The 288,358-nt window shown below is 39.8% G+C and overlaps 2 protein-coding genes across 8 annotated transcripts; both read left to right on the forward strand.

The window, feature by feature from the left end:
* Positions 1–1,170: 1,170 nt before the first annotated feature.
* Positions 1,171–19,723, forward strand: TMEM154 (transmembrane protein 154). 3 transcript variants are annotated; one of them, XM_074866667.1, is made up of 6 exons: positions 1,171–1,466; positions 9,769–10,080; positions 11,826–11,853; positions 13,047–13,132; positions 14,650–14,710; positions 19,439–19,723. In XM_074866667.1, exons 1-6 carry the CDS (start codon positions 1,265–1,267, stop codon positions 19,452–19,454), a joined length of 705 nt encoding a protein of 234 aa, XP_074722768.1. In that variant the 5' UTR covers positions 1,171–1,264; the 3' UTR covers positions 19,455–19,723. The 3 variants fall into 3 exon arrangements, with proteins under 3 accessions (XP_074722768.1, XP_074722769.1, XP_074722770.1); XM_074866668.1 differs by having other exon boundaries at positions 1,171–1,439; XM_074866669.1 differs by having other exon boundaries at positions 1,287–1,435.
* A 26,657-nt stretch (positions 19,724–46,380) lies between these two features.
* Positions 46,381–237,314, forward strand: FBXW7 (F-box and WD repeat domain containing 7). 5 transcript variants are annotated; one of them, XM_074866670.1, is made up of 12 exons: positions 46,381–46,723; positions 134,917–135,474; positions 206,153–206,235; positions 209,267–209,408; positions 216,778–216,912; positions 221,345–221,468; positions 223,355–223,491; positions 225,143–225,256; positions 228,372–228,553; positions 229,606–229,831; positions 234,037–234,247; positions 235,266–237,314. In XM_074866670.1, exons 2-12 carry the CDS (start codon positions 134,986–134,988, stop codon positions 235,532–235,534), a joined length of 2,112 nt encoding a protein of 703 aa, XP_074722771.1. In that variant the 5' UTR covers positions 46,381–46,723; positions 134,917–134,985; the 3' UTR covers positions 235,535–237,314. The 5 variants fall into 5 exon arrangements, 4 of the variants coding, with proteins under 4 accessions (XP_074722771.1, XP_074722774.1, XP_074722773.1 ...); XM_074866673.1 differs by lacking the exon at positions 235,266–237,314 and having other exon boundaries at positions 234,020–234,203; XM_074866672.1 differs by lacking the exons at positions 46,381–46,723; positions 134,917–135,474 and adding an exon at positions 151,732–154,396.
* The last annotated feature ends 51,044 nt before the right edge of the window (positions 237,315–288,358 follow it).

Below are 288,358 nucleotides of genomic sequence, written 5' to 3' on the forward strand. Positions count from 1 at the left end.
GCACAACTTGACTGGCACTAGCCCCTGCCTGCACTTCAGAGCAGTCAGATTATCTGCTGACATCTGCAGCAGACAAGCTGCACTAGGCACAGTTTATAACATAAGCCTATAACTAACCAGCAACTTGCTCCATCTCTCTCAAAAGTTTAGCTGTTGTTGTTGTTGGGGTTTTCACAGGAAAAAGGAACAAGAAGAGCGTGAGTCAAGTGGCTGCAGCATTACAAAACATTTAGTTTTCTGAAAATGTCACACTGATGACATCCTGTAATCTCAGTGACGCAAACCCTTCTCTGATTAGGGAAGAACATTAACAACCTAGCTAGGTGGTCAGAAATGCTGTTTATAACATAGAAACCAATGAAACAGTACCGAAAGCATGCACAGATTTTTCCAGCTGTTAACCCCTGTGTGTTTCTGAGTGAGTGGGCAGTGGTGGGGCGGTGAGGGCAGAGGCGTTGAGGGGGGCACAGCCACGCCCTGCAGTCTGCACACCCCACCAGAAACTGCTGTGGGGGTGCAAAAATCAAGAGGAGGGAGGAAGGGAGGCAGGAGTTACCTGTCCCCTTGCTACCTTCATCAACTGTGGCACCATGGACCCCCATGTGAGGCACTGCATCCTGATGCGGCTCGAGACCTTCTGTCCCCTGTCATCTACAGCCATTGCCACACCGATGCCTAAGTGCTTTCCAGCTAATCCACCTGCTCCTAACAAAAAATTATGTGGTTTTCTACTTTTTCCTCCTCCCTGGCTCAAACCAGCCTCAAATACTCAGTTACAGGCTGCCAAGTGAACCAGCCATTTTCCCCATTTGCTGGAGACAGCACTGCTTGGGGGTTGCCTTTTGGGGTCATAAATGCATGCAGCGTCCCACTGCATTGGGGGAGAATTACGGCTTGAAAACCAAGGCACGGAGGGAGGCACTATTGAAATCTGCTTGCTCAACCAACCTGAAAAGCAAGCTAAAACCTTCCTGCTAACACACATAAATGAAATTTTGTGCCTGATTTGTATTTGTATGATGTTTGTCCCCAAGACACTGCATGTAGATGAAGATCGATGGTTGTAAAGTTGGGAATCAAAAAAGTAAATGAGAGTAGATCACTCACCTACAGCACAAATGTGCTTCAGCCAAGTTAGTGCTTGAAGAGCAACTTCTCTTTTTTTTTTTTCTTCTTTCTTTTGCAATCATTGCTTGCTTGACAGGCCCAGACGGAATTACATCACTTCCTAAAACCCATCAAAGAGAGTCCATCTCCTGAAGAAATGCAGCTCAGATGCACCCCGGCAGGAAACAGGAAATGTAAATGTACGGGTGAAGCAGGGAGCCAGCCGAAGCACCCCTCGGGTGGGAGCGCCGCCAAGGCAACATGCGAAAGCAAAACCTCATCGTGCTGCTTTCTGCCCTGTCGCTGGTCAGAGGATCTGCCGGGAACAGTGAGTAAGAAAGCACCTTTCGCCTTCCGAGGTGGGACCGCGTTTCGTGCCTGCAGCGATGGGACCGAGTTGGAGGGCAACACCCTCCAAACTGAGAGCTGGGAGAAGATCTGTGGGGACTTGCTCTCCGCTTCTTTTAGCTGTGTTTACCCTTTCTGTTTTCAGCTGCCTGACTTTTTCAAAGCTTTGACTTTTTTTCCTTAGACCTAACCCCAAACAGCAGCAACTGAATCCTACAATTCCTACATTACCTAAATTGAAGGTGTGTAGGAAACGAGTTTCCATGCTGGACTGCCAGGCATTTTGCTTCTAATTTTAATTATTTGTTGCACTTTTTTAACCCCACACTCATACTATCAGCATTTAATAGTAAAGTTAGAGACAGAGCACTGCTTCCATTCAATGCGATTTCCGCAGTCCCGGTGCACTGAAACCGGTTTAACAAAAGAACAGCCGCTTCCAGAGACAAATATTTTGAATTCTCGTCTGCAGAACAAAGTGGTCAGCACCATGGATTTAGGTCCTGACTTTCTGAAGGGAAGAACTGCGAGAGGAAAAGCTGCTCGTGACAAAATGTTGAAGCTTTGGGGTATCATGGCAGAGGCTCTCACCCATTTGCAAGGGGTAGTTTGTTCCACTGGCATTTTGGCAGCCAGCAACTGCGCAAGACAGGCAGCTCTTTTAGTAAAACCTTGCCAGACAGTGCTTATATACTTTTCGGTGTCAAACAAATTACTGCCAAAGTGCCTCAGGATGGACTAGAAGTGTTTGCTGCCTCTGTGCTGCTATAGCGAGCGAGAGCTCTCCAGAAAGAAGGGAGAGAGGACAGTCACGCTCAGCTATCACTGGACTTCTTAAGATTTTGAAATGCACTGGTGAAATAGGTGGTTTGGTATGGGCATTTTTTCACTGAAAACCAGTGCTATAAGGAGGGTGTAAAACTGGGGTGCTGGCTCCCGGCGTTCTGCCTAACTGTTTGCGGTTAAGAGTCTTGCTTAGCTGTAAGAGTGAGCTAAGCAAGGTATAAAATCATTTGGTCTTGTCTGCGTTACTACAGCCCTACTGTGTAACAGATTACATTAGGAAAATATGCTGCAAACATTGAACAGAGCTTAGAATCAAAGCGGTCAGAGGAAAAAATCCTGCCATGGACAGAGCAAAACGGAGGTCCCAGGGGAACAGAAGGGCTTGACACAAGCAACGCAGCGTGATCAGGCTCCAGCTTCCTTAGCTCATCTGCAGTGTACTGATCACTAGTATTTCATCACCATCTCCACAGGGTGGAGGGACACCTTAGTCCCCAAACCCCCCCACCCTTCTTTGTGATGGGCATTAAAGGCTGCACAAAGCACTAGACAGATGTCACATACCAGGTGCCCCAACTCACTCCCCGCTGTCTTTAGAGGCTTTCTACTGGTAGGTCCACCTTTAAATTCTGGTTGATTTTGAAACGGTTCCTCCGTGGGAGTGAGTCAGTCCTGACAGAGCGCTTCCCGACTTCTGTCAGCCCTGGCTCTCCTGAGCCAGTCCCCAGCTGCTGGGCAAGGGGAGGAGAACACCTGCCCGCAGAAGAGTAGGGACCCTTGCTCCCCATACAAAGGCAGCTTTTGCTTGTGCAACCAGCCCTAAAATATACCTGGGGCTTACGCTGACTGCAAGGGTGGGAGGGGGGAATTTGTGAACTTGGGCTTTGGAGGGGAAATTGAACTGCAGAGGGAAGAGTTTATGCAGGGTCTTATGTACCCCAAAGGCACTGGTGAGTCGGGAGCCGCTCTGCTGAGGGCAGCCTCCTCAGGGGATCTTTGCTCTTACCCCTCCTTGCTCACAGATCAACAGGGCAGGACCTGTAAAGGAGCTTTTTCCCTTTTTCCTCCTGTCCTAGACACAGTCCTCACCTTTCAAGTGGTCTGCTGGAGAAGGGGCGCAGAAGCTCTTGGGGTTCTCCTAGATCTCACCTCTATTGTCTAGAAACCATTTACAAAATAGGCAATAAGAGTATGATTAAATCTTGCAGCATAGACAGATTGAAGCCTTTATAAGTCCTGTTCCCATACTGTGATGGGAGCCTTGTAAAACCTTTCCATTTGGATGATGATTAACAGATGGTTTTCTACTGGCTGTGCTACAATCACTCTAAGCCAGTAGCTCTAACAGCACGCCTGAGGTCTCAGCTCTGGGTGCTGGCTCTCTCCTGGCTCCACACTGAGATTGGGGTTTGCACCAGTCCCCTTCCCCTTTCCTATCCCCTTGCTTTGTGCAGGCAGAAAACCCTACCAGTGACCTGCTGAGGGCCAGCAGTGGCCCTCCCTGCTCTGGGTGATGGTGCTCGCTGCTCAGCCTCTCGGCAACCCTAAAGACCTACCTAGGTGTGTGCTGACCCTAGGAACAAGTATTAAGGCCCTTATTATAGCTTATAGGAAAAGGCTCTGACCCTATGGGCATTTCCCAGAGTACACCATCTCCCTCTGTGTTTGGTGAAGCACAGGAAATTGCAGCGTAAGAGGTCTGACATGGAGAGCAAGAAAATGCGTGAGGGAGAAGAGTGGTGAAGCGTGTAAGCTCATTAAGCAGAAGGGCTGAGATTGTTGCAGGTAGTGCTTTATTTTGGCTGCACTATTGTTCTGAGCTGTCATTCAAAGAAACTTTGCTATCAAATATCCAGATACTCAGCAGCTTGTACCATGAGCACAGGCAGCAACTCTCTCTTTGGCAGAGAAGTGCCCTTTAGGTACAGTCCCCTACAAAACTGAGGTCTCTAAAGGAGTGATATTTTTGATCTGTTCCCCCCTAGGGTAATGAACTTGAGAATGGGCTTGAACCCATCAGAGTCACCTGTTACAATTTTCTAGCAAAGCAACAATGTAAGAAATGAGGATTTGCTACATCCTCTCTTTCTAAAGTGCAAGTCCCTAGAAAGGAGATGAAAACCCCTTTATACTGAACACATCAATTCCTTGTACGTATTTACTCCTATTCCTCCCTTTTATCCACACACACTACCTTCCACTGTGTTTTATTCAAGTGCTTCAGGGACATTTCAGAAAATCTCTCCTTTACATCAGCAAGATTGCCTACTAAATTTCAGTCAGTGACCCCAGTCTGTTTTCCCTTAAGGGATTTTATGATAGCTGGAGAGCCTCTGGAGCTTTTGAATCTTTAATTTCAGTGTCCTCCTGAGAGTAAGGAGCACCAAGAGCTTTGCATCACAGTGAGGTTGCACGGGTATCATTGATGCAGAGCTAGAAGGCCACGAGATTAAGTAGATGCATAAATTGGTCTGAAAGACCTTTAGCACTGGGGGTGAGAAATGAGACTACAGGTTCACACATTGCCTCTAAGACGTGTGACTGAATGTGCAACTCTGGCAGTTAACACAGCACTTCTGCTGGATGGAAGTACAATGAGGAGAAAGCTGTCTCCATCATCTATAAATGAACTCAAACAGTTGTTTCCTCTTTGAGGTTATACCTAGATAACACTTTCTAAGCACCCTGTTTTAATAGGATCTTGTCTACAGATTAGCCATCCTGACATGTTTGTGCTCCCTCATCAGAAGAGCGTATGCACCCAACAGCTAGCCTGCAGGCTTTTAAGGATTCCTCTTCTAGCCAGACTTACAGGCAGGACCTGCCACAACAGGCAGTTGGGCAAGCCCTGGCCATGGCAAGGAACGGCCCTTCTTACAGCAATGTGACGTGCAGGGAGAGGAACAGAACAGGGCTGAGTCAAGCTGTAGGAGAGAGGATCATATGGACCACGTGAAGTGGTATGACTATACCACCAGAAGGAATGTGTGTATGGAGCAGAGTGATATAGGATGTGGTAACTTCATGCCAACATATACAGCTTTATAGTCTTTTCTCGTTTTGACACCTTCTCATGAGCCTTCCTTTCACTGCATTTTTATAGTTTATAGGAAAGTTTGGAGGAACAAAAAATTTCCTTTCAAACTAATAAGTTCAACTATCCCACTGACTTAGCTCTTGCTTTCCCTCTGATCCCTTTTTCTTCTGTAAGTAGGTACTATAGTGTAATTTGAAAAAATTCCCTTCAGAGACCCCAATCCTCAAGTCTGATGAGAAGGCAGCAGAGAGACTGATGATTTACAGCAGAACAAAATGTGCTGACTGCTGGCTATTTTCCTTTGCCTCACATCCAGCTGAAATCAGAAACCTGTTTTCCCACTTACTTCATCAAGAAACTCCTATCGCCACCTCTGAGTGCTAGAGCACAAACCTCAGAGGAAGAAATGCTGCAACAACATAAATGTTGGTTGGTTGAGATGCAGCTGTTTGGCCTCCAGTCTGCAAAACTGCTCAGTACATTCAAGTCCCCCCATCTCCCTTGAAAGGCAAGCTTGGGAGTACCTCCAAAACTCACACAAAGTCCATCAGTAGCCTGAGCATATTTTTAAAGTAGAAAACACTGAATAATACCTTACACCATGATATCTGCACACAGGGATGTGGCCTTTTTGTAATTCGTAAGAACTGTAATGGAACCTTTTTTGAGCCTCTGCTAGTGCTTGCTCAGGCATTTTGGTCCCCCAAGGACTAGATCCTCTAATGCCTCAGTGGTGGGAACCTGAGGACTTCTTAGGTTCCAGTTCCAGTTGTGCCCAGCTCCCCATCAGGGTGGGACACAGCTGCATGCTAGCCCCTCTCCTTTCTGCTCTTGAAAGCATGGAGAATGGCAATATGGGCTGGGCTGCAGCTGTGGCATGCTCCCATCCACTTCCCTCAACATTGGGAGAAGTTGCCAGCACTCAGGCCCCAGGCAGTCCAGACAAAGCTGGAGCCAATGCTGTTGTTGTGTGAGCACCTGCTCCTTGGCAGAGATGTGCAGAGGGCTGAGTACAGATGTCAGACCATAGCCAACAGCATGAGGCCGAGCTCGGCAAGAGGAAGGGCACAGGCTTTGCAAAGTCAAGGAGATATCTACATGGTCAGATGTGACTTGCTTCTTGTTCCACTGTATTGGCCCTGGTTTTCCATCCTGAATGTATGTTACATTATGTTATGTTATAGTCAGACTCCCTTTTGGAGAGAGCTCATAGATCTCTGCAAGATGAAACCCAAGCACAACTGACAAGACAGTTCATGGTATGAATGACCACCACAAACCTGGCTCCCTCCAGGCATGGAGAAAATGTCTGAATACCATCTCACACAGTCTCCAACTTCCAGATCCTCTTCTGCCCTGCTCCAAACCTTGCAACATCCATTTCAGTCACCCTACAAAACAGCTACTGAGGCCAGCTGCACAGCCTGCTCACTATTTTGGGCACTTTAAACTGAAACACTACAAAAAACAATTACTACCCTGGGGCCAACAACATGGGTCTCACATGGCCTAGGCAGATGGGTGCGGTGGGCGCTGCGCCTGCACTGGGAGGCCTGAGTCCGTCCCTCCCCACCAGGCTGGAGGTAAAAATCCTTCCTTGGTGCAAGCTACCAGGTCCACCCAGGTGCAGGTTGTGATTTTCCTACCGTGTTAAAAATGTGCTGTGTGGATGGCCCAAGAGCAAGAGCAGCCCCTGTGTGACAGGTAGGACAACCCTCAGGTCAGAGCTCTGGTCCTCACAGGTGATGGGCAGAAGAGCTGGAGGGAGATATGTTGAGGCAGAAGGTGAAACACAGGAAATAAGAGCAATATCCTTGCAAGAACATTGTGCAATTGGCTACCCTTCTGCTGAAAGATGTATTTAATTCACTCAGAGAAAAGATCTCTGTAAGAGGAAATGGTGTTCACAGAAGAGGTATTGTTTTGTTCCTGAAATTATGCAAAGTGAACAAAAATACATGGCATCAAGGTCACTCCCTGTGATTTGCCATTTTCTTTGCCTAGAGACTAGAAAAGGTAATTCTATTTCACACAGAGACAAATGATCTGAAATCTGCTTCATAACTCAAAAACAGGCAGATAAAAAGTACCAGAGACACTGGAAAAGTCTCTCTTGGAAATCAAGCACAGCATATGCTGCAGCTGAAGGTTTAGCACTACAGTTAATGAGGTGTGACTGTTTGCGTTTCTTTAAAGTCACACCATGCTTTAGACATTTGAAAAATCCATTTTAGCTCTAAGAGTAAATGAAAAATAAGGTATTTTCCCCACACCCTTTCCCATCTGTACTATTTTAAGCAATGGGCTTGTCTGTGTCAATATATCAAATGCAGCAGATGACAGGTTTCAAGGGTGATGGCTAGAGGAGGAAAATGAAGCAAGGTCACCAAGCAGTCTGGTGAGGCTATGGTAGTCTATTGGCTCCATCAGCAATATGGTCCATCATGCTGTGGTCATCTCTAGCGATACCTCACTGCTCTGTGCAGCAGCAATCAAAATGGAATGGCTGCAGGCACCAATGACTACAAACTACCTTGGGAAAGAAAAGTCAAGGGGCCAAGCTAATAAGGGAGAAGAGCTCTCCCTCCCGTCCTCTGCGACAGGATTAAAGACAGCCAGCAGATCATGGGACAGGGTTGAGGAGCACACACATAAGGGGTCATTACCTGGAAGGGAGGCAGAGATTGTGTTTTGCTCTTGACTGAAAGACTAAATACAGGAGAAAGCAACAGAAAGACTATCAATACAAAGTGCTTTGCCACTGCAGAGCTAACATTTTCATTGTCATATTGTGGTGAAAAAGTCTGGTGACCTTTGCAGTATTAAATACTATATTCAATTATTAGATTTATTAAGTATTAAAATTATTTCATAGTTTTTAGGAAAGGATGAAACAGGTGCCTGAGTGATAAGCATGACAAAAATCTAGATAAATCACTGTTGTCATACTCAAATAATTTTATTCATTTGAAATTGGATTTTCTGGAATACAGTCTCATGAGATACTCATCTCCTCTTTGAGACAAATTGACAAAGGAGATGCTGCAGAGTGGATTAAGCAAGAGATAGTGCTGTAATCCCAGTTTCCCTCTCTCACTTGGCATCTCTGGGAAGGACAGCATCCCTGTCCTTCCGATTTTTCATTTGTAAAATGGAAATAACTGCTCATCTCTCAGGGCCATTATGAAGATTAATGTGTTTACAAAAGCATTTAAAATGCTAAGTACTTTTGGTTCCAGTACTGTGAGATTGGAAATGCCAGCACTGAGGTGCTGAAAACCTTAAGCTCTTGCTAACTCTAGTGGAAACTATGGCTGCCCAGCATTTTATAAGAACAGGGAGAAACATGTCATTGCAAAAGTCATGAAATCCCACCCTGCTTTACTGCATAAAATGAGCGCTGCACCATGGTATCTGAAAGGGCAGGTAACACAAAAAATCATGATTTAATTTCATGCTAAGAAAATTGTTGAAGGCTTTGCATTTGGAAACATGTTGGTGTAGTTTATCTAAGGACTGATTCCTGCACCTTTGGCTACACAACAGGATTTTTGGCATTAGTATAGAATACAGTATCAGCCCAGAATTTGCTGTACTTCTCTTAAGCTTTAAACTGTGACAGCCAACACAGACTCTTAATTAGCCTCCTAAAAAAGCTTGTTTCGCTATTACCAAGATAGCAAATTTTAGCCACTTTTCTTGCAGAATGCATGATAAATGAAACTGAAACCCAAACCAAGGTTCAAAACCCCCCAGTCTTAGCATTTGTGAAGAATAACCAGCACTGACTCTTTACCATACACTCCTTCAGTGAGCCCATATGATCAGAGGAGCAGTTAATTGCATCTGTATCCAGTAAAGTCCTGGTGTTAGTACTACCTTTTCTAGTCCATGCAGAAGTGAAAATCAGCAGCTTCTGCAGGCTTCAGACTTCCTTTCATCAGTTCTGTTTTTCACAGTGAAACAAATTTAATGAATCTGAGAAAGGCACAGAAGCCGGGAGATGAGTGAGCTGGAGGAATTTGTGAACCAGGGATAATGGTCTCCCTGAAGGGAGTACTAACTCCCTGGGTAAAGGGAGGGATTAAAGAGGTTGTGGCCATACACACCAAGGCTGAGGAGCAAAGCAGGATGGGGTGGTTTACTGAGAAGCAGAAGACTTTTATGTGAGCACGACACCGGATGCCAACCTGCAGGAAAAAAAGTCTGTTTGTGCAAGAGAGCTTCATGCAGACAGACCACACATGCTGATATGCCCCAGTAAAAGCCACCTGAAGAACATGGGTCAGGACTGGTAAGATTTTGTAACAAATTTGCAATCTAATTTTACATCCGATGCCCAAGACTTCAAAAATCTGTGTGTATGGGGCATCTGCTATTTTTTATTTAAGACATCAAATGAAAAGTAAATATTAGAGCTGTACGCTTTGACTCACTGATAATACCAATAAAATCCATAAAATGTTAAGTTGTCCTTGTATATTTGGCAGGCTCTGAAAATGGTGGTTCGGGAGACGGATTGCCAATATTATCCACCGTTACAGTAACGCCTCCTCCTGCTACGCATTCTTCGACTGTGGATGACCATGAGCCAGTACTTGTCACTGCAAGTGCTACTGAAAGCAGCTTTGAAACAAAAAGTACTCCAAGTACTGAATTGAATGCTGTGAACAATCAGGACAGCCTAGAAGCAGCAGAACAGTCTATCCTGATATACATTATCCCCATCGCACTGCTCGTCCTGCTGATTTTGCTGATCATATTTTTCGTAATACATCATAAAAGGAAAAAGTCTAAGCAAGGTAAATTAATCTTTCTCATGCATCAGAAGGATATTTTTAGGGTGTGCTTGATGTTAACAAAACATTATTTGGAGGCCTGGGATGCCACATTTAGGATGTACTTCTCTGCTTGTAGTTGCACATTTGACAGATAGGAAAGAGATCCACCCCTGGCAAGGGTATCCAGGCACACACCTCTCCTTAGGCAGGAGCTAGTTCTGCTTCTGGGCACCTCCTGCTCACACTGCACACCCACCACCCACAGGAGCCACGGCACTGAGCTCCAGCTCCTGGCAATACTGGGAACAACACATAGGTGTAACCATGTGGCTGCAAATGCTTATTCTGACTTTATACTTAATAACTTCATACAAGGTTAATTTAATGCTTCTATTGCCTATACTGCCCACAAGGTAAAGCTGCTCAGAGCTTCAATAAAACCATTTTGAGGAACACTTTTAAGGGATCTTGTAGGGTGGTGGCAACTATGAAGATATCACAGTAAATGAGCTAGGAATCCCATGGTTAGACTGCCTGGGTGCTGCCATAGGGAGAGCAGCGCTTCAGGAAGGTACCTTGAACTGTTAGCAAAGAAATTGGTAACTTGGAGTGTCAAGCCACAGAAAAAAAACCTGAGGTGTCATATTAAAACCACGCAGTTGGTAAGTGAAGTCCTGAAATGGTCATGCCAGTGTGTCTACAGAACAAGAGCGCAGCTGCAAGCTCCTCAGCCTGCAGACAGTGACATAGTTTCAACAGATTTTACGTCCATTTTTCAGGGCATTTTTAGGCTGCACCTGCCTTACCACCAGGTCACCCTCATAGCAAACTGAATTCACAACTAGGCACCTAGTTGTCTGCCTGTTTCTGGATGACCTGAAATGCAGGTACACTCTTGCAGTGGGATGGGAAACATGGTACCTTGCACAAGCACAATCCTGGGATCTCTTGCCCTGTGCTTGTTGCTTGAAGCTGCAATTTTGGGCATCCTCAAGGCAGAGGCAGATAGCTCTGCTGCCCTGGGGTGGCTCCGCAGTCAGGGAATATGCTGGAACAAGCGGGAGGTGTCAGCACCCATTGGCAACAATGAATTAAAAATAAGCTAATTTGAGACTGTATACAATGTGAATCCTATATGTAGTCCTTCATTCTTGATTGAGGGCTGAGGCTTTTCAGTCACTTGATTCCTGGAGGGGGAGTTCTGAATAATGACTATCACACTACTTTTTTTTTCCCCCCACATCTTTACTTTGTCTTGGGATCAGGCTTTGGATCCCTTTTGACATCTGGCTAGTTCACCTTATTTGCCTAACAGATTTAATCTGTCATGCAAGTCCATCCTCCCCTTCTCTCCATGAGCAGCTCCCAGAGTCTCCAGCCAGAGCTGGATTGCCTGTGTGTCCCGATGCTTCCAGTAAAGCAGTGGTTCCTTTTCAAGATACCATTTCTCTCATGACATCTGTTCTGCTCAGGGAAGCGTGCATCTGCCATGTCCTGCCCACTGCGGCGCTAACAGCCAGTTTTCTCCCAGCACAGCTGAGCTAATAATGAGCTGCTTTTAGTGTGTTCAAGATTAAAAATAATGGGTTCCTCTGAAAATTACAAACAGGATGAGATGTTTTGTCTTTCATCCACAAGTTAAGTATTATGCCTTTTGAAAATGCAGCCAGTTTTACATGACCTTGTTCAAGGCTTGCTTGCAGTCTGAATGAACCCTGTATATATGAAGAGCAGAACTATCAACACCAACTTTTTTTCTTTTCCAGATGAGCTGGGAAGCGAAAATGTGAAAAGGTAAAGTTTGTGAACATTGATTTTTTTTTTTTATTCTTTTACTCTAATGGGATATTATGATTTTTATCTCTGCCACTACCTGTTTTAATTTAGCTGTACACTAAACACCATTACCTTTTGCCATCAATTGCTCCAGTTAACCATCTCTAGAGGTGGCTAAAGTGTGACTTCAGTATCTAGCTGTAGGTGCAGGACTAGAGCAGAAGAACAGGAGTTAGGGTGGCATAGGCGAGCGCTGCCTTACAGGCACCCACCGCCCACAGCGACCCCTATGCCTGTTCTAGGCACCCCCAGCTCCACTAGCCATAAGATGCCACCAGACATACCAGGTGCCCCATGAGCAAAGGGGATCAGTTGCCTGGCTCATCACCAACTTTTACTATTCACAATAAACTCTGTGTCTTGCTCCCCTGTTTTTCAAGTTTGTCTTCTCACCTTGAGGTGAGGCAGAAAGGCTCACCCAGCTGCTGTGGAAGCAATACCTTAGCTGCTGGGAAAACAAGCCAAAAGCTGTATGGCTCTGATAAGAGTGATAATTTTTATCATTACCTTTTATTGAGTGCCATCTTGCTAATCCATGCTGGAAGTTGGAATTGGCTTCACTGGGAAAAAAAGGGTTTCTTGCTAAAACTATTTTTTCTACCATGTGACTCCAGGAATAATCAGCAAAGGGCAACTAAACAGAGGCATTTACATAAATGCAGAGTTACTCTACTCATGACCTTTCCTTTTGAAGTCACTGCCAATGTCAGTCACAGCTAGGACAAAACTTTAAGCCCTCTGCTTTTATCACTGGAGCAACAGGACTTCTGCCATGTGTTTCAACAGGGCAGAGAGAAACAACTTTATTTTTCAGTTTTCTACTTACAGTTGGGACAGTTCTCGAATAGCTGCAGTGGACCTGTGCTCTGGCATACCCCAGACCACACTGCCCGAGTCCCTCTGCATGTGATGTCCCAGCCAGCTCTACCTCTGCCCGGGACCAGCATCTCGCCACTGCTTCTTTGCAGCCATTTGCAGCCCTTTCATTCACACCCATTGGGCTGACATCTTCTCAGATTACTAGGCTAGGATCGCTTTCCAGACTTTATACATGTGTCTGGAATTATGAAAGACTCACAAAATTGCTACGTTGTAAGTTGTTTAAATCAAGCATTTTGTGTAATGCCTTTTTTTCCCTCCCTCCTCTCAAGTCCTATTTTTGAAGAAGATACACCCTCTGTTATGGAGATAGAAATGGAAGAGCTTGATAAATGGATGAACAGCATGAACAAAAATGGTACACGGTAACTCTTCTACTCCATCATCCCTCTCTTTCTAGCTGACGTAGATCCCATGCTTAGAAAATCAATGTAAGGCGTTTTGTATGTGTGTCACTGCTTTTCCTACAACATTTTTAGTTGTGCTCTTGACTCCCTGCTACTAAAATAGCAGCACAAATGTCAGGGGTAGAATTGTTCAGAGGACTATTTTAGCTTGTGTAGGAGCTTATTTTTAACATATGATAAAATATCATAAATGTTTTGAGTTTCCAGTAGACACTTCTATTAAACACATGTATAGCTGTGAACAGTATTTATATTTTTAAATACACATTTTTAATGCTAAATACTAGTTTCTCTGAAAAATCCAGTCCTTTCAGTCTTCAGATTTTCTACAGTTCTGTGTTCCACATTGTGCTACCATAGAAGAAACATGCATTTACTTATAGTTCAGACCACCGTTTACTTAAAATTGCTGTCAGGATCCTATGAATACATCCTTTTTCTCTTTGCATCCTTTCCCTTGCTTGCCATCTCTATGACATGAAACACAAGCTGCTCTTAGCTGCCAGCACCACTCTCCATCTACATCTTCTCTGGCAAGTCTATCAGTCCATGGAGCAATTAGTATCTGTGCTAACTACCAACAGCAGCATCTTCAGCTCCTTCTTAGCTACTTCTAATTATCTTGTGGTTTTTTCCCCCTCATTTTCCTCCCAGTCAATCTCCCGCTCAAAATCTCTAAGGACCTTACATCCTCCTTCAAGACTTTCAAAAAATGCAAGTCTTCAGTAATGTGTGAATTAACCGAGGCCTGATTTTGAACTGCTAACAGCTTTTCACTGGCTAGGAAATGCTGAAACCCTGATATTTTTTTCATTCCTGGTCCCTTGCTTTATATCCAAATGGCTCATTTGCCTGACCTCTTAGGAGGCTTTGTTTTTCAGTACATAAAACTCTTTGGAGCATTTCTTTGCGTTAGCACAGTGCTCCACATGATGGGGTTTTGACCTTCGCGGTCCATAAGCTCTAGCAGAAAACATATGCTAAGCAGCAGTAGTAAAATAGAGACATTGAGTATAGTACATGGGGAAATAGTACTGTAAAAAATATTTTTTAAAATTCTGTGGACAGAAGGGAGACAATAGTTTACATATGGGGTTTTTTTATTAGTGTTCCCTAAATCCCAGCCCCAAATTCCCAGCTGAACTATAAAGCATAGGTACAGCTAGAAGCAGTGGAAGATTAACGGATAGTCCTCCCCATGTAGTTTATAGGAAACAGTCCTTAAAAGTAGCTCATTTGTATAAGTGTACATAAACACTGAAATATATATAATAGAAATTATGGCAACACCTATCAAAAGAAAAGAGGATTTAAGACATGTAACATTCATGCTATTGGGGACCATGCACAGTTTACAGATAAAAGGGTGCAAAAGAGCATCTGCAGTTTTATATTCTAGAGAGACTGCATAATAAAAAGTTGAAGAACTGTCAAGAGTAACTATAGTCTGGTTTCTTATTCTTTTCAGCTGACTGTGAATGTTTGCCTACTGTAAGAGAAGAAGAAAAAGAATCAATTGCCAACCCAAGGTACTTTTAATTCATGGTATTATTTGAAGAAATATGGTCAATGTCATTCCAAAATAATCTGATTTTTTAATATGTAATTATAGAGTGATTCTTTGGTCTATTTAAGTTTTAAAGCTTTTTTATGTAGGGACTTTGATTTCAACTTAAACAAGAGGTTTGACACTCTTATTTCTAAACTGGTCTCTGCTTGTAAATTGCACCACTAAATAATCTTGTGGTTGTAAACCTGTGCAAGACAGACAACCAGATGGCACAGATGGAGTTCCACTCACTGATCAGACTTTAATCAGTTTCCCAAGGTGTTGACACAAGCATTCAGCATAGCTTCCTGGACACTCCTCACCAGCACAGAGACCCATCTCCCCTCCGCCCCCAGGTGCCCATCAGTTCCTGAGAGCCCCTGCCAGACGTTTGGACTGCCAGACAGGGGCTTGCCTGACTCCAAGAAAAAAACCCAAAGGATCTTCCTGGTGTCCACCGTGCAGTACTCCCCTGGAGCTGCCACTAGCTCACAGTCCAAACAGAGATCCCAGAAGAATGGAAGACCACAATCCTGGCAGCTTATAAACTTAAAAACTTCCTGGATGGTTTCCTCAGGATTTTGACCAGAACCCCTAAACCCTTCTCAAACTCCCAGTTTCCCTAATTAAAAATTCTGGTTCCAGCTGGAAGCAAGGGGCTCTACATTGCCCTTGCCTGCACACTTGTGTGTCAGCTGCATTTTGAGGAGTGTGCAAAGCAGCTCCTCTGTGCCGGGTTATGATAATAAACAATTAAACCACCCTGTGTGCCAAGAAAATCCCTGGTGCAGTGGAAGCAGACACAAGCAAGCAAGGCCAGGAGCAGGGAGGGGTGGCAGCAGGGGGACCTAGGTCTTCCCCTTCCCACGGCACCAGGTGACTCAACGCAACATGTCTCTCCGATGGAGCTAGACCATCATAATATCCTGGTCCCCCCCTCTTTTCTGAGTTTCCTTGCTCAGGAGGGAAATAGTGGTGGTGTTATATCACCACTGCTAGAGAGTTTGCAACTCAGTTGCTCCAAAGCTGCAGTTTCAGGATAGCTTTTGGATGGGGCTGCTCCAGTGCAACTATTTGTATTTAAAAGGTCTCTGCTTATGCCTATTGCAAGAGAAATCATTGCTGTGCTGTGGGGTTTTGGTTTGGGTTTTTTTAAAAGAATTACTTAGATCCTAGGTTACAGATGCAAGCAAGCACAATAATTTTACCCTGAGCAGCTGAAAAAGGTGCTAGATTTCCTAGCCATCTGGGTCTTCCCTACCCAGCCTCTAAATGATAACTCAGGCAGGAAAAATTGTTAAGGAGAGGCAGCTGCACAGTGGTTCTCTAAAAACAGATTTGCTGAGCATACCACTGACTATAGTAGAGAGTATAGGACAAAGTACGCTTGAGCCATATGCTAACACCAGCAGAAGTTAATCATACTATAAAAGGCTTTTTAGGCACAATGACACCCTGAACATTAAGTTTACTTTAACAGTTCATTTTCAGAAAGAAATCATCATGACCTACCCAGCTTGAGCTGACATTTTAAATACTGTCCTTACTAAAGTGCTGTCATGGTTTGAGCCCAAAGGACAACTGGGCACCACGCAGCCACTCACCCCTTTCCCCTCAGGAATGGGAAGGAGGAAATAAAGAAAAAGGCTCTGGAATTGAGATAAGGATAGGGAGGGATGACTCACTCATTATGGTCACAGGCAAAAGACAGACTCCTAAGGGGAAGAAAACAAACATCAATGTAATTCAAACACCACCAACAGCAACACCTAACTAGAAGAGTAGGACAGAGAGAAGCATTACCACATCTTAAGAACACCTTCCCCCCACCCTCCCTTCTTCCCAGGCTTAGCTTTGATCCTGATTTCTCTACCTTCTCCCCCCCAGCAGTGCAGGGGGCAGGGAATGGGGGTGTGCGGTCAGTCCTGCCACTTCTTCCTATTCAGGGGGAGGACTCCTCACACTCTTCTCCTGCTCTGGTGTGGTGTCTCCCTCATAGGAGACAGTTCTCCATGAACTTTCTCTTAACATCAGTCCTTCCCATGGAATGCATTCTTCCTGAGCTGCTCTGGCATGGATCCCTGCCACGTGTTGCAATCCTCCCAGCACCGAAATACAACAGCAGGGGCTTCTTCCCTCAGAGTCCCAGCCTTCAGGTGCAGTCAGCTGCTCCGGCATGGGCTGCAAGTCAGCATCTGCTCTGCCAGTGACTTCCATGGGTGGCAGGGGGCAGGGAGGGTGGCCCTGCCCTCTCACCACTGGCTGCAGGGAAGTGTCTTCTCCAGCACACCTCCCCCCCTTTCTTCCACTGACCTCGGTGTTCACATAGGTGTCCTTCTCATAACTCCCACTCCTCCTCTCAGGTTCCCCTTCTAAATATGTTATCACTGAGGCACAGACACCATTGCTAATGGGTTCAGCCTTGGCCAGAGGTGGGTCTGACTTGGAGCCAGGGGAGCTTTGAGAAGCTTCTCACAGGGGGACACTACTGTAGCCCCCTTCCCCGCTACACACACAAACCCAACAAAAGCGCTTTTGTACTGGATTTGCAGTAATCCCATCAGAAGGTGGGGTTTTTGCTCCTGATGGGCAAAAGGTATTTTTGGACTACACCCTACCTCAAGTTCCCACCTGTAAAATAGAGATATTGCCACTTCAAAGCACTATAGTGAGGCTTCAGCCTTGATATAAAAAAAGCAATCCTGTTCAGCTAAGTATGCTTCAGTCAGAGTGAAGGTACACACATTATTTCAAGCAAGATACGAGTCATAAGAAAATATTAAGATCAGACTGTAGAGAAATTTATGCCTCTAAATTGTAGGAAGGCAAACAAATGCAAATAAAAAGAGATTTATCTCTAAAACCTTCAGAGCTGCTCAGACAAAGGATATAAATTGAATACAAAGTACAAGATTATTAGGTTCAACTTCAGATTCTGAAAGACTGCTTTGTTTGGGCAAATTTATTTTCAAATGATGATAATTTCTTTTTTAGATTTTATTGATGATGTTTCAATGTGGGAAGCATCTCAAGGCCTCACTGAATACAGCTGTCTGAGTGTTGTTTTCCTGTTTCATAAAGATGCTAGGGAAAGTTAATCAAGACCCAAATGTTTTGAACTATGAATTAATTTTGGTAAGATAACATTTTGAAACATTTTAATGACATTTTCAGAATGAAAATTGTTCCAAAACTATTTTTCAGACTATGTGACTTTTTAATATAACATTTTAAAAAGTTTAAAGAACAGAACCCTGTGGTGGTAAAATATTTCTAAATGTTTTCCTTAAAACTACTTTTCAAGTTTCATTTTACATGAAATTTTGAAACATGCTTCATTCCAAAGTGAAAAGGTATCTGAAGTAGTGGGATTTTCTGGTAAATAAAAAAAAGTTCATTTACATTTGTTTCTGCAGTTGAACCTTCTCAGACCAAGACCTGATGCTTTTCCTGACCAAACTCTTATCTGAATAAGTAATGTCAGAAAGAGAACTATGTACAGATAAATAGATGTTTTCAGCAGCTCTTTTGAGCAAGAAAAGTAAAAGACTACAAAGTAAAATGAAACAAAGCTATCATTATGGCAAAAATTTGTACTCGTGAGCATCAAGGCTGCAGATTTGTGCACAAGAGACAACATATGACAGCCCAGGCTCCTTTGTAGGTGGGGGTCATCTGCCTTGTGCATAAGCTAAGTTACAAATATACATGGGGATATACTTAATTTTTAAATATATATATTTTTAAATAATATAACTTGCCTTTGAAACCTAGTGCTGAAATCCTGATTGTGCCTAAGCAGAGAACTATGACATCTTCCCAGCCTCACTGGGGCTGGGGTTCCCATCCCACACATGCAGGAAGGAGCAGGCAGGAGGGCGCAGGGGCAGCAGCCAAGGGCTGATGTTCCTGTGGTGCACAAGTGGGTGCAAGACCAATCTCTGGGGACTTTTACTCCCCCAGCAAAACAGAAGCACAGCCTGTCCCCTTCACAGCATGGGTCTTTGTAGGCTGCCAAGTACGATGAAGCAATTGCCCTCTGCTTTATCACACCTCCCAAGGGGGTCTTGTTTACCTTGGGCACCCTCCTAATCTTTCTGCCTGAAAAAGAGTGACTCCTTTTTTACGGATACCTGTGGGGAATAAGTCAGTACAGAGAGAAATATTCCTTTCCCAGGCTGTGACTCAGTTTGGCAAGGTACTTAAAAAACCATGAAATAGTAAGATTATGAGTGACCCTTTTAACTTCAGAGGTGATTTAAACCCCTGCTATTAATGCTGACTGAAATCTAACCAGCCAATAAAAAATGTTGCATTTTTAATGTTGGCATGAACCAAACATTATTAATAAGTGCTAAGGAGCAGATAGGCAGAAATCTGCAGGACAAGAAATTCCCCTATTATGAGGCCAGATTTAATACAAAAATTCCATCTGTAAGAAGTTATCCTAACCTGTGGAAAGATGACAACTTGATTTTTCAGTACTCGCCTGGGGGCAGGAGACAGGGTGCACTGGGTAGCCACCAACCAACAGAGAAATCAGACTAGTCCTTGCTGCCAGCATCTAGTACCACAGATGGGGTCATTCCCTGCATTGCATGGCTGACACTTTTGTTTTCTGATAACTCTTGCATATTATTTCCTGCTGAGACAACTAACCCAACAGCATGAACACTGATGTGTTTTTTTCTTTCCCATGTATACACAGTGATGGTGAATCATGAAGTCAGAACGGCAAAGAACTGGTTAAAGAGAAGCAGCGCACAAGCAAACAATCTTCCAGATATTGGATGAACTGGATTTAAATGTAATTAATCTCAAAAGGCCAGAGAAGCAAATGCTTTTGTTGTGTCCTGCTACATAGAGCCTTCAGAAAGGAAACATCACTAAGGGGAAGAAAAAAAGAAAAAAAAGGAAAAGCTCTATAGTAAGATTAGGGGCTGATAAATAGTCCTTCTGCAATGACATTCACCACAAATGAAGAGAAGCCTCTTTCCACACCCCCCCCCCCCCCCCCCCCCCCAAAAGGTCTCAAAATAGTCTAAGTTTCTGTCTGGTTCTTCAGTTGTGCATCATGCAGAACCACTTCTGTTCCAAGTTTGGTGGGTTTCTTTAATTTTTGTGGGTTGGTTGTTATTTTTAAGAAATATTAATAGCATCCATAATTCTGGACTACTCTGATTTGGTGTATGTGAAGCTAATGCCTATGCAATATTTGTTTTTCAATTTGCTTTTTGGTAACGGTGCACTGATTTGCACAGGACTTCTGCTGGGGAGGTACCAGACTAGGACTGACAAACCAGCTCTGAGGAGACACAGAGCAGCTGAAAAGCCTCTCAAAGGATTTGACTGAAGTGCCTGCAGCCTAGTGAGGACATGGGTCTTTATAGCATGCTTTTTGGTTTTCAAATTAAAGGCATTGCAGAAGTGAAAAATATTATTTTGAGATTGCCTTTCAGTTTGTTATCTCCACAGATTAGTACCCTGGGCTAGCTCTTACCATTTAACTCTCCTCCCTGCCCAGTGCTGTTCTCTGATCACCATCTACTTCAGGAATATTCAGCTTGAAAACATTTCTTATTTAAAAAAAGTGGTTGAAAAATTGAACAATTCAGTACTCACACCAGACACAGTTTAGATAAGTATGTGTTATACATAACTACTTGGTCAAGGTTTTCAGATGCAGTAAGATTTCTGCTGCTTCTGTTTTTGAATATTGAGCTTGGAATATCTGAAAGACCTTGACTTCTAAATGTCCCTGGTCACCTTTAATTACACTGAAAAAAATAAGACTCCTGAAATACCTCAAGGTAGGACTATGGATGCTATAATCACATCCATTGATTTTAGGTGGAATGTCTCTTATGGATGCAGTGTAACACACATATGAAAGTGGATTCTTGTCCATGCAAAGCTTCCTCCGCCTTATTTAAAGTATTAAATTCACATCCTCCCATATCTTATATTCTACCCTATCATATCCTACCTATCCTCATCTTCTATTTAAATATAATTTCTTCCCACTCAATACATGTTTAATATGATCAGTTTTGTTTTGCCTGCAAATATTTCACTAGTGCCTTGTCATGCATAGCTTGGTTAAAGAGAGCAAACACCCCAAGCCTCTGGGATGACAGCTAAGTGTCCCTAACAGCTGACAAACACAGAGGAGGGTTCAGCTTTGTGAGTAACTGAGAATGTGCCAAAATATAAAAGGATAAAACTGTTTACAGCTAACAATAGTCATTCATTGCTGAATATGACTTGACTAGTAATTTTCTCAAAAAGAATTCCTCATCGTTCCAAAACAATTTATTGCAAATAGTGGATTTAATACACAAGTGATGGTAAGTTAATTTTCCCTGCGTGGATGGTTTTTAACTCTGAAAAAAGTGGTTTCAGTTCATCTTTCACAACTTTTTTTTTTTTTTTTAATTTCCACAAGTTCCTGACAGTAAACTCTTTCTCTAGAATATTGATTTAAAATAATGCAATCACAAAGGGAAAAAGTGAAAGACTGACATTTAGAAAATTTAAAAAAATGGCAGTGGATATTTTCCAGTATCAGCTTTGTTAGCAACTTCCTTCCAACAAAAAAAGATGTTATATTCAGACTTACTACAGTTTGGAAAGCAATAACCTGAAGATGCCCAAACCAGAGAATGTTTTCTTTAAGGGTAAAAGATAAAAAGATGTATTTTGAGACCGTTACCAGCTGTGTGGTTGGAGTGCACTCAGTGGTGACCCAACAATTTGCAACACTGGTGTCCAGCAGTGACTCTCACCCTACCTTGCTCTAGCCCACACCGTTCCACATCCAGCAGCCACTACCTTCTCCCTGAAGAGAACTGAAGCACAGCTGGGACATGAAGAATTGGAGTACTTAGCTTTATTTTATTTTTTTACTTTTGAAAATTAACCAACCCCCAAAAGTTATATTATATGGCATAGCTCAGTTCTGACCTGCTGATAATCCTTCACCCTGTCCTAGCCACATATCTATGATAGTGCAATGCACTAACTTGGTCTGCTATGGCATTTGGAATATGACATATTTCCATATGGCATATGAAAAGAGTCTGTGTTGTGCATACTGTTGGTTTGAGATTAATGTTAATTCTGAATGGTCCTTCTGCAAGATAAAATGCTGTACAGTTTCAAGTAAGTTTCTCAGAGATTTAGTTTCACCTAAAAAAAAAAAAAGATTTAACTGGAGTGAATGTATATTGTGTAAACTCATGTTAATAAACATTAAATCTTATTTCAGAGTTCATGATTAATCAATCTCTATATCAAGCTTTAAAATCAATTTTGCCCAGAACTAATGTGTAGGTTTGAACTTTATAATTACCCAGGTTATGCCATTTACCCTGTCTAAAATCTGGCATGACAGGAGATTTCTTTCCTCTTCGGAAGCTTTCTAAGCATTTAAAAATACCAAATAATGCATTCAGCACTTCCTTGGCCAATTTTGGATATATATTACCTGGATCTGCTGCTTTTAAAAAGTACAAATCTCATAGTTGACAAGTTACTACTGGAAAAGTTAGCATTTCATCAAATCTTGCCTGGCATCAAATCCTGTCCTCCCCCTGTGACACAGAATAAGTGACAAGTAACTTGCATTTCAGTATAGTTAGATTATTTCTAATGGATTCCCTTAGTACTAGACAAATATGATTTTCAGTATTTCTATTTTCCCTAAATATTTTTACATCACTGTTATTCTTCCCCTCTGAAAAAGAAATGCTAGTCTTCAACTATGAAGGGGATCACTCATTCATCTGATGCTTCACCCCAGCTCTGCATTGCCCCATTTCACCCATCTGGTCTCTTCCTTTGATCTTCATTTTTACATTGCTTTCTGCATTTACCACAGTCATTGCTCAGCATCCACTCACTCAGGTTACAGCCAAGTCTTTCTGTGGACCCTGGGTTTGCAGGCACAGCTCTAGCATGGTTGCTACCTTGGGTCCTCTCCTCCCTCACCCCCCTTGGTATTTCTGTCTCCTCCTTACTTGTGTGCCCCTTGCACTCATTTGTTTTACACTTGTCATCAGTTCCTGGTCATTTCCTTTTACACAGTTTATCTCAGTATTTTAATCTTGTACATGGATTGAATTACAGGGGATTTAGAACATTTTACTCCTACATTAGTACAGCCAAAATGTTGTAATATTATTTTCCCTAAATGATGCACAGTCACATCCTCTAATCCACAAAACAAAGAGGAGGACAACCAGACAGCAGATACTAGCAGATTTTTTTATTATTTTAATATTGCCATGCACTACACTTGAGCTGACCCATCCCACCATCATCTTGCAACATTTACCACCAACTGATAACTCAAGTTGTTACCCCTCAGCATAATATGCAAAAAAGCATGCAAACAGAGAGTCACTTGCACTATGTATTATACTAAAATGTTTAGCAAATGTGATGATCCCTAAGGAACTGTTACCACCTCTTCCATTTTCTTCAAGTATTTCAGTAGTTATCCAACACTTCAAGACAATTTGAGATCTAACTTAGTGTGAGCACTTTTTGTCCTACAGAAGGCAGAAAAGCTGCTGATCCAAAGGATCTGTTTGATAAATACATGGATAAGAAGGGTAATTAAGGACCAACATCTCTCCTCCATATGCTAAAAATCAGCATCTTAACAGAGAAATTTTTCAATAAAAGAGAAGTAACTCCTCCATAAAGTTATAAACTTAAGGTTACTGGCATTGCCAGCAGTTAATTAGCACCCTAATAGTCCTGCACTTGTAAAGCATATAACCCTAACATTAACCTTAGCAAAGTATGTTGGTTTTAGTTTCTAGGTATTTGTAAGTTACAGTTCCATAGATAACTATTGATCTGAGATAAAAGTAAATTGTTTTACAATGCTAAACCTGAAGAATGCTATAAAACTTTTGTTTACTTTCTGTATATGAAATGGCTGTATGTGCAACTGTTCTATCAAATATGTTTCAAGTGATTTTGTAATGTAAATATTTCAAACTCATAATATTGCTTAATTGTATACAAGAGTGAGATTCTAAAGAACTTTTTCTAATAAAGGCTTATAGCAGTTCTTAGTGTCTACATGTTCTTTTTCCCATGGTCCCACTAATCCATTTTAATCAATGGGTCCTAATTGTTTGTTATTGATGTTAAGATTACTCAGGCCTTAGAAGATGTACAAAGATGAATATGGTATATAGATATGTTACTCTCATTAGCTCTCTAAAATTCAGGCAAAAAAGCCTAAAGGCTAGTGCTTCTTCACATTACAGAAGTGCTTTGAAATTAGTTTTAGCTAAGCAAAAAAAAAAAGTTGCTTTATATTTCATTATATTTTTGTGGGGATACTTCAGATGGTCTTTATCAATAGTCAAATTCTGGCTCCAGTGAAATTGGTGAATACCCTCATGATTTCTCCTTGGGTGACTGTAGCCATCTTTCTTTAATGATCAATCACTTCTCAGGTTATGCCAGTTAAGCACCAAAATGGGAGTCTTGAAATTGATAAAGCTACTAAAATAATTTGCAGTGGATTTAAGGAAAAAGGACACAATTAAAGAAGATATTAATTTCCAGATAGAGATTTAGAAAATATTAATAAAGCAGAGCATTATTTTCATCCATTTTTACAACAGTTTCATTAGAGGGGAGCAGAATGGCCTGGGAGTATCCAGAAAGCTCAAGTGAGTCTTAATTCTACTTAATGCTTTTAATGTTCAAACAACCTCACTATGAGCATCATAGCAATGACCAGGCAGAAACTAGTTCTCTCCCTCTCTCTTGCCTAAACATCACATCAGCAAGAAACTTGTCTTTGGTCTTAAAAATCTGTATTTTGGGGCAACACTTGTCTAGTTTTCCAGGAAGGTGAAAAAGAGGACTTGACTGCAGAGCCCCAGGAAGCATTTTGACACCTTGGGGAGTAACACAGGGTTACTCCCCTACACCAAGGCACTCGCTCTTGCCCTGTTCCGCCCCACGGACCAGGGAGTCCTCCAACATGCACTAAAGGGAGGCTGGAAGAGGTCATGGGGAAACTGGTTTGGCAAGGGAAGACGAGATGAGGGATGAGCAAGGGACAAATCCTGCACCAACAACATTATCAACATACATGGAAATGCATCCTGGGCACTAACTCTCTGCTTAGGTTTTAAGAAGGGCTTAAGTCATACTTTCTGCGAATATTAGTGAAAAGAAAATAGTAGCAGCATGGCCTGACATGACAAAGGGCAGCACCAGCCACTCTCCCACAGGCTGCTGTGCCCTTCCAGCATGTGGATGCTTCAGGTCTGGTGCTGCACTGGGTCAGTTCCCTGGTCTAATTTTCAGTGGGACCCCACATGCTGAGGGGTGGGAGTGGTCCCCTGGTACAACATAACCTCTCCAGCACAGAAGCAGACATCGCAGATGGGTGCACAGGGTGGGGGACAGGTAGCGGCATCACCCACCTCTGCAGTGCAAAACACAGCCTGGGGGCAGTGGGTTTGTGCCATCATGTAAACAGTCATAAACACAGGGTATTTTGTACATATATTAGTGCTATTGCTATCATCTGCTTTATGGGAAATCACCTTTCTCTGCTGATGAAGACTAAGAGCATACCTGAAATATAACACAGCATGGCTCTGGGAGCAAACTGCACCTCATTTCTACACCCAGGCCCCCAAGCAGCAGCAACACACTGGTACAGAGAGCCACAATCACACCAACACACTTGCAAATTGGGGATTATTTAAGTAGTGCATTATTACAGCCCAATTTGCACTCTCCTATAGGTTTTTATTTGTATATTAAATGCCTGGTTTTATTACGAGATTTTCAATAGTTATTTTTATACCAGCAATCCATAACTTAGTTTGAGAATTGTCAGAATAGTTCTAGAAACTGGAGAAAAAAAATTGCTAATTTGGGCACCTGAAAGACACAGGAAGCCATTTGAACACACCAAGATTATTTTGGCATAGAGATGAGGTTTCTTTCCCTCATTTTTTAAGAGATTAGATGTCCTATAACCTTCAAAGAGAAGGTGAACAAAAAAATATATCTAGCTTTTATTCAGCTAATTTGAATTTTAAAAGATGGATATCTTAATAGAAGGATCAGGACATCTTTTGACTAGCTGCTCATTCATGAGAAGGATGCCTTTTCTCAAAACCAAACATTTCTAAATAGAGATGTTTCAGTGGTTTTCAAATTCTGCAAAATTTAAGATCACTGAAAAGGGACTTCTCAAAGTATTCTGGAAGAAAGTTTTGAACCAAAAGTACTTTACTAACATCAAGTTCAGAAGTGGAGTGAAACTCATTTGTTCAATTAACTTCCCCCCTCACTCCCAATCAACTCAAATTTTAATTATTCTTACTTCAATTCACAGGAGAGGCTAATACTTTTTAAAACTGAGGAAAGAAAACCTACTACAGAAATACACACCTGGGAATATTACTGCTAAAATACCAGCACAGAAAACTAAACCCAAATCTGAGTTTGAACTTCCATATTTAATTTTGGGAAGCAATACCTAATGAAGATGCATACACTACTGTCAGCACCAGGAAAGCAGCATTATCTCAATTTTTGTTTTCTTCACAAACTGAAGATATCTATACACTTGCATAATGTGCACAAACATGGAGCAGAAGATGAAGACTTGCTTTATTATCTATGATGTTTACCAGACTATACTTTGGGATTTGCTGCTTGTAATCAGACTTCTGTTCTATTTTACAATTTGAAACAAGGATCAAGAGACACAAGTTCTGCTGCTGTCATTTGGATTTGTATCAAGGCATCAAAACTAGTAGGTTTCCCCAAGAGATGGAAGCAGTTAACTCCTCATTCAAGTAATTCTAGCAGATTAACCCTAACTCCCTTTTTGTTTGGGTTTTTTGTTTGTTTGTTTGTTTGTTTTTAAACAAACATAGCAGTTTAGTTTCATTGGCTTTCAATTCTCAGTGATGTTAGTTGGGCTTTTTGTTGAAAAATTTTGTTTCTTTTACTATAGGTCCAAATAATACCTGGAAAAAAATCTTTTCAGTATCTCCAACCTGTGTAGCAAATGCATTCAGGCAGTAGATGTACTTGTAGTGATGATTTATCTGCCTCAGACCTCTGAGGTTACCATTTGCCACGGATTAGCTGTAACTTTTATTATTCAGTTGACTGTAGTCAGATTGTAGCTATCAAAAGATAGGCATACACCCTTTCTGGATTAAAGTACCTGTACGCTTGTCCTGCGTTACATTTCTCTTGCAGAATACAGCAAGCAGCACTCACTGCAGGGAAAAAGTCCAGTAAAATATTAGAAACAAGTGAATTATGCACAGGGTGGAATATTATCAAAAAGCCCTTGTCCAGATTTCCATATATATATTTGGGCATGGTATTACAATGAACCAGTGTCGTCTTTTCAGCAAGTGGCTGGAGGCTTGCTGCGTAGCTCCCCAGCTATCAGTAAAGGAGCATTTTTGGTTGTAGTCACACTACTGGGGACTCTCCCAGCTGTATCTTACCTTAGGGCACCCGCTTTGCTTGCCTTAGACGCATCCAGCTCTGCTTCAAAATGGTACTCTGACTGCCACCCCCAGGAGGGAATCCCGACCTGCAACTGCCGAAGTGCTTTTTACTGCAGTGCATATTCTACATCAAACTAATTCATATTACTGAAAGAAGGAGCTCAGGGTTTGGGGGTAGTTTGCCTTGGCAGCATGGAGACAGGAGCGGGGGGAAATGTTCTCTCCCCAGGACACACTGGCTTGCCCGCTTTGCTCCCTGGGTTTTGGCCTGTGTTGGTTACAAGCTGCTTGCTCTCTCCCCAGCAGTGGGGTGCCCCACACTTTCTAGAGAGCACCACTGGCTGTAGTTATCTGCCCATCACCCTGGGGGCTCACTGAAGCTGCGGGGCTGCAAAATGGCTCACTGTGCTGGTGGGATCAGCCGTAACGGTGATCACACCAGAGGATGAAGCTGTGCTGGTTAGCGCCACAGCCAGAAGAAAACTCTTCCCAAGAGAGGGTCACCCACAGCCCAAACTTCTTCCATGGGAACATGTGGTTTTTGACTCCCACAGCACACCAGAGAGGTACAATCCTCAGCCAGATCTTTTCAGTTTTATTGGATGGTAATCATGCAGACCAGTCCAAATGATAGAAGAATATTCTTGTTAAAGCACTGAAAATTATACTTCTAGTTTGTATTTTGACCATTTTCTTCAAACAGGACTTCTCTCAAGTAAGGACTGCAAGGTGGGCCCTGATTGTTGAAGAACAGAATTTACTTCACAAAGTATTAAATACTTTTAAATAAATCTTAAGCATATTTTGTAGCAAGATATGGGCAGTTTAAGAAAGAACAAACACACATAAAATTTTTTGCCCCCTGGAATAACTACAAGTGTTTTCTTTGGGGAAAACAGATACTTCTTATCCACCAGGCTGTATGATGTTTGCATACAAAGTTAATGCAGAAATCAGACAGCAACTTTCCAGGAGCAAGATGATTTAAGAAGTCTAGTTTCTTTCATTCATTGTATAGCCAGACCTGTCAAAGGGTTTAATGCTTTATTCAAACAGCAGAGGGAAAAATAGGACTCATGGAGACAGTAAAGTGGAAATCTTTCTGAAGATGGTTCATCCAGTGTTTGGATGACAATGCTATAGGGATATGTGCAAAGAGCAACACTGTCTGTAGAGCAGCGATTGTCAGAGTGCACAGATAAAAGGGGTAACCAAGGAGAAATAATTGAATGGATATAAAATAAGGAGCCTATAACCCTAGAGGAAAAACAAAGATTTGTATAGCCATGCATTAGTTCGATTCACAGATTTATTTTTAGAAGACACATGAACAATGAAAGGCCTCTGCTGCAATCTAAATACTTAAGATTAAACATACTGCTAGCAGTTAATTTAGCCATAGATAATATTCTTTTCAGTTTTAAGTGTTGTGAACAGCTTTGTAGGAAAACTTAAAAATATAAGAGCAGAACTAGTCAACTTGTAAAAGACCATAGTCTTAAAAAGGACAGATCCTTGTGTTACCTTTCTTGAGCCAAATTACTGAACTGAAAGCAAAAACCAGAAGGAGGCATGAATCGAAGTATTATCCTTGTGCATTCCAGGAGCACGGGAAGAGCCGAGGTCTGGGGGAGGACTCAGATAGGTCCAGGCAGGCAGCATACTAAACTGGCTTCTCTGTTCTTTTTATTTTGCACAGAGGGCATCTATTCTATGAATACAAAATTAGTCACAGGAGACTCAAGTTAATATTCTTTATGGATATACATATTAGCAGAAAATAACACCAGCCCTAAACTGCCCCCTCAGTTTTGGTCAAGTGTTATTTATTTATTAGTAATTAGGTTTAATGCTCCCATACACTAGACCTTGGAACTTGTTTACACCAATTCATGCCAAAGCTTCAAATGCATTAAAGGGGAAGTCCATTATTTTTGATTTATAATTATCTATGACAAGAAAGATCTTAGACAAGAGCAGAAGAGAACTGGAAATGATCTACTCATCCTCTGTTTATGCAACTATTACAAAGAGGCATGTGATGGTTTTGGCCTCAGTCCAGTTACCATTCATCTCTATAGGACTCTTTCTGTGACTCTCATGGAAGAATCACGAAGACCTTTTTAATCTTGAAATAACTCAGGTGTAGACAGGCCATTGCTCTCAGTCTACAAAGATCCCAAGCTGGTGCCTTATGGCTGATGAGCTATCAAGGGACAGAACAAAAAAATCTGTTGATATATGGCATTGTTATTCTGCAAATAAGTTTTCCTGTAGCCTCAGCGATTCACTTCCCTCCTGTCCCCACATCATTAACTATCAACTGGGAAAGTCAACTACACTTGTGTAGTTATGGGAAACCTAGACTAAAAAAACAACCAGCCAAAACTGTTGTTTAAAACCAGTAACATTTGACATTTCGGTTATGCTGGCTCTGGAGCCATGCTGTTCCTGGATGCAAGTCCTGTGCACTGAGCAGGAGTGCCCCAGCAGCAGCTCACCTTGTCCCCTCCTCATGCCCAGGTAGGGCCACTCCAAGGGCTCAGCAGCTTGGGGGGCTTTGGCAAGTGCTTCTACTCCAGAGTCAGTCCCAGTCCCCACCTCAGGCTCCATCCCTGCAGCACTGAAGCAAACATGACTTGATAAGCAAGGTTTGACAGTTCCCTGCCCAGCTCACTGCATCCCATCTTTTCCTGCCCCCTATTCATTAAACCTCAGAGGCACGAAGCAGTGGGGAGTTTGTCTCCACAGGAGACGCACTGGTTGGACATCTACAGTTTTATTATTAGGGTCTTTTCCATATTACCTTGGGGAACTCAAAGCCATTTGTAATTTTATAGTCATCAGCTCTTTGAGACAGCCAGTTTCTACGTCTTTTTTCCTTCTCCCGGTCTATTCAAAATGCAAATATAAAACCCTAATGATTTCTTCCTCTCCTCTAGAAATCCTTTTCAGAGTTTTGACTACATCCATGCACGTAGGTATTTTATTCCCAGTAGCTCTTTATCTCATTACCCTTGTTGTACCTTGGACTGCAAATTTATGGTTTTGTTTGCTGTTTTCTTGCATGCAATTCTGTACCTTATTTTCCTGATGTTTCTCTGCCTGTCTTAACACAATCCTTGATCCTAGACAGACATGGCCTGCATCTTTTTGCTTAAAAAAAACCAAACCACTTCCACTAGCAATTCTTCCAGTAATAAACCTCTAACCTCTTTCAGATTAATATGAAAATTCACATATATTGATTTTACTTTGTCTGCATATTCTTGCATTTGTGCACATAAAATGTTTTAAACTTGAATATAAAGCTGAAATTAAAATTAATAAAACAAATTAATTGCTTGCATCTTCCCATCCACTCCAAATTCCATTTTTAGAATTTGTTCCATTACCACATAAGCATCTTACTCCTTGGCCTCCAACCTGGCTGTCTTACAAATATAATAAGGAGCTCCCCTGGCATAATTTGCTGCTCTGTTTTTCTTCCCCTTTCACCTCACTCCACACCCAAGTTCTCCATAGAGGAGTGGCACAGGGCTGCAGCAGAGTGCTTTGGCTGGCTCTGCTGGCAGCAGGGGATAACTCAGAGCAGGACTGACTCTGTGCCAGGTTACACTGGGGCCTGCTTTTATTCCTCCTATGTTTGAACTGCGGAGAAGCAGAAATATGGCTCAAAACTATCTTTCACTCCACCCATACAAAGGATACTGCTATCTAGATGCAAATCCCATTCTTTACTTGTCCTGAGGTAAAGGCAACCGAGGCATTACACCACCCCCCTTCCCCAAGGCAGGCTCCCCTTCCATAGCTGCAGCACAATGGTTCCCCTGCCACAACCCTGCCCTCCTGGGCAGCCAGGGTGGACAGTCATGCAGCTTGCAGAGGAACCCTACACACCTCCTCTCACCCGATCCAACAGCTGCAGCACCTGATCTGTCAGTGCTGTGAATTACTGACTGGATTCGCACTTAGAGCTGCTAAGAGCAGCAGAGAGAGCATTTCTACTTCGCAGCATCGGCAGCATCTGAAAGACAAATCCACTAGATGTCTGCAAGCAGAGGGGGACAGAAGATGATTTTTATACACAGATTGCACAAGCAATACAAGGCCTGTATTCATCATTGGTTTTGAGATAAAGCCATAAAGGTTGTTATTCTTTCACCAGTTAAATTATATACATTCTCAATCCCAAGATCACACCTAAACCAATGTGCTTTAGGTAGAGGCAAATGTGTCCACCTGTTCTGTTGAAGGCAGTTGACCCAAGGGAAATACTGGGAGGGGGAGGGATGGAAAGCCAAGGCTGACCAAGTACACATCTAAAAAAGTGTGCAAGAAAGACGCTGGTGTAATAGACCAGGAGAAGAGTCAGGGGAATAGCAAGAGCCAAAGAATCCAACTGCTGTCTCATGAGATCCTTATTCCATAAAAAGGCACTGAAATTAGGTGACATCTACACATCATGATTGCTTCCTTTACATAAATGGCTGTAGTTTCTAGTGACTGATAGAAACCAAGCAAGCAGAGCAGTTACTATCTTTATTGTGAAAGAAAACCAGAACACCACAGTGATTTCAAATTGTCCAGTCTGAAAGTGACCACAGAAAAAGCAAAGGGCTTCTGATTACAGCACCTGCAAGAAGCTCTTCAGTCTCCTCACTCCTGTAAATGTTCTTTCAGCATTGGATGTGCCCAAAGCTCTAAAGTGCTTTGTTTAGGTGCCATTAAAAGAAGTTTCCAGACAGATGCCTTATGCAAAGCCTGTAATTATCCAAGTACAAATCTGACTCAGTAAAGTATGATTTATATATATTAAAAAATAATACTATGTTTCAGGTATTATTTTGCCATGTGACACATTCCAGTTGAAATTGTAGCATTGGATAGGTCCCAACACCAGGAGACTTTTATCATAGAGAGTTTTTGAATCTATAGTCTGTATTAGAAGATCCAGTGGATGAAATCTGGAGCTAGACAAATGCAAAACAGAAATAAGAAACATCTAATAAAAAGGATGACTAACCTAGGACCAGGATGCATTTGTAATTCCAAGACTTCTTCTGAAGAAATCTCACTTTCCCTCCATAACATGGGAACTCCGCACTACCATCAGCAGTTGGCTAAAGTAGAGACATTTGTTGCCTGAGACACGGTTAAAAGAGTTTCTAATATCCCTAAGGTCTTGCAGTTATGAAGATGACTCCTGTGCAGTGTCTTCAATGCACTTGGAAAAGAGCCCGTTTTTCAAGGACACAAGGGTATGGCTAGAGGATATCAGTGCAAGGGAAAGTCCAAGATCTGCGAGTTATAGGCCAAGCTCATCCCTTGTCTTCCACTTATCTTTAGACTATCTAGAAGTCAGGAGATTAAGAGGATTTGAATTGGGAACCAGATTTTTTTTTTTTTTTTGAATCAGTGTTTCTCAGACTTGTGATCCCTCAGCACACATTGCTCTGGACTAAAGCTCACACTAAAGCCTTTGCTGAGGCACCCCCATCACCCCCAACTGCCTGATGGGTCACACTCTGGCACATTCCACCCTGCAGCTCCTTCTCACAAGCCCATGCCACAGCAAGCTCCTACTGCACTTCTTACATGCTGTAAAGGATTTTATCTGGCTCCTAGCTGTGCAAAGGCAAGTTTCATCTTTGCTTCTCTGGCCACAGACACCTGCTAAAACATGAACCAAAACATTTCCAGAATTTGCTGCCTTCAGCCTCCTTCCTATATAGGCAGAAGGAGCTGCCCAAATTTGAACCCACACTCATTGAACACATACTTGCCAATGTGTCTAACTGAACCATCACGTTGCTGTTAGACATTACAGCTATGCTATTCATTTACTGCCACTGTGTAAAGTGGCACAGTGTAAAGTAACACTTTACACTGTAAAGTGTTACTTTACAAAAAAACCCCACAAAGATCAGTTTGAATTGCCTTTCTTGGTTTTCTACATTACTGAAATATTCCTTCCAGTTATTTCTTAACCTTCAGCAGTGCTGCATTTTTTGCTAGCCTACTGTGCGTAGTTGCTCCTCAGTTACCATGACACCCACTAATGTGCAGAAGACTGCAGCCTAAGAACAGAAAACATCCAAGTCACATGAGAAGATGGACAAGTTGTCAAGCAGATAAGGCTAAAAAGCACACTGAGGCTCTTTGGCTGATGTAAATCAGTGTAGTGCTATTGAAGTCAGCATTATAAATCCCTCTGACTCAGTAAATACCTTCAGGGATCAGAGAGCTGCACCTCCAATTTACAGTTCTAGAACAACTGTTTTGCTACAGATTCCTTTTCACTAATACACAACCATTTCAGGCTACACAATCAGAGCACAATTGATTCTAGGTATACACAAAATTGTTCTTCTTTTTCTCCCATCCTTTTGCTGCTTCAGACATATTGAAATACTTCTAAATACACAATTTCAAGCAATACCAGGCAGCTTGAAACATTTACTAGCAACAATGAATAACAACAATACGATGCACTCACTACTTGTCATAAGTCTGACCATCACTCTGAAGCACTAGTGACCTAGTCAATAGAACATGTTACCTGATGTCTTTTTTGGATTTCCATTTGGTCACATTATGGACTACCTAACTCCCAAAGGGGCCTCTGAACAACAGCACAGAAAAATTCTTATGCTAAGCCAGGAATTACTAAGAACAGACCAACAGAAATACTCAGCGCAGAGATACGTCCAATTTCTTATCTAGTTTTTCGTTAGACTAACAGAAAAACAGGCCAACTGAAAACAGCTCTAAGAACATGAGAAAAATAAAGAGACTTTTTAGAAAACTTCTATCTTAAACAGTCACACATAATGGCTACTTTCTAAACCAGCATACCATTTGTTAGGAGCAATCTCCAAGGCATCTTTTATTTTCCTAGCACCACACAAGATCAACACACCTAACATAGTTCTGATACAAGTTTCAACAGGTTCATAAAAAGCCATTATTTAGAGTCTGGTCAGCCCAAGACTCACTAATGTGTGTCTTACCTTAGAGCCACAGGAATCAGCATCACGCTGCCTACTTCCCCTAACAGGAACCCTCAGGCAATCAGCCTTGATTTCCATGCTTATCTCAAATCTCAAGCCACAGCTGTGAGCCAGGAACACAAAGTTGTGGTACTACTGCTTGAAGTCTACAGGGTAAGAGGACCACACCAAAGCAAACTGGTGGGCAAGGTCACTCCAGGTGATACCCATTCCTGAGGCTGGCCCAAATTGCTCCCAGGGGCTGAGATATAAGGACTTGCAGTGCAGGTGGCTGCTGGTTGGTCCAGGTGAAGGATAGTTTGAAGGGTAGGCTTTGATGTCAGTGCAGATAAAGCCTTAAAGCTGGTCACTACCTTACCCATATTTCAGGTACCTGAATTCTTTAGTGGCTCTAGTATTTAACCAAGATTATATAGCAAGCTTGTGGCTAATGAGAAAGTAGAGAGTGAGAGAGGCTTCAAGCATTTAGTGGTGTTAGATACTGGGGTTTTTTTGTATTTGATTTGGTAGAAATCTTTCCTTTCTTTTTACAACCTAAAAGGCAGAAATGTTTGACATTTCAGTGCTGGTCTTCCCTTAAACAAAGACTACTAATTGCAGCCATTAGAAACCAGATTTAAATAATGAAATTTATATCACATGGGAGCTATTCTGAAACAGAATTTAGGACTTCATCAGTGAAAGCCTAGTGCATTAACCCTACTATGTTTCCATAGAATTGTCATAGATGAATCTTAATGAAATATGCTATAGTTACTTTTCACTTTTAAAAAAATTTAGACACCATTATAACCTATTTTAGGTAGAGACAGATGAAGGAAAAAAAAGTAGGAAAATATGTCGTTTGTTCATCAAGTTTAGTATCCTGACATTGCCCATGACAAATACCTATTCTTTCAGAGAGCAAATCCTCCTACAGTATATCTAGACTCTATGGGTGTGTAGCAATAAAAATTCCTCTTTGGTTCCTGTAGTTACTATAAATCATAGGATTTATTTATCTGACTAGAAACTTAAGGCAGTTACTAAAAAATTTCAGTTTATACCTTTTAAATAATTATCAGTTTTTCTTGTGCAACAAGATTTCACAGGGTAACTATATTTAGTGTAACAATTTAAACAACAAAATGTAGTTCTTTCATCATTAAACTACATGCCAAAGGTGAGCTCTGCAGCCAGTTTGCTGAAAGCCTTTGTAATCCTCAGCATGTTATTCACCTGGATTGCCTGCTGAATTTTATGAAGTAGAGAGAGATAAGATGAAGAAAGTGAATGCTGTGGGGTTTGTTGATGTAGTTGAACTTTTAGGAACTACAGTTACAGATCTCAGAAATAAGCACAAACATGGATGTAAGTATGTCATTCAGCATTTATCAGAAGATATTCAGTGACTTTCTTGGAAGTACAACAACAAAAAGCAGCTAATACTGTGCATGGAATACAAACACTGAAAGAAAAGCAGAGGTGAAACTAAAACTCAGATCCAAAGGATGTGGGACAGATTTGAATTTCACGGCATAAACTCTTCCCTGCCCCATCCCCTGTCTGTTCCCCCCCCCCCCCCCCCCCCCGAAGACTCAGACCTGAGTATCCAGTGCTTAAAAGCCAAGTGACCAACAGGAAAAAATGAACCAATTTTCACACTTTACTTTCTGCTGTTAAAGTAGGAAAGTAAAAGTTAAGAAATGCATGATCTTTCATCCTCTGCATTAGAAGATCAGGCCATATCCAGCTTGGAAGTCTTCATGGCTGCTATGGGACAGGTAAGTTTACAATGACACCACAAGAAATATTTGATTGCCCTTTTATTTAAATGGGTGAAGTCCTAGCCCTAGTAAGGTCAATGTGGCTTCTGCCAACTGTTGAGGAACCTCTATTTTACATTTGCTTTAACAACCATTTAATAGAAATGAGTGAAGCCTCTAGGAGGCTGTACGAAATGCAACTTGCCATACGCTAGGTTCGATAGCAGGCTGGCTTTGGGAAGTTCCTGCTTCCTCATCCACTTGTTCTCAGGCAGGCTCAGTGCACCAGCCCCCAGCATCATCACATCATAGGAAAAAAAAAAAGAAGTTAGCTGACTGAGCTTCGAAATAAACCTCCTAAGAAGGGGTTATTTCTGATCTGGTTTTCAGAAAAGCTGCTATTGCAGTCGGGATGGGGACAGGGCTGTGCAGCATGGAGGTGAGAGGGGCCCCCAGAGCTGGCATGTGCCAAAACTGCAGCGCCACACTTGGTGCCCCATCCTCTGCAATCACACGGGGGGAAGCCCAGTCTGAAGCTGCTGCCAAGGCAGAGTGCAAATCTAAAAAAGACATGACTTATAAAGAGATCCCAAGCAGAGTCTGAGATGTCAAAGCATTTTTTACTACTCCTCAATTCTTGAGGGAAAAGCCAAACCCCTGCGACTGTTTTCACCTTTTCAGATTGGCTAAACCAGCTGATCAGACAGTAAAATAATGGCTTTTTTATTGGTAGCAGCACTAACAAAAGCTGAGAAGGCCACACCCTGTCTAGCAGGAGTTGCTAGGGAGCATCAGGTTCTGCGTGCAGCATCATTAACACACCAAATCGGAGGCTGAAGGAGTGGTTCCTGCTGCAGCCCAGGCTCCTAGAGGAAGGCAGTGATGCACTCTGCTCTGCTTTCTGAGCCTTAGCACACTGCTGTTCCTCTACAGCCTTGTATGTGGGAGCTTGTGGTTTTTCCTAACCTCTGCTGCCCAAAATCTGCTGCTAAAGTGTGCACCACAGCACTGTGAGCAGCATCAGGAATCAGTACGAGCTTTTCCTCAGCTCTAGCAACAGTTTTCAGTTCTGGGTCATTGAGGGATGCTCCCAGAAGGCCTGATAAGCATAACGCTAACAAGTCTGCAAAGTTTGAGAACTATCTAGATTAAGGCTCTCAGCACTATTAATATTCATACAATCAATTGAGTATTATAACTCTAGGCATTTTTTCAACAAATAAGGTTTCCTGCTGAATTAGGATAAGTTTTATTGCATAGTAGCCTTCTGAGCAACACTGAAGATGATAATTGAGGAGACGTTCTGGCTGAGGAATTTTTGTTTGTTAAGTTGTTTTCTAGTGCTGTTTCTGGTAAGGGGTAATTCTGAAAAATAACGTGTAGGTTCATTGCTTTGCTTAATAGAAACAGTGAAGAACCTGACCTGAGCAGAGCTGCAGAAGAGATACTATGTTATCTTGCTTTTATTCAAGTTTATGACATGGTTCAAGCCCATTATACTAGCTAAACTACAATAAATACTTGACCTGTGAGTGCTAGAAGGGAATTCAACCTTATTTCCTCCCCCATTACATAAATCTGAATGACAAGCTGTTTAATCTGGGTAATAGTTAACACTCTCTGATTGCAGCTGTTAATATTACCCAAAGGAATACCAGCTACTAGTCAAGAAAGCTGTTGTAACACCTTGCTAATGTGAACCATATTTGAGGTTACTCAGACTAACAGTTTGATTCCCATAAACATGCTCCTTTTTTTAAGAAATAAGTTTTGCCTTTATAATGACAGGGTCAGTAAGAGGGTCCAACTACATAAAAATACTGTAAATTTTTGGAAACTTATTTGGACTACCTCCAAACATCCTGGAATTGCCTTCAGCTTTATCTCTCAGGCAGCTGAGACCACTTCTTACTTCTAATAAGCAACCACTTTCAGGCTGGTTTCTTTAATAAGAACTTTTAAAGCACTTTACATTGCATGATATAGCCTGCACAGAAGCACCATCTCTGGAAGTGATGATGACCCCCAGAATAACCCTTAGAAGCACTAGGGAATCAAAAAAATATATTTTTTTCCTCTCCCCCTGTTGTATTTCAGGATCATCCTTCCTGCTAATGCTTAGAGATTTCCAGCTTTTCCCTTGTGGAAAGGGGCTTTATGCTGTACTACTAACTTTTATATCTGAGCTAGATGGAACATAATGATCTGAGGGGATTGCTCATCATAGCAGTCGTCAGGGCTGTAACACTTCCTTTCTTCAGGGTTTCCCTTTTCAGGGGGAAAAAGACAATTTCAACAAAAAAGTATGGTATTATTTTTCCCTCCTTCCTCTGAACTAGGGTCTTCCCCAGGAGCCTATTTAGCTTCCTATGCTACTGTCTTCTGGAAAATCTTGTGTCACCTGCCTACAGCAAAAGCACGCTCTGAAGAAAGAACAAATCTACAGCTGTCTGCTTGGTTCCTTCTGCCTTGGAAAAACATGTCTGGGAATTCTCTCTGTGACGCTGGGCTCTTCGATGCAGATACTTTCAATGTTTAGTGTTCCCCACGTGCTGAATGTTTCTATTTCTCAATGCCTTTTGTTGCCTTTGGACTTAATGTGATACGGGTTTATCTGGTGAGAAAAGGCATTTTCTAAAGGAACCCAGAGAGTGTAGCACTGCGCTTTAAACCTGCAATGCAGAAGCCACTCTTCCCTATATAATTTAATAATTTCCTGTTAAATTGTTGCTATTTAAAACAAAAATAATCTCAAAGAGCACTGAGGAAGTGTAAAATGTTAAACCTTGCTGTCTTTCTGTTCTTCCTAGGGGCCTGGATTTATTTAGCTGAAGCTAAATAAAAAAGGGTAGCAGCATGACTGGCTAACCAGGATTGGATTGCACCATTAAGAGACAGCAAGATTATTCCTTTTTCACAAGGCTTGCCAAATCTGTATAGTTTTCAGATTGTATTGTACAATTCTGTGAAACAGCTACATCTTGATTTTTTTTAGTACACTGCTAAGCACTCTTAAAAGTTGTTCTTGCTCTCTCTCTTTCTGTATGTATATATATTATTAAAATATCACTAATGAAATATAAGTAGTGAGATTAAAGTCTGTTTATTCTGGAGCAGCACAACTACAGAAACTTGATTATATTTTATTCAGTCATGTGAGAGTTCAATTTGCTTAGATATAGAAGAAGTAAGAATGTAGTACTAAGTAAAAGACAGCAACACAGGAAAAAAGTTACAAACTGGAGAGCATGCAAAGCAATTGAAATAAAGTTCTAGGCTAATATTCATTTGACAGTATTTTTGATTGCAAAATGTAATCTCAGAAAAGCCTCAAATCTTAGAATTTTATGAGATACTGTTGCCACTCCATGGTAGTACTAATAGCCTAATTCAGATAAATTGAGAGCTGTCTCTCTCTGATAAACTTTGGGAAAGTGCCGTTACCCTCATTCCACTGACCTTATTAGTTTGGAGGACCAGGTGCTGATTGCCTAAAACTTCAGTGTCCCATTTTATAGCCACATAATTAAAATCAAAAGTAGAAATGGCTTCAGAAACTTTAATTGATCAGAATGCTGTGTTGCCTGTTACAGTTAGTGATTATTCTCTGAGTTAGCTGAATACATGGGTTGAATGTCTTTTTCTCCCTATGATTGTCTTTTTTACATCCATGCAAACCTTTTTGCAGGAGGTGATGTACTGAATAATCATTTTATAAAATGTAACCATTGGGTGGGAGGGTGGGCTGTGGATGGCCAAAGGAAGATGGCTGAACAAAATGTTAATTATACTGGAGAGCAGGACAGTGTCAGATAGTCATAAAGATGAAATATAGGTATTCAAATTTAAGTCAAAACATGAGTCTTACATTTTGCAGAACTACCTCTGGAGATATGGACAAGAAATTAATGAAATTTCTGAAAAAAAATGGGCTCTGCTATAGCTTGGGATTATTCAGCACTAAAATCAATCTGTAGCAGAAAACAGCAGTGTTACTGAAAACAGGTTTCCGCAGTGGTTTCCTATGAACTGTTGTTTAATGGTATTATAAATAGTTTAAATATTATAACTGTGACTCAGTTATTTTCAATACCAGGGGATACCTTATTAGGATTTGCTCCCACCAAACCTGCTTTGCTTACCACGACAGTCAGACTACCACGGCTAAATACAGGTTATAGAAGAAAGCTGGTAGCACTTTCAACTTCAAGTACACACTTAGACAAATACTATAAATAAGCTGATGTTTTGAAAACTAGTACTTGACAGAGGCATAGAATAGATGCTTCCCTGTGGGAATTTTCTGTGGCTTTTATGGGACAAGTAGCTGCTCTGAGTTAGATATCTGAGCTATCTTTTTATTTCTATTAATTTCAAGTCCAATAGCAGCAAGAGACTGACAAAGCTTGGTAGCAGTGAGCTTTCAGGCAAGCTGCCCACTGTAGTTTGGCCAGTATATTGATCTGCACTACCCTTGCTATGTCCGCCCTGCCTTTTCCAGGGTACAGTTAATTTTAAGCAAGGTTCTAGTGCTGGTTTACTTCTGCTGTAATCATGGCCTTGGTGGACCTGACAAACTTTGTGTTTTGGTGTGGATTTGAAGAACATTCAGAAACCCTGATAACACTTGAGTGCATTATCAGGTGTGCTAGTAGTAGGGATGGAGTTAAATACCTGCCCATAAGGTTTCTAAGATTGGCAACGTGAGCCTGCAATGTTGCACAGGTCAGGTCAAACTGGGGCTCGGTTTCAACCATTTCACAAACCCAATTTTTTTTTTTTTTTAAAGTACAGTTTTGTATGCAGTGTTCAACAGTACTGTAAAGAAAAACCCCAGCAACACTCTTGTATTATAAGTAAACTAAAATATCAGTATGTAGCACACTTAGGCCAGACCTCTTTTTACTCAAGTTGTATTTGCATTAAGCTATAGCCAGACATACAAAGGTAATTAATTCTGTCATTAAAACTAGTATATTTATATAGGCAATCTTTAGCCAAACTTCCCACTGATTGCACTGTTTCTCTTATTTTATAAGTTACTACTGCCAAAACCATTACAGTACCTATAACAGAATGAACAGAAATGGAGAAACAGAATAAGAAAAAAAAAACCCCAAAAGGTCTTGCACCGTATCATCTTTGTAAGTATCAAAAATGAGTCCATTTTCCTGAGTCGGGGTAAGAATTCACAAACCCTCTCTGATATGATATTACTGCTATGAAATTTATAAGTAGATTTCCATGGGAAAGGATGGTGTTGTCACCAAGACCTACGGCTAGAAATTGAAATTCCCTGTTGATGAGATCATTTGTGCTATCAGCTTCCTGAGCTGGTGCCGTCACAGCATTGTCCTTTATCTTTACCTGAAGCCTGATCCTGGCTCTACTGTAGTTATGTCTGGCTAAACTTTTGATGGTGGTTGCAGTAAATTTACTCCCTTTGTCTCCCAAGCAGGGAGGAGGCTTGGGAAATAGGCTCCAGTTATTTGACTGCATGAAAACAGGCCTTATCTATCTTGCAAATTTCTTCTCTTTCTCAGACTTCCTATCTGCAACTGGGAAGTGTTAGGCTGTTACATGTCTTGAAAATGAGGTCTTGGCTAGCTCTTTTTTCTTTACCTGTTCCCTTTACTGGAACAGAAAATTTACACTATAACTCTGCTTGAGCTCAGTATGTTCATGAGGCCTCGATTCCTACAGGAATGAAGATGAAAAGATTTTCAATCTTGTTTTCCTGTTGTCACTTCTGTTGTATCTTCTATGTTCTGTTTGAATGCAATAGGTTCTGTCTACAACCACAATTTTATTGTCTAAGTCTGGTGTAACTTGCTTGCACACAGCTTTACAGTACTCCATAAAATCACAGGAGAAATGTGAATTATGCCTTACTAGTGACTCTAATAACATTCTTGAAAAGAATAGCAAGAAAACAGAAATGAACCAAACATCTAGCTGCTGGGAGGGAGGGGGTTTGTGTTCCATCATGCAGGGTATTTAAAATGACCTTCCCAAAGTCAGCTAGGACAGCATTTTCAATTGTTGGGAATTAGAGGTAGAACTAACTGTGACTTTGCTAGGATGGTTGTCTATAAAAGAGGGAGCTCTTTGCTTCTTTACTTGAAGTCTGTCATATTCTTACATGAAGCAGATAGATAGGATGTTTCATACCATTTAGGAAGTGGCAGCAGGCAGTTTGAATTAGTAGATTTAGTATGAAGGTTTTGACAGCCTATGTGCAACTGCAGCTAGCAGGGTGAAGTTTGAGAGAGATGAACCAATCCATGTTTCACTAACAACAAAAAGTGTGGCTCTACTCCCTTGTCACTTGCTTATCTTGCCCATTTTGCTACCTTTTGTCTGCTCCTGAGATTTTTATTTTTCCTCACCGAGCAGAACATGCTGTGATTAAGACAGCTGCTGATCCAGCGTCCCCCACTCCATCGCCTGCCGCCTCCTGCACCCCCAGCTCACCAGCACAGCTTCCGCACAGCTCTAGCCTGCGTTTTGGCAGGGGGGATCCAAAACACGGACAAGCGCTATGCTGCAAGCCAGGACTTCGTGTCTAGTGGGACTCGCTCCCCACAGGAGTTTTGCTAAAGGGTCTGTTCCTCAGGCAGCAACCCTGCTTCTGAAACCCTCCCCAGCCCAGGACCCCCACATGTGTGCATCACCTGTGACCCCAATACATGGGCTGCCTGCCCCTCCCATCCCAAACCCTCACACGTGGAGCCTCAGATATGGGCAGGTTAGAGAATTTGAAACATCTGCCTGAGACAGCACTTGGCTTCCATTCTCTTGTCTGTAGGCAGTGTGATGCACAGCACTGCAAGCCATTAGGATACATCTAACTGTAAACACCTGGAGAAAATAGTCTTAAAAAAACCTAAGGATGTGAATTTCAGTTGCATTAGTCAAAATGGACTGAACCTTGTACAGAAGGCCTCTTTCAGTATTAACTTCATTTGGGTCTCTGTTTTCCCACACAAAGAAATTTTTTATGCTTCCCTTTATCTGCAAACAGCACTTCAAGCTTACAAAATTTATCATAGACATCTGATAAAACCAGAAATATGGATGAATGAATTGGATATAAAAAATGATGGTTTAGTATTCAAATTTGCTCCTTTCATTTTGTTATTTCACCTTATTATTTATGTCATTTTGAAGATGACATAGTACAATACAGGGTCAGCTTTCCTCTATAATAATTTTGTTGTAGATTTGTTACTAATGCATGTGCCCTCTCTCCCCTGGCTAACTCACATTTTCAAATCATCATCTAATTTTTCTATGCCTTTTAGCATGTAATCTTTACAGTTACCAAGGTCACAGGGAAGTTTTAATGTATTTCAGTGCAGTTTTTCTTATACATGCATTTTAAGCGTAATAAAAAAATGATAGATTGCAGTCTTGCCATTAAGTTTGATACCAACTTCCAGTACAGAGGGTAGGCCATGAAAATTAAAAACACCATGGGAAAAAAAATATGCCCTGTCAGTCAGCAGGTATCCCTTCAGCCTCTAGACAGTGCTTAAAAAGAGTGTTTCTCTAGCTCTGTCACTATTTCATGCACAGTAATAACTTCTGACAAGCTTTTTTGTGTTCTCACTGGATTGTATGTTAAAAACAATACTGTTCCACTTAAAACTGCTCTATTTTTTTGGTTTTAAAATAAGTTTTTATTGAAACTGTATGTGTGGTGGCATTAGAGTCTGGCATATGACAGTGTTAAATCTCCGTGGTTCGTTCTGCCAATGCATTGATCTGCAGTATGATTCCTATTTTTATCCCTACTGTTTGAAATATAGTCAGTCATGACCACATTTCCATTAAAGACTAGGCGCTGAACCATTTTAATCTGTGACTAATAAAAAATCGTAACATTTTCATTAAATCCACATACAGTGTCAGCGCTATCATCGGTGCTGGCAGAGTAGTGATTTTCTGTTTCTTGAGTGATGCATCTGCTGTTGTCAGTGATCTACAGTGATTAGACAGACAACTTTTTCCTTCATTCCCAAGTAACATGTACTCGGTATTAGTGTCCCAGATATGTTTGATCTATGTGTAAACCTATTATTCAACTGGCAGAGGGAGAACACCATAATAAAATGGAAAGCCAGAATAATAAGCAATAGGTCCAAGAAATAGGAACTATTTATCTAACTTTTATCCCCTTGATGTGGATAAGGTCTGAGGGGAGAGACCTCCATTCTCCTAGCTCTAGGGGCAGAGATCCATACTGTAGATGTAAAAGTTTTAGCACTGCTATTTCCTTTGTAGAGAGCAAATATGCATGTGATTTTGTAAACTTAGGGAAAAAAAACCTTATTAAAATAAAAATACTAGAATTGGATCACCTGTGCAGACTTAATTCCTGCCTGCTCCAGCAATGTAAAGTTTAAATTAATTACCTGATGATGTATTTATCTATGTATTTATTACAGGGCTGCTTTGCCATTCTGTGGGAAAGGTGTGTGACGCTTTGTGATGAAGCAGGCCTGGCTAGCGAAGGAGGCTGCTGTCTGCAAAAGCACTCCCTGCTGATTTGTGACAAAAAACTCAAGTTGAGCAGCAACTGAGGTGTGGAGCTTCAGCTGGTGAGGAAGGGACCTGGCTGTAGCTCTGAAGAGTTAGAGTTTTCCTCTGCTATGCTGTCCCAGTGGGGACAAGGTAGAGGTCTGGAGACTCAGGTAGGTTCAGACATCTGTTTTTAACACCCAGGAAGAGAAAAATCAGGTAAACAAGATTAGGGGAAAGGGTAAAGAAACATCAAGTATAAGATGATGGAGAATAAGAGTAATTAAAGAATAATTAAAACTGAATAGCAGACTGGGAAAAAGCTAGTGGGCAATTGGAAGGTGTTTAGCGTGGTTAGCTTGCCTCTGGCCCAGAGCTGACGTGGGGTACGGGCAGAGCAGCTACCGTCTGTCTGCGGTCTGCCTGGGAGATACATTAACACGGCAAAGATTAGCACTCCAAAGGTAGGACGTGCCACACATAAGTTACATGAGTAATCTTAATTTTGCTCTTGTGTATGCGTTTTACGATAACAACACGATCAAATGCCACTTTTTTTTCCCACTGGGCCTAAGCTTTTCTCGGTGCACAGGCTGGATGCTGCAAGCAACCATCCCACACACTTAATGAGCAGCAATTAAGAATTTTATTTTTTCCTTGTGTTCAATGAAGTGTCCTATCTTCCATATCGTGTGCTAAAGGAACCCTGGTGGGGCTCTCGTGTAACGGCCACAACTCTGTAATAAATGTTAAGAGGCTCCTGTAATTACTTTTTTTTTTTTTTAAATCTTTGGGAGAGCAGGGCCTACATAACCATTATTTTGGTTACTGAGAGTGAAGCGCCCAGAGCTCGGCGGCCGTGTGGAGAAGCCCGAGTAGAGAGACGAGGCCCTGCGGACAGGTACATCCCTGGGCTCTGGAACCACCGGCGCAGATGAGGGACAGCAACGGCCGCGGGACGACCAGCACCTTTCACGGCCGCTTCTTACAACCGCTCGGTTTACGGACACAAAGCCGGTGCAAACCGGGGCCCTTGGGAGGCGGCGGGGCCTGGGCCGCCGCGGTCCCACCGGCCGTTCCCATGGCAGCGCCAACGCCCGCCCCTCCCAGCCGCCGGGGCGGGGGCACGCGCACGTGCGCGCGGACAAGGGCTTCGCGCCCTCCCCGCGCCCCTGACGTCACGGGGGGGGGGGGGGGCGAGCGAGCGCTGCCACGGCCGCCCCGCCCCGGGCTGAGCTCACGAGCTGCCCCGCCCCGCGCGGCAGGAGGGGCCGGGGAGCCCCGCGCCGGGGACGCCGACTGCGGCTGCGCACAGGCCGGTGCGGGGCCGCCCCCGCCGCGCGACACCGCCCCCCTGTCCCGGGCTGAACCATGCCGCGGCGGCAGTACCTGCGCGGCTCCACCTTGCCCTCCCGTGGCGTCATCGCCCTGCGCCGGGGCGGGGCCTGTTGCTGGGTTACGGCTGTCATCCGCGCGCGCCGCCGCCGTGCTCGCTCGCTCGCTCTCTCTCTCTCTCTCGCCCGCCCTCCCCGCCCCCTCCCGGCGCCGCAGGAAACGAGCGGATCCCGGGGCGCTGCTGCCCGCCGCCCCGCGCCCGGCCCCCCCCTGCCCCCGGCCCTGTCCCGCCGCGCCGCCCTGCTCCGCCGCGCCGCCGCTCCCACATGCCGGAGAGCGGAGCGGCCGCGGCGCCGAGCCCCGCCGCCCGGCTGCCCCGCGCCGCCCGGCTGGAGCCCTAGCGGCGCCCCCCCCCGCCGCTGGAGCCCGGCGGCACCCGCAGTGCATGAGAGGGAGAGCGGGGCGGGGGCCGCGGCCCGAGCCACTCGCCTCCCGGGCGGCGGCGGCGCGGGGACCGGCCCGGGGGGCAGCGAGGGGCGGCGAGGCGGCGGCTCCATGTGAGAGGACGCGGCGGCGCACCTGAGCCGCCGGGACAGCCGTAGCCCGGGGCGGGGGGGGAGCGGGCCCAGGGCCCGGCCCCGAGGACCACCTGCCCGCAGCCCGCCCGGGGGGGGCTGGACCCGCCCGCCCCCTCGAAGCCGCCCGGCCCCCGGCGGCAGCCCCGGGACAGGGGACGGCGGGCCCCCTCCCGCCGGGGGAGGGGGGCTCCGCCTCGCCGCCGGCATCTCCCCGCCGGCGGGAAGGCGTGCGCGCCGCGAACGGAGAGAGAGCCCAACGGAGCCTGGCCCGAAAAGTGAGTGTGAGCGGGAGAAGCCGCCGGGGGAGGGGGGCTGCGTGTCCCGGGGCCGCCGGTGGAGCACGCGGGGGCCGGGCCGGGCCGGGGGGCGCGGCGCCGCCGCCGCTTCCCATGCGGCTCACGTTGCCGGCTGCGCACGGTCTGGTGCCCCGCGGGCGGGCGGGCGGCCCCCGCCGCAGGCTGAGGAACCGGGGGGATGGGGTGCTCCGCCGCGGCCCCTGGGAAGGGCCGAGGTCTCCTCCGCAACTTCAGCCGCCCCCCGCTTTGTACCCGTCGCGGCGCGGGCTGGGAGCGCCGGCCCCGGCGAACAAAGGCGGTGGCGGGCGGTTCAGGGCCTCGGGACCCTCCGTCCCCGCCCGTGGGAGCCGAGCGGAACCGCCGGGGCGGGAAGTTGTGCAAGGCTGGGAGCGAAGCGCACGGCCGCCGTGCTGGGAGCCGTGAGGGTTTCAGACACGCACACACACACACACACCCCCGCCGTAGCTGTGGGTTGTTGTTTTTTTTTTTTTTTTTTTCTTTGAAGGGTTGAGTGGCTCCGTGGCTGCCTCCTGCCTGCTCATTTACATAACACTTGGGTGGGAAATGCTGCTTGCTATTGTCACGGGAAAACGTAAATTAAGGATTTGCCTTTTCACGTAGAGCGTTTTTTTAATGCAGTTTAAAAGCTAGAAGCAGTGTCGGGTCTTCCTGTTTATCGGTGAAGTTGCTTCTTCACGAAGCACGAGCAAGTGCTCTTGCTCTCACTCCAAGACCTTGCTCAGAGGCTGGGGAGCGAAGGGTCGTGTTTGGGAATGGGACACTCTTTTCTTGGGTTTATTTTGCTTTGCTTTTTAGCATTTCTGCAGTGTGCAGAATTTCCCTCTGAGCAAAAACTGGAGCAAAACTTCAGATTGTTTTAATAGGGTACCTTAACTTGCTCTTAAGCGAAGAAAACACCACCACAGTAGTTAGTCGGGAAAGGAATGTTTATGTTTGTCAGTGTTAAATTGGACTATTCAGGAGTTAAAATTTATACAACAGTTTGTTATGTACAAAGAGGTTGTACTAAAAAGTGAAGAGAGTAGGTTGAATGTCACTTATTTGATGAGACAGTGTTCAGACATAGATCCAGAAATCATAACTGTCTGAAAACTGTTGTCTGCATGAGTCCTCTTCACATCTCCTGGATGGAGTCTAGAAAGACTTTGAAGGGAAAGGTTGTAGGATTTGTCTGGTTCTTCATTAAAAGAAGAATAAACAGCTTGTGAACATCCTGTTGGGTCAGTTGCTAGGGTCCTGCTTTTCTGCATTTTCTTTGCAGATGGAATTGAAAGTAGAGAAAAATGTAGCTGAAATCTGTAGTGTCTGAAGGTCTGAAATACATCCGTGTGAATGGAAAGCCATACTTCAGAATTCCAGCAATGTGTGCTTGCTCTGTGCTTTAGTTTGTTTGTGCTACGCGTTTGAGAGTAAGTACAGTCTGTTTCCCAACTGTGTACTTGTCTGTTCCACTGAGAGAGAGACAGCCTGTGAAAACTCAGGGGAAAACCTAGACATCAGTAGGCAGTTCAAAGGTAGACAGGGCACCTGACGTTTCACAGTTTCTTTTCAAGACCAAGTCTGCTGACAGGTAAGAGAACTCTTTTTTTTGAGACCAAAATAACTTTGTATCTTAAGCTTCCTGTCATTGCTGCTGTTTTAAAAAGGGAGTTAAAAGAAGCTGAACTCTCCATTCAGTTCACTCTTTGCTCTTCTTGGCCCCAGAACTAGGAGGTCAGGAAAGGAAGTTGCATTCTCTTTAGGTGTTAAGGAGTTGGTCAGTGCCATGCTGTATTTAATACCTACAGGAGCTAAAAGGCGCCGTGCCCTTTTTTCGGTATGGTGATTACACTTGCTTTTATGTCACTTCCTGGTTCCAAACTTAAATCTGTCCTTTCCTCCTCCATCATCATCCAGTTGTTAATGGCAGCCTGGTTCTGTCTCTTGATGGCACTTAAGCATTCTTGTGTGTTCCCGGTTCATAAATATCTCAAGAAGATACATTTTTGTCAAGGTTTAAGTTTTGCCTCCTGTTGCAGCTTAGATCTAGTAAATGTAGTTCCTTTGTTCAAGCTGAATAATTTACTATTACAGAGGTGTCTGTTTGGAAACATAAATGTTTATCAGAAAGTATGTGAATTTCATTTGCATTAACTGTTAGAGAAGCCTTTATAATAAGTAGCTTTTTAGTTTAGGGAAAGAAATAATTTTTGTCTTTAGACTCTTAGACTGACAACTTTACTGCCCTCATTATGAATGCATGTGGTACTTTGCAAAAGTTTTGTTAATTACTTCAATGGAATTTGTTGTCTCTGAATCAGTTAAAGAAAGGAATGGTGTGTGATGATTTAGGCCTGGCAATGTTATTTAACAGAGAGGAATGCTTTCTTCTCTCTCTTTAAAGTAAACTAAGTTAAGTATCTTTTGGTCAGCATGTTTTAAATTCAGTCTGTATTTAACAAACATGTTTCATTTTCTGGATCTCTTTCTGAAGAACACATGCTTGTTAACTGACTAAAAGTATGTTATGTTTGAAAGAATAGTGACATAAAGACCCTATCTGCAGAGCTGCTTCAGCCTTATGTGGGATGCGTATATCAACGAATTCTTGAAAGAGAAGATAAGGATTACATGTGATTGCTCTTGAAAATGCTCTTCCATGACAGAAAATATTGTGATTTAGTGGATTTGTGGAAACTGATGTATGGTTCTGTGTTGAAATGCACCATCTAGTCACAGGATAGACAAAATCTGTTTACCAGGATCGCTTCTACGGACTTTAAGATAGTCTCTTGCGACAGCAAAGGCTATAAAGACTTAAAATATTTGTCTGATGAAGACCTAGAATCATGTAAGCGTAGAAGTTAACTTACTGTTAACAAACCTCTTGGTTTTGCTTTGTGGTGGTACGGCTACTGGCTATTACACAGGCTGCTCTGGCTTAAATCAGAGGTCAGTTTAGCCCACTATCCTGTGTCTTCCGGTGGTCACCAGTGGATATCTGTGCAAGACTGTAGGCAGCACTATGTGCTTGCAAGTCCCTGTCCCAGAACACCTTTCTGGTTACTATCAGTGTGTGCTTCAGGGCTCTGGCATTTCTGCGCGTTGGCAACCCTTAGTGGCTTCCTCTTGGGTGAACGTGTTTGGTGGCTTTGAGGGAAGAGTGGGCAATTCACTGCTTAGTGACTTGTTTTGAATGTACGAGTCGTCAGCTGTGTTGGATACCTTCTAAGCCCTGTGTGAGGAAAGAGGAAGAATACTTGATCCCTGTCCACTCCTCACCTGTCACAGTCTCATGTTCAATAGACAATGAAATATGGTTCTCCAGCTTTCACTTTATGTAGATTATGAGTGGAATAATGAAGTAATAATTTTGTAGCTCCATTCTATGATCACCCAGAATCAGTAAATAAACATAATGGCTTGATCAGGCACTTACTTTAATATTAAAAGTATGCATTTGCTTTTCTCCTTTGAGAACTTTGCATATGCAAGACATTTTTTGGCTGTAATGAATGCTAGAGGCATTGCAGCTCACTTGTGAGGGAACATTTCTTGGGCAGGGAGAGGGGATGGGAGCAATTATTTTGTTGCAGTGTTGTGAATCCTCCCTAGTTCTTCCCACCAGCAATTCTGATCAGCCACTCCATTGTTCGTCCTGTATCAATGTATACATTGCAGTTAAGTGCTTTCTAATAGATCCTTGCTGGTTTTATGTCAGTAATGCAGGTACGATTTATGTCTGTAAGCACTTCCACTTGCAGCCCATACTCTTTAAGTTTATGCTTAGAGTAGCCTAGTAACGGTTTATGGGTTTCTGTTTTGTTTTTCCCCCTATATTTACTTTGAAATAATAGATTATTTTTTTTCAGAGCTTGATCAAAATAATTTAAATGCATGTATAATATATTATAATTTAGTTTGCAAGGTCAAATACTTTGAAAGTAAGGAATGTCAGAATAAAAAGAAACTACTGCATTCAATCTTGTTCATGCTCACCATGACAAAAACTACATCATCATCTCTTCAAGACTGGTCATCTTTGCAAAATAGTCAGGTCTTTATTACTCAGTAGCTCTTCAATATTTTTTTTTCTCAGTATTCTCTGAAACAGTTATTCTTACACAGGTGAAACAATGTATTTCTTCCATAATGTCATGTCTTAAGAGTAGCAGGACACATCTTTTCCCATTTGCTGGGGCAATCGAAGATGTTACCATTGGCTAGAGAATACAGCACCCACAGCTTGGCTGGTAAGAAGTGTGTGAAATAGTCCTTATTGTCCAAAACTAGCCTGCTTATCTCAGATAAGCTTTGTCAGCATCTTGAGCTGAGATGGCTGGCTTTGCGCTGGAGGATGAGGAATATTCTTGTGTGCTGTTTTGCCAGTACAATTCTGATGTGATGTTTTCAACAGGTGCATGCTCACAAGTAGCTACAAGAGCAAGATTTGCTCTCAAACAGCTCTTTTTTTTTTTTTTCCCCCTCTCCTAAATTCCTCCAATGTGATCAGTGGTGGCCACTGCAGTATGAGCTAGTAAAATTTGTCTAGTTTTTTGACCAATAACAAATAAGGCCCTAAAATGGAGAAGTGTGGGATGTTTTAATTGTATGTGCTGTTGTCAGTTTTGGCTGTAATTTAGACTTGTACCAGTATGGTACATTTTGCAATGCTATTTACCGCAGATTGTATTTAAAAAAAAGAAAGGCAATTTCCATTTAATAGTCTCACAAAAGGTTGAGAGGTTTGGATTTTGTAACCCAAATACATTTTTATGATACTGATTCACATTTCGATGTGCCCTAGATGTCATGTGGGCATGGGGTTATTGTGATGTTGGGGGGAAGTAAGGTGTTTCTTGAAATTGCTTGATCTGTGTTTCTCATAGTCATACAAGACTGCTTTCTAGCAGCTACAATATCAGGGAAGCCTGTAATAGGTAGTGGATGGATAAGCTGGCCTAGGTGAATTTAGTTTGTCTTGTGACCTGAAATTGGATGGCTGCTTATAGCAGAGGGACAGCTCTGAGGGATTTAAGGTGAAGTAATGCTTCCTGTGTAAAGACTGGCTATTCTAAGTTGTCCGAAATGGGAACGTTTTGAAGCATGTGCTTTCTTGAAAACCTTTCAGTAATATGGATGGTGTGAGCTGCCTGTTACTTCTCCAGAGAAGCAGCACTGAGAAGTCTGTGAGCTCTTCAGCGTGGGCAGGCTGAAGTGAGGTGTACTCAGAGGGCAGGGCATACTGCTGAAGCAACGCTTTATAAGCACAATATTTCCCTTCTTACCAAGGCAGGAGAGCTGCCCACAGGTGGAGCCGAGAGGTGTGCGTGTGCTGCGGTGAGACCTGGCCTCGTGGAGCTGGAGCTGTGGAGAAGGGGACACTGGGGGAGCAGTTGTTGCAATAGTTTCCACTAAACTCTTCATAAACCTCGGTCAGTGAGTCTTGCCACTGCAGTATTGCAGGTCATAATCATGGATTAATTCTTTCCCTGATTGCTCTCTCTACGCATGGGTATCTTTTTGAAAATTAGAAACCTGGACTGATTCTGGGATAATCGTTATGCTTATTCCTGTGTTCCCTTCCTCAGTGCCTCAACTTTTTGGTCCAGTATTGAAGGTTGTTGTTCTCCCTCTTCAGCACTTCTTCCTTCAGAAATGGCACTCTGGGTGGCTAAGAAAGTGGGAGGAGACCTTGACACGTGATGCAGGATACCAGAGCCTTCCCCTGTGTGTTTTCTTGCTGGGATTATCAAAGAGTTTAAGGGTGGTGATGGAGAGCTGACTGCACGTGGAGTGTTGGGGGGTCTTTTTGATGGATTGGAGTACTCCTGGTTATGCAGAGTCAGGGTTACTCAGCTGTGGCTTTGTGTTATTGTAGGTTGTGGCAATTGCTTTGCATTTCTGAAGAACAGGAACTGCAAACCCGGGGTGTGTTGTTCACAGTATCTGCTTAGCTCTGCCCTCTTTGACGGGCATAATGTCCTTTCTGCACACATTGACCCTGGTCTCACAGACGCTGGTGAATACTTTTGGAGCATGTGTCTTTCAGGATAAAGTCTATCATGTTTTCTTTAAGGTGAAACTTTGTTTAGATCTGCTGCAGCCTGCAGGATCTGCCTACGCTCATAGGGAGTTTGCTGTGTTACGAACTGCAAATGAAAGGATATTGTTCTCTTTATGTAAAATATGTGATATATTTTATAGGATAGAACGTGTGCCCTTATTTATCTGCAGGAATTAAAATAGTCACTATGTTTTCAGAAGTGAACAGGCTACTTCAGGACAAGCTACTTGTCTTACTAAATGACTGACAAGCCCAAAACACCACAAGCCAAAGCCAATGGGGAAGAAAAGGTTTCAAGCTTTTTCCCAACTTCCTTTTTTAGGAGGTAAGCTGCTCAGGGTGTTCCCTGGTGAGTGCAAGCCTTTCAGCATTCATGCTTAAGAAGTTGCTCACTAGCTATTGCAGTAGCTGCAAAATCTAATATTTCTTTGCTAGACCTGACAGTAGCGGGTACATGCTTTTGTTAACTTCTCCATTGCCTTATAAGGCTGTTTTTTAAAAGAAAATTTTCTTCATAACCACTTAATAACGATAACCAAAACTACAACTTTGGATTCAGGCCTCTGATGAAGTGTTACTCAGCTTCTGTGGCAAGTGTGGTCCCACATAGCTTGGCATGGTTTTGAATCTGTTGAAGAGAGAATGTCTACACCTTTGCTTTACCAAATGCTGTGTTTTTGCTAAGCAGTGTTATTTGTGGCTCTGAGCTCGGGTCAGGTGGTCAGTAAACCTGCCGTTTGTCAGGAGTGCCTACTTCTCTTGCTGTATATATCTTGTAATTTTGTTTTAATTCATGCAATGATGCTCAAAGCAAGAGATCTTCTAGCACAATAGAAAAGGGCCCTGAAACTGCGAGCCTGGAGATACCCTCATCTAAGTTATTTGTAACGTTTGTTTCTGAGTTCTGCTGTGGCAGTTTTGTCTGTTGCTGCCAGAGCTGATGAGTATGTCTTCAGATCTGTGGCATTTCTGTGAGTGGGTGGATCACTGCAATGACAGGTAACTTTTTTTCTTTACTGCAGAGTACAATAGTGACAGTTTTTATGGATCTTGAGGGCATCTTCAGCATCCTTTAAATCATGCTAAGGCGAAGCTGCTGTGTGGGTTGGGTTTTTTTTTGCCAGGAAACTTTTGACACTGTTTCTTTCTCCACGTAGCTAGATAGCAGGCCCTATTGCATATTCCAGCAAGATGGAATTTGATATAGTTTGTTTGGGGCACTGTGTTTGGGAATTGCTTTTCTCCTAACTTGCTGCTACTTCCAAGAGTCCTGGGGGAGGGAGACAGTGATTCAACCTGCTATGCTTCCCCTCACTCCAGACTGCCTGCCTGGTGCATGTTTAAACTTCTCTGTGTAGCCAAGAGGGAGGCAGATGTGCACCCTTGTGACAAGCCTCAGGTGGAAGGGGGCAGCTGTACACCTCTGCTTTCATGACATGTTAGTTGCGTTACCTGTGGTAGCAGGTAGATTCTGACCGTGTTGCATCCGGTCTGGTTAAGAGCTAGGCTTAGTCACTGCTTGGCTCTCAGCTTGCCAGACTTTGCCTTGCCCCACGCTTGCTCTGCACTACCAGCCGTGCGGCACACGGTCCTGAACGGCTGCTTTGTGTTCATGAAACATGGCAAGAGTAGCACGCAGGCTTTGGTAGCCCCTTAGTAACACGGTAGTACTTCTAACTATGTTTTGACATTATGTGTCTTCAGGGAAGCGATAATATGTGTGAAATAGGTCCTACTAAGAATATTTTACGTGGGCTCTAATAGACAGGTGTCTGAACTTTCCATTTTTCAAGCCTGTAATACAGAAGTGTGTTTGTGTTAACGACCCTGATTATCTCCATAATGGCAGTTTCTTAGCTTGTCTAGATGTTTAATGTAATTCTGAAAGTTTTACATACCGGAGAGTGCACTAAAACTAGGTGGGTCTTAGACATGGTTTGCTGTAGCAAGACAACTTTGACATTCATGGTTATATTTGATTTGTTTCCAGGACATACTGTTTCTTCATTTCACTTTTGGTGTTGTATTCCCAGCTTTATAGCTTATTGCCATGGTAAATCTTGCAAATTGTTTTGTTGTTATTTGTCCTTTGAATACTGTTATACTTGACTATTTTGAAATTGAGTAATTCCTGATATGCAAAAGAAAAGAAGTGGGCTGATACTGAAATAACCGAGGGTCAAACTTCAGCTCAGCCACTGCTGATGTTTGGCTGTGCCTGGCGGGAGCACTAGATAATGCTCAGTATGACTCAGGAGTACAGGCAGGATTTTTTGTTTGAAGGGTAGAGGTGGGTGGTGTCCCATGTCATGGGGTGGATGTGTGGCTGTCTAGTTAGCGGAGCTACATGCTGCGGCTGCTGGCTGCCTATGTAGGAGGTATGTACAGTCATCCCGCTCAGCTTGTGTGTTGTTTACATGGACTGTGGGAACCTTTCGAAAGGTGCTGGGAATGACTGGAAAAACAAAAGCTTGTTTGGTGGCACAAAAGAAATGTTAACGTTTTGGTCCTTCTCATTCCTATTGTTTGTTTACACTTCAGTGTCCTGGGAACAAAATTGATTGCGTAGGTTAGGGATGACTTAACAAAGATTTAAAGAGAGAAACTTAAAATTGAAACAATTTACCCTTCCTTCATAAAATCTTTTTGAACTTTGCAAAGATGGAGGGTTCCTGAGATGTTATGTTTGCTTGTCCTTTACAGGCTTGTCATTTCATATTGTGTTTGACCAGCTTAGTTGCTGCTGGAAGGAATGGTTCCAAACAGCTTCTCCCACCCGCAACCTCTTCCTGTGCTAGCTATTGGTTTAAACAGACTTTTTGGTAGTTAATTTTGTGCTGTTGGTTTTCTACCTTTTTAGTTCCCTGAATGTGAGAAGGGAACTAAAAATCAGATTGAGTTGGCTCAGTGTGACCTAGGATGTGTGTTAGAGCTGGCACAGGGGATGCACGGCTGGTGGCGAATCCTTTGGGCCCTGGCTGGCCATTAGATTGGCTTAACTGTGCCCTGAAACCTCACGGTTGTGGTTTGATGATCTGCTGAAGCCAGTGTGGAGTATGTGCTGCAACCAAAAGGGCTAGTCTTGCTGCCCCCCACCCCGTTTTGGCTTTTGTGGCTGTGCTGTCCATTGCTCAAATCCAGCTGGTTGTGAACCAACAGGAGTGCTAGTGCTGCCTGACCTCTTAGCCTTTTGGGTAAGGGGAGAGTGGGATTGCCACTTGTAACGGTGAGACAAATTTAAGTAATCTAAAAATGCTTATAAACAGTATACTAAACTGCAGTAATATTGTCATATGTATCATACTGTAAACTATATGCATGACAAAAAACACCTTCAGCTATTACTGCCAATTCAACCTACAAAATCGAGCATGCTCTTGATCTTCAAAGGTTTTTCCCTGGAGTTCTGTTCGTATCAGAGTCATAGCTGTGCCAATCTGGACAAACTAATCCTTTTATTCAGTAGAGCTACATTTAACACAGTGATCAAAGCTACAGTGTGCAGAAATATTAGTATTCAAATCTGTAAAACACAAGGGAAACAAATTGTTCTATGAGCAGGAGACCTAACAAAACCTAGTTTCCTGTGGATTTGTATCCTCTTTGCTGCTGCTGTATCCCACCACTGCAGTAACAGAGTAACAGAGTCCTCATTACTGTCCTGTTATCTTCTGTGACCTCCCTTATCACAGTATGTTCAGATCCTGCAGCCTGACTACTATGCTACTCCCCGTATAACCTACCAAGCTTTTTTTAGTTTGCTAGCTGGGCTAAAGGCACCATGTGCTGTGACTGTTGCAGCGCGATGCGTATGCTTGCTGGCTGCTGCCAAAGAGGGGAAAAAAACCCTTAAAATTCAAGAATTCTACTGATTGTAGAGCTGAGAGTTTAACTTTTATGCTATTCTCTCTGCCTGTTAGTTGCCATCTCCAGAAAGGAAATAGGATTTCATTACAGGATACATGTATCTTTTTGCCTTTCTTTTCAGATTAAGTTTTTGGAAAGGTGTGTAGTGCCACTGAAAAGTTTCATGTATAAAACTTCTAGTAGTTTGCTATTCTTCAAGATCAGTCTTAATTGTTGTTACAGCTTATTATGCTGTTTAATAAAACATGTACTCCTTTTTAAAAGTACGTTAAGTTTGTAGTTCAAGTGATTTATTTCTTTTTTAAACCAAGTTTGGCTATCTGAGCAATTATATGAAAATGTATTGTCTCCTATTAATAATGAATTTCATAATAATGTCTTATGTGATGTTATTTGTGATGTTTTAACCCTGTAGTTCAGTTGAATATATTCTCGTTGTTCTAAAACTCCAGTTGAACTCAAAGTTCTTAGTTTTTTTTCTGTACCTTTTCCTGTGTATTACTCTGCATCTCACAGTTAACATACCTTGATCTTTCTGATGCTTTTTGGCATCCCCTTTAAGATGGCTGCCATCAACTTTTACCTTTTTTGAAACTCTTTTAGCTTAATTGGCATTTCAAACCAATTTTTACATTGTGTGGCTGCTTGGAATGCTGTATTCAGTTTGTAATGTACCAATTGTAAGATTCTCCAAAACATTTTATATATGTCCTAACATTTTAATTTTTTTTTTACCAAATATCATTCTTCAATGGACTATCTGCAGTGACTATGTCTCTTTCTGACTTAATTCTTAAAATCCAGTAAGTTTGTGAGTAGAATATTCACCTTGACATGTAATATCTTGTTGATTGTTCTTTTTGTCTGTCATGTATTTCCCTTTTTATCTAGTTTGGTTAGACTATTTGAAGTTCTTAGAGTTCCTTCTCTTGTCTTAACCTTAATTTTCATGTGAGTGAGTTTTGCCACTTTTTGCCTTCTGGACCATTAAGGAATATGTGGTGGTTCTAGTACAGAACCCAGGCCTTCTGATGTTAACTCTTTTCTGCAAGTTAACAGATCACTTAGTGCATTTTCTTTTGATGCTTTGTTGCTGGCATCTAAACGCAAATAGTGTTTCCCCTAACGCCAAGATTAATTTTACTTAATGGCCTCTTGAGACTTTGGGGGAGGCTTTTTGAAAGTTAGTTTTTCAGCAATTTCTCCTTAGTTCACTGTTGTTATAAAATTCTACTAGCCTAAAAAAGCACAGTTTCCTTTCCAGAAACCATGCTGTTTATATTCTCTGATACCAACCAGGGTATGTTTTACAATAGTATTCTCTAAACAATTGTTTCAGCTAGCTTGCTGATGCACGAAAGGCTTGTTTGTTTGTAACAAGCTAAATCATATTTACTGGCTTTTCTAAATATAGGTAAGTACTGTGTTTTCTCACATTCTAATATGAGATATTTTTAGTAGGAGGTTAATGTAATTTTTTAGCATTTACAGATCAATTTTTTTCTCTCGTTCCTCTGACATAACCCAGTTGTGATTTCTGTTAATAAAATGAGAAAATGCAGAAGTACCAGATTTTCTCCAAAGGAGGCGTTAATGGTTTGTTAGCTCTGTTCCACTTCCCCAAATTGTGTAGTGGAGTGCTGGCAGCTGAGAAGTGCATGTGCTTAGGTAGCCTTTCTTAGACTTTGAGTTCAGGATCTAGGAGGTCTTCAGTTTAGATAACAGAAACACAGTGAGATGTGTGGTGAAGAGGGAACAAACAGGAGTATAGAGGTCTTCTAATTAGTGAGCAGGCAGATGCCTGTGACTTCTTCCATCCATATTTTGTATCGCTTTTCAGGAAGGAAAACAACCTGCAAACCCAACCCAGAGTGGGTCATTTAGCTTTTCTGAGGAGAAAAATGGTAACTAGGACTGTTTGGTAGTAGACCATTCTGCTGCCCACTAAGAGCTTGCGCAGACACGGTGTGTAGGAGGCAAAGCTGTGAAACTGCTCTAGATGTTTTGGTGGAGAATAATCGGTGATGTTATTCCACCAGAGGTGTAATAACTTTCTAACTAATATTTTGAATAGAAGGTCAAGCTCATTAAAACATTTGAATTTAATGTATTTTATCAAGCTGGTGGTTTGGGGAAGCAGATCTGAACATTAAAATCACTTTTCTATATTTTAATTGGAATGTTCTGTTTTAAAATGTGTTTATTAAATAATTTTAAAACAGAAGAATTGCCACACTGGATCACACTGATGTTCTGTCTAGTCTAGTATCCTGTGTCTGATAGCAGCCATGAAAGAGAAAATTGTGTACAGGAACCCAGAAGTTCCCTAATTTTTCCAATGACCCATCTCAAAAATGTCTGTAAGTGGGGCAACATTGAAAACAAGGTAAGTGTTAGCTACTTTTCTTTTGGTGCTTGCTCTCCAGCTACTTTCACCTCACAGAATCTCTGAGCCAGAGGTAGCTTCTGTTTATTCAGAAAGTCCTGAATGATTTCTCTACCATGAAGTTGTCCAATTTCTCTTGAACCCGTGTAGACTTCTCATCGCTTTTGCATCCTTTCGCAATGAATTCCATAGGTCTACCAGCTATTGCCTGAAGAGTTACTCATATTTTGAAGGTGGCTCCTACTAGCTTCATGAGCTGCTGTCTAGTGTTTGTGTTGGAAGGAGCAATGAACAGTAAGTCAGTTACTGTCCTTTACTTTTCATGTCACTTGCCTCTGGCATAGTCCCTTAAAATTGGGCTCTGTGGTCTGAAAGGGACCATTTTTCAGGTGTCAGTTCTTATACACTTAAGTAATTTTTGCTGAGACTGTGCACATCTCTAAGACAACAGATATTTCTTCACTAACTGCTTGATTTTTTTGTTGAAAAGGAGAGGTGCTGTTTGGACACCACTGCTTATTAGTGCTTCAGGATTGAAGTCAACCCTGGGAATAGCAACTGCAACTGAAGTTTAGGCTATAGGGGGGTATTTATTGAAGAATTGCTTGACCCTGTGGAAATGACAGGTACTAAGGTAAGGATGAGGAATTCTCATCTGTATCTCCAGGAAATGGCAATTCCTGTAGCCATCTTTTAATGTGGTTAGAAAGTCACCTAGCAGGTCTTCAGTTTCAGTGTCTTGATACAGATCATATAAATAATAATAAAGAAACATTAGGTTCTTTCTGAAATGGTAAATAACAAGTTTCCTATGTTAGTATTACAACTGTTGCAACCAGGCAGAGCAAACAAAAATACAGCTCTTGAAGTTGTCTTTTGGTCTGCTGTGTTGATAGTGTGTTGTCAACTTCCAGTTTTTAATTACCATCATATATATGAGTACTTTTGTGAAGAAAATTAAATTTAGTGCTTAGTGATTTTCTGTAAACGTCTAAAGCCTTTATTTAACTGGGTGATTTATAGAAGACAAATATATAAGAAATAGATTGTTCAGGCTACATCTTGAGGTCTTATTAAGGTATTAATGGTGTGCAACATAAAAGGTTTCTTTAAAAGCTGATTTTAAGAAATAATCATAGATTTTTGTTGGGTTTTTTTGTCAAATTGATATCTGTCATGAAGACAAATCTGAAGGCGCTTGTGATGCATTTTAACTCAGTGGTTAATTTTCTGTTGTTACTACTGATAGGCTGTCATATTAGTTCTTGTGGAGTACAGGTGAAGATAGATAAATGAAATCCAGGTCTGATCCTGCAGTCACTGGAGTATACACTTAAATACACTGTAGAAAGCTAAGTGTCTACATAAATGTTTGCTACATCAGTAGCTACAAATGTAAATTTGTCAAACTTCTCAGTAAGGTACTTTTGTTGCCTCAGAACAAAACTGATTGACAGTTTCTTATTGATAACACAATCTAAAAAGTACTGGGAACTTTTCATTAGTCTAAGCTTGCATGTATTTATTTGGAAGAGCAAGAAGTTAATCTCTGACGAGCAGGATTTTTCAAGTACGCTCAAGTCATTTAGGAACATAAATTCCATTGACTTTGTAATGTGAGAGGAGTAGAATTGAACTGAAGCAGAGGATTAATTTTGGAAGCTAAGCAAACTGAAAAGTGCAGTTGATCACAAATATCAGGCAGCATATTGTATTATGGAGGTCTCATTCTTGTATGAATCTTCTTAAGCCTGGTCAGATATGGGCAGGGAGAATTAGCAAAATGTGAATTCGGAACTTAATTAGGAAAGCATTCTGTTTAAACTTAGTTTTAATCACTGTTTAGAAGTCATGTTTATTCACTCTCAAGGAGGATATAGGAAAAGTGTTATTAACTCTTTCTTTAGAATCAGTGTCTTTGCAATAGTTACTGTATTGCTGTTTTCTTTGCCAGCACGTCAGTGGTGCAGTAGTAGGCAAAAGACTCCAAAGTGTCGTAAGTGAAAACCTTAGAAGATGGTTGAAACTTTACAATTAAGTAAAATTACCTGTCATTTTTGCTATGAAATGTGATGGTAGGTTGTTTGTTTCTTGACTGCTCATTGATTAACTGTTTGGCAGTAGCTAGGAAGACTGCAAAACTTGTTGTTTGACTTTCGTTTCAGCTATCAGTTGTCTTTCTGTGCCTTATCAGGCTGCTTGACAACTGTTTAATTGAAAAGTTTCACATGCTATTGAAGTGTTATTGTTAGAATAAGCACTTAATTCCAGAAGGAGGATATAATCTCATGGTTTGATAGTCAGAGTCACAGTGTAGGGGGAGGGATGCTATCACTGTCCTAGATAGCAGACTTGTTTATTTTACAAATACGGATTATTTTTTCTGAATGGCAAAGGACAGAACCTTGTCTAATTGTAAATATCTCTGAATGGGGACAAATATTTTACTGTCATTCTGTTAGGAGACTTTTTGATGAGAATTCAAATGATACATCCAGTGTAACAAATGGGAATCTTTGTCCCCAAAAAGTTGCGGTAATAAGGATGAAACTTGGTTGGTTATTTTTGCTTGGGTAGTTGTGTGTATAAAATAACCTAGTAGTTATCACTATGCTTGACAAAAAGAAGCAGATGAGAAATGGTAGCAGAAGAATGATTTCAGATTTCTTCTACACTGTCTTGCGACTAGAACAAGGGGCATTGCACTGTTAAATATGAGTAATAGAGTGCATATACATACTTTTTTCTCCTCAGATCTTGTTTTGCTTTATTGTCTGTGTTAACGTGTTATGCAGCTACAATATTTGTATGTTTCTGCTGGTAAAAATATCTTTCACAGATCCTAAATATAGGAGTTTAGAGGAACTATATCTGCCTGGCTTTTTTGCCTAGCTGATGGTGACTAGATGGAAAGATGCTGCTTTTTTTTTTTTTTTTTTGGCCCAGTCTCTAATCACAGAGTAATGGGGCTGACTTGTTAATGAAGCAAGTTTAGAAATTGTGAGATAGAAGGAAACTTCATTTTAATTCTTTCAAGGATTGCTGATAGTGTACAGCTAAAGTTACTAGGGCAAAAATACTGTTCGTGCTTGAAGGAAGTTTGTGGCCATAGTCATGGTAGAGCTCGTTATCAAGGATACTTACAAAAAACCCACACACAACACTGAGCACTGGAGAATGAAGTTCAAACTTTGCTTCAGTTTAATTGAAAGCAAGGGCACAAGTACTTAGAGCATTTCTGATTTTTGGTCACTCCAGCTTTTCTCATATATTTTGTTTGTCAAATCCAAGTGAATCTTTGGATCCAAGCTGAGTTCATTGAGTGATTTTTGTTGTAGAGAATTATGGTGCTCTCTTTATTATGGTTTGTCAGTGTTGCATATGAAGCTTTGTATAAGTCATTAATATGATATATTTGAGCTTTTGTCAGGGGGCATACCTTCAGCAAGAACCCTAAACTTTTCTGTTCGTGAATAGGCACGAAAGTTTGCATTGCACTTACTGTCTTTTAAAAAGTCAATGCTAAGGATTTTTATTATCAGTTTAAGGAAGTGGAGAAGTTAACAGATTTTAGAACTTCTGAGCTGGTGATTTTTAAGAAAGCATAGTTAAATGCATTCTATGAGGTTTCTGATGTTTCATAGACTAACAAAAGGTTGCTTTATTAGTAGCTTTAATGAACAAATCGCTTTATTGGCTTAGACATACTGGTTGCTTTGTCGGTCCAAACTGCTATGGGTTCTTGTTTCAATTCACCATTGTGCTAGAGTAGAGAAGTGATAGCCATTGACCTTCTGTTAAAGCACAATAAAAAGTTTTTTGTGAAGAAGGAAAGTGTGCAGCGAAAAGAGCAATGCAGTTCTCTGACTTGAGTTCAGCAACGTAAAAATCAAGAGACCGTGTACCTCTCCTGTTGCTTTTCGTGCTAGGTGGTTCAGTATAGTGAACCACCTGAAACAGGAGAAGGCGAGACTGACTTTCTGAAGGCTGTTTTTCATGGAACCTGTGTGTAAAGTAAGGAGGTATTTGTATTGTAGCTGTAAGGAAGCATATCAAGTAGGTACTCATTTAGTTCTGAATGGAAAGTGTGTTAGTCTTCAAAAAATTATTTTTATTGATTGTCTGGTTTAAGTGATTAGCACACATGACTTAATCATAGCCTTTGATTTGAATTGTGACCATATTTTATTTCTTGAATTACTTCCTAAGAATTTGTTTAAATGAGCAAATAGTATTATTTTTTCTGGCTGTATGGTTAAGACAAAGAGGAAATTTGTTGGATGCTTTAGACTTTTGTTAATGATAATAATTAGTTCTCAAAGTTGATGTCTGTGTAATGAAAGGATGCTAAATCAGGTGGGATTATATTGCAGTCCCCCAGCTCATTTTTGGAGTTATCAGATTGCTTTAAAAACCTATCATTCTACTTGTAAAAGATGAGCATCCTCCTGTAACTAAAATAATAGTGTTGCAGTTGAAGCTGGGGATTCAGATAGATTTGCCGAACATATTTACATTACATAACACGTGAAGTTATAATCATGATTAAAAGGATTAGGAACTTTCTTTTTAATGAAAGCACTGTATGAGAACAATTTACTGTTCTCTGCAAATACTTTTTTCTTTTGGATACAGTGCAGCTCAGATGTTCTGTAGCTGGCTGCTTTTGGTTTACGGATTTGAACTGGAGCGCTTGTCATTTGGTGGGAGCAGCTGTTGGAATATATTTTACATTTTAGTTATCCTTCGAGTTGTAGGGATTGTGTTGTATGCTTGATGGTTATGATGTGTTGCGCCTAGTTCATAGTGGGGTGTCTATTTTTGTATTTGTATTACAATGAAGTGTTCCAAAGTTTTTTTTCATGGAGCAGTTTTGTGCCCTAACGGATTCCTAATTCCTCAGGAAAGCAAGTCTTCCCTGAGACAATTTCTTGGGGAAAACTGTGACAAGCAGTGAAGCTGTCCTTGCATAAATTTATCTAGATTTTATTTTTGAGACAATTGTTCGCTACGAACTTGTTTTTGAAGTTAGGAATGAGATTGGGTGAGCCTGTATATGAACGCATGGAGTAGTGCACTGAGAATGTGTTCAGACTGTGCATGGCTGGGCCTGTTCAGAGAGGAGCTGACTTGCCATCATGCTCTGGTTAGCAGCTGTAGCTTAGCAGTGCTATTTAGAGGAAGTACCTTTTGACGTTCTTTAGTTTTCTTCTGAATCTTAGAGCATCAAAATGTCAATAATGTAAAATTTGCATGGCTTTGCATGGAGGAAACTTAGAGCACGAAAGCACACTTTTTTCATTTCCCCTTCCCATGAACTGGAGTTCTTTGTTGCCAGGGTACACAGTGCCCTCTTTCCTACCTCTTCTGGCTACTGCCTTCCCTGCTTTTCATCTTTCTCTCTGTGGTCTTTCAACATGTGCTAGGAGGTTTATTGTGCTCTCTAATGCATTCTCTTCTTGGTGCTATCTCTCTATCTCCTTCTGGCTGCAGTGTTCTCCCTCTCCCCCGTTGCTTGTCCTGTTCTGCCCTTCCATCCTTGTTTTGCATTTTAATGCTGTTTCAGTGGTTTTATATGTCTTCAAAATGCTTGGTTTTCCTTTGTGAGCCAAAAAATTACTTGTCAGCCCTGATTTTTGAAGGACCCACCTCTTCCAGAGGCCATGTTAGTACCCCCTTCTGCCAGATAATCACAGATGTTCCTCAGCAACTTTGTGCTTGCCACTGAGTCTGTACCTCAGCTCCCCAATGTACAAAATTAAAAAGTAACTTAAGTTCTCAGAATTGTTTAGAATCAATTAAGGTATCCGAGGTTTTTGACATTAGCATGATTACTATAAAAGTACTATGAAAGTAGTCAACATGGAAATTTAGTTCAGAGTCAGCAGATGACTAAACACGATTCATATTTGTAATTCTTAATGTCCAGAGTATAGTTATGAGTAATGGAGTGGAAGAGGTTGTGTGACTTCAAATAATACTTTTTAACCCTTCAATCCTACTATGTGGAAACCTGTGTTTTAACAGCCTGCTGTTGGGGAACTGGTTTTGAGGTTGTGTTGATATTATAATGACTTTGCACCATCTGTAACTTGAGTATGTGATGGCAGGTCATGCCAGCTGTACATTTCAAAGAAAACTGGTAATTCTGGTGCACTTCTCATCGAAAAGATAGATTAAGTGAAGGTAAAGAAATAAAACAAAGTGCAGAATTCTAGCTGCCCAGAGCTCTGCTGCAGTTAGCTTTTTCATTATACGTTTCTTCATCAGTGTCAACTTCCTAAACATCCATCTCAATAACAAATGGCAGCCCACAAACTGCATGTATTGAAGAAGACACAACTAACATCTGTTTGTTTTAAAACCAGCAACCCTCTGCAACATACAATAAATTGTGTACTGTTTAGCCCCTAGATATCACTGTGTCTGCAATAAGGAGAGTGAATTTTATATTCATCTTTCATAATATATACCTCAGAACACTATTTCTCTAGAGAAATAGTAAAATCTTTGAATATCATGCAAGAACTTGCTGCAATACAACAAGAAAAGTCCGTTTAGTGGCTTAGCATTGTGTCTTGGAATCCATACAGAAAATGATTAAAGTGGAAAATGTATGTGGAAGAAATTTCTCTCTGACCCTCTTCCCTAGCTTTCTAATAATCCCCTATCATCAAGTTCATGATCAGAGCCAAACTTTTTGTAGATGAGTTTGCATCAAATGGTACCAGGCCCTGCAAGGCTTGACAATGAATCTTCACTATCATATGGTAAATATTTGCTTTCCTCCCCACTAAAAGCAGCAAAATCTGTGGGTCTTAAGTATTCACACACCAGAATGTAATGTACTCAATACAGTTCACCTAATGTTCTTATGGGAGTAAAGGGAAGGAAAGCAAACAACTACTAAACACCCAAATGAACTCACATCTACAAATGAGAAAAGGTCTAACCACTCTATTCTTTCAGGCAAGCAAGGTATCAAGAAGAACTGGTAGTCTGAGTTTAACAAAGGTGGGCCTAAGGGAATCTTCAGAAGACAAATCTGGGTCTTTAAGCATGGGATTATGCAGCCTATCATGGCCTTGAGAGGGTTTTTGTGGAATGGCATAAACTTTCCCACTCCTTTAAATATTCCAAATGTCACAGGTAAGTATAGTAATGTCTGTTTTGCTCTCCTTGAATGACAAAGGCATTTTAACTTTTCCCATCTACCTTGAAAAATCTATCTGCATTCCACAGGTTTTCAGCCACCTCATATTAATTAATATAGCCCAGATGAAATCCGAGCTCATATTCTCAACTTGAAGTTGTTTGGAAGGTTGTTCTCTGTCTTTTTGAAATCCGGAGGTCTTCTGTACCTGATCTCTTCAGCTATATCAGTGTGACTAATAGAAGAGATTTTTTGTTTTGTAGTATCAGTGCTTCTAACACTGTTCTCCAGACCACAATTCTTGTCTTAGAAAACTCAGTTTCACTTAATTTGAGCAGAATGTTAACCTAGCCTTACAAGTTCAATTTCCCCAGTTTAGAGTCTAGTTCTGCCTTGAGTGAGACTCTGGCTTATTTGGTTCCACAGGACTTCTGTCTTCATCACTGCCTCGCTAATCAGAAGTTATTTTTAACTCATCAGTACTTTGGGGGTGGAGATGTAGACAGAGCAGTAGCATGTTAGTTGGAAGAATTGGGGTTTCTATTCGTAGCTTCTGCCACTGACTTTCTCTGAGATGCTCTTATTTAAGAGCATAATACTCCATTTTGTGCCTTATCTTCTATAAAATTAGAGTACTTAACCGCATCTGTAAAATGTTTCAAGATCTTTGGGTAAACACTATTCTGAGTATTTGTATTTGTTTCAGAAGATCACAGTCTGTGATGATAGTGTAATAATATGGTTTTGTTTCTTCGTGGAGAAGAAGCAGCACCGGTAGTTCACCATTATGCATTCAAATGCCAGTCCAACTTTGTAATATTCTTAAGTTAATGTGGTCTTTAACATATGTATAACTATTCATTGTTTAATGGGAACAGTGACTTAAAATGAGCTGCTATTAATTTTACTGGATGTGAGATGTTTTAATGAAAACAGGGATTTATATTAATTACTTCAATGTTTGTGGACTTGTTTTAGCAGGTGCTGAATTTCTGTCCTGTTGATATTGTTCAAAATACTTTTAATAAAGCATAAATATTGTTTTCCTGTAATGCATGCAATATCAAGACAGACTCACAAACTCCAAATGAGAAGTAACTCTGCTTAATGGTCCACATCTTAATGTTTTTTCGCTCTCATGGAAACAGCTTACTGCTATAGTTGCTGCATTAATCCATAATCCAATAAAGGGGATTTATTTGAGGGGTTGAAGGCAGAGGGAAGAAAAAAGAATGTGTCTATAGTGCACTGTGGGCAGTAGTTATGCTAAAAATAAGATAGAGCTCTTGAATGGTCTGTGTTTGCCTTTCTCTTATGTGTGAGAAACAAAGTTCCACAGTAAAATTTTAAGGTGCGATTATATCCTTTCTCCTGCTTCTCAAGGAAAAAGACCACACCAACAAAACAAACAATCAACTCCTCAGGTCCAAGTTGTTCTTCCTGTTATTTCAGCTGTTCACAAATGCAGGGATAACCGGGCTGCTACTTAAATCCATACAGTTGGCCTGCATTAAATATCATATGATATTAAATGAATGCTGACCCTCCAGCTTTGGTAAGAGTTATGTCAGTTCAGTGTACAACTCTACTGTGGTATACCTAGCACACCTCTAGTAACATATATGCACAAATACATGACCTCAAGACTCTTCTGAAATTAAGCATTGTATTGTTGAAGCTCTTGTCTTGTGTTGAAGCTCCCATGTAACTTACATGTAGTAAAATGTTTTGAGTTAAAGCTGCTCCTGGTTGCAAAGAATTCATGTGAACGTCTTGTACCTGTAGCTGAAGGAGGGCTGGGAGATTCTGCTTGTGGATTTTTAAAGCTTTAAAGACAAAATTGAAAGAAGGAATGCGTTGATATTTATTGACACTGATGAGTATTTACTCATCTGGTTCCTCCAACGGTATGCTGGCAGGCATTGCTACAAGTTTTCATGTTGAGACCTTATTGATAGAATTGCACACTTTTTTCTTTTCCCTCAAAGGAAACCAAGACCTTCATGTGTCTTTCTCTGAGTTTGCTGCTTCATAGAAACAAAATGCAGGATCTTTGAATAACATTAGTTGTTTTTGCTAGAGTTTGAAAGGTACAATTATGTGACTCAATCTCTGGAAAGTGAGCTCTGTGGAGTTTTCAACTCTAAATGTCAGGTACAATAATTTCCATTCCTTTTCCCCCTCTTCTGATGTGAAGGCTTTTCCTATAATTTTTAATGCAGTTTGTAAAGAACTCTGAAGAAACTTTATCAAAACGCTCAGATTTCTGAGAAAAGTTGTTAGTACTTACCTTCTTTTAAATATGGGTTGACTTCTAAGAGCTGTTAAATACCCTATCTGGATCTTGTAAACCACTGCAAGATAGACTAGTCATGCTTTATTTGAAATGTTGCTCGTTTCCCATGTCTGAAACAAATTTCACGGAATAGCCAAGATGTGCTGATTTTTAGTGCTTGAAAATTTCTTATGCTAGAATTGTCATTTAATGAACTAGTGCTTTCCTCTGATTTCCAGTGTACAGTTTGAATACAAATAATGGTACGGCACTCTTAGGGGTAGATATAAAAGCCTGGGAGTCATTTGGTGCTCAGATACACATGTATCTTCCTGTGGGTCAAATTAATTAGAAAGAAGTTTTGAACAGGATTAAGCGAAGGCATGTGAATTATAGGCCTAAATTTTGGTTTTGGCACCTGCCGTCATGTGATACAATCAAAGCCTTGAGCTGTCTACAAAATGCTCCAGCTCGTGGGCTGCAGAGGGAAGCTTGCAGACATCACTGGAGAGTAATCCATAAAGCATTGCCTGCCTGGGACTGGAAACAGTGCAGGAAAAAACTGCTGTAAGCGTCCAGGAGATCTGGAAGCAAGGTGAGGAGAAACAAAAAATGGCTCTAGCAAGCTTATCTCAGTTTGAGTCTGTGTTCTAGGTAGCGGTAAAGGGTAGGGGGAGCTTGGCACATCCCTCCGGGTCAGATACAGCAGTAGCTAGCAGGCAGATCTGGTGTTCTGGCCTGCAGCTCCTCATTCCTCTCTCAGCTGGCAGTGGACTAGTTGCTTCTAAAAATAGTACATGTTACAGATGCTCCTGTTACCACTGCATGAAGGAATGGGATCCTTCTGCTTTGTGTGGGTAGAATTACAGTCCCAGAACACAAGCAGAAGCAGAGCTGCAGGAACCCACATCTTGGTGGACATTGGTGTTGGGAGCACCGGAATCTGCTTCTGGTGCTCATCAGCTGGGTTATATATTGCTTCTTCTAAGTGCAGGTTTTGCAAATCATCAAATACTGTCATGCTAATTTAAACAGCAGCCAGCAGGAAGGTCTAGAATGCAGTATGCCATTAGAAAGGATTGACTTTTTTTCCTTTATTTCAAGTTTGGGAATTTGTATAAAGGACATCCAGATTTTTGGAAGGAAATACTTCTCAGATTAGATGTTAAAGTAGAATTCTTTTAGCAAAAACAGTCTTCTTTTTTTAACAAGATTGGTCAATTTAAAGTCAGTTTCATTTTTACTCTTACCTTTTTGTGCTTCCCTGTTGAAGTGGTGTTACTGGGAGAGAGTACTGTATCCCTTTTAAGTTTTAATTCTTTTCTGTTTGTTCACTGAGTGCTGCTATTTTATAAAGTCACACAGAATGTTTTGTTAGCAAACAAATGGGAAGTATAAAGCAAACAGCCCTTCCTTCTCTAATAAATGCTTCCATTATTGTTTCTTATTAGTTAGATAGAATTTTATGTCATGGGCCAAACTTGAGTTGATAGCTAAGCTGGAAATGATAATTATGTCTCAGTTGTGGGAAATGGATAAGGTTACTGATAAACTTATTTTGAAAGGTGCCTGGTTTTGTCTTGAGAGTCTTGTCTTTTCTTAGTTTAGACTTGCTGGCTTTGCTAACTCTTATAGTAATACTTTTTCTCTTTTTTTTTCTGCTTTTCTTTTTGTTTTGTGGTGGGTTTTTTTTTGTGAGATTGGAATTTAGTATTATACTGATACCTCAAACAATTGGAAATTGTTGGCATGGATTACAAAGAATTTTATCCAGTTAAAATTGGAGGATACATGTAATGAATGCAATATTTATTTTCCTGTTTAAATACTAATATAAAAATATTTAGATGGTCACAGAACTGAAATATCTTGCAGGATAATTTAACGGCACTGCATATGAATCTGGATGCAGCTACAGATTTAGCTGTTAATCTGAATTTCTCAATTTACTAGCGTATTGCACAAAAACTGGGTGGCCATATGCTAATTACTGGGAACTTGAGATATGTTCTCAATGAGAGCAGTTTCAAAGTTCTCCCAAGAATTGTCTGCCTATCTAGTATCTGGTAGTAGTTAACTCTTAAAATAATGAAGGCCTGGATCAGCTGAGCTTACATGTGTGAAAAATCATATATATATTTTTATATAAAAATGGATGAACTTCTTCAAAGGGGTCCATATGATTCTGGGTATATAGTAGAATGACAGGTATAGTGCTGTAGACCAGAGTACTTACTCTGTTTCTCTCGCAATTAGCTACATACCCATATTAACACAGAAAAATGTTAGATGCCTTTGGTACAGACTCTTATCCAAGATTGTGCTGAGGAATTTCTTGATGTTTATCCACTTCGGTGATGTTTTGCTTGCTAGAAAGTGAAATTTATTCTGTCTACTGGTACAAGGTAAGTAAGCAGAACTGCTAGTTTTCCATACCTGGTGCTGAAACTAGATTGACTGTTCAAAGAATTTGAAAGACCCCAGGGACTGTTAAGAGTTGCTTTGACACACTGTTCTTTAATCTTATGCAAACTAAACTGAACAGGAAATAAAATTGCAAACCCTCCTTAGTATCAGAGACTGATGGCTAGGGATTCAGCTGTTTCAGTAGAAAACGTGGCATCCTGTCTCTTTTGACACTGTAAATCCCCATTACTGTGAATTTAGCTGCCTTTCCACAGGTATTTGTATCTGTGTTGCTCTGTGAGGGTTTTTCTCTGTAAATCGTGGTCTGAAAATAGGTACGGAGAGTACTGTCTTAGAACAGTATCGGAGAATAAGCTTGTCTAACCTTACGTACCTAATTCAGTGGCACATAAGCCATTAAAAGACTGGTATACAAGGTCAGTAATAAGTTTTTGCCTACACTGTAGTCTTAATTTAGTCTGAGAGAAGATAATGTTACATTACATTCATTACTCCTACCAGCAGAGGTGAGCCTTGGTCTCTGAAAGCGTTATTGAAAAAATGCCTCGCCATTTCTGTTTACTGTCTTCCAATTGCAAAACAGAATTGTTGTATGAGTAGCTTGATTCACTGGGTTGAAACTGTTTGAGGTTATCGTGGATTACTCATGGGAACTATTGCATCATGAAAAGTTGGGTTATTCCAATGCTTATAAATTAAAAGAATAAAAATCCTCTACAGCCGAAGTATCATTGGTGGTAGTTTCAGACAGATCCTAAGATAATAAGCCCTTGGTGGGACTAAAAGATCAATGTTAAATACTCTGTTAATGGCTGATTAATGTTTTGTATTTCTTTGTGTGAGGTTGCATACAATTGCTTCTTCCTTCTCCCTCAGTTAACTGATTAAGCAGGGACCTCAGGGAGGCTGTTGAAACTTTCTTATAGAAAACTGATAAAAATACACAGATTAATACGTAGGTTGTTTTGTTGCTTAATGTTTCCACCAAAGTCGTGCTAATCACATCAACATCTGTAAGCATGCACTGGCATTCATAGATCTGTTAAATCGTCTTAATCTTTTGAACAGGACAAGCTTAATGCAGTGCCTCACTTCTTAATGATTGTCTGTTTAGACAGTTGGTGATCAAAATGCACAAATAACTGTTAATCTTTCACGGTGACCATAGCTTAAGTTTCGGTGCCTTTGTAAATTTAACTTGAAATTATTCTCACTATAGCTTCGTATGTATGCTATGGCATGCATTTGTTTTCTTCATGATACTGCTAAATTGCTGAAATAATTTCTTCCTTGTCCAGCAGTTGCAGACTTTTGTTCAGTTCTGCTTAGTAGAACTAAACCTGTATAATCGTAAGGAATGAGTTCAGATTGCACTGAAAATGCCCTTTAACTTTTGATTTGGAGGTTTTAAGGCTGCACAGATATAACTGAGGACCTAACTGGGATTTAGAACTTCTACTGCTGTATATGAAATCCGAAAAGATAATCTCAACATTCCCATTCTATTCTCTGTTACCAGCTCTGATCCCAAATTCCAGTCAGTCCACAGGAGTTATTCACCAGTCTCATTTCCTCCTCCAAAATAAAAAGGAGGAGCAACACCAGTAACACAAAGGTTTAGCTCTGAATCTCCAGCTGAATCCTAGTTCATCTTGACAGATAACCTGAAACAGCTTGTTCCCTTCCTGTTACCTTTGATGTATAAGTGTACCATTGAGAAAATAATTTTGGCATACTATTAAGATTATTCAGTGTGTAGAGACTGGGGGTCAGAAGATCCCAAAAGTATGCAACTGAGATCTTATGTCTATGGCAGTGTGATAAGGATACTCTTTTTGTTTTTTTGGCCACCAAAGTGTTGCACTCAAAAATGCATGTTTGACAGAGTTCTTAAGCTTTTTAGCTTCTTTGACTCCTGATACAAAATTTTCCAATAAATAAAACTGCCTGTGGTTGCAACTTATTTTTGCTCTATTTAGTGAAGTACTGTGCTGTGTTTGTATGTGATCTTTCTGAAGTAACATCAACTGTGATGTTAGTAATGGAGGAGTACAATAGAGGGGATCCACTTCATTGGTGTTCTATTTTATCAACCTTTAAAGCTTTGCAGTAGTTACCTGTAGTATCTCTTGCTTTTGGATATGGATAGTAAAGCACACTTTAAATATTGTATAGTAATGTTCTCCAGCCTCTTCCTTGTTCTATCATATGCCCGTAGTGAGGTAAGTTGATAAGAAGCAAGGTACTGAGCTGATGAAGGGAAAAGAAAAAAAGCTTTATCTTCTGTAGATATTTAGAAAATCTATGTTCTGAAGGTGTTCACTCTGCTTTTGCTTCTTCAGCTGTGAGTAGCAGTATTGATGTTTACAGTGAATTGTGATTATTTAAATGACATCTTTGAAATACAGGAAAATTAGTTTATTTTTTGTTTCGGGAAGCCACCATGGCATTGAAGTCTGAAGCGTTTCCTCCTTTATCTCCACTAGAGAGCACTACCAGCTGTGCTGCTCAGGCCTCATGTATTTACCAAAATGTTGGTTGTGATGTGACAGTTGGTCCTGTGTAAAATGTCATTTAGAAATTGTATTAACCTCCTGTTATCTTGTCATGTGTGTTAATTAAGAGAAACTAGGGCCAGAAGGGACTCTGGGAGATCACTAAGACCCTTCTTTCGCAAGACAGAAATGTACTGTATCTAGACCAGTGTCTATCAGGAGTGTTTTGATCTCTTTTCAAGTCTTCAGTGAAGGAAAGTCTATGTTTGCCCTAGCCACATTCTTTTGACACTTTGTGATCTATAGACTCGCCCTACTGCCTTGCCCCCTTCTTCTCGGTGTCACATTTCCTGCAGCTCAGTTCCATTTTTTCCTCTCTATTTGCTTGTAGGTAGGATAAATAGTATTTAGTTTCTTTCCTGCATACACACATGCTTTTTGCTTTTAAAGAGTGCTCTTTTCCTTTCCTTGCTCTTGTCATCTAAGCAAATCTGTGTGGCACTGTAGTTGGTGGTGATGGGTGCAGGCATCCAGCATCGAGACACCTGCATCTAAAATCATTACCAGTGGCAGTTTCTGGCTCTGTTGGGCCACATAATGCTCAGAGGTGGCTTGTGTGTTGGCTGTGTGCATTGCCAGGGCTTAGGAGTTTGTGCTTTATAACTTGCATCTTGCCAAGGAGGGACTGTGACCACAGGAGAGCCCTTTATGGATGCTGTAGGGGTTGGGAGTACTCCTGGGCTGGAGGTGGCAGCAGCAGAGGGAAGGGGGACTGTGGCCTGGGGGTGCAAGTCCTGCTGAACCTAGCTAGTTTTGCTATGCAGTTCTAGGCTCAGCAACAAAAAAAGGTGGAGAAGCACTGCTTCAGTCTTTTGTTGTAAGTTGCCATTCCAGGCTGTTGATCGTTGTTGTTTCCTCTATTAGATAACATGGTGAAGACTGAAGTGTTTCTTTTGTCCCATTTGTGAAGGTGTGGTCGAAGGAATAAACATCAATAGGATTTTGAGGGAGGTGGCGGGGGCGGTTATTTGCAGTACTTCATCTTTTGTGGTAGTTATGGAGAAGGTGATTTTTCACACTTGTGGATTCAGGGAAGCTGGTTCCTTTTTCATACCTGGGTTACTCATTTCTCTACACCTGCTTCAGACAGTATAGCTTCAGGCAAAACTTTGGACTGGCCTAGGGAAGAACACAAATGACAGACTATTTCAATGTCCAAAAGTCTGACTCCGGTTTTATAAAACGTGGAATTAGTTCTCTGTGGTTGTTCAGTCACTGTTCTGTGTGCTGAAGCAGGCAGCTTCTCTCTGGTTGGCAGAACCTGGTGTACAGGAATGGTAACTGTTGTCAGGTTTGCAGTCTCCAGAGTGGAGGGCAAGGATTTAAAATCGACTATGACTACAGCTCCTCCCTGTGGCAGGTGTTTCTATGCTTCTGTTTGCTGGTACAGCAATGCCAGACCAAGCGGTATTCTGAGAAACACCACGCCGCCGCGTTTTTACAGAGGTAGGGAGGGGTCATTTTATGCCTGACTGGTAGGATCAGTAATAAGGAACTGACTGTGTATCTGTAGAACCCCACTGGACAGAAAGACTGCCAGAAGCACAGGTGTGCTCCTTCTTTCCACATCACTTCGTGTTGTCTCAATACAGTTTTGAAAAACAGCACATCCCCACAGAGAAACTGCTGCTGTTGTTTTGCACATGCAATCACCCTGTTTCTTCCTGCAGAAAATGTGTGAGATTCGTATTCTATCCACATAGTTAAACCTCTCATCCCAGCTCTCATCATCTGGCATCACGATTGTTGCAGCATCCTTTTATCAGGCCTTTACAAATTGCAGTCTTGCTCTTGCTGTATCAACTCAAGACTATTGCTGCATGCTGAATTTTATTCTTGTACAACAAGCAATTTCAAAATTGTTTGGGCAATGCTTCCAGACAGGCAGTGGAGGAGATACCATGACTGTTGGCACCAACTGTTCTTGGCTCTGTGCCAAGCCATGTAATGTTGAAATCTTTTCTGTGCTGTTTTTGTGTGTGTGTGTGTGTATATACAGTGTGAATATATAATACTTTATATTGTTAAAAATTGCACAGGATTTTTGAAAATCATTTAGTCATTAGACTTTCTCTTGCATTTCTAATTGCACAGGCAGTTGCATTTATTGAATTCCATTTCAGTTCTGCTTACAGTATTCCCTTTTCCTTATGCCCTTAGTAAGTATCTATATACATTGACAGACTTGCACTGCAAAGTACAAACCCTCCACCACATTCTTGAAGGTTTTCAGGACCTGACTGGACAAAACCCTGAGCAACTTGGTCTGAATTCAGTATTGAACCATCATTTGAATAGAAGGTTGGATTAGAGACCTCCTGAGATCCCGTAAATCTAAACTGGTCTGATAATTTTTCTCTTTGTGGGCAGAATGAAAATCTGTTTTTGTAGTCTGTAGTAGGGTCCAAAGCTTCAAGTGCTGGAGGACTAATTCAATGGAGAGTCAGGGGCTCAGTTTCTATTGACTCTTATCAGTGTACTGGAGTGCCAAACAAATATACCAGAAATACCCTGTACTTTCCCGTCTCTTTGCTTTGGGTGGAGTGCTAGGATGTGTTTCAGTGCACAGCCACAGGAGAAGCCTTCTGGCTCTGAGTATGTACATACTCTGTGGAGGATGTAGAACTTGGAGTGGCTTGAGCATCAGTACTGATGTGTGCTTCACACCTTGATAACCTCTGTTATTACCCATTAGATCATACTGGCGTCATCTCTGATGATTGCCTTCCTTCACCTCCATTACATCAAACAAATACTGTTTATAGTTTTTTTTAAGAACTTCTATGGCTTCTCCCTATTTTGGCAGTCAGCTGTAAATCATTCAAAATATTGAGACCAGTACAGTTAATCTGATTTTTAAAAAGGTCTGTATTCTGTTGTAAAAGCAAGTGATGACTTTTATAAGGAATTTGAGATTGATATTTTTGTTAATTAGATGTTATTGACTATTGGCATTAAAAAAAAAAGCCTCTATTTTGATTATAGGGAGGTGGAACAGAAGAACACTGGGTAGACAGAGTAGACTATCTAAAAAAATAAAATTGAAAAACAGTTTCTACAACCCTTTCCTCATTTTTATAGGCAAAAATCAAACATCAGTCTGTATACTGGTGTATGTGTGTTAATGTATTGTTTTACAACGTGGTACAGTTGGATTCCCCCCCCCCGCCCCCTTCTGATCCTCCTTGGAGTTTCATGGAGTCATAAGGCGATTTAGATTAGGAGGGACTTTGGAGGTCATCTAGTCCAGACCCCCACTCAAAGCAGGACCAGCTTAGATGAAGTTGCTCAGGGTTGCTATTCAGGATAACTTTTTAATATCTCCAAGGACAGATATTCCACAGCTTCTCGAGACAGCCTGCTTCAAATATTTGACTGCCTGTCATGTGAAGATCTTTTTCAGAACATATAGTCAGAATTTCTGTTGTTGCAGCTTGTGTCCGTAGCCTTTGTCCTATCACTATGTGCCTTGAAGGAGAGTCTGCCAGAGAGACCCTCTGCAGGATAGTTGCTTTTCTGTTACTTTTACTTTACATTGTTACTTTTCTGTGACAGTAAAAGGCCTATAGTAGGAAATGACCTGAAAATATTTCTAGTCTGTTCCTTTTAAGACATGAAAATTAATACATTGGACCTTCTGTAGCAAGCGTATAAATTTGAGCACTGGTACAGTATAAGCTGCTCTGTCTGGTATGAATTAGTGTAGGAAGATATTTGTCTTCACAGGAGTTGTAGCTTTCAAAGGTAAACATATTTGGGATTTTTGATAGATGGAGCAAAGTTTGTCTTCAGTAAAGCCAAGGGTGGGGTAAAATTACAGTGAAATATTCTTTGTTCATTGTTCTGTCTGCTGTTAAAACTAGTCTTTCATGATTTTAAAATCTATGCAGGGTTCTTACTTGGTCTGTGCTACCAAATACAAGGCAGGCTGAACTTGAAAACCTTTGAATTTTGGTCCCACAAGAGATCTAAGTTGTGGAAGGGAGCACAGACACCTCTCATCCTTTCCTTCACCTGCCAGCCAGCAGTTACTAGGCTTGCAAAACTCTAGCTGCCTTCCTGGAAGACATCTGAATCATTAGCCCTTGGTAGTTAATAAGCTTTTTAAAGTGAGCTGCTCTTGGTGGGCTTGGCCAAGGGTCACACTCACTTTAGGAATACCATCCCCTTCTTGCCAGCCTCTGTGCTTTCATCTGTCCATCAAGTCTGATCCTTGTTTGGACCTTTTGTGTGCTTGTGTTATTTGGTATGTGAATTGTGTGCATTGTAAACTTTGTCAGCAGTAATGCTTTGCAGTAAAGTTAAGGTAACTTAAAATAATGCACTAATGATTTTTATGAAATATCTTTTGGAAATAAATTTTGGATGATTTGGTATGTTTAATTAAAAGGTGCAATGATGAAGTTGTCTGGCAAGGTACCAGTTGTCTCCGGTTTAACTTCAAAAGTAGCTTTCTTTTAAGAATCTAATGCTGCCCCCCCCCCCCCCCCCCCCCCCCCCGGGACAGACATTAAAAAAATAATGCTTTTTTGTTGATGATTACTTTAGGTAGTTGTAGTAACTCTTGATTAATCGGTCTTGTGGTTGTTTTTTTGTATCTTTCCCCCTCTTTGGAACTCCACTTTAAAAAAAATCTTTTTATCTTTTTGTGTAATGTTTTCTATTGCTCAAATCTTGAGCTACATATATTTTTAATAATTACGTGAAACTGTATTTTCACTAGACTGTTATCCACTGAAAAATCTTGTGTGTTTTCTAGCAAATTAGTTAGATACCAATTGCAAATTGAAATTAGAATTCTGTTCCTTAACACTTCAAACAACACAAATTAGTAACTTCATCTACTTTTTTCCTTTTTCCTTTGGGAAACCACAAGTACATTTCCAGGGGGGCTCTTCATGCGTATTACTCCACTTTGTTCCAGAGCGGAACATCATGCAAAATACTCTTTAGCTGTCAGAGCCTCTTTTTGTAAGAGAACACTGCAGCTGGTGATTTAATATGATAGCCAGCCCTTCATTCCTTCATGTCTGCAAAGAGAGTGCTGCTGTCTGTCGTCTTTTCCTTGAATAGCCTTTATGAGGATGACTTGCCTCCAGTGAGGTTGCCCTCACACAGAACAACCTAGCTGTCTTGACAGTGGCCACTGCTGCCTGCTTGCAGGGATGGCAAAAGACGACCTTTTGCAGGATAGTTCATGGATTAAGCTTGTCCTGAGGCTGCCTGCTGGGATGGTCTTAACTGAGACAGCTAATGATATTACAGAACATCTCTGTCTGCGTTTTGGACTGAGCTGCTTATGAAGCAGTTCCTCAACTACTGCAATTTATAGTCAAGCACTTTTAAGGTAAACAAGCACCAATTTAGTTTGGGTCAGAAAGCCACTTTTATAATTCAGTTTCAGTTGCACAAAATATATGAATATTTAATAACATACTTGCAGTTGTGTCTTTAACTGAAATTTTGAAGTATATGGTGATTTGCCAGCTACTGGAGGATGATGAAATATTTAGCTGAATATAAACCTTAGAAAATTATTCTTTGGGGAAAAATTTAAGGAAAATGCTTTCTTAAATTTTGGGTGAACTTTTTAAACTTGTGGAAATGATAGACTAAAAATAAAATCTTGCAATTGAAAACTGTGAGGGGGAGAGTTTGAAGTAGAGTTACGGGCATTGTTCACACTTAGAAGTGATTATACAATGTTTTCTGCTCCTCCCTGACATGTATTTTGGCTAATGGGTTCAGTATGTGACTGGTTGACATGTTCCATGAAGACTTATTTACATTGCATACATTGCATTAAAATACTGAGTAGAAAAACTAGTGGATAGGAATAGAAACTATTTGCAGAAAGCTAAGAAAATATGATTCTGAGATCTTAAAGATGACATGAAGAGTTCCTAAAGAACTTTGGCTTATCTGCTAAATAGCATTAGATACTGCTACTTAGCTAGGGGGACTATTAATCAGAGACTGTCCTGAGGTGAGTGTGTAAAATGCTTGGAGGTATCTGCTCTGAAAGGTCCGTGTTGTATTCAGGTGTGGCAAGCAGTATGGCAGCTCCAAAAAGCATTGTGGTAAAAGATAGGCTGACCATTGAAAGTGGGAATACTCAAAGTCAGGTTGTTAAGAGTCTGGGAACTGGACTCAGTGAAGCAGGGCCAAGGATGCAGGTGATGTATCCAGGTGTTAAAATATAATACTGGGGGGGACAGTGACTTTCCTTCATGGGAAAGGTCATTGAGTAAATAGAACACAGAATTGCGAATAAATATTATTTCTGTTTTGAAAAAATCACTCCTAGCTGGTGAAGTCTAGAAGTATAATATTTATGTAAAACTGAAACACTGAAGATATATCAATTAAAAAGCTCCAAGAAACAATGTGGGAGAACTCTTCCTCGTGTCTTGCTGATTTAAATCTTAGTCACTGAGAAATGCAGTATTTGTGCCCAGATTGTGTATGTTTTCTTTTATGCTGGTTTGAAAGCTTATTGCTCAAGAGATTTAGAATTACTTAAAATTTTTGTGTCGTGGAATGCGTGAGATGAAAGGATGTGCAAGGCATCCTGAGGAGTGAATACAGCAAATAATAACAGCATTGCATCTGTGATGGGGTAGAAGAATTGAGAGTAAGATCAGGCTTGTTGTGCAGTGGGGGCCAGGAGAGGAAAGAAGGGTAATATCCCTTACTATACCAGCTAACAAAAAGGAAGGGGGTGGATTTTTCTAGTGTATGAACTTTTAGGTGTAAATGGCAAATGATAAATTAGTTACACTGATTAATTAACTAAAGCATTTAATTTAATTGAAGTTGATTTAGTTATGTTATGACAGACAAAAAAAAGCATGAGGAAACTGTGACTTCCCCTTGACTGTGTTCTTAAGCACTCTAGAGTGCTACAACAAATGAAATAAAATTAGGTTTGTGTTTGAATCGTGACTACACAAAATGAATGGCAACAGACTTTTTATGTCCTAAAAAGTCTTTGCATCATTGTCTCCCTCTCACTCACTCCCAACTAAATAAAAGAGGAAGAAAAAAGCAACCCCCAAATGATGAAAAATAAACTAAACAAGAAAAACAAACCACCTGGTCTAACAAGATCCTGTGCTATTTTGTAGGTTTTACATTCTTCAGTCTGACCCTTAGGAAACTGAACTGGGAGTGAGTTCCTCAGGATGCATAGTACTAAGTATATTGTATCACCTATGTGTTGCTCATCAGATGTTATAAAGATCCCATTAGGAGAAGAATCTTTAAGAAAAACATTTTGTGTGTTGCAGGTGTTACAGAGGTATACCAAAGCAGCTTCACTTGATAATAAACTTGAACAAACTTTAATTTGTAACCAAATCCAAACAGCCCAAAACCAAGGAGACAACAGGGGTAACCAAATCAATGCTCATAAAACACTTAACAAGCTGTAGATTTGGTGTATCAGTTGGAGAAGTTATTACTACATGACAACTCAAAAGAATGATGACACATAAGAAGGATGACTTCAACCTGTGCCCACACTCACTCACTGAAGGGAAAGCCTTTCATTTAGGGGCACCCAGAATATGTAACTGCTCACCCAAAGGGGGTGAGGGCTTGCTCAAGGATATCCAGAAGAAGTATTCACTCACCAAGGGGGAGGTGAGGGCACTCAATCCTAAGAAATTTCCTTGAGTGGCATCCCTGTCCCAAGGGGAGGGCTTCTGATCACAGACCAGCTGCTCTGAGGAGAGAACCATTCAGAGAGGGGGTCTGGCAGGGACCCCATTTTATAGCCTGGTCAGATCCCAACTGTGATCATACATGGTCAGCATTCTAGAAACCTCTCTCGACTGAAGCATTTTGTTGGCCTTTTCTGTTGACCAGGGGTCCTGCCTCCCTTTTCCCACCATGGAGGGGCTGGGTGTGCAGTGTGCCACCAGAGGCATGAAAATAAAGGTGTGAAAGAGCCACCATGTTAAAAGCCCTAGCCCGTAGGGGGAAGGTGAGTGTGTTCCTGCCACACTCCACCCTGTGACCACAGTCATGATCTGACCGGTTTGTTTGGAGTGGTGGTGCAGCTGCCTCTGAAGTTAAAGGGGGTGTGATGTTGTTGAGTTGCAATGCCATTTTGGATCATCATTCCTCAAATGTCTTTTGGCTCTTAAAAGATACTGTTAGCAATCAACATTCAACAGTCAATCAACAATAGAAACCATCAAATGTAACAATAACCAACATTCTAGTAACAGTTTACAATAGCAATGGGCAAACAGGTGGGCGCCACCCTAGGGCTGTATTGGGATATGCAGCCTGGGTGCAGGGGGAGGGGAATGTCAATTGCATGGATTGATTTTAGGGGCACATCAGTGTTACAGGTGGGATTCAGGAGAACATTAGCTTCAGGACAGCATTTAAGGGAACATACTTTACAGTGGACATGGATTTTGTTATGATGCTCTTCATGCAGCTTGTAATAATACAAATTACAGCAATTATGATTATAAGCATTATCAAAGACTGAAGGAGGCTAGTTAGCCACCCTGACAAAGAAAACCCAAGCCTGTTGTAAACCTTCCATAGTCAATTAGTCCCTAGTGGAGTAGCGATCTCTCTGGCATATCTAGCCATCTTCATTTTGTTAATTTGTCCTTGTAGAGGCCCTGAAACATCTGGAATGTGGACACGACATGCTGATAAATTCAGCTTTTTGCATGCACCTTTTTCCTTTGATGGGATTAAGTCCAATACGGCTTGGTTTTGGATAGTCATCTTGCTGTTTTCTTGTAACTGGTGGTTCAGGAAGCCTATGCTGTCATGTGAGGAGTTTATTAGTGCTTCCAGCTGGAAGCTAACCTCCTGACTAGCCTGTTGGTTTTGCACTGGTGCAATCCCCATTCCAAAGATTGACTCCAACCATCACCCAATCCTGATTGATGCCTTTTGCCACCCTGTCTGTACCTTCCTTGGTATGCGAACCCACCACTGATGTGGTATGGGCCCTTCCTGGTAGACAGGACAAACAGGGAAAGCACAGCTAATGTGCAAGCCAGTTTTGGGATAGCTGGGTATAGCCAGGAGTGCATAGGTGACCATCAGAGCACACCCATACTAGATTACTTATTGCATGAGGGAAAGGCTGTGGATGTTGTCTACCTTGACTTTAGTAAGGCCTTTGACACCATTTCCCACAGCATTCTCCTGGCGAAACTGGCTGCTTGTGGCTTGGATGGGCACACGCTTTGCTGGGTAAAAAACTGGCTGGATGGCCGGGCCCAAAGAGTTGTGGTGAACGGAGTTAAATCCGGTTGGCGACCGGTCAAGAGTGGTGTCCCCCAGGGCTCGGTTTTGGGGCCGCTCCTGTTTAACGTCTTTACTGATGATCTAGACGAGGGGATCGAGTGCTCCGTCAGTAAGTTTGCAGATGACACCAAGTTGGGGGGGAGTGTTGATCTGCTCGAGGGTAGGGAGGCTCTGCAGAGATATCTGGACAGGCTGGAGCGATGGGCTAAGGCCACCTGTATGAGTTTCAATAAGGCCAAATGCCGGGTGCTGCACTTGGGCCACAGCAACCCCCAGCAGCGCTACAGGCTTGGGGAGGAGTGGCTGGAGAGCTGCCAGTCAGAGAGGGACCTGGGGGTGTTGACTGACAGCCGGCTAAACATGAGCCAGCAGTGTGCCCAGGTGGCCAAGAAGGCCAATGGTATCCTGGCTTGTGTCAGAAATAGTGTGGCTAGCAGGGACAGGGAAGTGATCTTACCCCTGTACTCAGCACTGGTGAGGCCGCACCTTGATGACTGTGTTCAGTTTTCGGCCCCTCACTACAAAAAGGACATTGAATTACTCGAGCATGTCCAGAGAAGGGCAATGAAGCTGGTGAAGGGTCTGGAGCACATGTCGTACGAGGAGCAGCTGAGGGAACTGGGGTTGTTTAGTCTGGAGAAGAGGAGGCTGAGGGGAGACCTCATCGCCCTCTACAACTCCCTGAAAGGAGGTTGCAGAGAACTGGGGATGAGCCTCTTTAACCAAGTAACAAGAGATAGGACAAGAGGTAATGGCCTCAAGTTGTGCCAGGGAAGGTTTAGACTGGATATTAGGAAGCATTTCTTTACAGAACGGGTTGTTAGGCGTTGGAGTGGGCTGCCCAGGGAGGTGGTGGAGTCCCCATCCCTGGAGGTGTTTAAGAGTCGGGTCGACTTAGCGCTGAGGGATCTGGTGTAGTTGGGAACTGTTAATGTTGGGTTGATGGTTGGACTGGATGATCTTCAAGGTCTTTTCCAACCTAGACAATTCTGTGATTAGGGGGTACAGGGAAGAAATATATTCAGCATGAGCCTGGGATAGTGGTGAGAGGACAACAATAGCCTTGCTTGTGGCAATTTAAGATGGAGGGTCATGAATGTGTTGCTGCATAGGCAGCCTTGTATTTAAGGCCTCCTGGGCGAGTGGGTATAGCCCTAACAGGGGCATCTTGTCTATATCCTTGCATCCAATTTCTCTTTGGCAGTCCCAGAGTGGGGATTCTCCTGCTGGGTGTGTCTTATCTTTCTCCTGTTCCAGCCAGGTCTATAGGTGTACCTGGCCCATGTACAATTTAATTGATAGCTGAATGAGTTATTGCATGCACTGGGGCACTCGTTATTATCTCCGTCAGGATGTCTGATACACCAAGAGGCATTTAGTGGTTTGGTGTATACTAGGGAGTAATTGTCAATGTTCTGTGGGGAGCCATGCTCAGTGGTTCCCCACGCGACTTCGGGGCAGAGCATAGTGCCATTGGGACTTCACCCTATGGCCTTGTGGGTTGGCTGGAGAATATAATTAAACTCAGCATCCCATACTGAACTAACATTTATTATGCTCAGTGACCAACTGTAAGCAATATAGGTGTAGCCTATATCCACTTTGTCTCTCTGAAATCTCCAGCTATAATTGTCACACTGTGCCCACGTTAATTCAAGAGCTAGCGATGTTGACATCCTGTACAGAAATTGGCAAGGGATCCTCAGCTGATCTAGGGGTGACTGATCAAACAATTATTGATGTTAGGGTCATTATTTGCACGAATCCCACCATCATCTTTGCCATTATGTTGCCATCCAGGTCTGAGTCATCTGTGCTGACCGCTGTTGCCACCAGTAAGAACGACAGGATTGTCCACCTCCCCATTGTCCTGTAAGAGAGTACAAAGAGGGGCTTCAGTTCCTCATGACTGGGATTTTGGGTTAGAAGTCTGGGACTATCCACCAGATGCTAATATGGTGGGTTTTTCTGTTTTCATCCAGTGTGTGCTGGGTTTGTGTGGCAGGGTTTTTGGTAGCGGGGGAAGGGGCTACAGTGGTGGCCCCCTGTGAGAAGCTTCTTGAAAGCTCTCCTGCCTCCAAGTTGGACCCACTTCTGGCCAAGGCCAAGACAATTAGTGATGGTGGCTGTGCCTCTGCAATAATGTATTTAAGAAGGGAAACCTGAGAGGGTGTTAGGGACTTTGAGGATGAGTTACAAGAAGGACACCTATGTGAACACCGAGGTCAGTGGAAGGAAGGAGGAGGAAGGGTGGGAGGTGTGCCGAAGCAGAGAGCCAGCCACCCTTTATCCCATGATGAGATGACAGGGCCGCCCTCCCTGACACCCATGGAGATCACTGGTGGAGCAGAGATTTGCCTGAGGCCTGTGGAGGACCCCCGGGACTCTGTGGGAAGAAGCAGCCCCCGCTGTTGTAGTTTGGTGCTGGGAGGACGGCAACACGTGGAGGTGACAACACCAGAGCATCTTGAGAAGACTGCATCCTGTGGCGAGGACTCATGGCAGAGTTTGTGGAAGACTGTCTCCCATGAGAGGCACACGTGGCCACGTGGAGCAGGGGAAAGAATGCAGAAGAGTGCTTCCCTCTCACCTTGGAGGAAGAAGTGGCAGACTGACTGCATCCCCCATCCCTTGCCTCTGTGCTGCTGGGGGAAGAGGTAGAAATATCAGGAACAAAACTGAGCCCTGGAAGAAGGGAGGGATGGGGGGAGGTGTTTTAAGATATGGTAACTCACTGTCCCATTCTGTCTGTTAATTAAGTGTCATTATCCTTAGTGTTTTGAAGTGATGTCCTTTTTCTTCCCCTAACGAACCTGTCTTTTGCCTGTGACCATTAATGGGTGAGTGACCCCTCCCTGTCCTTACCTTGATTCCTGAGCCTTTTGCTTCATTTTCTCCTTCTCCAGCACTGGGGGGGGAAGGGGTGAGTGAACATCTGGGTGGTGCTCAGTTACCCTCTGGGCTCAAATCAGGACACAGGGCTTCCCAGGCATACGCGCCTCTGGGTTTTGCCAGTTGTGGGTACAACACCAATGGAGGGCAGCTTCACCATTACAGGTTGGCCCATGTACTTCTGTAGTGAGAACTGGTCCCTTTTATTGTTCTGTTTAGGGTCGTCACCTGTTAATGGTCCTGCAGGACCAAAGGAGGTAGGTACCATTATCCGCCCACCAGCACATTGAATCCTAATATATTTCCTTTATAAGTGTTCAAAGCAATGCCTGCAGCCATCATCCTTTCCCCCAGGCAGCCAAAACTGGGTTCCGGCTAAGGGACACCTCTCTGCTGCACTCATTACCCCTATTATGTTGATGACTTTTCTTGATAGTTTGATTCCAAGCTCATCTGCCTCCTGCTTGTTTAAAACAGTGATTTGGGCTCCTGTGTGGATTGAAAACTCTAAATTTATCTGCTTTGTACCAATGAGAATATGTACATAGGGTTCCTTAGCGGTGGACCATTGAGAAGAATTTACCAAGCATGCTGGGTGGTCCAAGCTGCAAACCGCAGCTTCTAGTTTTTTTAGTTTGTTTAATTTCTCTCACAAGGACATGAAAGCATTAGGGCTTTACTTCCTGTTTTGTGGGAGGGCAGTTGCTGGCACTTCCTTTGTGTGCCCAGTTTTTCCCTGTAGCAGTTCCACTAGCCTTCATATGTGCTGTGTCCTGCCCGTTTAACAGCTCAGCATACCCCCAACACCAATGCCTTTCACCGCAGGTCATTCCACTCCCGGCTGCCAGTTCGATCCAACCTGCTGCAGAAGGGCTCAGGATCCCGGGGGGGGGGGGGGGGGGGGGCCATCCGGGGCGAGGCTTGCAGCTAGCTTGCCAGACCCTCCTGCTCCCATCTGTGCCACCACCCAGATCCGTCAACCCCATTTTGTGCACGTGGGTGACTTAAGTCATGCAGTGTTTCAGCCAAGTTAGCGCATGCGCGGGTGGATTTTGAGGGTTTTGTTGGTTATGTTCTATGGCTCTTTGGATCCTCTCTCTGAGGGACTGGACATGTATTTTTAAGGTGTCTAGTAGCCCCCTAATGAGAGGCCTAAACTGGGTAGGATTCCCTGGTGCATCCATGGGTATCCCCTGCTGCCATCTCTCACACATCATCTGTACACAAGCAACCTTCTGTATCCCCTCTGCCAGTCTGCTGATGTGAATGGTAACAGGCTCTCCTCATTCTCTGGGGTCCACACCCGCAGCCTGGTATGCCACCCAAGATGTTATAGACTGATCACCTGCCAGTCCATCACTCAAAAACACACCATGTCCCCAGAGCACTCGAGCCTCATCATCACTCAACAATATCTGATCACCTCCAGTTAGTGAAACGTGAAGTATTCCATCTCTGTCTCACTCGGTTTACCTGTGAGAACTTAGCTTATAAGTCACTAAGTTGGGTCTCATCCATGGGGTGGTATGAACAGTAATTCGAGGGTTTCTGCCCTGTGGACCCTCTTGCCTCTCTGGTTTAATAATAGGTCTCACATCTTTCTGTTCTAATGCTTCCACCTCAATAATGTTGCTCTCAGAATCTCCCCAGATGTCCCCATCCCAGTCCTTGGGATCCATACCTACAATCACTTTTTAAATTTGGACAATGCTGGGGGGCTTTTTTGCTTGGCTTAACATGAGCTCAGTCCTCTGTTCCAAGAAACACATCCACTCGCTCTCTTGCTGTAACTCTGCTTCCAAACAATCTATTTTCAACTGCCTCTCAGAACTATCCCTTTCCAGCTGTTGGCAATACCTACACTGGTCCTGTGCTTGTATCAGGCAGGCACCCAGGAGGGCTCAAATAGTTCCTTTCCTTCTGCCATCTCGCTTATCTCCACCGCATTTCTCCACTCTCTCCACAACTGCTTCGGGCTCGCACTACTTCTTCTTTGCCCACTCCATTCCCAAAAGGAGAAGGGTCACAACCATGCCTCTGTAATAATCCCTCCATCAGAACACCCTGCTTGCTGCGCCAATTATAATATTACGGAGGTATACCAAAGCAGCTTCACACAGATAATAAACTTGAACAAACTTTAATTTGTAATCAAATCCAAAGAGCTGAAACCACAACAGGTAAACACCTTAAACTATGTTGGTAAAAGCTCCACTTGTACTATTCTTTAGCTAATAAATTATGACAGTAGTAATGTCACATTATAGTATTGTTTTCTGTCTTCAGGGTTTTTTTAATGGTGCCTGCAGATGTCCTGTTAATTAGCTCAAATATGATTGTCAAGGCTTTGCAGAGCATATTAAGTTTTCTGTATATCATAGGTCAAGGAAAATGTTTTTCTGAAGTCTGTTCAAACCTGGGTCTGAAGTCTGGAGCAAGGAATGTCATGATCTTAACAGGAATGATAAACTGCTTGTTTTTTAGGATTTCAGTTGTTCAGGTATCTTCTGCTAGTTTTTCTGCTCCTTAGCCTAGAACATGAAGTGGTTGTCATTTAGGGTTCTTGCATATACTTGTACAATAATCAGTTCATCTTGGTGTTGCTTTAGGGAGAAAATACTTCCTGAAGTTTGAAAACCACTAAGTATATTCTAAAGATGGCTTGTAGATTGGATATTCTGGGACCAAAGATGTTTAGAACTGTAGAGAAATTGATTACTTTCTCTTAATTATAAAAATAAAAACTGCTAAAAGGCGTGTAATCAGATGTGAATTCTGCAAGGTCCTTTTATACATATTTCTGCTTCCAGCTAATCATTTTAACTTATTAAACCTTACATGACTTTGTATGGCTTGCTTCATCTGTACGAGCTGCTTACTGCTAAGTGGTTGCAGAGAGATGTCGGTATGTAAAACTTGGCTCCCAGTGTGTGCACAGGTGACCTCACTGTGACCTCACTGCTTAATTGGTCTTTCACATCTTGATATTAATTAAAACTTGTTAACATCCAAGAAAATAATGAGCCTTAAAATACAAGAACGAGTCATCATTTAGAAGTAAAATCTTGTTTTGGTAATACATAATGAAAGTCTGGTTAGGATGTTACATTGATGGCTAATTATCCTGTATCTGGTTGCTACTCTATGTCAGTTCTTCTCTTCTTCCCTTGTAATGCTGTGGGTCTGCTTGCTGCTCAAATGCAAAGGCAACCATGGACAATTAAAGGGCTGGAATGCTTTGAGCAGCACATGAGAGCACATCCAGTTTGAGCTCCCTCTGAGCAGGGTTCAGAACGTTTTGCTGTGACGCTGCTCTCAGTTTTGAGAGCTTTTTTCTCTCTGGCAAGCTGGCTCCATCATGTCAAAACCCTTAGCATTTATTTCTCCTATACAGGAAAAGGAAAGAGAACTACTTATTTCTCCCTGTTTTTTCTTGTCCTGTCTTCAGGAAGAATTGTATCCCTATTTTTCTATCCCCTCATTGCTAATATAGTGAGTTTTTAACTTCTTTACCTTACTGGAGTGCCCTAAGCATACTAAGCATTAGTCCTGTTCTGTAGACAAGGAATTGAGGAACAGAGCAACAAAGGATTTCAGCAGTATGGTTACAACATCCACAGATTTGGTTGTGCTTGAATTCCTGTGATCACCCTTCTGGCTCAATCAGCAATATCCCTGACCTTCCCGGCCCCCTTCATCTCTCCTGTTCTCCTCTACTGTCCACCTCACCGTCTGCCTCTGTATTATGTTGGAAGTCACCATGTGTAGCATAGCACAGTGATTTAGATTGGCCATCTTATGAAGTGGGTTATTTTTCACGCAAACTAAATGAACAATTATACCTCTATTCCCCTCTGTATGGGAGGGAGAGGGGTTTGAAACAAGGGATCAAAGGCTGTGTAACCTGGCATAAGCAACACTGCTGCTAAGATCGAAACTAGTGTTAGGCTATAGTTTTTGAGTACTTTAAAGTAGGCAGTGCTACTGAAATAAATTCTTCTGATCAGCTTCTGACTCAACTTCTAGAAGTTTTGAAGCATTTGTGCAATGAACTAGATTTCAGAACTGTTGCAGGTTAAAACTATCTAGAGAACATCTAAAATGTCTGTGCAGTCTGCACAGATTCTTGTGCCAACACAAGGCCAGGGATGACATGGGGATGGAAACACCTGAGAGGGGAATGAAGTACATTTTTGAAGCTAGCGTAAGTGGTTCTGCTGCCAGTGCTTGTCAAGCTGCAGCAGCCTCAGATGAAGTTCCCTGTGGTAAGCACTGACACTGGGTTACTCTAGCTCAGCAAAATTCAAGATGTGACTATAGCGGGAGTTAATACACCTGTGCTAGTGTGTGTTTAGCAGTGTCTTTAATGATGGAGAGTGCTTCAGTTTTGCATTCTGGCACACACTTAAAGCTTGTACTGAAGCATCTGTACTGCTGTTGTTACTTGTGTTGTCTAGGTTAAGCTCATCCATGATAATACCTCAAATTTTCTGTGTAGAAAATAGACGGTATGGCATAAAGAGGTAGGGAGAAGCTAATTGTCTTTTGTTTTCTGTCCTGTGGATAAACTGATAAATACAAATATATTTGATAGTTTAGAAAAGATTTAACTATTTCTTCAGTTCTTTTTGTATCAGTATTATAAAATGTATTAATAAATTCAGTATATAGCAGTCATAAGTATGGAATGTCCTTGTAGGTTGTTCCTTACTACTCAACCCAGTTCAAGAACTGACATACTATATATTTTTGTGAACAAATTTTGCACTGCATCTATATGTATGTGGATTTCTTTGCTACCTCCTTTTTGTTAGGAGGAGGTTGATGAAAGAATGTAATTTCTGAACATTGGGTTAGATTGGACTTTGTATTTTTATCTTTTTCACTTTTAGAGTTGAAGTTCACTTAGTCTTTGTTAAGGAAATGTGAAGTATCCTCTAGGAAGTACAGTTTACAAAATGCTCGTTTCCTCTGACTGATAGCTCTGGATTACCTTCACTTTTTTTTTAGCTGGAGGACACAGTTTCCTTTCTAGGATTACCAGATTGATGATGTCATATGAAAAAAGTGAACAGGCAAAACACTTTTTTCATCTTGTTACATCAACATCTGTTAATGTTTTCAGCGTAGCCAGCTGCTTCTATGAAGAAGCTGTAGCTTTTCACTAGAAAGTTAACAGGGTCATAGAACATAATTGTGTTGTGATGAACTTCTATCTAAATTAAAAATAGCTTTTTAAACTTTCATAACCTTCTGGTGTTAAGCTAGCATTTTTCCACATGACTCACTCATACAGATTGTATTAACTGTAGCTGTGGGTAAGGCTGTACAGAAAGATCTGGACCATGACTTCCAAAGGGGTAATGAAAACGTATTTAGCAGAGAATAACGACTTCAGACGGAGTATTGCAGAAAGTAGTATTTATAGTAAATATTTTGCCATACTGTAAGCTTGTAGGTGGAGGATGAAGCTTGAGTGGAGAAATGGGGCAAAAAATGTCTGTTACTTGATAATTTGTTAATGTTGTAAGCTTTTATTTGAAGTAGCCAGTCATCTTTGAGTTTTCTGCATCTTAAACATAATAAATGCCAATCTACTTGTTTCCTGCAGCCTGAAGAGCACAGAGGATTAGAATAGCTTCATTGTTGTTGTGGTTCTTGATTCAACATAAAATATAGTGGGAATATCGATCTTCATAAAGCTCTTGTCCTTCTCTCTTGAACTTTGAAATTGGCTTGTAAGGTTTCTTACTTGAAATATTCCTCAATACTCAGACATGGATAAATCTCGTATTTCTTGGTTTTGGTTTGGTGTGTATTTTCTGTTTGTTTTGGCATTTTCAAAAAATATAAAAAATATTGCTGAAAAACTGAATTTCATAAAGCTGACTTCTGTCTACAGTTCTATGAAGACCTAGATTGTGGATGAGAGTAAATAACATTTTTAAAAGAATTTAGTAATTCTGAATATTGCTTGAAATTACAGTGAACAAAAAGAATTACAGGTCTTGCTTTATGGTGTGTTTTGCCAGAGAGCCTTTCTCCTGTTTTGCCTGTTCTTCCCAGAAGTGCACCTTGCTGGATGATGTGGTACGTCTTGCAGTAGCAGGGAAGGGAGTGTGGTCTCTCCCACTTGGCAGGACCCGCCTGTGAATAGTCAGTGGAGTCAGTCTGTCCGTATACACCAGGCTGACATTTTGTGCAAGCATCAGGCTTTCATGACACATAAATGTAAGATTATGTCTCTGTTACTTCTCATCCCTCCCCATTTGCCCAAGGGAGACAAGGGGACCAGGGGTCAGGTGCAAAGTCTGGGCTAAGTTACTTGTGGCAATCCTACGTAAAGGGGTTGAAGACCACCATTTAAGACTCATGTTTCAGCCTTGCCAGGTCAGTGGCATTCTATTCCAAGGGCGTAGCTGGAATTGCCTGGTTGTTATCCTGTGCTTCTTGTGGAAAAATTACCATCCTGTCAGTGGTGACAGTGTGGCTGTTCTGAGAAGTCAGTTGTCCTCATCCTTGACTCCATCAGTAGTAAGGGAAGAGGATAGCTCTGAAATTTGCAGTCAAATGACGAGTCACTTGCTTTCTCTGTGTTATTTATTACAGGCTAAGGCGTTACAGCTGCATCCCTCTTTCCATAACATGTCAGTTTTCTTTTACACTACTTTGTGATTTTTTTTCATTGCTTTTGTTTGAAAAGGAGTAGCACTCATAATTAAGTCACCTTTAAAAAGAAGTACCAAGCATAAATTGATAGTGTTTCCTTCTTGAATCGGCAGATAGCCTGAAACAAGAGTTCTGAAAGAGAGAAGCATTCAGTGTTTGCACTGAGGGTTACCTCTGAGGAAAATATTAACTGTTTCAATACTGTGTTGTAACTTGGCAGTCAGCTAAGTGCTTATCTCAAACTGCTACTCTGAACTCTAAAGGACGAAAATCACCAGCTGTTAAAAACAGGCACGTGTGGATATCTTTAACAACTTTTTATAGTTATGAGGTAATATTTTAGCATACTGAAAATGAGTAGGTAATATATGGTAGTGTGAATATATTCTTTACTTGAAGGATTACTGACTTGTATTCGGTTGGTTTATAATCTCCAGCTGTTTTCCTGCGCTGTGTAGAAAACTGTCTTGTACAGATGGTTTTTTAAGGAAGAGGTGAGAGGAGAAGAAGTAGATACTATTCAGTAAAGCCATAAGTGGGGGGACTGGAGGAGAGGAACAACTCCTGTGCAGATGTCCTTGTATTTAGGGTGAAGCTGGAAAGAGTACCACTGTTTGGTTTTTGGAGAGAGGTGCTGTTTGTATGTTTTGTTTTCCAAGTTATAAAACTTGTCATCAATGATGGGGGTTTTAGGAGGCCTGCATAAGCTAGTACAAATTGCACAATTCTGGAACAAAAAGAGTTGTCTCCCCCTTTTTCAACCCTTTTTTTTTGCGATTCCTCGTGTGTGAGAGGGGAAGGAGTGAACTTGAGTTTGGTTACTTATTCATCTCTCCTCACCCCAAACAGAAAGAAGGGACCTTGAGAAAAGCTGATGAAGCTGAAAACCACCACTTCTGTCACATTGTGTCTTGGGTGAAATTGGACGTTTCTTCTTATATCCTTCCTATAACTGCTTTGAAATCTGTTTGTTGCAGGGGACAGTATACCTGTCTGTTGTGATGGCTTTTTTTTTTTTTTTTTTTTTTAATTTTACATCATTCTGGTTTGTTTTATTATCTTTGACATGAGAATGCAAACACCCAAAGACCATTTTCACATCTTTAAGTTGGAATCTTGAGAGTGCAGCAGATGATGTAATTTCTGAAGCAATTTGCTGCTTTTCCCAATGAAGTGTTTTTTAAAATTTTTATTACCATTAGCAAATTTTCAGTTAGAAGCTATCTTTTACCTATTGTACTGGTATATGAAAGGACTCTTAGTCCTTTATATGTTATATATATTATATAAAACAGCTTTTTGGATTATAAAGAAATACATAGCTTAGGTTCAGTTCATGGCACTACAAGTTCTTTTAGTATTTTAATGAGTTTTATAGAATTTCTTTCAGATTGCTGTCATCTTCACTTGAAGAATAATTTCAAAAAGCCTACATTCCTATCTTGTACTAATTTTTGCCTTGCACAAATATATATATTCTGACTGTATTAAAAGTTAGGTATGTATTGAAAATAGCTTTTTTTTTTTTTAAGCAACAATTTGAGTATTAACTTTCAGATCAATTCACTTGCAAGGAAATACACCGACCAGCCCTTTTATTGACCAGCTGTTGAAATGTATAATGTAGGTGGTTGCTCTGCATGTTGGATTTATTTTCTGAGACAGCAGAACTGGCTGCAGACAGAACAGGGGAGCTGGCCTGGCCATGTGATAAGCCCCAGGGGCCCACTATGTTTCCGACTATCTTCTGGAGAGTTGCCTTAAAACTTGTTCTTCTGTTCTGAAAGTATTTTCTATCCTTCTAAACCCTTTAAACTTGTAGCTTCTCTTGCATTCTCTTGCTGTTTTCTAAATACGTAACAAATAAACCTGTTGGCTCTTTTCAGTTTGAGTATCTTACTGTTTATCAGGCATGTTGTATGTCTAGATCTTAGCAATATGTTTAGACATTTAAACTTTACAATGAATTGTATAGTGGTTTTGCCCTAATTGTGTATTACTAATCATGTGCTATACTGATTTGGCAAGAATCTCTTTTTGTAGGAAGATTTTCCCCCAGTTCAAAGTTGTATTTATTTGATTATTTGTTCAGTAACTGTGTTTCATAATTTATATATTGTTTCTATATGTATATCCTTGTGAACAATTAAGTGAAGTATATATTCTGCACATCACTTTTTTTTTTTTTATTGGTACTCACACTTCTCATAGTCTACAGTCTTTTCCACTCTCCATGTCCAAGTGATATTTCATCCAGGCTCTTTAACTAAGAGTGTGTCTGGCTGTTTGCCCATTGAGATTTTGTGTACAGGAGAGTATGGCCTTAGCTTAACATGAAATCATCTCTCCTTTGCTTTTTTCTTTTTTTTTTTTTTTTTTAAAAAGAAACAGTCTGTGGCTTGTAATGAAGAATATTGCAAGAAAGCTTTGTTAGTATGATAAATGTTTCTTGAAAACTATAAACAAACCTGCTGTTTTTAAGTTTGGATTTCACTAAGTTTGTGGAAGTCATGAGAACTAATATAATGATAAAAATAGCTGGTATTCTGAAAGGTAACCACAGTTCTGAGGATGTTGTCTGCATGACTCTGTCATGTCAATGAATGTTATGAAGGAGGACATTATGCATTCAATGCTTTAGTTAGAAACAGGGAAGTAACAAAAAAGATTCACAGCAAACAATTTTAATTTCAGATGAAACATATTGTAGGGAGTAAAGATGTATTGAAAGTTTTGCTGATAAGACACTAGAAAAGTAGAAGAAAGAAAATATAGTGGTAACACCAATATAAAATTTAAGCAAGTCTGTCTTTGTGTTTTAAACGACACTATAGGATGCTTTTGATGGTGGGGGAAAGTTTGTTCATCTCTGTCAACTCTGTCACTATGAGTGGCACTCCAATTCTGTCCATAGATAAGCAAAAAAAAAATAAATCCTGCAGTGATATTACTTTGATATTCTTAAAAGTTTTAATTTATGTTGCCGATACTTATTCTGTGAAACTGCAGCTGTCAGTCACTGGCTCTGTCTGCATGGGCCCTGGGATCAATAGTACATTAAGGAAACTGACATGAGAAGGGGAAAAATTAATAAATAATGAATAGCAGGCTTCACTGCTGGCATTTCATTTCTACTAAGAATAATACAAATTCTAGTGAAGTACCCTTGTACTTCTTAACCCTATTAGACTCAAAACCAGTATCCCCAATATTGATGCTTTCCTTTAGTCTGTTTTATGTTAAGAAATATATCTGTGTAATCTTTAACTGAGGATTGCTGCCAAAGGAAAAAAGCTAGTGTTTCTATTTATCAGAAATATAGGTACAGTAAGAATATTTGTATTAGAACTGATCTACAGTCCACTGGGAGACCAGGATTTGAAGTAGGGGGATGTGGGGGTTGCATTTAACAGCGTTTTCTTAGCTTTTATAAACAATAGATGCTTGTGAAAAGAGATTTTTGTGGAATGCAGGACATGTGAAATGTTGAGCATTAGAGCATGATCCTTGCACTTTAAATCTGTGTATTAATTTTTTTCATTAGCTCTCTGCTTCCACATCCTGCACATTGCTGGCAAGCATGCATCAGCAATAAGACTTTCTTCACTAATGTGTCTGACATCTCTGAAATGTGGCTGGTCACAGCTATAGCTGCTTTTTTTTGGAAGTTGGTTCCTTTCAAGCCATTTAAGTAATTTCACTTGATATTACTTTAAATTTTCTATATAATGTGCTCTTTCAATGAATAGCCGTGTAGAATCAGCACAGGAAGAGCAAAGTCCTTGGCAATACCAGCTCAATTGCATCTGCAGATGAGGATTTAAAATTCTATGCAGCAGACAGTACCTCCAGCAGGCGAGTAAAAGGTTACTGCATTATTTTGCTTGTTTGCATCTGTAGTCTTTATCTACTGAAGGTTTTTTTTTTTAAGCGTTCAATTTGTTGTGCATGCTTGTATATAGATCCTACTGGAAACTGATTTAATAGAAACATGAATATCAAAAGGGCAGAGCAAGGTGAAGGGAGAGGCTCAGTTCAGCTTTAAACCAAGGAAAGGGAGGGGGAAAGAGAGAAAGAGTAAAGGGGAGGGGAGAGGAGAGAGCAGGAGAGAAATTAAGCTTTCAATGCAGTGTGAAAATGAGAAGTTTTTTTGCAACAGTATTCATTTCAGCTGCTTTCACATCACTTGTATTTTTCTTAACCTTTTGCTAAAAAGGATACTATTGATCAAGCACCGATAGCTCTATAAATCTTGACAATTATTTCAAGTCAGATTATCCCGTAATCAGGTTAAGCAGTTGTGTTAATGTGAGACCTTCTACTTTCAGAAATAGTATTGTATACCATCTTAAATCGATTAAAGTGAGCTTTTTACAATATTACTTGCATTTTTTTCATATGGAAAGAGGAATATATAGTGATTGCATTAGTATCTCTTGCAAATGAGAAAATTTCCAGCAGTAAGTTACTTGCATGTCCTAAATTAGAGAGGTATTCAGTATTATATTTTGAGCAGAGCATACTTCTTTTTAAAGGTTAGAAGACCTGTTTATGTCTGACTGCTCATTTGAATTAGTTTTGCCTTTTTTGTTTTTCTCCGAGTGAAGGGCTTCTCGAAGACTTTATTAAAGCTGCTTATATGATCTGCCTCTAACTTGCTTTGAGAGTTGGTTGTGGTACCTTTGGACATTCTACTGTAAATTTTCTCATGCTTGTTTCTTCCTGGGTTTAAATTTCTGTTGGCTTTTCCTAGTGTTGTTCTCACTTTGTAGCAGCCATTCTTATTTCAGGATTTGGTAGACCTGGGTAGTATTTTTCTTATGCATGCTGACTTTTCAAGACGACTTTTTGTGTTGTGGTTTTTTTTTTTTTTTTTTTTTTTTTTTTTTTTTCCTCTCCCAGACACTAAGGTAGTCCGGAGTGTAGCAGTCAGACAGGTCTTGTTGTTCTCCTGTGTAATTGGAAGGTCCTTTTCAAGCAGAGGTGTTACAAAAGGTTGACAGCTCTGAATGTGTGTAATAACCTGCTCTGTGCTGTGGCTGGAGAGTAGTGGAGGCCCTTGCCGGCACGGAGGATGCTGTGGGCGAGCAGAGGATGCTGTGGGCGAGCGCGTGGTTCTGCGTGGGGTGGGGCTCTTGGCTGCTGGCGTAGCCTCCTCTGGCCGGGGCCCAGGCTGGATAGGCTGCGCTGCTGGGAGGGTAAAACAGACTTGAAGTGACAAGAGCCACAGAAGGAATAGTCAGCAAGCAGTTTGGAGAGATTGCCATCCCTGAATTTACTCCTCTGTTAGACAGCTGTCCGTCTTTTCAAAGCAGCCCACTGTGCAAAGAGGAGTAGAGGGAAAAGCGCACGCGGTTTTAAATGTGAGGTATTACTTGCTGATGAGACTGGCTAACATTTTTTTGAGAAACACTTTTTTTTTTTTTTTTTCCCCTTTCTGTTTAGCAGTCTTTAATTTCAGCCAGGGAGCTGCAGAATGAGGCAGCTGGCCCATTTCGAGTGTTTATGGGACAGTACTGGTCCTAATTTCTTTAAGAATAAACTCTGATGAGCAAGTCAATGTGTGGCTGTGGCTGCAGCATTATTTCTTCTTTAATGAAGAGGCTGGGCTGTTCGACCTGCTGCTCCAATCTTCTATCTTGCAGTCATACATCAGAGCAGTTGCAGAGACTATCCATTGAATGTCTCAATCAGCCGAAGAAGGTAACTATATTTTAAATTTTAACTATACCATTAAAAGGATGCTGTATAATTTGGACTTACATGATAAAAAGACAAATTTCAGATGTTCTTAGCAGTTTTCTTGACCTTGCAGTAGCTATCCAATATCATTTTGCCATTATCAGGTTGTGTAGCAATAGAAATGTGCTGCAGTAATTGATTTTGTAATAGGATCAGGTGATTTACTGGCTGCACTGACAACCACTTGCTTGCTTGTTCTGAAACGTGGAGCACTCTAATGGATGTTTTGATTGCAGCCTCGAGTTGCTCTGAAACTGCTAGATGCTCAAAGATGTAACATCTCCTTTGTCAGAATAAAAATTTCTCTAGCTGTATTCTCCAATAACATTGGAAATTAATTGAATTTTTAAAATATGGACTCTTCAGATTCTGGATTCTTTGTAAAATCCTTCTGTGTAGAATTGGAAATTGTCTTAATCAACTTTATGCATGTCAGCTTATCCACTTTCCTGATAGCCACTTAAAACACATGTGCTTTATGCATTTCCTGAGAATTTGGTCCATGCTAAACTATTCCAAGTCTGTTTCTGGAGCAGAGTATACAACAGTTCTTTGTGGATTGCTATGAAATGTTGTATTTTTCTGTTAATATATTATGCTTTGGAAGCAGAAATCTGGCTCTAATTAGAAAACAAACCAGACCAAACTAAACAAAAAACATTCAGTATCAGAATATGGATTTTACTGTAGAAAAAGTCATTAGGAGCTGTGATCCAGTGAAGGAAGTTGGGGAGCTTAATTGGGTCTGCCTTTTGGACCAAGCTGTCTTAGGCTGATAAAATTGAAGTGTGTTGTTAAACTCTTAGAGCTTTTAAGATGTGTAGTGCATCATTCATGTCCAGGTTAATTGGACAGTAGTATGAGCACAGAGTATGTTACAGTGGTTATTAATAGTTTATACCTAATTCTTTTCACTTTCAAAAATGTCTTAAGTTCTTAATCCATTATTGTGCAAGAATAAACAAGCCCTTTCGAGTGCTTGTCACTCTTACGTGCTGTATCATATAAGAATGGAAACTTAAAACCAAAAAAACCCATTCAGTTATTAAAAATGGCTTTTAATTGTTGTGCTTATTTTGGAGTGAAAACTGATGAGGGGAAAAAATTGCATCAGGAAGTAGGAGAGTCTCTCATGGACCTCGAAGTAAGAAACAGTCAAAAGATAACTTCAGTATGCTGAAGTTTAGAGGATGACACTCACTTTGGCCTGAGGACATCAATATGCTGTGCATCAGTAGGCGATCAAATAACTAATAGCTAAGATCAAACATGTAACAATTTCTCAAGTGATTGTATCTATAGTGATTTAAGTGGCCTGAAGTAAATCAAAGTGGCTGGATTTGAAATTGTTGAACCTAATAATGATTCAACTAAACTAAAACGTTAAGATCTTTCAGCCAGTTCTCACTTGATAAAAAGCAGTGAGCAAGAAACATTTGCTATAAACCAATAGATTTTAATTTTGTTTTCCATTTATACCTCAGAGAAGTTAACCAAAAGAAAATTGATTCTCGCTTATATAATTTGTTACACCTTTTTCCTAATGAGGAGAATATACCACTATTTCCATGTTTGTCCATGTAGTGTATTGCTTGACATTCAGATTCTTCTCACCTGCTTGGTTTAGGTTTGTTGGTGTTTGTTTCTTTGTTTCGGCTTTTTACACTGTGAAATGAACATGAGTCCCTTTGCAGAAATAGGTTTCTATCTCACCAATTTTATACATGTGAAAAGAAACCCAAATTCCCATTTCTTCAGTATTCAATACATTTTTTCAGTCTGAAAGAGCTGGTCATTGTGTTGGAGTAGCAGAATGAGCCCAAGCATGTTTTTTGAACCTGAAGAGGAGTAGTGTTCAAAGGTGGTTATGGTGGTGGGGGGTAACACTTCACTGAGCCGGGGTTGCAGGATTTGCTTGGTGATTATTGAGTTCAGTAATTCAGTGGGGAGGCAACAATCTTGCAGTGTTTAAACTTTTTACTTCAAATTGCCTTAACAGGCAATAGGAAGGGCAACTATTAGCTTAAGACAGAGAATAATTAAAAATCACTTCCATTTAAAGGAGTTAACCTGATGAGAAAAATAAGCTTAAATAATTTGCTTTTACTTTGTTTTTATTTTTATATATCTTTCTCAAGGTTAGTTTATACTACATGGGAATTTTGCCACCATAATGTTGTATATTATAAAAGTATTTGTGAGAAAGTTAATGTGATCTGCTGTGTTTTGTGATTCTAAACACAATGTTAAAGAGCTAATGAATTAAGTTCTGAAGTTCAAGAGGAAAATCTTTGTAAATCACTGATGAAAATAATTGGAGAGAGTTGCATTTTTTCAGAGAAAATGGAAAGTAGGCTCTTTTTGTAAAATAGTAGTGTTTTGTGTGCAAAACTGCACTGCAAAACATACAACTCTATGAAACCATAGCTAGAGCAAGGAAGAGAAAAGGGCCTTTCTGTTGAGAGTGATATGTTACTGAAACGGTAGTAAATACTGATAATATGTGCTGCGGGAGTACTGTTGCACTAACGGAGGAGAAGGAGTAACGGAACTAATTGAATAGTAGTATCAGAATCATTGAAATTGGATTTAGCAGTCTGAAAGTTCAGCTGGAGACTTGTTGAAGTCTCTCCAGTGCGTGTTGGCAACTCTTGGGTACCACAGTTCGAGGTGCTTCTGCCCCAGTCACCTGCCCACGGCTCCCTGCCGCGCCCTGCTGTTGGCTCCCAACTCCCGTCTCATAGTCACAGTCGGAGTGAATGGGCAGCTAGTCCTTACTTAAGGTCTTGGCACGTCAGTGGTGCTCCAATTAACAAAAGCCAGCACTTTGCCAGACTTAAAATGAGAGTTTCCATCGTCTTATTCAGCCAGAAGATATTTGTAGTGGTAGCTGCTACAATAGCCTGGAAAAGGACTTGTTTTCTAAAGAAATTGTCATGAGAACGAAACTTTGAGTGTGTGATACATTAGGCTAAACATTATAATAAAAACCTATATTAAAGTTGCAAAGAAACTGGCTTTATCTTAAATGGTATGTTCACTGTTGGAAATTATCCTTGGTAATTAGGCCTCAACATTTGCAAAATTGATTTAATTATGCATGCCATTTAGTGGGATGATTCTGTAGACTGAACATGTTGCATGTTTAAAGTGTCTCCCAAAGTGTCAGCGAAAGGAATCTTCCACCAAATTAAATTCCTTATTTTTTTTAAAAAAAAGCATGTGAGAGTATGATATTGATTTTTATAAAAATCAATGCTGCTAATATACTTTCTGTCTGCTTTAACAGAACTCTTAGAGGTGTTTCCCAGAGAAATACTGACAAAATTATGTTTCCTGGAAGGACTTTGATTTTTAACCAGTCTAGTTTAATTTGATTTTGCTGAAATGTGATAGTACTAGGTTTTTGTGTGCATGTGATGCGTTGCATAACCATACTAGCTTCTAGGGGAACTGAAAGTGTTACCAGATTATGAATGCTTGTTACCAATAGGAGAAACAGTTCTGTTTATTGATCTCTTTGCAAAAATTAAGTGAAAAAAATCACTGTGTAACACTTTCAAAATATTTTGGTCCTTTGAGAACTTCGAATATTTTCTCTATATTATGGAAATGGAGCGTTGACCTTTGTTGCATTCTGACTTAGCATTACAGTGATATGGGTAGCACTCGATGAAGAGTTGGACATGGAAAACATATGTTGTAATGGTGTCATCAGTAGAAGACATACGTTATAATGGCATCATCAGTCCCCACTGAAAGTAGAAGCAGCTCAACCTCCCCAGCTGGTCTGTGGCAGAGCAAGCAGGGTTTTGGCTTTCACTTGGGCAGTGCTTGCTCTGAGGAGCAGATGGTTTCAGGGAGAGAGTGGCTGAGCAGGGGAACAGTTCTGGGGGTCAGGCAGTTACCTGGGATGCCTGCTGTCTGTGCCATGCTTGGGAGTGTTCAAATTGGGGTGAGAAAGGCTAGAAAATGAGTGAAATTTTGCATGACTGGGAGCAACGTAACTAAGTTATTTCTAGTGATCTTAACTCATATGATAGGGTTGGGTTATTGGCAACAAGCAACGTCTGTGTCTAATGCAGAACTGTGAAGTGGATCTCTCTCCAATAGTCTGCAGTGAATGGTTTGCTATTTGTGTGTGCCTGTGTAGCAAGAGACAAAAGATAATGATCTTCTAAACTGGTTTTCTCACTCTTCCTGACCTTTCAGATTAGTTGAGGGCTTCTGAACCAGATTACTTAATGAGGAATTGACCAGATTGATTAACAGCTTCCACCCGCTTCCTGGTGATTTCAGTAGGAACAGTGAGACATGCTTCTCCACTGTGAAGGTGGTGAGACACTGGAACAGGTTGCCCAGAGAAGCTGTGGCTGCCCCCTCCCTGGAAGTGTTCAAGGCCAGGTTGGACGGGGCTTTGAGCAACCTGATCTAGTGGAAGGTGTCCCTGCCCATGGCAGGGGGGTTGGAACTAGATGATCTTTAAGGTCCCTTCCAACCCAAACCATTTTGTGATTCTGTGGTTTTATAAGAATGTAGATGACTGTATTCTTCTATGTTTAGCTCTCATCTCAAACTGGAAAGGGACCAGTAGTGGAGAAGAAGAAATATTAAAAAAAAACCCTAAAGATAGGAGTCTTGCATGAAGTTGGAGGAAGATTTGAGGAAGCTAAGGATGGGATACTAGGGTGAGAAGTAGTAAATTATAAGGAACTAGGAACTAGAAACAGACAGGGATTTTATTGGAGGGTGGAAAACATTGCTGTAAGACACTGTTCCTATTATCTGTGTGTGTGTTAATCTTGCACAGCTGCTGAATCACAGTTTTGCTTTTGCAGATAGTTTGGATTTGTGTTTTCTTGTTTCTTTCCTGCTGCCCTCCAAATTTATGTCATTAGAAATTTATCATGGGATCTGAATGTTGGGCTTCATTCAGAAATAAAATTTGTGATCATAATTCTGCATTTTAGATAGCAGACCTAATGTGTCTAAAAGAAATCTCTTTTTGTGTATGGCACAAGAAAACCAAGTAACATGTCATGTAACAATGGCGTGAAGTATTTCATCTGAGTGATCAGATAGGTGGTTTTGGAGCTTCTTCAGTTGTGCCATCTTACATCCACTTTCTGGGTTAAGAGGTTAGTGTAATTATAAGATAACAGAAGAGAGGACACTTTGCTGAATTCCAAAGTATGGTGGCCTGTGATTTTTATGAACGAATATTGATTTATATGGTGGTTTTTTGTTTGTTTTAAACTGGTCCTTCTCAGCATAGGTGGGCTGTTCTGTCTGCCAGCAGTTTAACAGTGGAAGTGTCTTGCAGACTTACAGGGGAGAGGCTGGAGGGGTGTGATGTTACAAATGGTGTTCAGAAAAGATACCTTGCTGTAATCAGAAGGGCGGAGAGGGTAAAATGGGCTGTGAATACCCCAAGGAATAAGTTTAAATACCAGCAGACCTTTTCTCCTGAATAATCAGGAGGCAGAGAACCTTCCTTGGTGTTGTTCAGAACCAAGAGGGAGGAAGCCTTCTGTGTGTGGGAGACAAGATACTAGACCAAGGAACTGAGCAGAGGGAGAAAGGACAAGTAGATTTTTAAGGTCAGAGGAACCATTATGATTATCTAGTCAGACCATCTGCATAGCGCAGCACAGGATTGCACCTGTGCTGTAACCCTGAGTTTGAGGTTCAACTGTAACAGTATTCAGAGCTAAATCATACTGCTCGTTCCCTTATGCAGACTGTTCTGTACCACAAACCCTTAATCCAGTATTCATTGCACTCTTTAAAGATTCCTTTCTATATTAGTATTTTGATTTTCCTTGGTCTTTGTCGGACTAAAGTGGTTTCTCTCTTTTACTTTTTTTAAAACAGCAGCACATAATTTCTTTCCTGCTGTTGAGAAAACAGGAAAAATTATGACAACCCAGTAAACAGTAACGTTTTGTGGTAAAATGCTATTACTGCCATTGATATTGTCATTATCAGAACAGCAGCAATGCAAGATATAGCAAAACCATTGCAATGTCTTCTTGGTCAAAGCTGAACTTAGAAAAAAAAGATCAATTTCAGAAATAAATGAGATTTCCCAGAAGTCCTAATTGGGACAGTTTACCAGACTGGTAGGGTTTTTCTTTATCCCAACAGGCTGACATCGCAAGTTGATTTGAGTACAATCATTCTCTTACAAATGGTATTACAATACAGACAGTTCTGTTAATAGTATTAAAGATTATGGGATTCTGGGGTTCAAATTCAGTATTGTCAGTTTTAATCAAACCAACTTTTCATATACAATCTTAACTCTCCACCCAATCCTCCACCCCGGTTGCTTTTTACTCAGTAAATTACACAAGATAGCAATGAGCCATGGAGAGTGAAATGTTATCACAGCAATATAGATCTTCAGATCCTTAAGCAGTAATATCACTGGAGCAAAAAGGAAACACACGTGCTTGGTTTGGCTGGTTTGAAAGGCCCTCCAAGAAACTTCCTACCTACTGGTAGCTGTTAGTTCCTGCTGTTCCTGTGAATAAATTTTCATTTCGCTAAGTACTAGACTTTACTCTTTGGGACTTTGTGCTGTGACTTAGAGCTTGTTGACTTTCAGCCCTTAATAGATGGTATTCAGGGACACATCAAGAATAAGGCTGATTCAGTATGAACCATTCCGGTCATTCTTGGAAGACTTCTAGTTGCTTAAAAATATCTTACGTCCTCATAAGCTGAATGCTATACTCTCCTCCCTGTTTTGGTAAAGTGATTGCAAAGCCTTTTTTAAAGCTTCTGTTCTGAAACTTTGAAACAATCATTTCCCCAGCACTGTTTTTATTCCAGTTTTAGTAGCGTTTTATCTGTTGCCTTAACTGTCTTAGCAGTTATAGTGTAGTGCAAGAAAAATAGAGAAACAAACATCTCGGATATTGGTATGTTATGCTTTGTGGGTAATATTAGAATCAGACTGTAAATTTAACAACTTGTTCTCCATGGACTTCAAAAGATATATTTTTTTTATTAATGCATATAATTTTTCTTAATTCCATAAGAAGCCTCTTTTTTTCCTTTATCCTCCTTATTGAGATGTCACTGATGATATTGTATTGATCCACTAAAAAGGTTTGCAGTGAAGCTTTTTACTTGATGTAGGCTCTCTTTTTAATTATAGCTATGCCACTATGCTGTGCAGAACTCTGTAGTTCAGGTTGTGTCAGCACTTACATTTTAAATCCCTTATTTTTATCAGCAACTTAATACTGACAATAAAAAATTGCTTTGAGGTAAATCACAGCAAGATCTTAGCCTTCAGGGTGTGTCAGTAAGAGTTCACTATATTAAAAACTATTCAGATGAATCTGAGTTAATGAAAGGTTATAACCTTCTCTTTTACACACACGCTCTTTATGTGTGCTTGCAACTACTGTTCTAATTTATTTTTTTAAGGCTTTTTTCTTACTTGAGGTACTGTCATTCAGCATCTAAAAAGCAGCAGAATTCATTGCTCCATTTCTCTGGGCATCTCTTAAGGGATCTACAGTAGCTCCTGAACCTGCCTGCCTCTTTGTCTTGGTTTCCCCCCGCTTCCTCCTTTCCTTTCCCTTCCCTTCTCCCAAACCTGCAGTTGCTCCGAGGAGGACCTAATGAGAATGAAGGATGGCTGCTGCAGTTGTGATGTGCTTGCTATATGTATACTTACCAAATGTTTGATCCCACATAAGAAAGTAATGTGTGCAGAGGGGTATTTTTCTCCTTATTTTAGAAACTTAAGGTTACTACTGTAAAAGAATGTTTCTAATATTGCAGACTGAGGCGGTTGGAAATAGTTGTGCATTAGATATCTATTCTGGCTCATGATCCAGAGCACAGAGCAATTCCCTGGTGATGGGAGCCTAAATGAACAGGACTTGTTTTTTTACAGAATGGTGTTAGTGATAGTGCCTACCCTTTGCACAAAAGGGTAATGGCTAGAGCACTCAAGGCTGGGTTCAGTTTCTTCCTCATCCTGCAAGGGTGTAAATGCACATCCCTCCCTTTTCTAGAAGAGTGCGGAGAAATTGGGTGGGGCCGTCTTCCAGCTCTGTCGCAGTGTGTATGCCACTGTGTAATCAAGAATGAGGGGAAAAGGAAGCAAGAAGGAATATGGTTTTGCAGACTTAGTGTACTTTGCCCTGAGTTTGGGAAAGAGATGCCCGAGTACCAGAATCTGCTCCCTGCTTATTTCCAGGTCTCCATCAAAAATCTGACAACTATACAGAAAGAGCAGGACTAAAGTACAGCTTTCTCTCCTAGCTGATATCCTAACAACTGGTTTAGAGTCCTCATCTCTTCTGTTCTGTGCTGTCTTGTTAGAATGCTGTACCGAGGAGAAAGAAATGCTGGTTAAAATTTTCCTTATCAAATTTTGTTCTGATAATGCACATGTGTGTGTTTCTCATTTCTCATCTAACTGAGCCTGACATATAGACCTTATGATCTTTTGACTTTTTTGTTTTGCTTTAGGGCCAGGTGTTAGCCTGGTCATTGGGCCCTCCTGGGATGGGAAAATGCTAGAGAAAAAAGAAACATAATCATGACAGGCAATGGGTGCAGCCAGTGAAAAGAAGAGGAAAGAGGTGTAGTGCTCAAAAAGTTGAATTTGAAGAGTCAGAGTTGTAGAGTAGCTGTGCTTTGAACTCTGACATTGCTATAGATCATAGAATCATAGAATGGTTTGAGTTGGAAGGGACCTTAAAGATCATCTAGTTCCAACCCCCCTGCCATGGGCAGGGACACCTTCCGCTAGATCAGGTTGCTCAAAGCCCCATCCAGCCTGGCCTTGAACACTTCCAGGGGGAGCATCCACAGCTTCTCTGGGCAACCTGTTCCAGTGTCTCACTGTCACAGTGAAGAATTTCTTCCTTGCAGCTAATCTAAATTTACCCTCTTTCAGTTTAAAACTGTTACCCCTCATCCTATCACTGCACTCCCTGATAAAGAATCCCTCCATATATTCTCTGTAGGCCCTCTTTAAGTACTGGAAGACTGCTATAAGTTCTCCCCAGAGCCCTCTCCATGCTGAACAACCCCAACTCTCAGCCTGTCCTCACAGGGGAGGTGTCTCAGTCCCCTGATCATCTTCGTGGCCTCCTCTGGACCTGCTTCAGCACGTCCATGTCCTTCTTGTGTTGGGGGCCCCAGAGCTGGACACAGCACTCCATGAGAGTGGAGTAGAGGGGGAGAATCAACTCCCTTGACCTGCTGCTCATGCTTCTCTTGATGCAGCCCAGGATATGGTTGGCTTTCTGGGCTGTGAGCACACATTGCTGGCTCATAGTCAGTTTTCCATCCACGAATACCCTCAAGTCCTTCTCCGCAGGGCTGCTCTCAATCTACTCTTCATCCAGCCTGTATTTGTGTTTGGAATTGCCCCAACCCATGTGCAGGACCTTGCAGTGGGCCTTGTTGAACTTCATGAGTTTTGCACAGCCCCACCTCTCAAGCCTGTCCAGGTCCCTCTGGATGGCACATCCCTTCCCTCCAGCGTGTTGACCGCACCGCACAGCTTGGTGTCATTGGCATCTTGCTGAGGGTGCACTTGATCCCACTGTCCATGTTGCCAACAAAGATGTTAAACAGCGCTGGTCTCAACACCAACTCCTGAGGAATGCCACTTGTCACTCGCTTGGACATCGAGCCATTGACCACAACTCTCTGAGTGCAACCATCTAGCCAATTCCTTATGCACCGAATGGTCCACCTGTCAAATCCATGTCTTTCCAATTTAGAGATAAGGATTTCGTGCAGGACAGTGTCAAATGCTTTACACAAGTCTTAAGTAGATGATGTCAGTTGCTCTTCCCTTATCCACTGGCACTGTAACCCCGTCGTAGAAGGCCACCAAATTCATCAAGCACAATTTGCCCTTAGTGAAGCCATGTTGGCTGTCACCAATCACCTCCTTATTTTCCATGTGCCCTAGCATATTTTTCAGGAAGAGATACAGGTTTGGATTTCACAGGAACTTGGTATCACAGTTAAGTTCAGTGTAGCTAACCTTGCTGAAGTCTGTGCAGGGCTGTCTGCAGAAGGGAGACAAAATCACTCTTTCACCTTATCTTTGTTGCTAAGATAAAGCAGTTGACTATGAAATGTACATACATACCATAGCATTGAGTAACCTAGAAAATAGTACAATAAAATATACCCTGGAAAATTCCACTAAATAATGAGGGTGGAAATCCACCTCACTAAATACACCTTGTTTGCATTCTGTGGGCATGTCAATAGGCCCTAAGGGCAAAAATTGATACCTGAGACTTTGTTGTAATGCATGTGAGGAAGAAGTTGGACTGACAAGGCAATGGTGTTCTTGATTTACCTTTCACTTTTTCAAAGCCCTTTTGCAGGGAAGTATATGTAATAAGCCTCACTTTATAAATGGGAAAACAGACTCTGAAACTGAAGAGGCTGAAAGCCCCTCTTCAGGCCCCCGGTAAATCTGAGCATGGAAACCAAGTCTCCTCAGACTTTATTCAGCTGTCTTCCCATTAGATCACATTTTCTCCACATAGTATTTCTTTTGTGGGAAAAGCACAAAGAAAAGTCTCAAGTGACTGAAAGGTGGCAAAACATTTGTATGGGTTTTCCAAGTACCTTAAAAAGGTGATTCCCACTTCATATAGCTGGAAAAATAAGGCACAAGGAAGATAGTGACTCACTCCCATCTGGAGTAGGAATAAAAATCAGATCTGATTCCTATCTTTTTAATGCTTTTTAATGAAATGATCTCTGTAGCCTCTTCTTATTAGATGGACCTTATTGCTTCGGTTTCTTTTGTGCCACTTCTTCACAAGTACATGTGTAGTGTCTTTGCCAACCATTGGGGACTGTGTGCCAACTAATGCAGCTGTCACTTGATTATTTTTTTTCCCCAAGCTTTTTGGCTCCATCTGCTTGCCTGGTCACTTCCATTGTTTGCTTTCCACTTCCCACTGTGCTGCCTCCCAGATGCATAGTTGTCAGTAATAGTTTGTACCCTCCCCGCTGTCCCCAGTCTCCCCAAAGGATGCAGATTACACCTTTCCTTCCTCCAAATGCCTATGCCCATACTCGCAATTCAGGATGGAGAGTTGAAGAGGCTTCCTGAACATGTCATAACTTAATGTATACCAAAGCATTTTCCATCTGCTTTCCACCCACAGTCACAGCTATTTCTCACAATATCTGGAGTGACAACAAAATATTTTTCTTGAGCAGGTTTTGGTTAGGTGGCATAAATTGAGGAAGAAAAAAACCAGCTAGACAACATGGACTGAGCGATAGTACAGGAGCTGTGAAAGCAGTTCTGTAATTTATTTATCTTAAAGCTGTAACAGCTTCTAATTTTGAGTGGTAATTTACTGATGAAAGATTGGTCACTAATACTTTTTTCTACTTAGAAAGATACCTTGCATAACAAGCAATTCAAGATGTCAAATCATGTTTCTAAGTCAGTGCAGGACATCAGAATGAGTGTGGTGTGCCAGCTGAATTTGAAACAAAACATGAATTGGCAAGGCACTTAACCTAATTCAAGTGAGTAATGTGGATAGTTTCTACATGCTCCTTATGTCCGTTTGAGGATCAATTTTATTTATTTATTTATTTTAAAAAAATATATATATACTTGTAGTTGATGTCAATTTTTGGTTTGGAGCTCAAGAAAGTAGCAACATCTGGCAGTTACAAACCGATTAAGTTTTGCAAGTATTGTTGGTCTAAACTGTTCTCTTGTTCCATTTAGTAACCAAGATGTTTTTATGTCGCTTATGTGTACATATATATTAGTAGCGTCTCCTTTAAAAATTTCTTATGATCAGGTGGGAGCAGTGATGACTATATGTAGGTTAATTTTTAAATACTTTGTATATCTTGCTTAACATTTTGCACATCTGGTGCTTTTTTCCTTTAGCAGAACAAGTAGTTAACATGTTTTTGCTGTACTTAATCTTTGTAAGAGCTTCTAAATCCACAGAATTCTGGGGGAAAAAATAATACTGCATGTAAAGATAACTGTCATCCTGAAGGGACAAAAAATTGCCACTTCCCAATTTGATTCTTATTAGAAATGTGGAGTAATCTTTCCCAGACTGAGAAGTCCCTGTCCATTTGGTGACCATAGCTTCCATTGTGGACAAACTTACAGAAGAGGCATCTTTCTTTATGAAAAACATAATGGATTTTTATGTTTCAGTCTCAAATTAAAGGCTTCTTCAAACCCGTTTTATACAACATATAACATCAATCCTTTCACTATCCTATAGTGCTAGTTGTTTACATGAAAATATTTTATTTTTTTTCCCCAGTGGTACTCCACTTCCAAGTTCCTTGCGGACCTTTACTTTTGTAAATAATGTGAAGTAAAATAGCAGCCTTCTATCTGTGGAAAAAGGCAGGCAAAGAAGCATAGTGGTTTTTGTTGGAAACTACATTTAATGGTTCTGAGCTGTTACATAGAGTCAGTGGCCAGAAAAGGTAGCAAAAGTGACATGGGTTTTGGAGTGGTTCAGATCCTTTATGATCCCATGGCATCTGAAAAAATCCCCAAACAGAACAATGCCCCCACTACCACCAAACAAAAACTAGCCATAAACCCTGTTGAGAGAACAAAGATACAAAATGTGTATTGGTATATTAGAGACATTAGCTCATTTTATGGCAGTGACTATGCTTTCTCTAAACACACCATGCTGAATCTTGTACCTTTGTTGTTGCATCACATCTGAGTAAAGGGAGGAGATGGCACGTTAAGAGTAGAGGAATCTATAGCATAGAGCAGGCATTGTTTTTTCATTAAGAGAGTTGAGTGCTTTTATGCAAAGGCCCTGGTCAGCCAATACTCAGCAGGGTAGTCTGGCATTTTCTAACAGCTATTATTTATCCTCAGCTTTGTTATGGGTGGCTAAGTTTCATCTCTTCTTGAACAGAGAAGAATCTGGTGTTTTTTTCAGTCTCTACAAATACAGGGGAAATTAAACGTGAAAGCGGACTGTAAAACAGGTGAAGAGTAGAACTAAGGGAATGCAGAGATTCTGGAAAGAATTTAATCAGGACATTTTCAGGGATTTTGTCTACTTTTAAGTCAGTGTAACCTTTGTTATACAGATCCAGCCAAGTTCAGGATAAAACACTGAAGTTCTCACAACAAAGTCTTTGTAAGTATCAAGCACTTTAGCTGTCATTTGGTGTACTGAATGTTCTAGTAGCAGCAAGTGGGCACAGGATTTGATTTCTCTACAAGTCAGTAGATGAGGCTGTCTCCCTCTGTGTTAGTGCACAGAGCGGCTGTTTGTGGAATAGTGGGTTGCAGAAGTGCTAAAAGCCAATGGCATCAGATTCTTGTAACTTAAGGAACAGACTCTTAATGTCCTTTCTTGTCTGCTGATGTAAGAACATACTTAAAATTTCCTACATGTGCTAGATCGCCACATACTGAATGAAGTGGATGCTATTCCAACGTGTGTAGTTGATCTTTGACTCTCAGAATTAAAATTCTAAGTGTAGGAACTATAGAAAATAATGCATACAACAAGTACCTGCTTGTGGGAATAGCTGAGAAATAAAAAGGTGATGGCAGTTCATTGGCTGTCTAACTGTTACCAATTTATTTTAGCCATTGCATCTGGAAATGTTTTGTATTAGCACATGCAGTTTTACAGATGTTTGTGACTGGTTCCATGAGCAGGAAAATGTACATAGTTGAATACTTAAATCTTATGCCATCACTTGCAGAGTGGCTATGGTAAATGTCCTGATGACATGTATTATATAAGGTGTAATTAGGTGACAGGTGGCATCAAACTTCACTTGCAGTTGTAGTTGGCATAGTTTGTTGAGGAGGGAACAGTAAGGACACACTGGTATTTTTGCACTGTATTTAGACGCTTCTGTTCAGAGATAACAGATTTTGTGCATTTACTCATGCCGTATGAATGCAGTTATACTTCTGGTTTTAAACAGCAAGTTCTCAAATGGCCAGTTAAGATATCCTTGATCCTGAGGAGGGCAGGTACTACTGCTATATAAATTTAGGCTTCTTTTTTAATGTTTAAGTATACAGTGGTTATTGTATCTTGACAGGCCATCTGTCACAGTAGCAGGATTGATATTCCTAGAACCATGAGTCCACTATTTTCCACAGTAAAACTTACTACGGCTGTAAATATAGGCAAGTACTGCTAATACATGAAGATTTTTGTCTTTAGTTGGTTTATATTAGTGATTGTACTGATGGCTGACAAACACTTCTGCTATCAGGTGAAATCCATCAAAACCAGAACGTTTGATTTCATTTTCATGCAAGGATTGTAGTACAGTCTTTGCATTTTCTCAGGTAGAATTCAAAAAGGCATTATTTTGGTATTTCATGTTGTTTAATTCTATAAAATCAATTGCTGTCCCAAGGTCAAATTTTTGTCTCTGCTCGTCACAATGAGAGGGCCTATTATTTGTAATCTTCTAGTCTTCAATTTGGTTTTGCTCATTTACTTGGTCAGTAACTCTCATTGGATCCTGTTGTAGACCTGTCATACTGGCTCGCTAAGAGTCCCATGCAAAGGTGAATAGACTTTTGCTGCTTTCACACAGTGTGAAACTTGGGTTGTGCTTTAGTAGCCTTTACATTTCAGAATTGTACACAGATTTACACAAGCATATTTTGGGTATGTCAAATAAAAGTAGTTCAGAGAGATGAAGACTTCTGAAAATATTTGCTTCTGAACACTGCAGCTACTTTAGACATTAATCAGTCTAGTTGGTGAACTTCACTGGCTGACTGGTTTAACATCTTAGTTGTTAGTTTCCATTATGGAAGTCTTGTCCTAACAGTGTCAGTAATATGCTGCAAGGACAATGCTGCTTGGACTCCCTTCATCTCCATTGTTAGAGAAGTTTTAAATATTATTAAATTAAGGAATTGAGTTCTTGGCCTTTATGACAGTGTTACTCTTCTGGGTGCACAAAGCCAATTTATCTTGAAGTATAAAATAAACAAGCAAGTACTAATGTTATGAAGTGTCCATTTCTGCTTGTTTCAGCTGTTACTAAATATAAAAATTGATATGCTGGAACACTTAGTCCTGAGTCCTTGTCTTTTTCCAAGCCCTGCATAATACAGTAGATCAATAATGCACTTTTTTGGCTACAGGCGCTGAACAGATCTGATCCTGTTTACTCTATATCTAGTAATGAATTATCTATAGTTTGTCTGAGATCTTCTATTGTATAATTTATTGTACTCCGCGGTTTTTTTTCCCTTGCTATCCCCTTATGCTTACTTCACTTCTAGTTTCGTGCTGCCATGTCAGCCTGGAATATGCTCTGTTGTGACATACAGCTTCTAACTTCACTTTCCAATTTCTTTTCAAAACCATAGTTTTTCTGTGATCTCATCAAATCCTACTTTCCTGTGTTACTACTTCTAATTTCCTTGAACAGTAGTGAAGGAACTTACAGGCAGCATATCTATCCCATTGCAAGCAACTAATTGTGTATCTTGATTTTATGTATTTCTTCTCTTCTTGGTCTGAGATTTGCTAAGTCTGTTGAGCAAATACTGTCCTTTAGACAGTATAAATGATGGACTCCACTGTACAAGAGCCACTTGTCTCATTCTCTCTGGAAAGGTATATCTGTATTGACAGTGAGAGATCCTAGTTGGTATTTGTCAAACCTGTACTTGCAGAAAGGATTTGCCCTCTGAAGGGCAAATGAAAACACCTGCATTTGAATTTCATGTTTATGTGCTAACTGTGAAGCTTACTGGTAACTAATTTGGAGGTTATATGCGCATATTAAGAAGCAAGCTCTGGGGTTGCTCTAGTCCTGCAGATCCTAAGGACTTGAACAGACTTTTCAGAAATCACTGAGGCTGCGGAGCAGTACTGAGCATTTCAGCTAGGGGGATACTGTATAGTGGAAATGGTAAATGTAATATGTCAACAAGCAGGTATAGATCCATTTCCTAGAGCCTTTTGTAGGATATGTTAACAGTTGGAAAGATACATCAATCTTTCTTCCCCTTCAGATTTTCTTTCAAAAGATAGGCTGGAGCTTTTACAGGCCACTTCATGGCCACTTCATTGCCATCTTTCACTACTCCTACTGTCTTTCATTACTACTAAAGCATACAGCTGCTAAGTGTGTGGTCATTACATAAGCAAATAAACGAATGCTCAAAACCAACTGCAGATACTTTTCAGAATAAACAAAGAATCTTCTCTTCAGATATTTTGGACTTCTCATTGCACCTTGTAAACTTACAGTAACAAGTCCTTTATAAAATACAAATGAACTCGTGATCTACAAGTGTTGATTTTTGAGGGTTTTGTGTTAATGGCTGGCTGATTCCAGATCACTTTGGAAAAAGGGTATGGCACTGCTGCTCCCAAAACAGAAGAGATTCAGTTTGCATAGATTAACCTGTATTTTATTTCTTCTACTTTATTACAACATCTGTGAATACCAGAAGTCTGTAGCTGTTTCTGCATTCAGTTGTGGTCTTTCCCATTGCTGCTTATTGATGAGAATTTGGTAAGAGCAGCATGTACTTCTGAACAATGGTACTGTATTTTGTAGCTAGAAATTTCTAATTCAATCATGTTAAATTTATTGCATCTTCATGAAGTATCTTACCTTCTAATCTCTCCCACACATCCCTGCTTCGTTTAAAAAAAACAATCACAAAACAAAAAAAAGGGTGGGGAAAGTCCTTTATGATATTTGGTTCCTTGAGGGATGTTCTGAGTACAAAAGCACCCACCTCTCCCACTCAGTTGTTGACTAGTTGGTTCAGCAGAATCTTGTTAATATGGAATGTGTTTAGAAAAGGATAGGTTTTTTTTGTAATAGGTTTCAGAGGTTTAGCTTTTCAGTTCCTTATTTTTGGTCATCAATCTGAATAGTTTATCTGTCACGTCTGTATGTCTGCATCTCAGACTCTCCCTGTGTATGAACTGACTGCTTTGCTTTCTACTTGTAGATGAAGAATGCTAGGGCAAAATTGTTCTCTCAAACCTTCTTGGAGAAGTGAGTGACAGGAAGTGGTAGCAGAACAGAATCACAGAATCGTTTAGGTTGGAAAAGCCCTTGAAGATCATCTAGTCCAACCATTAACCTAACACTGACAGTTCCCAACTACACCATATCCTTCAGCGCTATGTCAGCCTGACTCCTAAACACCTCCAGGGATGGGGACTCCACCACCTCCCTGGGCAGCCCATTCCAACGCCTAACAACCTGTTCTGTAAAGAAATGCTTCCTAATATCCAGTCTAAACCTTCCCTGGCACAACTTGAGGCCATTCCCTCTTGTCCTATTGCTTGTTACTTGGTTCAAGAGACTCATCCCCAGCTCTCTGCAACCTCCTTTCAGGGAGTTGTAGAGGGCGATGAGGTCTCCCCTCAGCCTCCTCTTCTCCAGACTAAACAACCCCAGTTCCCTCAGCTGCTCCTCATAAGACACGTGCTCCAGACGCTTCACCAGCTTCGTTGCCCTTCTTTGGACATGCTCGAGTAATTCAATGTCCTTTTTGTAATGGAAGGCCCAAAACTGAACACAGTAATTGATGTGTGGCCTCACTAGTGCCGAGTACAAGGGTAAGATGACTTCCCTGTCCCTGCTGGCCACGCTATTTCTGATACAAGCCAGGATACCATTGTCCGCCTTGGCCACCTGGGCACACTGCTGGCTCATATTCAGCTGGCTGTCAATCAACACCCCCAGGTCCCTCTCTGACTGGCAGCTCTCCAGCCACTCCTCCCCAAGCCTGTAGCGCTGCTGGGGGTTGTTGTGGCCCAAGTGCAGCACCCGGCATTTGGCCTTATTGAAACTCCTACAGTTGGCCTTAGCCCATCGCTCCAGCCTGTCCAGGTCTCTCTGCAGAGCCTCCCTACCCTTGAGCCGATCAACGCTCCTACCCAACTCGGTGTCATCTGCAAACTTACTGAGGGTGCACTCGATCCCCTCATCTAGATCATCAGTAAAGATGTACGTCATAAAGTAGTACATCAGAAGCAGACACATATGAATGCAACATCATGGTAGCAAAACCACTAAGTCCTTTACCTTGAGAAAGACCTTTTTTCATGGTTCCAGCTGTGGAATGCATGTTCTCTTGCATGGTATGTCTCCTTGAAGCCACTGATGAAGGGATTGGTGATATCTTTGCTTATGCTTTCAAACTTGGCTTATATTTTGTTAAACTTCTGAGGTTATTTTAACAACTTAAGGAAATTTAAAAAAAAAAATCTTTTAAAACTTGGGAGTAAAGTTGGGAGTAGAGTACTCTGGCCAAGTAGTAAATTCTGTGGTGAGTTTGCCATCTGGATATATGCATGGACTTTCCCCCCCACCCCCCCCCCTTGAAATTATCTGTCCTCATGAGCTTTCTCAGGATGCTCACTTATGAAAGTGACTGCAAAAGGAGCAGGAAGCCCATGAATTAGGCAGTGAGATAGGATCTTTTTGGCGTTTCCAGTTGACCAGTACTCTTTGCCTCATTTATTTATCAAACAAAAATAGTGATAAAGTAATTTTGTCCTTCGGAAAATATGTAAAACTTTAATTGCATTTACAGCTTGTTCTCTGCTTAAATAAGTGGTAGCAGTTTGTCTCTAACTATCACCTGTATGGTTGTTAGGATTTCTGAGATGTGTGTTATGTCAAACTTCCTAGGCTGTAGATGCCAGCTACTTTGTAAGCCTAGGGTTGATATCCTTGGTTCACTATTGATGGGTCTTATCAACATGGGGAATCTATGAAACAGAACAGACTGTGGATCTGAAGTGAGCTGTTGCTGGGCTGCAGTGGGCATTCAGTTCAGGTTCAGCTGGGTGGATCACAGGTTACAGCTGCGTGCTGTCTGTCCTGTCCCCCTGCTGAAGGAGATTGTTTGCGTCTCTAATCTGTTTGTGGAACTGCTCGTGCGACTGCTTCCTAATCTATTTCAGGCAAAATGAATCTGCTTAGCTGAGAATTTAAACTTGTAAGCTAACCTGGCTCATTCTGACCGAAGCGGATTAGTGATGCTTATGTGCGCAGGTACGCCAGGAGATCTGGTTGGATGCAGTGATAAGCAGGTTGGGTGTGGGGGGCTGAGCTACACCTCAGGAAGAGTACATGCATGTCTGTCTGCACTCCTGTTCTTTCTGAAAGTTTCTCTAAATAGCTTATTTTAATGTGTCAGGAAGTCTACTTTGAAAGCAAAATAAATCTTGTGCAGAATAAGCATGCTGGGAAGCTTGCTGAGCACTTTCTATTAGCAGCTAGTCCTTACCTATTCTAAACTTTTTTTTTTTAAAATATATGAGTGCTCTGTTGCATTTTATCTCTTAATTCAGTGAGCTAAGATTTCCCTATGATGCTTGTTTTAGTCCTAGTATATCTCTGGCTATAAAAAGTTCAAGTATTATTTCAGTTTCCACTGGAATTTTATGCACACAACTAAAAAGGAAGAAGACCAACTAAATATTCTTTCAAAAATATCTGTTAGAAAAACTGCTGTCAGACTTTTGAAGTTGATTTGTTATATTTTGGAAGAGTCCTGCTAGAAAATCTGCTGAATATTTCTTTCATTTTTCAAGGAGATGCCACCAAATTTTGTTGCATAACTAAGAAAATTTCTGTGCAAGCTTGTAAAAATCTCATGCTTTCTTGAGGTTTGTAATGCGATTTCTACTAAGTCAGCCATTTCTTGTTGATGGATGATGCCTGCATCTGAACTGCTTAATACTTCTGCTTTGGGGTATAAATGATGGAGCACTCATCATCCAATCTCTCTTCCTTCACCAGTGGCAGAAAGACCCAGCGCTGCTACTAAGTCAAGCCTCTTCCAGATGTTATACTCCAGGGAAGGTTTAGACTGGATATTAGGAAGCATTTCTTTACAGAACGGGTTGTTAGGCGTGGGAATGGGCTGCCCAGGGAGGTGGTGGAGTCCCCATCCCCGGAGGTGTTTAGGAGTGGGGCTGACATAGTGCTGAGAGATATGGTGTAGTTGGGAACTGTCAGTGCTAGGTAAACAGTTGGACTAGATGATCTTCAAGGTCCTTTCCAACCTAGATGATTCTGTGACTCTTTAGAGAAAGTTTCCTAAATGTATTCTATCTTGTAAATTTATGATCTGGGATTGAACAGACTTGGGATCAGACTTTTAAGCTGCCTCCTCCTGTCCGTTTACAACAAGTCCTTTAAGACATCTCCAAATCTGTTGAGTTACAATTTCTTTCTGGGGAGCCCTAGCATTGAGTGTGGCAGATGTTGCTCTCTGGGACAGTTCCACCTCCCAAGCCAGATGTGCAGCAGGCTTCTTTATTTTCCCCACACACAGACTCAAAATAAGGGAATGCAAGACTTTATTTGGGCAGTCTGTAAAGAGTGGCTTTGGGCCAGAAGTTCCAAAAAGAACCACAGCTGCCTAAATTTACACTGACCAGTACTTTTAAAACAGTCAGTTCCTCAACAGAGAAGTCAACATTGAGTTCAGGAGCTGCTGCTGAAAACAGCCATGGTCCTGAAACAGTTGGTGTCCTCAGTGTCAAAGTAGTTATTTCACATACTGAAACAAGATACCAGAAGCACCTAAAAGAGTTTGGGGGTTTTGGGTCAATGCCCACCCATGAAGATGAGATATCTTGGAAACGTATGTTTGGTCTCACTACTGTCTTGAGGAGTAAGTGCAGATCTGTGAACCTGCCTGGTGCCATTCCCCTACATTAACTGTTACACCATTGAGAATGGCTATGAATTCTGTGGGAATAGATTTCAGTACATCAGCCCTGCACTATTACAAATAGAAAATATGTTCTTGCCAGGCTTTGATAAAAATCTGTGAGAAATGTCACGAGGAAATGAAAGCATTTCTTAGAGCCTAGTTTCTTTCCAGGATTCTTACTGGAGAAAGAAAATTTATGTGCTAGCTATTTCCCGGGTGTCAAGATGATAGGAATGGAAAAGTTAATACCTTAGAAAGTTCAACTGTATGTTTTGTACCATTTTACATTTTATACCTAATCATTGCTTCTATTGAGCAAATAGCTGACTCCTATGTCCTGGTGACCAAAAAGTGATTTCTGAACTTTGGACAGAATGGTACCATTTGTTAATCAACTTTGCCTCTGAGAACATGGAAGCCCACATGTAGATTATAAGAAAAATTAAGATAGACGCAGACTTCAAGGCAATGGTCTTTGCATTGCCAGCATGATTTGTGCTATATTCTGTTTTCCTCCATGGAGGACTGGACCTTTTGAAAAGTTGAGCTATTTAGTGAGAAAGCCTTATAGTTACTAAAAGCCTTTTTGGGCTGCTGCAGTGAGAATCTTTACTGTAAAATCCATTTTGCAGTCTTCAGGCTATGCCTGTCATAGGACATAACCTAACAGCCAGCTTTTCCAGTAAGGACAAATATAGATGCCTTGGTTTTGATGGTGCTGTTGCTACCGACAACCAATGTATTATTCAGAAAGTCATCCAATTTGATGTTCCATCAGTAGAAACAGTTGTAGTGAAATACAATTGTTAGCAGCTGGACTGTTCCACACATCACTCTTAATGTGGTAGTGCTAAAACCACATTCTGAATTAGTTGAATAATAGCCTCAAAATTTGGTTTAAATCAGTCAGTTAGTTACAAGTCTTTTTCTTGACCAACTTTTCTCTGTTAGAAAATAAACAACCAACCCAGAAATGCGTCTTGCCTGTTGTCGTGGTTTTAGCTCAGAGGGCAACTGAGTACCACGCAGCTGCTCGCTCCCCCCTTCCCCTTCAGCGCTGGGAAGGAGGAAAGCAAAAGACCCAGAAACTTGAGATAAGGACAAAGAGGGATGATGTCATCCTTTAAGGCACAGGAAAAAAACAGGCTTATTAGGGGAAGAAAAAAAGAACATAAATTTAATACAGACACTAACAACAACAACACTTAACAGACAGAGTAAGATCGTGAAAAGCGTTACCAAATCTTGAAGACACCCCTTATCCCTCCCTTCTTCCTGGGCTCAGCTTTGCTCCCGATATCTCTACCTCCTCCCCCCAAGTGGCGCAGGGGGCAGGGAATGAGGGATGCGGGCAGTTCTGATGCTTCTTCCACATGAGGGAGTAGGGTGGGGGAACTCCTGGCATTCCTCTCCTGCTCTATCATGGTCCCCCTCTCACAGGAGACAGTCCTCCGCAAACCAGCTCTGACACAAGTCACTCCCACAGGTGTGTGGGTCATCCCCATGTGCTGCAGTCCTCCCAGCACCGTTGTAGTTTGGGGTCTTCCCATGGGGTCCCGGCCTCCTTCGGGAACAGGCACTTGGGTCGGCGTGGGGTCCCCCACAGGCCACAAATCGGTATCTGCTCCACCATTGACCTCCATGGGTGGCGTGGGGGCGACCCTGCCATCTCACGACAGGGTACAGGGGAGTCTCTGCTTTGGCATACCTCCTGCCCTTCTCCTTTCTTCCACCGACCGTGGTGTTTGCACAGATGTTGTCCTCGCAACTCCTCATAACTCCCCCAACTCCTCCCAGGTTCCCTTTTTTAAATACGTTATCCCAGAGGCACAGCTAATTGGCTTGGCCTTGGCCAGAGGCAGGTCCAACTTGGAGCCAGGAGAGCTTCGAGAAGCTTTTCACAGGGGGCCACTACTGTAGCCCCCTCCCCTGCTGCCAAAACCCCTGCCACTCACTCAAACCAGGACACCTGTTCAGTGCATCCAAGCTCTGTTGTCTTGTGTCAACAGGGTTTGACTCTTCAGGCTTCCTCCCCTGTAGTGTTGTGGGTCCCTGTGGCATGTAGGAGACAAACCATCTTGTCTTACAGATTGTACCATCTCTGCTTTGGATTTCCACCTGTTACCAGCAATCTGGAAAGTTTTTCCTTCTGAACATCAACACATACTTCACTAGGGCCTGAGCAACTTCATCTGCTTGCTTCAGAAATGTGCTGGGCTCCCAGATCTGTGATGCAGCTGTGCCGGGGTAGCAGCTGACCTTTGTGAAACACTGCACACCTGATGGAGCAGAAGGGCAAACACCAGGTTTGGACGGGGGGTAGTGCAGCCTGTGTTTGATCAATACAGCTGATGGTGTGTAGCACTGCTGTCTGGGAAGGACAGTGATTACTCTTCACCTACATGAATCTGCACCGACAATGCCCTCAAGAAGTCAGGAGCGTAGATTGGCCCGCAGTAAAGGTGGATTGCGACAATGATATCGGAGCCTCTTCCTCTTTGCAGCTGCCACTCTGTGAACCCAGTGATGGGTTCACTGTTGCAAAGAAACTGTCCTATCCCTGCATGCCTTTCCATGTAGGTGTGAGAAGTGGGGACTCGTGCGTGCCAACTCTGGCAAACCGGTGGTTTGGTGAGACTTCTGACAACAGTCAAGTTTAGATCCCTAATGCTGGTAATGAAGCATGGCTTGCTTTTATTGAAGAGTGTAGCTTTAAGTTTATGGGTAGGTGTTTATTTTGCAGTGGTATAAGATGTTAATTGGTCCCTAGCTGTTACCTGCTGTCTGATAGAAGGTTGTAAGGTCTGCAGTCCTTACAACAGTTCACAATAGTAATTTTTAATCCAGTGCCAGCAACATCATATAAGTTAGAGGAAATTGGTGAGTTTAAGCTGATTTGCCTGATTTTGTCTGGAATGGGTTAGGGGGCACTCAGTTGACTTCTGTGAAGCCCCACTGAAAATATGCTGTGACAGAGCAGTAACAGCATCTTAAATTACATTAGTCTCCAAAAAGAATCTCTCTCTATAACCTCTTTTTATCCATTCAAATTCTGATCTCAATTTCAAATTTTAAGATTGTTTATATTTGTACAGGCTGTATCAGTATGTCTTTTAGTTGGTAGTTCGGGTAAATAATTTATTTGTTCACCGTATCTGTGGTCAGTGCTTTCCTGTGCTGGACTCTCAGCTCTTTTTACTTCTTGTACTCATGCCACCTTTCTGTAGTCGGAAAGTGCTGTAGAGCAGAAACATAGACTATTTAGAGTTGATGGCTTCATAGGATTTGAAAGAAAGTTTGAATGCCTGCCTGACATTAATATTGTAGGCCACCTTACATTCTTACCTAGTCACCTACTTTCACCTCTGGTTGTGCAGATACAAAAAATTACTTTCCTGGTCTCAGAAATAGTTTGGCCAAGCAAATTTAGGTTTCCGTAGGTTGTTAGGCAAATGCCCTGCTGCTGAACCATACTGCTTAATCAGTTACTGAAATAAGATTCTCAGAGAGCCATTTTAAGGACATTAAATCAATAACAATAATTGCAACCATTTCCATTTGTCCAGTGGAGCCTGCTAAGAGTCTGTTTGGGTCCAGGCCAGATTCTTTTAGACAGGTTGGGATATCATCTTCCTTCAGACCTGGCAGTCTCGCATGCTGTTTGTTAGCAAGTGTCTTGTTGTTCTGCAAGGTCAGATTGTAGATCTATTGCCGGAAAGCTTCCCCGTGACACAGACAACATAGCACTTGGGAACCAATGTCTGGTAGGCAGTGTTCTGGAGATGTGAGGTTAACGAGACGGCATTTGCTTTTTTTTTTTTTAATACCATGTGGAGACTGTAATTGGTTTTTCTGCTTTTAAGTGAGACACCAGGAAGGGGAATGTGTTCTGCTATGTCCTGGTAGTATGTGACCTTGTTTTACTTAGGCGTTTCTACTGCTGAAGATGCTAAAAATGCAGACAAACCAATGTATTAACAGATTTCAGCAAGTCTGGTAAATGCTGCCATTCTGTTTTTCTTTGTATTTCTTGCTTTTATTAAAAGGAAAAGAGTGCAGGTCAAAGGCTCCATATCAGATGTTGATGCAAAGGCATTTAATGAGTTCATTGACTAGCTCTGGAAGAAAGTAAATGATTTGGAGTTAATCTTTGAAAATACAGTATTCAGAATGGAGACAATATTGCCCAGTGGATACTGCACAAAATCTGATTGAATGTACACAGCTGAACATTTCATAAGATATGAATAGGGACTGTGGACAGATAGGCATTATTCATAAAATATATATTACTCCTTGTTCTTTTAGAGCAACCTCACAGGAATACGGCTGAACTGTATTTTTTCCCACCAAAGTTGTAAAATACACCAGTGTTAATATCTTGTGTTGCTAGCATGAAGCATGTTTTCTACCTCAACCTGATCCCCAGCTACCTTTTCTTATCTCAGAAATTCAATTTATAACTACGCTGAACTAAACACAAATAAGAAATTATCTTTGTCCGTAATATATTACAGCCTTTTATTCCCAGCTGCTTTAACAGTACTGATAGAATTACTTAATTTTTTTCCTAGCAATTAAGATTACATGACAGCTGAATATTATAGATAATAGTCCTTCAGACTTTTTTTAAAGAATAGGCAACTGAAAACAGGAAATTAAAATAGAAATTTTTGGCAGTAGCCTGGAATAAGCATTGTCCACTATGGATCTTGAGGTAGTAAATGTTGTTGATGATAGCTTGGCAAGACTTAGGGATTTTGTTCTTTTCCTCTTGTTTGTCATCTCCTTATATGCTTGGAATAATATAGAAGGACTGGGAATTTAAAAAAAAAAGAAAAAAGTGTGGTGTTTGAGTTAATAGATGGCTCTTTAATCTCTGGTAGAGTATTCTTTATTTTTACAATAACCTGATAATCTTTTTTAGAAGGTTAGTCTGATGCAGAAGCCTGCGTCAGAACAGAATAAGGATATTGCACTTTTCATAGCATAACCTGCATTGCTGCTTCTTTACTTCATTAGTCTTTGTTAAGAGGCTTGAAAATACTGTTCTGTGCCTTGAAGCTTCTTGGGAGTAAAAGGAGTTGATTATTCTTCGTGATTAGAGGTAGTATAAGAGCTGCTTGAAAAGGGAGTATTTATTTTAACCTTTTTTTAATTGTTCAAATACAAATGTTCTTCAATAGTAATCATGCTCTTGATTCTCACTTTCCTCAGCTTCAATCCTGCTGTCTTTTTAACCACTAGAATGCTTTTCAGTGTAAAGGGTATATGTGTTTCCATCTGTTTGTGTATTGCCATTCCACATTAGAGGAGTCTATCTCAAACCGCTCTGAGGTAGGGGATTGTTTAGTACTTGGTGTTTACTCCCCTTCCTCCCATTTAAATTTAACTAAGTTTAAATTCAACTAAATTTAGTTGCTATTTGTCCTCAAGGTCTATTACCCCAATTCAGTTAAAGATGACCTTTTTTTGGTCTATCTTTTCTGCTCTGTGTGCTAAGCTGGCCTTTTTTTTGGCTGTCTCTGCTGTTCTGCGTGTCTGCCTGTTTGTGCTGCACTTCTGCAGCATTTGAATTGGAGATCCAGTCCAAGAAATCATGCTACCGTTTTGCCAGAAGCTGACACCAGCCATCTGGTAAAATTACAATTCAGTATCAGTAAAACCCGTAATTTGGGGAAATGTACCCAAAATGACTTTTACGATTAGTGGACAGGAAAGAAACTGAGACAGAGAAGTCAGTTGGGTACTCTATAAATCACTTTGAGGTTTTCCGACCAAACCTCTTAATAGCAGTGTTCTTGCTGCCAAATGCTGTTTTGCTTTTGCCTTCAGAATAGTTTGCATTAATAATGAGCAACTCTGCTTGGAAGTTATTTATGTATTGCTCTTATGATACAGCTTCGCAAAGCAGCACCACACTAGGTAACAGACTGTGTGAATGGGTTCGTAAAGCGGTTTAGTCTATCGTAGTGCTAAGGACTGTAGGTTTTCCCAGTAGAAATGCATCCCAGCCCCAGGGCCACATTCAGCAATGTTGTGGATGCTGAAGAAAAATGTATATTAAGGCTGTTTTGGCCATACCATGTTAAGCCTGTGTCTTAAGCCTGGTGGTTGTGAAATGTCTGCACTGGAACTAGGCAGGTTTTAGTCAGCAGTTCAGTAACACATTTTGGCTGTGTGTCACTGTGGGAGCAGAGAGGAGGTCACAACAGCAGCTCTTGTTTGTGTGTATTCCCAGGGAGAGGCGGTCAGCTAACTGTGTCTTGGTATCTGCGCATGTGCTGCATGTTCTGCAGTTGTTGAATGTGTGTGTTAAACTAAGATGGAGTATATTTCTAATTTAAGACTTAAAGTGGTGATGAATTTACTATCTTTCTAGTAAGCTATTACAATGAGTAATTATCCTCATAGTTAATTCCATTAGGATTTTTCTCATTTCAGCATCCAGTGATTGGATCTTGCTTCTTGTCTATTAGATAAGATCTCTGTTCGTCTAGATAGTTAGGAAGAAGGTTGTTTCTGCATAGTAATCATGTTGCCTGTTTACTTAAAATAAGTATTACTGAATGGTTATTCTGGAATTCATAGTTGAGATCAGTTTCTTCTGTTGGTACCTGTAGCTTAATATGTGTGTAAACTCAGTAGAGTTTTCCATGACACAGTAGCACTCCAGCATAGCTTAACTGAACTTTACTACTAGAAAGCAAAACTAGCAGTGTCATCCTCTTTGCTTCTCCGGCTGCCTTCTTGTGGATGAAAGGCCTTGAGCTGCATAAACCCATCCTAGGCAGTTGTTCTGGGCAGCTTGGGAGGTCCCCGCATGCAGTGCTGTTGACAATGCTGTAAAACTGACCGTGAGGACTTTTGTTATAGGGAATATAGGTGGTCTGGTTTGGGGGCAGAAAGGCATGTGTAGAAAGTGGAGCACAGTGCTTAGTGCTGTGAAGATTTTGGGCCAGCTTGGAAAGCTATCACAATTACCACAGACCCACAAACCTTGTTAACTTACTTTTATGGAAGAGGGGTGGATTCAACTCCAAAATTATCCAAAACTCTTAAGTTTTAAGGTCTGCCTAGTCTCCTGCTACATTGTAAGAGGATTGGTAGGGAAATTCTGTATTACATGTGTATCTATCATGAAGTAAGAGTGGGGATGGTTCTGTTTGTACATTGTAGGCATACTTTGCTAAGTAGGCACACAACAACATCTTTAAATTTGAAGAGAGTATAACAAGCTGCCTGCCTATTTTTCTAATCTGAGAATTTTTCAGCCCACATGCTTCTCAACTAATGTAACTAAAGATACTCTGTTTATGTTGCTATAAGTATGATCTAATGTTTGCTTTTGGCAAGAAACTCTTCCTTGTTAGTATGCACAGAAGGCATGAGATTGAAATATTAACACATTGAAACTTGCTGTTCTAAATTGAGCAAACAAGTGTGCTTGTGCTATATCGCTAACGATATTACTATAGGGTTCTTCTAGTAATCTAATTTGTGAAAAAAACAGGTATTCATTAATTATGCAAGGTAAGAATTTTTTATTTAGAGAGGTAAAAATTTTAATATAGGGAACCCAAGTAATGTTACAGTTGTCAAAGCAGAAAGGATAAGACAGTGTAACTGAAAACTGTGCACTTCACTTTTTCAGCACAGAGGTCCTTTCAGGGAGAAAATGGACACTGCTGGATATTACAGATTAAGTGGAGGCACGAAGGATTATATGGAGGACTTGCCTGTTTTATTTTCAATAGTGGTTGGAAAACTTGGCACGCTTTAAATAACTCAAAGCTTTTTTTCTGCTTTCCCTTTTCTGAGGAAAAGGGGAGAGAAGCCTTTCATTAGTTGCACATGATAGTTAACTTGTCACATTTTACAACTTAATCCTTTTTCTTTAAAGAGTTGTTAGTGAAAAGGCAAACCAGCCATCTTCTGTATGACAGTCATTATTATTATAACTACTAAAAATAACACAATTATTTATATGAACACAGTAAGATCAGTCATAACTGATCTCCTCCTACTGTGGATTGTTGCCTCCCTTGATATCTTTCAAGGAATTTAGATGATACTATTCTAAATTATATCCATTCAGTCTTCTTGATGAAAACATAACAATGCAGAATTAGAAATAAGGAGTATCTTTCGTGCTTTTACTGTTGGTCTTGGTTTTCAGGAAGCTAAGAGATATGAACAGGATTCTTGATAAACAGCCATGAGCTCCCCACTTCTTCAATAACACCGTACTGGTGTTAATAACTTGTCAGTTGGGATATGTCTTTGAGGAAAAGGACTTTGAATTTTAATTTTTATTTAAATACTTTTTTTTTTTAATTACTGTGTGATGGAGGCTTTCAGCAGTTTGCTCATGGGTCACTTTTGCATTTCCCTCGTATCTCCACCCTATCCTTAGCACAGTATCTCACAGTAATTCTCATTTTCTTAAGTGTCAGATTTTAAGGTAAAAACATAACTTGTGCCACACACTATTCACTAATTATTTGCTACGATATTCTTCTCCTTTTCGAAACAAGGAAAATGCAGGCATTTTTTTAGCACTTTAAATACAAGAACTGAGGTAATGAATTACATATGGAGAAGTGTTTACAGAAAAAAAAATCAATAGTTTCCTCTCTTCCTGTTATGTGATGATGGCTTTAATTTTGTCGTCAGGTATCTATTAATACATTTTTATAGCATTATTCTCTGTGCTAGAGCATTAGAGACTCTGCTACAAGTTCAACTCTGATTTTTTTTTTTTTTTCCTTCCCCTCTGCAAGAAGTCTTTCTGAGTTAATCTATTCTGTGTGAAATTTTAGCCAGAGCAGTCCTGTTTTTGAGGAGAACACACAAGGAGGGAAGAAAAGGGCTTTTGGCTTAAAGCATTAAGACTTGACACTCCTCTTGCTGTTGCAGACAGAATCAGTGAAATCCATTTTAGCTGAATACATCCAGATTCTGTGTTTCTGTGTGCATGAACACCGCAGGTGGTCAGTCACCTACATGAATGGAATGAATCCATGTGTGCCCTACCTGTACACAGCAAGGAAGCATGTTGCACCTTTTGTAGCTTTTCCCACTGTCTATCTGCAGTCACTATCTGTGAGAGTTAAGTGAACCTGTATCGAAGAAACTGGGCTTTTACAGTGGTGACTGAAAAGTTTTGTTCATCCACTTACTCATGCAATACAATGTTATTTGTTTCTGAAAAAGGAATTGACATTAAAAGTTAATGTTCTGTTATGATGCTAAATGTGCACAAATGGAGATCATATGGAAATCCTGTGGAAAAAATAAATGTAAAGAGAAGAAATGGTAGATCCATAAAATGGAAGAATTTATTCTTCCACACTAACAGGACAAAGACCTGTTTAACAGAAAATTTTGTCACTGATTCAGCAGTTGAGTTTTCAGGAAGGTTTGCACATCTGCAAATGGAAATCTATGTGTGAATGTAGCTGAAGGTCAGAAGAATGCAATCTGAGTGCTGGACTCTTGTTTTCTTAGTGATATAATCTGTATAAAGTAATTAGACATGATCATACATATTTTATCATAGTCTAAAGAATAAATATGTTGACTGCTTGTAGCTCAAGCTGTTTCTTCTAAGCTTTTGCTTGTGAAAGGTCTATTCATCTCTCTTCTACCTCTGCTATTTTCTTATCATGCTACTCAACTTAAGTACTGCTATATATAAATTCTTGTAGCAATTACTCATTTCCTAAACTACTTTTTGTATTCTTATTCTCTAGTGGGTTTTGCGTGCTCTTTCACATTTTATCATTTATTAAATACTTTACCTGTGTCTACCAAAAGATGGAAGATTATGTGATAGGTCCTCTGTATGCCTTTGTCTTTCCAGCCCAGAGTTAAAACAAAGTTTTCTTTTTAATGGCTTCTGTGTGTTTGTCCCCATAACTGATAGCAAGGGACATTGCTCTGTCATGCTCTTACTTACCCACATATCGTCAGCTATTGTCTCTCATCTAAATCCCTTCACTTTCTGCGGGAAATGGATCAGAATGGAGCAAAGTGCCTGGGACTGTGAAGTAGCATTGTGGGCTGAAAGGAATTGGAAGACCAAAGCATGAGATTGGAGAGGGAGCTGGGTTAAGAGGCAGTCCTGGGAGAAAAAGTAAGTTTGGATGATGAAATAAAGAGAGAAGGGATGAGGTCTGTTGAAATAGGATTGTGGGGTTAATAGAAGCAGGTGCACAGGAGACACATATTTTACAGTAGACCATATGTGGTGGGAAAACTGGAATTGTCTTTGTTCAGAAACATTTAGGAGGGTAGGTCAGGGCACAAAGACTTGATGAAAAGCCTCAGAAGGTAGGTACAAAGTTGGGGCCAGATTACAGTAGGGAGGGGAATAATGAAACCTGGCCACACAAGAAGATTAGAGGCAGCTGGGCTTAATTAAATTTGCACAGGAAACTTTAATTGCGGTATTTTTTTAAATTTAATGAATACTAAATCTAGTTTTTTGTGTGCTGTCAGATTTATGTTTGACATAAGTAATTAGAGGAGCACTTCCATTTAGTGTTGGTTACTTTGACCACTTTGCACTGAATAAACAACATGAATTTATTGCTAAAGTATCTAGAGAGAGTCAAAAAGGGAGCAGATTAATTTCTAATCCAACAGAAGAGTTATGTGTGCTGCTCCACGAAGTGTTGGCAGAGCTTTCCTGGCCAGGGTGATAGTAGAGAAGGAGCAGAGAATCTTTTTGGTTGCTAATTTGTTCTGAAGCTTGGAGCCATCAATAATGGAGCTGACTGGGAGATTTGAGGTGTATATGTGTTTGGAAGAAGTAGTTTATCATTCTTAGAAAAAGCATGCATGCTTTTAGAATGAGATGCATAGTTAATGATGTATTTTCTTTTGATGAAAAGTTATTGAAAGTTTTTAAAGCCTTATGTTAATCTAATCAACATTTTGTGCTGATGAAATACAGGTTTGTTTATTTTCCTCTTCTGTACAATGTGTTATTCAACTCAGAATTTTATGACTTGAGGAGTCCGTTACTGTGATCAAGTTTGCCATCCTGTGTAACGCAGCAAAATTATTCTCCTGTAACTTTTGTTTAGAGCTCATAACTTCAGTTTAAGTTGTGGCTTTATCTGAAGTAACTTGTCTGTTAAGTCGTTGCATGAGGATAATTGTCCACTACCATAACCTATAAAAGAAGACGGTGAATTCTTCATTTGACTTTGTATAGTTTCAGTTTCCACTTATTGCATGTTGATTGGTTTGTTACTTTGCTAGTTCAAAATCCTTCCCATATACAAACTGTGTAGCCAGTAATCAGATCAATATATTAAACATTTTCTTTAATACAGCATGTAAGTTGCTTGCTTGTAGTGTTTTGCATTGTTAGCTATCGTGGCCATACTCAAAATATATATATTTTTTTTTGTAGAACATGGTCCACAACCTTACCAGTATTATGTTGTTTATTTCTACCTGTTTGATAGTCCATTTCATTCACTTTGTATGCATATTTTTCAGATGGGTTTAACAGGTTTTGGGTAGCTGGCAGTGCTGGAGCGTACCTGTCGTTAGGTGCATTGTACTTTGTGTGTTAGTCTGGATTTGGATCAAGAGTACACTTTTAAAGTGTAATTTCTGATTGTCCATACCAGCTCCCCAATAGAACGAGTTAAAGCACAGCTGTCCCAGAGCACCTTCTGGGTGAAACTAAACCAGAAGATGTGCTCCAACTGTGAAGGTCATCTTAGGCCCTGGCCGTCAGAGCTGGTCTGGAAATAACAGCCCTTTCCCCTCCCCAGAGCCCATATCCTGTGGGTGCTGAGTCTCAGCTTTGCACGTCTGCCCCTACTGCGCTGGCTTGCTAATGTAGATCTAGCTTTAAGTTACCAACATGCCAGTGTCAATCTTGGGCAAGGTGTGCTTATAAGGATTTTATTTTTCTTTCAGAAGGTAGATTGGGACGTTGAAATGAGATCACAGGAGAACTTTAGCTTGGGTGGGATGTTCCTTTTTTACTTTCTGTTTACCTCAGTTATAATTCAGTATTACTCAGTTTAATGTATCTCAGCTTTCTACTGTGTTATTCATATTAATTTGTTAGACAGGTTTTAATCAAATACCTACAGAAGCTTTTGTGTTAGTCCAGTTGTCTTTGTCCACCAAATCTGTAATATCAGAAAGATTTGTCTAGGAGCGTCTGCTGCCCGTAAACCATGTTGTGACTGTAACTATTCTGTCTTTTCACTAATTGCTGTCCTGATCAGTATTAGCATGACTTAGGTTAGTATCCAAGTCAGTCTGATTCTCTAATGTCAAAGTTAATTCTTTCAATTTTTTTCTAAAGTACTTTTCAAGTTATGTTATACTTTGTTAAAAAAACCAAAGCTCTCTACCCCTCACCCCCATGTACATCACTTCCCTTTTTTTTTCTTTACAGTTTCAAGTGATAAAAAAGGGATAATAAAAACCAGCAGTACTGATGGAGATCTCCCATTTTTTCCCCATAGTTATATGTTTTTATAGGTTAAAAATGTTTAACAACTTTTGTATTTACTAGAGGACAGAGATATTTCAGGAGTGGTCAGCCTCTCAGGAAGTGAAGTGGTCAACCTCTCTCAGTACAGAATTGCAACCTGTTGTGGTAGATAAACCTAAGGAGTTTTCTTTGTAGTTCCCCATTGTTGCTTGGCATTTCTTACAAGTGGTTTTGAGCAACTGTTGTTCTGGGTTATTTTTATAATCTATCTTCTATGCAAATTTAATGGATAAAGCTGAAGAATTCTGCTTAAGCAGCATTTAATCTTCAATATAGATGGGATACATTCATCAACTCTGAATTTACAGTTGGATCAGTCTCGGGACTTCCATTTTCCTTAGGGATTCCTTGTATTTTGCTTTTATATACAACCAGCTGCAAGTGTTATGAAATTTACCTGGGAGTTGCCAAGTTAGAGTTGTTGACCAAAACTTAATAAGTTTTGCATGTTTATGCCACTGCACTGCAATGTTTTGGTGTCTGTCTAAAAAAATCCCTTTGCAGTCTGAGGTGGGGAGGAAAGCAACAGCTTTCCCCTGTGGATCTTCTGGGGTTTAGCTGACTTGAGTCATTTTGGACTCTTAAGAGTATAAATGAAGGAGGCACTGTAGCAGCTGAAAACACAGCATTTTAGTTCTCTGGTAGTTGATTTGTAAATACACTTCTTCCTGCAAAATAATAATCCTGTCTTATTCCTTATCTGCCTTATATATGAAAATGATTGTATCTTGTGTATTAGCTGACAGTAGTTAATTCTGAAAGCATTTACGTGACAGAAGGCAGCTTTAATGTTTCAAATCTCTCGGATAATGTACATCCATCTGTTCTTTAGCGAATGCACCTCTTTGCATATTGATGATTTCTGATGTAGCACTGCTTGTAATGAAATAATGTGTTTTACAGGCTTCTGGAAAAACCAAGTTGAGTTTATTCATTGAAATACAGAGTAAAACTGAAATCACTATGAGTGAAGCTGATTTTGTGAATTGATGGTCACTACAAAAATGTAGGAATAATTTAAAATATATGCTAGTACTAGTGTATGTTCATTTTTTTAATTGGCTGGAATTTCATTTGTGTATATTAACAATAACAATAGTGTTATTTTTGTCACTTCAGCATTTAGCAGAATGATGCGTTTTATTACTTAAGTATTTCAGTGCTGACCTTCCATGTCGGTTGCTTATAGATATAAATTGAAAGTATTTATTAAATTATGGAAACAAATGCAGCATTTGCAGTTTTATCAAGTAAGTCCTAAGCCAATAACTTGCATATATTTGAAATAATGCTGTTGATACTGAAAAAATATGATTAAAACTTTTAAGCTTCATTCATGGCTATTTAGAGAATCATTTGTGGTGGAAGCTAAAATTGCTAGATTGTGACGATGTAAATCTCTTGTTTGATCCTTTTTTTTAATTACTGATTTGTACATGATTTAATGCTTAAAAAAATCCAAATCTTTTCTCTTTTCATGAGAAAATAATACGTGATGTTGTCATGTTCATAATGCCGAAACTATGTAGCAAGCCTGATAAATAAGTTGTGCTAACCTCAGATTATATATGCAACCAAATTTGACATTTGATGAAATGGAGTTATTAAACATCACTTCAATATGCTAAGATTTCTGGGCTTTGAGGAAAAATGTTAAGTGAAAACATTTCTCTTAGGTGCCACGAAGAGTGCACTCTTTCTCAAGTGCTACTTACTATATATAGAAAATTAAACACATTCCCTTTTGGTGCCCCTTGCACTCAAGGTTGGAGTCACTAGGTTCTGGTTTGGGTCATGTGCACCCTAGTGCCCTATTGCTTTTTTCCACTGGTAAAAGCAGGAGTCAGCACAGCCTCTGCTTGCTTTCATTGTGCCCTTGCCTTGATGTGTGGAGCTTAATTGTGTTTTAATATTAGCTTCTCATTCACTGATTGGAGCTAATTGCTAGTGGACACTTTCTTTGGAACACATATTTCAGCTGTTAAGCTCATAAGGTTTTATTTGGGGGAAGTTGTCATCTGGGTACATATGTGGAAATTTGAGAACCACGTCTTAGGGATGTAAGTATTATTTCCCTGAGACAGAGGGGACAAGTGTGCAGAATCCCATCTATGAACCCTTCTCAATGCAAGACTTGAAAAACATCTGTAAATGTGTTTCTGTGGCTTTTATGGTACAACACAATGAAAATTACCTTAAAGCAGTAGTTCCTGGTACTTTCTTCCCTCCTCACCAGTAAGTTGAATATTTTTACAAATGTCATGGAGCAAAGTTGGGGTTTATCTGTTCCACACCTCCATCATCCAAGGCTCTAGGTTTTTTTTTTTTTTAACTATAAGAGATAGAGGACTTCCTGAAAAAAGGAGGGTGGGTGGGAGAGGTTAGGAGAATATCTTCCTATACTGAAGTACTCCTTGAAACTTGCATCCTTCACTGTTCCGACTCCAAGGAGACTCAGCAGTCATCCTCCCTTCCAGTACTGTATTATTGTGCTTTCTGAATCTCTCTCTCTTAGCATAGCCTGCTGAGTGTGTGGTGCGGTCTATGGACACCGGAGGACAGTGGTTCTATACAGATAAAAAAGCCAATTATTTTCTCTTTGTACACATTGTCATTTGCAACCTGTGAATCTGACTACTTGTTGAGTTCATGTCTGACTTCACCTACTCAACACCTCACTTGAATCTAGGGGAACTGAAGTCACGATGTGCCATTCTCAAAGGTTGTATAGCTGGAAATCTAATACCAAATTTAAGATCTAGTTAGACTGTGTTGTATCCCTCTGTGATTGTATATTGCTTGCATGCACATGTGTAGCTGAATGTGTGGATAATTTGGAAGTTGCATTAGTATTTTTCAGTCTCTATTAATATACACCTAAATTTGGCAATTTTTTAACTTCTCAGAGTCTCCTTTAACAATTCTTGTAGTTTCTTAGAGTTTGGAGAAATTTACTGCTAACAGTGATTTTTTGCGAGGCAAGGTATGTGCTGTTTCTGGGCTGCCCGTGCTGCCTACTGATGTCTGCTTTTGACCACTGGGCATCTTTGCGGCCAGTTTAAGACTTGGAAGTGATACAGCTATATTCCTTAGTGGGTGTTCTCTTTTTCATTTATCTAGAAGAAAATCATAGTAACAAGAAATTAAACTTTCAATTATACCTGAAAATATGCCTGCTCTTAAGGCATGAGACCAAAACCAGTTCATCATTTATGAGTAATATGTAAAGTCTGTAATCAAATGAGAGGAAAAATATGCCATTTGAAAATTATCTCTGTCTAATTTTTAGCAAGTAATATCACATACTTGGATCTTCTGTTAACTTTAATGGTTCTTGTGAATTCTCTAGGAGGGCAAGCAGTTCTTCTGAAATTTGCAGAATCTGATGCTTACAGAGATCATGATCAGACTGTTTGACACAAAGTTGTCTGCAGTCTGTTTGGGTTTTTCCAGTTGTGTGTCAAGTAACATTTTTTCCATGTTTCTTGGAATTTGAAGTTGTCAGGAGTAATAAAATGAAACAAGTTGTTAATGCTTTATCTAATAAAAAATACACCTTTTGTAATTTCCCACTTTTTCTTTTTTTTGTCTCCTTAGAATGTGAAAGCATTTGCATCTTCAGATAGCCTAGCCAAGGTCCAAGAAGTAGCAAGCTGGCTTTTGGAAATGAATCAGGAACTGCTCTCTGTGGGCAGCAAGAGGCGACGAACTGGTGGATCTCTTCGAGGTAATGCTTCCTCAAGCCAAGTAGATGAGGAGCAGATGAATCGGGTCGTAGAAGAGGAGGAGCAGCAGCAAAGACGACAACAAGAGGAGCAGCACATTGGGAGGAACGGGGAGATAGGAGGAGAAGAACCTGGATTTGATGACAGGCATGAGTCTCAGCAGGAACAGTTAGAAGAAAATAACAATAGACTTGTTCCAGCGGAGGAAGAATCCACTTGTAACCAAGAGGAAGATGATGATGAACATGCTGGTGATCAAGAGGAGGAGGTGGAAGAGGAGGAGGAAATGGACCAGGAGAGCGATGATTTTGATCAGTCTGACGACAGCAGTAGAGAAGATGAACACGCTAACAGTAACAGTGTCACAAATTCCAATAGCCTCATGGACTTGCCCATTCACCAGTCATCACCATTCTACATAAAGACAAAGGTGAGAAACTACATTTTTTTGTGTTCTTAATCCCCATTAACTCTGGATTTTGAAAAATAATTTGTGTATTTAACTTAAACAAGTTTTATGATGAAGCAAAGAGTTTACTTCCTAAAGAGCTCATTACGAAAAATTTATGGAGTCCACAAAAACTATACTGTTTTAACTGTTAATAATCAAATTATTTGCAGGCATTTAACATGAGCAAATACTCCTATACATTTTAAGGAATAGAACTCTGATGACTATGTTCAGAAAGTCAGGGTGTTTCATTATAAATATTTTTACACGCTAACTCATACACTTAAGACCATCCTGGCATTACTTACGATATTTTTCTTCTCAAAGCAGGCAAGAAGGAAGGTAAGCAGTTGTGCACATGTGGTGTTCTCTGAGAATATGTGGTTCATTTAGATGAAAACCTTGTAATGAAAAAATAGGGTGGGATATTTCAGAAACATCAAGTTCTTCCTTCTGGCCAGGTTATAGTGAGTTCATTGACAAAATACAGGTTAAAAAAAGTGTGTTAACCAGTCATTCAGTTACAAACTCATTACATAATGTCATATGGTATCCTGCTTGTGAGGACCTTGTAAATGTGTGCAGTGGTTGTTAAGAACTTCTGATTTGCAATAAGAATTTGGAAATAAATATTGGTATTTGTATTGCTATGTACATCACCTAACATTTCAGATTAAAAAAAAATGTTTTTAGAGTATTAGCTACAGTGTACTTTAGTAGGTCACCATATTTTCCAGATTTTTCAGGAAAGAGGAATTCTGTTAACTCTTAGCAGCAGCAAAAACTGAAAGAATAACTAAAGCAGTGATACTGACTAATAAAAAAGAGGAGCAGGCAAGTGTTCTTATGGAAGAATGTTGTTCCTAAGCCTATGTACCAATTTCTTTTTCTTATTAATTGGTAATAGAACACCTAGCCTCACCTTTCAAAAAACAAAACAACAAAATCCCCTCAAATTTTTACAATGTACTTCAGAAAAAATAAATTTGATGTAAGCCAAAACAAAAGAACAAAAAATCAGTTAACATAAGTTAACAGGGTTCCCTGTGTGTTTGAGTATGAACATAAATGTATACAGATGGATAATCAGTCTTGAAGATGCACCAGAACATGTAAATAGGATGAACATTTGCTTCTGGAAGCTGCAGCCATATGTTTTTGGTAGTAGTGATTAGTATATAATTCACTTGTGTGTTTAAATTATCTCAGCTAACATCTTTGATTTTTGAAAAGTCATGATGCTTTCATATGAGTTTTAATTTGCTATTGATAATGCTACTGTTCAAGGTACTGAAGTATATGCTTTCTAATTTGGAATGAAATACTGTCATATTTCATGTTACTCAGTTGACTTTTTACAACTTAAATTCTTCTTTTTATTCCAATGCTTTGGTTTTCCCAGATTTAGTATGACTTACTGGGTATTGTATAGCAACTTGCATCCAGTATGGACTTGATATTTAATGTAGGAAATGTTTACACTCAAAAATATATTTTTAAGTCTCTGAATTGGAAACTTCTTGAAGTGCTTTGTAAATAACCATACTGAAGTTATATACAAACAAGAAGACAGCATAGTTTTCAGTGGTGGTCAGTTCTGAAGCTTTTTTTATCGTCTCCAACAATGAATGCAGGTTTTTTATTTCTTTTTTTAAGGCATATTTGACATAAACTGAAACAAGCTGGTTTAACCTGAAGGAGGTTGTCTGAAAGATTCTTGAATAGATGCACAATTTCTGTGTGGTCTGATAGTTGCTTTGCATATTGTTTCCATGCAGTAATGGCCATTTTTCTCTGCTCTGTCCCCAGGCTGTGCTCCTACAAGAACTGTTGGGGAGCTAGGTAGTGTGAACTGTATTTGGGAATTGTTCTTGATTCATGGTGCAACTCTATTTTAGGTAGCGTTAACTATGTACCTGAAAGATCATCACAGGTTAGAAAGCTGCTCGAGCTGACTGCTCTAGGTCATGGTTACTACACAGTAAGACTGACACAATGCAACATTAATGTTGCCAATTCATTGATAAACCAACGTTTAACCATAGGAATACATTCAGTGTTAAGAAGTGATGTAGAAATAGAGCTGTGCAGAAGCATGAATGAATTACCAGAGTAAAAATAAAATGACTAATTAATACCATGCTTTTGAGAAGAAAAAGGAGTGTTTCTAAGACTCATCAGCTGTATTTACAAGTGATTTCTGGTTCTACCTGTTGAAAATAAACTCATCCTAGGAAGCTTGAACCTGTTAGACTTATTTTTAGCTTTTCAGATATGTTTCTCAGCATTTGTAGGCTAGTATGGTTCTCACAACTCTGGCTGAATTACCTGCTCCCTCGCTGTGTGCTGTACTCCTGTGAAACTTGCTTTGCGCTACCAGTATTGGCTGTGATGGCTGAATCTGCTACTTGCTGTTGGTGTGTCAACTGTAAACCTGGCTTCTCAGAAGGGTGCATTCTTGATCCAACACAGTTGCTAGTTTGGTCTGGTTGTACATAGCAATATTGGCAACACGCAGTTTTCATCACTACCAAATATCAAGAGATAATAGTGAGACTGAATAAAATAGCAACCGCTACTGCTGTAGGTGGTGTTGTGCAGCTCATCTCAACTTTTTGCTATCTCTGTCCTTTGTCCTTCTACTTTTATTTCTTTCCTCATAAGCTACTGAGTAAAGTCTCTTTCTCATCTGGCTTTTGTTTTGCTTGTTGGTCTGTGGGATCCTGTGTGGTTAAGGAAAGAAAAGGCAAGGTTCCCATGTTAACACCGCAATGTGTATGCATCTTGCTTGCATTTGCCGCCTGTCACCTGGGCTTCCACTTGACAGCAGCAAGCTCGCTGTGTTCTTCCTGATAAACTTCACCAGAAGCATAAACCCCATTATATATTTTTTATATTTTTGTATATTTATAAATACATTTTATATATATTCACAGTTTACATAATGTTTATATAATATATATAAAACTATACATATATGTATATATATACACACTTATATATATTTATACACTTGCTTATATAATATATATATCAAATTATATATAAATACTTGGCTCATACTACTGCTCCATGCAAATAACTGAGATAACTGTTGCCATAATGTTGTGAAAATGTTATGTTTAAAGGGCATGTTGCACTTGAAATGAGAAGGCCCATGGTTCAGGAGAGACTTTGTTGCATTCACCAGCAACTTTAATTTTAAAAATCTAACTTGAATTTTAAAATCCAAGTAAACAGGCAGAGAGGAGGATTGTTAGTTGGTATGTGGCTATTTTTTTTTTGTTCTGGGTTTCAGGAAACATATTTGTCTGCTGTGCTTGTCTGGAGGGATGTCTGAAGGAGTGTTTGAGCCTGTCTATGGGAGTTGCTCAATCCTTCTGGACAACAGGCATTGTTCAACAAGAGTCTTTGCAACAAAACCCCTCTTACTTAAACATTTATTTCCTTTTCTTCTATTGAGACTGTCATGAAACTTAGCAAATTAGGATATATGAATGTAAAACATTATTTCTGTGCTATTTAGATTGTGATGGTGAATCCTCGTAAGGGGTCAGACTTTCTGCATGCAGAACTCTCCACTAACTTTCTGAGTTAGTGTCTTCTTCAAATGCAGGTTTGCTTGTTGCAGGATTGTGGGCTGTCATGGTGATTGTTTTGTTGGTTAACCAGAGCTTCCTAAGAACCAGAAAACAGATTAACTAAAATGAAGGTGAAAAATTCTTGTATAGTTGGATCTACGACGACAAAAACCACTTTGATACCCTTTCAGCAGTTGTCATGTCTGAGCTTTTTTTCTTCATTTTGCTTCATTACTAAAGGTAATAAGATGATCTTTTTAATAGATGCCTTTCATATATAACATATGGAATCACAGAATTGTTTAGGTTGGAAAAGACCTGTAAGATCAGGTCCAACTGTTAATCTAACACTGCCAAGTCCACCAGTAAACCATGTCCCTAAGTGCCACATCTACACATCTTTTAAATATCTCCAGGGCAGCCTGTTCCAGTGCTTGACAACCCTTTTGCTGAAGAAATTTTTCCCAATATCCAGTCTAAACCTCCCCTGGTGCAACCTGAAGCCTTTTCCTCTTGTCCTGCTGCTTGTTACTTGGGAGAAGAGACCAACACCCATGATAAGATCTCCCCTGAGCCTCCTTTTCTCCAGACTAAACAACCCAGTTGCCTCAGCCGCTCCCCACAGGACTTGTGCTCTACACCCTTCACCAGCTTTGCTGCTCTTCTTCAGCCAGTTTTCTACCCAGCAAAGAGTACGCCCATCCAAGCCATGAGCAGCCAGTTTCTCCAGGAGAATGCTGTGGGAAATGGTGTCAAGGGCTTTATATATGACAATGGTAAAGGCTGAGAAGCAGCTCAGTTCTCTTGTAAAAATGGTGTACTCTGACTGCAGCATCCTCTGATTCCAGGTACCATACTGTCTGTTTGGCTGTAAGTCACTGGGCATGTGTAAATAATGGTGCTGTTCTGAGAGTGCCTTATCTTGGTTGGTGGTTAAACCTGGAGAGTGAAGGGAGGAGAGACAGAACAAAGAAGCTGGGTTGACTTTGGTGGAGCTAGGACAGGATATACCACAGGAAGACCTGTACCTTGGAGCTTAAATATCCATCTCTCAAGTTCTGAAACAAATCTAAAGCCATGCTCACATATGTAGCTTTGAGCGCTCAAATAGCACAGACTGGGACAGAATTTTTTACTACGAGGTGCTTGGTCCATGCTAGTACATAGAGTCACAAGGATATAAAGGATTTATTTTTCAGTGATTTTTGGCTTTGTATGGAACGGTAGCATTAATTTTTAAACCTAAAGAAAACTAAGATCACACTGGGCAATTTGCGTATGTGAAGTAAAAAGGGACTCCTGTTTTAAAATCTGCCGTTAACTGTCAGAATGTTAATAGACTAAAAGTTTTGTAGGGATAGGGGAGAATAAAGGATGATTAGAGAAATGCTGATCCATGGAAGTAGTTTTTTGTTTTGTGTACGGGCGGTACATGCAATTGAGAGAAGGTTGGAATATTGTGAGTAGGTGGGGTGGTGGTTTTCTGAGTGTATGTTAATATTTTACTCCTTTTCTGAGCAGCAGAGGGGGCTGCTGTTGTTTTGCTGCAGCCCTGCAGAGACTTGTGCAGTGTGCCTTTGCAAAGGTTTTTCCTGCTCTTGCAGTTAGAAACTTGAAGCATGTTTTTTAAGTCTAGGGAATAAATACAACTGGAACAGAAGGACTTAATATTTTTTATTTGTGAGGAAATCTGTTTCCAGTATATGAATTGATGTAGGAATATTTCCTTTAAAAAATAAGTATTAAACATTTTCCGATGGCTTGTGTGATAAGAATACAATGTATGTTTCTCTGCTCTGAGTCCACAGGTGAAAGAGAAAAACTTTATACTACAAAAAAGATTCTTTTTTTTACCTTTATTTTTTGCAGGGATCACACACTGGGTATGTAGATTCTTCATGCCTTTAAGCTCCTGAGTTGTCTTAACAGTTAATGCTTTAAAGTGTTTTTAAACTAAGTAATAATTTGGCTAAAGCTGTGTCAAAAAGGATACATGTTAAGAATTGCTCTGATTGTAAAGTAAAAATACATTGGCAATATAATTTTTTCCTCTTGCTTCTGCCTGGGATTCTCCTTTTTAATGAAAGCTTCTTTCACATCACTCTGTTTAAAAGCCTAGGAACTGGCAAATTTTCTCCTCCCTTGGTTATTCGGAACTACAACACTAAAGTACAATGAGTTAAGGTAAGTAAATTATTTAGGATAAACAATAAATGATCTTTATAACTGCCAGGCAGAATTACTTGTGCATTACTGTAGTTATTTTGAGCAAGTTTTGCTGTTTAAAAAAAATATTTTTTTCTGATGCAGAGCCTTATTTTTTATATTGGACTGAAATAACATTAGAAATATTCATTCTCAGAGATTAATATCAATCAACACTTTTAACCTTTGACTTGTTTCTCGTTTATATACTACACAGTTTAGTTGCTAATGATTCTAAGCATAATGGATCATTTGGAAAGGTTGTGCAACTGTCAGTGAGATGTAGTTTGTTAAATATTAAAGCATCCATGGGAGGGATGCAGATTCTCAGTTTCTCTGTAGATAGCAGGGTTCTTCCCCTTCTGTACTCACCTGCAGCATGCTTCTTTACTACAAATATCAACCCTTCTTTTGAAAAGTACTTCTCACTTTCTCTGCTTTTACTTGACTGGGTTAAGTAATGGCTTCATCTGCTGCCCAAGGCTTGCAGAGGTTTAGTTGTACTTTTGCCTTTTGTGAGTAGAATTGCTCCTACACCTTGATTTGCAGGTAAAACCGGTGTTAAGTAATGGCTGCTCTGCTAATTTTCCTTACTCTCTAAGTGGATCATGAAGCTTGCTAATAGATGTGTGGGCTCTGCTTGTAGTAATGTGGTTATCCCTGATATAGTTTGTGGCTTATCTAAGAACTTGGCTGTCTAAATCAGCTTTCTCATGCAAAGTTCTTGAAATACCTAATAATTAAATGTAACTGTTATGTTAAAATGTTACTTGCAGTCAAAGGACAGGAATTTCTTCTATAATCTGTTTTTTCTTTCCCTTAATGAAGGGTGTCTTACCTCTCTTCACTAGCATTTTTACAAATATAACTACAGAATTAAATGACAGTGCTAATGTACAATTTGTGAAGTAAGTGTATGGAAAGGAAAGTCAAGAATCTCAGTGCCTGGAAGAAAAGTAGTTTAACAGAAAAAATTGATGCTGACAGTTTGGGTCATAGTTTTGACTACAAGATTGTATTTAGTAAGTAGATTTTCACTGTTTTTTTTTTTTTTAAATTTATTTATTTATTTCCCCCCTTCATTACAGAAGGATGTATGGTTTTTGATGTGGAAAGAGGTAGTGCTGATTTAGTTTCTCATTTAGTTTCCTATTACAGAGATTGCTTATTAGACTAGACATAGCTGAGTAGGGCACAAGCAATTTTCTACTTCTGTGCCAGTAACAGAGGACAGTCTTTCAACTCCATTCAAGGGATTTACCTCAACTAGCCACACTGGAAAATAAACGTAGAGAGCTTTTGACTGTGCCAGATTTGTCTGTACAGGTGTCTGATTTAATGTACAATTTCACCTTCTTTGCAGTGAAGCCTGCATCTCAGAGTGTATACCTTTCTTACTTCCTGGTGGTTCTTACCAGACACATCCAGTAGTTTCTCCTGATCATATGTGTAATTCTTTTGTAGCCATGTTGGTTTGTTGTTCACAGGCATATTTCCAGCAGTTCCCTAAAGCACAAAAGATGCTGGCCACCTTTCAAGGGTGGGAGGGTGGGGTGGGATAGGAAGGGGAAACAGCCTCTTGGTTTAGACTTGCTCAGGATTGATGCATTGCCATAAGGTTGCATTGACCTGAATTTTAGTTGCTTGGCCTGTGCAAGAACTCCTTACAGGTAAATACTGGAAAGGAACTTGCCTGTGTTACTCAAACTTTCATATCAGTTTACTTTGTGTAGAATAAACTAAACGGATACCTTCAGAATAACTACTTGAAGCAGTTTCTTGTAGTTGCGCACTTTTTCATAGGCTTTGAAATCAGTGTCAGTTAGGCAGCTACATGGTTTTTGCTTTGCATGTTTCTACTCAAAATGAAAATAAGGTGTTTATTTTTTTTTAAAGAGAAAAAAAGAATCACAGTAATATGATTTCAACTCCCCAATTATATGGCAACAACATTATGAAATAAAAATAATGAAAACGTGCTTGAGAATACTTTCAATGTGCTTACTCTGTTGGGATACATGGCTTGTCTAACATACATTTGGGAGCTCTGCCCTGCTTAAATATGCCATTTGTTCCTTATGTTGTTTTTTACTATGTGGCAGGTGCTGTTGCCTGATGTGATCATTAGCCCAAATACTCCAGTCTGTAGTGATACAGCTGTATTTACTGAGCATTTTATCAGTGGATGCTTTTGCTCTTAGTGTCAATTTTAAGCTGCTTCATCTTTTGGGGCTTAACTGAAATTGATATTACTGGTTATGAAACTTGATGCAAATGGTGAATCGAAGTGTGAAGCAAGTAAAACTTTTGCTGGTGAGTTTGTTTTCGGTTTTGTTGACACCCGCCCTTCCCAAATGGACAGTGTTAAATACTATTTTGGCTATGAAGTGTATGTTTAAAAATAAAAATTATAATCAGGACATTTCTTGTACTTGCTGATGTTTTATACTTATAAAATTATGAGATCTGAAATTAGCTTAGAGGGCCGGAGGAACAGAAGGTGGTCTTAGGACCAGAATTATGTTTAACAGCAGGTGCGGGACTAACATTTTTTTCCTGATGCATTTCTCACTCATTGTAATCTGCAAAATAGCAGTATGTCCTTTATTTTTGTAGGAGACTTTCATTATCTGCAGAACATGTTGCTATTCAGCAAACTGTGCACAGCAAAGTAATTTACATATCTTTACAAATTCTTGAGTATAAGGAGCAAAACTAGACAATGTTAATTTCTATGCTAGTTTAATCATTTCTGAACAGGCAGAATGCTTAAAACCAAAATTTCCAAGCTGTCTCAGCAGAATATTTAAATAGACAGCATCTAATGTCTATTGACAAAGGATGATTTTTGACACTGTTTTTCTTTGGTAGTATATGGTATCTGATCTGTGCATGAAGCTATGCTTGTGTAGTAATGATATAATGTGCATTTTGTGTAGATTTATTAATCTGCCATTATGTTTTGTTTCAGTTGCATGTGAATGTTTTATTGTTTATTGGTGAAATTTCTATTAGAAAAATCCCTGTAAAACCTAGAACCAGTGTTTCTATAAACTGTTCTCTTTGTCACAAGCATCTTTTCCCTTCTTGTCCATAGTGTGGTTAATGAAAACAGTCTAAACTTCAACTTCATGCAAATTTTGCTAGAGTTCTGCCCATTCTCTCCTGGTCAAAGTAGTTCAAGACTTCATCAAATTACTGTAAAACATGCTTTATGATTAAAAAAACCCTATAAAACTTTGTGTACATTGACTCTGTATACAGCTTATGATGTAATGTTACAGACAGTTAATTGGTATTGAGATTTTAAAGGTGTAACAACAAGAATTGGAAAAAGTAGAGGATCTGAGAAGGACACAATTACTAAGGAAGTGCAGAGATTTCTATCCCAGGTCAAGGTGGTCCAAGCCCACTATTTCTTTATAGAACCTTACTTCTTTTTATGTTTGTTCTTATGAAAAGTTGATGTTTACTACCGACACTACTACGTGACCATATATTGCATAATATGAAAGGAGCAAATTGTGAATTTTAGTAATGTGCAGCATAATTCAGTTTTGGGAGACAGTGGCTATGGTTTTCAGCTGTGTCATGAAATATTACTCTGTTAATGCTTATTAAATTTTAATACATTTGTTCAATCCCTGGTGCCTCTGCTGAAGTGGAAAAATGTACCTATCACCACCACAGATTGCCAGCAGGGATAAATTCCACCTTATTCATTATCAGAAGTCATTACTACTTTTAAGTAAAGTATGAGCAACGTTTCCTGTAAGTGCAAATCACATTCTTATTCTTATGTCATCCAGCCACAGGTTATCTATGTTTGAAAGTGAGCAGGAGACCCTTTGTTCTTGTCACTTAAATTATGGAGTGTCCCTTAAGCATGGCAGCTACCATGAGCATTATTGACCCAAATATACCGAGTACTAAAAAAAATTGAAAGACAACAAATAATGAACATGCGTTTTACCAATGTCATACTTCCTTCAGTTCTGATCCCTTGGTCAGATTTTCTAAAACACACAGAAAATAATTCACTTAATTAAAATGAATAAGTGAAAATGAAATTAAGAAACTGGAAATGACACAGCTAAATGGAAGAAATCAGACTTAAAATCATTCGTTATGGATCCCTTGTTCTTGCCAAATGTAATAATGTTGTTCCTTCTCTTGAAGCTGGCCTTCATCCAAAGCAAGGACACTTTCAAATGGTACCCTGAGACATTTGCCTATCTGCACAATTTTTGACTTTGGTGTAAATCACTACTGTAGTAGTATTACATGTGCTACAGCAAGTATGCTGAACACCGTGTTTACATGTATGTGTGTGTATCAGTTTTGGAGGACACACTGTTGAAACTTCTTACGCTCAGTCAGAATTTGGTACTACTGCACTGCATTTGTTTGCTGGCCAGGTTTGAAGTCAGAGTATCAGACAGCCAGTAAACTCAAAGATGGATTTGGTTGTCCATATACAGAAAGTCAATTTCTACGTAATACTTATAAGCTTTTAAAATAAGTGATATTAGAACAAATCAGACAAAGCCAGTGTTTGTTAAATAAAAATACAGGCAAGGCTTCCCCTTCCTCTAAAAAGGAAGAAGGGGGGGGCAGATGATGGAAAGGAAAGAAGACAAATAAAAGATCAAGGTGGCAACCATACCAACCAAGAGTGCCAGCCCTTCCTCAGCCTACCTGCTTTTTTCTGTAGGCTAGGCATTCTTTACTTTGCATAGCTTGAGCTTTATAAATAGCCTCATGCCCCCTTGCAGTATGCTGTTAACCAGCTGAAAAGGATTATATAGCTTAATTTGGTGCTATCAAATGAATGCCAGTGTAACAATCAGTTGTTGCATTTGTTAGATCTATGTGTATTTTACAGTTCTAGTAAAAAAACACAATCTTGAATCAAAATAGACCTTGATATCTATACTTTCAAACATACAAAATGTAATACTTGCATTGTTCAACCTTTTATTCTGGCAGTAGATAATATAGCCAATATGAAGTGTTACTGGGTTGTCAGGCTTTATACAAGAGGAAATTTTTTTAATGCTGAATACATGGTATCTCAACAGAATTTTTCACTATAGAAGTAATTTTTTTAACTGTATTAGGTGGCAGAAATATTTTTAACACCTTTCTGATGTCTTGGGGATTGTTCCTTTTCACATTTAATACATATAAAGGAAGAAAATTCTAAGTCCAAAACTAATTTTTGGCAGTGCTTTTTGGACATTATTCAGAACCTGATAATCATGTTTTAAATATTTTGGTACTGCCTCATGTATATTTTGTGTGTGCATGTATCTAAGTAGAGAATTTCTCATTGAAAGTCTTGCATTTTACATGGAAGAGTGATACAGAGATAAGAAAAGCTGAATTACTGTATGGAAAACTAACTTTTTGGTTTCCTATCTTCCTTTTTCATAAAAGCAGCCTCCTTACTAATAAAAACACTTGCTTTCCCTTCCCCCAGCTTATCCTCAGCTGGGAATTTGACTTGCATTTTAATCCAGTGTTAAATATTGCATGACTTCTCTACCTGTTGTTGTAGTTCTTAATTCTTGTCTCAGCTTTATTTAAAGGTGCAACAGCAGCATAAGTAAGTGGTCAGCAAATAAATTCCTGCAGAGCAGCTGTAGCAATTCTTTTTAACAGCTGGTGCAACTCTGACTAGACCAAAGAGTTAAACTTGCTTATCCAACAAGTTATATTATAGCAAATGAGGACTGTGCGGACATTTCTGGAATATTTGTAAAATGCAAGATGATGCAGCTGGATTTCTGTTACATACCTGGAATATTTTATGCAATGTTTAATGAAGAAATGAAGACACATGCTTTAAAGATAGTTTTAAAAAAGTGACAATGACAACAATAGTACAGTAAATAGTTAGGAGGCTTGTGGAGTAAAGCCAAATAATATAGGCCTCTGGTTACAAATGATTATGTACACTTACAGGGATGTCTAAATATGGTAGGAATTATTTTTTTTAAATGTACATGGTTAAGTATATGTTTTAATGATATGATAGCATCATTAGTATTGATATTACATAATCTTGCCAATATAGAGTTTACTAAATAGTCTATGTTTCTTTCATAAATGATGTGACCTTGCAAAAAGTTAGCTTGTGCAAATGGTCCCCTGTAATTTCTCAAATATTCTTTAGCACTAGTACCATCCTGACTGAGGGCAGATCCCACACCTATAGCTGCATGTATCTGCATATTCCCTTCCCTTTTGAGATGAAATTCTGTATTTGTTGTGATGCCTAGGAAGCTTTTATAATTGATGTCTCTTCGGGACCAGTATGGCAAGCTAAGGGATCCACGGACAAAGAGAGGCGATCATTGTTGCCCAAAGATGGAGGTCTTGACACTTTTGCTGTTTGTCTCATCATGCACCTGACTGCTTTGTGAGCTGTTTACATTTGCTAATCTAGTGGAAAAATAACTTTGCAACAACAAAAATTGAGGATTTTCAGGTATCCTACTTACTGGAATAATTTCAGAGCTCACAAGTCTGACAAGTTCTACCGCCAGTTTAAGAAACAGTTTGGAATAAAATGGCCAGAGCAAGAAGGGGAGGTGCTACTCTTCTTTTTGCTGCTGGAATCTCCAGCTGACCTGTTTGTCTCATTTCAGCTCCAAAGAGGATCAGCTGTGGGATTGAACAGATCCAATGGAGATCTGTTATTTTTTACTGATAGTCATTCAAACCCCCTTGCATTGGTGGTCACAATTAGAAACTAAAACTAGTGAACCCTTGCTATTGGTTAGTCTGACCTACTGCTTGGGTTCCCCAGTAGGCAAGGCTAGTGTGGTTAAATGCCATACATGAGTATTAAAATGCAGTAGGTCAAATTTGAGTATGATTTCATTTCTCCATGCACTCACACTTAGATACCAGGATGCTTAAACAGATAGGAGCATGCACATAGTCACGAAAAATGTCTAGTAGATATGTTTATCTGATTATTTCCCCTTTGCTGATATACTTGATATTCATCTTTTCTTTGGTCTCTCTACTAGTGAATTTCTGGGGGATGCTATCTTGTGGAGTGTGAAATGTTTTGCCAGACAGCAGCTTTACTATGATCATTGCCTATATTTGTTTGAACCTTTATAATTTTTTTTAGCATAGGAGTGTCATACAAGTTCTACCATCTTCCACCAGCAGCTGCGAAAGGTGTATCTCCTCCTTGCCCTTTGGTGGCAAAAATTTTAAAGTGGCTTTTTTGTATTAGATACCAACCTCTTTCATTACAGTAGTTAGTAATGGCCATGCCTCAATATGATTCCAGAGCCAGAATTATAATGAGGAAGTATCATCTAAGTGAGTCCAAGTTAAGAAAATCTGGATTCTTCTTCACCATGTTATTAAGCTTTGTTGCTGAAGAAAACAAAGCTTGTGCCGTTGAGACATCTGCCTGATATTGTGTCTCCTCCTTTCCAGAGCTTATGCATCTCTTCACTAATTTTCACCCAATTTCACAAAGAGACAGATTAAGATTACACAAATTTTCAAGGTAACTAGAGGGTAGGTAGGAAAGAGAGAGACTTATTAATGCATCTGCTGAGGCAGAAGTCTACAGTGTGGCCATCGCCTGGTTAGACATCATTGAATCCTTGTGGAATTGGCTTTTGCTCTGACCATGTAAACAGGTTCAGTTGACATTTGTTCTTTAATTTACGCCATAAAGTCATTTATTAGTCAAAACTCATAGTAAGACGTAAGCCTGGAATAAAGCTTTGCTATGGCTGAACTGTTCAGAATGACTCTTATATGTAGACTTCTTATGGTTTTGAGACCATAAGGCCTTGGAGAAGCCATAGTGTAGTTCAGTACAGTTCCAATTGGTATGCCAGTCTCACCTGGAGCCAGGCTTCATTCGGCCTGTTGCTCATGGTACAACAGGTCTACACTTGTTTTTTTTTCCATGAGGTACAGAGAAAGCCATCAGTTCACATGTTTTAACTAGTAGTTTTGCCCCTTTTGCATACTATTCAAGTGTACTTTTTTTAGGAAATTCTGATCTTGGGAAATCAGAAGGATCCTCTCCATTGATTTCTTCCATACCCTCTTCAGGGGTCTGGGTCATTATGTTTTCTTATACATACAGATTTTTATATTAGATAAACTTGGATATGAAAGAGACTCTTCAGAGCAATGGTTTTTTTCTGTGCAACACCACTAATACAGTTGCAATTAGTGCCTTTTTTCTACACAGCTTATCCATTTGCCTGTACAAAGCAGGCTAATGTGCAATGTATCATTTGGGAACTATTTGTATACTGGTATTAGAAATCCCTCACATAAATAAACTTGGGACCACAGTCGCTATGTAAGAGTAGTTACTAGTGTAATATAGACTACTTTGCTTTGCCAGGGAAATGGTTCTCACTCTTTCTACACATGGGCAGGGACCAGCGTCAATATCAAGGGATCAGTGAGGCTTGTGTATAATGTAAATTATAGTGCATTCTGTATGCTCAGCTGTGCAGAGCTTACAAAAAATGTTGTTTAGGAAGTATATTATCAAACACATTCAAAGGATTATTATGCTACTATTAATATTTTGAGAAGGTGACTTTTAAAATGTTGTAGTGCTCGCTTTATCCATTTGAGGGCAGCTGTTCACCGATGTTAAGAACTGTAGAAAAACTATCTGGGGTTCTGCTTTCTGCATTTTAATCTTTCTATACTTGCAAATGCTTCCTTTATGTCTCTCTAGGTCTTGTACTGTTCCATCACCATATTAAAATGTCATGACTTTGTTTATTTTTTTCCAGTAATGTTAATATGCAAACAATTGTCAGCTCTAGGAGAAGATTCTGTAAAGTTTGAGTAAGCTGGTTTTCATTGTTGGGATAAATTCATAGCTCCATGTCTTAAAACCATGGGCTTCCAGAGTCAAGTATACTGAATGAGCTAGTTAATTTTGTAACGTTTGCTTTCTGGTAAACAGCTAAAAAGCTCTGCTATAGGATCACTTTGAATTACTCTGACTGAAAGGTATAAAAATTACTGCTGCTTACTACATGCTTTCATTTTACAAAGATATCTCTTCACTGGACTAGCCAAAAAAGTAAGAGGAGTCTTCTGAATTCTTAAGTTTACAGTTAATAGTCCATGACAATCTCAAACCAGTATTTTCAAACTCAGTTTTCAGGCACTTTTATGCATCTAAATAAAGTGATCTGATTTCAAACATGATCTTCTGATTAAAATGACAAGCAGGCACTTAAAAAAGGCATCACTGGAAATCAGTCCCACTTTATTTAGAAACAGGATGTTAGAGAAATGTATTACAAAGCATTAAAGCTCAAATGTTCATAGTTTCACATTTGTCAAGTGTATACATGTTCTCACTCTGTATAATATAAAAAATACACACTTTTAAAGATAAAAGCAACAGAGTGTCTCTTTAAACTTTACATTTGGAGCTTAAATTAATATTATATGTGTAATAAATATAAAAATAAGTGATATCCACTATATGCAATATATTCCTGACATTTCTAAGACAGCCAACCCTCTCCATTTTTGTCTTCCTGTAACACCCTCTTACTGCTGAAATTAGGCTGTGTTGTATTTTCAGGCTAAGGACTGTCACTTATTAAATGTTTATAGCTATCCAGCATAGCTTGGGACCTTTAAACATTACTGTAAGACAATAATACCTACAGTCAGTAATGTGTAGCAAATCTAAGACTAAAAAGAAGTGATGATACATGGAAATAAAATTGGGCCAACAAGTTCTTATCTGCTAGTGCGTTTCTTCTGTGAGACAATGATAAAAAAGGGGGAAAAAATTAGGCAGAGATAAAAACTGAAGCTTTTCCTTATTGCTATGATAAAGTGTGAAATTTAGCATTGTAATTTCATGTGGGACAAAAAAAAGCCTTATTTTGCTTTGGCTTTATCCACTTGGAAAGGGAACTACACTGAATATGAACATGATACTTCTTTTCAGCTAGAAGTGCGTTCCTGTGGAATTACTCTAGGATATTTTGGAAGTTCCAGAAGAAAAACTAAGGTACTGTTGGGACTTTTATCTCGAACCACAAAAGAAGAAGGGCTGACAATCAGAGTTTTGTCTTTTCAGAGGTGTGAGAATAACCTGTGACTGGAGACTTGAGCTGTGAGCGGTGCTTGGAGAATGCCATACTTCAGTCTTGTCTGCTCCCCAATTGTATGTAAATCTGTAAATGGGCCAAGTTGTGTTCCTGTTTTGCACTCTGGTTATGAGCTAATACTTTAAAAAAAGGGGGGGGGGGGGGGAGGGGGCAGGGAGTAAGCCTGTGAAGTAGTAAGATACGAGGCTCTCCTATCAACTAATAATGGCTGATACTAAAATAGTGATCTACCACACTGTCAAATTATCCTTTCAGCAATTGCACAATGAAATAATCTTTTAAAAGTGAGTTTGTTTCAGCAGTTTCTCTTAGTGTGTGCACACATATGCAGACATTTCTGCATGCAATTAAATGAAATACTATTTATTAAACTAGAATCTGAGGTTTGCTTCGTACGAAATACTGTATCTGTTCTTGTCTTACATACATACTACTCAAATCTCAAATTATATTAATATAAATACATTTTGGTAAATTTCCCACTTTGTTGGAATATTTGAGACAGTGACCGGTACATCAAAAATGGAAAATTCTGACCTGTTGCTTCTTTTTGAATCTCTTTTGGGGTTTTAGCTCTGTTCTTCACTTTAGTTATTCAAAGTAGAAACAAAAGGCTACTCTTTCTCCCTCTTTGGAGTACTTCAGTGAAGTTTTCTTAGTTGAGTGAAACTGAGATCCCAAGACACCTTTCCAAAGTCTTCCAGCCAATTATTTGTTGTAGCCTATTATTAGTTGTATAAAATACGAAGTAATTCAGAATGAAGCGCTAAACTGTGATCTGATTATATTGATGTTGAGTACAGGCTAATGGTAAACTGGTTTTTGGATGTTACAGGATGAAGTATAAAGAAGGAAATGTAAAGGGTCTTTTAAAAGAAAATGTATGTCTAAATGTGCTTTAGAATGGCATTTGAATGGAATGCTAGAAAAGAAAAAAAAAAATCAGTACGTGAAAATACTGTGCTACCTAGCATATTATCACAGCATTTCTGTATGCAACATCTGTAAAGAAGTAAGGACTTTTTTGTTTGTCTGAGAGATATTTTGTGAAAAGTGAATGCTTACTGTAGTGTATATATAATCAATGAAACATTAGGGATTTTTATAGGTTTGTTTTTTTTTTTTTTTGGTAAAAAACATTCAACAAGCAAATGTTTGGTTAGGGTTAAGACCTCTTTATGCGAGTGAGACATGCTTAGAGCTTGGCCTTTTGAAGGGGAAACAAAGGGCTAAGTGGAGATGCTAATAGAGGCATATTTTAATGCAGTCTTTTGTCAAGTTACAGTGTTGTGCTTCAAGCATTAAAGCATTACTACACTCCCTCTTTTGCCCTCACATAATTATACAGTTAATTACCTTTGCTGGGTTGTGCATAAAGGGACTTGTAAGATTTCTTTATGGTCATTTATTCACTGTGTTTTGGACTGTACTGACTCAGTTCATACAAGGGCTTTGATGGCTTTCTGAGTCTCTTATCAGCATTTTCACAGGCTTTTGTCTCTTTCTACTTAGTTTTGCTCAAAAAGCTTTTCAAAATTTGAATATATTTTTAAGAAACATGTCCAAGTACAGGAATTGGAAAGGGATTGTGGGAACCTAGAGCCATTGTAGGAAAGCTAATTTGATCAAGAAATTATTTAAAATGGAAGTAAACTAATTGTGAATAATCTCAGTAATAGGCATTGCTGTTCTAGCTTTGTCCAGTGGAGTAAGAACTTTTTTCCTCAGAAATGGCCCTCAGTCGGGTTTGTTGCTAAGGGCCAGCAGACCTCTCCCCGCATCCTTCAGGGAATGCTGTTCTCGGAGGAAGAGTCCTTCTCCTTTCCGTCAGTGTGATGGATAGGCCTGAGCAAATTGGTACCCAAACCTGCGATGGCTGGAAAAGGGAAGACTATTCCAGTACCATTGCATCCCTAGAGCCAAAGCCCCCCCCAGATGCTGCTACTCCCACAATAGCAAGGAAAGGGGAGAAGGGGCAGACTGGGGTACCTGTACATAAGTAGGAAGGGACAGGAAGAAGGAGCTAAAAATCACGGTGTAGGTGAAAATACAGTGATAGTCTCTACTTCTATTAAAAGACCAAGTTTCAAGCCAATATCTTCATTTTAGGGGACTCCTTTTTTTTTTTTCCAATTTTTTTTTCCATTTTTGTTTCTTTTTTTAACTTTTGGACTTAACAATGTATTATGTTTGTGGAGACAGTGGTTGAGAAACAGCAAAGCCCAGGTCAGTTTTTTTAGTCACTAGCTGTCAAATTTTATTGAAAGTCCAGAAGTCTGCCCGAAGAGTGGTGGAGTTGATCCTGCAGTAAAAGTGTTACTGTCTGAAGGTTGCAATCTCCTTGCATTTTCTTTCTGAAAGTACAACGTCAACTTGTAAAAAAACCAAAGAAACAACAAACCAAAAAACTTCCTTTAAAGTACAGGCATAAGTGGCTGTGGCTATTAAAACTCCTGGCAGTCACTATTTTCTTCTTTTTCAATCTGCGGATCCCTTTTTGGAGAAGGGCTCTTCTGACATTGCAGGGGAGGTCCACCAGCTGTTTGACTGGCAGGAGCAGTCTGCCTGCCCCTTGGTAGTTTAATTCCTGTCTATACTAGGATAGCTTGCACTTCACTGAGCAGCAGACAGGTCAGGACACTTGGCAGGAGAAGGTTGAGAGACAAAGGCAGCAGGCTGTGGGGAGCTGAATCACCAGACCGAAACTTTTCTTAAAAAAACCCCAACCAACCAAAAAAAAAAAATCATGCAACTTTAGAAGCAAAGTTTTTAGCAATGTTCTTGCATTATTAGTAGACTTGACAAAGTAAGAACAATAAAATGTCCAAACCTGGGAAAACTGCCATCAACCATGGCTTGGTTCCTGTTGATCTTAAAAGTGCCAAAGAACCTTTACCACACCAAACAATAATGAAGATATTTAGCATCAGCATCATTGCACAGGGCCTGCCCTTCTGCCGCAGGCGGGTAAGTGTAAATGTCTTTAAAACCTGAATTTTGATCACTTGGCTTGTAGCTCAGTGCTTTGTCATTGTGCATTCATTCCATGAGGAAATACTTATATCTGTATTATCTGTTCACTCAGGGTGCCATAGAGGAGCCCTCGGGTCATTTATTTCAATAATGCTTGTGCTTTAATTAAAATATGTACATGTTGTCTTAGCTATTAGTCATTTAAAGGGACATGCCAGAGATTCTTTTATAGTTGTAAACCACATAGATGAAAACAAATGTTGTGCAAGATAGCTGCATTCATAAATGTGTATTTTGCTTTTATTCACTCTTTTAGTTGATGTAGATAGTTTGGAGTAAAATCCATTGAATGCAGTTCTGAATTGTATTGGCACATGTGATGTGTTGGTTACTAAAGTAGAGAATTTAGAGATGTTAACCTAATTAATATTTATACGTTTTTAGTAAAAATTCTTAAAATATGATTTTAATACTTTTGTAACTCAGTAATGGAGATAACATTTTTGCTGTTACAGAAAAATAAAAATAGCATGTTACTATGTGGAGGTTGCGATATAGTTTATATATAGACGATCCTAGCCTGACAAACTATCACGGGTCTTATCCCACAGCTTCAGGAACTATATGAATAAAGTGGCTCTTAAAGCACATTATATAATTAAAAATAAAGTATTTTAAATTTTGTTCTCTCTGTAATATACAATTTTCAATAAAAAGTATTTTCAAATCAACTTACATCATGATTTTGTTACTCAGTTTGCATACTGCTGAGCTCCTATTCTTTAAAGTAAAATTAATTTTTCTTCTTTATTACTGTTTGGAACTTTTTTCAGTAAAATTATAAATAAATTTGCTCTTCATAATGGATTTTCCCAACACTACTTTGAGTTTTCTATTGCTACTGAATAACTACTATTTCCATTTATTGATGAAAGTTTTGAAATCTAGCTCAGCTTTTGTAAATGTGCTGGCTTTCCTTGAATGTCAACATACTCCTTTTTAGTAAACTAGTTAAATCACAGACAAAAATTAAATTTACAAGATAACCCTTGAAAGCTTGATTTCTTTTTACTAGGTTGCTTTGAGTGTCTGAGAATGTTTCTTATATGCAAATGGTGTATGGCATGTATTGAAAGCTAGCAACATAATATCAACCTGCAGCAATGTAAAAATTATAAATATATATATGGCTGTTTAATATTGGATTGTGCATTTCAGGAGAGTATTTTCTGAAATTAGATATTATATGTATGTGTTTGCTGAACACTGAATAGAAACATTTCATAAGGTTGAAAGTGATAATGTAACCCGCTTTACTAGATGTGATTTCAAAATTTTTATATTATTTGAGAACTGTTTACTTGAAAATAAGCATTTGGAATCTGGATAGGTTTAGTTCCTTTGTCTTGGATAAAGCATAGTATACAGCATAGAAGATACGTTTAGTAGATATATTTCACAAGTCTTTTTGTGGTTATATTAATACATTATACTGTTGGAACTTTAATGCCAATGTTTTGTGTGTGTATTTTCTGTAATAATAAGTGTGGTCACACATTAACTTATCAGAAATATGAAAAAAAATAATTTCTAAAGCAGTTCTCTGAAGACTTTGCATTGTTCAAAAATGACCACAGTCTTATCTTGGTTGTCTGGTCCTACACTGCATTCAAGCAGTCCGTTTAATGACTCAGAGGTTTTAAGTCTGGGAGGGTTTAAGAAACTGTTCAGCATTTACTTTTCTTTTAGCATTAGGACTAAGGAGGAAATTAAGAAGTGCTGTAAACATATGTTTTACGAGCTAAGCTATCATCAATCTATTTAAGTTTATCTTGTCTTCTGAAACTAGTAATTCTCAGTAGGATGGCTGCTGATAGTGGAAAAGATTAGAGCTCCGCCTTTAGTCGCATGCCTTGCAACACTCAAAGCCTGCATGTAACTCATAACGATTACCATATTGGGTTCCATCCATGCTAACACATGTAGGTTGCCTATAAGATCTGCATTTTCATTTCTGCATATTTAAAAAACAAACAAACAAACAAAAAACCAACCTAGTTTTGGATATTAACAGATGAGAGAATCAGTACTTTTGTTATGTAGATTTATCATTTTATTAAACATAGCAAGAATCAAAAAAGTATTTTCATGTGAAGTATGAGTTCTGACACAAGGTATTCACCAATATGCAACTTTTAGATTTATTTTTTTTAATTCTACTTTTCATTTAATAAGTAATGCATTGAATTATTTAGCAATTAATGTTCAGACCTAAACTTGATGTACTTTAGAATATGAGCTACAGTTTGCTTCTAGGCTATTGAATTGGTAATATGTCAATACTAATTTTTTTCTAGCAAGTGTATGGTTGGACCATTCAAACACTGACCTGACTTAAAGATTATCGCCTTTCTCCTTGTTTGAACTCATTTATTCCTCTCCTTAATTGTACATTAAACCAAGCAAAACATCTTTAAGATGTGTACTGTGATGCTCGGAAGTAAAAATACTTCCGTTACGAGAGCTGACAATTCATAGCTTCTGCATCCTCTGCATTAGTTATACTGCGCTTCTATCAAGAAGTGCACAGTAAATGGTCACAGGACTTAACAGTTTGCCCTTATGCATTTTGTCAGTTTGCTCATGTAGTTAAAACACTTGTCTGCAATACCACTAATCTGAATCCAGTTAAAAATAGTCTTGCTTAGCATTCTTTGTGTAGCACTTGAGAATAACTTTAGTGCATAGCTCTAAAAGTACTATACTTACACAATAAATGTATGTATTCCTTCAAAGCTGTCGCTGAAAACATTGATGCAGTATTGTCAAACATAGACATGGCCAGGGTCCTCTTTAGCTGTTAATATATCTTTTGTAGGCATTGAAGTAGATTTTATAGTATAACGTGAAGAAGCAATGAATACCTTTCAACTAGTACACACTTCAGGTATCAGATATCATTTAGCTCTTCAGTGCAGTGTAACTGCAGCTGATCATTGAACATTCTTACGAGATAGTCAGGTATGTCATGTATGTTCCAAACTCAAGTACTGTATTTTGTTATCCGTGGTAAATACTTTGTTGACAAAAAACTGGTCTCTTAATTAACTATGTGATTTTTCCCTTAGACTGCTCTTAAACCACTGACAGTAGAAGTGGTTTTCCTTCTGAAATGTTACAATTCTTAACTATTTCAAAGGCTGTACTTTAAAAATAGGTTTCTTCCCTTGTCAGTGTTCCATGTTTTTTCCTGAAAATTCCAGTACTTGTTGCTCTTGGAGGTTGCTGTATAACAATTTCATCACATTGAATATACATTTTTAAGAAGTGCTAATAAGCTGGAGAATTTGTGAAAGTGACTTGCTCACTTGCAGTATTCCTTCAAGTGGCTTAAAGTAGCACCAAATTCTTATAAAGCAGGGTTTTCAATGTGTGCACCCTGTGATATTCCAAGCTAGAAAAGTCAAGGTAATAAATGTATCCATTTTCAGTGCCCGAGAAATTTACTCTCAGAAACACTAAATATGGTTATACTGTTCTGTTTTCTAAGAGTAGTTTCACTACATGTGCATATGTTTCACCGTTAAAATGTATCTGACCAAATTTTGGCAATTCATCAACTTAGTTCATCAGTGAAATGCTTCCCTCTGTACGATGTACTTGTGTGTTAGGTGAAGATAGGATAAAACATTTAAGCATTGATTTTTATACCAGCCCATGTTGCTCATATATAAGAGCACCCACTGGTCTTAAGCATTACATATGGTATCGGTCCGCTTCTTACTCCAGAAGAGCACTTGGAATGAGACTCCTGTTCCTCCTCCGTTCTCTGGTTGACTGGTATGCTAATAATTTATTTGAAATACTAATGTGTCTTATGCACAAACAACTTCACTTATTTGGACTTGTTTCTTTATCCCTTCATTTCTGTGTTAAAACAACCAAAACACCCTTTTCATTGTTAGTCAAATCTATGTAAATGTTTGCGTCAGCAGTTCATCCAAGTAGTCCGTCTGTTCAGTTCTTCAGGGAAATGTAGTCCTGAATTTTTCTGCAACAGATCATATTTCTTGCTTGAGTACAGCAGGTTATTTCATGGATGACAGTAAGAAGTTACTTAATGGACAAAAAACTATTTAGCTTTCTCTGAAATGCCCATCTTACACTTCCCTGTATTTCAGTTGACTTTGGATCAGTCCCTGAGTAATATGAAAAAGAACTAAACTACTTTCCCCTTAAACACAAAATTAAAACTATTATCTCTTTTTCCCTTGGAATTTCTTACCATTTGGTAAGAAGAGACTGTCAGAAGAGCATAAAGAAAAAATGTGTGAAAATGTGTGTGTGTGTGAATATATATGTATATTTGTATAGTTTTTAATTTAAAATTTAAGGGAGGCTTAAGAGTCTGTCATTGGACAAATCAGAGCACTCCCTATGTCTGCATCTTCTACAAGAGAGCCTTTGGTTCTGGGCTTTGTGGAAGGGAACTTGTATTGTTGCCGCTGGTGGTAAGAAGTTTCTTTGAGTATCTGTCAGAAATAAGTTTCTTTCAAAGCTAGGTTAGCCTTTACTTCAAATTCCATTGTTTGTGTTAGAATTTGTCACTTGAATGAAAATATAGATCATGGACTGATCAGTTAATAGGTACATGAAAGGAAGTTTGTTCTTATCCCCTTGTGCTTGTTTCTCATAAAGGAGTGTGTCCATTATTCTAGATATCCAAATATTCACAATTAAGCCAGCCTTACAGAGGTTTTACTTTTCATTTTTAAACTTATAATTTATAGTGTTTGTTTTCTTGCTTTTATTATTTTTGGAGTTTCAGTTTTGGAAGGTCTTTGGAATGAAACAGAAGTACTCCAGAGGTCCAGCAGAAGGAAGTTAACTGAAAAGGCAGATGGTTTTGAGTGGAAAGAAAAGAATACTAGAAAGTTACAGAAATGAGCAAGACTAAGTCTTGTGTAACACTCTGCCTAGAGGGTCACTCCTTTTAGAAAATAAATAATCTTGAATAATGAACTATTTCCTCTTTTTTAAAGTATATACAGTATCTCCACTCTGAATCTGCTTTTCCCATGCCTTTCACCTCCTCTCGCAAAGAGAATGAAAGTTCTTCCTGTGTGAGGTGATAGCCTTGAAGAAGAGCAATATGTTACTTATTTTCTTAATGTGGTGGGAATAAAATAGGAATCACAGAAGTGGAAAAAGAAGTGGACAGATCCTCAATTATCTGGTCAACTCAAGGTGGGGTGGTTCAGCCTGACTTAGATGAAGAGCCCAGTGGTCTCCCAGGCTATGCTTACAAGAGGTTTGCTAAGCCATACCAAAATCCATCTTTTTTTTTTTTTAACCCTCAAAATCATGGATACAGTCAGATGTAGACAGTGTTTATGGCTCTGTAGATCTAGATACAGGCAGAAGTATGCTTCTGTCTACCCTGCCCCTTCTGTGGGTTGTTACAAAAGCTCTGGGCTTAAGATAACCATTTGTAGGAGGGAGCACTTAGTTTGCTGTTCAAACAGCTGTTCTCTGTGTCCCCTGGAAAAAAGAAAATTTCTAGCTAAACTGCTTATCTAGCCCAACCTGCTGTACTGGGTCAAAAATACTTGGACAACCTCTGACAATTTGCTTGGGGGTTGTTGGGGTTTTTTTGGAGGGGGGTGTGCGTGTTGGTTTTTTTTGTTTTTCTTTTTTTTTCTCCAAACCTCCAGTGCATCACATGTCGTAGCACTCCCAGAGACTGCTTTTTCAGAATATTCAGTGATCCTCTGTCACCATACTGACTCTTTGGGAAACACTTTTATATTTAAATTGTTCTACCTATTTCTGGCCAAGATAAAAGCAGCAATTGGAAACTCATTTATATTTAACACTAGCTAAAATGTTTTTCTTTGTGGTTATGATGCATTTAAAACTTCCATTTCTCGTGCAGTGAGTAGTGCTGTCTGTTACAGACTGATGCGCGGGTGCAGATGCAAAAAGCATGTTAGGAGGATTCTGCAGTCAGTCACTTCAGGAGATGTCAGAAGGAAGGTTGCCTGGGCAATTTTACTCCTTTGTGCCCAATTGTTTAGATGTCTTTAGAAACCTTTATTGTTATTAACATTGAGCTATTCAAACATGGTGGATTGACTTTGTGAAAGCTCTTTACCTGCTTAGTCTGTCTCAAGCTGTTTTATTGTCTCAAGCTGTGGAGGTTATAGCATCCAGCAGAAGAAAAGAGGAAAAGGGAGACAGCAGTGATGCCATAAACTGACCCAGCTGCCTCTTTGCTGATTGATCATGCTGGAGGGGAACTCACGAAATGTGTAATTAAATACTTCATTTATTGCTTTGAAACCTGATTGCCTTAACCATGAATCTCCTTTTTGTCTTTTTGCAGTCCCTTGTATCACTAAGTAAACACTTTTTGTCCCTCTGCAACAAATGAAGCCATATTAATTTCCTGAACAGATCTTTTTCAGGTATGGGGAAAGGATCCTTTGTGAGGAAAAAATGCACTGCTGTGTCATGACTATCTCTTAATACAGAACCACAAAGAGGGCAAATTAATTTTAACTGGCAGTCTTTGTTCTGGCATTCCCCACATTTTGAGTGGAAGTCGAACTGAACGAGAATGACAGCCAGACAAGTCATAAGCAGGGTTACAGCATTAGCATCTTGCTCTTGGATCTCTGCGACTTATCACGACCGATTGATCGTTGTTCCTTATGTGATGAACTGTTACTGTCAGGGAATGATGGTTTTGACAGTTTAAATAGTTCCACTCCTCAGAGCGAAGATCCCATCTCATTCCTAATTTCACTGCTCAGCTTATGTTTTTCTTCCAAACTCTGAGGCTCTGGTCAGCTCTATCACACTCGCCCTTCACCTAGTTTTAGACTACTAATTCTGCTTCCTCCCCACAGCTTCGCACTGATATCAGTCCTCTGTTAAAAGTAGGCCTCTTTTTCCTCTCCCTCCTTTTGCCCTCTTTCCAGCTCCTGGTATGCTTATATATCTTTATTTCATGATAAAATTGTTTGAAAATACAGTTTTACATAGGGACAACAGCAGTGTCTTTCTAAATTCTGTTCAGGTATCTTATAATGTTAGTTGTTTGAAAGGGCGAGAAAACAACACTGAAGTTGACATGACTTTTCACTTTCTTTATTTTTAGTCAAGGAAGTCTGTATGTCTAATTTGTTGTGTTCCTTAAAATATTTTTTGAGTACCAGCTTGATTGCAAGGTTTCTTAGTAAGAGGATCGAGATGGTTGCAGATCATTTGTGTAGTCATGGGCAGTTTGATCACATCTCAGAAAAACTTCTCTAGATACTAGCCTCTCAAATGTCCATGATTCTAATAGTAAAATATACAATCCATGAAGTAGGGTAATGATTTTTCTTAAAAGTTCAGATGATAATTGCAAACTGTACTACATTTTTAATATGCTGCAAATATACATGTTTGTGAAAGAGAAGTGCTGGTTATGTATGTCATATGAAAATGTTGATTTTGTGCAAGACAGTGATACAGTAAATCTGTTTTTAATAACTTTGCTACTGCCGTAACATTTTGAAGTAGTAGCCAAAATTTTGTAAGATTTGTGTGTGTGGTATTTTTCTTTTATTTTGTAGATCATATTCTAATCTATTGCAAGACCACCAAAGATCTGCTGACCCTAAACTGATTGATAAAGGGAGGAGAGAAGAAGAATGAGTTGAAATGTATAAATGATACTAAAAGTCTAAATATATTCTTCTGTATATGTCTCTCTGTTATGAATTATCTGAGTTTAGCAATACTTCCTTAACCCAACTTATTTTATATTTAGTATCAAAGGAACTCATAACACTTGGTAAATGCCAATGCACGGAACTTTTGTGAGCTAGGGAAATGTTTTTGTTTTACAGGGAATAATCTGATAATGTGGCAAAGACAACAAATGTGTTGTAATTAGTAAAACATGCTTCTTTCTCTCCTCTCTGTTTCAGATGGTTCATTATTTCAGATATTTTATTAAGCTTGTATATGCTGCATTGTTTTACATATGCAAGGTAGTAGATAGAATTTTGTAAATTGCAAAAAAGAGGCAACTTGTATGTAGAAGACTCAGGTAGGTAAAAGACTTATTTTAGGAATCTGTGATATGTAAATACATGCGAATTTGAGACAAGAGATTTTAATACATGTACCTTCCTGTGGAATTTCTAAAATTGTATTTGACTCCAGTTTCTGTAGTCAGCATATATTTCAGTTTATCACAGAATCATCTAGGTTGGAAAGGACCTTGAAGATCATCTAGTCCAACCGTTAAATGTAGCTAGTTACAGTTGTTATAATAGTTATAAAATGTTATAATGTAGCTGGTGTATAATGAAGGTAACCAGTTGCATCATAGTGCTCTTAAATGGTATCATGTGGGATCTTTTTTCATGATTGAGATGCCACCATTTATATATACAGACATAGGTTTAAAGAGCATACTTTTATTTACAAATATTGCTATTTGTATTATAATAATACTGTCCTAAATGCTGCATGCAAAATTGTCCCTGCACAGAGACCCTACTGCTTGTAGACATGAAAGACAGAAGACAAAATGGAAATAGAAACATAATGTGTTGTTAGCTGCTAGAAACAGAAAATTTTTCCTTGGATGATAGGCCAGCAGTCTGTAGGTGACACTATACTGCTCTCTTTCTAAGGATACTCTCCCAACAGAATTTTACTTTCTGAAAATTGAAAAAGAACAGCAGAGGAGGTGCTACAAAGGTATTTTTGGTATGTTTCTAGCACCTTTTTTTTTCTAACTTACCCTGTGTGTAGGTAGACCCACTACTATACTTAAACAGTTAAGATTGCTCAAAGTCAATCTGCATGATACAGTGTTCTGTAAGTACAAATGGCAGTCTCTTCCAAAGCATTTGCTATTAATAAACCCTAACACAAGATTACTTCTCATGATAACAGCAGCAGCTGGCAAGAATGTTTGCAATTTTAACATATTTGCAGCACTACTACATTCTGTCTTGCATTTCTCCTGTGGTTTGTTGTCAGTGAAAATTCAGACTGAATTCTTGCCGTGAATTTCTTCATGGCCTCACAGTCTTCCCTCCATTTGCCTCCCCTTCTCCAAATCTTGCCTAGATACTAAGCTATCAAACAAGTCCTCTACTGTCTAGCACCTATTCTGTCCGCATAGCTTTTCTAAACTATCTCTCTTTTCTTTCCTGCCTTTTTACACCCACGGTGTTCCTGTCCTTTGCTTCTCCACTTACGCTGCGTGCAGTTCTGGGAAGCCCTTCCTGCCCACGCACCTCCTTTAATGAAATGAGGAATTATCTGTAGCTGACTAGTCTCATATTTCCTAATTGAACCAGATAAGCCATCAGGTTGAAGAAATATAAAAATACAGCTGCTACAGCATCTATTAATTAATTTTTAAAATACATGCGTTTAGGTTTAAGTATAATAAATTAAGTATTAAAATATCACATGTCAATCAGTTTCCACTTCTTAGCCTTGCTTTATTATCTCCAGGCAGATAATAAACTCTCATAGTTAGTACCAATTTTCTTCTCTTGAATAGCATCCAGAGTAGATGCTTGTGTACCTTTCTTTTTTGGGAGGAATGTGTTTGTTTTAAACAATAATAATCTTCTGTTTGTTTCATGTATTAGACATGTAAGCTTGCCATTTATTTGCACTTTCCATTCACTGATGCAAGAAATAAGTAAGATTAGCTAACAAACGCTGCACATGGCAAAAAACTAATCATGCAAATTAAAGAAAGCGAGGCTACATCATCCCTTTAGCCTATGGCAGGATCTATGGTGTCTGTGCTATTTCTGACTGAGATTTATCTAATGGTATAAAATTGCTTCTGATAGAAATTGTTAGTTTTCTCATCATGTTTGAAATATTATGTGTTGAGGTCATTTTGCACTATAAAAATTTGACACTAATTGCAATTAATGTGAGGGCTGAAATTAATTTCCAGATTTATTAAGGACATATGTCCATAGCAGTACTTCTTCACTTTAGGAAGAAAATGGATTAGAATAATAACAGCAGCTATTTTGGTTGGTGTCTAATTCATATGTAACACATGGATTTAAATTGCAAAAGTAGATTAATTTTAGGGTTGATTTGTTGATGTTTTTTAAGACACCCCTCCCCCCTCATGGGTTAGAGAAAGTTTATTTCAATTGTTGGAATTATTCCATTTAATTGTCAACTTAGTTTGCTGTAAATTTCATACAGTTTCTTCTCTGCTTCTCTTTTCTTGTTGCATAAAGAGCTGGTCATCATGGGGGAGAACTTCAGTGAGTTGTAGCCATTCCCTCCCAGAAGAAGAGGCGGCAGGTTGAACTGCCTGGTACCAAGCTGTGTGAGTGATCGTGGGTTTCCATGAGATCTGTTGGCATAACTAAAGTTAGTTTTCTATATGGCCTGCATATTGTGCTGCCTTACCGAGTGAAATTTCTTTGGAGCATCTGATTAATGTGGATCACTTTCTGGACCTGGCACCACCTCAGTTTACTACATCTGTTCAACCTGTCTTCCTTGGTTTGTCCTGTGCATTCCCAGGAAGGGTTGTATCCAGATGCAGCTGTCTTGCAGGCACAGTACTAAGCCTTGCGCCAGTCTTGAGATTTCTGGGAAGGCGTCCAAACTTCTGAGAGGGTCAAGAGGAAATAGTTTCTTGTTCTGAAGTGCTGGCCCATTTTAATTTGAGCACACAAGTGAATGTTTTAAATGTCCAGAAATACTTCATATTTGTCTGTTTATGGCCGTGTTTAGCAGGTCCAGCCTTACTTTTCTGGATTTAGGAGGAGCTTATATCAGAAGTGACCTGTTCTTTCTGGTGTGTGGAGAAAGTAAATGCTTGAAGATGCCTAAGACATCCTCAGGGAATTAATTCATTCGTGAAAACATGACATTGAGGAGAGGCTGGTGTGGAAACCTTCACCCACCACACACACCCCCGCCACCCCCACCCCCCCCGCCCCCCCGACTTCTCTCTTTCTCTCTTCCCAATACAGAGGGAAACCTGCAGTAAAAATTCTCAGTGGTCACCTCTCTCCACTAATTTTGAGTGCCTTTCTGACTTGGGGGACCTAATTTATAGAAACAGGTAGCATTGGCAGCTCCTTGTAGTGGACATGTAGACCATGTGGATTTTCAGCATATTCTTTGGGCTTCAGTAGACAATTTATGTCTCCTGAGGTTATTCAGACGTAGTTACCCAGTCATAATAGGCATTGCAAGGCTAATAAAACCAGTCTTTCAAGAGACATCTGTGTTTATTTGCTCTTAGCATTGTCTGCCTTTTGCGTTGATATAAAAATTAAGACATGTTATTTAATAATTGGCCCTAAGGCCTTGTATTTTCTTGGTGATTTTAAGATTTATAATTCAGATTTGCACTACTTAAGCATGAACAATGTTAGTGAGAAAAAAATCTTTAAATTGAACTGTCTTCTCTATGAAGAGATAACTGTAATCTCCATGATATAAACACCAAAATGAGTAAATTTTTTTTACTCAGTTTAATGAGTGTATGTGTAATGTACAGTATTTGTATATTTATGTATTTGGAAGAATGTAAATAGAAACCTTTTTGCAAAGGTACTTGCATTGACACAAATCGGACCTCAGTGGGGTGAAATGCAAGACAGAATTATTGAAAAATAAAGTAGTGTACTAAGTAGTAGTTTTAAATGTAATTGGAACTTTTTTCCTGTTTAAACTGTTTCTCTAATTTTACTTTCAGATTCCCTGTATCTTAGAGTTGTTCTACCTTTTTGCTTAGCCTTCAGAACCATGAAGTCAGGGCACCTATTTGTGCATTTTCATGCAAGAAATTCCTTGCTGTGAGGCAACATAGGGGACATACTTTGTTCTTGGTCCATTTTTCCAGTATTCCTGTGTAGCACAAATTTGAAGCTTTGATCTCTCTTTACTAGTTTTAAGTTCTTTACAGAGTTTTGATAAATAGTTCATGTTTTGATGGTATGTAGACATATGGGGAATGAATGTTCTGTGGAGTCTTGAGACTGAACTGTATAAAATCATAAGTATTGCTTTTTTTTTTTTTTTTACCTTACTAGAAGACAAATTTGGGGAAAAACAGGAAGGAGGTGATGGAGAAAGGGAATTAAATGCAAACATTGGGACTTTGAAGAGACTGTATTCCTTTATAGATGTTTCCAATTCAATTTTCTAAAACAAATACTGAAATCAAGGGGAAAAATAATTACTGCTGCAAAGTAGCCAACAAAATGAAAGCAATTGAATAAATGATCTTTTTTTCCAAATGTGGCCCCCTCTGTAATGTATGTACCTTAAGAGAGTATTGTCCGACTATTTCATTCCAATATTTAAATTAGCTCAGCATTATCAATAAGCTTTTTAAATTTCTAAGAATAATAAACCAATATGCATTCCAGTAGAGAGGACATACAAATGTATGTTGTCTTTGAAGAATAAGAGTGCCAGATATTGGATGTGGCATTCCGAAGCATGTAATGACATGGATCACAAAGCTGTTGCCCTATTAAAAACCTAATATATGCAACCATCTTTGTATTTCTAAAAGAATGTCAGTTGCTACTTATAAATATGCTAAAAACCTTTCTGAACTGAATTCCTTTGACAGTGCTTGTGAACTTCATGGTCTATTTTTAAAATACAATATATAATTTTCATTCTATAGCATGCAATATTAAAACTAGTAGGTAATTGCTTCCCTTCTTCTTCCATTCAGAATTGGGGAGTCATAGCATCTCGTTATCTAATACTACTTAATAACAATCCTCAGAATACATACACAGATACAGATGCTGTTCCTTCAGGGAGGGTTTTAAGATTTCCTTCTAGCTTCTTGCAAATAAGTAGCAGCAGTGCTGCTCTGTAAGACTCTGCCCTTGATTCTGTGTATCTATCACAGACATATCAAATATTGTATCAAACACAAAGGCTTTATCTGTCCTGTTTTAGGTGTGCCTTCATTAAGGGTTTTCACAAATAGACAAATTAGCAAATTTACTACAATTATCCAACAGAACAAACCTTAATTTTTTTCCTTTTCCATTTTTCTTTCCCTTTTTATTATTTTATATTCTAGCTTTAAGGTAATCAGAATTTTTTCAGTATAAACAAGCTCAGTTTTCAGTAGAAAAAATATTAAATGGGGAAAAAAACCTTGCATATTTTCTTTTAATGTATTATAAATAAGGGAACTTTTTTTCATTCTTCAGTCCTTTGCACCTCACATCTTAAAAGTAATAATGAAATAAAAAATTCTCCTAGCTTTCTTCCAGTATGCAGCTTCTATTCTGTACACACAAGAGGGGAGACAGGAACCAAGATGTAGTTATAAGCAGTAGCTTCATAAACAAATCTGGAAACTAAGGTAATCTTGCCTTATGTCCTTCCTTTCCTTGTTCCTTTCACCTCATGGATGGCTGCTGTCAGTCTCCAAACTTGCAAACAGCTGCTGCTAAGAACCCTTGTCTTTCTTTGCTTGACTTGGAAAAGCTGGAGTGGTTTCTTTCCTGTTAAACTGAAATGGAAAAAATACTTGTATTGGATGCTGACCACATGTCAGGTTGCAGCAAGTTAAAAGTTGGAGGTCTCTGAGATGGTACAGAAAAGGTGTTTCAAGTACTGGATACATGATGTTCTGACTAGTTCCTCATCTAGAAGGCGTCTAGTGGAAAGCCAAAGACAGATGAAACAACTCCATCCCATCCTAATCCTGCTGGGAATAGTTTAATTTCTACTTCCTCTTGAAGGTCCTGTGATCCTTCTTACTTTTCTCTTCTGTCAGGTTTCCATACTAGTGAGGCTTTGGAAATGCATTTGGTTTTATGGATGCAAAATTCAGTTGTTGCATTGGTGTGTAGTCTGCTTACTAATAAATGGTCTCAAACTGAAATCTTCAGATTTTGCTGTCCCGTTTTAAGTAAAATTGTATATATTTCTTTACAAAGTATGATAATAAATTTTCAATATATAATGAAACTAAATAAAAATTTGAAAGATTGAGTTTATCCACAGATGCAATTTGAGCTGCACTTTGTGTGGCCTTAATGCAGCGATTTAGTTTCTTTACAATGGTTGCTTGAAGGGAAATGGCATTTTCTGCTTCTCTGGTGGATGCTTCAAGTTCAGAGACTGTTTAGCAATATTGTAGTTATCACAGGGTGGAGAAAACCAGGCAGTGCCTCGCCAGTCCCAGGCTTGTGTCATAGATATGGCTTTGCTTTGTTGGCTACAAATGACATGAGATACACAGAAAGTGAGACTGAAAAAAGACAGAACAGAAAAATGAGTTGCTATAGTACCAAGCAGGCAGACCTGTATTGCTAAAAATGTGGCTGTTTCTGTGTATCCATGTCAGTAAAACAAAAAATTTTTGTAGTGGTAGAAGGTATTGAAGTATTTCTTTAGTACTCCCAGGGAGGCAGTCCCAGTTGGCAAGAACTTTACATCATTTTAAAAAGTGACACTGTAGATTATACAGTGAAGTCTCTCTAACAAGAATATATTCCTGAGAAAAAATATATCACGACTTGCTTGAGAATCCATTCATTTCATGTAAAGAAGACCTGACACCGAGTATTGGACAGCCAAACTATGCCATAGTTCCTTTTTAAATCTTTTTTTATGCCTTGCTTGCAGAGTCAAAGCTGGATCGGTTGTAGTTGTAGTTACAGAGATCTGACCTCTAGGTGCCACCAGTATGATAGAAATACAACCCCCTCTTCTCCAAAAACTTTTAAATTAACCTGATAGTGAACTTGTAAGTAGCAACCTCTTTCATAGAAAAGAAACCCCCAAAGAGGTCTTGATGGTTCCCTTGCGTGTCAGCTTCACTTCAAAGCTCAGAATGCATGTTTTAATAGAAAGATTTCATGTAGTATGGTGATTGACACTTTTGTGTAAAAAAATCATATGACTAGTCAGAGGAGAAAATAAAATACATAATGGTCCAGATATTGTTACCAAAGTAAATGTAATAACTGTTTTTCAAGATTTATTATAAAACAACTGTCTTGTCTTTTAAGTCCCCTTGTTTCTACTTGTATGTAGTAAGAAGACAAAGCTTGAATTTCATTTTCCCATTGTTAGTAGAGAATCCTTTGGATATTATATTTATGGTTATGGGAAAATGGATTTTTGCTATACCTAGCATGCCATTATTTATGATCTTTTTTATTAGAAACTATTTCTTATAACAGTTTGTTAGCGTGGGGATGCCCTATCCTGACCTTGGTGAAGAAGGTGTGTAAGAAGTCCTTGCAAACTGGGTTCTTAAATATATGGTATATGTGTAAACACACAAAGCTACAGTAATAATAATGTAGTAAAATCTGATGGTGGGGGTTGCTGTAAATTCAAAAACAGGGAGATCATCTTTAAGTGTCCTTTTTACCATCAATGCGAAGAATGCAAATTGCTCTGAAGTTTGAAGTCTCTAGTGCATAAATTTCCAAAATCCATCATTCAGAGAACCGTTTTCACCCTTTTTCATAACTGTTGATAATTCAACTTAATTTTTCCTCTTCTTCCTTGAAAAAGTTGTGCTTGTATGCAGGTGACTTGGAATAGTCTAATAGACATGGGTTTAGTCTAGGATGAAAATTACCAGCAGACTCTGCTAAGCTAGATGGATTTTTTTAGCCTGACCCAGAAAGATATTGTGATGTTCTTGTGAGCTACAGTATGTCTGAAATGTCCCATGGATTTTATAAAGAGCACAGAAGGAAGAACTCTGATGTACCATTTATTTAGAGTTACCATACCAGTGTAATGGACAGAATAGATTTAGGGCATTTTGTAGGCAAAGGAGATTTCTAAGGCACATTTTCTACTTAAGGCTATGCTTATCTTATGTATAACATTTGCAGCAAATAAAATATTTTGAGCATAAATTCTAAAAAACTGCAATTTTTGCCATTCTAGTTTTTAAAACAATGTATTTGCCTCTGTGCAATGTAATGGTTTGTTTTGTTGTCTCATTGTGTACCCCATTTTGTTTTCATAATGCAAAATATAATTTTGGATCACAATGACGTCCAGTAAGGTCCTTGCCATGTTGCACCTCTTTACGCCAATTTATCATATTATAGGAAGGGCTAGGAGGAGCTGCAAATTCTAATCCTGGCTTGAGAGGTATTTCATAACACTGGGGAAATCCCCAAGTTACTGTAGTAATCTTTTTGACAAAGACCAGTTTCTTAAGGAAAAAGGGGTGAATTTCTCCTTTTTCTCATACTGAGATCTGAACTGAAAAGAGCTAGAACTTAATTTCTGCCATTTATTTCTATATTTTATGCAGAAAAGTCATCCATGAATTTCTGGAGATGAAAATATGTTTGTTAGTTTATCTGAACAAATGGTATGAACATACTTTTTTTTTTTGTCCTATTAACATGAAGGAATAATATACTTTATTCTAAAATAGCAAAAGACTTATCCCAGCAGGTCTGGATAGAAATGCTGACTGTAACATATAGTCCTACACACAACCAGATGCTATTTATTTTAATAACACCTCAGAAATATGTTTATTAATGTAATAAATTTATTTACATTATACTTTGCTCCTCTTATATTTTTGGTTACAGTTTTCAAATGCAAGCATGCTACAGCTCTTGAAATACAACATAGCTTCCTGTACTTTTGTCTTTCCGCATGTCTGTAGAACATAGAGAAAAGTAGTAACTTCTGTTATTCCTTTTTTTTTTTTCAGAATAGAATCACAAAATCTTGTTGTCTTTTATGTAGTTTAAGAACAGCATGAAGATTGGACTAGTGCGCCTCGATTTCTCAAGATTAGTATTCAGTTCAAACTGAATAACTGCTCTGTTGAAGAGAGAAAATAAATTACAATACATTTCTTGCTTTTCTATTTGATTAAAGTTCTTACTTTTGAAAAAGCTGAGAGATTTAATCATCAAGAAGGTTATCAAAAACTAGTATCATTAGTAATGAAGAGAGGGGAATAAAGGGGAGAGGGGGATGAGGGCTTATACATTAGAAGATCGAATTATTTGTGAGTAAAGTTCATCTTTGCCATAGGAAAGGTTTTCAAGTTGTGTGGATGTGCCATGTACTTGTGAAATACTATGTGCTTATAGTTACTAGGTATCTAGTTGCAAACCAAATGAAGATGCCAGCTGCCTCATTTTCTGTGCAATTTTCTAGTTGTGTTTTCCGAGAATACATGTCATCCCACTAAGACTTTTAGAAGTGATCCATGACTCTATGTTCATATCTTGGCCACAATGTGTAAATATATACTGGTTGGTTTTTTTTTTTAAATTGTTCTCAAAGTATAGTCTTTACAAGAAGGTTAAGTCAACAAAGCAGTGACAAATTAAGAAACTATTAGGTCACTCTTTGGAAAACATTATTCCTAACTTGACAAAAGTCTTGCTTAATGCTTTTATATATACAGTGGACTTGTCTGCCTGGTGCATGTGCTCATGTTACTCTGAGGGATGTGCCTTGTGGAGTTATGGGACACCTTTTTTTTAATCCAATCTAAAGTTTCTGAATGATGTTCTGCTTAATGCTACCTAAAACAAAAGTCCATACACCAATCAGAACAACAAATTTAACATTAAATTACAATCAAAATATCAATTGAATTTTAAATGAGGAGAGACGGGACACTTGAGGGAAAACTGTATTATTTAAAAAGCTGAGGGAATTTGTAAGAAGTATGAAATGGCTTAGATACTCATAAACAATTTCTCATGCCATTGAGGGTTGGAATCTTTATTGTTCCATTCTTACAACATTCTGTCATGGCTAAGTGTATTCATTTTAGTATGTTTTTTTTTTTCCAGAGAAATGTTAAATTTAACTGAATTGATTTTGTTCTTAAATTGTAATCCACCATGTACTCAAGGTAGAAAAATTATTACCTTTTTTTTAAGAGAAAGGACTACCTATGAATATCAAATTTAAAAAAACCCCGTGGTTTTCCAACTGAAGTAAAAGTTCAATTTTATTCTAATTATCTTCCATTATCTGTATGTTTTATTGGGGGAGGGAGGGGCTGTCCAATATAAAAATTTAAGAAAATTACAGTTTAGTTACCATGTTAATTTTCAGTGAATTCTTTCAGATCATACAGTTTGTGGTGTTGTTTCTGTAGTGGACGTGAAGGGGCAGTGTAGTGCTGTCTATAAATCTTCCTCTGTTTTCATCTTTTCAGTCTGTTCGGGAAGATCACTGTTTGAAATATAGTTATTTTATCTGTTGTGTGTACATGCGTTACTTGTAAGGGAAGTATGTTAATCCTTTTAAGTTAAAGATATATCCTAGAAATGTCAATACAGTTAAGATCATTCTTGTTTAAAATGAGTCGCTGTTTTCTCCTCAATACTGTTTATACTCATGAATATAGATAATATTCAGTATTTTTTCAGGACTGTTAGTGTTTAAAGGTTTCCATGTGCTAGAAGCACGTGAAGAGTATGGACAAGTGCTGGCTGCAGAACTGAACTACTGGAGATGCCTAATATGTTCTTCTCAAGTAGAGTAAGTTGGTATCCAAAGCAGCCACTGTGTCAGTGTCTCTTCAAACAGTGTCTCATCATAACCACAAGGGTCATCATCTTGGGTTGTATGGTCTGAAACAATGATTATAGATATAAGCCTTATCTCTGAGGAAGAAATTTTTTACAATAAGGGTGGTGAGACACTGGAACAGGTTGCCCAGGGAAGTTGTGGCTGCCCCCTCCCTAGAAGTGTTCAAGGTCAGTTTGGATGGGGCTTTGAGCAACCTGGTCTACTGGAAGGTGTCCCTGCCCATGGCAGGGGAAGGTTGTTGACTAGTTGATCTTTAAAGGTCTCTCCCAACCTAAACCTTTCTGTGATTCTGTGGTTATTTCTGATGTTACTGTTTTATCAACAGAGCCAACATTCACTCCAGTCTTTTCTTATGACAGTGTTCTGTTTGGTGTAGTTGGTGTTCTGTCCAAATGATACAATAATGAAGATTTTGAGGTTAAACTTTAGGAATGAGTGAGTGTACCTCTGCCAGTTTCAGTGGCAAGCTTTTTCTTGCATACTGTGTTGTATTTTTGAATTTTTTATGGTGGAGTTTTGGGGGTTTTTTTTGTAGACAACTTTGGGTTTGTTTTTGTGAACATGTAATTTTGTTTCTAAGTAGTAAAACATTGAATTTTAGAAAATTTCACATGGACCTTGCAAAAATCTTGCACCTTTCAAGTTTAAATCTTCCAGAACAAATGGGGCTTTCCTTGTTCATTGACTCAGCTTTAGCACCCCAGTCTGTGCATCAGGACCATAGTCTGAAAATGTAAATAATTATATTGAGAAGCTCAGGCTCCTTTGAAGATAACAAGCAAGGTGAACCTGGGTTAATAGCATAGCAAATACCATCTAGATACAGCACTTCTGTAGTATCATACTCCTCCTGGAGTGCTGATGAGCTGAAGAAATACATATGTCTGGAAAGAACCAAAGTAATTTTGGCAGATAATTTTTCCATCGATAAAGTACTGTACCTTCTCACATAATAAAATACTTTCATGTACTTAGTGTTTTTAAGCAAACAGTTTTCATCCTGGTGCATATTAATTCAGAGAACAGATTAAAAAATAAGAACTAAGAGTTATTTTTATGGTGATTTTTAAGTACAGAAATTACAGGAACCACTGATAATTTTAATGACTGATAATGAATATATAGACTGAATATTAACAGGTTTTAGCCAATAAGTGTTTTATGATTAATTAATCATTAGTTAATATTTTATGCATCCCTATGTTCAAAATGTCTGTTACCTGTTTTGTCTTTTGATAAACTTTTTATTAATTCTTTGAGGTGCTTAAAATATGAAATATATTTTGAAATGTGTGCTAGAAATCTCCAGGAAAGATCAAAGTACACATTCTTTAACTTAAATTCAATAGATTTGACCTACATTAAAATTTGAAATTAGGTGGAGACTTCCAGTGAACTTTAATAGTGATTTTTTTTCTTCTATTTATTACAGAGTTATGATAGACGTGAGCAATAAAAATGTCATTTGAGAATGCCATTGTATAGCCACATGACAAGCCCTTTCATGCCCTGAGAAAATTGCTTTCTCTTTTTTTGTTTATTCTATGATCACCAGTGAAAAGAAGCTAGTAACACAGCCGGTTTTGTATGTGTGTTCTGTTTAACTCTCTAAGTGCAATGTATAAAGGTTAAAAGATTATGTATGCTTTCTTAGGAGTTGCGTTATGATGACCTTAGAGGTAAATGTATTTTCCCCCCAGATGGGGGGTTTCACTCTTCACTACTTTTAGAAGCAATATAGTGTTTCTATTGCAGTACGTCTTACTAGATGAATTTTTGAAAAATATGTTACTGCCTTACTTGTCACAAAAGACAAATGTTAGGATGTTGAGGGAATGAAACAGGCTTTTGAATTAGGAATTAAAACCCCAAAGCCCTACGTATCAGACTTTTGACAGAGCACTTGTTTGGGCAGTGTCAACACACCATCTTTTTCCATGTTCTTCTTAGAAAGTGTTAGGCTCCAATTCTTCAAAAGCAACAGTAACACTCTAAATGCCATGAGGAAATCTCAAACAAGACATATTTTCACGTCATGCATCAAAACTGCATGCATCTTTCACATCTGCCAGTAGATAGATGCATGCCATTTCAGGAGCAAAAGTACATGTACAATTTTTAGACTTTAGGCAAACAGTGTATATCTAATTAGCTACTTGCGTAAACAAATACTCAACTGCATGCCTTGTATGCGTCAGCTGAACGCAGTTATGCACAAATTTTTGTAAAAGCAAGTGTCTTGTGCTCACTGCTTAAAAAGCTTGTCAGTGTCTCAAGGGTAGTGTGGATGTTGTCAGCGTTTTAAAAATGGCTTTACAAAAATGGGTAGGCTGAGAGGGCTATTATGCAAAAAGTTAATAGATAATATGGTTCTTGTTGGTCACACATGCTGAAAGTACCAGAAACTGAAGTAGGAGAGCATGTTCCTGTTCTTAAGGACTTCCCCCGCCCCTAGCCGATGAAGAGATTTGTTAATGAATGGAAAACTTTCATTAACAAGTTGCCTTCTTTAAAAACTAACTGAACTTGCAAATGATCAGAATAGCATTTGGCATATCATTAGTACACAAGGAGTAAGCCTTAGAAAATTTGAAGAATCGGTTCATGCAGTTCAACAAAAGTACTTTAGAATTTGGGCTTTTCTTTTGGTAGCTTGTGCCCCTTTGGTCTCTTTTCATTTTCCTGCTATCTGTGCAGACCCTTTACATTTCTTCCAAACCTACCCCCACCCCTGTTCAATAGCTAATCTGCTAAATTCATGCTACAACTGCTTCATTGAGTGGAAGCGTTGTTCTGCCCGCTTCGTACCAGCTTTGTTACTGTGCAGTATTTTTCAGCTGTTTGTGCTCATTACCATACAGCTGGTATTTAGAGGAGAGAGGGAAGCAGGCAGAAGCTTTACTGTCTGCAAGTATAAGAAGCTCTTTTGCAAATGGGGTACTGGCAGATGGGACATGTGTTTAAACGGGTTTTGCTGATAACAGACTGCATTAAAAATCATTCTGAGAAAGTCTAAGGTCAGCCCCATGAATTCAGAACTTGAGAGGTATTCAGCTTTTGGAAGACCTTTATAGAATATTAATTAACCCTGGTCCATGAAAGTGACAAATGGATTGTTTGCAGAAATGTTAGATATTATCCTCCTGCCCCCGCTTTATGGTTCATTTCCTTTAGCATCTCCTGATTTGGTTTGTGGGGTTTTCTAAAAAACCATAGGATTGTATACTGTGTTTGTGATCAGAGCTGTTGCCAAAACAAATGAGTGAACAAACAGTAAAATCCCCGTTCTCATGAAAGGAAAAATAACTTTTCTTTTGATGTTGTGACTGAACTTCACATTATGTACAATTATATAAATCTTTGCCAGAAGGCAACCCTTTACATATACATGGAAACTGATTCTCTTGCTAGCAGTATGGGTAGTATTGCACTGGCTGAGGTGATCTGAAGAGATAATTGAACAAAGTTTGTGTCTGGAGCTGGTACATCTTCTACTGGATCAGTTACTGTAGCCGGGAAGAGGGGACAAGCTTTTGAGCATGTGGGCTGCTCTTTCTGGACTGAAGTGGAAGCAGGAAATTTTGAGGCTAAATGCAAGCTGAGAACAGGTGTCCTGCATTTAGACATACATGTTAATAATTTACTGTCTGAAATACAAGGTAATTGGTATGTGCTAGCACAGCTCTGCATGGGTCTAATGCATGGCCCTTGTAACAGGATAATCAAATTCCTGGCTTCCTCGTGGAATTTGGTGCATTTCGTGCAGTGCTCTGAGCCTCCTGGGACACCCGGGGGTGACTAAGCAATCACCTCGAACAGATGGAGTGCTCTGACAGCTGATGAAGGATGGAAACACCAGTGGGTTAACATTTCTCAGAGTACCCACACTGTCTCTGACCCTCTCTGTCGTAACCCTCCAGGAAGAGCTACAGAATGCTTTCCAAAGCATTGAGCCTGGGACAATAAAGCTATAGACTCAATAGAGGTATTGATTTCATGGCATGTTATAATCCTGGGGTTTTTTCCCTTGTTTAACTCCTTTCTTTCTCACTGCAGACAAACTCCTTACTTCTCCATTATTAACACCACCCTTTCTGCTTGGTGGGAACCACAAAGTCTCAGGTGCATACCTAAAAGCAGACCAGGTGGTCTCAGAAGCATACCTAAAACTTTGTCAGCTCAGCTTCTGGCTCTCCTCCCCTCCCCTTCCCCTTGCCCCAACTATATTACTTGGCGTAGTGAAAGATACTGCTTCTATCCATAAACCTTGCTTTACTGATAGTAAGGAGGCATGCTGTATTTGCGGATGTTGGCCCTGCAGCTCAGCAAACTATTGTATTTCCTAAAGCCAATACCTGGAAGTCAGAAGACGAGCTCTGATTCCAGACCTGCCAGCAGATGTTTGTACAATGTAGGCCAGATTTTTATGTTCTGGAGAGAAGAAATCAAGTTGGATGCTTCTTACCTACTTAACTGTTTACCCAGAGTTTATTTCAAGAATAGTTACAAAGCATCCAGAGATTTTTAAGAACAATGCTGTTCAGCTGCAAAATACCATTGCTGCTTTATAGCGTGAGCTACACTTGTGGAAAATGTGATGCAAGGACTTCTGCTTTGAATGAGTTAAAGTGATCATGTTTGAAATTATATTGGTGAATTTTCAGATTAAGGTGGGGCTTTATATGTGTTTTGAGTTGCAAGTTAAATGCTGTTCACTGGTTAGCTTTTATATTTTAAGCACATTCTGTGTTTGGCAAGAGTGAAGTGTAGAATTTGCTAACTGCAACTTGTTCAAGTTCTTTAAATCAATATAATTTATTAGAATTCTTGGTGTGTATTGCAGTACAGCAAAAAAAGTGATGACCAAAGTAAGACCCTGTTGTGATAGCTGCTGCATCAAGGGTAGTTCTCCTCTACCCCTTGAGTTTATGAACTCTAGCACTTTGCTTTTGCACATCTGTCTTAAAATGCAGTTACACAAAAGTACAAGAAGAGGTTATGAACAGCTGCCATCTTCTGGATCCAGATTTGCTGGCGGGAGGCTCTACTTGCACACCTCTGCCTGCAACCCACCCTCCTTCTTTCTCCCTCTTTTCCCAGTACTGCTGCTCTGCCAGAAGTTGTTTCCTCCCTTCAGCTTTGCTGGCAAATGGATCCTGTAAATGCTCTAAATTGCTCTAGGCAAAGTTAGTTAAGTTTAAAAGGCTATCAAAAATGATTTAAGCTACCTGGAAAATCTTTTGCATGAAGGAGATCAAAGAGCAGCAGAGATCTAAGGTCAGTAACCTCTTGCAGAAAGGTGGTAGAATACCCGGGGGTAAAAAGTCTTTAACTGGCCAAGTTGTTCAGAGTGAACATCTATCTGTGGCACATACAGAGCAGATGTAAGCGTTTCTGTCACCATAAATGCCCTCCTATAACTGCTTGTGCTGTTATCGCTACTTTGATTAAAAATCACATGCTGGAGGTTGTAGACAGACGTTCACTCGGCTAAAACCCGTGCTACTGGAAACCTTCATCTCCCCCTAGCTGGTTACTATTGCCCCTTTGGTGGCAGTTACAGCCTCACTAGAGCCAACAGAGCTCTCACACTGGCTGTGGGGCAATCAGCCAGAAAAGCTTAGCCAACTTAAATGGGTGATTTGCGCTAACCTAGCTAATTTTGCCTACAGTGGATTTAAAAATCCTCATATGGATTGTTCCTTTGGTTCTGCAGTGGGGACGGTAGCATCTTCTATTGGCACAGCTAAACATGGGGGAGGATGTGGTACAAAAACTGCACCATGTCCAAGTGTGACAACTAGGCGGTATGTTGAGCAAGGACCCTGTTTGACAAACCTGATCTCCTTCTACGACAGGGCGACCTGTTATTGGATGAGGGAAAGGCTGTGGATGTTGTTTACCTTGACTTTAGTAAGGCCTTTGACACCATTTCCCACAGCATTCTCCTGGCGAAACTGGCTGCTCGTGGTTGGATGGGCTCATGCTTTGCTGGGTAAAAAACTGGCTGGATGGCCGGGCCCAAAGAGTTGTGGTGAACGGAGTTAAATCCAGTTGGCGGCCGGTCACGAGTGGTGTCCCCCAGGGCTCGGTTTTGGGGCCACTCCTGTTTAACATCTTTATTGATGATCTAGATGAGGGGATCGAGTGCACCCTCAGTAAGTTTGCAGATGACACCAAGTTGGGGGGGAGTGTTGATCTGCTCAAGGGTAGGGAGGCTCTGCAGAGATATCTGGACAGGCTGGAGCGATGGGCTAAGGACAACTGTATGAATTTCAATAAGGCCAAATGCCGGGTGCTGCACTTGGGCCACAACAACCCCCAGCAGCGCTACAGGCTTGGGGAGGAGTGGCTGGAGAGCTGCCAGTCAGAGAGGGACCTGGGGGTGTTGATTGACAGCCGGCTGAACATGAGCCAGCAGTGTGCCCAGGTGGCCAAGAAGGTCAGTGGTATCCTGGCTTATATCAGAAATAGCGTGGCCAGCAGGGACAGGGAACAGATCTTACCCCTGGACTCGGCACTGGTGAGGCCGCACCTCGATGACTGTGTTCGGTTTTGGACCCCTCACTACAAAAAGGACATTGAATTACTCGAGCGTGTCCAGAGAAGGGCAACGAAGCTGGTGAAGGGTCTGGAGCACATGTTGTACGAGGAGCGGCTGAGGGAACTGGGGTTGTTTAGTCTGGAGAAGAGGAGGCTGAGGGGAGACCTCATCGCCCTCTACAACTACCTGAAAGGAGGTTGCAGAGAGCTGGGGATGAGTCTCTTGAACCAAGTAACAAGCAGTAGGACAAGAGGGAATGGCCTCAGGTTGCACCAGGGAAGGTTTAGACTGGATATTAGGAAGCATTTCTTTACAGAACGGGTTGTTAGGTGTTGGAATGGGCTGCCCAGGGAGGTGGTGGAGTCCCCATCCCTGGAGGTGTTTAAGAGTCGGGTCGACTTAGCTCTGAGGGATCTGGTGTAGTTGGGAACTGTTAATGTTGGGTTGATGGTTGGACTGGATGATCTTCAAGGTCTTTTCCAACCTAGACAATTCTGTGATTCTGTGACCCTTCTCAGCACTGTGCCCAACCCTGTGTCTTAAAGTTAAGGAAATGTTAAAGCTTCCTGTGAAGTGGCTTGATGAGTAGAGATGAATGAGACTCTACAAGCATATTTCAGAAGACCTTTTAGGTAAACTAAGAAGGGCAACTGTAAATTAACTTGGTGGTTTGTTCTTGCATAGCAAAAAGCACTAGGTACTTTGCAGGCTGTGGATAGGTGGTAACAGGGAACTGATAATGATAAGATATGATGTCTGGATGTTTATAAGCATGATATAATTTCAGTGTTAATTTGAATTCAGTTCATGTGTAAAACTAATTCAGTGGGAGTATTTGGTTGATAAATAATTTAAGTTTTTGCCATAAAAGAAGTCAGAATGTCTAGATAAAACTAGATGTTTTTCTCACTAAATACAAAACTATTACATTCGTGGTACAAGACAGAATCTTCCAGATCTATGACGTCATCTTTGTATTTGTGGTAGGGAATCTTAAATGACTGAGACTTATGAGAAGCAAATGACATCTTTAAAGTTGTTTAGGAATCACCTCTTGGAAAGCCTTGCATGTTCCGACCTTAAATATTTTGAAAAATTTACAGAATTCCTTTGCATTATTACAGTTTTTACACGTGTATAGTTTGTCTGTTTCATGTTATTTAAAAAACAATGTGTGTGACTACTGATGTTGCTTAATGTCTAATTAATGTTTGGTGCTCAGAATTGGTAGGTGTACAGATTTGAAAAGATTGAGAGATCTTGGGCCATCTATCTTTGCCTGCTACACATGAGTTTTGTAATGAAGCTTGTGGTAGGATCTTAAGTGCCCTTAAGGTAATAGATGATCTTGCATTAAAAACCAAAAGAAGCATTCCAAACAAGCAGACAGACAGCAGACACTGCTGTAGATGAAGGAGAATGAAGTTCCATCCAGAACCTCATCCCACTAAAGGTATTTTATGTTTTAGAGAAGTTCATGATAAAACCTTCAGTGAAAGAACAATAGCATAGTTATCTATGGGAACTGAAAACAGTGGAGAAATCAATGTAATGAGTAATCAACATCTGAAGCAACTGACTGGCAATGAGAACACATCAAAGACAGTTTTCAGTGAAAGGATGGAAATCACTGAAACTTCACAGTGTTTACAGACTTTGTTGTGGTTCTGCCTTTGTTATGCTGAGGTCCTGGATCTCCTGCACTGGATGCTTTGTTGTGTTTGCAGGCAAAACCAAAGTTGTCAGTTACTGACAACAGAGAACGTCCTCTTGAAGTTTTTCACTTCTGTGAAGAGTGTCTGCTTCCATAGTGAAAGACAGGCTTTTAGCTCAGTTTTTCTGCTGGGAATTTTTGTGCTTTGGAGAACTCTGCTGATGGGCCCTTCAGCATGTTGGGGTTTGGACAAATTGTTCAATCCAGTGAAGTTACCCAATTAAAAAAAAAGACATCAGTCCTGCATCCCTGGAGTGTGTGTTAACAGCTGTACTTTAAACTCAAGAGCTCAGTGTTGCTTCAATGATGAATCATTTTTGATGCTTAGTATTCAATTAGGAAACCTTCTCAAAAAAATAAGAGGCAAATTAAATTAATTAGGAAATTGTTGCAGTGTTGGCCCTTCATGTGTATTGTTGGAACAGAAGTATAGCCAGATGTACAGCAGGTGGAAATACCACTAGGCAAGGTATGCCTGCAACAGCGTCAAAGTCCTGAAGGAGGGTGGTTAGTAGCCTTATTTACTAGCCTTGAAATAATCCACTTTGCTGACATATGCCCTTTTCTAATTTTATATTGGTGCCACTCTCTTCAGTTTTATTCATTTAGTCATCAAATAGCTGTCCATAACTTTGGTTAAATAAAATTACAGAATCACAGAATCATCTAGGTTGGAAAAGACCTTGAAGATCATCCAGTCCAACCATTAACCTAACACTGACAGTTCCCAACTACACCATACCCCTAAGCGCTATGTCAGCCCGACTCTTGAACACCTCCAGGGATGGGGACTCCACCACCTCCCTGGGCAGCCCATTCCAACGCCAATTCTTAGATGTTGTCCTGTAAATACATTCTGTGAAGCTGTGCAGAAGTCGCAGGTGCTATTTTTTTGTCTTGCTTCAGGTCTTGAGCAATCTCTGCAAGTACCTTCGGGTTACAAAGGATCTTTTATAAAAATTTAGAATTTATACAGCCTGTTCCTATGAAGTCTCTTGAAGAGGGGTGTTAGCATAATCCTAATCCATCTACCATTCTCTCCTTTTGCATATGACTAGTGACTGTTTCAGTCATTTCTGTTCCTATATCCTACATTCATTTTTAGGAGAGAAGGAAATACAGTCCTATTTCACTTTAGTTTTGCAGATGTATGGAGGGAAAGCTGAATCAATTTGATACATTTTTTTCAGCATATTATGATTTCCAGTAAGCACACAGTGGATATACAGTGTCAGAGAAGTCATCCTGAAGGCCTATACTGAACAAGAATACCACGGGGAGCAAGTTGTTCTCTGGGAATAACGTTGATAAAAGAATTGAAAATGGCCTTAATTCAAAATAAGAAACGCAAAGAAACAAATACCCTGTCCCCTCTGAAGACAATGTGAGAAATACAAAGATATCCCCCATTTGTGAAACAGACAGACAAATTATTATGACACATGTCAGCTGCGAATAATGGAAAGCACTTATTCTGGTCCATATTAGTTTAGGCAGTGTGTACCAGGAAGAGTAAGAGTACAGCCTCCATTGGCTGCAATGCAGTGATTCACTGAGGTCTTGAAACTATGGATAATAGATTTATTCTGGTTAGCTGAAAACATCATCTGATGAGGAATTTATAAGTAATAGCCATCATGGGCTCAGCTATTTCCAAAGCAGAAAGATAATCACCTTTATCTTGGTTACAGAAATTTCCTGTTGCAGTGTGTGCTATAAATCAGATGAAAAATGTACATCAGACAGTGTGGTTTACCAGGCAGAAATTGAATTTTTGGTGTGACACCTGGTCCATGGGTACCCATCCTCCCTGGTAATCCACTCAGTAGGCTGCTAGTTGACCTTTTTACCTTGGGGGAATGGGCAAAGAGCAGCAATAAGATTATTATTCTTTGGTCTCTTCAGTCTCCCTAGTTGTCAGGACTTAAGAGAAAATATACTGTCTCACAAAGGTGGCAATAATCTAGGTGCAATATGTCATTTTGCAGAGCAGAACTAACACAGACAAATGCTGGCTGATGAAGCAATGGTTCTCAGGCTGGTGAAGTTGGTGGTGAACTTACTTGATGCTTCTGTTATTTCAAGCATCTCTTTGGTGCCACCAGATTCAAAATAGTGGTTAACGTTTGCCCTGCAAATGCTCTTTTACCTACACTTGGGGAATGCCATAAAGTTCTCAATTTAATTAGTCAGTTATTTCAGAAGGGATATAAGAAGTCAAAGATCTTCACTCATGTATTTCTCAACAAAAATCAGGACAGACACTTTTGGAAATGTTAACATGAACCATGTTTTTCTTTTTCCCCTCTGTGAGGACAAGCACAACGGTAGGACTGCACTTTTAGTCCTTCCAGCACAGCACCAGTTGATTCTCTGTGGGAGTTGTCATATTTCTTATCCATTAAAGCAGACTCCTTAATAGCTCCTATCACAGTCAGGCAAGCTTTAGAAGTTTAGAGGATCTCTTATGAGACCTGGTATTATACATCTAATTCAGACAAGTATGTCTCGCAATCACAATTGCATTGTTTCCAAAGAAAATACAAGAATTATCCTTTCCTCTCTGACGCATCAAAGCCTAACTCTTAGGAGAGCTAAATCTCCTGGCAAGAAGGTTGTGGTAAGATTTGCTATTCAGCTGTGCGGCAGCCAGTGCACAAAAGCTGACTAAATACCGTTGTATCGGCCATCAACATTTAGCTGTGCATTCTTGACAGAAGTTTTCTGTTTGATGTGTTCCCTCTACGAGGGGAACTGCATAGATTGTGTACAATCTTTACAATGCTTTTGGCTGTTGAAGCTCAAAGGGTGATCCTTTTTTTCTATGGTAGAAAGGAGAAAATACTGTCATAACTGTCTGTAGACAGTAGCATGATTTAAAAAGGAAGAGAAGTATACTTCATCTTAGCTGAGGAGCTTGTTTTGTTTGAGTAACAAGTTGCCAGTGGTGGTCCACATTGGAAAAAGAGGGTCCATGCAAAATACAGAAAGAAATCAATATTAAAACTTTAGTTCTGTTTCATCAGAAGATGTTATCTGTGCTATGGAAAATAACCTCCAGCCTGCAGGTTAGGACATAATTCACCTTCACTGTGAAAACTCACATGGTGGGAGTTCTAGGGAGCAGTGCGAACATTGCTTTGGTGCCAGTGACTGGCAGGTCTGATTTGCCTGTAGTTTCCATCTAGTATCTGGCATCGAGAGCAGCACCTGAGGCAGGAGGTAGAGGCAGGACCACCCCAGACAGGTACGGCTGCTTTTTCCATTGGCATTGGACAGACCCCAGAGTTCAGAGGTGTGAGCTTTGGCCCTGGCAAAAGGGAGAAGCTTTGAGGCCAAAATAGAGATTTTGCAGCTTCTCTTCCCAAAGGTCTTTTCTCGCATTGCAACTTGAGCCCAGTCTGCTGTCTTTTGTCCCTGTCCTAGTGGTGACATAAGCAGTTGGCCATGGTATTTGTTTCACAGTGAGAGCCACTAACTGTTTAAAAATCTTCAGTTTCTAGAAGTGTATTCAAGATCTGAATCTGTATTTTTAAGAACAAAAATGCCATTTTTATTAAAATATGAGGTTATAATAATGCCTTTCTGGTTGGCAAATAACTGATTTACATCAAGCCACAACTTAAAACAGAGTGCTTGAAACGCCATGAATACAAAATTGTATCTTTTCCTATCCCATGTGTAGGAGGAAACCATTGTAATTGCAGATACAATGAAGCAGTGGATTTTGACATTTTGCTAAGGTTTGGACATATAATCACTCTTCAATGTTCTGTTCAAAGAAGCCTCTGAAGAAAATAGCAGAAAATTATCATGCACTGATAACGGAGAGAGACACGTACTGAACTTCAGACTTACGCTCTCATTACTTGCTCCATGACATTCCCAGTTCTTTGTGTGTTGTCTTTATGGCTTCTGGTGTTCTGAGGGTAAAGTTCCCATTCATTTTTGGAACTAAAAGGACATAAATAATAATAGCTGAATTCAGATATGACACAGGTTAAAAATAAGTATAGAAATTCTTTACTCTCAGCTCTCAAAAGCAAAGCTAGTATCTTTTCCTACTATTTTCTTTTGATTTCTTTTCCAAACATACAAGAAAAGTTAGCTGTCTCTGACCATTAGCTGAGGTCAATATTGTGTTACATTTCTGTGTGGTAAAGTTGTTATATATTGTTTAAATACTAGCATCAAATTCTGGACTCTGATTATAGACAAAGTCACTTCCTTTTGTAAAGTTATTTGTGCAATTACTGTCTTGGGAATTTTACATTAAAATATTTGTGTAAGTTGCTTTTTGCACACACCTTGGCACAAGAAACTGATCCTAGCTAAAATGGAAGGAAAATTGTTTCTGGGGTAAGAGGAGCTTTCTCATCTCAAAAAAGTGTACCATGTTTAAAGAAATCCATGTTTTTACTGATTAAAGAATTATTCAAATAAATCCACTGTGTTCAAGTAAGTAACAATTAAAAAAAAAAGTTGTTTATTATGACTTCACTAAAATAGGTGAGAGACGAATTGCCTGTTCTGTTTATTTACCAGTGAACAGATTTTTAAAAAGGGGCGGGGGGCATGGAACAAAAAAATCAGGTATTCAAACAGTTTTAAAAAAAGACACACAGAGAGAGAAGGTCATAAATTCTTTGTACTGTCTTTGACTTTGTACTTTTTTGTATATTTGAACTCTCCCTCCCAGGATTTTTTTCGTATTGCAGAATTCTGTACATGAGTGGATTTCTTAAAGAGCTTGCAGAGATACAGCCTTTAAAGGTGTCCTTCACGTCAGTAGATGTCCTAAACTTCTGTAAGCAGATTAGGCTTTGTCAAAGTTTTTTGGGTTTTTTTGTGGGGTTTTTTTTTGGTATCTTTATTGGCAAAGTATGGTCTAAGTTGTAGCCTGCCATACTATTTTTCATTATCCAGTCAGAGGTCATCTGTGACAGCTTATACTTTTACAGCCAAATCACATGAATAATGTATATGCCTTCATGATAGCATACAGAGATTTTCTGGTTAAAGAAAAAAGTGAGTATGGTTGCTTCTGCCAGAATACTTTTCATAGAAGCGATGATCATTTGTGTAATAGCTTTGCTGATGTAGCCATAAGGTCTTAGGCCTTGAAAAGTCCCAACTTTTACCTCCTATTTATTAGCTAACCAAACCCTTCATTTGGTTACAGCTGACCTGGGCAAAGAGAGTTTTTGTTGGCAAAGGGCTCAGATACAGTCTTAACAAGAGGCTGTGACAGCTTAAGATACTATTTCTTCCAGCTGTTTGTGGGCACTCTGCTCTGACAGCACAACTGGTAGAAGGAATATGCTAATGCTCTGCAGCCATGTCTCTGCAAAATCCAGGGGCTCAGTTTACACCATTGCAGTCATTGATAAATACATGTCTAAGTCTTGTAGATTGTTTGCTTGGGTAAGCTCAGCACAAGTCCTCTGTTTAAGGGAAATGCCCTCTCAAATCTGCTGGCAAAGTTGTTTGTCAAAATGGAAAGGATATTTTAAATAGTAAGGCTCTGCCAACCTGGCTTGCTTGTTTGGAGTGGATTAGGTTAGGCTGTTAGCACGAGAGCTGCTTTGCTGGAGGGTGGGGGGGGGGGGCTGCAGAGGAAAGGGTGAGTGTCAGACAACCGAGGCAAGCCTGGTGGGTGCTGCTTCCACTGGTACAGCAGAAGCAATGTAACCATGTCAGCGTGGAGGGTAGTGGGGGAGTCTTAGGGAGGCTCTGTTGGCATCGGTATAGCAGGAGCAACGGCTCTGTAGTAAAATCATCTTGTGAATTGGTGTGGCAGTACAAGGTCTGTGGAAAGTGGTGAAGGAAATGTATGACTTGAAGATATTGTAGATACTTCATCAGTGGGTTTGGAGTACGTATCTTCCGTAATAAAAATTAGTTGGTTTTGAAATTGAAAGTTTTATGTGGGTGCAGATGCATGTTATGAGTAATATCTGAGCAGAATGACTTTGATTTCACCAGAAAACCTTTCCATCTGGTGAAACCAAAACCACTTCCAAAACACAGCAATAAAAAGTTACTAGAGTTTGTTTCTCAGATGTATCATTTTATGCCTGCAGAATGAAAGTGCAATTTCATTTATTTGGCCTGAGCAATAGTAAGGCAATCATTGTGGAGTGGGCTTCAGAGCACGTATCCAGGGCCTTTGAAAAGTTTATACTTTAGCTGCTAGTATGTATTAAACCTTATGCTGCTGTTTCTCACTGCTTCTCTAACCTGTCTCATAAACTGAGAAAGCAACGGACCATGAATCCAAGTCTTCACTGCAACCAGCTGCTGTTAGCTGTCTACGAGCTGACCCCATCTGTATTTACTAATGTGTATTAACAGAACCTAGGCCTCTCATGTATCTATCCTGGGAGTAGGAAGAAGGTCCTGTAACTGCAACAGTGGATAGCAAACACAACTGAATTTTACAACAGATCTCTTGATGATGGATTAAGTAATTTACCTGTAGAATTTCTCAAAGCCACTCTTGAAAGTCAGGTATGCCACTCTTTGCAGGTATCAGATTCAGGAGGTTTTAATGGTTAAAGCAGCAGTACTATGGATTTATAAGATCTCTGTTCAAATCCTGGCAGTACCATGAGTTCACAGTGAATTCGGATCACTTATCCTACCAATAGGGACTCCAGTGTATTTTGGCTTCTGTGAGTCTGACCAGTTGGTACTGTGAACATGTCATCTTCCAACTCAGCTATGTTGGCTGAATAAACTGCCACCCTTCAGGATACTTGCAGGTATTTGTCATGCATCCTGCCAGCAGACTTCTGCTGTTTCAGATCTGCCACTTAAGCTGCTCATGTCATCACTTCTTAGCCTGTTTAAGTGGAAAAAAGTGTATTTATTGCCAAAGATATGCTACTATATATAGTTGTATAAGCCAGCTTAGCTCACTGACTGAAATAGGTTAAGGAGGGAAGAGTAACCTCCTCTTCTGGTACAGCTATATCCAGAAGAGGATATGCCCATGGCTTTCCATGTCGAGACCTGGTTTCGACTAGTTTATTTCAGAAAAGCTTATGAAAGGTACACTGTCTTGCAGTGAAGGAAATCTGTAGAGGGGTGTGGGCGTTTCATTAGGAGGAGATGGCAGTAGGCATGAGGGATGTTTCTGGAGTAGACAGACCTTTGGTCTAGGATTGTTCTTGATGTAAAACATGTTTGATTGTCAGTGGTCATCTTCCCATAGATTTGAAAATGGGTCTGAAAATAGGTTTGGAACTGGGAAATTCACAGTATCCTCCTCTTCTAAAAGATTTATTTCCTTGTCAGCTGCAGTTTTCTGATGTAGTCTAAAGTCATCCTCTCTGTCTGTATACAGACAGGCATTGATAACGGAGAGTGTAGGCTTGTAGACTTGCTGTTCCCAGACATTGCCCCAGGGTTTCTTTGCAACCAAAAGGTGGAAATGGCAACATGAAGAAACAGTCTGATTCCTAGCCAAGTTTTTAGTCCTTTCCTCCTTTAGGTTAATTAAGTCCTCAGCATGTGGGCCCCTCACTCCATTCAGTCCCACCGAACTGGGATCTCTACCATATCTCTAAGTAGTTCTTACTTTGAAAGGGCAATCTTGTTACAAGGAATATTGATGTTATTTGACAAGCCCTTATTATACACATTGAGCTATCTGTTCTCTTCCTTTACAGCTTTGAGATGACTCCCAAAAAGTGCTAACAAATGTATTAGGAGCTCCTTAAAATTAGTTTAACATGAAGAAGCAAATATACTCAATTCTGTTACTGCTTTAATGCAGATCAGGATAATATTCTCACCTCGTTCCCAAAGGCCTCTAAAGGAATAATGTGATTCCGTGCTGGCATCCACACAGATAAAAGGTTGTATAATTGCATTATATGGAAACTACTGCAAGATGCTCCTCTTTTCCCTTTCATTTGAAAACATTTTGAAGACACTTATGCTGGGGGGAGCGGGGCTTAACATCTGAGCACTGGGAAAATTTTTCTTAGCTGTGTGCTCTTCCAGAGTATTTCTGAGAACTGTGGTTTTGTTTTGAGGAGATGAAAAGCCAGAAGAACTGGTAGAAGGTTTAGAAAGACCTGTCAGGGGCATAAAGTGGTTAATTTGCATTCCTGAAATTCTTGTGTTGTCTGGAATGAATCAGTTGATAATTTCATTCAGGCTGAGGTTTTCGTTGGGCAGGACCAGATTTGCTCAGATATAGATGTTACTCTTCAAATTTACGTTAGAGAGCATAAGCTAGATATGTGACAGAGGCCCAGCTGGGTGATACTGCAGGAGCCTTTGTCTGTCTAATTTCTAACTACCCTCAAAAAATTTCTTGACACCATCAGTGGGCTGGTTCCATGCTGGGGTCTTGTTTGGAGACCATTACATGTTCTGTTTCATCAAGTGCTAAGTCTTGACGGTACCTTAGTAGAGAGAAAAGATTAACTGTATTTGAACCACTCATTGGGATCTCTGTAGGTATGGCATATCCTTGAGCACAAATTCTCCTCAGGAGTTGAAGACACTTTGCTTGCTTATTTGCATATTTAGGTAGATATAAAACTAGACTAATACTAACTGCCAGATGCAGATAAAGAAAAAAGCCTTCCAAAAGAGGGAGGATTGGATTCGGCCTGCTGGTTGTTCTCACAGCCTTTATGACTGCTCCTCAGACTGGTACCCCCGTTCTCATACTTGGCCATCTGCTAAACTTGTAAGTTAGAGTTCCACTTACTATTGCTACAAAAGGGGGGGGGGGGGGGAGCATTATGATTGTTTTTCTCACTTTTTTTTCTTCTGAGATGAGATTTCTTTTGCTACAGCCATCTCTTTAACCTTTGTGTACGCTGCCTCTGCTTAGAGAACAGCTTTAGGATCACAGCTCTTCAAAACAGATACCTTTTAGATTGTAATAGATGTCCCAGGGAACTTGGAAATGGGAAATGATTTGGATTTTCCATGTCTTGGAACTGTTGACCCATGCTTTAGATCAATGCAGGCTCTGGCTGAGTCGTCCTCTTTTCTCTTTCCCACATTTAGTGTGTAGTGCTAAGCACTAGTAGAGCTAACCCAGCTCACTATTCATGTTTCTCTAGCTCTTTTCAACAGAGAATGGCCAGCTGTCTACCTGCTCTAAAAGGAAGAAAAATCCATTCTTAAACTAGATGCATGTAATATAGTAATGTAACTGGTTATCATGAATGGGAAAGTGAACAAATCCCAGTTAGTGTAAATGTTCTTGCTTCTTGGTATCTTTACCTGCTGAGAGACATTTAACTTTCCTCTGTGATATGGCAAATTAAGTACTTAACATTTTTTCCCCTCAGTATTTTGCATAAAGAAGCATAAAGCATATTCAGATTTTCTGATTAACGAGATACTACTCTGAGAACAGCTAGTGTGCTCCTCACTACTGAGTAGCCCACACATCTTGCCACAGATTTAAGGCTTGTGTGTCTAAAAGGAAGAGGATTTCAGAGGACTCTTTGAAGGACTGTACTGATAAGGAGCCTGACATCCCCATTTTAAGTTGAAATGTACCTTATTGTTTTAGCTTTTAACCCAGTAGTCTGCAGTACCTAAAATGCTGCTCTGAATTATGGGGAAGGTTAGTATCTCCTGCTGTATTTTCCTTGGCAGGTTGATTGCTCAGTCTAAACTTGAGGCTGTTGGATTCCTTCTTAAATTAGCTTTCTACCAAACTTAATTTGTGTTAATCAGAATCAGTAAATATTAGCATACTTTTCATAAGGCACATGAAAAGACTGTTGCTGCAGTTGTTGGTTTAAAAAGGGTCCAAACCTTTGCCCGATGACTTGTGACCAGGTAGCGTTCTCCTGCGGACTTACTTAGGTTAGGGTGAACACCTTCATTTTTTAGTCTTGCGTACCAGAGAATAAGAGGGTTGCTCAGTCTAATGTTACATGCAAATCCAGAGACCACCTGCTGTTCCTAAACACGGGGATTTCACATAATTTGTAACCAGGAGAGACTTTGAATGAAATCTGCCAGAAATCTAGTAGGAACCAACATAAAAGAGTCCCTCGTATTGGTCAACCAATTCAGCTTTTTAAATCAACATAGCCTAGGAGTTTCTAATCCCTCTGGTGATAGTGGTCTGCCTTCTAATTTTAGTCTCTTTCAGTTTGCAGTTACTTGTAAAGCACAATAGACCAGTGGAAAAAATCTGCATTTTAAAATAGTTTTTGAAGAACAGCGTAGGCATGAGTCATACCTGTCCCTGCAGGCTGTAAAAAAGCTGTCGACAGTTAGCTGGGAAGAAGTGTATTTAAACTTTGTTCTTGCCAATTTAAATCACTTTATTCAGCATGAATGAGGTTGTAGTATTCCATTAAGACTGTTTTTATCAAATTTTAATGAGGAAATATATTTATACAAGCAGCAAATGAGTTCTTCCCAGAATTTTCTTTTTAATCACATATTCCTAAACATTGTCTATGATTCTACAAGGGACAAAAGTGAGCATTTTCAAATCTTGTCCCAAGGGGAAATTCAGCTAATAACTGGGACTGTATTTAAATAACTGCATAGAGATTTAAATTTAGGTTAATAAGTGAATGATCTGGTCAGTGGCTTGTAGCACATTTTGTTGGAGGTAGATAGTAAAATGGAGATTATTCAGATCTAGCCAGTTTTTGAGGCATTAGTTTGTTCTGTGTATGGAATTAGACTAAAGGGTAGAGACCACACGATGTGTGAAACTCACATTGAAGGTTAAATTACAAGGAACCTAATGGTACTCTGCACTTCGATTTTTGCCAACTTTCTGATCAGAAAACTGAGACTTCTGCTAAATACCACACTGCATACTGGTGCTCTCGTACTCCTCCCTCCCGGTTCCCTTCCCCACTTCCCTTCAGTCTCTCCCTGTCACATCAGCAGGCCTACAACATATAGCAGGATTTCTTTTTCCATTTCTGTGAGAAAGATTGGCATCCATAAACCAGTTTGGCACTGATTGAATATTAGAGATGGAATATGATAATAAAAGGAAAGTGGGCAAAAAAACCCCTAGAGATTTGTCAGAACATCGCTGGCCTTGCTTTAGCAATGTTATAGCTAATAACATGCTTTAGCAGTTGCTTTCAGCAAAAGAGAAGGGATAGGAATTAGGACGTACATTTGCACAGGCTTTATTGCAGCATTTTTAATCCCTCTTCTCGTGTACTAATTTCAAATAATAGTTTGTAATATTTTGCATCTTTCTAGAATATTAAAATAGTTTAAGATGCAAAGAATAAACTTCCCCATACAGCCGACCACATTGGTGACTTGAACTATTCCTAGACGTTCTGCTTTGTAGTATTTCATTGGTTTCTTTTTTTTGGGTAAATCAGTAACATTAGATGGGCTATGTTTCCTTCAGTAATTGGATTTGTGAAATACTAAGAGTCTCCATAACATTACAAACTTTAAAACCATGGCTGCCATCTAATTTTGTGGTTACAAGTGAATGAAACAGCAAGCCAAAAATTTCTGAAATCTCTAATTTGATCCATCCTGTCTATAAATAAAGAAATTGTAAGTTTCAAACCCCAGGAATTTAAATAACTGACTTGCTATTTATCCCACAGTGAATGGATAGGTTTAGGGAGTGCATCAGTTGCATCACACTGAACTGAGAAATTGACAGAAGTTTTGGAGAACTGGTTAAATATGTGATGTCTGAGGTAATGTAAAGGTTGCAGTATGCAGTTTTCCTTGGGGGTAGAAATGGGGTTTTTTGAGTTGTAATTTTTTAATTCAATATTATAGCTTGATAAAGGGAGCATAAGCTTTTACTGAACAAAATGGTTCCCAAAAGAAGCTTAGACAGAACAGTATACAGGTATGGACATTTTATGCTGTGGCTTTTAAGTTTCATACAGGTAGCACTGTTTGAAAATTTCTCTGAAACACTATGAAATGTGCCACCTTATTTCATACTTTTTGCATTCTATGAGAGATCTCTGTTATAAATATCTGTTCTGGGCTTGAATATATTAGAGGTATCTATACCTAACCTTACCTAAATAATGCTAGATTCAGTGTAAAAAAATTGATTAGCTATTGTCATCCCTCTTGTCCTAATGAGGGACTATTTACCCTAAATTATGCAGTGCTATGGTTCTTGTAGAAGCAGGCAGGCATGTTGTCTGGTTTCTAGACTGGAAGCACCTGTTCAGGGAAGAGTTTGTTTAGATGGGGCAGGTTTGCTGGCCTGCTCGCTCCCTCTGTAGCCCCTTTGGACGTGAAATTGCACAGCATAAGGTTAATGACAGTGGGTTAGCAAGGCTTCAAAGCATCTGGTGTGACCCCGGCATGCCTGACATTCCTTTCTGCTGTGCAAAGGTTTGGCATCCATTCCCCTGCGGCTGGAAGAATGTACTGGGGAGAAACCAGCTCAAGTCCTGGCTCCCCCAGGCCTCTGGAGAGGGTAGAGTTGTCATGGCAATAAATCATGAGGGTTCCTGGGAGATGAGTAAATCCCCTTCTCTGTGCTTTACCGTAGGCATGGGTTGCTGTGAGAAAAGGAAGCTGGATAAAAGAGGTATAATGTGTAATTGTCCCCTTTATAACCACCACTGGCACCTACCAGTAGGGCAGAGCGTGTGTTGTGGAAAAATGACCATTTGCACGTACCAGGGACACTTTGGGCTGTGAGGAGCCTGTGTCCCATCAGGTCACAGTGCTGACCAGACTGACCTGCACCTTTCCCCTGGTCTCACCAAGCATGCTGTAGCCAAAGGCAACATGGGCAGAGCTGCATCTTCCCCATAGTGGCTGCTTTCAGCGGCTCCACAAATGTGGCCAAGTATGGGGGGAAAAAAGCCAAATATCCTCTATGTCCTGGAGTCCAGACACACACCCCCTTGTTGATGCTTGGACAATGTATATAGGAAAATGCTTCCCCTGAATTCCAGGGAAGGAGAAAACATGGAAGAGGATGGAAAACGAAAGGAGTAATAAGGTGGGACAGTTAAGTCTTGTTAGACTGAGATGCTGTGGAGAGGGTGGGAGGGAGGAAACTATCAGAGAATTGCTGGGCCGGGAGATTAATACAAGGAGCAGAGGGCAGGGGAATGGAGGATCCTGGGGCTGGTAATTACAGAGAAGTGAGGATGAGGATGGGATGGGGGGAGCACAGGAGATTCATACACATTCAACAGAACAAACTCCTCTTCAAAGGTGAGATTCATGGGTCCTATCCTTCTGCTATCAGCCGACTGCTCTGGAATGTACTGGCACATCATGTTTCATCTTCCTCTAGGGCTGTTGCACCAAGGGTGGCATCCTGCTGTATTCCTCACCGCTGGTTACTTGCAGCCTTGGCGCATCTGGTAGGGACTCGGGCTGTTGCATGCCACCGGCACACGGAACAGAGAGTCACTGCTTTGCCAGATGATGGGGGTGAAATTAAATTCCCTTGACATTATAAAATCCTGCTGTGCCTTCAATGTTCACAGGTTTGCCTTAGCAAACTTGATGCATGTGCACAAGTGGGTAAGATGCACGTGCACAAGTGGGTAACGATGTATCTTAAATTACAACCTCAGACACCTTTTTCCACGGAATCTGTGTCTTATTTAGTATGCACCATGCACCGGGCTGCCCTGGTAATCAGCTTTTTAGGAGTAAAAGCATCTTACACCTGTCATTTCAAACTCCTTTGAATGCTTGGGTTTGTAACCTTTATACTCTCTTTAGGTAATGCAGGTAGGAAAAGAGATTTGACATTTTTAATAGTCTTTTCTTCAAATTCTTCCTAAATCTTTCTGGTATAATCTATAATTCCAGGAATTCTTCTGTCTGTAGCCTAAAGGCTCACCACTAACCTCTTATCATTCTCATGTACCACAAATGAGGGATGGAAACTGCTTTGTAAATAGATTTCTATAGATTATGCCAGATAAATAAGCAGGCAATCAAAATTAAGCTATCTCCACAGAAAATAAAAATGGAAAACTTAACAGAAAACAGGCAGTAGGTGACAGTGCTCTATTTGTATTCAGTGCGAAGGACAAACATTTTTGGAAAGCCTTCCAAGTCCACGCAGACTTTTATTTTTCTGTACAAAGGTGATTTCCCAGCCTGCTTATGTTTGAGTGAAAACAGTTTGACCAGTGGTGTTCAAAGGCAGAAATACACGCTTCACTAATTTGGAAACATTCTTGTCAATATAAACAAAACCATCTCAGCTCTATGGTTGAAATACTGAAAAAGGAACTGATGCCTGTTAGGGTTATTTTTTGGGGGTATTGTGGTTGTCATCTGTTGATCAGCAAGAAGGGCTTGTGCTTTGTGCGCCTATGGTAGGATTTAAGAACAGCCTCAAGTGCATGGTTTTCTAACATTATGGACTACGTCACAGGCAGAATCTGTGAAATGCCTATAATAGGAATATAAGATAAAATTACTAAAAATGGAGCCCAGGGGTGGTATTTTAGAAAGCAACTATTATATAAGCTCCCAAAGAGCAAGGCATGGACTGCTGCTATCTTTGTACTGCCCACACTGAATACCCTGTGCCCAAGTGGCATCTGGCTGCTGGTGTGGCAACTGCTGCCCATGGCTACTGTGGTGTGTAAGGATATCCGGGAGAAGAGCGGGCCAAGGGAGGAACCCGGACGGCATGCGTGGTGCCAGCTTCCTCCACGGAGCAAGCGTGGGTGCCAGCAGGTTGCAGGGGCTGTTCAGTGGGGCAGGGTGACACCAGGCTGGCTGGCTGCAGCAACCTGCGCCATGCCACTCGGGCTTGGCAGGATGTAGCATGCAAGGTCATCTCTTTGGGAAATTTAGGAACGTACTTTGGTCTCTGAAGCAACTGCTGCTGTGTCTCAGAAGCACAGCCCTGTTCAATGTGAACTTGAGTGATTAGCACAGCTATTACTGCATCTATAAATAGAATTAATCTTACAATATATTAAGTTTAATGATATAATAAATAGATTACAGTTAACTTTAATAGGAGCACAATGAATGGAGACACAGTTCTTATGAAGATCTGCTGCCATTAGTGAATGTTTTGCACGATGCATTATATGTAATACCTTCTTCCTTTGAAAAATGAATAATGTAACAATACTGCATAGAAAGAAAACATAAGAAAGCAACTCATAATGTTCCTGTTGCACGGAAAGCAGTCAAGTACGTGAAAGTGCAGGTTACATTAGCAACCTTAACTCTGCTCCTTATGAATATGCATTATGAAAACTGTTTATTATATGATAATATTGCTAGTTTTAAAACCATACAAGATTTCTCTGTAGGAAACTTGCACGTGGTTACTGTCACAGGGAATTAAAAGCAACGTGAAGCCTAGCCAGTGGTATTTCTGTTTTCATTTATCTTTTTCTTTAACAAGAAAAAAAAATGCTTTGGGAAGAAAATGTTTTGGCTTTTTTTTTCAGTGAAGTAATACACAGTTCTAATGAGACAAGCTCCCTGGAGTTTTAACATGACATGTTTAAGGAAGGTTGACATTATACCCCCTGCCTGTGGTTCACCTTGTTGTGCTTGTTTTATGGTAAAACTTTACTATTTGAGTGTCCATTTCCATTTGACAGAGACTTAAGTATGTTTTTCAATGCAAATAAGTCGCTCTGTGGTAATAATACAGTCCCCTGGGTTGGGAGAACAAAGCCTAAACCCCAGTTCCTTGCCATTTCACCTAAGGCTGTAGTTTGGCAAGCGTTTGGGGAAGTTAAAAAGGAGAGTAGGCTGTACTTCTTGCTATGCTGACACAAACATCTCTGTGGCCATGCCGTGAGGGAGATGGGGAATCTGACCTGGCTGAAAAATAGCCCAGCAAAAAAGTGTCCCTCTGTCAGTTGCCACCCCGGTTGACCACACAGCCATACAACGAAGGCTGTAGTAGCATACCTGAGAAGGTGACGCAAGCATAGAAATGAATGGCCAAGGGCATCCGTGGATGCAGGGACAGCCTTTTTTTTTTTTTTTTTTTTTTTTCCAGTGGCTGTGCTGGCTTAAATGCACATCAAACTATAGCTGAGAGAGTGATGCCTCTAGGTGTGAATAATAGGCTTATGCTCTCTGCATGGGACACTTGGGTCACAGTTCTTCATACCTTTTTCTCAGTGGTGTAGCTGGCTCAAGAAGTTTGTGCCCTGCCTGTGAATTGCTCATTTGCTTCTGCTGGCTCTGTTGTTTATGAAGGTGTGGTGGAAAATTAAACCAGTAGCTCATTCTAAAAAAACAAAACAAAACAAAAAACAAACCCAAAGGAAAAAACTTAAAGCTATTTATCCTTGCCCCACATCAGTTAATGAATCTGGTTCACAGAGCATTTCTACAGATGTTTGTTCCTGCAGAAATAAGGATGAGAGCCATTCGGGGATGGGAATGAGCAGGTCAGACTGGGACATCTTTAAGCTGGTGTTGCCACCAAGAAACAGTGTGTGGAACTGTCCCCTTCATAAATGGGTGTATGACAGCTTTGGCTGTACTTCTTTAAATAACTGAAGCATTGAGACATATGTTGCAAATTCTGTGCCCAACTACAGGCAACCAAGGAGGACAAGGAAGTATGACCTTCAGAAGGGAGTTCTGCTCTGCTGGAGACATGGGGATGCCATATCTGTCTTTGCAGTCTCCCAGCTCTTAAACATAGTTTGAAGTTTATTCTAAATATCCAGTGCTGAAGTCTGTTACATACACTTAATGTATAAATCCTTTTCAAAGCTATTTTTGCAGCCATTAACTAGCACACCTTTTGAATCCTATCACAATATATTTAAAACTTATTATTTTTTTAAAGGCAAATGTTAAAAGGAAGTTGTTTATGGGAAATCTCTGCTACAGATACATACCTTTTAAAATGGTATTTACAATCAAAGTTCATACTAGTCTAATAAAATCAGGATTTATTAATAACTATTCTGATTTTTCAGTTGGTATCTATGCCATTTCCTTTCCTGCAAAAACAAAACTTTGGGGCTATTTACAATTTTGTTTAACTACAGTACCTTACTTTGCATTGAAATAAGGAATGTGTGGGAAATTTCAGTTTGAAAGCAGTCTTCAAAACGCTCCGCCAAGAAACATTATACAATTAGTTCAACAACTCAGTAGTACCTATCACGCTTTGTAATATGTTTTCTCCACTCCCTTTAAATAAGCTTTAAAAGACTTTGTGCAATTTACTGTAGGGTCTCTGTGTGTCCTTCCTCCCATAATAGAGTTCCCATTGCTTTCCATACTTCATCCCAAACCTTAAGTTCATCAATACTGCAAAAATGTGTTATTGATCAGTAAGCTACTGATCAGTGCACACTGCAATGTGTAGGATTGTGTTTGACTTGTACTACACAAGATTTTAAGCTTAAATTTCTTTCTGTAACTATGCTGAGGCAAACATTCTGGAGTTGGACCTCTCTAAGCCTGCTGTAGGCATTATAAATAAATTGAGTAGAAATTCCTTCATCTAAACTGGTTCCAGGGAGCCAAGTTGCACTTGTTCTTCCTTCGTACTTGGAGCGTAGCAGGTGTTGGTCACAAACTGGTGCACTTAAGTTCGTTTCTTCAAGTCTGTTCTGTTGCATCAAAACTAATTGTATATACTACACAAACTCATGGTTACACCTGTGTGATATAAGGTGCATTGTATGTTGTGCCTCTGAACTTTTCCCATTATCCAAGTACCACTTTTCCTTACTTAGTGTCCTAAAATTTTGTCTCACCCTGCCTGCAGGTATGGAATAAAATAAAATTTTATTCCCATACCCATAAAATTTTTCCAGCTCAGGACCTAGGATGTATGCTAATAAATCTCAAATTAGCGACAGCCTTACGGTCATTGCCTAGAAACCATGAGAACATGGGATTTCCAAGATCCCAGTGGGTCACTTGTTTCATTTCATAATATGTTCAAAAAGATTCAACAATAATAGCGGTGCCCTTTTGTAGAGGAAAGGCCTGCCCTGAATTACTTTGGAACATGTTTAACACTTGCTGTCATATGGGATTTTTTTCTCCTCTTCTAAGACCTTATACAAGTTGGACTCTTAGCATCTGCCTTCCTCATTGACTGAATGGGGAACTTAGGCTTTTACATGTAGGTGTGGTAAGCTAAACTGTAGTTAAATGTCTAAAGCAGATGGCAGAAGTACCTCTCTGTGGGGCCAGATTCTTGCCTGAATGGGAGCATTTGGCAAATTAAATGAAGTATGTGGTCAGATGAAGAGGTCGAGTATAGAAGACAAAGCGCTGGCTGCTGCAGCTGCCTAAACTAGATTACCAAGCAGAAGGGAAGTGTTTAAAACCTAAGTGGGTCCAAATTTGAGAAAGGGAAAAACAATTAAGCGTGACTGTCCTTGCCGGGTCGTCTTCACTATCTCCAGGGTAAATCTTGTGCAGCTAGGGATTTGGCCCCACTTGATTAGGGTGTTTGGTTTCCTGGGTGGAAAAAACTGCAATCCTATTAGACAACACACAAAAATCCCTCTGAAATGCTTCTAAAGGACTCAGTCTGCTAAACGTCTGCTAAATGTGCAGAGTACACAGAATCCCTTCTGGCACCGTCTTGAATGATGCATTTACCAATATTAATGGAGATACCAAACCATATTGCTCCACAGTTCCTCCTGCACACATTATGCTCCTAACGCACATATGTGTATGTGAAATGCCAATTATGGTTTTTGCATTCCGTGGTTTAAGCACCAGTGTACTCCCAGAATGCTGACTGGCCATCGCCACGGCCAGAGCATCCTGTGGTCTCTCCTCTCAAAAATGTTTCTCCAACTAAAAAAACAAAAATGTTGTTTCTTTGGTCTGTTGCACTGTAATCTCTATTCTTCTGGGGATTATATAGCTCTGCGGGTGATTTCTGTAATTCATTCTAGTCTTTCATTAGAAGTAATAGACGGTCTTAATTACAGCATGCCACATGACAAACTGGTAAAGGTGCTAGAAATGTTGCCAACAGGAAAAGAATTGGATGGTGTGAATTTTTATTAATTAAGAGCTGGCAGTACTGACGGGAAATAAGATTGGACTTGTGTCCAGTGGAAACTATGTAATTTTGGTGTAGACATTTTTCTAAATGTCATGAATTGTATGCTGTTTGTGGTTTTAAAACCTTGAAAAAGTATCTTCAGCTTAAACAAAACTAACCTTTGAAGTTGAATATATATGAAATAGGGAAAGAAACATGGCAACTTTTGATTCCTCTCTTAACATTGCTTTATAAACTATAGTCTTCCTCGATGTACCTTAATTTGTGATGAGGATTTACTTTATACCATTAAGTATTCTTAGACCATATGAAGTTACTGCAATAAATATTATTGCAAATTTCCATAGAGATGTAATAAATGCATCATCTCTGCTACTTGCTCTCGGGCCCTGAAAAGCACCTAAGGGGTTGGGGTGTTATTCCTCCACCACTGTATTTTCCAGGAGGGTGCAGAGTGAAGCTGTGTGACCTGCAGTGCTGCTCAGTCTTCCCGGGTTAGGCAGTTGCCTGCTACTTTTGCAAAGCCTTACGTAATTTCTTACGATTGAGTGTGGTGTATTCATGACACTAGACTTACCCAAGGAAAGGGGAGTTCTCAAAGTCAGGGGAGAGAGCAAAAGTCCTTTCTAGACAGTAATTTAGAGCGGGAGCCTAATGGGAGGTGCCCTTAGCCGCTGGTGGAGTGTGTTCCTCTCCATCGACTACAGAGAGCCCAGGCTGTGGTTAGGCATTCTGGGGAAGAGCAGACACCCAAACAGAGTAGTCTTGCAACTACCCAGAGACTATACAACTTAATTTGAGGTAGAGAGGATGATTCTTTATTTGTAGAGAATCAAAAGTAGTACTACTGTAGAGAAACATACTGAGAGCCAGAGCCATATCCATATGCAATTTTTGTCTCTTGCTCTGAGAAAGGCATACTGCTAGATGAAAGATGGTCACTGTTCAAATGTCAAAGTCTGTCTGTGGTATCTGTATCTAAAATTATGAAAAAACCCCAACCTTTTGTGAAGAATAAATACCTGATATACCAAGTTTTCTACCAGTAGCAAATGATTGTTGGGGTTACTACATGGGTCCTGACTGAGGCAAAGAGATTAGCAGTTAGGTTGGTGTTTTTCTACTGTGAGAGAGTATCTGCCAATCATTATCAAAAGAGGAGGAATCGGCTATAGTAGTACTCCAAAAGAGAGGAAAATAGTAATTTCTAATTATTATCCAACTCATTGACTGCTGACTCCAAAGCACATTTTGTTCAAAAGATAAATCTAGTTGTGCTGTCAGGTTACACTTGCCTTTGGGCTGGGGCAGAGGCTGATCCCCGAGGATTTCCTGCCAGTGCCTGCTGCGATGCTGGAGGAAGAGTAGCAGTCGTCCCCACTCTGCACCGAGTGCACTTACAGACTGGGGAAGGGGCAGAGATAGCTGTGAACGTTACAGGGCGTTATGCATACCTGTATATGAAGTACTTCTAAATCCCCACAGCAATGTTAGAATTCTTTCATACTCTGATGGTTTGGGTATTAATTTGCTTCCTGTGATTATTTAATGTGTATATGCAGTCTATGTTTTTTTTTCCTTCCCCTTTGCATGTGATGTGCTAGCAAAGGAAGACAGTAATAGTCTCCTGGGATATGTACAGCTCTGTTCATATCTGAGGTATGAAGTCAACTCAAGACCATTTTGTTCTCATAAAATATACAGCACTGCAGTTTAATGGATAATGGCATAAATGCCAAGATTTGATGGGCAGAACCATTTTCACTGGGAGACAGAAAAGACTACAAGGACTCGGTGCTAGATGGGAGATACATGTAAAACCACATAGAAGCTGGATCTTGTGTGCTCTGGGTGTAGTGATTTTGCCTTATCTGAGTGTGCTAACACCTGGCACGCTTAGCTATTCTAAAGTAACAATATGTACGAGGGTTTTTTTAAAGTACTAATGAGGAAGCTGGCAAATTTTACAGAAAGTAATTCCACTCCTTTAGATACGCGTTCTTTTTTCTACTTTTTTTGTTCTGCTTTATAAAGATGGTTTCCCCTCAGGTCAACAGGAACTGACTATGTGTTTGCTTCTGTTTGAGTGCATCGGTCCGGAGGGCTGCTGAGAGTCTCCAGTTCCCACTGCACCTGGGGAAAATTATAGAGGAACGTTGCAGCTTCAGATCATGTTCTGAGTATGCTCTGCTCTGCACTTGGGCAGAAAAAAAAACAAGGAAAAATTGCAGAAGCTGGAGTCTCTCATTTGAGTTGTCTGTTTAGAAACTAAAAAAAAATAAAAAGAAGCTGCCTCACTGCTGTGCTGGTTGCAGGTATCTGTCTGAGAGCCCAACCATATGTCAGGAACTTCCATGCCCTTGAATCGAACCGTAAGGGTGAATTGAACAGATTTGTTGATGTGCACGGAGTAGGGAACGACCGCAAAAGAAGCGTTCTTTAGCAAGTAATTACCTAGGGATTTCCTTACGCTTTCTCTGAAAATATAGGTGAGCATCCTTCACAGGGTTCGAAGACCGAGCTAAGATGGCTTTGGCGTCGCCGGAGGGCTGCCGTTTGAGAGCGTGGGGAGCGTGTGCGCGCAGGCCGCCCGGTGCGCGGGGAAGGCTGCCTGAGTGCGGGGGAAACCCTGGACCCGCTCCGGCGTTTTTCAGCTTCCCCGCCGCTACGCTGAGAATTAGTATTTTAATGTGTATTACATAATTGTTGGATTCGGGTCTTTCAACTCCTAAATCCTCAGACCCTGTTTATTCTATTGTTTAGCCAATAGAGGGTATTTCAGCATCTTTTTTCCCCTAGCAAAACTGTAGTGTATTTCAAATTATTCTAAAATTAACCGCACTTTTGAAGGACTAATTTGCGCCCGGCCACGGAATGCAATCACGTACGAGTCCAGCCAGGCTCGCCGAGGGCGACGGTATAATTATAATTAGTGGAAATGAGCTTGTTTTGCTCCCGCTTGGAAAACCGTGAAGCGTGTGGCACTGGGGGAATAGAGCGAGGGTGGGGGCAGGCCCCCGGCCTCCGAGGCGGTTTGAGGAGTTACCAAAAAAAAAAAAAGGGGGGGGAGGGGGGATAACCCCAACCCACGCAGCGCTATTTTTTTTCCCTCCCTTCTCTTTTGCCGGGGTGGGGGCGGCTTCCCGCCGGCGGGGCCCGCGGGCTCCCTCCCGGCCGCGCAGCCCGCAGTGCCGCGCCGCCGCCGCTGCGGAGGCGGGCGGGGGGGGAGGGACGGGGCGGGCGCGGGGGGAGGCGGGGGGCGGGAGCAGGCAGCAGGCAGGCCGGCCGGCGGGCAGGCAGGCGGGCAGGCAGGCAGCGAGGCAGGCAGGGGGAGCCGGGCTCCGCGCAGGGCAGGGCCGAGCCGGGCCGCGCCGCCGCCCGCCGTGCCCGAGCATGTCGGCGCGGGAGGCGGTGACCTACCTGCCGGAGAAGGGGCTGTACTGCCAGCGCCTGCCCGGCCGCCGGGCCCGCGGCGCGCCGCAGCCGCGCAAGGGGAAGCGCGCCGACACCATGGGGTTCTACGGCACCCTCAAGATGATCTTCTACAAAGTGAGTGGCCGCGCCCCCCCCCCCCCTCCCCACCATCACACAACACGCCCCCCCCCAACCCCCGGCTGCGCGCCCGCGGAGGCAGGCAAGCAGGGAGGGGCCGCGGCCGCGCGTCTTCCGCGCTGGCGCTCCGCGGGCGGAGACGTGCCGGCGGGGGCTGCAGTGTGCTGCCGGGGGGGGCTGCCGGCGCTCCGCGGCGGGTGGCGATGCGGAATACAGTTCGCTGCCCTTTTTTAAAATAAATCTACTGCAATCTCAATTATTTCGATAAATAAACGTTATCTAAAGGAGTTGTGTTTTCCTAGAGACAGATTAAATATTTACGGGGATGCTTGCGCGGCGGTTTGTGTTTTTCGGTTACACAGATACCTTACTGATAATCTAAATCTTGTCACTAGACCTCTCAGCTGTAGAGAAAGTTTTATCTTCTTCGTGGGGTAAACGACATTTTTGACCGTGTATTTACTTAGCACCTTCTGAGATGCTGAAAGTCCGTCTGTGTGGTGGACCCCATGAGAAAGTTCCCTAAAATACCTGGAAAAAGACCTGACCAAAAGAAATGGGTGAAATTGCTATTAGGCAACAGAATAGAGAACTGCATGTTGTTTTCTCTGCTAACGCCAAAGAGTAAGGCACTACAGCTGCTTATTCTACTGCAGGCTTCGTACTTCTTATTTTTAAGGTGTGCTTTTGTAAAACTGCATCTCTCTCTTAGGAGAAGCAGAAGAGGAACGTGATGATGATAACCTCTCAGAAAGGCAAGCTGGAAATAAAAATTTTCTGTGAACAAGAAAAATCCTTTCTGAAAAGTCTATCATCAAATACTGAAATTCATGCTCAAACATCTTACCTAACATCTTCCAGTAACGTGGATGGCTCGCTTGTCTAGCACAGCGATAAAAGATGGTATCCATTATTTTTCAGTGTAGCTTACAACTGGTTTTCCTGGGGAAGCACGGGGGGCTGCTCTCCCTGGGGCGTGGGGAAGCGGCGAGGGCGAGGTTGGTGGTTCTGGCTGAACGCCTGCCTGGTGAGATGCTGTCCCATGTGAGGCATGGGCAAGGAACCACGGCTGCCAGGCAAGCTCTGCTTGTGTTGTAGCTGTTACTGTAAAAACGAGACTACTTAACCTTACTTAGCTTTCCTTTGTAATCACGAAGCAAAACACAACACCTTCAGTGACTGTTCTTAGTGAAAGCCATAAAGGTGTTTTTAAAGTAAAAAATAAAATCACAACAAAAGTATATGGAGCAGAAGCTTTAGGGAATCCTGTCGGTTTTTTGATGTGTGTTTTTAGGTGGGGAGACTGATACAGTAAATGGTTAAATATGTTCTAAGATCACATTAAAAAAAGATCAGTCTGTAAGAAAGACGCCAACTTTTAAACTGTATCTTAAATAAGAAATTTTGAAAAAAGGGAGCAAATGCTCACACTAAAGTCTGAATTGTAATGCAAGTAGTTTATTTTGCAGCTCACAGTTGTAAACAGCATTCTTCTGCTGGCTAAAGTGTTTTGGTGTATCACATCTTAAAAAAACCTCGGAAATTGCATTTGGCACATGTATGTCTCAGTGAGTAAAAAACTTGTGGTTAAAGATTACCCAAATATGTAGAAAGTAATCGTTGTTTGTCTGACTGGATAAATACAGCTTTCACTGGTTTCCATCTCTTTGGTAATTTTTGCAGACTGGCTTCCCCTTTTAGCAGCTGCCCTGCTCATTATTTGGTTTTGATCATATCTAATTGCGGGTGACATTCAAGACTGAGGTTTAGTGGTTTTCATCCTTACCCTTCTTGTAAAAATGTCAGTTAATTTGTCAGTGAGTTTTGCTGCAGTTTTATAAATGTTTTCAATGTACAACTTTAAAAGGGTAGTCAAAAGAAAAAATATATTTGAATTCCTTTTTTTAGGCTCTAAAATGAATATTTGGTTTATAATGCAGACAGGCTACCTAAAATTTAACCATTTCCATGAGAGACTTAGCAATGAACCTGAACACAAAGAATGAAGGGGTTTGGTTTAGTTCTTTCCTTTCTCTCCCAGGAGAACAGAGAGAGAACAGTTTAGTAAATAAACCAACACAGAGTTCTGCACACTTTTTCACATTTGAAATTTGGAAATTAAAAGAGAGTAATTCCAGTAGATTTTGGACCCTAAACCAGCAATAATATATACATGCAGCATATAAAACATGTACCAAATATTGTTGAAGCTAGAAACTAAAATGTTGCTTTAAATCATCTTGTGTCAACTTTGTTGAAATTCGATATTAACGTGAAAGGTAAAAATGGATTAATTGTACAGAAGTATGCATAAGTAAGGCTGGTCATGTAACTAAATCCGTGTTGTTACTCTTTTCCCTCACCTTGCAGATGAAGAGAAAGTTGGACCATGGCTCCGAGGTCCGTTCTTTCTCTCTGGGAAAGAAACCCTGCAAAGTTTCAGAATACACAAGGTAATTAAATGCAGTAACAGATCACTGGATCCTGATTCTTACGTATATCCCATCTTTCCAATTGCTAAGCCTGATTCATGGCTCCTCTTAATGTTAGAGCACTGTAAGGCAAAGAAGGGGTGGTATCAGCATTCGTGTATTGCTTAGCTAATTTAAATTACGTGAACTGAAGATGAGTTTTAATGAAGTAGCCAGACTTGCATTTCTTCGGTTGAGGTTTGTGCTTCATTCTAAACATAGCATGCCCCTTTACTTAGAGACTTTTTGAGGCCTGAAGCATTCCTGGGAATAAAATCAATCAGATTTTTAAAAAGGGACATAATGATAAACCCTAAGACTATTACAAACTGTGATCAAATGTATCGCTTTGCTATGGTAACAGGAATGAGAGTGGAAATTTTTGTAGGCAGAGCAGACCATCTGATCTTAACAGGAACACACACACACACTTGTTATCCACAATATGAAAGTATTATGGGTTCTAGTCTGTTTCCTTACTACTCCTAAATGGTACCAGACAACACAAATAACTGCTGCTGCTCCAGTCAGATGCTTTGTGGGGCAAGCACTCCTGAACCTGAGAAGCAGTGGTAGAGTAGGGCCCTGGATGCACGCCTTACAACTGCAGTTCTTACTGTATAGTTGCCATAACAATTGTGCTCGGATGTCACGCTGCTTCCCATCCTGTTTGAATTTACACCATTTTACGTTTTTTCCTCATAATAAGCATCAGCCCTTCCACAAGCATTGGTGCTTGCCTCCCAAAACTGTCGGGGGATGTTCTTTCTTTTGAACATGCTATAGTAGTGTTCAGTCACTGACAGATCTTTCAAAAGTAATTCACGTTTTATTTCTCTTCCTTTAAGAGGTTTATCAGGTGGTGAGCGAAAAGTTAGGACAGTGTGGGGAAACAGGTTCCAGGGTTGCTTTTCAGATGTGTAAACACTGCAGTAGAGAAAAGAGGCTGTGTCTTGTTGCTGAGAAGCACATGTTGCAGCTTCCACATCCCCCTCAAGCCTCAAGTTGGTAGCTTCTCTGGCTTTCTAAATCAGTCTCATGGAAGAACACTCTTGTTGGCCACCAGTTCTCTGGGTGACACACCATCCTCTGCACTCCTGTAAGAGTAAACAGTTCAGCAACAGAGAAGGTGCACTTTTTGTCAAGTGTGTCTGTCCAATTCAGAGGAACCGCTGGACTTGTCCGGCTTAGCTTCCACAGAAACCTGACTGGCTGTTTTGGGGGAATGAAAACATACAGGAAAAATAAAGCATGAACAAAAATCTTGTGGTTTAATCTCGGGTCAAAGGAAAGAAGCTTTTAGATCTTGTTTTGAATAACTGTTTTTGACTGAGAACCAGTTTACAGCAGAAGAAATTAAAGTGCAACTGTTCTACTGGGGCAAGCTCAAGGCTACGTATTGCTCAGATCCAATATAAGCCAGTTTTTAAGAGCCTTATTTTGGACCTTAAATGATAGGCCTTTGCTGGATCTCTGTACAGGTGATGAGAGTGAGTAAGCTGTAAAACCAGATTTTATTTTAAAAACACTTTCAAATTGACATTGCTTGGATTTTGAGTCATTACTGGCGTAAAAGAATCCTTAAGTAACATTGGATCCTCTCTCTTTTAAACTGTTTGATTACATTTTATTTAAACAATATTTAGGCAAATGATGCAGTTCTTGTGCCTGCTTGCTTCCATTTTCCCTAGGATCAGACACTTTAAAATTGGCAAGCCTGATAAACCTTCTTTGCATATAACAGGTAAAGCAAGTAAACAAGTGTCATTAAGAGGATCCTTCAGCTGTGAAACAGGAGTTTTATATCAGCTTCTGTTTCTGTTATTACTCATTAAAATTAACAGTTAAAAATAAGCCTCTTCAAACCAATCTTTTCTTTACCAGTTGAAGTAAATGTTAGGACATGCTATGATTGTCCTTCAGAACAAGGAAGAGTGAAGTATTTGTAGAGTATGATGAGATAAATATTAAAATGAACTTGCCTTGCATCATTTGAAGCTATTCCTGTAGCCACTGAAAAGTCAGTAAAACCCCAAAGCTCATACCTACTAAAAAGCTGGATTTATTATACACAAAAGCAAAGGGTTTTTTGGAGTCCCACACTGTATTTAAAATTTTCATGCTTGTGCAAACACTACTGGAGTTCCAAATTTCCTGCTAGGGAATACAACTTTGATATTCTGTGAACGAAGTACTTTACATTATGTAAAAAAAAAAAAAAAAAAAAAGAAAACCCAGTCAGCTGTATTTCTTTAGACTTCTACAATAGCGGCTTAATCCCAGCTCTTTTAAAAGCTTCATCCCGTATGAATGAGCTGGTTTTTAACATGTCAGAGTGAAAAAATCAAACTGTAATTCAGAGAGCACCTTTGGCTCCTTTTCCCTCTTCACCTCACCCCCCCTTTAATTCTTGTGTCACTCCATCAACACGCTAACTTTAAAAGACTGTAGAGAGTTATTTCAAAGCCCAGTTCCAAACCACTAAGCCACTAGAACTGCTTGATATTACTAGCTCTTTGTCAACAAAATATATTAAGAGCTAAAAATAGATACATTTTTTTCCTGTTTGGTGATGAAGTGGCACAAGCACATTTCACATACAGGTGAGACTCTGAGCTCTGGCTTCCTACATCACCAGTCAGAAGGCACAAATGCAGCCCAGAAGGAAAGGAAATATTCTGACAAGGAAGAGGAATATATAAACCTGCATCTTTACAGACAACCTGCTGGCCAATTAACAGTGGTAATTTTTCGGCCTTGAAAGGTGATCCCCATTTTCCCCCTAGCTGGAGGATTAGTGCTGCAGTGGTAGAAACAGGTGGATTTATGTAAGTGAGGGAACTGACTTCCTGAGTGACCAGCAGAACAATTTTTCACGTTACTGCTTTTGCGTGAGGTTACAGAGTTTTAAGTTCTGGTTGCAAATTCTGTACTGGATTTTTGGTTCTGCAGCAGACTTCTAAATTTTCATTAATGTCTTACATGTGACTATGACTTTTTATTTGTATCGCAGTACTACGGGGCTGGTGCCGTGCTCTGCCACACCTACTACTTTTGGGGACCTGAGGGCAGCCAATGGCCAGGGACAGCAACGTCGCCGCATTACATCTGTGCAGCCACCGACGGGCCTTCAGGAATGGCTGAAAATGTTTCAGGTAACCAGTGCTTAGAGAAATAAACATCTGAAGAACCTTACTGCCATGATTTAAGTAAAAAGTTGCTTCAGTAGAGGCTGTCCTCCTTAAACATCCCAGAATGTCTCTGTCGTTGATTTTGTGTACTGCTGCAGAAACAAATGGGCATTAACTTTAAGGAATTGTTCACTGTTTCAGCTAGTTACTGTAGAGATTCACAAAAAATAACTGTTTTCTCTGGTTTCTTAATAAAATGACCCTTCCTGTTTGATGCTTTCACATTTTCTGCAAAGTCTGTCCAAATGCAACAGCTACCTCCGTGGCCTCAGGCTAACTCGAGACGTTTTCACTTGGAGACCAGTAAGCTTTAGTGCATGGTTTACTTCAGTGCAGGTATAGCACTGAATTTGTCTAAGTCTGATGTCTTCTAAGAATAGAAAGAAAAGTTTAGCAAAAATAGGTTAAAAGGAAACTCAGTGTGGTATTTGTATACTGAACACAATGTCAGCCAGTTCATGTGTACACAGTTGAACAGAGGAGGGAAAGAGGTTTTCTGTATCTCTCCAACAGTCTTCAACAATGCCTGAAACTTAATCTGACAAAAGAAAAGGTGTGAGGGACAGTGCTATGGACCACTTGAACAGGTTGAAAGTGAAATCTACGTGGACACCAATCTGGTAGCACCTAAGCCAATTTTGTGTACGTTAATACACCTTAATAGAAACGCAGTTTGGGGCAGGCCTCTGCTCCCATTCCGTAATCTGTACCATGGAGATCCCTTTACAGTTTTGCTCTGTATTTTTAAGAAGTAGGGAGGAGTCCTAGTCATTGACTTGAAAAATGGAAATATTATGTCTTCCTATCTTGATTAATAAACTGTTACTTCTAAAAACATTTTCAAAAGGAGTAACTAACTAATACAGGCATTGTTTCAACTACTATAACAGGCAAAAATAGAAGAGCAATATTGTACATACAGTAGCGAGCATACAATTTTGCAGGCAGAAGCGTGCTTTTGGCTTGATTCATGCTGCCACATAATACCATTGATCTCAATCACTGTCAGTTCTGAACGTTAAAATAATAATGTAGAACTTCTTCCCTCTATTTTTACACATTTATAATCTGCTTAAAGCACTGGAAGTTTGGAATTAAGAGACTCTTGGACACATTATTCAGTTTCTTAAAAATATTCACATTTAATTATTATGGTGTATCTTTTTTGACACTGTTCATAGAAGTATGTCTTTTTAACCCCTAAGAATCATATCTGAATGGTACTTTGTATATATGATAATGTAATACTACATTGCATTTTAACGTTTTGTAATGTTAAAGCTTTTGTACTAACAAGCTATTTTGTTATCTACGGTGCACAGTGTGTATTTTCTCACATAAGATTGCTAGTTATCAATAATTACATATTTTTAAAAAAATATTATGAAAGGCTGAAATGTTTGAGAGAGTGGTGCAAACATGCTTGACGGTAAAAGCAATGCCATGGGCTGTTTGGTCAGGATAAGGAAAAGAAGTCTGTAAGCCCATGGCAATTTTGCCTGTAGTTAAGCCGTTATTATTTTAGGGTCCCAAATTTGGGGTTAGTAATGTAGAAGCCATGCTTTAGTAAATAAATAATTAGATACTTTAGGCTTTTCAAAATACTTTGTTGTGGTACTAAATGCTGATCTGAGGGGGGCGGGGGGGGGGGGGGGGGGGGGAGAGAGAGCTTTCATAACTGGAGATCATCGAGTAGCATTTATTGACCACTTCTGTCACTGGTAGTTTTTGTTGTATTCGCAAAAGGAGGTTCCTTGTTTTAGAACCAAAAGCTTTCAAAGTCACGTAGCTACATCTCAGTGTTTTATCTCCTTGGCTAATGCCGAGTCACCTCATTTTCTGTGTGCTTATTTTCCACGTCAGTTTTATGAAAGGGGCAAGTCTTAAACAGTCAAATGATAAAAGCACATTCTTAAGGTCAGGGGAGCTAGCTCTGGCCAAAGGGCAGTGTTAAATGGCACGTGAAGCATCATTCTTGCAATACAAAGTTTTTCCTGTACAGAAAGAGAAATGGGGAGGGCTTTCTTTTATGTACTTTATGCCTGCTAAACCTGCTTAATAGCACTATCTTATTTTATATGAAATTATATTTCCAATTAATTTTAAAGCTAAATTTCAAGGGACTCATAAGCTGGACATATGTACTGTTTCAAGGTAGCATTGTCCTTTGGAATAGAAGCTGGCAGTAACAAGTGGTACTCAGTTATTCTGAAGTCTCACCTGTATGGCCTTCAGTTGTTCTCCTCATATTATCTTTCACATTAAGAAGCAAGACCACTTTTCAAATACTAAGGAAATTGAAGATGGCATTTGAGGGTTTTTTAATTTATTTTTTATATGTTATTGCTGCTCTTACGTTTTGTAGTTGATCTAAGCCTTTTATTTTGAAAGTGACAAAAACCTAATGCAGAAAGGAGAAACAGTTGGAAGGGTAGTTGCGCTTTCCCTTTAAAAGTAAAGATGTATATTGATTTCAATGAAATGTTAGTCTGGAATGAAAAACAGAAAAGCGTTTTGGTAGGTTCAAACCATTTATTTTCTTAAAGGCCTATTTATTTTTTCTTGTTTTGCAGTGGGTCTTGGCTTGAGGTCTTTTTAATATCCACTATAAGATTTTTAAAACTCAGTGCCCAAGTGTATCTTTACAAGATTTTTTTCTTTTACAAGAAACTTTATTTTATTTGAAGCAGGATATATTTCTTTAGTTGTAAAATTGCTTGCCATAAGGAAAAAAAATTCAGCTGCATGCTAAGTTCAGTCAGAGATAGTACTACTTTAAAAATTATTAAGTTCTCTCTCTCTTCATTCTTCCTACTTCACATACTTACAGTGTTGGGTTTTATTTAAGTAGTGTGATAAAAAATTTGCATTTTCTTGGAATATAGATGTTGAAAAGTTGTTCCATATACAGTAAGTATAGGCAATCACTTTGAGTAACTAGCGAATGCTATTATTTTACCTAAAATTGGAAGCTTTTTTTTTCTCAGCAGTTTATAGTGTCCAAAATGCTTTTGCCATTTCTGGCTGGCAAGAGTACTGTTCCTTGCTTTTACATAAATAGTTGGCTAAGCCACCTAAATTCAAATTACTTACCATTCTCCATTTCTTATTCTTCCGAATATGCTCATGAATGCATAAATGTGTGACTGTGTAGTCCACCTCTTATGTGAAGCAGGCAGTAAAGGTTGTATCCTAACCAGCGCTGCAGCATTTTCTGTTCTGTACTCATGGGGTGGGACTAGGTCAAGGGTTTGGTGTTTCTGTACAACCCCTCCGCACAGAATGGGAGAGATCCACACTAGAACTACGTACCCCTTTTGGCTATATCACCATTTTCAGTTTGTTTCAGAGGAACAGTGCAGACGTAAAGCAGATCTCCTGATCATCCCTGCTTACTTCCCTTTGGTTTGGGTCTCAGGGCAGTTTTAATCCATACAAACTAGACTCCTTTCAGAAGAAACTATGTTGTCCAACCCATAGTGGGGGTGTCAGGGTCTGAACCAGTCAGTGCTCCTCTAGACAGGTTCACATCTCGTGTGGTGCGGATGTTCAGCTCAGGGGACCAGACTGGTCTTAGAGATGGGTTAATGTGGGGGCTTGAGCACCAGCTGCTCCCGAACCCCTCCTGTTGTGACAAACTTTGCTGATGTAGACAGTGTTTCTTTCAGTGGATTTTGCTTGCGTGCTATTTTTATCCAGACTGAGATACCTTTGAAGTGGAAGATGGCAGGGTTCTGGGTAGCTGATCCAAGAGTCGGACACAAGTAGGCTCCAGAAGAGCCCTCCCTGCAGGTCTCTGTGATGACAGACTGCCGTTAACAGAACTCGGTAACAGAGAACAGCACCCTGAAATTAAACCCTTTAAAATAGGTGTCCTAAATATTCCGATAATAGAAAAGGATGTAATTGCTACAAACTGTAATTGTACAAATTGGAGCTAGCAGATGAGAGCTGTGCTATAGAAAAGCACAGGTCATGGAAGAGTAGACGTGCAGAAGCAGGAGATGATAAAAGGATAGGTGGCAGGTCAGACAGGAGGGATGAGGTGGAAGTTGTAGAAGCAGCAAGCATGTCGTTTATATTGATTATAAAGCTGTTTTGCATGCCTGAAAAAGAAAGGAAAGACATTTAAACATAATAGCAAAAGGGAAAAAGAAGGGGTGCTTTTCAGGTAGGTAGTGCCTGGTTGCAGCAACTGCATTACTGAATGAGGAAATGGTATGAAGGAGCCAAAAGGCCTGGGCTGACAAATCAACACCTCCCGAGGAAATGGGAGGGAAGAGGGGGAATGTTTGTTTAGGACTCTCAGATCATTCAAAGGGCAGTATCAGTAGTCCCTGCTGGCTTTCCAAGGGGTATGTGAATGAATCCTGGAGTTACCTTTTCTAGGGGAACCCCTGCCCATTACAAAAGCTTTCATTTTACATTAAAATTAAACTTGGGTTTTGAAGACAAGGAAAACAAATTAAACGCATTTTAAAGATAAAGTATATTATTTACAGGGATCTTCTATTTGAAAGGGAATCACCTGGTTAGAAATCCAAGGTATTTGGACACTACACCATATGTCTCAGAAGTCTCTGGCAATCTACAACGTTTGAAACTTTGCAAACTGTTTGGCACACATTTACTTTTTTTTTTCTCTTCTGCGACATTTTGTTCACTGTTGTTTCTCATCAAAGCCACAAACTTATTTCTTACCCTTTCTGCTCAATGCGCTACATGCAACTTTTGCAAACGGATCAAGCTGTGGGGCCCAGAAGCAGTAATTTACTAGTCTTGCCTTCGTTAATGCACAGTTGTGTTCATCTGACAAGGCTTCATCCCAGTTTTCCATGCCAAACATTTTCCTCAGAGACACCTTACCGACTGTAGCTGGAGGTTTGTTTGCTTAAGTGAAAGACTAAGGGGACAGTGTCCTAGAGAAAACATTTTGTAGCAGCTGATTGCTTGAAAAGAGCTCTAGGAAGCTGCCTGTAGCCAACCCGTGATGGTGAATGGACAGATGAAAGATGCTTTTATTCATTAGCACCTTTTTCCCATTCTTGAATCTTTTCCCTCTTCTGTTCAGAGCTGTATTGTATTTTAAAAACAGAAACGTCTAAGTATAGGAGAGTTACAGATTAAGATAATGTATAGTGCAATTATTAATAATACGTACATAACTGCTAGCAATGATTGCCACAGCAAAAAACAATGCTTTTCAGATTGAGTTGTTCTAATTTAATACGTGTAGCTGTTTATAAATTAAGGGTAGACTGACCTTGGAAATTTGTATTATAAGGAAGTAGCACAGGTATTACTTCTCCTTTTTTTAATTCTAAATTCAAACACGGCTGACAGATGAGATTAAAGATCACAAACGTTTGTACCTAACACCAGCTAAGCTCTGGGTTAGTGAAACAAACAGCAGTTGGAAAGTTGGTAAAATAAACAGTTCTTCAGTGTGTGATTTATGGAGAACTGCTCTGTGATGCAAATGTTTCTATTGAAAGAAATTTATAATGAAAGCTGTTTATAACAGCACTGCTGCAATTTCTGCTGAGAAATTCTTGCTTCTTCTTAATAGTCTGAGGTATTGAATATGAGACATGGAAACGCTCATCTCATGTGGTGACAATCTCAGTATACACACACATGGATGGGGAATATTTTCTTGCCAGCTGAGATGATCTTACCAGTTGCCACCAGTGTGTGGAAAGACCCAGGTCAGAGGAACTTCCTCCCCTCCTCTGTTAGGGCAGGCTCTCCAGTACCTGCCGCCTGTTTGCTGTAGAGTGAGAGCACCTAAATGGGGTGAGGGACCTGCTGCCCACTGCCCGCTCTCCCACAACTGCCCGGGCAAGTGCTTGCTCCGTAATTAAGGCAGCTCGAAGCTGCTCTCGCTGCCCTGATGGAATGGGGTCACCTGAAAGTCAGGTGCGTTGTCATGTGGGTACATGATACTTTTCTTGACATCCCAAGTATTTTGACATTTTAATTAGGGAGAAATGATGCAACATGATCTTTCTACATCGAGTAAAGCAGGGTATTTATCTGCTTTGAATTCACTTTCCGAAATTCCACCTTCTTCCCTTGCCTCGTTGTTCTGCAGAAACCTCACAATACAAAAACATGGTAGTATTGTGGAGACCGGAGTTAATTGTCAGAATGAAATCCAGAGAACAGAAATTCAGAGCATGAGTAATAAAGGTCCTGAGATACATGGCAGATTAATACAGAAATCTTAATTGTAAGGTATCTTGCCTTGTTTTTTTAATTTCAGTTAGCCTCTTACCATAACTGTAATATCATTTGTATGTGCTAATTTACTTGTAAATGTCACTCTAGAAGACACTCAAGAATATGAATGTGAATCTGCTCTCAAAAACTGTGATGTCTCATTTTCTCTCCTCTCTAAGGCTTTATTCATGCTCTAATTCTGTTGCTAAATCAGTTAGTGGTGGCTGTTGTTTTTTCCTGTAGAAATTACTTTTTTCTTTAAATTGTTTTCACATAACAAATCAAAACTCTTTGATGAGCACAGATGAGTTTAAGACATGCTTTTCAGATGTGCAATATATTCAGTTATTAATTTTTTTCCACAAATGATGCTGCTAATCTGCTGTGCTCTCAGATGAGTGCCTTATTAAAATACTCAATTTTTATGGTGCCCATTAGTAAAAATGTGAAGTAAGAAAATTACCAATCAAAATTCCCTGTTTATTCAAGTGTAAATTGATACTTACAATATATATGTTGGTTTATAGCCAGGACTCAGAAATTACAGCATTTTCACTTAGGGACATACCGTAGTAATAAGCAGGCAGGAAGCTAATGTACTTTTAGAAAAAGTTTCTTTCTTTCCTTTCGTCTCGTTCCATTTAAAATTTCTGGTCTGCCAGATGAAACATAAAGGTTAAAAGTTATCATCTCACTTGAATGCACAATGGAGAAAGACTGAGAGGGAGCATGTTCTGTTGCAACACCTTCATTGTCAGTGATGTGTGTGTAGATTTCATGAACTTCAAAAGAAGCTTAATTAAATTAATTATTATTATTAGATATTATTATCTATTTAATTGCTAATCTGTATGTGTGTGTATAACAAATCCTTTCTTAGCTTATGAATCAATGTAGTAATTTTCAATATTTTGTGTTGATTAACTTCTCATTTTTGTGTAATTAACATGAGCATTTATCTTCCTGGTTTTTCATACGCTATTTACACGCTTGTATATAGCTCAACAAGGAAACTTAACTTGCCTTATTGGCAAAGCAACGGCATTTACTAACATAGACCCAACTAGTGTATTAAACTAAACTTACTGTTTCTTCCTTTTTTGTCTTGCAGAGCTGGAGTGGACCAGAGAAATTACTTGCTTTAGATGAACTGATTGATAGTTGTGAACCAACACAAGTAAAACACATGATGCAAGTGATAGAGCCCCAGTTTCAAAGAGACTTCATTTCCTTGCTCCCAAAAGAGGTGAGAAATAGAGGTTAATACTGGACTGAGCAGTGCATCAGCTGCCACCTTTTAAAAACTTCCACGCTAATTATGGCATTCAGTTTTGCCAGCGCAGCGATGTGAACTGATGTTAGAGGTCCACAGTTTGGTACACTGCCATAACAGGGCTACTGTAATTTCAGATTAACATACCTTTATCTCTTGATAGGCATTTAAATACCTGGAAATAGAGGTAACTCCTTTAAACAAAATCCCAGTAGCTTTAAAAATAGCTCTCTATCTTAATTGGGCTGATTGGGCTTTTTCGTTGAGAAATAATTCTGTCAGGGCACACACACACAAAAATTCCCTCCGGATGCAAGACCTTTCTGCGCATTATTCTGTTAAGTATAAGCATTATTGTTTAACGCTTCAACTGGTGGGGGTTTTAGAAATATTATCTTTGAATTTACTTTAAATAAACTGACCCCTAAAATCTCTACCAAAAAACTCAGAAGTAAACCCAGAAAGGCACTTCTCACTAAGGATAAAGCCAAACCCTAATTAAGCAGGTATCTTACAGTAAATCCTTTACTGCAAATCAGATCAGGTTGTATCAGGTTAAAGAGAAACTAAGATTTAGATTTCAGCATTTGTGCTTTTCAGCATGTGTAACTAAATGCTGTGCACAGGAGAGTAATTCTGGATGTCCTTGCAACTAGAACATGAGGGTGGATATGAAAGATTATAAACAATTACTAACTGAATGTATTTTAGTTATTTTAGAAATGGTACTTCTGACCTTGATGGATTTTAGGGAATTGGAAATTGTTTTGTTATTTGGAGCGGGGAGGAAGTCTACTTTCTTTTGCCAGATCTACTGCATGTTGGGTTTTCCATGTGAAAATTTTCATGAGGGATGAAGTCTTTCTAAGCCTTAAGTTACTACCACATTACAAAGCAAGTTCCAAAAAGATGTTCTGGTGCTAGTATTTGGTTGCTGTGTTTAACGTGGTTTTATTACCTGAAAATTGTTCTGTATCTCTATTTCTTGACATTTTTTCTGGTGTATATCCGGATCATTTTTGAATACTTAGATGACAAGACTCTTCCTTCCTTTTATATACCGTCATATCTTTGTGAGTCAGGAAGTGTCACAGCCTTCCCTTGCTGGTTGGCATTTGTAAGGGTTGGAAGCAGTTTATGTGAGGAGCATTAACTTAGTACACACGACATGAGGTTAGTATTTACAGAGCACTTCCTGTGGCAGCTTTCTCCATAAATGGAGAGGGCACTGCGGGAGGAGAGGAGTTCAGTAAGACCTCTACATGGTTGCTGTCTTTCTAGAGAAGCTGCCCAAAGCAGCCTTAGTTCAGAGGCGGAGGAGGGCAGCACGACTTTATATTTTGAGAAGACAGGAGATTCTTTGCCACTTCCGCATCTATTAAGTCTGGAAATTTAATACAGAATTGATAACAGTAATTCACAGCTCACTTGTCTTTGCATGATTTAGTGGCAAAACTTAATTCAAGTACCACCAGTGATCTAGTTATGCTGTAACTAGTTGTTGTTATTTCCATTTTAGCAATTTATTCACAGAAAAGATAAGCTATTTAGCTGTAAAACTTTCTTTCTCACTTATGTTTCTTGACTCCATTGTAAAGTACTTGTGTTTAATTTGTTTATTTTTAGTGTTTTCTCTTGCCTCTTGAAACCAGAATACTGTCAAGTGCTTAGCTTCATGAAAGGCTGACTTCCCCAGTGAAGCTGGCTTAAGTAATTTTTGCTTCCTAACCCCCAATCCCTGCCACCAAAATTAACCAAGTTAAACAGAAGAACCCATCGAGCTAGCTCCACCATCTCCTCTCATCATTCTTCACCCAGATCTCCTAAGTGACGCTGTTCCCTTACGCTGGCTGCAGTGGGGGGTGACGAACTGAGCTGTGGGGGCAAGAACAAGTTTTTAGGGTCAGTAGTTCTGTCAGCCGGCTTCCTTGTCAAAGGCAGCATCCTGTGAAAACACGCTCTCTTGAGCTGTCGCTCCGCGTTAACATCTGTGGCTATCTCCAGTGCTGTTGGATGCAGGGCAGTGGTTTTATTACCTAACCAGAACAAGGACGTGATTGGGACAGGAGGGCTTTTCTTCAGAAACATTTTCAGCAAAGCAATGACGGCAACTTAATAGCTGAATAACCAAGAAAATGTTTGCTTTCCTCCTGAGGAAACCTGCAGTCAAACAATTAATCTGAAATGAATACTCCTGTTTTCTTGCTGAGACTTTAGAAATAATTATTGAAGTTACTTGTTTGTGAAAAACAGGTCTAGAAACCCACAGATTAGGAGTTTTGCTGAAATCAGCCACAGAAATTTTGTCGGTGCTATGTGTGTGAGTGAAGAAAAAGGCGAGAGACTGCTTATTATTGGGTATCACTAACACTACAGCAGAGAGGGGTTGTAAATACAGTTGAGTCAAAGGTCAGATCTTTGCTACCTGAAGTTTTCTTATAAGTAGATCCATGAGCTGAGACAAAGGGACGTCATTTATGCACTGCTAATCTTAAAGTCAACTGTGGGCTGTGTTGACCCTTGATGACTATTTAGATAAATATAGTCTAAAATAAATGTCACCCATATGTAACCAGTTTTAGAATCAGTCGGCTCACAGGTTTTAATTACCACCATCTTAGCAAGTGTCCATATCTGTATAGATAGGACAAGTGATACTTAAACAAACTCTGCTGTCAGTTAAGGAACATCCAGCAAAAATGGAGAGGATCTCTCATGTGAGAGTCTTGCCACGTGCAGGACTATCTGATGTGTGTTAGGAAACAGCACTTCTTAAGTAATTTTACATGCCAGGAATTAAGACAGAAAGTCTAAAAGGATGGGTACGGTTGTTGCTCTTGTAATAGAGAACCTTACACCAGGTCCTAAATGCTGACTTCCTGTGTAGGGACTGAAGGAAGATTCCTCAGCCTTATGGCTTGGGGTGCATACAGGATCTAATGCATAACTTAAAGACACAGGTCCCTCAAATGTGGAGTCCTGCGTGCTCAGTGTGAGCTGCAGGGAATGACTTGCAAAACAGGTGTGTGTGCAGTCAAAACGCAAACAGTTCTGGTGTACTGAATTTTTATTTCCTGCTCAGTCACTGGCTGGTCTAGGTTACTGAAAGTAAATGTTTCTCACATAATAAGGTCAAAAATCTGCTGAGGTCAACAGTCTACGGTTATGCCTTCCTTACCGAATTTCAGTCTGTGCTGTTTTGAAGGGCAGGTTCTATTTATATACATCATAACTTCAGCTAAAAATTAAATTAAAAATCCTAAACACAAAAAGATATGTCAGGCAGAAGTAAAAAAGTGGATGATCTGATTTCCCTGACAACTTTTGCATCCTATTAGTTACTGACAAACTCCCACTGCTTCAGCGTGTAAGTAGTTCTCTGCATCACTTTTTATCAATATTGTTCTTTCTGCAGAGTTTTTAGCCATGGAAGGGACTTTCCTGCATCTTAAACTTTTATTTTCCATGACTGAGGAGGTGCATTGTTGCTGTCAAGTAGAAAAGCTGCACTTGGTCATCATACCCTTAATGATAGCTGTCCCTGTATTTTGGATTGTGTTTGATTGTGCTGTCCCTGTTTAGGACTTGAGTACATCTGAAGATACTTGTGGAGATTTTGGGGGTTTTATCATGGTCTTTATATGGCTGAGTTCAGTCAACTGAGGTCTGAATTTTCCCAATACCTTCAATTTTTTCACATGGAAAAGTTCATCTTCTGGTGCTCATTGGGATTTCCCATATGTTTGTGATAACACACTGTGTACAGTATCGAAGTGGCGTATTTCAATCCTTCTGCATCCCGGACAGTAAAACTCTGTAACGCCACTTAGGGGAGTGTGTTTGCATTCTAATCAGAAAATGCGTGGTGCATATGCTGCATTTCCTACAGCTGCCAAGTGCTTTTGAACTCAAGTGAATGTAGCATTTACTTTTTCTGTATTTAGGCTTACTGAGGGACATTATTGATCACAACACACTTTCCCATTTGCGCATGTGGCGAGTGTTGTACTTTACAGTTAAACTCTCAGATTAACTTTTGGTATACTTGTTAGCTAAAATAACATAGACATAATTATTTTAGTAATAATTCTTTTAATGATTCAAAGTAATGATGTGGGTTACATTTTTTAAAAAGATAATGGTGATTTCAGCTGACCTATACTTTCTTGCAAATGCAAGAATCATTTCTGATGGGATCTGTATGGATTTAGTTACTTAAGGTGATTGTTATACTTTCACGTGCCCACTGGAATAAACTGTAGCTCTTAAGTTTCTGAGATTGTTTAATAACTTATTGTTTCAATTTTCTGGATTTCAGCCCCTGATGTGTGATAATACTTGGAGTTACTTCACTTTTCCTTTCAAAAGCAATGCAGAAAATACACTTTCGTTTTCTTTTTTCCAGCTGGCACTGTATGTGCTGTCATTCCTGGAACCCAGGGACCTTCTGCAGGCAGCCCAGACATGTCGTTACTGGAGAATTCTGGCTGAAGATAATCTTCTCTGGAGAGAGAAATGCAAAGAGGAGGGTAAGGCTGAGAAAAAAGATGGATGTAATGGTCAAAGTAGTGCTGTCGTAAAAATGCAGTTCATTTACATGATAAGCTTAAAGTTTTACGACACCAATTCGTGTGACTTCAAATTTACTGCTAGTGATGCTTTGAGCTACGTGGTATGTATCTCTGTTGAAAGTAGGAAGCAGAAATAATCCATGGAGTACTAGAAATGAAACTAGAGCTAAGTTTGAACATCCTTTTTTATAAAGTATACCAGGTGTGTGTGTTTTTAAAATAGAATTATTTTTGCTTTTTAAGGATTATTTTTATTCAAAATACAGCCAAAGTAAGTAAGAGCTGAGATGTAAAAATGATAGGAGTATGGTCTTGCAATTTGTAAAGAACATGGAGGAGAAACTGTTTCGGTGACCAGGCAGAAGGGGTACTGTAATTTCACGTCATTTGTAGGAGAATTAATAGAGAAATGGCACGTGGTAGGGGGAGAGGGTGCTAACTGGATTGCTTAGAGAGGGACACACAATCCATAAGCCACATGGACATCACCTGCTTGTGCCAAATCAAGAAGATACGGTGGTTCAGCAGTAATATGAATGGGCAAAAAAGGGTCCCAGGAAAGTAGCCACATATTTGAGCACATGAAGAATGTAAGCTTTTATTTTTAAGGATAATTATATGAACAAGGCGTCTGTTCTTCGGGGCAGAGCGCATGCATGTGATCTCAGAGCAGTATCCCTCTTCGACACAGGGACCTGTCCAGGCTGCCTCGGAGTATGGAGACAAGGACTTGAGAGGTCGATGGAAAGGCTTTATAAAACATGACAATGTGAATGTAGCTGGCTATTTGTAAAGGCATCTAAATTAATTAGTTTTCTTTCGCAATGGAAACAAGGTGTCTGACCTCTTAAATCTTCACTAGAGATTCTCACAAATTTCAGTGAAAATGTATTAGGAGGACAGAATAAGAAAAAACGAGAAGATTGAAAGGGGAGCGAGCCTACATTTGTGAGCTTAGAAGTAAAAATAAATATGGCCAGGTGTGAGCGCACAGACAAACAAAACAGTGTTGTAGACTGGTTAGACTTAGTGAGGTGCTGAGCAATATGAAGGAGCAGTCGGTTCAAGACTTACAGATAGAGACAGCAAAGAAGAGGCTAACAGCAGAAGAGTGAAATCCACATACTGGGAAGAGACAAGACTCCTGCTAGTAATGAGATGCAGCGGAGAGAGGAGCTGCATAGAAAGGAGAGATGGGTGAGAGAATTGTTAAAAAAAAAATAAATTTATCTGTAGTAGCAAGGCTAGAACAAAGCACTACCACTTAAGTGTCAGTTCAGAAGGGGCGTGGCTATGCTTAAATTCCAGCCAGGAGAGGACAATGCCAAAAGCACACAGCCATTGAAATCAAGAAAAGAACTAAAAGCTCACTAATATAAAGAGTCACAGTGACCTTAAAGGTAATGAAGATGGGTGACCAGAGAGGAGGACTGCAGACAGAGAGGTTTACTTTTTGAAGGGTTCCAAAATGAGCGTGCGAGTGGTTATAGAGTTTGTTGGACAATACCCATGCGACAAAGGCAATAATCTGCTACCTTGCCTCAGAAAGGGGGATCTGAAACCAAGCTAGTAGGTTGCCAGCAAGGAATGATGAACTAGAGTGTTTTCAGCCATGATGACGGTAATGATTATGCTTAAGCGACAAGGAAAGATGGAGTGTAAAGAGCTGAGGAGCAGGGCGGTGTCACTGACACACAGTGCAAATATTGGCGTGCGGGAGGTTGTTACGTCAGTGCAGTATTTAATGTCAGAGATCACTGTAAAGGTTTGGGAGGGAGAGAAGTTGTTTTCTTCGGAGTGGCCTCATCTCTCCCCCTCCCCCCTTTTTTAAAAATTCATTTTAGGGATTGATGAACCATTACACATCAAGAGGAGGAAAGTAATAAAACCAGGCTTTATACACAGTCCGTGGAAAAGCGCCTACATTAGACAACACAGGATTGATACCAACTGGCGACGAGGAGAACTTAAATCGCCTAAGGTGAGTTTCTGAGCTGTGCGCATGGTGCCATGAACAAAGCAGGTTCAACTCGTAGGTTTTTTTCTTCAGACAAGCCAGACTATCCATGAACAAAAAGCAATGTATTGTTACAGAAAAAAAGTAATTTGTATTTTAGCTTACCCTGGGTTTAGATTATTTTCTGAGCACCGTATTAGCAAATCAAAATGTGATTCTACATACAGCAGAATTCTTTCACTGCTGTTCTAAAAATTTCTATAATTTTATGAATTCCTATAAATATGCCAGTCTCTTTGAGACAGATAATCTCAGAAACTTGGTTGGAAATACTTGTATTTAAAATGAAACATACGCACAAATATATACTATATATAAATACATATATGTATGTATGTATTTGTAGAGCTGGGCCATGTCACAACATAAAAATACAACTATTTTGTGATCATTCCATGCTTTATTTTTATACATCATCTTCTAAATGGAGCAGCACAAGACAGTAACTTCATTCTGTGTTAAGATTTTTTTGTTGTTTTTTAAAATATTAAAATTATTTAAGTTATCATTGCATCTTTTCCAATATGAAGATATGAAGGAATACTCCAAACGTTTTGTAAAATAAAATAGCCACTGTCTAACCAAACCTGGTATTGAACAAGCAGTCAGAAACAGGAAGAAAAGCCATATTCACAGCCTTTTAAGGTTTTAAGGCAATTGGCCTGTTTTCTTGATTCCTGTACAACAAAATAGTAAAAATAAGAACAAAAAAATTCCCATGGAAAACCTATCATGCTGCTTATTTGGCCGTGACTTATGTACATCTCTGGCAACAGCTCTGTATTTCTTGCCCTGATGCACTACATCAAGTTATCTTGGAATTATTATTAAAATTACAGCCTCAGGCCTTATCCAAATGCCCATTTCATTTCAATGAACCTCTTGAAAACTGTTCAGATATCTTTAATAAAAAATTCCTCATCCTATGTATTCTGATAAGGATTTTTTTGCTGTATGGCAGCAAAATATACTGAATTGCAGTTTTTCCCAAATCAAGCATTGAAAATCCCACCTCTATAAAGCAACATTGCAATGCACGTTTCCAGCATGTTAAATTACCGCTTTTGTTTGTGTTTAATTGAGTTGATAGTTTTGTAGTTTTTGACTTTGGTGCTGTCTGGCATTTAATAGATTACAGTGCTTAGCTGGTAAAGAAAAAAAAAAAGTCAGCCTTGACCACTGAAATACAAATATACAGCACATGATACAACCCCATCCTTTTTGTTCAAAATTGAAACAACTCGTAAAAGGTAAAAGTAACTCAACTAAAAAAATAAAGAGATGGAATAACTGCAGAGGAATTGAGCAATGTCCAGTTACTAATTCAGCCTACTTTTATTAATGATTTTTTCCTGGTAATTTTAGGAGGCTTACAATAACTGTAGTATGCTTGCTAAGCAATGCAGCATCGCTCCATGGAAGAAGGAAAATACCTTATTTGGTCCCAGCTGGCGGTAAATTAGACTTGACATACAGGATTAAGGGGCCTTATTATTATTGAACCAACTCTAGCATTTTATAATTTATGAATCAGAAGAGCACTTTGTTTCTCCTGCTTCTCTCTAATCTCCTGCGTTAAATTGTGACTGTATGTTTTTATGTTCTTTATTGTCAGGTGCTCAAAGGCCATGATGACCACGTGATCACATGCCTTCAGTTCTGTGGGAACCGAATAGTGAGCGGCTCTGATGACAACACACTGAAAGTGTGGTCAGCAGTTACAGGCAAGGTACGTCGGTCGGTTATGTTGCTGAACGCCTTAGGAAAGGAGCTACAGGTAGAGCACTGGTGTGTCAGGAATGCTGCTGTGTCGTCAGACCGCAGCGCAGGGTGGTCTTCAGTGCCGTCTGCTGCAAGAATCGGAAAAAGGACCAGTAAACATTTGGGTCATCTTTTCCTACACAGAAACTAGTGTAGTTCAAAAAAGTCACCTTGACGTGAACTTGCAATGCTGCTCATGTTACCATTGGCATATATCCTTGTTCTCCTGGCAATTCTGCTATTCTTGTGGAGTCTTTTGTGACATGGATTCTAAAGAATTTGGACAGATATCTTACTTTATCTTCCTTAAAGTTTAATTCAGCCTGCTTTTACCCCTCTGGATCTCCCTTTCTTACTTGCCTTCTAGCATTCTTTCTGTTGTTTTCAAGTTATTGAAATGGGGTGTTCATTCTGCTGGCTCTGATTTCAAATACAGAGTTTGTTTTTCTTTCTAAGCTACTATATTGCTGAGCCACCAAAAAAAAAAAAGTAACTTGCTTTAGGTTTAAATATTTCCTACTAAATTAGATCCAGCTCAGGCAGGAATTTAATAAGCTTCAATAATTTAATTTTGGCTTAGAGAAGCAAAACAATATGTGCTATCAAAAAGACAGTACTGAACATTTCACTCATGTTAGAACATCACAGCTACTCGGCACACAGATTTTTTTGTTTTTTTAAGGTGACTGACTGACCATGCTTCAAGGATGTAGAAAAGGCCTCAGGGAAACAGTACTTTTTCCTCCTAGACTAGTATTGTGTGTACATAGCTTTGTTTTAATGATATAGTTACGTGAACAACAGGATAGCTGTTGAGGATAACGTGTTTAAGATGTAAAAGGTACCCACTTCATAATGTTGACGCTGAAAGTATTAAGCATTTGTCTTTGCATGCCTAGAAGATCCTTGAAAGGATTGTAAATACTACTGCGGGGAATTAAAAATTAAAATCAATAGGCAGCCTCACCCTGCCTCTGTTGGCTTCCCTACAACAAACTGTCTAATGAAGGAACCCATATTGAAATTTACATTTTTTAATTGAAAAGGACAGCCTAAACTCAAATGAAAAATACTTCCTTTGTACATACCACCCTTTCAAAAGCATAATGTTCCTTTAAATATATAAAGTTGATCATAGAAGCATGACCTAACAGTTTCTGTTCAGTAATTTTTTGAAAGTAATTACAAATCCTAGTGTGACTATTTACCCCAAACCTTTGTAAGCGCCAGAAGTTGTATGTGAAAGATGGAAGAGTGCTGTATCAGCCCTCATGCTTACTGATGCTGAAGAATTAATAAAATAAACCCTAAAGGTTGATTTGTGCAAATGAACATGACTAAATAATTCCCTTGACAGATGTAATGCCCAAAATAAGGATTCTGTGTTCTTACTGCTTTAGAAGGATGATTTCTTAAAATATGAGCAAATTGGTTGAAAGTTAAAAAAAAAAAAAAACAGGAACTGTAAAAGTGAATAACAGCTATGAACTGAAAAAGATGGATTTGATAGCAGTGAATTAAGCTAGGAGCCAGGAATCGCAGAAGACTGGTAAAAAATGTTAAAGAACAGGAAATCTACATATAGCAAAAAAGCAAGGCATTTTCAAGGATGTTAGAAAGAATGGGATATTAACAACAGAAATTGGTATACTATCACTGAGGCAGAAAAAATAGTTTGGGAGAAAAGTCACGTGATGGAAGTACAGTGTGCAGTGATAATAGAAGACTTCATTTCAGCAGAAACTCACAAGGATGTTAAACAACAGCTACCAAAGTTATGGTTTTTCTTTTTACAGTTGATGTAGATAATTTGTATTTGATGATTTTTTTTCTAAGAAGTAACCTGTGGGGTAAAATCGGTGTTTTTTCAAAGAGTATGAGCACAAGGAGATGATCCAAGGGCTGGCCAGAAAGCTAAAATGTGGCAATATTTAAATGGAGTAAACTGAAAGACTGGGTATTTAGGATACATGATCTCAGATAAAAAATATTGGACTATATCAAGAGGAGTCAACTAACAGTTAAAGGATGGCCATGGCAATTAATGCCACTTAGCATCAGATTACAGAAAAAGAGATCATCAAACTGTCTTGACCTCTTTTCTCATGCAGTTACAGGTTTGACTGATAAAAATAATAGTGCAGAAATAGATGGCTGTGTGCACTGCACGACTGTATCCCCATGACACGATTGAAGAAAAGAGAGCAATGCAAAAATCAACATGGCACGCATTTAAATGGGTTAGAAAGTGGGTAATTATAGAGCTCATGTTGTTAATGTAAATGCAGAATCTTCATGGAGTATCTTTCTAGAGGGGTCTTGCAAGGATCTCTTCTTGTCTGTGCTAATTAGCACTTATTGCTGCCTGGTGAGAAAGCACATATAGTCATTACTTGTAAGGAATACAGGCTGAGAGACAGAGACAAGTCATTGTCCCAGAGTGACGGAGGTTGTATAGAAGTGGGTGTGAGCAAACACTGTCTCCACATGGTGAGAAATCTTGTCATACATTTGGGATCAAAGAAGGTGGGCTGTGCTTATGTAGTGTGGGATTCGCTCCCGGGCAACAGTAAAGTCTGAAAAAGGTTTGAAACGTGATTTTGCAGTATAGATGCTGTAGCTATGGCTTACAGAGCACGATGTTTCTTGGATAAACAAACAAAAATACATTAAGAGTATACAGTTTATAAATTGGTGGCAAAACAACTAAGTGAATGCTTTCTCCAGATCTAACAGTTAGCTTCAAAAAGCTATTGGAAAACCTGCAGTGACTCAGAAAAATGCTGGGAGAATGACTCAAGGCTGTAAAACATGCCCTGTTATTGAGAAATTTGGAAAGACAGTTTAGTTTATCAAGGAGAAGATTATAGGGAAAATTCCTTATAGTCAAAGCAGCGACAACGGAGAGAGAAATTTGATGAGTATTTTCTAAGATGTGGGATTTTTTTGTTCAACCACAAAGCAGTCTCCAGGGGTCTTCTGTCTCTTGCTATGAGAGGCTACTGTTACCTCCTAGATTACTTTTTCTTAAGTTGCCATTCAACTCTCTCGGAAGGGTAACTAAGCAAAATATTTCTTTTCAGTGTTTGAGAACGCTGGTTGGGCACACAGGCGGAGTCTGGTCATCACAGATGAGGGACAATATCATCATCAGTGGGTCTACAGACCGAACGTTGAAAGTCTGGAATGCTGAGACTGGAGAATGCATACACACCTTGTACGGACACACCTCCACTGTGCGTTGCATGCATCTCCATGAGAAAAGGTGAGGCTTCGTCCAGAGCTACAGCCACAGTTTGCCTTGTAATTTACACTTGTGTTCACAGAAAATGCTTGTTAAACTTGGGTACCTCATCCAGCACTGAGTGAAATACAAAGCAGGCAAAGCATTCAAACTAGACTACATAAATCAACACACAGGAGGAGATGATTAATAGAAGCAAAAGCGTAAGAGTACTAATTAAAGAACAGAAAATTGAGTCATGTACTTTATAGTCACATTCTACGTTATTTCAAAACTAATTCTTTGTTGCACTGTGATCCAGTCTCCCACACTCTGAATAATTTCTCTTTTTTGTCAGTGCTACAAACTTTTACTCATTTTACAGAATGACTTTTTAAGTATCGTCACTGCAGTATTTTATTTTAACTGATTATACCATAATTTCTGCAATAGTAAACCAGGCCTTGATTCAGCGAATGTTGGCAAAGCTCTTTTACTTGGCTGCCGTGTGGAGCTGTTGACAGAGTGCCTGTTGGTTGCATTTCTTCTTTTTTGAAGAATGATGAGGTTTTTTCTTTATCAATTCCATTAATATTAATTCCTCCTCATTTCTGTTCTTGCTTTTAAAAGTATAAACTGAAAAAAAATCAAGCTGAATAACTCTGACTTTACTAAAACTTCTAAAGATCTTCTTTGTTTAATTGTTATAATTAGTTAACTCAGTCATTAAAACAGAATGCTCATAGCACTGGCTGGAGCTCAGCATATTCATAAGCTTTCACAGATAGATACAACAGTCCACATAATTTCTCATGGCATCGTTTTGCTGTTCAGGAATGAAGTGCCTTTTTAAATACTGATTGCTGATTATATCAAATAGACAGATCCTGAGGAGAGGTGAGTAGAGCAAGGAAGAAAAACACTCAAGTCATTTGCGACCCCGATAAAATGTCATGCCAAACCAGATCTCTGGTGGCTGGGGGACTAATGCTATCTAATGTTCCAAATTCATAACTGATTTATACCCAAGTTTAATTGTTTTAATACTTTTATGTCCAATGCTAAGTACAAGAGGGGTTTTCTTGTTCCTCCAGAGTGGTCAGTGGGTCTCGAGATGCTACACTGAGAGTTTGGGACATAGAGACGGGCCAGTGTTTACATGTTCTGATGGGCCACGTAGCTGCAGTTCGGTGCGTTCAATACGATGGCAGAAGGGTTGTAAGTGGTGCATATGATTTTATGGTCAAAGTGTGGGATCCAGAGACAGAGACCTGTCTGCACACACTGCAAGGGCATACTAACAGAGTCTACTCATTACAGGTATGTGATTTTCATCTGCTGCTTTAGTTTCATTAAGTAACATTTAAAGTCAGTTTATTTCACCATGTTTATTAAATTGTGGGTACCTACTCCAGAATTATGCAGGCCTCAAGAATATAGAGGCATCTGTGATAGTCCTCTCTTCCATTTTGTTACACTTTTGTTTTATATTTTCTTACTTCAGAAACAGAGATTTTTTTTTTTTAGAGGCGCGTAGTTTTTAAAGCACCCAGTACAATGAAGCCCAGATCTCTATACCAGCAAGTTAAGTAGTTTTGTGGGTTGCTGAGTTGTTTGGTTAGGTTTTTTTTTAATTTTGCATATATTTTAGAGCTATGTTTTTGCTTTCCCCAAAGAAATTCTAAACCTACCGTTTTAAATAAAACAGATGATCTAGTAATCCAGAAGAAAATGTGCCAGAAAACCCGTTGGATTAATGTTCTGAATTATGCAGATGTGTTTATCCTTGGTTTGTACACCTATCTTCCAGTTCCAAACTGTAATTCACAGTAAGGCTGAACCTAAAATTTTAATGTTCCAATGTAAATCTCCAGCCTTCTACTTCCAATGTAGAGGCCAGATCTACAACTGTGAGGCTTTGTCAGCAGAGACGTGTTGTTGGAGATGCAGGTTATTGTGGTGCTGCTCTGTGGCATGGCTCTATTGCCTACCAGTCACCCGGGCTGCTCATCAGAACTAAGCTGGCAAAGATACACCCAGACCTCATGTGGGCTCTTCTTCCCTTTACTAACCCAAAAGATCATCTTGTTCATTTATAGAGTCAAAGCATCACTTCCAGGCATTGAAAGGCGAAAGAAATTAATTTCATGCTTGTGCCTGTTCTCACCACAATCTGGCAGGACTTGAAAAAGAAATTAACAAAGACAGTTCGAAATCGGGAAATTGCATTCGGCATGTAACTACCCGGGTTTGTGGCTCAGAAAGTGAAGCGCAGTGCTAGAGACATTTTTCATAAGGTGTCTCGCCATAATAGATTCAATTTGAACAAAATACCTAATTGGTTTCCATGTGTAGTAAAATTTATCAAAAATCTCCAGCCCTTCTCTTACATTCATATGCTGAGGAGTATTCTCTAGACAAGCAGCAAGCAACTTTAAAATGCTGTACTACCTACCTATCTCTGAAAAATATTCCAAAGGTTGTATTTCATCTAGGGCAGTTTGGGAACAGTGTATGTTATTCTGCCTTATCTTCACCAGTGGCTCTTGTTTTGGCTTATGAATATTCATGTCTTGCTCTTACACTGTAGTAATAATGGATCAAATAATTGGGTTATGTTACACACCGATACTATTTACACCTTGTAAATGGAACTTGGCATTCTGTAACAAATTTCTGGGGGGCAGGAGGCTGCAGGTGCTTACAGTTTTAGGACAGAAAGATTCTTTACAACTGCACGGTGAGCTCCTGCCCTTTGGCCTGAAATTGCCCCATAAATACAGTAATCCTCCCCATCCCCACTCCATGGCAGGTTCTATTATACCTCAGTATTTCCCCATTTGTGGACCCCTTAACATTTTCCAGAGATCCTTATGCAGCACTTGAAGACTACTGACCACGTTGTGTTTCCTTACTCTTTCTTAGCTGTCTTTGAAGTAATCCACAGCTTCTCAGGGTTCAGGGATAACAGCTCAACCATTGTCTGTTTGACTATAGCAGTGTCACAGTAAAGTTTGTCTTGGTGCCCAGCCTTACAGCTCTCTTTCTGAATACCTTATGTACATGGAATACAATTAGTTTGCGGGAAAGGGGGGAAGAATTCAAAATTTGTTACATCAATCTGGTTTAGTTCTGTTTAGGAAAGAAAAACATTCTGTAATGTTTCTACTCAACAAGTCTGCTGGGCTACTTAGCACTCCTCGTCCTTTTATCTGAACTCAAATTAGTTCACATCCTCTTTTGAAAGCGGGGTGCCCAAAACAGGGTGCAAAATTCCAGTCAAAGTTATCAATGCTTACTAGAAGTCAAAAATGATTTTATATGCCTTACATAGCATACCTCTGTTTCAGATACCAGAGTGTATTTCTTTAGTATATTTTCACCAGAAACGCAATGCAGATAAGCAGTCTGTATGTGCCAGTAGCTCTCCACATTCTTGTGAACCTAGGTGCCATCCTCAACCATGTTTGACTGTAGAGATCTAAGATGTTAGTTTTCTGCAGGGTTTGTAAAAGGAAGCAGTCTCAGATAGTTGAGTTCCCTTAATTGGGTTCTTTCTTTGCCATTATTAGATACTAGTCAGCCCACGTGGCCAAGTAGTGTGGGATTGCCCCAGCTACAGCAAAGACTCCTGCCCAGCCTTCATTCTCCCAGGTTGCAGCTGTACCTTCATTCATTCCCTGCCAAGCTCAGATCTTCACAATTTTCTCTTGACTTTTACACTCTTTGCTTTGGGTCAGTTCTACCATTTCAAATGTCACCAAAATCCTAATGAAAATACTAAATGCCAGACCTCCTCTGGAATGCTTTCTGATATCTCTAATAATGTTGTGAACAAAGTTCTGAACAGGATAGATTTGCCTCCCTCTTTGTGAAAATATGACCAAGACATCTGCTGTTTCACATGGCTTTTTACTCTGTCGCAGAAAAAGTCATATTGGTTAAGATCATTTGCCCACAAATCTATGTTTGCTGCTACAAACTGCATCACTAAGGACTTACAACCAGATGGATTGTTTGTTAGTTCCTTCTGGAAATTGACATTAGGCTGACCGATCCATAATTCCCCATCTCCCATCATCATCTCCTTCAATAAAGAGAGGAATGGTATTTGCCATCTGAAACCTGTCTGTCTTCCACAGGTTCTCAAAGATGGCAGCAGATGTCTCTGAGATTGTCTTAAAACAATTTGCCTTATGTGTTATTTTTCCCTGTTCTAGCAAAAGCTTCTACTCAGTTGTCAGTTGTGGTAGTGCTGTGAGCCTACACTCAGATGGCTGCGGACTGAAGCAAATAAAAGTTAAATAGCTGGCCTCACTTGGTGCTTCCTTCCCACTGAACATAAATGAGCTTTTTTTATTTTGTCCTTCCTCTTGTTTGGTTGGTTTTTTGGTGGGGTGGTTTTTTTTTACAGAATAGTGTTTTCACATCCTTAACAGCTCTTGCTAGTTTTATCTTGTTTTGTGTCCTGCCTTTCTGATTTTGTCCCAGTGTGCTCTTTTAAACACATCTATTGATCTAGTTTCTACTTTTTCTACAATTCCTTGTGCTTTAGCCAAGCGGGTCTTGGTAATTTACTACACTTCCTATCTTTCCTTCACACAAGGATAGTTCGTGTCTTTAAGAAAGTGCCAACTCTCCTGAACTCTTCTTCCCCTCAGAGAATAGATATATAAAAACCTCATGGGAAGGAAGTCTCACTTTATTGAAGTATTCCTCCTTGAAGCCCACTGGTTTTATTCTACTGTTCTTTTCCCTTCCTTTTTTGAGAATTCTGGACTCTTATGTCATTGTCACTATCACTCAAGTTACTTTCCACCTTTATATTCTCTACATGTTCAGTTCTCTTGGTCAAAAGTGTCTCATCTCTTAGCTGATTTCTCTACATCTTCACATTCTACATATTTTTATTTTATATATACTATATGCCCACAAAAATCGAAGAATTTGGACATCCATGTTAGCCTGTATGCCTTTCCCTACAATGACTAGGAAGTTAAAGTTCCTTACTGCACACAATTATGGTTATAAAATGGCTCCACCCAGCATTTTTCAACTGCATTCCTTTCATTTTCGTATGGTTTGGCTTTTGTGTAGATGATTCTGGATTAATGTAGTTGCCCTTCTCCAGCTTAAAGTCCCTCTGATTTGTGAAAAGCAGGTTTGGCTTGTTAATGTCTTTATTAGGAAAACAACGCCCTCTTACTGTTGCACGCTGCAGTATAGTTGGGATTCTGTTGTGTCTAAAGGAGCTGTGTTACATTTAAAAGACCAGTGGTTCAGAGTCTTTCCCCTCGAGCCGTGTACCTCATAGCCCACGTCTACAGCAGGAAATGACGCTGACCATGAACCACCTGCTCTGATATCAAATATGGTCCACCTCTGCTTAGACTGAATTCTTACTTTGTAATGCAGTTTCCAAATATATACATTATCAAATATTGCATTTAGTGAATGAAATGCTTAATAGCCTTCTTCGCAAGATCCTAATATAATTGTTTGTAATAGATTTACCTTTCTTGTAGTTTGATGGTATCCATGTGGTGAGTGGATCTCTTGACACTTCCATCCGAGTCTGGGATGTGGAGACAGGCAACTGCATTCACACGCTAACAGGCCACCAGTCTCTCACAAGTGGAATGGAACTCAAGGACAATATACTCGTGTCTGGGAATGCCGATTCTACAGTCAAAATCTGGGACATTAAAACAGGACAATGTTTACAGACATTGCAAGGTGAGCTTAACTACCTTCATGTAAATCAAGCTGCCTGCAGTAGTCTATACTGCACATTCTATATAAAAAAATAATTACATACAAAGAAACAAGCACAGACCGCTTACAACTTAAATATTTTTCTGATGACAGCAGTATGATCTTTCTCTGAATTAGAACAACAAAATGTATTTAATCTAATCTATTCAAATCACTTGCCTGTTATGAAAGGCAGATGGTCTGGACTGATAGCAGTTTGCTACGGCTATATTAGCCTAATAAGCCACAGAAATATGTAGGAAATGACATCTCAAAACAGTCAGTCAACATATTTATTTAGGGGTCACTTGGATGTTTCCAAGCCTAGTGATTAATTGGATTGGGAGACAAAGTACACTGTCTGTTGCAATAAATCAAGAGAAATGAGTGGAAGATGTTTTCTTTATTTCAGTAAGAAGAAAGGTTTTTGTTTCCGTTCTGACAGTTGCCACTCAGGCATCATGCACGTGAAAGCATTGTTTTGTTTCTCTCCACAAAAAAGATCTTACATCACTCCCATATATCATAGGCAGCATTACTGGCTGGAGCAGAAAATTAAATTTCCCCGTAAAGCAGACTCTGCTATTTTAACAGTATATATTTATACATTAATATATAACTGTCAATATTTACTGATAAGAGTAATCTCATAATAACACTTCAAAGGCACTTGGAGACAAATGTTTACAGTGGTCACCTCATTCTGGATGGTTAAGTTCATTTTCATGAGTGTCCAAGTGCACACTTGCACTGTTGTTTTCATACAACAAAATGAGACCACTGTAACGAAGAAGGAAAGACTGGGGAATTTTTCAATACCTGCATTCACTTCTTGACAGCACAGCAAGGCTTCTGTTCCTTTTAATGTACAAAAATGGAGTTAACACATCTAATAGATAGAAATAGCTGTATGCAGCTAGCTAGGTGTTTATTCTATATGCAGTGCTGTCTGATGTTGCTCTCTAATTGCAAATAAAAATGTTTTGGTTTACTGTTACAGGTCCCAACAAGCATCAGAGTGCTGTGACCTGTTTACAGTTCAACAAGAACTTTGTAATTACCAGCTCAGATGATGGGACTGTAAAACTTTGGGACTTGAAAACGGGTGAATTTATCCGAAATCTAGTCACATTGGAGAGTGGGGGAAGTGGAGGCGTCGTGTGGCGGATCAGAGCTTCTAACACAAAGCTAGTGTGTGCGGTTGGGAGCCGCAACGGGACTGAGGAAACAAAGCTGCTGGTGTTGGACTTTGACGTGGATATGAAGTGAAGGGCAGAAAGATGAATTTGTCCAAACGTGTAGACGATGTTCTCCTTTCCCTCCCCCTGAAAAAAAAAGAAAAAAGAAAAAAAAGAAAAAGGAAAAAAAATCCCTTGTCCTTGGTGGTGCAGGATGTTGGCTTGGGGCAACAGATCCTAAAGACCTACAGACTACGAAGGAGAAGACAAAGATGACAAACTCTAACTGACAAGAGAGGCATTTGCTGTCTCGTCACATGAAAAGGCTACGCTTTTGACCGGGGCAGCTTTGCAAAAATACGACTTTTGAAATGAAACCAGGTGCAATTATTTCTTTACTTTCCCCCAACTGCTCCTTGAGCAATTTGGAGGTGAAAAAAATAAATTGTTACAGTTCTTGTTAACAGGTTATTTTACCACAAAGATCTTGAAAGAAGCTGCACAGGCGAGCCTGCTCGTGCACCCCTGGGCCACCCTGGGTCCCGGCAGCCCCTCCGAGCAACGTGCTGTCCCTTAGCCCTGCTCTGAGCAGGGGGTTGGACCGGACAACCTCCAGAGGTCCCTTCCAACCTCTACGAGCAGTCACTGGTCGACTTTCGAAAACTAGAGAGCATCTGCAATGAAAAAAAAAGAAAAAAACAAAAACAAAGAGTCCATTCCTGGTGTGGAAAAGCTAAAATATTACTGTGAATTGTTTTGTACAGTTTTATCAGAGCTTTTTCTTTTTTTTCTTTTATTCCTCATTTTTTTTGCCAACCATTGCCAATGTCAATCACAGTATTAGCCTCTGTTTAATCTATTTACTGTTGCTTCCATCTACACTCTTCAACGCATAAGTTGCTCTGAGGTGGCAAGTTGTCCTGGGTTTTGAGAGTCCTCTGATGGATTTAATTCGCAATGCTGGTGCTAGAAGTAGGTCTTCAATTATGGGATTGTTGTCCCACCCCTGTACTGTATTCCCAGTGGCCAAACTTATTTATGCTGCTAAATGAAAGAAAGAAAAGCAAATTATTTTTTTTTATTTTTTTTTTTCTGCTGTGACGTTTTAGTCCCAGACTGAATTCCAAATTTGCTCTAGTTTGGTTACAGAAAAAGACTTTTTGCCACTGAAACTTGAGCCAACTGTGCCTCTAAGAGGCTGAGAGTGGAAGAGTTTCAGACAATTAAGAGTGAAGTTTGCCTGCAAATAAAGAATTGAGTGTGTGTGCAAAGCTTATTTTCTTTTTTCTGGGCAAAAAATTAAAACACATTCCTTAGAACAAAGCTATTGCAGCCTGTTCTGTGGGGAAATTTTTCTTTGTGAGGGCTGTGGTGAATGGAATGAACATACATTAAAAAAAACTGACAAAATTTTTAAAAAATATTATAAAATACAAAAATGAAAATAAAGTTGCTGGTCAGTCTTAGTGTTTTACAGTATTTGAGAAAAAAAACAACTGTTACAGTTATTGCTGGGAGGAACTGACAGAGCAAAAACTTACGTTTTTGTAAAGATGTCACATGCAAACAAAATGAGAAACGAAAGAGTCAAATGGTTTGCCTCATTCTCCAAGAGCCACAACTCAAGCTGAACTGTGAAAGTGGTTTAACACTGTATCCTAGGCGATCTTTTTTCCTCCTTTTTTTTTGTTTTTGTTTTATTTATAGTCTGATTTAAAGCAATCAGATTCCAGTTGGTTAATTTTAGTTATGTAACAACCTGACATGATGGAGGAAAACAACCTTTAAAGGGATTGTGTCTATGGTTTGATTCACTTAGAAATTTTATTTTCTTATAACTTAAGTGCAATAAAATGTGTTTTTTCATGTTAGTATGTCTTTTTTTTTTTCCCCTTATTTCTTGTTGTTAATTTAACATCATATGTCATACAAAGGGTAAGGCAGGTCAGGTTGCTCAGCTTACTGGTAGATGCTAAAATATGTTGCAGGACTTTTAATGTAACCCTTCCACAAACAGGTGCACAAGTGTCCTCTCCTTCAGTTGCCGTGTGGGATTTGTCACAAGGGCTTTGACAAACATGAGGGAAAGCCATTAGCTTCCTAGTGCTAGGAACATGTCAGGATTTGACTCTGGAGGGAGTCAGCTATAAAAAGCTGTTCAAGTACGTAAAACTTCTTCCGATAGCATCTCATTACTGCATCTTAAATTGAAACTTGATGTTTATTATTTATGGATTTTAATCAATTGATTGCAGTCTGACAGCAGAGAATAAATCCATAAATACAACTAAAATCAAAGTTAGGATTGTAGGAGAGCTTGAAATAAAGCGTCTGAAGAATTAAAAAAACCCACCCCACATCATTCCAGATTAGTCCAACAGCAGTTTTATCAGTGCCCTGAAACCAAGGTAAGTCATCAGCTGTCTCAGAAACTTACCACTTGAGTGTCAGGTTTTCTCTCAGATCTCCTTGACCAAAATCATTGTTTTCTTCTGTGTACAACTCTTCTGTCAGGGCATAGCATTTACTTACAGTTTTACTTGTAGAAAACTGTCATTAAAGAAAACCAAAACACATTAGAAAATACATGGATGGAAAAGAAAAATATTTATATACTTATACATCTATGACTGTGCTATTCAAATGTAGTTCCAATCCCTACATTATGTGAAACAAACAATGCTGAAGGATCACGCTTCCATCTGGCCTCTAGAGATTAAAAAGCCATACACAATGACTGAGCTGCTACAAATTGTAAAAATCTGTTCATTGAGCTGGTGTTTAAGGGAAAAAAAATTGCAGCAAGCACTGACATATAAAAGCTATGATCGTTTCGGTATTTATATAAGAACAATTAAAGAGCTAATCCTCTCCTAAAAAGACAGTGAAGGATTGCCAGGACTTCGCATTTTTCTGCTGAGAACGCAGGCCAGGACTCTCAGCCCCCCAGTGACAGAAGGTGCGTCAGTCTGGGCTGAACTACTTGTGAGAGGGGATGGAAATAGCAGGGTGAAAATACAAATATTTAATGCAGAGAACAGAGCAATAGCTTTTAAGATTATGTGATTTTCTTCCATGATTTGTAGAAATTGCAACATGTTTTCAAAGAGCAAAGGTGCTGGCCTGACGGTGCAGGAGAATGAGAGATTTCTGAGTAACGTGCTGGAGGGCAGGAATACAAAGCAGGGCAGAAGAGAGAAATGACAGAAGAGGAAAACTAACAAATCCAAATCAGTTTAAGCTGTGTTTTAAGTACACTTTGAGCAGCCAATATTACCAGGACCAAAATGTGCTTAACTAGAACTGAGAAGTTTTCCAGTTGATAGTGTAGTTCCAACACTATCTTATGTTTAAATTAATGCAGAATAACTTGAACCTGTTAAGCAAACCACATTTATACCCTCCTTCATCCCAGATTTAGATTAAAAAAACCCCAAGTATTGGCTGCAAAGTCAAGATATGATTGACTGTCTCATTAAATACAAAAATCAACACAGTACTTAAATATTACTTATTAACAAGGCTTTTCCCCTTCAATAAAACAAGTTATTTGTGTTAGCACTCTGTTTTGTGAAAAGTTGTTTAGGTTTGTAGGAGTTGATGTTGCTTATAAGACATCTGAACAACATAGTTCAATAAGCAGAAATTTGTTAATTTATTTAAGTGACAGCATTTCAAAAATGGGCCTGTAGTAAACATGTCATGTGTAAGAAACTGCTCAAGCAGTTTTTCTTTACAGTCTCCTTATTATCCCCTTTATGTTGATGCACTCACCGTAACAGAGTGCACTTATTATGAAGTCTTCAGTTTGGCAGCACATGCTCCAACTAAGACTGTTTAGGAAACATCTTCATTTCATGTAATTAGATTTTAAGGTGGGTAGAGTGGGGTTTTTTAAAATAAAAACATTTCAGAATACTAGTGTAAGACTATAACTGCTTTATGCTCTCAATACACAGGCACTTCTTTAGTGGCTTAGTCATCGAGGGCTATGTCAAAATATCTGCAGCTATCCTAGAGAGATAATTGCACTAGTGTTTCTGGCATCTTACCCTCTTGTTTTAATGGCGATTCCCTTTTTTCTTTTTGTTTTAGCCCCAGAAGGAGCTTCCTCATTTTCTCCTGTACCTGAAGCCACATCAACAACATTAGAAGATTTTTTTAATAGGTATTATTCTTAGTGGATTTTGATTTTAGCTAACAATGTCAGAACTAGTATTGCCACTTCCTCCAAGAGCCCGTTCCTATGGTCTCAATTTACTTATTCAGGATATAAGACCAGACATTTAACAGCTGCGGCTACACCAATTTGTAGTTCGGATCAGCAGCTCTCCCAACAGAGCACAGCGCTGCCTTGGAGCCCAGTTAACAGGACCTTGTGGGGTGTAACTAGATCTGGAGCAGCCCTCCAGAAGCACACCCCAGGCACTCGAGCCACTAGTGGAACATGGGGGACCAAACCAGAGCTAGTCCAACACCTCAAAAATACATTCATGTGGACATTAGGTCCTCAGGACCAGCAGACTGGCGCTCTAGCTCTGCTCCTGCTGCACAGCACTAATTGCCAGTGCAGGCATAACCTGCAACAAACCCTCTCCCACAGCACCCCTGGCTCCTGATCGTAATCAGCAACCAGCTCCTATCCAAACAGCAGCAAAACAGAATCTGCCTGATACTACAGATTTTGCCAGAGAAAAAAATTTCGGATGCCTTCAACTCTCTTTCATCATGCTTATGGAGAGGTTCTTCTGATCAGCTCATGGAATCCAGTTTAAAAGAAATACAAATTGCTCACTATCAAGTCTGGCCAAAATTTTCGACCAGCAAGTCAACAGCTGAATCATTCAGAAAAAGAAATCATTAAACTCTGTAATTAGATAGGCAAAAGAAACAAATTATAACAATAAAAAAAGAAAAACCTGCCAGTAATTACTTGAGTCACTGACCAAACAGCTGTTAATTACTTAAATGGTAATACCCAAACACACTGACCACTGAATCTTTAATAAAAGTGGGAATATTACTTGCTTTCCATCTCCTGCCATTTTACCTATAACCTTGATCTGTGACATTGTGCAAAGATCACATTCTGTGTGATGACGTTTAGTATTTTATGATGATATATGATGTTGATGATTATACATGAAGTATATGATCTATATGATATACACCTAGTTTTTCAAACTTCATCTAAAAATGACATATACAATTTTTCAAACACCTCTTCAAGCATCAGTGCAGGTTTATAAATACAACAGATATTTTAACATAAAAGCTGTTCCAGATCCGTTTTGAGATAGATAGCCTGACAAACTAGGTGTCACCCAAAAGTCGGCAGCCAGCACAGGCTCTTGCTCCCTGTTCAGCTTGCCAAATGGCCCAGCAGCTGTAGCGGTACTTCAGAGAAAAGAAATGGTGCATTGTGCTACCACGAGTACACGCTGCCGAGGGGAAATGCTGCAGCACTCTGTGTGACTGCAGTTGCCTAAGAACCAATGGCTTTATGCCCATGTGTACTGCATTGCTCTAGCCCAGATGGGACATAAGAGTCCTATAAAATCATCACTAAGCTAGGACAGAATCTCCCCACCAACTAGAGATGGCAGAAATCATTAATCACAGATGGTGGAAATCGTTAATCACAGAGGCTGCTACTCAAGAGCTTGGTGGCACAGAGGAATCCAGCAGTGTTTTTAAATTACACGCTATACAGGACAACTGAGACATGACCAAAGGCATCCTCCAGCTCTCCTTTGTCCTCACCTCTGCCTTGCTTAGGTCCAACTTCAAGTACCTGATCCCTACTTACAAGATGATTTTGTCCAACCCTACACGGTAGCAATAGTTTTGGTGAAGGGCAAGCTGAGCTATTTGTCTCTGCATCTCTGTGCTACTGGAATCTACACTGTGCTTTTTGACACTTTCTTCACGGGGACAGCACAACCTCGAGTCTAACACTGAATGCTCCAAGGTAGTACATTAAGATGAGAAGACATCGTTCAGTGCAGAGCAAGAGACTTACCAGTGTTGCTAAAATTATTTCCGCCCTGAGTCTAGACTGAAAATAATATTCTAGACCTGGTGCAGTTAGATAAGTTTCAAGTTGATTTCAATTCCTTAGTTTTTCAGACATGAAGCTTTTAATGCCACAAGCCTCATCTGGCCAGAGTTTCTTCATGCCTGCAAAACAGGCACATCCTAAGAAGCTTCACAGTTTAAGCAGGATCATGAATCTTGCCGCCTGGAAGCTGGGAGAGGTCATGGTCTATAGAAACAAAAAAACATGGAAGGTCTATGTGAGCTGGATCAGAAATGACCTATGAAATTCAGAGAAAGGCAGATGCAATGAATTTGGGGCTTTTTCTGTCCAAGAGATCATAATTGTAAGCCCATCCTACAACAGCTAGTGTGGGGTATTTCATTATCCTCATCAACAAAGCACAGGAGGAAGCTTTCTTTATGAAACCTTTAGTCCTGTAATTGAGGATACATCCAACCACATTAGCTCTAACTTGCAGGAACTTCTCTTCCCCAGGGCGGGTTGTTTAACCGGAAGGTGAATGAAATGCCCCCGGACCTCCTCCTTCCGTCTGGCTCCTCACGTCAGCCGGCCAGATGTCCGAGATGCAGGTTTCACAGGGTGCTTACAGTGTGCTATTCAAGAGTGCTTTGTTCTTTTAATTTAAAACAGGAAACGTGCAATGTAGAAGATCCAAAAACTTCAAAGGCAGTTTCCATTGCCAAAGGAGTTGCATTTCAACTCAAGTTCATTCTCTAGATTAAATATTCAAATCTGACAGTGTGGGAAGATGCTCACACCTTCAAGAGGATTGACGATTTCTAAGGGATAGAGGAATTCAGATCAGTTGGCTGTAAATATCAGTGTGGTAAACTGAGCAGTACAACTGTTCCTAAATGGGAGGTTTATTTTGAGCTCCTCAGTTTGAAATGAATTTCTAATAATACCACAGCTCTGCAGATACACAAACAATATAAAACATGTTTCCTTTACTCTGATACACAGAAGATCTGAGTACTACATTTCCCTCTCTTTTCAAACTGTCATTTGTTTTTAAGTTTCCTGATGTATTTCATTGCCAATTTTAAATTTTCACATTATAGTTTGGAAAAAGGAAGAACTCAAAAACTGCGGGCTAGACAGGGCTCCAAAAATGTGCCTTCAGACAGTTTGCTGCTACTTGTCTGCTTTGGTGTTCCTCCTGTCAATTCTCAGTTGACAGGAGTGAATGTTTCAATTAACTAGCACACACATTTTCCCAAACAAACAAGTTTTATAGAAACATGTTATGTTGTTGTCCCCAGGCGAAAAGTTTCTTTATTTCTTCTGTTGGTGTTTCCATTGCCCATTTAGCACATGCTTTAGGCACGCACTGGATGCTGTCTTTACCATTCTGCTGACTACTGCCACGCTTCATATACCCCACTTCATCCAAAACAGCACAGTAACACCATGTTCCTTGTGTCCACCCTTCAGCCTCACACACATTTTACATTTCAGAACCAGATAACAGATCTGTCTGGATTCACCTGTTCACAGGCACTCATTTACTATCAGAACCAGCTCTTGAGACCTCACCGTGTATCACTGTTGGCCATATGGCAGAATAAGGACAACCCAGGGTGGAGGAGCAATAAGATGGAGAAATGTTCTGTGGGAGATATCACTAATGTAGTCATCTGTTAGTGTAACTGAATGGGATAAGGCTCCACTAGGCCCCTAGGTCTCCAACTTGAGCTGAAAAATTCAAGATTACAGCCTATATTTTTAAAGGCTCAAACTACATATTCATTTCTATACATAACATTCACATCTTGAAACACTTCTGGTTTTACATATTTTAAAAAAGCCTTGACAACTACATAATATTTCTGTTTTCCTCTATTTGCTTCCCTCATTTTCTCTTTTCTTTGACACTTGTACTTCAGCTTCCTTATGTTTCACTTCCTCCTTTGTCCTGTTCCCTATGTTTTTCTTTTAATGTTTTACCATTCATGTCCCTATTTTTCACATCTTTTTATCTTCCTCATCTTTCCCCATATGCAGATTTCTCCTCCACTTAAAACTGTCATAGCCAGCTTTTCTCTCTTCCTTCACCCCAAGACCTGAGTTGGCGAGCTAAAGTCTTTTTCACACCAATCAATAGATAAGATATACAGGAGACAGATGAGAAGCAAATACAGAGCATTCAGAAATATTCATTTATTTGTCTGCTTCAACATGACAGATCTAATGTTTGTCTATCCACAGTCCACAAATGACTCAAATGGTCCAACAGCAATAGGATGAGGCCCTCTAAGCACAGACTGGTCTACCACCACTTTCACAAACAACTGAGCAACAAGCATTACCTAATTCAATACTCATCAAGCGTTCTCTCTTCTGCTTTCTGCCAAAAGATAGTATTTTCTTTAAAAATCATGTTTTCTTGCTCCTTAGGAAATCTAGTGTATAAAAGCAAGTTTGAAAATATTCCCCATTACAAAACATGGGTGATACATGGTTTTCTAAATCTGTGCAGAATTTGGAAGTTACTTTTGGTGACAAGCCTCTAAACAGATTCACCTCTGGACAGAAACTATCATTCCCACAGATGCCTGTTTCATAAAGCTCTGTATAAATAAGAATTTGAGGCTGTAAGTGAACCTATATTCCTAACTTAACAACAGCGGCTGATATTCCTTCCAGTACTACCAACACAGCGCAGCTGGGATAGCATGGCCTGTCAGGGTACGTTAGGAATAATATATAAACCATGTCTAAAACAATCTAGTGCACACTGCTCACTAATTCTTAATATGCAGTGACAGCATAAGCAATAAGAGCTCCAGAGTGAGCATATGATGTGACTGCATACCGGGAATACTACCCTGGCACTGGTGAAATTTAACTGTTCTAGTGACACAATAGATCCAACTGAAGAAAGCCAGGGACATCCAGCACTTCTCTGAGAGGTGGCTTCTGCATAGTGTTAAACCAGCATAACTTAATTCAAAAGGATAAGCGACTATTGAGAAGGACACAGACTGTGTCCAAAGCAACAAAGCCACAGATAAGACATCCTCATCTTTGCAGAACAAAAAGCAGTAAAAACAAACAAAGAAAACCCACACAACAACACCCAAACCAACAAAACTCAAACCCAAATCCCCACATCTTTTATCTCCCTGTTTCATTTCAGCTTAATGATACTGTTAACAACTGCAGGTGACCTCCTCTCCGTGCAAATGCACTCCCACCCAAGCTTGGTGTATACTGCACTCACAGACTGTATGGCTGCATTTACACAGTGCGAAAGATAAATAGGGTTTGCCTCACAGTTTTGTTTTTACTTTTCTCATTCTATTCAAGCATTTTGCTCTTACTTGTTATTTTACAAACAGAACAGAACAGCAACTACTGTACTTCCCCACGGCTTGAACAAAGCTGACAATAGATGAGTGTTGCTGCTTATCCTTTCCAGGCTGAAGGATCATTGGATCAGGGAAGATAAGTTAGAATTAGACAGGGGTTCAAAGTCCAAAAAGCAGGACACGTGACTACCATTGTATCTCAAATGCCTGAGGTAAAGAAGTCTTCCCCACTGACAACCAGACTAATACCCCATACAGATAACAGGAGCATACAGAGGCAGTTAAACCTGACAGTAAAAGGAGCAGAAGCTCTTCCATAGACATAAGGAATGCACCAGAGAAGAAAAAAAAAGCATGCGTCTAATATCAGCATATTCTGATTTGCTCTTGAAAAATCCACACAATATCCCCATTATGCAATCTGATTTATCAGACAGCACAATGCAGACAAAATTGTTCTGACAGGAAGACAAGAGTTCCTTTAATCTTCGACTCTCCAAACAAATTATGCTCTCTAATTAATACCTGAATCTAGTTATTTATGCACACAAACTGAAGCTTAAATTTTCTGCATCACAGAAGCGCCCTCTTCCCGTACACCCGGCTAGGGCGAGCACATGCTCAGCCATCAACCCTTCCCTCTGGGCTGGGCACAGCTACCACACACCTAACAGACCCTCATAAAAGGCTCTCTCTCTCTTTCCATGGCTATTCTCTAAAAATTTGGAATATTGCCCATAAAGATTATTTTTCCCATCACTTTGGCTTTTGGTAAAAGCAACACAGGTGAGACAAAAGAGCTGCTTCACAGGCCTAAGAATGGAAGAATTGCTCTTTCACCTGTGCGATAAGCAGGAAGAAATAAAACAGTCATAAATGAAATGACAGTAGTAATACCTCACACTAAACCAAAATTTACCTTGCCTACATTTTAGGACACTTCCCCTGTACCTAGGTAAGACGTACAGAGACAACTGACTCAAGTTCATGAGGCATTTTTCCTTTCCAGGAGGGATGGCTAATTCAACCTGCTCTTCTTACAAAATGTAGAAAACCTACTTCCAGCGTAACCCTTGTCTCTCTCTCTCTGTCTTCTCAAGACATAAATTTTACACTACTCTTGAAAAGCAACACAGGTTTTTGAGAGCTGCTCCCGTTCAGAAGCCTGCTGTGGGACGTGGCAGGTCTTCTGACATTCATGTTTGGTAGGAAGAGGATCTCCCTGCCTAAGTTTCCATCTCACATCTTCTTTGGCATTTTCCAGCGTCCATCCAATGTGCATTAAACAGTGAGAAATTGAGAGTTCAAGCAAATGATATGGAGGAATGGATAATTAGCCCCTAGGAACACATCCAGCTACACTTATTCCATGAAGGTTAGAGGCCCAATTCCTCCTCATTTAAATCTGATATTGAAGGAATTTATAGAGCTTTATCCAAGCTACTAATTTGCAATTTTACTGCAAACAATTTACAATCAAATGAAGTGAAAGCTAGAAGCAAAGAGTACATTAATGACTTAATTTTCCTTTTGCATTTCTCTTCATTTTATCTTCCAGTGAAGACCAATCTTAAAAAATTGGATAATTGGCCAGTAAATAAATACAAACTTTTTTCTTTTAATTATTTCTGCATAAAAGCGACATTGTTGTCTTCTGCTGAGGACAGTCCTGTATGACCAACCTCCAGCAACAGAAACTGGGAAAGCATCACCATTTCTCAGACTGAAAATTCGTGCCCAACAAAGCAGTACAAAAAGTATCACAGTATTTGAATATACAATTCAGTGTTCTGGGCTAGCAATACGCAATTTTTAAATTATACCACCATGTACACTATAAGATGTTACTATTCTGTCAAAAGGAAAGCATGAATGTCAGAGCAGCTTTTGTAATACTCTAGGTGCAGCTAAATCAGTGAATTATTTTTTTCTTAGAGTTAGAGGCAGTCTGAAGGCATTGGTCAAGCATCAAACCTCAGTCTAGAGAAAGGAGCTAGGACAGGTAGCTGTTTCACAGGACAGCAGTCAGTCTGAGGTTTGCTCCTAAAAGAGATGCCCTGCTGCCCTCTGGAACTGGCTTTAGCACTGAGCTGATCTGCTGAGACAGAGAACTCACATTTTTATAAACAGTTAATTTTCTGGAAGTTTAGTGAGCTGAGCTGGCTCAAGGGGGTCAGTTAGCTGCCAACACATGGGAAGCAAGTGGCCAGGAGCAAGGCAGGTCTGCCTTTCCCAGCATCAGAGAGATGCTAAAACCTCAGGAGACACTGAGTCAGGCTAATATCACAAAAGCTGTCAGGGAAAGTGGGGGTGCTGCACTCATCTCAACTCCTTCCATTTCCACCTCTCCCATCTCACTTATTCTCATGTTCACCTGACACCCAGACCCCATTCAGATGGTTGAACCCCTCTGGCAATGGTGATCAGTCAGATCAGCTTAGGAGCTCAAACCACATCCTCTGACCAGTTTAACCATCTCAATCAACACCACCATAACACTGTACCAGACTGAACTGCCTTTTTTTTTTTTTAAATAAGTGATCTGAATGTTGCCCTAACTTACATGTCCATGGCTAGACAATTAGCACAAACTCTGAACACCAAGCTACATGCTGCTGTTATATAAAGAAACCTTCTGAAGGAAATGCAATGGCTGGAGAGACCTTCTGTGCTCAAGATACCTTAGCCTGCACATACTCAACATCACGTCTGCAGAGAAGAGGACTCAAGCACCTATACAGTAAACTTTCAAACACTTCTCTGTGCACAGTCCTGTTTATTTGCATGATGCTGCATGGGAAAGCAGAAGGCTGCTTAGGAGCAGAAATCCCACGCGCTGCTGAGAAGGTGCTCAACATCTGGGGTGGAGCCCACCGCTTTTGCCTCCAGGTATACCTGCACCGTGTTTACTCATTATGAGCCCAAAAGAAATGCACAGGAAGAACCTGCAGTTACAGAGCTTGATCCCAGCATGGAAGAACAAGTCTGAGTCCTGCTTAAGATGTGAAATTGCAAGATGCTGAGACACATAATTGGGCAGAAAGCTGAGCCTGGCCCAACTTGGCCGAGTAAAGTAAATCAATATGCCATCAAGGAGAGTAATGCGGCAAGGTAAACAAGTTTGGTTTGCAGAACACACTCTCTCCAATGGTTTGAAATCGAAATGCTTTCTTCTTCCAGCCAAGCAAACACAGCACAAATCATTCCTCTGAACCAGAAGCATATGACAGAAACCCAAGGTGCAATAAGCACTTGCCCATAAGTGTCCTCCTAGGCTGACAAAAGATGCAGTGAGAACCTGTACAGCTGAATCATGCATTAGTACCCAGAAAGAAAATGGTTTCAGCCCAGGTCTTGTTGGGCTGAGAAAAAGAAGGAAGAACTGAATTCGGGTAATTTGAGCAGGACATTAAACATTACACCACTGAACAAAGAACAGACATCAGTTCCAACATCCAAACACCTGTCAAATAGGTCAAATTATTTTCAGGACTGAATCATAGAATGGTTTGGGTTGGAGGGAACCTTTTAAATATCATCTAGTCCAACCCCCCTGTGACTGGCAGGGACATCTTTCAAATGGTCAGGTCACTCGAAGCCCCATCCAACCTGGCCTTGAACATTTCCAGTGAATGGGCATCCACAACTCCTCTGGCCAACCTGTTCCAGTGTCTCACCACCCTCATCATAAAAAAAAATTTCTTATGTCCAATCTGAATCTACTCTCTTTCAGTTTAAAACCGCTGCCCCTTGTCCTGTCACTACAGGCCTTGGTAAAAAGTCTCCATCTTTCTTATAAGTCTCCTTTATATATCTCACTAATGATCTCACTGGAAAATGCTATGAGGAATAGGCTAAGGAAATGCAGACTGGGAAAATACCCTGAATGCCTAAGAGAAAAGATAAATGCCACACCGGGACTTAAGAAGGCAGCAATCTCAACTAGAGATAAAGAGAAGATACATCTTGAAAAACATAAGCCAATACATCAGATAGAAATTAAGAAAACCGGATGTATTTCTCTATCATCTTGTATTCTGCAGGAACATTCACCCTTGTAAAAAAAGAGCGAAGTGAACATAAGTTGTAATAAGGTTAGTAGTGCTGGTACAATTATGAAGGGCTGCAAGATGTGCATGCCCTTGAGCTGAGGCCTACGCCCTCCTAAGAAGGAGCACTTGGGGAGGCAGCGATGCCAATCGTTAGCTCTCACCACAGAATACTTGGCAAAGACAGGGAGCAAAATGCAGCTGCAGTTTTAAATCAGCCTTTGCACTCTGCTACCCACCTTGGAGCTGCTTCATGGTGGTCTGCCTTCCAACACAAGGCAGAGGAGCTGAAAGATGCCAACTGCTAGTGGCCCCAGGGCTCATTACAGCAGTCACAGGCTACCATAGGTTTTCCTCAGGTGCAGAGTTTACCCAGATACTCTTCCCGCCTTTCCTTCCTTTCAATCACCTTTGAACGCACAGACATTAACCTAGAAACTTTCCACTACCCAATTAATGTTTCAATCATTCCTCTGTGCTAATGTGTCTTAAGAGTTTAAATTCACTAACTTGCATTTTAACACCAGAGCAGGGCAAAAAACTTTCAGAAATGACCTGCGAAAGATATTTGTGAAACACAAACTTGCCAACTGCTTTGGCAACAAATTACCAAATGAGAGATTAGGCTGCACAGACAGAGGCATAAGCAGAAGATGTACATATATGTACAAGGAAAGGATCATTTTAGGACTATTCTTTCAGTGCCAATCATCTTAATGAGGGCAAATAATACAAGGATTCACAGGGCAGACATCCAAAGACCCCAAGAGACCTAAAATGAAGAGGACATAAAAACAGCTTATACAAAATCTACAAATATTTGAAGATGTGAAGCTAGGAATTTTGAGGGTTAAAATAAGGAGAAAGAGCTAAGCATAACAGGAAGAAATTATGAAAAATCAGACCATTTGGGGATAAAGATGCTTCACAGTAAAATTTAATAGGCAGTGGAATGGTTTCCCAAAGCAAGCAGCTGAAGTTTGTAAAACCTTGGCTTTAAAGTGCACCAGAAAAAATATCAGAATAGCAAATTTGACTCGAAACTTGGAAAACATATAAGACTGTAAATCACTGAGAATAGAAACATACATGTTTTTAAAGTCTTCCACAAGGAAGTATCTCACAGAGAATATGCCATGAGATAGAACTGTGGGTCTAAAGCTTTTCTGACTTGCAGTATGCAATTCTCTTTCCTTCCCCCCGCCAAGCCAGTATTGACTATTTCTATCATGCAGCAAAGTGGGACATGTTCTAGTGATGTGCAATTACTCTTTGGAACGTAAACAGTACTTCCGACATGCTGCTGTAATCTCAACAGTGGCCTCTAATGGAAGTTGCCTGCTTATTCTCATTTCCATTGGGATGGCGGCCTATGATACAACTCCACTGTCAGTCTGGCCTAGACCATTCCCCTGAGACCCCAGAACCATACAGCGTGTTGAAAAAGTCATTTTAAGAAACATAGAAACATAAGTACTTTAGCCCTACTTGACTCCACGCCAAGGGAGTCACACAAAAACCTGATGTTTCAGTGCTAAATATTATGTAACAGCTACTTGTCTCATTTAAAATCCTCAGCTGTTAAAAAAAATCCCACCAAACAAAACCCTCCTGGTAATTAGAAAGTCTTCACTCTGATAGTCCAGAAACTGCCATAACATAATGAGATTTCTCAGTTTCTTTATCTTTCTCTCCTACAAACGCAGAATTTTTGATCTTCAAGCAAACTTGGTTTCTTTTCTCCTTGTTTCTTATGTAATGGTGTAGTCAGACCTGTTCCCTTCTGAACCACTATTCTATGTCATTAAGAACAGCTCTCTGCTATTGTAAGCACTAACATCCTTTATTCCCTTCATTAATTTAAATATATTCTAAAAGGCACTTAGCTCTCTACTGGGACTCCAAAACCACCACTATATAAGGAGAGTCCTGTACAAGCTTCATTTTCTAAGTGCAAGACAACTGTCACACTCATTCCCTGGAAGCATCAATACTGGTGGATGTTTCTGCTGGGAGACAAAAAATTCCAACTTCTGTAGCTCAGCAGGAAGACTAAGGGCTGCAAATGGAAGAGCCCATGTCTCATGACTCATTTTTGAAAGAGATCTCACAGGTCTAGTGACACTGAAGTCTCTAAGTGCCAGTACAAAAAGCTGAATGCCTTTATTTTTTTAATGGAAACCTGAAAAGATTTCTGGAAAGTAAAGAAGTGTCATTTACAGAATATAGCCAAAAGTTCTCAGCCAAAGATCTCCAAGAGCTTTAAAGAAATACCAGTATCATTATCCTCATTTCACAGATGGAAAAGTGAAAACATGACAAGGTAATGCCAATGTCAGGGTCAATTCAACTCAGATTTCCTGGGATTGTTCACTGAGACACAAATCCATTCTTTATCCAAATTTATTTAACATGTAATTAAATAGATTGCAGAGAACTTGGCCTTGTTCTGAAAACATAAAAATTCTTATAAAACATTGATTTTGTCTGTACAAAAATCAAGATTATATGCACTGCTCTCCTTATTCTCTATTTAGTTTTGACTTAAGAGTGGTTAGAGAGGAAAAGTGAGCTTAGCAAAATGAAGCACATTACTTAAGGCTTGCACAATATAACCATACTTTAAATTCTAGGGTAAAATTTCTGACCTAACTGAAGTTCATACTGATTTCAGTGGGGCAAGGTTTTCACCCCGTTATGTGTGGTAAAAGGGAATAAAGATAAATTTGTAAAGGCACTTTAAAGAAGTACTACATTCAAAGGAGAGAAAAGTAAAGTCAATGAAGTATTTAATGTAAACTCAGTGAGCTCATTTCCCAGATGAGCCAGATATCTGCTGAGCTTGCCTTAAAGGGCAAAAAGCAAAGATGGTTTCACCTCCTAAATGTGGCCTGGGGCACAGTTAGGATGATTTACCTTAAACCAGTTTAAATTCTCGTGACTTATTTCTGACTGAAGATCACGTCTCCTGACAGCCAAAGATACTGAGGCACTAAGGTTAGGTCAGAACCTGGCCCCAAGACTCCAGAATAAAATAGAAAAGGCACACCACAAACAGCTGAAAAGAACAACAGCCTTCATCTGAAAAAGCTATCAAAGAACAGCTTTGCTAAATAAGAGGGGGACAGTGATAGTAATTAAAAACAGTATATTAATTGAAAGGTTGATATTTTCTTGCACACTTGTCACCTACAAGCGAATAATTACAAGGAAGCTTAAATAAAAAGTGTCAGCCTGATATAAGCAATGACAACAACTTGTAGGTGAGAAAAGTTTTCTTGAAAAGTCTTCAAGAACTTGTGGAAGACAGAGATACTTAAAAGACTAGAAAGAGGCAGATACACAGAGTACGAAAAGGAGAATAGAGAGAGTCAGATTTCAGTGCACGTACCTGTAGTTGCTGGCAAGGTTAGAGAACAACAAAGATTTGATCTACAGACATGAAGAAGATAGCAAGGTGATCAGTAGCAGTCAACGCAAATGACATCAATCCAAACTTCTGTGACATTACTAGAAAACCTACCAGTGATGCCCTAACCTACCTCATGCAACACTTTAATAGTGAACCAAAGGGAATATGAGTAATATAAAGCAGGCACATTCCTAGTTGAAAAACTGTATTTGAAGGATAGCTATCACTAGCTTGTTGTCTGACTGAGACTCATTGTATACAGTCATTTCATCAATGCCTTGGATGATGTAATACATTTGTTGTGTTTGCAGACCACGTAAAGTTGCAAAGGGCAAAAACTACTGGACAACTGGATTAGAAACCCAAACAATCCTAAGAAAATGGAAAAGTGGTCCGAAATAAATAGGATGTTCTTCAGTAAAGACAAATGCTAAGTATTATAATTCAGATCTTGTCAGTGAGCTGAAGGTCACAACAATCAACTGCACAAATACTAGATGCGAAATGACCAGCTAGGAGACAGAAGAGGACCTGGGGGTGTTAAAATGGCTCAGAAATCAAACATCAATCAACACTGTCACACTGCTGGGAGAAGAAAATAAACCCCCCAAACATTAAAGCGCTAAGAGCTAACAAAGCCTCCTCCAAAGTAGTTTGTTTGGTTTAGGACTCTACATTTCAAAAAATCCACTGACTGTAGACCACTTAGAATTTAGAAGTGAGAAGACAAGGATGAGCAACTTCTGAATAGAAGGTCCTTTCAGCAAACAGTGAAAGAACGAGAGGTGCAGCATCTGAAGAAGAGAGAAACTGAGAAGTTAGCTAACATGTATATGAAGTGCTGCTGCAAAAAGGACGAAGTAAAATGTCCTCCATGTTCAGGGGTAGAAAAAAAACACCAGTGAATTAAATATGCTGCTTAGGGATATCGCTTAATTTCCATAATGGAAATCTCTTTGAAAAGGTTAGATAAACATTGGTAGCAATGTTTGAGGTATAGGTGAACTGCCCTGGAGATGGGAGTTTAACAGATCCCTATTTTACACGATTTTTATGATAAACCCTAGTTTTCAAGAACACTGCATATGATTCACTCACTAGGCATATGTGTCATTTACAAATGACTATTTTCAATGTGTTTTCTCTCTTTAGAAAACACAGTAATTTTCTTGATTCTGGTTTGTGATATTCCCCCCACAGTTTCTATCTACAGAAGCATTTACTTCAGAACTTTGCACATCAGACGTGCACATTTGAACAGTATGCAGTATTCATGACACTATCCTGGTGCTGAGTAAGGCATGGAGCCAATGATACTCTGAGAGCGTAGGCAAGGGAGAAACAGGAGGGAGCAGAGTCAGCAGTGCTTGTGGAGGGAGGGGAACGTAGGCTGGGAAGAGAAAAACGAAAGGAAAGGACCCGGGGCTAGTCAGAACAGACCAGAGAGTAAAGAATTTCGAAGTTAGGGCAATACTCCAAATTTAAAGAAAAGTGATTTGTCTTGTTACAACACCCCACTGAGCATGCTGTTGTGCCTTTCCATGTTTCTTTCTCCTCTCCTCCCCCCCCCAAGGATAACAGAACCATGTTTATACTTGTTCTGCTTATTGAACAGGATCTTAAAATTGTGTGAGGTGGAGGCAGGACTGATGCTGAGCTGTCAAAGAAACTGGAAAATAGGAATAGTCAAATGTGAGCTTCACTGGGAACTGAAATCAGAGTGGCTTTTGAGGTTTGTACTTTTTGCAATGGGCTGTAAACAGGAGCTTAGATGGAAACCAACACTTTGTTTAGAACTTCTTTCCCGATGGTAGATATCCCGTGCCTTCTACTTTCTGAAGCAAATGGTGGCAGAAGACTGTGAAAAGATTAAGATTTCCACTCCCTTCTTAGGCACTTGGCAACTCTGCCTCCCAATATACTGCTTCTTACTTAATTACCACTTCAAACAAAACTGCATTATATACACAGTCAATGCTTTGCTTTCCAACAGGCAGAACAACATTGTAAAGAAGATTTAAGGCACGTCACTCTAACAGCCTTAGGAAGAGAATACAGTATCTTTAGCAGAAAGGCATAGAAGAAACAATGGAGGTGTGACAGGTTGCTTAAAAAGGGAGAGTGGGGGAGTTAGAGAAATGATTGGTAAGGACAGCAAAAGAAGGAAGAGCACATAGAAGTGAAAGGATGTGGATCTTGTCCTTCAACTTTTACACTGAACATTGAAGGGGTATGATCTAAACCACCCTTCAAACATTTTATTCCCACAGCCACAACACTTGAAGTACTGCGGTTACCAAACTGGAAACAGGACACAAGGCACTTGCCATCTTTTGCTCTTTTACTTGGTAAGCAGCAGTTACCACCTTATCTGCCTATCCGTTTGCTCTGCTGTTGCAAGGTCCCACCAATGCTACTATTACTCCAAAGGAACGGAAAGGGCCCTAGGCAGTTTCTATCATTTGCACTCACTGTATTAGCAAAATCAGTGGAGGTTTATTTGATACAGTTAATGCATCAGCAGGCACAAGAGCCTTCTCTGCACTACACCACCTGCCACTCTGTTGTTTCTTCCAAAGCACTGAATGGATGTATTATGAGGAGCCATGAAATCACCTGAGATGAGCAAATACAGAAAACCTGTTTTCCAAAGTAAATTTTCTTACACTGAAAAGTGGTAAATTTTGCCTTGATGTAGTAATACATGGATTGAGTTTGGATGGTATTTTTCTGCCTGTTTAAATTTGCATCTCTGCAACAGATGGAATAGAATAGTTGTAGCCGTAGGCCAAACTCTGAGAATTATTCTAGTGTAGGCAATAATAATGATCACAAATGGTAAAATGAAGCAAAAGTTCAAATTTAACTCATCAATACATTATTTTCTTCCTTGCCACAGAAAACTTGGCAATAACTGCTCCCTGCTTGTGATCCTTTCTGAATGCAGCCCAAGACTCAGTGTGGGATTTCCAAAAGTCATCTAAGGGACTTCAGAGCATAACTGGGCAGGAATTCTCATGTTTCTACTTCACAAACAATACCAACCTTTGGAACATAGCTAGGGAACATTTGTTCCCTAAAGGAATAAGAATTTAAATTATCTGTGTTTCCTACCAAACAGGAATTTCAGGATTTCCTTTCAAGTAAGTCAATGCTGCTAGACTTCTCTATAGCTGAGGAGTGTGGGAACCGAAGCATCAAGGAGCTGCAAGCTTAGCAGCTCCTGGAATTCAGGCTCATGAGGTGTCACAAGTCAGAAACACAGAAGTTTCAGCTGCCAACCAGCTGGTGCATAACCGAAGAACCTGGAATTTGGGGAAAACGACAACTTACCATACTGCCCTTAAAAGGCTAAGCAGTTATGGAACCAACCCACATGAGTTTTATGAAAGTGCAGCTGGAATTTGGGTTTTTTTAAATAAAAATTCAGACTTATAAATTGATTCTGAATGGAATCTGTGGTCTTATGTCACTTAGGTCATTTAGAAAATCCTTTCCTCCTACAACTAGTATGAAAAAACACCTGCAGAGAAAGATTAATACAAAAGGGTAAGTTCATCTCTAGGTCCAACATAGTTCAGTTATACTTACCAGATGTCTTTTTGTAACAATATATTGTAGTACCAAAATGAACTGCAACCCATTGACAGCTCTTTAGTTCTAAGAGAAGCAAGAGGAATCGAACATCACAATACAAAGCTTATCTGGACCGTTAGATACTTGCCAGAGTGCAACAGTACAGTACATTTTTGGGATGCTTAGTGCTAACATTTCCTTGCACTTTACTGTCTTTTCAAGTTCTACAGAAAGGCTACATGATCTACAGGCAATTTGTCTCCAGTTTGCTTATTATTAGATAACTTGTGAATATCCAGTAAATTAAGTATGGGATCCAGCCAAGAAATATGTAATGGCTGGTCGCCTCCAAGGGGTAATAAAAGCATCAATATTTGGGTGCTGCCTTAAAAGAATTAGAAATCTTTCAAAAATAATTTTAATAAATGTTTTACATATTTTTTTATTATTTTCCTCCTCAGATACAATACCCCAATGGATGAGAAGCTACACATCCCTGTCAACACTTAGCTGCAAAGCCATGCAAATATTTAAACTGAGTTGGAAATACCTGGAAGGCAAAACAGCTTTTCAAGGTCTCAAAAATGTTATTAAATAACAGCTTTCTACACTATAGAATCCTCTTACCTACCATAGAAAATGGTAGGTAAGGTACCAGATTAAATCAGTTGCACAGCCACAAGGCATAGTGCAATAAAGAATCCATTAAGCAAATAATTTTATACCTAAGCAAACAGAAAATGTAAAGACATTTATATTAGCATCTGATGTGGATGTAAACCCTCTGTTACTGATGGCAAAATGATAGTACAGCTGTCCATTCTGTGTGTGACTGCAATACCAGGCCACCCATTTACCAAACTGCCTCTTTTATTTAAAAATGTATTAAATATGTGCATGAGCTCTGCATTATACGGTAGCAACAAAGCCAAGAAACATTCTTCTACTATTGGTTATCTACCATCAGTGCAAAATTAGGGGCTGAGACATTACTATAAATCATGTCTTTTCACTTGAGTTTCTACACAAAGCCTATATGTTCCTCTTAGAAAGGTTTATTATTCCAGAGTTGATCACACAATGCAATCCAGGTAATAATCATACACAGGATTTCATGATTTTGGTTCCCTCCCCCTCCATTTTCAAAGCTCTGAAAAAGGAAAAACAACCAAATGCTCAACTGGACAATTTTTTTAGATGTAGAAATTCTCAGGCTCAAGGACATTTATACAAGGCACAAGAAGATGAACTAAAATTGGCCAAATTTTGCTTACTATTTTCATGTGCAGAGTTCAGCTGAAATGAACAGACATCCATGAAATCCACATGCAGCAAACCGAAAGCTAAAATGGAAGATCGAGTGAAACTGAAGAACCTTTGGTCCATAGTTGGACCATCTGGCAGCAACTTCCCCAATGTCAGCTTATTACCAGACACCTTCACGGATGGACTGCCAGTGACTCAACACTACATGTTCTCCTTTCTGCATCAGTGCGTGAACAGCAATTCCCCACCTAATACTAGGGGACACCAAGGTACTAGTGCTATGACATAAATGAATGTAAAGCAGTACTCCCTCCCCATCACTTGGGTCTATTAGATAGTTTACAGCTGTTTTTCATAAAAAGAGAGCAGGTCTTGTCCAAATCCTGTCCAAATCTCAGTTCAGAAGATGTCATTCTGCCTTTTTAAGATTAAGTTCATCATCAAGCAAAGAAGTTAAAGAGAAAAAAAAAAAAAAAGAGGGGGAAAAAGAAAGTATTTCACATCAAAGTCATTAAATTAGACTGATATGGGGGGACTAGATTCTACTGACCACAATTTGTGAATGAATACATAGCTGGTATAATTTATCATCATACTCGCTATGTTAATAAAAGACTGTAACATGTATTGCCATGTCAGGTCACATTCACGATAGTTGATGACTGCTCAAGAACTGTTAAAATGCAAGAAAAAAAAAGCACTATCAAAATGAAAACAGCCCTCAGAGAACATTATTTCGGTACTTCTCAATTTCTCAGCTGGTGAGAAGCGAGATACCAAAGTCATTTCTCTTTCTCGTATATAATGACAACAGTTGTTTTTTTTTTTTTTCTTTTTTAATGGAAACCACTGTATTATTCATTCTGTTTCCATTCTTATTCCAAGAAGATCCGTTTTTGTAAACAGCCACTGAAATGAAAACCAATGCATACATTAAAAGACTAAAGGCTAAATAAAAAAACAGCCTTGGATTTCTCATCCACATAGCACACAAATGAGCTCTCATCTCACCATGGTTAGAAGTTCCTTTAAGAAAATAAAGCTAAACAGAACTACACCTTTCATTTTCACAACTCCACAATAATGATAAATCATAAAAATAAGTCTGTTATAGTCTTGCAGCAAGTATTTTTATAATAGTCCATCCAGTTAGAAGTGATATCATTTGACTGGAGAACAGTATATGTAATGCCTGCATTAAGAATAGGAAAGTAATATGAATGAATACAGCCCTGTAAGTCTGATGTCACAAGTATGGGAGAATTTAGAACAAATTTTTAAAGGAAGGTTAATGAGTGACATGGACATAAAGGCAAAAGGGGCTAAAATTCAAAGAGTTCTCCAGGCTGACATGGTAATAAGATAATCCATGTTTTAGACAAAGACAAAAGAAATTCAGTCAGTCTCATATAGGTGGACTTCAGTAAAGCATTTCCAATGGAAACCATTTGTCAATTTAGAAAGTAGTAACTGGTGAGCAGGCAGCTGGGTGAAGGAAAAACAGCAACAAGAAGTATTAAGGGGAAGAAAGACAACAAGGAGTTTGGCTACTTAAGTTTTTCAAGGGTAAATCTAGTTTAGCATTTTCTTTAAAAACCTTGTCAGAAACAAGTGGGCTAATGAGAATCAGCAATGTGTGGTGTCATTGCCAACACAGAGGAGGATTGCAGTAACTACCCCAAAAGAAATGGATTTCTTTAGTGACAAGAACAATAGAAATGTGAAATAAGTCCCACATGAACAAAAAAATACTGTGATTCTGCACTTGGGATCTAACTGCAAAAACTCCTGCAATAAGCTGAGAACTCATCAATAACAAATTACAAAGGTGGAGAATGTATGGTCTGTAAGATTCAGCTATGAAAGAGACAAATGTAATGTTAGGAAGCATCAATCAAGGCATTTTCAGCAGATAGAAAAGTACTAATGCCACTGTAGAAGGGCTTTCTTTCAAAAACTGCATGTGATAACGTCTTCAACACTCAAGACAAATTCACAAACCAGAACAGGGCAGAGAAGTGCTGCTGCAACAATCCAGAGGTGGGTATCTTCAAGAGAAGGACAAAGCTGAGATGTTTAGCTTGATAGACAACTGGGATGTTAGCTGTAATTACAACCGGGTAAACAGGGAGGGAAAAAAGCTGACACAAGAATAAGGGAGGTATACACTGGCCATTAGGCTGAAAATTAGCAGCAGTTTTTCAGGTATTAGGACGATTTGGTTACAGAAGAGTGAATGGGAGCAGCTGAAGTTAAGAAACCCAAGCCACCCTGCTGGGTACAAGATGCAATACCCCCTGCCACTCCATACCACCAAGGAGGCCTAAGATTAAAATGCATTTTATGCACTAATGATGTCTGCCAGTGCTGCAGTGACAGGGAACAAAAGGAGAAAGCATTCAAGGTGTCTTATCCATTAGAAAAGAGAGTCACAACTTAATGGTGGTGCTTGATATAATACAGCCTGCAACAGCAAGGGATTCGAGCTGACACTTTCAATTGTATGTTTGTGAATGTGCTGGCCCGCATTTGTTTGTAAATAAGTATTAATGATATCCATGGAATACCAGAGAAGCAAGCAAAGCTTGCAATTTATTTACTTTATCACATTTCAGAAATCAAAAGCAGTAAAAAGCAATTAAGACGACATTAGTGAGTGCTAATGCTTTCACTGTATTAGAGGACATTCTCACAGGAACACTGACAGTGTCTTAGGGAATGACACTGATAAATAAAGACAGAGTAGTGTCTCAAAAGACATGCAGACCTTCTCTAGAAGCATTCCAGGATGATGAAATGAATGACTTCCATGTATAATGTCTGAAGTGATTTTTTCCAAAGTGTGCTCATTCCTATAAAATCCAAGGCACTAATGTGAACACAGGTAACAGACCCTGCCCTATCAAGTACAGTTGACTAAGCATGGCACGCATAATGCTATCTAGCTAGGATGCCAGATTTAAAAACATTACAGCAAACAAATCAATAAACTATCATAGTCTTAATAACATACATCTGGTCATTAACGTTAAATATTTCTATGAGTTAAATGTTGTTAAGGAAAACAGCTTCATGCTGTCCATACTTTGATACTAAATATAGCACTAACTTGTCTGTTCCCCCTCTACTCAGTGTTAAGAAGCACTTAGGAGTCATCCAGCACCTCTTACTATCAACTGACATCAAACTCAGGTTGACTCTAATAGCACGCAAGTGACTGTGCTGGGGATGGGTGGGTTTTCTTTGTTTCTGCTGCAGAGGAGTTTTTGGCAACCAGTAACTACTCACACAGTTGTAGATTTGCTACATAGGATTAAAAAAAAGGTGAAGGAAAATTGAAGGAAAATTTAAAAAGTAAGTAATTTTCCTGGAAGGATGTTTAACATTGACAGCAAATTCCAATGTGCGTTTAGTTCAGTTTGTCTGGGCCTGACATACGATCTCACCTATGCAAAGCAGCTCATTCCCCAAACCCCCTCCAGGCCTGACTGCTCAGCAGTATTATAGCTTTGACAGTTGAGGGAGACTGTCTCAAGAAAGTACTACTAATTTCTGAAGAGAAATACTAGAGATTGACACCTATGGTTATTTTGCACAGTAAGTCCATTCAATAGCACTCAGGGATAAGCCAAACAAAAATAAGGTTTGGCCTCTTGAGTACACACATAGGGAAAATTACAATGAACCACCATTTTGCACATCAAAGACAAACCACACCTCACTGTATGAATGTGTTTCTGGGATTACCGGGAGGTCTGAGATTCCCTAGATGCATGCAGGGATAGGAGAAGAGAGGACTGAAGGCACAATTAGCCTTCTTCCCATTGAACAGCTTCCATGGCTCATGCAAATCAATTTAACATGGCTGTTATGCTGCAGAAAAAATCCCAAACAAAACCCAGCACTGCTGAAACTTGATGCCTTCACAATACATGCTCTCCTGGGTAATCTGCAGCATCCAGACGTTGCCACCGCCTAAATCCCATCCCTGCAAAGGGAGGTTAATACACATCAGTGAGAGAAAGAATATTCTTTTCTTTCTCACAGCTCTGGCTGGGACATGATGCAAAGCAGCAGCTCTCTTACTTTACCTAGCAGGAAAGGTCCCCACATCAAACCCCACATGGTTTGAAAAACCACTCTGTGAGCAGATGTTAACTCATTCAGCACCACTGCTCTAGGCCCCCTTTCCAAGACCTGCCTGAATCAGGCAATTATGCCACTCGCCCATTTTATTCTGAAGCTAGAAGAGCCCCGCAGGGTACAAGCTAAGACGTGGGGTGTTGCTCAGGCAGCTTTCTCAAATGTAGTGGGAGCTGCTGTTGCCCTGGGATTCCTGCAGCACTGCTGAACAGGTGGGCCAAGAGGCCACTGCTTCGGACAGCTGAAAGATGCCATTGCACAGCTGACTTGCGGCATCTCACTCCTGTGGCAGAGCTGAACCCTAAGGTCAACAGAAACCAGGAGACTTCCTAACCCCAGAGGCAAGAATTTGCCTTTGTGATGAGGAGGGGCTGAGGAGGGGCTGCAGGGTCAGAGCAACCCTCATCAGATGCTGAGGTCAACAGGGGCTAAAAGACTGCATGGGACTGGGAAGGAAGATTTTGTTCATCTTCATTTGCCTGAAGTAGGCAAGGATTTACCAAGGGGATCTCATAGTTTTAAAGTTTTTCCCTTGTCCCTTGAGCACACTGCTGGCAGCTCCCACAGTCCAGGGTGCTCCAAGGCATAGCAGCTTCTCTCCAGCTCCTTCAAAGCCAAAGAAACATGGCACTGCCGGGTGGTAGGCCGGGGCATGCATGTCTTATTCCAGCTGCGTAACTGCCACTGCAGAATGTGCCCCCAACCCATGATGTGGCCTGAGAGTTCAACAACCCCCTACACCTTTTTTGTCTGAGCACTCATTAATCAGTGTTATAAAAGCCCAGCCAAGCATGGGGGACAAAGCTGAACTGCAAGACTTTGCAGAAGGTCCTGGATTCACATTAACCTCCTCATGCTTATCCACATTAACCAGTATAAAAACATGCTTTCTTCTTTAAAGCCATGGCCTGGTGATCTCTGAATTCTGAAATTTGTAAATGAACATAAGAAAAGATAATTAAAACAAGGAGGAATATGAGGCAGTTAAGACCAAGGTAAAGTGTATCACTAAGCAAGTGAAAGAGCAAGAGCTTTACAGAAATGCTGGATTTACTTAGTGAACAATTTGCACACTGAAGGCTTAAAAGTGTTTTTCTTCCGTGTATGTAAAGTTCGTCTAATATATGAGTAACCACAGAGCTGGCTTTCTCTTATTTCTTGTCTTTAAATTGGTGCATCTCATCTTTAAACCACACCAAGCTGATTTTTTTCCCTCCAAGGTACACAGTCCACTGCCTGCAACTACCTTGGAATCATACCTATACACTATTAGGAAATGTTTTGTGGACCTATATGGAAGACCCAAGAAGCGTAAGGAAATCTGGGATTTGAGATTAAGCCAGCAGAATTTTCCAGTTCATCTGCTGGTATAGAAATCTTCATTTATCTTTTGCATGGCTGCAAACAAATGCTGTCCCTCTGCAGTTGATCACAGAGACTGCTGCATCCAGATTTCCAGTTGCACAGCCAGATGGCTCTGAGTGAGCTGCCCCATTGCTGAAGCAATATGGGCCGGGAGAAAGGATGAGTATTAGAGGAGAAAACCTAAAGGTTGCTTCAGAAGGAATTTCACCTGAAGTAGCCTCTCTGGCTACAGTCCTGACGGAGTGAGGGGACATGACCATGCAAGCCCATGAGGACCAATGCTGCCTCTGGATGACCAGGACAACAGGAGCCTTTTCCAAAGCTTAGGCAGCAGCACGTCACCACCACAAGTCCCTTCCTTCATTAGGCAAAGAAAGACTTCCTCACTAACATACAAAATGTCATGACTTCAAGTGAGCATCTGACGACTGCAGTGCTGGTAGAACTGGACTCTGCTGTAAGGGAGGAGGCAATGTGCCAGCTCATACAGCCTGACAAACTCAAGGACAATTTCTGCTGGATTTGATCAGCCAAGGTTCACAGATGGGCCACGTGACATGTCGTCACTTATCAACCAACAAAAGGGTTATTTCTTCCTGCTGATTTGAAGCCTAGATGATCCCTCTGGAAGACTCAGCAGCAGTGATACTAAAGGAGTCTAAGCCAAAGCTGGGCCTCCCTCCTTCAGTGAGAAAGCGATTTTTTTCTCCCAAGATTGCTATGATGTTCCACTGTCATTCAGGAAACCCAGACTCCCTGGCTTTGACTGGTCATTTGGCAAGGAGAAACGAATTGTTTAATTATCTCCCAAGGAGCAGCAAAATGACAGTGGAGCATGCATTTGGAAGGCTGAAAGGCAGCACCTAATGACAAGTCTGTAAGCTGCTGAGCAAAATCTGCTTCCTGTGATAACTGCTTGATGCTTTTTGAACATTATCTGTGAAGTCAGAGACTGATCTGCACCCACAGAGGCAAAGACAAGAAGGACAGTAATTGTATAAATACAGTTGCAGATTCTCCTTACCCTGGACACAGGGAAGGACTTGCTAAAAGGCCATGCACAAACCAGAAAGAGATGCAGTGCTGTTATCCATCAAACTAGCCTGTAGCCAAGAAGACCTGGAAGGGCAGCAACATCAGTGCAAGCAGTTTCAAAAGCCAGCACTGCCTTGCATTATGAACTCCAGCCTAAAATCAGGTCAGTTTTTGTCTGCAATAAACAACTACTATACAAGACTGTCAGATTTCAGAAAGCTCCTCTCAGACTACAGGATTTTATGAGATGGGTACGTAACAATTGAAATGTACCAAGGCTTAATACAAAGATCCAGGGTTTTGGTCCGAATGTCACCTATGCACTACAATAAAAGAATATTCATTTCTCTAACAGCACCTTGCATTCCAGTATCTTCAGCTGGAGTTATATAATGTCAGTTCTGCAGGATGTAGAAAGTGAAAGAACAGAATGACCAGTACTGATTCTGACTTTCCCTTCAGAGGCTGCAAGATTTGCAAGGTGTGGTAATGCTCCAAGCCCAGTTTTGATACTTTCAGGCCACTGCAATTGCACAAAAGCCTTAGAGTATCAGTTCTAAGCATACTCTTCAACGCTTCCCATGACCACGGCTCCTGTGTTCAGAACAGGAGACAGCTGCTATCCAGTTGGCAGAGAACTGACACAGGATGAGTGCAGTCTCTGCTCTGCCCCACAGAAAGTATTGTTTTCAGTTTAACCAAAAGCATTGAACCAGGGAGTTATCAATGAAAAATACAGTGGTGTGTGACATCATGTAAAATAGTGGCACAAGCCCTTGGATTGCACTATTGCATCTGCTTAAAACAGCAAACGTAAAAGCTATGAATCCAGCAATAAGGGACAGGAGTGTAATTCTACAAAGGCCAGGTGAAGGACAGGTTATGGACAACAAGCAGCAATCCAATTTGGTTACACTAGCTAAGGTAAAATTTACTATGGCTATCAATCCTCATGCTTTAAGGCATAAACTGAACACCATCTGGGGCCAGAAAGAAATTTCCCTCTGTGGTACACTATAACACAATTGACTGCGTGTATTTCTTCCTCTGAATCATCACATATTGGTTACTGTCAGAGACAGGATACAAGACTGTACGGATCACTGGTCTGTTCCAGAGCAGCAATTTCTATGTTGTTCATTTTCTTCACAGTCCTTACAGATTACAATAATGTTATTAATACTGCAGCAGTCATTTTCCCAATATACAGTAATAGTGTCCCTAATTCTGAAACAAACACCAATAGCAACTGAAATGATTCCAACAACTAATCAAAAGCACTAGTCTACATTTTTATGGGGTCTGAGTGATTTACTAGTTCTGTTCTGGAAAACAAATCTCACAATCTAATTACTTGTATTTTTAAATTACACATCAAGCATATTATCTAGCATTCAATTTAACAATAGCAATAGTATGAAGAAAAAGCATCAATGATGTTTTAAAAAGTAATTTAGAATTTAGCTTTGAATTTATTTTAAAGAAAAGATGTAAGTATTGTCTTCCTGACTGAGATTTATTAACACTCTCCCTTTCCATTATCTGAACATCTCACTTGCCCTAAAGCACATCTGTAAAGACAGTGAGAGACTGCATGCGTTTTCTATATCCATAAATTACAGCTGTTGCTCTGAGCGACTCATCCATCAAGACAATTTTCCATAAGAGTAAGACCAACCTGAAAAGTATCTATCTAAAAGAGAATATGGAAAATAATTAGTAAAAGCACACAGTCTGCACACCTAATTTGTTTTACTGGGAACATACTCTACCCAAAGCTTTATAAGAGGGTGTGACAACACAGGGAAGCAAATCAAAGCCCAAACAACACTTCCGGGTATCAAAAGAAAGACCTTGATACATCAGTAACATGCTGTTGTGTACACACACTGCTATAACAAACTCAGTAAAGAGGATATGGATCATTTCAAGACACCTTCTGTGTTGAATAACTTATGCTGGTTCATATTTTCCAACTAACATTGTGTCATATATTTTACAGGTTAGCACATCTGTAATATCTTGCCTACATACATCATAATTATATTCAGTTCCATGAACACACTATATGCATCTATGGAAGAACAGAAGACCTGTATCTAATATGTGATTATCCTAAAGCTGAAGTGTATAGAACAAAAGGCAAATTGAGAAGAAAATGCGAGCAGCAGTTTTACACAGAGAGATTCTGCCATTACAGAGCCCAGCTACTGTATCTTAACCTTTCCACTTCCATAGGCAATTGAAAAATGAATAAATGCTGAGAAAGCAGATAACAAGATTAAGAACACAGAGTCTTTTCTAGGTTGCATAAAATACAGAATACGACTTAACTGAACAGAAAGAGGGAAAACAGTACTTGCGGGAGATAAAAGACAGACACACACTTGAACACTTAATGTCAATCATGTGCTTATCCTAAACAGAAGACAAATACTGTATTACTACCTTCAGAGTTGGGTGAAAGAAAAAAAGACAGAGCTTTCGTGTATAGAAAAATGTCCCTTCTTCACTGCAATTTGCATTTCAGAAATAATAAAATACCCTGGGTTTCCCCTGGGTTCTCTCTTGTACAATCTCTGCAAAAGCCATTGTTTCCCTTTGTTCAGTAAATCATTTTCGTAAAGATGAAACTACAGGTTTCTAAACCTATGAGACAAGTTGTTGGTTTTCTTTTCCTCCTCACCAAAACAGAAATCTTTGGTGGAAAGAAGAGTACTGCAATTCTGTTCTGACTTATGCAAATAGAACAGAAAATGATATGGGAGCAGCTGTAACACATGATGCAACAATACTTTAGGCTTGATTTCCCCGCAGTCAAATGAAGAATGTCTTATGGAACAAGGGAAGGAAAAGAGTAGAAAAGATTAACCGTCACTTTTCATAAAATTATTGCCAGCTAGAAAACAAGTGTTTTATATCAGCGGTTCCATCTCACAGCCCCAAGGAACCTACCTAAAATTTCTCAACCACCCACACTGCACCCAGTAGACAAGACTTTCAAAACTGCGTGTCTCTCAGACTTCTATCTGCTTGTAGGTACTTATGTAAGTACCTTGATTTTCTTAAATGCTGAGCACCTAGTAGTCCTCTGCAGATTAAAAGAAGAACTGATGGGTATCCAGCAGAAGAAAAGATTGCGCTTATTTGGAAGACTCACTTTTAAACCTCACTTTTAAAAAATTATCTTGGTTTGTATCATTACAGTTAAAGGACTGAAAGAGACTCCCTTTGGAGTCCATCTGTGCAACTCTTAATAGGCTGCAAGAATACCCGCTGAACAGAGACAGGCACTGCCTCTGTTTCAAGCATGAGCACATTTTTCCCACCACAGTATCCCTAGTCCTTGTGCACCTGAGGAACAAGAGACCAGAGGTAGAATCACACCTAATTCTCTGGAAATCAGTGCCAATAGGATACAGGGCACACTCCCCGGATAAGTACTTTGTAGGTTTAATGGTGCAACTGACTTACTTTAAAACCTACTTAAAACATCATTGTTTCTCACACAGATGAACCACTGCTCTTTACACTTTCAATACCATCCACATAGAAAGAGGAGACTCCAACCACTACTTTTTCATCATAACAACCTTTTGCTTGATGGTGCAAATAGAAAAAACCCAAACTTTCTTTTCCTTCTTTTTTTGGGTTGTTTTTTTGTTCAGGTTTTGGTGGGGTTTTTTTTGTATAGCAAGTAGATTTCACAAGAAGGTTAGTAATGAAACCCTAAAAAAACATTTACAGGATTAAAGTCAAAACCTGGAAAGGCAGTAAATCATCTACTGTAAACAGAAAGAAATTGAGGGAAGTTTAAGTGAGGCAGTATCTTTGATCCACTGTCTCTCATCACTAGTAAAATCTGAGAAAACACACAGAAATATGTTGTGTGCATCCTCAGGAAACTGAAATACAGTTAATTAAGAAACAGAATTTTGCCTTTTGATCCTTCTAATAATTCTCCTTCTTTCTCACTGACACGTACACAGAATGATAAGAGAATTAAGGGTTTAGGTCACTGTTGCTAAAGGCATTCTTTTCTACAACCTTTCCCTCCCACAGTGCTATGGAGAACTTGCAGCTCTTGTCTGTCCTCACTACCTATTATTCTTCTCATACACACACTGATACTTACAAATAAGGAGTGTGGTTGACCTGGCAACAGGATGTTCATTTCCTAATTTATCCACCATTTCTTTTAATAACATTAGTCTCAGCTAAGTAGAGAACAGTTCTAGTGTTACACAATTTTGCATGTGTCTAGTTATACCAAGTACAAACAGCAATCCCCAAACCACTCCATGTTGTGAGATACACTTCACTGTCAAGAATGTGTTTCTACCAAACAGGAAAATAGACCATCATAATCAAAACCTTCTATATAACTTTTATAATTCAGTATTATCTTAAGACATGTTTACCCCAATTTTCTTACTAGGATCAGAAGGATTGAAAACTACACCTGCAAAGTAGCTTCTGGGCAGGCAGTGGTCTTGTGAGAGGAAGGAAAAGAAAGGGCAATTAGAGTAGGGAAAGCAAGAGACCTGTCCAGGATGGATTGATGCCTGAGAAATCTCTGATCAACACAAGGGCCCAAAGAGCCTGATGTGATAGTGATGTATGTAAGGGGAGACCTTATCCCATCTCTCCCAGCCTTGAAAAATAAGAGGAACACTGGTATCTGAAAATCTTGATTTGGGATATCTAACCGGAGGCAAATTTACAAGGCCTTGATTTTTCAGAGACGATGATCCGCATCATCTGAAATGTAAGCCCATATTTAACAGAGCTCCTGAAAAACACAGCTAAACAGGAAGGTGAGCTGATGTTCCAATTCTGCGATGACGATTATTTTGCTCATATTCTGTATCTATTCCTCTAACCTTTTTGTACAGCTCTAATGATCCAATTTGAATTTGCCAAATGATTCAATGGTCTCTGTGAGAAAGGCAGCATCAAGATGCAGCTAGTTGTACTATAAGCAATCTGTGCCACCTCTTGAGCTTAATTTCTCCAAATAAGCGGCACTATAGATAAGCTATGATCACTATCACAAGTGCCACCCTGCTCACAAGACATTCAAACCTTTCCAGCATATCTCTGCAAGATTTTGTAGACAAAACCACAATACACAGTGCAACTCTTCCTTCTTAATAAAGATGACTGCAATCCCCAAGGCTATTTGTGCAAGCTACTATTGTGGGTGCATAATGGTTGCCTACATAGTAGTGCAGCACCAGCGTTTACCTTTGTACAAAATAAGTAAGAGGATTCACTCCTTTTTGGCACAAAGTACTTAAGAATAACCATTTTATTCTGTTTGATTATTCCTCTCCAACTCTTTCCAGCTAAATCAGGCTGTGAAGCAATTTTTCAATATACATAGAAAAGAAGTGTAAAATCCAATGACATATATTCCTTTAAACTGAAATTTTGCATCACCAGGATCTTGCAAAAGTAGTGTATTAAATGACGGCTAATTTGAAGAAAGTGTTTGCCAGTAAAAGCTGGAACACAACCAGAAAGTTACAGTATACAAGGATGCATGGCTATGAAACATTTGGTACTCTGTGGCGAAATTAGTTAGCAGACTAATTTTTCCTCTCTAGCGGGCTACATTCAAAAACCTGCAGCTGTGACACCTGAGTGTATGAGTATGCTTGTCCACACCTGAAGCCATTTGCCCACCAGTTAGAGAAGCACTGCACTGTTTAGGAGCACTGAGGAACAGTATGTCTCTAAGTCAGGATTTTAAGTAGTATCAGCAGCATACTGTGATGAACGTGCACCACATCAGTTCACACTCCTGCCTGCCTCTAGACTGCAGCGTCTGTTCTTCTCACAGATAATGATTGAATTTGATGGCTATATTCTCCAGAGCCTCCTCCCTCCAGCACTGCTTCACACCTGAACAAACCCAAGTGCAAAATGCTTCCACTCTGATATGGTAGCAGTTAGACTACCGTTTTTACAGAGTATAAACAACATGCAAGACAGCAAAAGATCAAGCTCTGAACCTAGCGACTCAATAGGTCCATAGCAACTACATAAAAACATTTTCAATTTTTGCATTAGCAACATTACTTTTACCACAGTACCTACCAGACTACCCACTGGGTCCTTTGCTAGGTAGAGCTTTCCAAATAAGGCACAACACTGGCAATAAGTAAGTCTATGTATTAAAAAAACCCAATAAATCCTGAAATAACTACCATGTATAGTTGGTAAGTCCTTACCAACATTTATCAAATGAAATCACCTATAAGAATTCATCCAAAATGTTCACAGTACACAGAAGTTGTTAATTGATAAGGAAAATCTAAGCTGGCAATTACAGGCCAAGTCCTAAACTAGCTTGATACAGAACTGCAGTCAAATTGTTTTCCCCTAGCATGAAAACACATCTTTTAGGTTCTTGTCAGTTCAGAAGCAAACTGATACAGAAAAAAACTGCAGATACCTGACCATCCTTTTCTGGGCAGCAGAATCTGTACATCATTGATCTAGGACATACCTGCACACAATCTGGAAATATTGCTGGGGCTTATTAATATCACACATTGCTAAAATGACAAAAAGACATTTGACCAACAAGCATATCCAGTCCTTTCCCAACATACCGCTGATGTTGAGACTGTCTCCTCAGCACCTTTATGATCATTTTAGCAGCAGCCAATGTTAGCACATAGGTACAAAAATAACTTCTTATTCAGCTGATTCAGATAAGGAGGCAGGGTTTGTAGAAAAGCCTGGAGGGCTTCCTAGCAGCCAAAACAGTTGCCTGGATATATTACTTGCCAGTGGGAGTGTCTGGGGGTGTAAATGAACACTCCATAGGTACACTCGCATGTTGTGCAAAATAGCACTGTCACTCTGCACAGCTACACTTATCCTATATGCTCTATCAAGCAGGTACTTACAGTCTTCAGGGTTGTCTTAAGAAGTCTCTGACATTCCTGTTCTAAGGCTAGATAGGATTTGTAGGTTGCCTGTACTAGGCCAAAACTTCTGCTGCCTCTCAGGGACAAAGTGGATGCCAGATATGAAACCTAGAAATGTATAACACTCACAAGACCATCACACCAGATACAACACAGGTACACTCACTGTATGTCTGAAATACTTTTGATTAATCAGGTGTGTTCACTGTCTCCTGTGAGGAAGTATTTTCCTGGCTCAGCACACTAAGAAATGGCAAGATTGCTGCTGCCACCCCAGAGATTCAGGGTGCTGCTGCAGTGAAACTTCCCTTTCCAGCAACAGCCCCTTCCTCATCACTCTCCTCATGCCTTCCCAGTCACCACCTGATGCTCCTTGTTAGACTGAACAAGCAAAGGAGGGAACATGCCACCCCCTCAGCTGCATTTCTTGATAAGGCAGCTCCCTTTCTCCTCCAGGGAAAATAAAGCAGTCAACGAAGCAAAAGCATCCCATGGGCTCTCAGTTGAACCACACTGGCCTGCTCATCTTGTTAGGGAAGGAGACGATACAGCTGTTTTCCCCAACACCCACTTTTATCCAGGTGTGGATAAAACTGGTCATCAGAAACATGGATCCCTGCTGAGTGAGGAAAATTAATTCACACATGCTTCTACCTGATTCATCTTCTTCCATATGTCCTCAGGAAAATCAGAGGACAATGATTTCTATAGGCTCCAGTTGGGTATTACAATAGTCTGGAACCACTGCTGCAGTTTCTGACAACAGAAACTTCTCACTTTTTCCCATGACCACCCCAGGCAATTCTCTGCTGCACTCTGGAATCCCTGCTCCTGGTCAGCAGCAGCTCCTGCTGAATGCAGAGCATCAACTACAGAAAAGTAGTTGCCCAGGTAGGAAGAAGTCCTTCCAAAATACTAGTATTTAGCAACAGATTGTTCAGATTGTTAGTTTAACTATCACAGCAGAAGATATTTTTGTTTAGTCAATCACTAGCTGATTGCAGCTAACCACATAATCCTTTAGTATTATGTGTCCTTAAAAAATAACTTCTTTAAACAAGGTAGCCATCTCTATCTGCAAATTTACTATTTTAATATGACACTTCTTTAATGGCTTTTCTACACAGATAAAGATTTTTATAGAATTGCTGAGGGGGCAGGGAGGAGGACACTACTGACTGTGCACCTGTTTCCCAAAGGTTCATAAATGGTCTTCATCCCTCCTATAATCTGCACATTCATGCAGGATTGAATAGTGTTTGGGGTAAGAGTTTCTTTAGCACTTAGCCCTAAAGACAGTCTTTTTAATAGCCGTAAAATCTGCAGAGGGAATAGATGAACTAAAAGGTTTAATGGCTGGCTTGCATTTTACTGTGTTCCACAGGGACCAGGTGGTTTTACATCCTGTATCTACACTTTTACTGAAGGTGGTTTAGAATTTTCATTTCAATCAATGCATAAGCTTTTATCAGTGCTTTTCCCAAAACCACATCCATTATATGGGGAAACTAGATTATATAAACTTGATTTCAAGATGTTAAATCATTGTCTGGGAAAAGCAAACCTCTATGAAGTTACACAGATTATTCTGTAGCATCAGTAACAGACTACTATGTAAACCTCAGTATCGTTTCCTGTTAAAATTTTTTTTTCAAATGAACCACATTTTATAGAGAGATTGGAACTGGAGGTTTAGGACAGCTTTGTGCTACATTTTTGTGAGGGAAATTAACACCTTGGTGCTTTCTTTGTGCAGTTTTGGATTTGAAATCTCTCCAGAGGAGCAGTTTGGAAGGATAGTCATTGTTTAATTAGTACTCTTCTCCACTAGCATCTGGAGTTAAAAGATCCACAAGTAGGGATATATCCAAGAAATTCTCAGAAGAATTACCTTCCAGTAACTGAATATGCAGAAGTTCAGAAAATCACTCATTCTCCTCTCTCACTTCAGCTTCTTCAGAGATTTTCTTCCTTTAAATTAGCAAAAACAAATGCAAAGTAAGCACTACTGCATGCTCTTCTTCTACTTCCGTGCTCAAGGAGTACAACTCAGAGGCAGCTGTAAAATCACTTTCTTTTCCAGTTCCTAAACTCAACACAGGCACTCCTAAGAACATATGCAGGTAAGGCGCTCCGAAAACAAGAGTAATATCATTAACCACAAAAGGTCAATATGGTCCTACTTAGGCATTCCTACAGCTGGTCTGGGTATCAAAACTGTTAAGGACCAACAGCTGCTCAGAACCCTGGAAAAATCAGGATCCTGGATACAGATTTGGAAGCTGAAGCTTGAGTATCAGTTCAACTATGTGGAGACTTTCACAGCTTCTAAGGAAACTGCCCTCCCTAGCAGACTATGATGCATGTCTTGTTTAGTCAGCCCACAACTACTACTTGATGAAACTGCATACAGGCAACAACAGGCAGAAACAAACATTTAGTTGGGAGACTTGGGCAGAAAAAAGAAATCCTGCCTTCCACTCACCAATTACTAGCTGTTTTGAACCATTACTTTGAGGACTTTAAAGAACTCCATTAGCTTGATTCTTTAGAGAGTTTAGGCAGAACTAAGCCAAACCACTACATTAAAAATTACAGGTCAGTTATTCTTACTTGCTATTGCTTTACAACAAATACCTTTTTTCCTAATAACTGCAGTGTAAAGGTTTGCTTATGGAAGGCTGTTTCTACCCATGGGAAAAGCAAGCTGTTCCATATAGGTTCCATACTGTTGGGAGGAGCAACACAGCTCCAGCTCCTACTTCACCTCATCTCTGGCAAGGACAGCTATGCTGGCAACTGCTCCTGCCCTACTGAGCAAGGAAGGGGCTGGAATATGTAGGCAGCAGTTTCCTGGAGAGGGGAAAGGAAGGGTAGCTCACATCAGTGCTTCTCCTCTCCCTATAGAAGCAATGGCTTTCCTGTCCTGGCCTTCATCTTCAGAGCAGAGAATCACAACTTTGCCTTCACTTGTGAGATGCCTTAAGCCAGCTCTGTGTATGAATACCTGAAAGCAAGACAGCTCAAGGTAAGCATACTAAAATCACTAATTTTTATATGCCATTAATGTAAATGAGTACACAAACAGACCAACAATTTCTAGCTGAAAATCATCTACAGCAGAGCCAAACTCAATTGTTATGCTGGGAGAAGCCATGATAAGGAATCTTTCTCTTTGTTCTTCAGGCTTGTTATGAATTAAAGTCATCCAACATCCAGGGAAACATCACCTCCAACATTCTTAGCAAAATGAGTTTGTCAGTTGTAAGTAATTTTATTTTCTGGGAAAATAATTCCATTTGTATCATGTCAAAGACAACAGAAGGCCACAGGTATTCCTTAAGAAGGCTGGTTCTTTGCCTCCTGAAATGAGATGAGTCAGTAAGAAACTAGTCAAGAAACCAAGGAGAGTTGACTGAGTGGGGATACACACTGCAAGCTGTGTTTGCAGTAACCGTTGCATATCTTCCTCCTGTTTAGATGCAAATTCAGTATTGCAGGTCCCAGACCACTTGCTGCCTAAGGAAATAACGTTAAATCATGAGTGAGCGCAGGAAAGCTGGGGAGGAGAGAAGGGGAATGCCAGTTGCACAGCTTTTACACTAATCCTTATCAGACCACTCTCAGGGAAGAGTACCTGTTCTCTCTTGCTCTCTTAGCTGGAGGTAAGGTGCCTTTACTGGGAGTTAGCTGTGGGTAAGAGGGAAATAATGATAAGAGAACAAATAATATAAAACGCTGGAGAACCAGCTGGTAGGGGAACCCAGTCTATTCTTGTATTCAGCAAACAGGAAGATTTCTCCCCTCCCACGCACACAAACTCCCCTCCCCAAAAAACCCTCCATGGCAGCTATCTAATTAGCAATGCTGGCAGTGGTGTGGGAGGATAGGTCTGCCTCTGACTTCAGCTCTGCCCCACGGCAGAGGCATGCTTTATTACTAATGCACCAGTTTGCTGCTGATCATTGAATAGAAATAGATTTAATCTGGGTGCATATGTATGTTTTTGTTAAACTTATTTTCCATGTACTGAATATCTCTGCAACTAGGGTAGGGAAGGAAAAAACAAAAATGGTTTTATGGAAGAAAGAGCTTTTCATTATAGCTATCATATTTAGTAGAAACAAAAACATCTGTGAAAGCCCACTACTGCAGGTCTACACAAAGAGCCTCACACCTAAATACCAAAAATAATGAACAGGAGAGAGGTTCAGTAAAACTGCTAACATGTAATATTGTAATGCAACTAGGAAACAGTAATGATTGTGTATTTATTCTCACAGAATAAAAACATTAGCGTGACAAAATCATACACAATATTTTAGCAATCACAATCAAGCAGGATTAGAGCCCCAAAAATCCTACACATTAACAGAAGCGCATATTTAAAAATATATTATTAAACTAATATTTAACCTGCATGTGTCACCCAAGCAAGCTTAATTCTGGTTTTCTTTCATTCTGGAATTTCTACTTGCTGAGGAAAAACCAAGGCCACAATTCCTGTTCTTCCCCTCTATTTCCATTCACACCCATCCACTTCAGCTCCTGCCCCTTTTTTTGTATTCCATCCATCTTGCTTGTTCCTTGCCCTCCCATGCCCTTGGCCCTGTTCAATCTCAGCTCTGCTTTCCCTCACCCTGCCTGCTATCTCTTCTCCCACACACCAGCCCCCCGTTCCCCCTCCTCTGCCTCTACTCCAAAGACCCTCACCTACTTTCTCTTCCACCTACACCCCCCACCCTCCTCTGCAGCTCCTGCCCCTCCTTCCTTTCTTTCCCCAATTCCCCAGGCCCCTTCTGGGGTGCCTGCACCTAACCTCCCCCACTCTGCATAAAGTCATGCCATCTTTCCTTCAGGCTGCAATGGCAAGAGCTCTGAGAAGACAAGGGGAAAATCAGTCCTGGCACGGCACACTGTTGCAATGGGAAAGAATTAAACACAGAGAGCAACCAAATCAAGACCCCAAAGCCATGAGATAAAGAATATTCGGTTGAGTGGGCATCAAAAATACCCAAAGGGACAGAACACGCTGCGTGGACACAGAATCTTCAGAGCCCTAGAGCAACATGCACAAACATGTTTAGACTTACAGCTCCTACCTAAATGTCTACATTCCTGCCTCCCAAATCTACAGCTTGTCAGAAGACTGAACACCTTTGTGAATCTTGAACTCAGCCATTAGGTTCTGACAAGTCTGCCTGCTAGTGTGAGCTAGCTTAGATTTTCAGAGGCTCACAGATTGACCAAAAATGGAGAACTTAACATAGCTAAATGTAGACTTGGATGGATGCCCTGAAAATTTCAAGTCTCTGCTTGAAAACAGACTAGAGATTCAAAAGCAAAACAGGTATGCATTTATTTCAAGATAGGCAAAACATCTTCACTCCTTAAACTCTTTCTCAGACATAGACAAACTTACTTGAAACTCCCACAATGTAGCCTGAGGCAGATGCTTGGCTTGAAGAAGTTCACCACAAATGGTTATAATTTGAAAAGTTGTATACAATTTAAAAGGAGGTCTCTATAACAGAAAGCACCAGATTACACTATCTTCATTCATAACTAGCACATACACACTCAGCCTTTTATTTCCTTTTTCCACATTCTTGCCATTACAGCTACTGTAAACATCACCCTCAAAAATTTAGCCATCATTTTATGTCAGCACTATTTTGTTCTGCTGGGGGAGCACAGGGCAGCCTACTAGGCCTTTAAACAGATTCAGTGACCAGCTTTGCAAGAAGGCACAGACTGTGATTCATATCAAAGATTCTCTCTATTTCTCCTCCCATGTTTCTTCAAAATATTTGAAAAGGGCTGTTTAGAAGACTGTTTCACCAAGGTGAATCTGGTAAAGATGTCTGTATGTGGGCAAATGTTGCAAGCCACTTGAAACAGATAGGAATTAAACAAGGGTATGTTTCCTTCTTGTTCGATATTCCTGTCACCACTCATTTTGAGGATTCTTGGCTCCCCACTGATGTTAGTATGATTTGATGGTGCTCAAAACAGTGCACAGCTAGCTTCTGCAGTTCAAAACTGAACCTGCTTATTTTGCATGTCTCCTCTTCTGATGGACAAACTTCAGAGAAAAGATGTAAAAACAATTTAAGAAGTTATATGTGTACGTCACATACTGACCTTTATAATCCAGGATTCCACACATCAAGAATTCCACATCAATAATTACTGGAATTGTGAGGTTTTTCACCAACATGATAAGGCTTCTTTGATGGAAAAGGCATGTTACACTAATTCAAAACTTCCATTAGTGTTTATTTTAATGTAAAAAAGTATTAAATGTATCTTAGATTTCTTTGCAAGAGAGCAAAAAAAAGTTGGCAGGCCTGCTGCTGCTTCCAACAAGTCCTCCAGGACCTTCATCATCATCATCATATTATTATTAACAGTGATTTCCCCTGAGTATCAGTCAAACCTGCTGTGCAAGGCAAAGCTGAACTGCCACACAAATTTCTGCTGATAGGCTCTGCCAGACGTTCTCAAGAACAATATCAGAATATTTTTAAAGCTGTTACAACCTGGCCTATATTCTTCCCCTTCAATAATGTCAGCATAAATCTCAAAAATCATGATTCAACCTCTGAAACAAATTGATGGCTTTACCAGAACAGAAAAGATACTTAAAAATGGGTCCTATAGATCAACACGTTCATTAGAACAGGTCACCCGAACCTATTCATAACTCCCTGTTTTGAGGGATGTCACAATCTTACGTAGCCTAATATCAAACAAAAATTCCCGAAGAGTCACCTCATTGTCTTTCTGAGGTAGTCTCTGTTCAAACAGTATAGGATATTTCAGCAACCTCTACAGTTCTGTGAAGGTTATAAAGATTCTGTGAAAGTAGTGCAAATAAAAAATAAATGAATAAAACATTTTCAGTAACATGGAATTCTCTTTACTCAAACTTTCCTTAGTCAAACTTTTTAAAAATAGGTTATAAAGTCTGCTAATTATAGTGTACTGAACCTCATTCAGTCAATCACAGCACTGGATCCACTCAGAATAAACACTAGCACTACTGATAAATGTACGATATTCTTCTTAATACCATTTAGTTCCTTATATGAGCAAGGGCATAATTAAGGTGCTTGATGCTGATCTATGCAGAATACTCACATTTAAAGGAGCCACTGTCAATATTTCACATTGCTGGATGAAGCGTAACGAACACTAATGAAGAGCTTTGTCATGGTCTTCTAAAGAAGTCTCATAGCCTGGGAATCCTGACACTGAACACATTAGTTCACTCAAATCTCATTTCCCAGTCCTTCACCTGCAACTACCCATCTTTGATTCTAGTCAGAAAAGTTAATCTATTTTTTCCTCTATCAAATATATCACTCTACTCTCAGGAGTCTGTTGCATGAATCCACACTCCCCATACACTCACGAGTACATATCCAGCAGAGGCAAAGCAAACCAGACAACATGCAGCAACATACTTTTACAGTGCTGCAAGGAAACAGGACAATATGTAATTCTCATTTGTTCAACACAATAACTTTGCATCCAACTATTAGTGTTTTCACATTCTGTAAGATAGTTATATGTGCTTCTGTGATGCACATAATCCTCTTCTCTTTAGGAAGCTCCAGGAAACACACTTGTTGATTCACACCAGAGAACATTACTAAATAAAACTAGTAAGTGTGTGAATGTGCAACAAAAAGCAAGTAAAGTGGACCCCAAAAGAGCATCTTACTTATTTTTGCATCTGTATTCTTGCTGAGATTATTCAAAATGCATCCCAGTTACAAGAGATCTCACAACACAGCTATTAACACTTGTGCAGGGATGCCATTTGAATTAGGTAATAAAACCTACTGTGTAGTAAGATTTTAATTCTCAGTATTTGGTACTGCACAAAGACTTTAAAATAGCTTTTTATGATATTTGAATGAGATGAACAGAATAACCCCAATAAATATACAAAAGGGGTTTCTCTTAGTAGCTCTGTCCTACTTTTAAAGCTTTTGCTCTAATAGCAATGCTATTCTCTACCTCCCCTGTAGCAGACTGCACAGCTTTCTCCCGTCTTTGTAGCATGGCTAATAAGTTCTGGGTTAGAGCAGCTTAGACCTCAGGCTACTAGTATGTTGAAATCAATTATGCAAAGCCCATTCATTTTGATACAATGTACTAAACTACTGCTGTCACCGCAGTAGACTGGCTGCTCAGATTGGTTTCTTGGATTTCTCCCCCCCTCTTCTTTTTTATCATTACAATGTCTTCATCCATTTCCAAAGTTGGCATTCTTTGTCAAATATACTGCCTCCTACCTAGGATGCAATGCTCGCTTCAAGATTAATCAAAACCAACTTGAAATTCCAGTAGCAATGAAAGCTGAAAATATGAATTCTGTGTATAGCATGAGTTTTACATGCAATGAGATTAAGAACCTAATTCATTCAGTATATCAAATCACTAATTTGGTTATAAATAACTATTCCAAGATTAAAGAAAGAAAATTCTCTAAAAGCATAAGAGCTGCACAAATTAAGAAGCCCTTCTTTAACCCTTGTTTTTAAATGGATAGACAATGTGTGTATCAACAAGATACTGTGATATAATTATTTGCTTATAAATTTAGGATGTAGGCGGATACCTTACAGTTCTTAAAAGTCGAAGTGGCATTAGCTATCTCAGATTTCTTGTCAGATTTACTTTATTTTTATAACATATTCATCCATTTCAATGGCAATCGTAATTCTTATATGAAATTATTATTTATCATAATAGAACAAGGAACAATAGTAAAAAAAAATATTATTAAAACACACTCAAGAGGTGTTGTGACATGAGGTTTCTTGAGACACCTGAACCAATTGATTAATTCAAAGGCACTGAAATGGGTGGACTTCTCAAGGAGCTTTTCAACTTGCTACACTGGCAGGAAAGCTTTTCCTTTTTTCCAAAAAAGTGAACATTTCTCTCTTGGTTTAGTATGCTGAGTCAGCTCAACAAAGGGTCAGACAGGAACCAGAAAGGAGGAGGGAGCAGGACTACCCCTTTTGGCAGTAGCAAGCCATTTCATTGGCACAGCCAATTCATGCAACCTCACATCCTACCTTACTAAAGAATGTGAAAAACAACATGAAAATATACTAATGCCACTGAAAATCATGAACTTACCATGTACGATTCATCACTATATCTTACTCGGAAAATAACAGCCCTTCAAAATTGTATTTGAGTCCATAAATGAAGTAAAAAGTTAGTAGCAAAAGAATCACAAGTGGCTCACATGTTGCCAGGGAGATAAATTCAGAAAGAAGCAGGAAAACAATGCTTCAGTCTATAAATGTGAGGTACTAATGTGGAAGGAGGGGCATAACCTTCAACTTGCAGATCCCAAGCTTATACAAAAGACCCCAAACAAAGGACACGCAAGAACCCCTCAGGAGGGCTGCTGAAAACAAAGTATCAGTACTTCACTACAAAACTGAGAGCGTATTTCCAGGTACATTATTTCTGACAGTGAAGCCAATTTAAAAAGAATCTGACTTCCCTCACCCCTTCTTCATCTGCCTTCGTTCACCTCTCCATGCACAGCCCATTGTTTCCTGCAAGTTGCCAATGTGACTGCTTGAGGTATAACTGTAAGGCATATCACAGAAATGCCCCAGGTTAAAAAAAACCCCAAACCTTCCAAGTAGACTCAATAAATGTGACATAAATACTTTCCAATAGTAAGAATGATACAGCACTTGAATACAGAATAGGGAAATGCTTGAACTAAGTCATGCCTTACATAATGAAAGGCTGTAAAGTTACAGAGCAATTTCTCTCTAAATACACAGGCCTGAGTCTCAAAAACTACATTTCTACCTGCCTCCTGGACAGAAGAGCATGCTGCCTAATTATTCTGAGCCTAACTTACCCCTTCACAAGAGTACTTGTGAACTAACAAACAGAAAACATACAAACCATCTGTAAAAGAAACACCTGGTGACCAGTCACACCTTTTGCTTGGTCACTATCAATTACACACCATCCTCAAACTTCTGGAAAATCTGGGAAGTAAAGAAGGTGCAACAGGCCATAGGAGAGCTACGTCCACTGTAAACATCGTGGGAATGTAAACACAGTGCAGTGTAAATGCTGCGGGTGTTGACAGAATGCTCATTTTCTGCTCTGCTGCTGCGGGACTAGCTTACCAGCGCTTGCAAAACTTGCTCCTTCCCCATCTCCCGGCCTCCCCCAAACCCTTTCAATTCAATCTCAAACTGCAATGATCATTAAAAACAATGAGTATGTCTGGCGCAAGTAAACGTGCCTTGACTATCAACGATTCATTAAGTACCTGGCACTGGATCCATAATATGGGATTCTGACATGGAAAGAAAAGCTTTAGAGCTCATTCAAAAGTATGAGCTTTACATATAAAAGAGTTAAAAGGTGCATCTTTGTCTAACAAGTAAGAGAAGGCTAAGTCCTTTGTGATGATGTTGATAGTTTCATCCTCTGTATAAGCTAATTTTTCTATTTAGATACCACCTTTTCCAAATCACAGATAAATTAAGTCAACTTTAGCTAATGTGGTAATGATTTGTAGTGAGTGGCAGAAATTCCCCTGTAATTATGCATGAATTGATGTGTGATTTCCTAATGAGCTTAAGTGAAGAAATCATCATTTTGTGATAAATGCTTTATTTCTTAAAATGCTCGTAACACATTTCTAATAAATTTAATCAAGCGACTTGCACTCACGTAACATTTACAATTATTAAGTGTGCAGTATTTTACACTGCCTTATAGCTTTGGCTGATTGCTGTGTGTTAAAGTTTAGCATTTCATAAACATGGTTATAACAACCATTATGTTATTTTTGCTCAGAACTATGAATTATTTCAGTTTGAAGTTAATTTACATTCTGTACAAGTTTTGTGCCTCAAAGGCAAAATTCTTTTGCCATTTACATATGGATGTACACATTAGGAAAGGAAGTCAAGTGCTTTTACCTTTCAGGACAGACCTCGTCCTTCAACATGTCACATGAGGGACAGCAAGCTCTCACTACGGTAAGCTTATTACTGGATTCCTAATTTAAAAGAACTCCCAGAGTACAACCGCTTCATCTCTCTGAAACATCCTTGATCAGGCAACCCCAGTCCTTCCAACTCTCCTGGCTGAAAACCAGTACAAATTCAACTTGGTAGCAGAGCTGAATTTCTGTGGGAGCTAGGGAGGAAGAAAGCTTTCTAAAATGACCCGAAGGCATCTTATCCTATGGTCTCTTTACTAAGAATTTTAGCTCAGATCTTTTCTTCTATAGCAAGCTGATATAGGGAATGGATGGCCTAAGGGAGTCACAGATCTAGAGGCTTCTGTGAGTTGCCCCATCCTTAAAGACTGGAAATCAGATACTTCCTACACTTTCACACATTTAGGTGCTGGAATTTAGCTATCCCAAGCGTACTATATGGGTTAGCAACTTCGTAAAAGGAGGTCTGCCTGACCAAGAGGAGCCTGCAGCTCTGCTATGCTTCCTCTCACTCTCTTCACCAATCCCTTCTCAGAGCTTCAGAAGAAAAAGGTAAAAGAGGAAACTTGTCTTGGCATTCCACATCTGTAAGAAATTTTTGTTTGATTTCTCACTACAAATAAAAACCTCATATAAAAAGAATATTAAACTCAAGATGGTGAAGCTGGCCAGTTTTAAATGCTGAATCAGTGTTAAGTGGTACCAGCAGTAAATCACACATACCACGGTTCCCTACACAGTGCTGTCCCTAGAGCTAGAAAAGATAATTCAAAGAACTACATATTAGCACCTCAAAAGACAAGAAGAGATCTTACACGTATCAAATATATACAAATGTTTATTTTGATGCTAGGGTGGACTGGAGCCATTTAAATTCGAGTTAACATGAAGAATATAGTCTAAAAATAAACCCATACTGCTATCTCAAGAACAAAAAGAAAGAGGCTTGGAATAACTATTTGAGCACCTGAGTTCCCTGGTACACATAATTAATGCATAATTATCACTGAATAAATTGATTTTGGTTTGAACTTAGTAACTTATCAGTGAACCCAAGTTCCAATGATCTACATTCAAAAGGATTTTATTACACGTTCAATTCCCTTAGGATACCTAGAAGAATTGTAGTGCAAGTACATCTTCACAAATCTCTCTCTTAAGAACCTCTACATTATAGCTGTTAATAAATCCATCTAGATGATAATATTCCTTCCTATCTTCCCACCTGTTCCAACATGAGGTCAAAAAGGTGAATGACAGTGACAAACTGAAATCCTCTTCCCTGAGCAGGTATTCATTCCTCCCTGATCCTCATAGGCATTCTTCAAGTTCTTTCCCCTCACTCTGGTGTAAAGTTGAATCACAGAAGTCAGAATCAAGCTTCGGATTCCTCTGTCCTGCCAACCTGTTATTGGCAAATTCTATCCTCCTACAGCCAGAATATGTTTCACAGCCTAATTCAGATAATTTATTCATCCTCCTTCGAATATCCAAACTCCACCTCATCTAAGTTACACTCCCTGACTGTGTATTTGTTAACATTTTTGTGCTACAATCAATACCAATGCCAAAGATTAAAAAAAAGATATGGTGACCATGTAGGCTGGGATTTTCAAAGGAGAAAGATACTGAACTTCCATTGGATTCCAACAGGAGTTGGGCTTCTATTCATTTTACTGCCTCCGAATACTTTGGATCTAATATATCAAAGATATAGTGTGAGAAAGACAGAGGAAAAAAAGGTTTTGAAAAAGGTAGGAGTAGTAGTTCTCTTCAGAAGAAGGGTAAGTAATTGACAGTTGACTTAAAAGCTCAGGCTTCAGGAGAACCAAACATCTGCTGACTTGCTTCACTTTAAGGCTCAGTGCACAGTCTCCTGAATTTCACTGCTTGCTTACAACAAAATACTAGCTTTTTGGTATAAAAGTTAACAAAGCTTCAACTTATTGAACATCAAATGTCAAAATTTGCATTATTTTCCTGCAGCTGTGTGTGCTATTCCAACTGGCTCACCCTTAAATGTTACTAAAAAAGCCCATTAAAAAAGCAACCGATGTATTCACTGTTTTATTAAAAGCTGTTGTAAATTTCTTCTGAATAAAGTTGTGTATCTTTTTCCTTCTCTGAAATACATATTTAATTTACAATAATAAATACTGCATTTGTAAGTATGTAAAGGACAGGACATTGCAATTTGCTTTTTCAAGTAAGTACATTAAACATTCAATATTTCTCAGTTAAATAAAAACCATACAGTGTCCTTAACACCTTTTGTTATATACAGTAAGCCAGAGGCACTCTCTTAAAAACATTGTGTTTCATTTCTCTCTTCAAAAAGGTCCTGTATTTAGAACTGTTTAAATAGCATTTTTCTTCATCAGGTTTTTTATTTTATATAGGTCTAGAGGTAGTATTTCCCTAATATTGTATCCTGTATATGGGATCAGTTACATTAGTGACCATTCCATATTTCCGCACAAAAAAAACAGTTTAAAAGGCAAAATACTACAAAATCATCAGGAGATTTTAATATTAGCATTGTGTTTTCACAGTCTAAACTCACATCTGTAATAAAAAGGAAACATTGCGTTCATATGATCCGGATCTCAGGTTAATTCATCAATAATATTTTATAATTTTATCTGGCCATCTACATTTTATGAATGTTATTTGCACTTTCCACTGAGCTATAAAAATAATGAACAATATAAATTCTATTTTTTATGTTCCCCTGAAACACTGAATAGTCAAACCTAAGCCGTAACATCACTAAAATGCACAAAGAAAAATGCACAATCAGATCATTTTTAGAGAAAGACTGTTGAGCTACACACTTTTTCATTAACATAGATTGTAAAATGAAAACAAAATATATTGTTCCTCCTTTCTATAAACATACTGGATTCTAAACCTATACGTGTACACAATCTCTCAGGCAGTAAGAGACAGTTATATATATTGTTTATTGTTTACCTAATAACACAGGCTAACTGATTTTGGAATAGTACTATCCATGATGGCTAGCAGACAGTAACAATAGGACACATTTCACTCGAGTAAAAATCCTTGCAAATTTTGCCAAAATAAGGAGACCAAATCTAGGACTACTGCAGCTATGAAGTTTTTTCTAATTGACTGGCATGTACCATCCCTGCGGTGAACACCCATATGAGCAGGTATAAGCCAGAGACATCACAGCATACAGCTATTATTACAGCTCCAGCTAAAGAAAGTGTTTCAGTATATACCTAAATCAAATAAACTCTCAAATACCTTTCAAAACAGGGACCTCTGTCATCAACTGTATTGTCTGTAACGGCACATTGAATTTCAACTGTAAAAGAGGACAAATAGATTAATACTAAAATACTACAGCTGTAAGCATGACATAAAAGCATAAATGTTTTAATATGTTAGCATTACCTGTGGCAGTGAATATTTTTATTGTAACTGATAAATTTCACTTGATGTTGAACTATGCTGGCATCAACAAAAGGCATGGAATGGATGGGATGGACAGAAAACAAGTTCAGTATCCCCAAAACTGTTTCCAAGAGTAAGCAGAGATTCTTTGGATGACTTAGTGGAAACTTTGTATGAGTCATGTTCTTGAAAATGTTGTGGTATTAAATGAATAGTAAATAGTACACTTTACTCCCTAAAATGACAATCCTACTCCAGCATTTACCAATATATGATATGTAGTTATTAGAACACACTGAACATTAACGAGCACACTGAAATGTACCCACACCCCCTGTTTCAGTGCCACTTGGAGTCAAAATTATGGCATTAACTCACAGGCTCTGCATCCCAGGAACCAGTAAGCTGTGCCAAAGAATCCTTGTTAACTTATAATTACAAGATTTCTGTTTTGCCAGCCACTTCAGGGGCAGATGCATGTGATCTCAAGACACCAGCTCTTTAGTATTAGATGGGAACAGGACGAGATCATTAATTAAAACTAGTTAAATAATGAAAAATTTCAAATATTTTCTATGAACTGCTCTCGTTTTCCAGTGCACCATAGCTACAGTCTGCCCTACACAAGTCTACATGGTTTTGTAATTAAAGTTTTATTGAAAAGGGGGAAATATATTTCTAAGGAGACATACTTTGTCATACAAAAAAAAATTAAAACAGAGATATATCAGAGTAGGTGCAGTCCAGCATCAGATGAAGTGTAGTTTAACCAGTTTTTTTAAGCTTAGTCTTGGTTTTGCCACATTACTTTCTTTATATGATTCTGTGAAATTTTAAATAAACTCAGAATTATAAAGGGAATACTTCCCCTGCCTCATGCAGTAGTACAAAGAAGGTTGACTGCAGTAACTTTCATTTTCTTACATACAATAAAACCCTTGAGACATTCCTATTAATAATCACTGACAAATGCAAAGAAAAAAATAAAATAAAGACCTGAGTAAAGTTTTAGGAAGAAGGGGGACTTATCAGTTGTGGAATTCATCTGGGTATGACACAGGTTGCTGCAGACATAAAGCCACTGAAAGTCCTTGCTTCAGGGTTCTGGAATATAAAATATTCATAGTGTATAATTTTGCATAATTTGTTTAGCTATTGAAGCATAATTTAGCTCCTTGGTGCACAAAGAAAAGAATGAAGGAAAGAACAAAATATTTTACCAAAACTAAGGGGTTTTTACTATTCTGGTGTGTGTGGTGTATGACATCCACATGCATACAAACTAGTCTTTAGATATTGCAGATAAACAGATACGTATAGATATCAATATCAAAGCATCCTTAACGTGTTTGGTGTTAGATTCTCATGCTTTTGTTCATTTGCTGAAGATACAGACTTCCCCCCAGTCACATGCTGTACTCTCAGAAATTTATCTGAGTTGGGTATAGTCAAGCTCCAGATTCAGAAAGCATCTTCTGCTGTATTCACCAGCTCTAGGTTAGTTTGTACTTGCTCAAATGCTCTGTATACAAAGAAAAAATACAACTATAAAGAATCCAAGAAATGTTGTGGATAGGATATTCAAAGCTATCGGTATTTCAGCCTGATTTCCCTTCCATTGAGCTAAATCTAATCTGAAATGAAGTCAGCAAGCTCAGAACACAAAGCCACATGCTCTACCCTGGATTTGCAAAATCAAACCCAAATCCGGGGTTGCCCATGACCAATCCACATCCTTTTTCTCACATTCACTCTGCACCAAAGTCCCAGTGACTAGATTCAAAAAACCAACACAAAATAAGAACAAGTGCTCACTCCTTTTTAACCACTTGTGTTTGGTTTTCACATTTTTACTCAGTTGTGTAATAAAAATGATTGCAACATAGTATTGATAGAAAGGGCCAAGACTTCAAGAGCTCACACTTAAAAATACAACATACAAGAGACAGGGAAAGGGAAGAGTGGCAACAAGATAACGAGAGTCCATAATAATTCTTCTTTTACTGAAGTTGTGTGTTACACTTACAGTCTGTCATCTGCTTTTTAAAAATTTCAATATATGAAACGTTAATAGAATAGATCATTAAAAAGAGTAACTTTTTTCATACACAAAGACAAAAAGATTACTGACAATATTGCTGTGAATCAAATTTTGTTAATTGTTCTTCCAACTCATACATGTGCAATCCCTTGGAAACACCAACTCATACATGTGCAATCCCTTGGATAAACACACATAGGTATCAGAAGGAATTTTAAGATAAATATTTTGGGAGATTGTTTTTCCTTTGGTTTTCCATATTTATTGTTACAATTTTTTACAACCATCTATAAACCAATAACAGCTACATCTCACTTCTTTCTTCTCTTATTCCAAACACACTTCACAGGGAGTTTGACCCAATCAAGAGCTTTTGGATTACAACACTACCAAATACAATGTGCAAATAAAACTACAAACATTAACATGCATTACATCTTAGGGAAGAAGTCTCAAAAGACAGTAAGGGAGTTAGGCTCTCCATTTCCTTCAAAAACTAGACCAAAGTGAGTATTTAACTACATTTAGAACTTTTCAGATATCCCATCTTAGTTCTTATGAAACACACATGGAGAAATATAGATAGATAGACAGAGAGACAGACAGATGTATTGCTCTGCTCTTTTACTTTAGCCAGTGAAGCCACAGAGAACTGCTCATTTCCTGTTACAGTACAACAGAGACCAGCACTGGGGGAAAAAAGGGTGAAAATCATCACGAAACAGGCTACACACACCTGACTTCGAAACATACTTTCTTGAATTCTGATGCCTTTTTATGTGGGAAATGACTTCTGTATATTTATTTGCAATCTATGTTTCCTTATGTAAACCCCACTAATTTTAGTCCATTATGCCAGCTTTAACATAAGCAGTACGTCATAATCTGGAAGGCCTAATAAGGACAAACAAATTACCAATAATTGAAAGATGTTATGACCTTACTGGCATGTACAAAACTGTAAAACAGGAAACCTATTCAGCGCAACCCCAAATGAGTTTCTGACCTGCTATTGCCAGAGGGAACATAACCTTCTTGTGTAAAATTACTTGCCTATCATTTTTTAATTCACATCAAATTCAACAAGTATGTAAAACAGATAGGGAGGGAAGACTGAAGGAGAGTAAACACATAATAGAAATTCCTGCAAACTGCAAATTTCCTTCAAAGTCCCTAACTAGATGATCAAACTTGACCATTGCCAAGTTAACTGCCTGTCAGTTCTGCCTTTGTGTCTCAAGAAGCTCTGGGAGCAAGAATTACCTGGGCTTGGTCAACCAG

Source organism: Strix uralensis, chromosome 4 (genome assembly GCF_047716275.1).
Source record: "Strix uralensis isolate ZFMK-TIS-50842 chromosome 4, bStrUra1, whole genome shotgun sequence".
NCBI lineage: Eukaryota > Metazoa > Chordata > Aves > Strigiformes > Strigidae > Strix > Strix uralensis.

Coding starts and splice junctions, on each gene's coding strand:
- FBXW7 (XM_074866670.1), top strand. CDS start 134,986: ATGAATCAGGAACTGCTCTCTGTGGGCAGCAAGAGGCGACGAACTGGT. Junction 135,475..206,152: donor CATTCTACATAAAGACAAAG/GTGAGAAACTAC, acceptor CTCACCTTGCAG/ATGAAGAGAAAGTTGGACCA. Junction 216,913..221,344: donor TTTCCTTGCTCCCAAAAGAG/GTGAGAAATAGA, acceptor TCTTTTTTCCAG/CTGGCACTGTATGTGCTGTC.
- TMEM154 (XM_074866667.1), top strand. CDS start 1,265: ATGCAGCTCAGATGCACCCCGGCAGGAAACAGGAAATGTAAATGTACG. Junction 1,467..9,768: donor AGCACCTTTCGCCTTCCGAG/GTGGGACCGCGT, acceptor TATATTTGGCAG/GCTCTGAAAATGGTGGTTCG. Junction 10,081..11,825: donor AAGGAAAAAGTCTAAGCAAG/GTAAATTAATCT, acceptor TTTCTTTTCCAG/ATGAGCTGGGAAGCGAAAAT.